The 251,152-nt window shown below is 43.2% G+C and overlaps 8 protein-coding genes across 15 annotated transcripts; 4 read left to right on the forward strand and 4 right to left on the reverse strand.

Annotated features, from left to right (window-relative positions):
• Nucleotides 1–24,007: 24,007 nt before the first annotated feature.
• On the reverse strand, nucleotides 24,008–58,283 carry LOC118399105 (tripartite motif-containing protein 46-like). 3 transcript variants are annotated; one of them, XM_052471862.1, is made up of 12 exons: nucleotides 53,054–58,283; nucleotides 46,935–47,199; nucleotides 46,563–46,716; nucleotides 44,215–44,413; nucleotides 43,989–44,135; nucleotides 43,525–43,620; nucleotides 42,718–42,971; nucleotides 41,550–41,671; nucleotides 40,265–40,603; nucleotides 36,538–36,767; nucleotides 26,168–26,235; nucleotides 24,008–25,862 (listed from the first exon to the last, which is right to left on the reverse strand). In XM_052471862.1, the coding sequence occupies exons 1-12, from the start codon at nucleotides 53,066–53,068 to the stop codon at nucleotides 25,403–25,405; spliced, it is 2,349 nt and encodes a 782-aa protein (XP_052327822.1). In that variant the 5' UTR covers nucleotides 53,069–58,283; the 3' UTR covers nucleotides 24,008–25,402. The 3 variants fall into 3 exon arrangements, with proteins under 3 accessions (XP_052327822.1, XP_052327820.1, XP_052327823.1); XM_052471860.1 differs by lacking the exon at nucleotides 53,054–58,283 and adding an exon at nucleotides 51,994–52,271; XM_052471863.1 differs by lacking the exons at nucleotides 24,008–25,862; nucleotides 26,168–26,235; nucleotides 53,054–58,283 and adding exons at nucleotides 39,898–39,958; nucleotides 51,994–52,271 and having other exon boundaries at nucleotides 36,570–36,767.
• Nucleotides 58,284–58,412: 129 nt separating this feature from the next.
• LOC118399106 (protein S100-A2-like) lies at nucleotides 58,413–76,488 on the reverse strand. Of its 4 annotated transcripts, none has more exons than XM_052471871.1 (3): nucleotides 76,482–76,488; nucleotides 60,213–60,379; nucleotides 58,413–59,088 (listed from the first exon to the last, which is right to left on the reverse strand). In XM_052471871.1, exons 2-3 carry the CDS (start codon nucleotides 60,354–60,356, stop codon nucleotides 58,918–58,920), a joined length of 315 nt encoding a protein of 104 aa, XP_052327831.1. In that variant the 5' UTR covers nucleotides 60,357–60,379; nucleotides 76,482–76,488; the 3' UTR covers nucleotides 58,413–58,917. The 4 variants fall into 4 exon arrangements, with proteins under 4 accessions (XP_052327831.1, XP_035650797.1, XP_035650798.1 ...); XM_035794904.2 differs by lacking the exon at nucleotides 76,482–76,488 and adding an exon at nucleotides 62,424–63,496; XM_035794905.2 differs by lacking the exon at nucleotides 76,482–76,488 and adding an exon at nucleotides 62,428–63,427.
• Nucleotides 76,489–115,807: 39,319 nt separating this feature from the next.
• Nucleotides 115,808–118,141, forward strand: LOC118399108 (protein S100-A1-like). The gene is made up of 3 exons (XM_035794908.2): nucleotides 115,808–115,972; nucleotides 117,264–117,414; nucleotides 117,883–118,141. The coding sequence occupies exons 2-3, from the start codon at nucleotides 117,274–117,276 to the stop codon at nucleotides 118,039–118,041; spliced, it is 300 nt and encodes a 99-aa protein (XP_035650801.1). The 5' UTR covers nucleotides 115,808–115,972; nucleotides 117,264–117,273; the 3' UTR covers nucleotides 118,042–118,141.
• Nucleotides 118,142–125,520: 7,379 nt separating this feature from the next.
• LOC118399109 (ictacalcin-like) lies at nucleotides 125,521–127,854 on the forward strand. Its single transcript, XM_035794909.2, has 3 exons — nucleotides 125,521–125,663; nucleotides 126,959–127,101; nucleotides 127,530–127,854. The coding sequence occupies exons 2-3, from the start codon at nucleotides 126,964–126,966 to the stop codon at nucleotides 127,668–127,670; spliced, it is 279 nt and encodes a 92-aa protein (XP_035650802.1). The 5' UTR covers nucleotides 125,521–125,663; nucleotides 126,959–126,963; the 3' UTR covers nucleotides 127,671–127,854.
• Nucleotides 127,855–133,974: 6,120 nt separating this feature from the next.
• On the forward strand, nucleotides 133,975–176,209 carry LOC118399111 (sorting nexin-27-like). Of its 2 annotated transcripts, none has more exons than XM_035794914.2 (13): nucleotides 133,975–134,544; nucleotides 144,577–144,808; nucleotides 152,864–153,056; nucleotides 158,204–158,268; nucleotides 158,355–158,459; nucleotides 162,108–162,186; nucleotides 162,504–162,667; nucleotides 166,871–166,960; nucleotides 167,283–167,432; nucleotides 167,588–167,716; nucleotides 167,964–168,023; nucleotides 171,313–171,361; nucleotides 172,263–176,209. In XM_035794914.2, the coding sequence occupies exons 1-13, from the start codon at nucleotides 134,234–134,236 to the stop codon at nucleotides 172,280–172,282; spliced, it is 1,647 nt and encodes a 548-aa protein (XP_035650807.1). In that variant the 5' UTR covers nucleotides 133,975–134,233; the 3' UTR covers nucleotides 172,283–176,209. The 2 variants fall into 2 exon arrangements, with proteins under 2 accessions (XP_035650807.1, XP_035650806.1); XM_035794913.2 differs by having other exon boundaries at nucleotides 133,978–134,544; nucleotides 172,323–176,209.
• A 140-nt stretch (nucleotides 176,210–176,349) lies between these two features.
• On the reverse strand, nucleotides 176,350–203,444 carry LOC118399110 (neuronal acetylcholine receptor subunit alpha-7-like). 2 transcript variants are annotated; one of them, XM_035794910.2, is made up of 10 exons: nucleotides 203,129–203,444; nucleotides 199,712–199,851; nucleotides 199,446–199,490; nucleotides 199,188–199,297; nucleotides 198,996–199,075; nucleotides 193,882–194,049; nucleotides 193,541–193,735; nucleotides 191,718–191,804; nucleotides 190,637–190,746; nucleotides 176,350–181,203 (listed from the first exon to the last, which is right to left on the reverse strand). In XM_035794910.2, the coding sequence occupies exons 1-10, from the start codon at nucleotides 203,292–203,294 to the stop codon at nucleotides 180,502–180,504; spliced, it is 1,803 nt and encodes a 600-aa protein (XP_035650803.1). In that variant the 5' UTR covers nucleotides 203,295–203,444; the 3' UTR covers nucleotides 176,350–180,501. The 2 variants fall into 2 exon arrangements, with proteins under 2 accessions (XP_035650803.1, XP_035650804.1); XM_035794911.2 differs by lacking the exon at nucleotides 203,129–203,444 and adding an exon at nucleotides 200,178–202,679.
• Nucleotides 203,445–207,719: 4,275 nt separating this feature from the next.
• LOC118399113 (small conductance calcium-activated potassium channel protein 2-like) lies at nucleotides 207,720–241,594 on the forward strand. Its single transcript, XM_035794915.2, has 10 exons — nucleotides 207,720–208,573; nucleotides 209,079–209,174; nucleotides 209,475–209,756; nucleotides 216,545–216,666; nucleotides 220,720–220,861; nucleotides 226,275–226,385; nucleotides 226,625–226,752; nucleotides 227,005–227,074; nucleotides 227,210–227,434; nucleotides 240,916–241,594. The coding sequence occupies exons 1-9, from the start codon at nucleotides 207,734–207,736 to the stop codon at nucleotides 227,432–227,434; spliced, it is 2,016 nt and encodes a 671-aa protein (XP_035650808.2). The 5' UTR covers nucleotides 207,720–207,733; the 3' UTR covers nucleotides 240,916–241,594.
• On the reverse strand, nucleotides 230,008–236,736 carry LOC118399114 (40S ribosomal protein S27). The gene is made up of 4 exons (XM_035794916.2): nucleotides 236,624–236,736; nucleotides 235,785–235,893; nucleotides 232,523–232,633; nucleotides 230,008–231,006 (listed from the first exon to the last, which is right to left on the reverse strand). The coding sequence occupies exons 1-4, from the start codon at nucleotides 236,627–236,629 to the stop codon at nucleotides 230,978–230,980; spliced, it is 255 nt and encodes an 84-aa protein (XP_035650809.1). The 5' UTR covers nucleotides 236,630–236,736; the 3' UTR covers nucleotides 230,008–230,977.
• Nucleotides 241,595–251,152: the final 9,558 nt, after the last annotated feature.

The raw sequence follows: 251,152 nt of genomic DNA on the forward strand, positions 1-251,152 counted from the left end.
ACTAATCATATGCATATACTATATTCCTGGCATGAGTAGCAGGGCGCTGAAAGGTCCACAGAACTATACCTAGCAGGAGCAGCTTCTATGGAGGAACTTTGAACTTTTGTGGAAATTCTGAATCCAGATGTGTTTTTTATACATACATAATATTGGGATTACTCCGAATATCACACCTGGACATTTCCTATGGCTGGATATTTTATTTATTAAACCATTGTTTTTAACAAGGAAGACATATTGAGACCTAGGTCTCTTTTTCAAATACACACTGTATAATACAACATAAATATACACATCATATACCTGTCACGCCCTGGCCATAGAGAGGCGTTTATTCTCTATTTTGGTTAGGCCAGGGTGTGACTAGGGTGGGCATTCTATTTCTTTGTTTTTGGCCAAGTGTGTTTCCCAATTAGAGGCAGCTGTCTATTGCTGTCTCTGATTGGGAATCTTACGTAGGCAGACTTTTTTTTCTTTTTCCCACCTGTGTTTTGTGGGTAGTTGTTTTATGTATTTATGCACCTGATTCGGTTTTTCCACTTTGTTTTGGTTAATAAAGAATCCTGAACACTTACCACGCTGCGTTTTGGTCCGATCCTCATTACGACGAGGGCCCTGACAATACCTAATATATACAGAACGAGTCAAAGGTTTGGACACACCAACTCATTCCAGGATTTTTCTTTATTTTTACTATTTTCTATACTGTAGAATATTAGAGATGACATCAAAACTATGAAATAAGACATGGAATCAAGTAGTAATGACAAAAGTGTTAAACAAATCAAAATATATTTTAGATTCTTCAAAGTAGCCTCCCTTTGACTTGATGACAGCTTTGAACACTCTTGGCATTCTCTCAACCAGCTTCATGATGTAGTCACCTGGAATGCATTTCAATTAACATGTGTGCCTTGTTCAAAGTTAATTTGTGGAATTTCTTTCCTTCTTAATGCATTTGAGCCAGTTGTGTTGTGACAAGGTATGGGTGGTATACAGAAGATATCCCTATTTGGTAAAAGACCAAGTCCATATTATGGCAAGAACAGCTCAAATAAGTAAAGAGAAATGACAGTCCATCATTACTTTAAGACATGAAGTTCAGTCAATGCGAAAAATATAAAGAACTTTGAAAGTTTCTTTGAGTGTAGTTGCATAAACCATCAAGCGCTATGATGAAACGGGCTCTCATGTGGACCACCACAGGAAAGTAAGTCCAAGAATTATCTCTGCTGCAGAAGATAAGTGCTATACAGAGTTCAAGTAACAGACACATCTCAACATCAACTGTTCAGAGGAGACCTTCTTTGTCGAATTGCTGCAAAGAAACCACTACTAAAGGACACCAAATAGAAGAAGAGACTTGCTTGGACCAAGAAACACGAGCAATTGACATTCGACCGAGGGAAAACTGTCCTTTGGTCTGAAGAGTCAAAATTTGAGATTTTTGGTTCCAACAGCCGTGTCTTTGTGAGACGCAGAGTAGGTGAATGGATGATCTCTGCATGTGTAGTTCTCACCATGAAGCATGGATGAGGTGTGAAGTTGTGGTGGTGCTTTGCTGGTAACACTGTCAGTACTTTATTTAGAGTTCATGAAACACTTAACCAGCATGGCTACCACAGCATTCTGCAGCGATACGCCATCCCATTTGGTTTGTGCTTAGTGGGACTATAATTTTTTTTCAACAGTACAATGACCCAACACACCTCCAGGCTGTGTAAGGGCTATTTGACCAAGAAGGAGAGTGATGGACTTCTGCATCAGATGACCTGGCCTCCACAATCACCCGACCTCAACCCAATTGAGAAGGTTTGGGATGAGTTTGACCACAGAGTGAAGGAAACACAGCCAACAAGTGTCCAGCATATGTGGAAACTCCTTCAAGACTGTTGGGAAAGCATTCCAGGTGAAGCTGGTTGAGAGAATGTCAGGAGTGTCCAAAGCTGTCATCAAGGCAAAGGGTGGCTACTATGAAGACTAAAAAATATTAAATATATTTAGATTTGTTAACACTTTTTTGGTTACTCTATGATTCCATATGTGTTATTTCATAGTTTTGTTGTCTTCACTATTCTTCTGCAAGCCAAGCTTTTGACTGGTACTGTATATATTTGTTTGATATATGACATTTATTTAAATTGACTTACTGAAATTCAATAGACATGTCCCTCAAAGGTTCGCGGATCAGGTATATTTCCCCGTGAAGCTCACAGTAAAAGTCTGGACTGAGTGGGTCCATGTACTCTTCGGTCAGATGGGAATTTCCCTCATGCCTTCACCCGGAACTCGCCACCAGTATTCCCTCGCAGATCCTGTTCGTAAATTCAACACCAGGGACAGTGAAGTCAATATTAAATGATTCACTCCTTATTAACCTTTAACTGGAGAGGTTACAACAAACACACGTACAAGTCTGCCACAAGCTCCGCCAGGGTGGTCCCTTCAGTCCTCTGATATACAGTGCCTTCAGAAAGTATTCAGACCCCTTTCCTTTTTCCACATTTTGTTACGATACAGCTTGATTCTGAAATTGATTAAATACAAAATGTTCCTCATCAATCTACCCACAATAACCCATATTGGCAAAGTGAAAACAAGTTTTTAGAAATGTTTGCAAATAAATACAAAATTTCAACAGAAATACCTTATTTCCATAACTTTTTAGACCCTTTTCTATGAAACTCGAAATTGAGCTCAGGTGCATCCTGTTTCCAATAATCATCCTTGAGATGTTTCTACATCTTGATTGGAGTCCACCTAAGGTAAATTCAATTGATTGAACCTGATTGGGTAAGGCACACACCTGTCTATATGAGGTTCCACAGTTGACAGTGCCAGACAACAACAAAAAACAAGCCGTGAAGTCGAATGAATTGTCTGAAGAGCTCAGACACAGGATTGTGTTGGGGCACAGATCTGGGGAAGGGTACCAAAACATTTCTGCAGCATTGAAGGTCCTCAAAAACACAGTGGCCTCCATCATTCTTAAATGGAATACGTTTGGAACCAGCAAGACTCTTCCTATAGCTGGCTGCCTGGCCAAACTGAGCTATCGAGGGAGAAGGGCCTTGGTCAGGGAGGTGCCCAAGAACCTTATGGTCACTCTGACAGAGCTCCAGAGTTCCTCTGTGGTGATGGGAGAACCTTCCAGAAGGACACCCATCTCTGCAGCACTCAATCAATCTTTGACGAAAGCCACTCCTCAGTAAAGGCTCCATAACAGCCCACTTGGAATTTGCCAAAAGGCACCTAAAGGACTCTCAGACCATGAGAAACAAGATTCACCCATCCCTACGGTGAAGCATGGTGATGGAAGCATCATGCTGTGGTGAAGTTTTTCAGCGACAGTGACAGAGAGACTAGTCAGGATTGAAGGAAAGATTAACAGAGGGAGCAAAGTACAGAGATATCCTTGATGAAAATCTGTTCCAGAGCGCTCAGGACCTCAGACTGGTGCGACGGTTCACCTTCCAACAGGACAACGACCCTAAGCATACAGCCAAGACAACGCAGGAGTGGCTTTGGGACAAGTCTCTGAATATCCTTGAGTGGCCCAGTCGGAGCCCAGACTTGAAAATAGCGTGCAGCGACGCTCCTCATCCAACCTGACAGAACTTGAGAGGATCTGCAGAGAAGAATGGGAGAAACTCCCCAAATACAGGTGTGCCAGGCTTGTAGCGTCATACCCAAGAAGACTCAAGGCTGTAATCACTGCCAAACGTGCTTCAACAAGGTACTGAGTAAAGGGTCTGAATACTTATGTAAATGTGATATTTCATTTTATATATATATATATATATATATATATATATAAATTTGCTAACATTTCTGAAAACCTATTTTTGCTTTGTCATTATGGTGTATTGTGTGTAGAAGGATGAGGGGCAAAACAATTTAATCCATTTAGAATAAGGCTATAACATAACAAAATGTGGAAAAAGTCTAGGGGTCTGAATACTTTCCGAATGGACTGTAGATGAAGTTTACCATTTTTTAACAGATTGACCAATGGTGTTTCTATAAAAATGTAAGAAAACAGGTCCCAAAATCAACCCCTGTTGGTCCAACTTTATGTATTTTTAAAAAATCAGACTTAACCCCAACAATCACGGTGGCCTAAGTTCTGTTACTAAGATAATTAATCATGAAACGAACAGAAATCCGAGCTCAGGCCTATCGACGACAACTTATTCAATAAAACAGCATGATCAACAGTATCAAAAGCTTTTGATAGGTCCACAAACAGAGAAGCACATTTCATTTTAGTGTCTAAAGCATTGACAAGATCATTAACAACTAAAGTGGTTGCTGTAATAGTGCAATGCCCAGGTCTAAACCCTGATTGGTTAACAGACTAAATACATTTCTCAGGAAAAATATCAAAGTTCTACATTTATCAAGGATTCATGAATCTTAGCTAGACAAAGAAGTCTTGAAATGGGGCGATAATTATTAAGGTCACTACTATCCCCTCTCTTATGGAGTGGCAGGACAAGAGCTTGGTTTCCACATTTTTTAAATATTTCCTGATAACAATGTTAAATAAAAAATGTGGGTTATTGAGCCTGTAAGGATCGACGCTGGTAGACGAGAAGCGGGTACAGGGAGTGAGCATTTAATAAACAATGGACATGGAACCGGCCAGGACAGCGTCTGGACATGAAAACATAAACATATTAATTCTGACACCGGGAACCAATGGAGGAACAGAAAGATATAGATGGGGCAATCAACAAAGTGAAGGAGTCCATGTGAGTCCAGTGAGCACTGATGCGCGTAATGAGAGGGAGAGCAGGAGCAGGCGTGACAGTAACCCCCCCCACCCACCTAGCATCCCACTTGGGACAGCCTGACGGGCCAGCCGGGGCATGGGCGCTGGAAAAGACGGCAGGAGTGTAGAAGCCCCACGAGCTGGCAGAGGTGTGAGAGCCTGGCGATCCGGCAGAGGCGTGAAAGCCTGACGATCCAGCTGAGGCATGGCAGCCCGACGAACCGACTGTGGCGTGGGAGCCAATTGGCCGGCTGAAGCATGACGTGGGGTGGGCGTCTGCCGAGCCAACCTAGGCAAGAAGACCTCTCGAGGCAGCTAAGACGTTGAAGCCCGGCAAGCTAGCCGAGGCACCCCCGTTTCCATCGGCGACGTCATCCGGACCCGACGTCACCAACCAAAACAAAATTCCCCAAGCTCCCTAATGCTTCCTTCAGTGGTGTCAGCATTTTGTAAGGATCTACGCTGGTAGACAAGAAGCAGGTACAGGGAGTGAACATTTAATAAACAACGGACATGGAACAGAACAGCGTCTGGACATGAAAACATAAACATATTAATTCTGACACCGGGAACCAATGGAGGAACAGACAGATATAGATGGGGCAATCAACAAAGTGAAGGAGTCCAGGTGAGTCCAGTGAGCGCCGATGCGCGTAATGATGGTGACAGGTGTGTGTACTGAAAGGCAGCCTGGTACCCTCGAGCTCCAGAGAGGGAGAGGGGGAGCAGGCGTGACAGAGCCATCAATGATTGGCACTGCGCAGTTAAGCAGACCAGGATCCAATTGGTCGGCCCCTGTGGATTTCCTGTTGTCTATTTCTAGCAAAGCTTCCAGGACTTCCTTTTCTACAAATATTCTAAAAGAAAAGCTTTGACTATGGTTTCTCTGATCATTCAGCAAGTTTCCCCTATCAGCATCCAAGCACAAAATCAGTGTGAATAGGCTTAGAAGTTATTTCAAAGAGATCAATGATTGCATTTTTTCCGCAATGATGTCAGTGTCTGAATTAATTTGTTGTGGCAGAGAAGAGGAAGTAGAACCCTTCAGGGATTTGACATTTTTCCAGAATTTCGCTGTGTTCCCATTACAATCCAAAAGAGCTGTTACATAATAATCAGATTTAGCCTTTCTGATTTGTCTTGCAAAATGATTTCTCAGTTGCTTAAAAGCTTGCAAGTCCAGGCCTAAGCCTAAGCATCATCTCTTTCATGAATGACTTCCGATAATTCCGGAATGTACCATAAATTCGATCACACTTTCACAAAATGTATGAATACATGGCTAAAGGTCAATCAGATTTGTGATCATAATCCCTAGCTGTGTATTGCCGCTTTCCATGTTGTCCGTAGCTTGTGAGGTGTGGAAACACTTTGTTGCTTTTATGAATTTTGTCTTGCTGCTTTTTGTTCTATGTTGCTCTGTCCGTATGCTACGTCTTGCATGTCCTATGTTGCTCTGCGTGTGCCCATAGCTGAAATACAATCAAGATCACTGAAATAAAGATCATGTTAAAGATATTGTTCACTAAAGTCAAAAGAATTCACATCAAAAAAGGGCAAAGAGGGACTAACAGTACAGATAGATAGCAATAAAAACGGAACCATAGAAGCACAGAATACGTTACAGGAAAAACTAAAAGAAATGGAGTAATATATTATAAAAGATAAAGCGAACTGAATGGAAATATAGGGAAAATGCACAAAATAATTGTTAAATCTTTAACATAGAAATACTACCCCAAATAATTTACTGAAACTTGTTACAAATTACGGCGTCACCCATGATTCACCAAGCAATATTTTGAGAAGAAGCAATGTATTTTAAGCATATGTCTTCGTTTCAGTGTCCTTCATCTCCACTAACCGAAGTTTAATTGTAAGTATTTTTTTTCTTTTTTTAATCATGTAAAATGAACAGCTGCACAGAAAGACTCATGTGAAGCCAATGAAACCCTTTAAGTCTGGGAAACCTCCAGGGCTGGATGGCATACGAGTTGAGGTATATCAAACCATTGTTGTATGTACTCAGAGGACCGTTATTAGCATGTTTTAACCACTCACATAAAAATGATAGATTAGCAGATGCTCAACAAGAAAGCCTGATTTCATTATTACTGAAACAGGATCCAAGTGGTAAAGATCCAGTCCATTGAAAAATAATTTGGATGATCCTTACACTTCAGTGTTGTGATGCACAAATTCTAGCAAAATGCATAGCACATAGAATTAAAAAGATATTGTTGGATATTATTCATCCTCATCAGAAAGGTTTTTTATATGGATGACACTTTAGAGATAATATAAGACGAGGACTGGAAACAATAGAACACATTGAAAAATCTGGGAAACCAGAACTGGTATTCATAGCTGACATAGAAAAGGCTTTGTCACGACTCCTACCGAAGGTGGCTCCCCGTCCCATTCGGGTGGCGCTCGGCGGTCGTCGTCGGCCTACTAGCTGCCACTGATGTTTTTCCTCCCCCTCTTTGTCTGTTTATTGGTTACACCTGTTATAACTGTTGTGACTAGGGGGCAGTGTTTTCATTTTTGGGGGAAAAAAACGTTCCCGTATTAAACGGGATATTTTGTCAGGACAAGATGCTAGAATATGCATATAATTGACAGCTTAGGATAGGAAACACTATAACGTTTCCAAAACTGTAAAAATATTGTCTGTGAGTACAACAGAACTGATGTTGCAGACGAAAGCCTGCGAAAAATCCAATCCGGAAGTACCTCATGTTTTGAAAGCACTGCGTTCCAATGCGTCCCTATTGAGCAGTGAATGGGCTATCAACCAGATTACTCTTTCTCCGTATTCCCGAAGGTGTCTAGAGCATTGTGACACGCATTTATGTTGAAGAATACCTGTAAGCGGCTACATTGCGCAAGTGGTCACCTGATGCTCTCAGAGAGATTCTCGCGTAAAATACAGAGGTAGCCATTACTCCAATCGGTCCTACTGAAAAACGAATTGTCCCGATGGATATATTATCGAATAGATATTTGAAAAACACCTTGAGGTGTTTAAACAACGTTTGCCATGTTTCTGACGATATTATGGAGCTAATTTGGATTATTTTTCGCCGTTTTCGTGACTGCAATTTCTGGGCGATTTCTCAGCCAAACTTGAAGAACAAACGGAGCTATTTCGCCTACAAAAATAATATTTTTGGAAAAAAGGATCATTTGCTATCTAACTGGGAGTCTCGTGAGTGAAAACATCCGAAGCTCATCAAAGGTAAACGATTTAATTTGATTGCTTTTATGATTTCCGTGACCAAGTTACCTGCTGCTAGCTGGACAAAATGCTATGCTAGGCTATCGATAAACTTACACAAGTGCTTGTCTAGCTTTGGCTGTAAAGCATATTTTGAAAATCTGAGATGACAGGGTGATTAACAAAAGGCTAAGCTGTGTCTCAGTATATTTCATTTGTGATTTTCATGAATAGGAATATTTTCTAGGAATATTTATGTCCGTTGCGTTACGCTAATTAGTGTCAGGCGATGACTGGGATGGGGAGTCACTAGAGGTTTTAATTAAAGTCGCTCTGGATAAGAGCGTCTGCTAAATGACTTAAATGTAAATGTAAATGTTAATTTGGTTATTAGTTGGGCTTTATTAGCCAGCCTGCTCTTTGTGCAGGATTGTTCTATGTGTACTTGTCGTGCACGCATGTATGTCACGGCTGTTTCGTGTACGTGAGCTGTTTTTTTGGATACAGTTTAGTTCCCCTGTGGTTTGGGGTATTTGTGTTGAGTGCCGTCTGCTTTTTCACCTGGTCGGTGTATTAAAGATGTGCCTACTTTGAACTCTCTGTCTCCTGCGTCTGACTCCTTCATCCACTACACCCCGGACGTTACAGAATCCCGCACCGGTAAATATGGAGTCAGCAGGAACAGCGGCCAACCCCCTCCCATCGATGGAGGAACGTGTTCTCCACCACACCACCGCCCTCCATCGGATCGGATCCGCCATGGACCAAGTGATGGAGAAAATGGACCGATGGGAGAGGAGTGGTCTCCTCTCTCCACCTTCGGCTTCCCCAGCTCAAGACTCCCTTTCTCCTCTCTCCCCATCCCCCGACTCCAGCGCCCTCCGTCTTGCGCTCCCGAGGGATTATGATGGAGCGGCGGCGGGGTGTCAGGGGTTCTTACTCCAACTGGAACTGTACCTGGCGACCGTGAGACCCACTCCCTCGGGAGCGGAGAGGGTGAGTGTCCTCGTCTCCTGCCTGACGGGTCGTGCTCTGGACTGAGCAAACGCTGTCTGGAATGGCCCAGACTCAGCGAAGGAGCACTACCCAGAGCGACTGTTCCATCTTAGGCAGGAGAGGAGGAGCGCCCAGGATTACGCGCTGGAGTTCCGGACCTTGGCCGCTGGATCTGGGTGGAACGACAGGGCCCTTATCGACCACTACCGGTGTAGTCTCCGGGAGGACGTCCGCAGGAAGCTAGCGTGTCAGGACACCGCTCTCTCCCTAGATTAACTAATTGACATGTCCATCCAGCTGGATAATCTGGTGGCTGCCCGCGGGCATTCGGAGAGGGTCCTGTGCGTTCCACCACCCAGCACCCCCGCTCCCATTCCGGTGGAGTTGGGAGGGGCTGTGCCGAGGGATACCGGAGGAGGAGGACACACGGCCGATCGGTGCTGGGGGGGTCCGTCTGGGAGTCGAGATGGCAGGCGGAACACTTCTCGGTCACCCCAGGTGAGTCAGCACCAAACTCACCCAGAACCCCCTGTTGGTCACATGTTTGTCTAGATTATTTTCCCGCCGTGCTTCACGGTTGGGACAGTGTTCTTCGGCTTGCAAGCCTCCCCCTTTTTCCTCCAAACATTACAATGGTCATTGTGGCAAAACAGTTCTATTTTTGTTTCATCAGACCAGACCACATTTCTCCAAAAAGTACGATCTTTGTGTGCAGTCTGGCTTTTTTATGGCGGTTTTGGAGCAGTGGCTTCTTCCTTGCTGAGCGGCCTTTCAGGTTATGTCGATATAGGACTCGTTTTACTGTGGATATAGATACTTTTGTACCTGTTTCCTCCAGCATCTTCACATGGTCCTTTGCTGTTGTTCTGGGATTGATTTGCACTTTTCACACCAAAGTACGTTAATCTCTAGGAGACAACGTGTCTCCTTCCTGAGCAGTATGACGGCTGCATGGTCCAATGGTGTTTATAATTGAGTACTATTGTTTGTACAGATGAACGTGGTACTTTCATGCGTTTGGAAATTGCTCCCAAGGATGAACCACACTTGTAGAGGTCTACAATGTTTATTCTGAGGTCTTGGCTGGTTTCTTTTGATTTTCCCATGATGTCAAGCGAAGAGGCACTGTTTGAAGTTAGGCCCTGAAATACATCCACAGGTACACCTCCAATTGACTCAAATGATGTCAATTAGCCTATCAGAAGCTTCTAAAGCCATGATATAATTTTCTGGAATTTTCCAAGCTGTTTTAAGGCACAGTCAACTTAGTGTATGTAAACTTCTGACCCACTGGATTTGTGATACAGAGCATTATAAATTAAATAATCTGTCTGTAACAATTGTTGGAAAAATGAATTGTGTCATTCACAAAGTAGATGTCCTAACTGACTTACCAAAACTATTTTTTGTTAACAAGAAATCTGTGGAGTGGTTGAAAAACGAGTTCTAATGACTCCAACCTTAGTGTATGTGAACTTCGGACTTCAACTGTATATTTAAATGCCTGGAATATTTCAATTCTGGAGAATCTCTTACACAGTGGGTTAAAGTTATGTATAGTAACCCGAGGTGTAAAAATGCAATGGGGATACAACCATACGAGCTCTGCAGATTTCGATATGAAGAGGCAGAGTCATTAGATCGTTTGTTTTGTTACTGTCCACGTGAAGCGTGTCCATATTTATCTTGTTTATGACTGGCTGAAGAATTACAACATTTTCCTGGAGCAAACTCTGCAAATAGCAATGCTGGGTGATTTAAAAAGTCATAGTCAATCAATCAATAAAATAATAATACTCTTAGCCTAAAGGTTCATCTTTCATTTACTGTCGAAGCTATGAGAATAGAAAGGTTCTTTTGTGAAATATCACTCCATAGTTGAAAAATATATGGCAAATAAAAATCTAAACTGGATGGTGTTCAGAGAGAGATGGGAGGGGTTGAAGGTAGCTGAAGGATGGGACTGGATGGTGTTCAGAGAGAGATGGGAGGGGTTGAAGGTAGCTGAAGGATGGGACTGGATGGTGTTCAGAGAGAGATGGGAGTGGTTGAAGGTAGCTGAAGGATGGGACTGGATGGTGTTCAGAGAGAGATGGGAGGGGTTGAAGGTAGCTGAAGGATGGGACTGGATGGTGTTCAGAGAGAGATGGGAGGGTTGAAGGTAGCTGAAGGATGGGACTGGATGGTGTTCAGAGAGAGATGGGAGGGTTGAAGGTAGCTGAAGGATGGGACTGGATGGTGTTCAGAGAGAGATGGGAGTGGTTGAAGGTAGCTGAAGGATGGGACTGGATGGTGTTCAGAGAGAGATGGGAGGGGTTGAAGGTAGCTGAAGGATGGGACTGGATGGTGTTCAGAGAGAGATGGGAGGGGTTGAAGGTAGCTGAAGGATGGGACTGGATGGTGTTCAGAGAGAGATGGGAGGGGTTGAAGGTAGCTGAAGGATGGGACTGGATGGTGTTCAGAGAGAGATGGGAGTGGTTGAAGGTAGCTGAAGGATGGGACTGGATGGTGTTCAGAGAGAGATGGGAGGGGTTGAAGGTAGCTGAAGGATGGGACTGGATGGTGTTCAGAGAGAGATGGGAGGGGTTGAAGGTAGCTGAAGGATGGGACTGGATGGTGTTCAGAGAGAGATGGGAGTGGTTGAAGGTAGCTGAAGGATGGGACTGGATGGTGTTCAGAGAGAGATGGGAGGGGTTGAAGGTAGCTGAAGGATGGGACTGGATGGTGTTCAGAGAGAGATGGGAGGGGTTGAAGGTAGCTGAAGGATGGGACTGGATGGTGTTCAGAGAGAGATGGGAGGGGTTGAAGGTAGCTGAAGGATGGGACTGGATGGTGTTCAGAGAGAGATGGGAGTGGTTGAAGGTAGCTGAAGGATGGGACTGGATGGTGTTCAGAGAGAGATGGGAGGGGTTGAAGGTAGCTGAAGGATGGGACTGGATGGTGTTCAGAGAGAGATGGGAGGGGTTGAAGGTAGCTGAAGGATGGGACAAGATGGTGTTCAGAGAGAGATGGGAGGGGTTGAAGGTAGCTGAAGGATGGATCTAAAAACAAGCAAAATATAACTATTGTAAAATATGCTGTCCGTAAAATATATATAGTAATATAAGCTGGAAGTAGAAGCCTAAGTTTTGTTGTCTATTAGTTTACTCCAATTAGTGGAGGGGTGGTAGCGTTAGGGGAACATAATAAAGGAAAATATATTACAAAATATATATATTTACAAAAACAACCAACCAGATGAGGGTATCCACTTCTGCATGGGTTATTCATTGGTAGTGATATATTGGTCTGCAAGGTCACTAGTATATCTGTAATTCGTATCTAAATAGGGCATTTTCTGTTCAGTGATTTGCGATCCGCTTACAGGGAAAGGGGCACATGTTTCATATTAAACTAACTACCTGGAATAGATTATATTAAACTATGGTACATTGATTCAAATAGTTATCCAATTAAACCCATATTGTACATTTAAATGTATATTTACATTCATATTCACATTGACATAAATAGTGTAGGGATATAAATGTATTATAGACCTCATATACAACCTTATGAACTAGACGTGTGAATGGGAAAGGTCAACTTCTAACTGCCCCTCAGTATTACACTGACAGCTGATTCTGGTGGTCGCTCTAGACAGGTGTCTATGTGTGTGTGTGTGTAGGGGGGTGCGTGTCAATCAGTAGATGAGGCTGATTGGATTGTACTGCTGGACTAAGTCGACCTGCCTGTCGATCACTTTAGTCTGGACACTGGGCATATTGTGCTCTCCAGCCCCCCCTTTACCTTCCAGAAATCTGACCTCTGAACCTTCAGCCCCAGAGGCCCCTCAGGCACCTGCCAACCTCTGACCTGTGAACCTGGGGAGCATTTGAAGAGGGTCAAATGTTGACTCTGTAACAGATAGGGCCAACAGTCCCAGACTACGAAGAGACAGCTCAGACTGTTTCCCCTTCTCACAGCTCAGACTGTTTTTCTCTTCTCACAGCTCAGACTGTTTTTCCCTTCTCACAGCTCAGACTGTTTTTCTCTTCTCACAGCTCAGACTGTTTTTCTCTTCTCACAGCTCAGACTGTTTTTCTCTTCTCACAGCTCAGACTGTTTCCCCTTCTCACAGCTCAGACTGTTTTTCTCTTCTCACAGCTCAGACTGTTTTTCTCTTCTCACAGCTCAGACTGTTTTTCTCTTCTCACAGCTCAGACTGTTTTTCTCTTCTCACAGCTCAGACTGTTTTTCTCTTCTCACAGCTCAGACTGTTTTTCTCTTCTCACAGCTCAGACTGTTTCCCCTTCTCACAGCTCAGACTGTTTCCCCTTCTCACAGCTCAGACTGTTTTTCTCTTCTCACAGCTCAGACTGTTTTTCTCTTCTCACAGCTCAGACTGTTTTTCTCTTCTCACAGCTCAGACTGTTTTTCTCTTCTCACAGCTCAGACTGTTTTCCCTTCTCACAGCTCAGACTGTTTTTCTCTTCTCACAGCTCAGACTGTTTTTCTCTTCTCACAGCTCAGACTGTTTTTCTCTTCTCACAGCTCAGACTGTTTTTCTCTTCTCACAGCTCAGACTGTTTCCCCTTCTCACAGCTCAGACTGTTTCCCCTTCTCACAGCTCAGACTGTTTTTCTCTTCTCACAGCTCAGACTGTTTCCCCTTCTCACAGCTCAGACTGTTTCCCCTTCTCACAGCTCAGACTGTTTCCCCTTCTCACAGCTCAGACTGTTTTCTCTTCTCACAGCTCAGACTGTTTTTCTCTTCTCACAGCTCAGACTGTTTTTCTCTTCTCACAGCTCAGACTGTTTCCCCTTCTCACAGCTCAGACTGTTTTTCTCTTCTCACAGCTCAGACTGTTTCCCCTTCTCACAGCTCAGACTGTTTTTCTCTTCTCACAGCTCAGACTGTTTTTCTCTTCTCACAGCTCAGACTGTTTTTCTCTTCTCACAGCTCAGACTGTTTTTCTCTTCTCACAGCTCAGACTGTTTCCCCTTCTCACAGCTCAGACTGTTTCCCCTTCTCACAGCTCAGACTGTTTTTCTCTTCACACAGCTCAGACTGTTTTTCTCTTCTCACAGCTCAGACTGTTTTTCTCTTCTCACAGCTCAGACTGTTTTTCTCTTCTCACAGCTCAGACTGTTTTTCTCTTCTCACAGCTCAGACTGTTTTTCTCTTCTCACAGCTCAGACTGTTTCCCCTTCTCACAGCTCAGACTGTTTCCCCTTCTCACAGCTCAGACTGTTTCCCCTTCTCACAGCTCAGACTGTTTCCCCTTCTCACAGCTCAGACTGTTTTTCTCTTCTCACAGCTCAGACTGTTTTTCTCTTCTCACAGCTCAGACTGTTTCCCCTTCTCACAGCTCAGACTGTTTTTCTCTTCTCACAGGTCACTTGTTTTAACCACCCCTCCCTCCCTCATCTGTCTTAACCCTCTCTATACTTTGGTATATTATCCCTCCCTCCCTCCCTCCCTCCCTCAATGTCTGTCTCTCCCCTCCCTCCCTCCCTCCCTCCCTCAATGTCTGTCTCTCCCCTCCCTCCCCTTCGCTGCCTGTCTCTCCCCTGATTCTTTCTTTCTCTCACTCTGTCCATCTCTCAGGGTGCGTGTCATGTGACTCCTGATGGCTACACACCTTCAGGGCTGGGATGTGATGTATGCACAGCTGCTCCTGACAGAGAGGTCCTGGAAACGTGTGGTTTAGAAACCCCTTGTTGACACACGGGTTTACCTCGGTTTTCGCTTTTCAGGGACCTGGAATTTTAACAGCTCTGAGACTGTAGGTGGAGGTTCCAGTCAGCACAGGGTGTTTGACCGGGGAGGGAAAGCCATTCTAAGAAAATAGCTAACTGCCTGCCGCAAATGTAAACAACAGGTGTCGACTAACAGTGAAATGCTTACTTACGGGTCCTTCCCAACAATGCAAAGAGAATGAAAATAGATAAATTATCAAAAAGTTAAACACGTAATAATAAAAGTAATAATAGACACGCAATGAGTAACGATAACTTGGCAATGGCAATTTGCATATAGTGTGACGAACTGGTGTCCACATACTTTTTGGCCAGTTTATATTTATAGAATATTATATGAATCCTATAAATAAAAAGGCCAATTAGCTTAATTTATCAGATATCAAATTATATTACAACAAAATAATGTTGCAGGATTGCTAATCTTACCTGTTTCTAACTACAGAAACAATTGAAGAACAATTTGAGATGGTGGGTGTCATGGCTTGCTGGATTCCTACACACTTGATTTACAGAGCCTTCAGAAAGTATTCATACCCCTTGACTTATTCCACATTTTGTTGTAAAATTGATTGAATATATTGTTTTTTCTCTCATCCATCTACACACAATACCCCCATAATGACAAAGTGAAAACATGTTTTTAGACATGTTTGCTAATTTATTGAAAATGTCATATAGAAATATCTCATTTACATACAGTAAGTGTTCACACCCCTTTGCCATGACACTCCAAATTAACCTCAGGTGCATCCAATTTCCTTTGATCATCATTGAGATGTCACTACAACTTCACTACAACTTCACCTGTGGCCAATGAAATTGTTTGGACATGATTTCGAAAGAAACACCCCTGTCGATATAAGGTCCCACAGTTGACAATACATGTCAGAGCAGAAACTATGCATTCTAAGGAACTGTCTGTAGATCTTTGATATAGACTTGTGGTGAGGCATATATCTGGGGAAGGATATTAAAACCAATTTCTAGAGTGTTGAAAGTTTCCAAGAGCACAGTGGTCTCCATCATTGGGAAATTGAAATAATATGGAACTACCCGGACTCTGGCTGTTCGACTAAACTGAACAACCGGGCAAGAAGGACCTTTGCCAGGGAGGTGACCAAGAACCCAATGACCGCTCTGATAGAGCTACAGAGTTCCTTGGCTAAGATGGGAGTTCCTGACAGAAGGACAACAGTACCTTCACCACTTCAACAATCTGGGCTTTGTGGGAGTGGCCAGATGGAAGCCACTTCTGAGAAAAAGGCACATAACAGCATGCCTGGAGTTTGCAAAAAGGCACTTGAAAGATTCTGAGAGCATAAGGCAAAGATGATGTGGTCTGATGAGCCAAACGTGTTACTATTTGGCCTGAATGCAAATCGCTATGTCTGTTGAAAACCAGGCACAACTCATCACCTGTCTAACACCATCCCCACCGTAAAATATGCTGGTGGCGGCATCATGCTATGGGAATGCTTTTCAGCGGCAGGGACTGGGAGACTGGTAAGGATAGAGGGAACAATGAATGGAGCCAAAAACAGGCAAATCCTTGATGATAACTTGCTTCAGAGTGCATATGACCTTAGACTGGGGCAAGGATTTATATTCCAATAAGACAATGATCCCAAGCATACAGCCAAAGCAACACTGGAATGGCTTCAGAACAAGAATGTGAAAGTCCTTGAGTAGCCCAGCCAAAGCCCAGACTTGAAACCCACTGAAAATCTGTGGAAAGACTTGAAAATTGCTGTTCACTGCCCTTCCCCATTTAACTTAACAGAGAATGAGAGAATTTGGAAGAATGGGAGAAAATCCCCAAATCCAGATGCGCAAAGCTGATGCAGACATACCCAAGATGACGAAACTATAATCACCACCAAAGATGCTTCTACAAAGTATTGACTCAGTGGTGTGAATATTTATGTAAGTAAATGTGGTATTTCATTTTCAATAAATTAGCAAAAAATTCCAAAAAATGTTTTCACTGTCATTATGGGATGTTGTGTGTAGGTCGGTGAGAGAAAAAAATGAATTTAGGCTGTAAACACTTAATTTTTTTTATGTGGAATAAGTTAAGGGGTATGAATGAAAAGTCTAAGTCTTTGAGGACGATGCCACAGTTAAAGTCAGCAATATTGTAACATCCCACTTCAGGGATATAGGGATATAGCTACTGCAGCGAGACCAATGCCCACGTTTTTATGCCTGCCTACATTTATATCGCAAGTTCATCTTTATTGTGAAACGCCAACATCAGAGTTTGTTTGGAGAAAACAGAAATATGGAAAAACAATCCAAATGGCTTTGGGAGTGTAAAAGGTCATTTACACTAAGTGGCCATATGGACTGTCACCCCTCATTTATTACAGTGAGTGAAGATGGCCTCACAATGGCTTCTCAAATCCATTTTAAAAAATTTTTTTTTTACACTTCGGTTCAGCTTCTCATTTTTAATTAGGTGGCCAGACAGGAATATATTCACGCTGCTGATGGATGAAAGAAGCACTGAACGTTTCAACTGTACTTCTAGCCAAAGGCCTATTTTTAGTGTGAAATTGTTTTATATTTATGAAAAATGATCATTTGTAACAATGGGTAATGTGAATGTTAACAGCATGCCAAAGGTGAAAAGGAGAACAAATAGAATTGTGTTACTATGTAACTGGTGAACATGTTGGGTAGCAATTAATTCACAGCATTTATATTGCAATCAAAGTGGGACAGTTGGTGCCATGTAGGTGGTATGGAAGGCTTACTGTTTATACTGGATAATAAAGGGCATTGTCTATATGTATCACGGAGAACCTCCAGTACAGCAAAGCATGGTAATGATGACTTTAACTGTACGACAAAGGACAGCTTCACAACAAACAATGAAATATAGGCCATGTATACAGACAGTAGCCTGGTCACAGATCTGTTTGTGCGCTTGCCTATTCCATTGCTGCTGACTGGGAGCTGTCATAATAGCACAAACAGACTGGAACTCATGCTATACAGACAGTATTTAGTACACTGGGCCTTAGAATGATATTGGCTTAGAGGGTATAGTTAAAAACAGATCTTGAACAGATAGTGGCGTTTACCAGCCTCAACAACCAGAATGTGCAGTGTGGGTCTTCCAGATGGCAGGCTGCAGTACAGCTCTTCCAGATTGGATCTCACAACCAGCCAGGCCTTCATCAGATCATTTCAAATGACTTTTCAAGTCCCCCCTCCCCTGTACATGTTACATGATGTTCATGGAGATTAAATATCGGTGGTAATTCCTCTGAGGTATTTAAAACAAGGCTCATGCTGGGTGTAATACTCACTGGGAGGATAATGTGGTCCTGCTGCATTTGGTGTTGTGGCTACATACCTCCAGTCAGCCTTAACCAATCTGTTACAGATTTAGACGGAATCTAACAGAGGTACAACTCCCAGCAGAGCCCCAAGTCCAATGGGTATATCCTCTGGCGTGTTGATGTTGATGTTCTCCGTATCCATCGGGAAAAGGATACCTAGTCAGTTGTCCAACTGAATGTTTTCAACTGAAATGTGTCTTCCGCATTTAACCCAACCCCTCTGAATCAGAGAGGTGCGGGGGGCTGCCTTAAATCGACATCCACGTCTTCGGCACCCAGGGAACAGTGGGTTAACTGCCTTGCTCAGGGGCAGAACGATAGATCTTTACCTTGTCAGCTCGGGATTCGATCCATCAACCTTCCGGTTACTGGCCCAACGCTCTAATGATTTTGCCGTGCATGGTGATCGAACAGGATTCCTGTTATATTCATCAGAGGTGTAGGGAGGTTGAACATTTCAATTATACAGATGAACAAAATATGCACGACAGTTTTCATACCTTGGTTCTTGTTGTGAATGTGAATGAAAAAAACTGTTTTGATAATGGTTTTCATACACATACCTCATCCATAAGGTAATGAATGGCCTATGGGATATTAATTTATGAGGTAAGGAAGGAGGATGGTAAATGTGATCTGCACAACATACAAATTGATATACCTTTGTACGCCTCCTTGTCTGTATTACCTACAGACACAAAAGTGAGCAGTTCAGTCATCTGCCCCCAATACAGCTAACCATCAACTTATACTTATAGTCAACATATTCTTACCTTTTTTTTGATTGATATCTGTTGAATTGTGTCCATTTTCTGCTTTAGAAAGATTTGCACAAATATGAAAAGATAGATGGTATAATAATAAAACAATATCAATTTAGATCATACAAGAGACAAAGTTTACATTTGTAACTTAAGTGCCTGCACCTGCTGTCCTTCCAAATCCAAGTGTTTCAGTTGGGCAGTTAGGTTCCTGAGAGAACCCCCACCAACTAAGGCGGTTCCTCAATGAGGTTCTTGGAAGAACCTTTGGGGGGGCCATTTTCGGTGCCAAGAACCCTAAGGTTCTTCAAATAACTTTAAGGATCTTAGAAGAACCCTTGTTGAACCCCTCATTTTTTTTTAGAGCGTAGGCAGTCTGTACCTGTGTACAGAGGGAAGGAGCTGGAATTCGGCCCTATTTTATTTGCCTTCTGGAGGGGCTCTGCTCAGGTAGATAGATGACAGCTCTTGCTGTTGCTGCCCCATGATTTAGCAGATGTTCATTTTATTTATGATTCATCAAAACATGTCATTTCTCACTGCAGCCAAGTGTTAATATTTCTTTAAATATAGCATTTTACAGTCAGAATTGTGTTTTCATTAAACGTGGAATTTGTTAACAATTTTGTGTAGTCTAAATTTGTCATCCATCTTCGGCATTTAGGCAACTTGGAAGCAGACCTGTATTTCTCCTTCCATTCAACTACAATAAAGTGTAATAGACATAAACCATATTGTTTATAAAAGGCTGGGGTAGCAGCATAGCCTAGTTCCAGAACTGTGTGTGTACTTTAGTCAAGTCTACAAAACGAGGCAACAGTGTGCTTTAGGACCATGCAGACGCATCTGAGCGGTAAGGTAGGCTGTTAGGAGCATTTATCCGGCTGAATAAAAAATATATATATATCCATCCCCCACTTCTAAATCCAAGTGATCAGGAACCGGGCTAGTGACTCTATTGTCATCATCTCCCAACAGGTGGCTCCTTCACAACACTAAAGTATCTGACAATGGTCCTTTATTTAATTCACCATGTAATATACATATCTTTTTATCCCGAAGATTGTTTGTTAGGCAGTGCTGATTTTTATGTATCAGGGTTTTTATGCATGTTTGATAAAGTGAAGTACATTCCTTCATTGCTGCTGTCTGTCCACAGTACATACTGAATATAGGACAGGGGGAGACTATTAATTGCATATCCTTGATTCCTCGCGTCCTCTCTCTCCTCGCGTCCTCTCCCCCTTGCGTCCTCTCTCTCCTTGCCTTCTTCTTAAAACCACTTGGTCACGCCCCTGACTTTCTCATCCAATGGGTTTTGAGAAGGGGGCCAGGAGAGAGGATGCAAGGAATTAAGGCAAATCAGTTGAGATTCTCCCAAGGTATGAATTAGGTTTACTGTTCGAGTAATTCATGTTCTACTACCACCCAGTGGTCAAGGAGAAGCACTGCACAGATACTGGTCAAATCAAATTATATGTATTTACACTAGATGACAAAGGATGCTGTTTTGAAGCTGCCACACCTCCATGTTGGTAGATTTAGAAAGCTATAGAAATGTATTAATATCTACATTAGTTTTTGCCACGTTTATTCTATTACAGATACCTTAATGCATATGTTTATATAATGTAAGCTAAACATAAAAAAAATATAAAAACATTTCCTTAAAGTAACATTTTTATAAAATACTAATATTACTGTCCCCACTTCAACAAAAAATACTTAATATACATGTAATTTTGTCCTTGAAACATTTAATTGAAATACTGTAGAATTCCATTCATTCCTATTGAGGACTGCTCCTTCTGAGGAGTACCAATATGTCAGTCTGGTGGCTTCAAAGCCTCTCATTGACAAATACATACAAACACATCTAGTGTTTTACATACACCATTAGACAAAACAAGTGCAGTAGTCACTCCTCTGCAACTATTAGGTCCCCCTCACAAAATAGGTTTCTAACCTCAAGCGTCTTAACCTGGATAAATAAATGTAAAAAAAATGTTTGATAGATACACTATGAAACTACATTGAGTCTCATAGGAAAGGGCTGTAAACTTATGTAAATAAGGTAGTAAATATATATATATATTAGTGCATTCGGAAATTATTCAGACCCCTTCACTTTTTCCACATTTTGTTACATTACAGCCTTATTCTAAAATGGATTCAATTGTCTTTTCCCATCATAATGACAAAGAAAAACAGTTTTTTTTAGAAATGGTTGTAAATTTATAATAAAATAAATAATAATAATAATATAATAATAATACAAATAAATTCAATATTACAATTACATAAGTATTCAGACCCTTTCTCAGTACTTCGTGGAAAGACCTTTGGTTGCGATTACAAACTTGGCACACCTGTATTTGGGGAATTTCTTCAATTCTTCTCTGTAGATCCTCTCAAGCTCTGTCAGGTTGGATGGGGAGCGTCGCTGCACAGATATTTTCAGGTCTCTCCAGAGATGTCAGATCGGGTTCAAGTCTGTGCCACTCGAGTGCATTCAGAGACTTGTCCTGAAGCCACCCTTGCATTGTCTTGGCTGTGTGCTTAGGGTCGCTGTCCTGTTGGAAGGTGAACCCTCTCCCCAGTCTGAGGTCCTGTTGATCCCTGCCTACAGACAGAAACTAAAACAAGAAGCTCCCACGCTGAGGTCTGTTCAACGCTGGTCCGACCAATCTGATTCCACACTCCAAGACTGCTTCCATCACGTGGACTGGGATATGTTCCGTATTGCGTCAGACGACAACATTGACGAATACGCTGATTCGGTGTGCGAGTTCATTAGAAGTGTGTTGAAGATGTCGTTCCCATAGCAACGATTAAAACATTCCCAAACCAGAAACCGTGGATTGATGGTAGCATTCGCGTGAAACTGAAAGCGCAAACCACTGCTTTTAATCAGGGCAAGGTGACTGGAAACATGACCGAATACAAACAGTGTAACTATTCCCTCCGCAAGGCAATCAAACAAGCTAAGCATCAGTATAGAGACAAAGTAGAATCTCAATTCAACGGCTCAGACACAAGAGGTATGTGGCAGGGTCTACAGTCAATCACGGACTACAAAAGGAAAACCAGCACCGTCACGGACCAGGATGTCTTGCTCCCAGGCAGACTAAATAACTTTTTTGCCCGCTTTGAGGACAATACAGTACCACTGACACGGCCCGCAACTAAAACATGCGGACTCTCCTTCACTGCAGCCGAGGTGAGGAAAACATTTAAACGTGTCAACCCTCGCAAGGCTGCAGGCCCAGACGGCATCCCCAGCCGCGCCCTCAGAGCATGCGCAGACATATTCAATCAATCCCTATCCCAGTCTGCTGTTCCCTCATGCTTCAAGAGGGCCACCATTGTTCCTGTTCCCAAGAAAGCTAAGGTAACTGAGCTAAACGACTACCGCCCCGTAGCACTCACTTCTGTCATCATGAAGTGCTTTGAGAGACTAGTCAAGGACCATATCACCTCCACACTACCTGACACACTAGACCCACTCCAATTTGCTTACCGCCCAAATAGGTCCACAGACGATGCAATCTCAACCACACTGCACAATGCCCTAACCCACCTGGACAAGAGGAATACCTATGTGAGAATGCTGTTCATCGACTACAGCTTGGCATTTAACACCATAGTGCCCTCCAAGCTCGTCATCAAGATCGAGACCCTGGGTCTCGACCCCGCCCTGTGCAACTGGGTACTGGAATTCCTGACGGGCCGCCCCCAGGTGGTGAGGGTAGGCAACAACATCTCCACCCCGCTGATCCTCAACACTGGGGCCCCACAAGGGTGCGTTCTGAGCCCTCTCCTGTACTCCCTGTTCACCCACGACTGCGTGGCCACGCACGCCTCCAACTCAATCGTCAAGTTTGCGGACGACACAAAAGTGGTAGGCTTGATTACCAACAACGACGAGACGGCCTACAGGGAGGAGGTGAGGTGAACTGTCACCAAAAGCACTCACAAACTTCTACAGATGCACAATCGAGAGCATTCTGTCAGGCTGTATCACCGCCTGGTATGGCAACTGCTCCGCCCACAACCGTAAGGCTCTCCAGAGGGTAGTGAGGTCTGCACAACGCATCACCGGAGGCAAACTTACCTGCCCTCCAGGACACATACACCACCCGATGTTACAGGAAGGCCATAAAGATCATCAAGGACAACAACCACCCGAGCCACTGCCTGTTCACCCCGCTATCATCCAGAAGGCGAGGTCAGTACAGGTGCATCAAAGCTGGGACAGAGAGACTGAAAAACAGCTTCTATCTCAAGGCCATCAGACTGTTAAACAGCCACCACTAACATTGAGTGGCTGCTGCCAACACACTGACTCAACTCCAGCCACTTTAATAATGGGAATTGATGGGAAATGATGTAAAATATATCACTAGCCACTTTAAACAATGCTACCTAATATAATGTTTACATACCCTGCATTATTCATCTCATATGTATACATATATACTGTACTCTATATCATCTACTGCATCCTGTAATACATGTATCACTAGCCACTTTAACTATGACACTTTGTTTACTCATCTCATATGTATATACTGTACTCGATACCATCTACTGTATCTTGCCTATGCCGCTCTGTACCGTCACTCATTCATATATCTTTTGTACATATTCTTCATCCCCTTACACTTGTGTCTATAAGGTAGTAGTTTTGGAATTGTTAGCTAGATTACTTGTTGGTTATTACTGCATTGTCGGAACTAGAAGCACAAGCATTTCGCTACACTCGCACTAACACCTGCTAACCATGTGTATGTGACAAATAACATTTGATTTGATTTGATTTAGATTGGGGGGGGGGATGATTTAATCAATTTTAAAATAGGGCTGTAAACATTACAAAATGTGGAAAAAGGGTAGGGGTCTGAATACTTTCCGAATGCACTGTACATATATATTTTACTGTACTATTAGTATATATCAGTATATCATATATTTATGATAATAGTACAGTGTATATATACTGTATATATATACTGTACTATTATCATAAATATCAAGGGTCTGTTTTGACATGAAAGTACTTTCAATATGAATTTAGAGAGTTGGAGAATGTTACATGATGAAGCAAATTAACTGAAGCTGGTTTGACTACTACTACTACACATAACAATAAGGAGGTCAGGTTCTCATTTTCAGAATTTGTCTTTATTTAGCGTAAATTGTTTGTCTGTTTTTTTTATTTATTTTTTACAAACATTCTGCCAGCAGGTGAAGTCTACATTTGTCTGCGTCCCAAATGGCACCCTATTCCCTAAATAGTGCACTACATTTGACCAAGCTTTGGGCCTTGTCAAAAGTAGTATATATGGAATAGGGTGTCATTTTGGAAACAACCTACTCTTCTAGAAAGCTTATCATTCATAAGTACTGTTCATAACTTACAATCAAGCACACTTTGAAATAATACAAAATATTCCCTAAAAGACAGTTATAATCAGCAAATGGTGGTCAATATGATTATCAGACGTGAATTATTTTAACTGCAGTCTCATTCCTACACACACACACACACACACACACACACACACACACACTTAAACGTTGGAAAAACAACCAATGCACAAACACATTAATCAAGTGATAAAGGTGGCTGAAGCTGAAGAGGTATCATTCAGTTCCCAATTTCAGTATTTCCTCATGACATGTTATCCTCCTAACTCAATCTACTGTCTACTCAATGACAACAGTATTTAGAGCAGATAAATCACTTTAGTTGGGGTTGTGATGGAGTGAGTGGGAAGATTTCACTAACAGTCAGGACTTGTTTTCCATTGGAGATACACAGACGTACAGTAGATGTGTAAATAGTTTTAGTACAGTGAAGGGGGGGGACTGTTACATGATCAGAAAACTAAGAACCTCCCATTAATTTCTGGATCTCGAAGTCATTTCCACATGGGAGACCAGGTAGGTGCAATTAATTATCAGGTAAAACGGAAAACCAGCAGTAGTCCGGACCTCGTAGGGTAAGATTTGAATACCCTGGACATAGATGAACACACAGACAGAACATGACTGAGAAACAGTTTTTCTAAAATAAATATATGTTCTTGCATATATACATATATACCGTAAATATATACAGTATAGCGTGGTTAATTGGTTAATAGAGCAAGCGTCAAAGATAGGAGACATTACATAATTGCTGTGTGTGTCATTTTCCAGCCCCTACTTAAGCAATTTAGCATTTCTGGCAAAATAAAGTGTGTAAACCAAAAAGTATGTAAGAAAGTTAAATACATTTGCATATCGGTTGCAATAAAAACTAGTTTTTTTTTCATACAAATGAGATTTAAAAAAAAAAAATGAGGTTACTAACTTTTTGCTCTGGCCAAGTAAATAGCTTACAATCAATCACCTAAGATTAAGGCTGAGATTCAATGCGCCGTTTAAAAGGCAATGTTACTGCGTTTGCAGAGATCACATTCAGGGTAAACGCTGTAGAGGTCGGCTCAATTGGAAATTACCTTTAAAATGTCAAGCGCGTGCTACACCATGGTTTCAAATTGAATCGCAGCCTAGTTATTCAGATTAGTGACATGTGATTGGATGGTGACCCTCCTGACTGGAGTCTGGTCTGCCATCCGATTGGCCACCAACTCCTGTAACTGTAGTGCCCCTCCGCCAATAAAAAAGAAAGCCGGGCAAACAGGGCCGGAGCAATCGACAGGCCCTTCCCACAGAGGACGGAGCGAGTGGGCATCGTAGAAAGTGACGCGACCCTTCTCAAAGTCAAGGCACACCCCAAGCCTGGGAGGCAGGGGGTAGGTGAGGCCCGTAGGCGAGGAGGCAGGGCTGTTGCCGTTGGCGATGGTGGGGTTGCGGCGGGGGTTGGTGCCATTGCAACCATGGTTGTTATGATGGTTGGGAGCCTGGGGCAGGAAGATCTTGCCCATGCCCATGGTGAGGAAAGAGAAGGGGGGAGGGGATTCCAGGGAATCCTCTGCCCCACTGTCATGGCCACTGTCTGGGTCATAACTACAGGGGGAGGTAGAGAGAGAGAGAGAGGAAGAGAGAGAAGGAAATAGAGAGTGCGGAGTCATACACACACAACTAGGGCCCGTATACATAAAGCGTCTCAGAGTAGGAAGGATGATCTGTTCCCCCTCTCCATGTAATCTTATTCATTATGATGTAAAAGGATAAACTGATCCTAGACCAGCACTCCTACTCTGAGATGTTTTTTTTTATACAAGCCCTGATAGTCTCTCCTCAACCAATTTTCCATTGCCTACTTCCTGTCCACCCTGCACTTTATAGCCTCATCCTCCAGCACCACTCACCGGGGACTGGCCATGTCTTGCGGAAGGTGAAACCACTCCTGTAGTTTGGCCTCTAGGCCCACTCCCACCTGTGGAACAGAGAGAGGCAATGAAAGGGGGCAGCAACATACAGTGGGGTCCGAAATTACTGGCACCCTTGAAAATATGAACAACACAATGTATAAATAAAAAAATAAAAATACTATATTGTATGCTATATATTTTTATTATTATATTCTTGTATACTAATACAATTACTCAGAGTAACATATTTTATTTAACAAGTAATACATAGCTTTTTTTTTACGTATCTACAGGTGCATTTCGGAACATATTCAGACCCCTTGAATTTTTTCCCACATTTTGTTACGCAGCAGCCTCATTCTAAAATGCATTCAATTGTTTTTCCCCTACTAAATCTACATAAATTACCCCATAACGAGTAAGCAAAAACAGGTCTTTTTTTTTTTTTTTACAAATTTATTCTAAACAAAAAACTGATCAGATTTACATAAGTATTGAGACAATTTACTCAGTACTTTGTTGAAGCACCTTTAGCAGCGATTACAGCTTCAAGTATTGGTTATGACGCTACAAGCTTGGCACACCTGTATTTGGGGAGTTTCTCCTATTCTTCTCTACAGATCCTCTCAAGCTCTGTCAGGCTTGATGGGGTGTCATCGCTGCACAGCTATTTTCAGGGCTCTCCAGAGATGTTAGATCAGGTTCAAGTCAGAGCTCTGGCTGGGCCACTCAAGGACATTCAGAGACTTGTCCCGAAGCCACTCTTGCGTTGTCTTGGCTGTGCGCTTAGGGTCCTTGTCCTGTTGGAAGGTGAACCCTCGCCCCAGTCTGAGGTCCTGAGCATTCTGGAGCAGGTTTTCATCAAGGATCTCTCTGTACTTTGTTCCATTCATCTGTCCCTCGATCCTGACTATTCTTCCAGTCGCTGCATGATGCTGCCACCACGCTTCACCATAGGGATGGCATTGGCCAGGTGATAAGCAGTGCCTGGATTCCTCCAGACCTGACACTTGGCTTTCAGGCCAAAGAGTTCAATCTCGGTTTCATCAGACCAGAGGATCTGGTTTCTCATGGTCTGAGAGTCCTTCAGGTGCCTTTCGGCAAACTCCAACCAGGCTGTCATGTGCCTTTTACTGAAGAGTGGCTTCCGTCTGGCCACTACCATAAAGGCCTGATTGGTATAGTGCTGCAGAGATGAGAACCTTCCAGAAGGACAACCATTTCCACAGAGGATCTCTGGTCCTCGGGTGCTTGGTCACTTCCCTGACCAAGGCCAATCTCCCCCGATAGCTCAGTTTGGCCGGTCAGCCAGCTCGAGTGGTTCCAAACTTCTTCCATTTAAGAATGATGTTCTTGGGGACCTTCAAATCTGCAGAAATGTTTTGGAACCCTTCCCCAAATCGGTGCCTTGACCAAATCCTGTCTGAGCTCAACGGACAATTCCCTCGACTTCATGGTTTGGTTTTTGCTCTGACATACACTGTCAACTGTGGGACCTTATATAGACAGGTGTGTGCCTTTCAAAATCATGTCCAATCAATTGAATTTACCACAGGTGGACTCCAAAAAAGGTTGTAGAAACAACAAGGATGATCAATGGAAACAGGATGCAACTGAGTTCAATTGAGGGCCTGAGTACTTATGTAAATGTGTTTAGTTCTAATAAATTTGCAAACATTTCTAAATTCCTGTTTTCGCTTTGTCATTATAGGGGTTTGTGTGTAGATTGAAGGATAAAAAAAATCAATTTTAGAAAACAGCTGTAATGTGGAAAAAGTGAAGGGGTCTGAATACTTTACAAATGCAATATATACAGTTGAAGTCGGAAGTTTACATACACTTAGGTTGCAGTCATTAAAACTCGTTTTTCAACGACTCCACAAAATTCTTGTTAACAAACTATAGTTTTGGCAAGTCGGTTAGGACATCTACTTTGTGCATGACACAATTCATTTTTCAAACAATTGTTTACAGACAGATTATTTCACTTAATCACAATTCCAGTGGATCAGAAGTTTACATACACTAAGTTGACCGTCTTTAAACAGCTTGGAAAATTCCATAAAATTATGTCATGGCTTTAGAAGCTTCTGATAAGCTAATTGACATCATTTGAGTCAATTGGAGGTGTACCTGTGGATGTATTTCAAGGCCTACCTTCAAACTCAGTGCCTATCAAATCAAATCAAATGCCTATTTGCTTGACATTATGGGAAAATCAAAAGAAATCAGCCAAGACCTCAGAAAAAAAACAATTGTAGACCTCCACAAGTCTGGCTCATCATTAGGAGCAATTTCCATATGCCTGAAGGTATCACATTGATAAGAGAAATGTGTTCCCCAGATTCATAACCCAATTTAATTATATTACTCAGTCTGCAAACCAGAATTTGTAAGATCCTGGTCGAATGAAACAGACGGAGGACCAGCTAAATGGTCAAAAAAGTTTATTCACGGGAACGTTCTCCAGTCAAGAATACAAAACCATTTTATACTGACTTCTCACGCCCACACAACCATACGCACACACAAACAGATGCACACACACGTCCTGCTACCCAGCCGACAGAGATTAGTGACCTTGTTCTTGACACGTACTCCCTGTTCTCTCCCAATCTCTAGTCAGGTCGGCACCAAGCTCAGACAGTCTGTGTTTATAATACCATAAAGACATATTGTCTTTACCCTAATTCTGACTAGGACTACACATTTATTGATTATGATTTTATACATTCTACTCAGTTCCATACAATTATATGTTTCAGGGCGGAATATTCAAATCATTCAATTAACAGATAATTCTCAACTAACACACATTCATCTGTACAAACAATAGTACGCAAGTATAAACACCATGGGACCACGCAGCCGTCATACCGCTCAGGAAGGAGACGCATTCTGTCTCCTAGAGATTAACGTACTTTGGTGCGAAAAGTGCAAATCAATCCCAGAACAACAGCAAAGGACCTTGTGAAGACGCTGGAGGAAACAGATACAAAAGTACAGTATCTATCCAACAGTAAAACGAGTCCAATATCAACATACCGCTCAGCAAGGAAGACCGCCATAAAGAAGCCAGACTACGGTTTGCAACTGCGCATGGGGACAAAGATAGTACTTTTTGGAGAAATGTCCTCTGGTCTGATGAAACAAAAATATAACAGTTTTGCCATAATGACCATCATTATGCTTGAAGGAAAAAGGGGGAGGCTTGCAAGCCGAAGAACACCATCCCAACCGTGATGCACGGGGGTGGCAGCATCATGTTTTGGGGGTGCTTTGCTGCAGGAGGGACTGGTGCACGTCACAAAATAGATGGCTTCATGAGGAAGGACAATTGTGGATATATTGAGGCAACATCTCAACACATCAGTCAGGAAGTTAAAGCTTGGTCGCAAATGGGTCTTCCAAATGGACAATGACCCGAGGCATACTTCCAAAGTTGTGTCAAAATGGCCTAAGGACAACAAAGTCAAGGAATTGGAGTGGCCATCAAAGCCCTGACCTCAATCCTATAGAAAATGTGTGGGCAGAACTGAAAAAGCGTGTGCGAACAAGGACTGCAGGTGGTGCCAAATGGGAGTACTTGCCATTCATAGATGGTGGGCTCTGCGTCTCGTTCTATATCTCGCCATATGAACCGGAGCAGTGTGGTGTCGGAAGGCAGTAAACAAATCCGATGAAACATGGCTTTGATGTCTCCACTGATGGCTGTGGAGTGCTGCCGGAACCGGAGAAGGACACAGAGCAAGGAAGGACCTAAAGGCTGGTCCGGGGAGTAGACAGTCATTCAGGCTTTGACCAGCAGCTTGGAATGTACAGTTGAAGACAAGTCGGTACTTCCCACCGTGTTGCTGGATAACATGGTGAGGGAGATACTAGGATTCGCTGAGTGGGTTTCCCTCTCCATGAGCGGTCACTTTTGTGACATAGCCTGCCTTCACAAGGTTATGAATCTCTCGGTTATGAACTTCAGCAATCTCAGGATTCTTCACCAGGCGTCGCTCAGTTCCACGCAGTAGTGGGAGTACAGCCCGTGTTGTGGTTGCCAGAGGAGGATGGTTGGGCACCTGTAGCAGTGGGGTCACGTACCTCTGAACGCCATGCAGTTCAGTGGTGGTGCACTTCTCCAGGAGGTCTAATGCATCAGTCATGTCTCGAGCGGGTGACCTCCTGTAGCTTCCGGTTGGAGAAGGTGTCCATCTTCCAGAGCTCTACATTCCGAAGGAGGTCAGTGGCTGCACAGGGGGGTGGAGCTGGATTGCTTCTGGTGAAGAGTACTTGCTGTGACTGTACAGCTTGGGTCGAGAGAAGTAGATGGGCTGGACCTTGCACAGCCCAAGGATGTATGGACAGCAATGGGCCCTCCTTCTGGTCCAGCTCGTATAGGCTCAGTCAGGGTGACGAGATGTGGGTGGTCTGACCCAATCAGGATAAGTGGCGCAACTCTGGCCAGGTTAGGAAGAGGCAATCCTAGTAGATGAGGATATTGTTTCTGTATAACACTTACCGGGCAGGAGTGCTCGGGGAGATTCAAGCAATCTGCTGTGAAGGCATTGGTGATGTTATAGTCCACATCCCGGTTCCCTGAAGGTGAAATGCTAAATGGCACAGCAGCACCTTTCATTTAGATAATCTCAGAACGGTGCGACATGATGTTAAGGGTCTCGAGTGTCCCCTCCAGGTTAAGCTGACGGGTGGCCGCCGTGAGAATGATAGTTCTTTCTGACCCATCATCTAGAACGTTGAATGTATCGATGCTTCTCCCTTCACTTTGCAGAGTGACCTTGACCACCTTCAACATGACCCTTGGAGACCGGTTCTGCTGGTCGAGGTACACCTCCTTTGCAGCTCCTACCATGAGCATACTCTGCTCTTTCTGTGTTTGGGGAATTACATCATGCAACACGGTGAGATGGATTTCCTTACAGCGATTGCAGGGTTTCCTCAATGTGCAGGTCTCCTCCTTATGGCTACGGGCACACTTGTAGCATCGCTCGCCTGAGGTGATCCAGGCCTTCAATTGAGTTTGAGTGAGCTTTTTTACCCTGGGGCATGAGCCAAGGAAGTGCCCCTTACTATTGCAATATGGGCAGTAAGGCTGGAATTTGATTTTCTTGCTCTTGAGGGGTCTTCTTCCCGGGTTCCTCCCCGTCGTCACTATTTAAGTACATGGTAGTGGGATTTGGCCTTTTCTGTCCCTCCTGGCGTTCAAACTCCTTCCTTCCCCCGGTGGCTACGGCTGAGATTGTGGCCTGGTGAGCGATGCTCTTCGCCTTCACCTCCAACCATGCAGCCAGGTCTCAGAGCATAGGTGCTTCTCGAGCCCTCTCTCAGGATGCCCTTGTTCAAACAATGTTCAATGAAACTGTCTGAGGTACACTGGAAGTTTGCTAAGAAGCCTGTCCATGTGGGAACCACATTTCAGCTCATTCCTGTCTTCTCCTTCAACAGATTGGAGCATCGAGGTCAGGGATTGGAGATGTGTTCAGGATGTTTAGTTTATTCTGGACTAGCTGGCGTGGCTCACCATATCTCGCCTTCAGGGCCTGGAGAGCGGCAGTGTACGGTGTTGCGGAGTGCATAAAGGATTGGGCCAGCCTGTATGTTCTGGGAAACCGCAAATGATCCATTAGTATTTGGTATTTGTAGCTTTCTGACAGATGACTGTGAATACCCAGTAGGCTCTCCAATGCCATTTCCAAAAGGACAAATTCACTCTCCTTTCCGCTCTCAAAGTATGGCAGTTTGGGTCTGGGAATTCCATAGGCTGAGGCTACTAGAAGTTTCATAATGTTCGCTCCCTCTTCTGGTTGCGTGAAGGATAAACCCGGGACTTCTGATGAGCCCACTGTGGCCTCATTGGGCAGATCCCCTACTGTCCCAGACCCTCCATTGGTGGCAGCCGGAATTGGGTGAGAGCGCTCCCACCTGATGTTTGAGGACTGGCCTGGCCCTGGACGAGAGGAACGATTTGCCGGAAAGGCAAAGGAGTGATGCTTTGTCCAGATGGAGGAATGCTAACTTGTGTCACTGGCATTGGTGGAGCGGCCTGTCCCCCGTGCTCCATGTTGGCTGTTGACCCTGGAGCCTCCGGGGACTGTGTGCCATGCCGTACCAGATGGGCAGATTGGGAAAGAAAGGCAGATAGGTCAGGTCCATGTGGAGAGGTGGTCAGGTCAACTCCCTGTTCTTTCCTCTCCAGGAAGGAGGAGACCATCCGTGCCTCCTCCAATTCCCTTCTGGCTTGACGGTGCCAGCACTGCTATGCCAGGTCATTGGCAATTAATTCCAGTTCCTGTAGAGCTCTACGGGCCTGCACATCCAATTGGTGACATCGTTCGTCAGCCTGTCGTTCCTCCTCAGTCTGACGCTCAATTTCCTCCAAAGCTAATAACTGTATCCTCTCTTGTAGGACAGCGGTCTGTGAATCGCTGAGAGCTAGTGAATGGCGGCTGCCATGGCTACTTCCAAAGGGGTATCCACTGGTCGAACTCCCACTGTCTGGAGTGCCTCAACGTTTTCCCATTAGTTAAGGGGTGAGCGGAGCCGGTCCTTGGCTCAGAGGGGATGGTTGATGCTGAAACGTACAGTTGATCCATCACCACTTTTAGCTCTGATGGGCTTGCCCTTTGATGTCAGAAACTCAACCACATAATCCTTAAGATAACCAGGTGCTTGCCTTGTTCTTCTGGTGCTGCTGGTGGTTGAGGATAAAGTCATTGTTGCTTTAGGCTTAGCTCCTGGATATTTCCTTTGTTCCAAGACCTTTCCCTCAGTTGCTCTCTCCTCCTCTTCCTTCCAGTGGAGACAATTCTTCCCTCTCCTCCTCCTCCATTTCCTTTTCACCTCTCTTTGGTTCAGTCATAATCCAGCTCGAAGGACCATTGAAAGATTAGTAGAATCTGTGTGGGTAGCTGGACAGGTAGGATGACTGACAGTGAAGGTGAACAGGTGGTCACATGTCAGGTGACAGAGGAATTGATGACTGAGACTGAGACTGAGGCAGGAATTCCTTTAACCATAAAGTGGTATATTTACTGGGTCGTCTGTGCTGCATAGAAAGGAAACAAATAACATGTATCCGATCAAAGTCTTCATCCCAAAGATCATATAATAACAATCATTCACGATTAACATAATTAGGGAAGTCAACAATCTAGTTAATTTAGAAGTCAATAGTAATCATCCGTGACTCATTTAGGCTCGTAACTATTTATCATAAATCATGAAAGAATACAAACAGTGGCTACTCAATCTATAATCCCCATTAGTTTGATATCAAAGTCAATCAGTTAGCAAACAATGACGTTTCTCATTTCAATTGTCTTCATGTAAACAATGTCAAACATATCGACTGCATAATTGGCCTATGAGGATCCGTAGGGCCGTGATCATTGACAATTCACATTACACAATATGTGCGCTCCAAGCCGCGCTCCACGGTAATAACTATAAACAATAACTGATGGCCCACTTTCCGGATCCCAACAGATAGTTCAGATGAAAGATAACAGAGTCGGTGGACTTACGTGGATTCATGGACGCACAGAACTTCTGGATCAGATGGAGTTAAGGAAGAGAAAGCAGTGAGCTCAGGCGATGGCAATTTCCTCCTTTTATGAAGTTGAGATCTGTCGGACGTTTCCACCTGACCTAATTAAAGCGCCCCTGGCCCAGCTGAGTAAGTGGCAATGAATTAAATCATTATTCCACCAACTCCATGGGCCTTTTCTACACCTACAAACCTGACTTGGTTACACCAGCTCTGTCAGGAAGAATGGGCCAAAATTCACCCAACTTATTTTGAGAAGCTTGTGGAAGGCTCCCCGAAACGTTTGACCCAAGTTCAACAATTTACAGACAATGCTACCAAATACTAATTGAGTGTATGTAAACTTCTGACCCACTGGGAATGTGAGGAAAGAATTAAAAGCTGAAATGAATCATTCTCTCTACTATTATTCTGACATTTCACATTCTTAAAAAAAAAGTGGTGATCCTAACTGACATAAAACGGAATATTTATAGGATTAAGTGTCAGGAATTGTGAAAAACTGAGTTTAAATGTGTTTGGCTGGGGTGTCTGTAAACTTCTGACTTTGTACATCCCCTTTATCCCCTTTATCTACATCCCCTTTATCTGCTGGATTCGGGTACTGTCTTGATGGAAATAACTTTCTCTGGTGTGATTATGTGTCGGTATATTAGTCAATAACCTGCTTGCCTCTGCCATGCGGCCGAAACTTGGCCGCAAGGGGATGTTCCAGCAAGACAATAACCCCAAGCACACATCAAAATCAACAAAGGAATAGTAAATTGACCACAAAATCAAAATCAACACCTCCAGACGAGAGGGACCAAGGCCCGATCCAGGATCTGAGTGGGTCTTGATCCAGAATTCTAGATACTGTCACGGGTCTGGGTCGGCTCTGATATGATTGTCAAGGTTCTCAAGGAAGGTGTAATTTTAACTGAAAGGACCTGTACAGATCCGAAAGAGACTGCTGCAGTAGAGGAGCGAGAGACCTTGTGTAATTTATGCTGCTGCTCTTTTCAAGAGTGGCGCGTGTAGCTTGTCATTGTTGTTGGCCAACTATAAGTCATCAAAGTGCAATTGGGCTACAGTCATAGAGCCTCAATGTGGCAAAAGTTAGGAGATATCTAATCAATGGAAGATGGAATTAAAATGACAGAATTAAAAGTTAAGGTGAAGGACAGGCTACAATAACCAAGAGCTAACAGGTAGGCTGCTATACTTAATATTCTAAATGGGGTTGTTGTTATTTGTAACTGTAGGACGAGAAAGAGCATGCAGCCTCAATTAGCCTAGCAGCCTCAATTAGCCTAGCCTGCTCCCCGAGTCACTCGCTCACAGTATCAAGGCCCCTCCCCACCTGCTAGAGTGGACATCTCTCTCCCTCTCCCTCGCGCTTTATAAGCTCTGGTTAATTAAGTAGCTTAAAAAGTGACTTTTCTGCTTCCCTCATTCGGATCGGACAGGGTTTGGATCTAACCAGGTCTATACGGAACGGGTCTAGTGGTCCTCGGGTTCGTTCGGGACGGGTCACTATTTTAAAAATGAATTTTTGCATGTCGGTTCCGGGTGGAAAAGCCCCAGGTTCATTTCAGAAGGGGTCCAAAAGTTGGACCCGTGAAGACCACTACTCCAGACTTGAACCCCATTGAATACCTGTGGTTCAAATTGAAGAGGGCAATCCATAAGCGCAGACAAAAGATAAAGGATCTGGAAAAATTCTGTATGGAGGAATGGACTAAAATCCCTCCAGTCCAATAGTTCTCCAATCTCATAAAACATTTTAAGCACAGTGCTGTTGCATAATAATTTGTAGCATTATCTTTTTGAGAAAAAAAATAATATTACTTAAACAATCTCTTTCTCCGAGCAATTATATTAGTATAAAATAATATCGTTTCCAGATTTTCTTTTGTAGCATAGCTCAGCATTTTCTTGCTCATCAAGGGTGCCAATAATTTCACACATATATTTTCATACACGTTTTTGTATATAGTATTTTGTTTATAGTTTTGTGTATATATACAAAAAAAAACACATACATACACACCATACAACACAGTAAGGGCCCAGTCTAAACCGTCCTCTAAGGGTTTCCCAACTGGCGGCCCACGGGCCAAATGGTTTTATTTATACGTTTTGAGATTTTTATTTATAAATATATATAGAGATTTTTTTGTGTGTGTGTGTGGGGGGTTCATTGTTGAACATAAGACTGCAAAAAATCCAGGATGTCAGCTCCAAGTGATTTTCATTTAAAAAATCTGTTCCCAACTATTTTCATGCATACCAGAGAGACGTGGTCATATCAAAATCAAATCAAATGTTATTTGTCACATGCGCCGAATACAACAGCTGTAGGTAGACCTTACAGTGAAATGCTTACTTACAATCCCAGTAAGAGATAAGAATAACAAATAATTAAAGAGCAGAAGTAAATAACAATAGTGGGGCTATATAGAGGGGGTACCGGTACATAGTCCATGTGGAATCAATATACAAATGTAAGCAAGGTTTGAAATGGTTATGTTTTAGTATCTGTTCGGGCTTCTTGCAGATCAATTTGCAGTCAAATTATTTGTAACTATGATCCGGCCCCCCAACCATCCGCACAAGAAAAGAAAAACTCTGCCTACGGCTGAATCTAGTTGCTGATCCCTGCCCTATGTACCTGTGGAGATTTGAAAGGATTTGATTGGTATAAGCAATACAGGTTAACTTCCACTTAGCAGAGGGCAAATCCTCTCAGATCTCCACAGGTGAATATGGCACTGGCCTTATGGGACGATTTGGGATTGAGACAAACTCTCCTCCCAGTCATTCCACTTACTTTGACCAGATAGGAGCCGGGCTCCACTGAGCATGCCCAGTAGTGCCTGCCCTGGGTGATGGCCACGTCGCCTACCAGGAGGTCTGCAGTCAGGTGACAGGAAGTGAGCGCTCTGTCGGCGGCCTGCATCAGGGACAGGCCGGGAACACTCCGGGCACAGCGCTGCTCCTTACTCACCACCAGCCGGTCGGCATGGAGACCCCAGCGAGAGTCCAGGTAGAAATTTAACACTGAGAGAGAGGAGGCCAGGGGAGGATAGGGAGATGGAAAGGGGGAAAGAAAGAGGGAGGGTGGAAGGAGGAGTGCATAAGTAGGAAGGAGGGAAGAGGTGGGTTTGGATGAGATAGAGTAGAGAAGCGAAGTAGGAGAGAGGGAAGACGATAAGGGCACAGAGGAGGTAAATACAGGGTAGTTTTTTATTTTTATTTTTATTTCACCTTTATTTAACCAGGTAGGCTAGTTGAGAACAAGTTCTCATTTGCAACTGCGACCTGGCCAAGATAAAGCATAGCAGTGTGAACAGACAACACAGAGTTACACATGGAGTAAACAATTAGCAAGTCAATAACACAGTAGAAAAAAAAATGGGCAGTCTATATACAATGTGTGCAAAAGGCATGAGGAGGTAGTGCTGAGCAATTAGTGCTTTTTGAGGTTGGTTCGAATATTCAAAAATAATCACTTTTTTATTTTGATTTCGATAAAAGAAATTGACATTAAATGCAATGTGCATTATGTGGGCTGAATGCTGTAGAAACACAGAATAAAACAATGATGGTAGTGACTGCTTATCACTTAAACATTATTTATTCACATTATTTCATAAAATATTTGTTTTATTTGATAACTTTGTATTTAATATAGAGCTGCTGCCTATGCTCTCTGAGAGAATAACTATTTTAGACATTTTTCAAGGTAAATGAGGCCTACTTTTTATGACTGCTCAAAATACCAACAATCAATCACTTAGATCATGTATTTACAGGCTCGTGAAGCAACTGCTTTCTGTTCCTCTTCATTGCACGTTCTCTCTTGCCTCGGTCTCTGTGTCTGCTCCGCACAGACCAGACCAGTTCAAGCGGGCACGCAATAGATTATGGTCATTGTAGTTCATTATCAGGTTTTCTGTGCTAAACAATGTAGAATATTTTGCCTGTTGAAAACTACAACTCCCTACTACATCGCACAGTTCAGGCTTGATCTGAGTTATCTATACAGAAAGCGCACATTGAGCTCACAGAACAAAACAGAACCAAGTGGAATTCAAAATCATTGAACCGATGTCGGTCAATTAGTCGTTTAAAAAAACAAAAATTAACAGATATTTCTGTTAATCCAGCAGCACTAATACAGGGATAGAGTAGTAAAGATGCAGTATATTCAGAAAGTATTCAGACCCCGACTTTTTCCACATTTTGTTATAATACAGCCTTATAAATGGTTTTCCCCTCATCAATACCCCATAATGACAAAGCAAAAACAGTTTTTTGATAATTTCTATTTTTAAAAAAAACTGTAAATATCACATTTACATAAGTATTCAGACTCTTTACTCAGTACTTTGTTAAGCACATTTGGCCGTGATTACAGCCTCGTCTTCTTGGGTACAAGCTTGGCACACCTGTATTTGAGGAGTTTCTCCCATTCTTTTCTGCAGATCCTCTCAAGCTCTGTCAGGTTGGATGGGGAGCATTTATTTCTGCACAGCTATTTTCAGGTCTCTCCAGAGATGTTGTTCAAGTCCAGGATCTGGCTGGGCCACTCAAGGACATTCATAGACTTGTCCCGAATCCACTCCTGTTGGAAGGTGAACCTTTGCCCCAGTCTGAGGTTCTGAGTACTTTTGAACAGGTTTTTATCAAGGATCTCTCTGTACTTTGCTCCGTTCTTCTTTCCCTCGATCCTGACTAGTCTCCCAGTCTCTGCTGCTGAAAAACATCCCCACAGCATGCTGCCACCACCATACATCATTGTAGGGATGGTGTCAGGTTTCCTCCAGATGTGACACTTGGCATTCAGGCCAAAGAGTTCAATCTTGGTTTCATCAAACTAGAGATTCTTGTTTCTCATGGTCTGAGAGTCCTTAAACTCGAAGCAGGCTATCCTGTGCCTTTTACTGAGGAGTGCTTCCATCTGGCCACTCTACCATAAAGGCCTGATGGGTGGAGTGCTGCAAAGATGGTTATCCTTCTGGAAGATTCTCCCAACTCCACAGAGGAGCTCTGTCAGAGTGACCATTGGGTTCTTGGTCACCTCCCTGACCAAGGCCCTTCTCCCCTAAGTGCTCAGTTTGGCTGGGCGGCCAGCTCTAGCAAGAGTCTTGGTGGTTCCAAACTTCTTCCATTTATGAATGATGGGGGCCACTGTGTTCTTGGAGACCTTCAATGCTGCAGAAATGTTTTGATTCCCTTCCCCAGATCTGTGCCTCGACACAATCCTGTCTCGGAGCTCAACGGAGCTCAACGGACAATTCCTTTGACCTCGTGGCTTTTTCTCTGACATGCAGCGTCAGCTGTGGGACCTTATATAGACTGGTGTGTGCCTTTCCAAACCATGTCCAATTAATTGAATTTACCACAAGAGGTACCCCAATCAAGTTGTAGAAAACATCTCAAAGACGATCAATGGAAACAGGATGCACCTGAGCTCAATTTCGGGTCACATATCAAAGCGTCTGAGTACTTAAGGTATTTCTGTTTTTAAATGACTGAAATACTGTTCTCGATGTGTCATTATTTGGGTATTGTGTGTAGATTGATGAGGGGGGGGGGGGAAACAATTGTATACATTTTAGAATAAGGCTGAAATGTTACAACATGTGGAAAAGGGGTCTGAATACTTCCCGAATGCACTGTATAGAATCAAGGCAACAAAGAAAGAACTGAGAGGCTTGACAGAGAAGAGGGACAAAGAACTGTCATGCAACTCCTCTGGAATGAAAAAGGGAGACATGGACTAGGAGAGAGGGAGTCAAACTGTCTTTCATCAACAAACTAGAAACTAATAGAAAACAGTCAAAGCAGAAGGTCAATCAAAGGAGAAGGAGATGCATCTTTCCTAAATTGGGATTATTAATATTCCCGAGGGAAACATAGCAGAATAGAATCATTTAACGAGGGAGACATTGACCACTCCGGACTTCCCAGACTCATTAGCATAGATCTCAATCAACCAAATCCATTTGTTAAGCCTCAGGTTTTAACAAATAGCAAACCTCATCAACACACTCTGAGATCTCATTATGGGGGAGAACGAGGGTGGCTGGGAGGACAAGATACGCATGGTATAAATGTAAAAAGAAGTAGAGAGATATGTGCGAAGCAACAAGAGGAGAAATGAGAAAAGAGTGTCGATGCTCACATTAACAGGCAGAGGGAGAGATGTGGATTGAGAGAGTGGGCCGAGGAGTGGAATGAGAGAGCTGAGGAGAGACGTGTGAAGACAGTGTTTAGAGGAGGGGTTGGATAGAGAGATGGGATGGGAGGAGAGTTGGATGGTATGGGTAGAGAGAAGGATGGGAATGGGCAGAAAAATAGAGAAATTAGTCATGAAGATGATCTCTGTGGATACTGTTCTGAAGCATATCAGTTATACCAATACTGATGAGATCATGTGTGTGTGTGTGTGTGTGTGTGTGTGTGTGTGTGTGTGTGTGTGTGTGTGTGTGTGTGTGTGTGTGTGTGTGTGTGTGTGTGTGTGTACCTATAGAACAGTGTATAGACCTCACCTGGTGCTGGCGGGGTGTGTAGGTACACCTCCTCACTGTACTCCCCGAAGCCTGCCTTGTTGCAGCCTCTCACCCTCAACACATACACACTGTCCATCTCCAACCTGTCAATCACAGCACTGGTTCCGCCCACCTCCTCCAGCCGCTGCCAGCCCCAGCGGGCCGCAGCCAATCGCCCTTGGATTCCACCCCTGGCTCCGCCTCCTGGCACCACCCCCCGGCGACGAAACTCCACAGAGAAGTGCCAGGCGGGGGCGGATTCCTGAGGCAGCCGCCAACACAGGAAGAGCTGATCATAGGCCAGGGTCTTTTGGGTGTCAATAACAGGGGCCAGAGGGGCTGATGGGAAAAAACATTACAGCTGTCAGTCAGATGTTGGATACAAAAATATACTCTCTGGCTTGATTACATATGCAACACTACCAAATGTTCACTACAGTTTGCTAATGCATAGTTGAAGATACAGTATGATTCAGTAAAACGACATAATTAATGGCAGACTCATCGAGATGATGTTGCCATGAGCAGCACCGCAGATATTCAGAAGAGCGCGATGCAACACTTTGCTCTCACACAGCCATACAGAGTATCTGCGCATGGGTGCACTTCACACTTGGTGGTCCTTCTGTGGCTCAGTTGGTAGAGCATGGCGCTTGTAACGCCAGGGTAGTGGGTTCGATTCCCGGGACCACCCATACGTAGAATGTATGCACACATGACTGTAAGTCGCTTTGGATAAAAAGCGTCAGCTAAATGGCATATATTATTATATTATTATTACATATATTATACAACGTGATAGCTACAGGACAAGTTTAACCTTGCGCTTTAACGCTCTTAGTTGTTGCGGAAATTGACCCACTCTGCTGTTTATCTTGTGCACTTATTTCATCTTGCTGAGTCTACCTTTAAATTGAATTACCACCAAAATGTTACATGATTGTATTCTGTAGTATGTCATTTCTCTTACATCCTCTCTTTCCCCTCCTAAATCCCTTTTTCAATACTCTGGCTCTAACCCTGCTCTCTGTTTGACTATTCCATTATGTCGCTATAGCCCTCTCCTCCATCCTCCGCTCTCTCTGACTGACTCTACCCTCAATGTCTCCCTAGCCTCCTCCTTTATCCTCCATCCCCCGCTCTCTCTGACTGACTCTACCCTTAATGTCTCCCTAGCCTCCTCCTTTATCCTCCTCTCCTCCGCTCTTCTCTCTCTCTTGCTGGCTCTATCCCTCTACCCCTCCCTAGCCCCCTATCCCCTCCTTTATCCTCTCCTCTGTCTCACCCTGGATGAACTGCAGGTTTGTGAGGAGTTTGAGCTCTTTGGAGACGTCCAGCTGGAAGTGTCTGAAGGAGGGATCAGCAGCCAGAGAGAAACACTGCAGCCCCTCGATGGACGTGGATAACCTTGGAGAGCGAGGAGAGAGGGGGGGGGGACTTTTAGAATAGTTGTTTGGGAGTAGATAACAAGTCCGAGAAGGGAGGTATGCACTACGCAGACTTAACCACTTTATTATTAGGGTAATACGCAATTAGAGTAACTTTAATTGATAGCAGATAGATTCATCTTGGTTAATCCAGAACTAAAGTCTCACGTTATTGGTCAGCTGCTTGATTACATTTTGGGTCCATGCATGTTAAGAGAAGGGACTAAGAACCGCTAGAATAAGGAGCAGAACCGGAACGAGGAGCTCCAACGTCTTTCTTTGCAAGTTACGGGCCGAATGTCCCCTCTCCTTCCGAAATCCAAAAGATGCTAATACCTGCGAAATCGTGATTTGACCAGATAACCAGTTACAAAAAAAACAAACAACGGAACTACTGCTGCTTGTTATCCCACGCAACCCATTCCATTCCCTACAGATTCTATGGTACCAGTTATGTTTACATAGACCTGTCCACGAGAGATTACAGATACTGTAGATTAATGAGACTACATACTGCAGCAGTCTACTGTCTACCTGTATAACTACATGTCTCATGCCACTAATCCCGTGTCAGTCTAACAAGCCATCATTGGAAACAGTGAACACTGGTTGGAGCACAACGACATAGAACACCATCGCCAAATCCACACCACGTTCTCTTTCACAAACAGGTCTACTGGCTCCCTCTTGTGGCCATTTGTCATTTTGCTGATGCCGTGGGATGAGCAATGAAAGCATACACAAGAGGGAAAGAAGAATAGACAATAGGCATTGATTGAAGGACCGGGTGAGAGAAAATAGAACAATAAGAACAGAGAAACAAACAAAGAAACAAACAATGAAACAAAACAGAAAAATCAACAAAACTATGGCATTAAAAGAGCCCTGGGTATCCGTCCAAAATAGAACCCTATTCCCTACAGTGCACTACTTTGGATCAGAGCTCTATGGGGAATAGGGTGCTATTTGTATAAGCTTCCACGCTGTCTGCTGCCCAGCCAGTCAGACCTGTTGTGTGTAAAGTACCTGCTGTGTGTCTGGCGCGCTGCCTGGACGAAGCAGGGCGGGTCCGTCTCCTTCAGCAGCTCTTGGGAGAACGCCATGAGGCCTGCATGCTCTAGCAGGCTCCGCCTCTCCGCCACCTGGCCCGCCAACGCCTCGCCCCGCCTCTGCCGTGCCCCCTCCAGGGCCTGAGACAGTGAGGCGTGGCGCTCAGCGAGGAGGGCGGTCAGGTCTCTCACGCTCTGAGACAGCTGCTCCCGTGCCGCTACGCTGTTCGCCTGTGGACAGACAGCAACACACAGGAGTAGGACCGTAGAGATATAATGTATTTCAATCAATATTATTCCAGGATCGTGTTCTATTTCATTCTGTGGTTAAGCCTGGCTACGCTGTTCAACAGTCAGACAGCAACACACATGGAGGTTAGGAGGACCACAGAGATGATGTATTAGACAGCAACACACAGATTAGGACCATAGAGCTATGTATTATGAATACAGTATACTGTACATGAGCATATGATGTCTACTGTGGTAAACAATGCTGTCTATGGTGGTGTGGTCAGTAGCATCAATAAATTAGCCAGCTAACTTGCTTAAATATTATTATATATTATCACCCGCACAGTGGAGCTCATATGATGAATTATGAAGAAATATGAAGAAAACTTGGTCTAACTGACTCAACATCCAAAAACACATATCTAAGGTAAACTTTCTTAATTAATCTAAAGTTATTTCTGGTTGTTTATCAAAGTTAGCCCTGCTTTGTGGTATACCCCTCTGGTGGGTTATTTCTGGATCTCTGCAGACTGCAGTATTATTTAGTTACCTCTGTCTGAGTGGTGGCACTCTCCAGCTGTGAGATCTGGCCCAGCACTGTCTCCTGGTTGGACAGAATGTAGTTCATCTCCTTGGTAATCTTGTCCTGTCAAATAAACAAAGAGTTAATGCCCTGACCAGACTTAATCCTAATGCACATCAGTAGCTCTGTATGACCCTACATTTGAACTGTATTCGTCTCTTATACACTGGATGATCTAAACCCACAGTTCAATGGCGACTTACCCCTTTTCTGCCATGCACTGTACTACTAGACTAACGACCAACCATTGAGGGCCAATCCCCATTGCGTGTGATATCCACTAATGCAATTGATTATAACAATATTGCCATTTAGGTACTTTTATTCAAAGCAGCTCAGGTATTACATACATTATCCAGTCAATTCCACAGTAAAAGGCCAATGCAGGAACCATGCAACAACCAATTAAGCCATTGCACCCGGATGCCTACCTTGAGTGTCTGGTATGCCTGGGCGACTGGCGCCACCTTGTGCCCGGCGTGGACTCGGCGCAGCTTGCAGAGCGGGCACAGCAGCCGCTGGCACGTCCTACAGTAGAAGTGCAGACGCTCCTGGTCATGCTCCGGACACGACAGAACCTGGAGGAGGAGAGACAAGAGGGGTGAGAAAGGAGAGAAGAGAGGTTTGAGAGAGGGATGAGAGAGAGGCAGGCCTCACCTTGGGCCTGAAGTTGAGGGTGGGCTGGACGTGTTCATGCTGGGCGCGAGGAGTCCCCCAGGGGTGGTAGAGCTTGAAACACTCGTTACAGAAGCTGGCTTGGCAGTCGGCGCAGCCCTTAGTGGCCTCCAGGGACTGGGGAGGCTTGCAGAACTGACACATCACAGCCACACTGCCCAGGCTCACTGTGTGTCTGTACCTAAGAGAGGGGGGAGAGAAAGATAGAGGGGAATGATTAAAGGAAGGAGGGTAGGGGAGAGAGAGAGAGAGAGAGAGAGCTAGAGAGAGCATGGGCGAATTAGGGCAGGATAGTGGTAGATAGGGGGTGGGCGAGGTTGGAAAAGGCGAAAGAAAGAGAGACAAAAATAAGAATGATGGATGGAGAGAACAGGGCCAAGACAGAGAGAGAGGGGATGGGTAGACCGGGTGATAAATAACATAAAAGAGGTTACTCTACATGGGGAAAATAAGCTTTTAGCAGTTACACTGCAGTCGTCCAGTGGAAGTGCAGTGTCTTTCTGCTACAGTAGGTTGCTGCAGTGTGTTGCAGTCTGGGAGCTCTGCTAATTTCCTCTCTAGGTCAGCTCCATGCTGATTAACAAGAGTGGCACCCTATTCCCTATATAGCGCACTACTTTTGACCAGGGTGCTATTTGGAAAGCAGTACTTGGACACACTCTCTCACTGTGTGTGTGTGTGTGTGTGTGTGTGTGTGTGTGTGTGTGTGTGTGTGTGTGTGTGTGTGTGTGCGTGTGCGTGCGTGCGTGCGTGCGTGCGTGCGTGCGTGCGTGTGTGTGCGTGTGTGTGCGCGCGTCACGGGTGAGATCGGAACCGACTGGAAAACTAACGTCTTCAACAGACCAAGAGGAAATTCCTTCCTGATGGTGACACTGATTTTGCAGGCACGGTAAGGCTTGGCAATATGGCCAAAATATCATACAGTATCAAGGTATTTTATGTTTTTGAATCATAAAAGTTCTAAATTTGCTTTACGAGAAGTGTGTTACCATAAGATGGCAACACATACATTCTAAGCAATTTCAATGTGTATTTCTCCCTTCTGATTGTTTTATACTGTTCAATTCAACTTAAAACAACAATTATTTTCAGCATTTTCATAAATTTCTACATTTCCTGCACTCATTTGAGATCATTTCCACACTGCCACGTAAGGGCTGCACGATATGGGCAAACAATTCTAAATAAAACGTTGCAGTTGCGATTTAGAGCAAACCATTTGGCTGAACTGTTGGAATAATGGAAATAGAATGATTATTCTAATTCTATAGTTAGACTATAATAGTGGGCACTTTGAATACAGTGTTGTTCGACATGACAACGAATAAAAATGCCAGGGAGGAGTTATTGTGACAGGGTAGGAACCAAAGTGATGGTCAGTGTTTCATAGGGGACCCTACAACCTTTGGTTACATTTAATTTTTTCTCTTAGAAACTTCATGTAGCTAACATGTTCATGCTTCGCATATTCCTTGGATTTAGAAGATTTCTTTGCACAAACGACATGCTGATTTAGGTCGCACCATCCCTGGTATTATCAGGCTGTATAGCTAGTTACATTTGCTCTGACTCAGTACATGTATTAGCTAGCCAGCTAACTAGCAATTAGCATTAGTGGCAATTTAGGCCCAACCTGCTAAGAAAAGACAAACTAGCCATTTGCAGATGTAAGAAACACAAACTAATAGTGTAATTATAGAACGCTAGTGGATCTATATTAAGAAGCAAAGTGAAAACAGCATCGTTGTCATCATTGTTGCATGTGCTGCATTGACCACTGAACGCAAGTGTCTCTTGGTCGAGGAACAACAAATGAGCTCCTTGAGTGACAGGGTGAGGGGCTAGGTCTGTGTGGAAAGCAGCATGGAGAGAGATGACTATAAAAATGGACGTTACACATGGTGTATCACATTTAACAAACCAAACATTCAATATCCGTTATAGAAGGTAAAGTAAAAACCCAAACCAGTCTGTGCATCAAAATACGGTATACCACCCAGCCCTAAGGCAGGGCTACATCCTTCCTTACAGAAAAAACACGATTTCACAAGTGGCAAATCACATTATTTCATGTTTAAATTTCACATGAAAATCATGTGAAAATGGGTTCATGGAACACTTTACATGTGATCACGTGTTTTCACATGTGTAGTTTCATGTTATCACATGTTGTTTTACAGGTTATTACATTAACTTCACATAAGATCACATGGGATCACATAAAATGTATGTGTCTTTTCAGTAACATCTCACAAGACCAAGACCTGTGCATAGTGCATGTGTGCGTACTTGCGTGTATAAATGTAAGTGTGTGTGTGTGTGTGTGTTACCTCTCTACAATGCGCTCCAAGGTGAGGTTACGCAGGCAGTCAGTCAGACCCTTCTCTCCCAGCTCTACCTCTCTCCCACAGGGCGGGCACGGAAACAACATCACGGGGGGCGGTTCCTTACGCCGTCGCCCTGGCGACGGATACGTCCCAAATCCTGGACAAAGGGTGAGAGAGGGGGAGAAGTCAGTCAATGGGATGAGGAGAGAGGGATGGGTAGTGGAGGAAATAGAGAGAAAGAGAGAATGACTTGTGTATTCCCAACGCATCCCCAGACTAGTCCTATTGATCTTCACTTGACATTGAATCTAAAGACACATACACACACTCTCTCTCACGTGCAAACACACATTTACACAAACACACACACATTACCTGAACGTAGCACGCGGTCGATGGGTCGATGGTCGGCCTTGCTGGGCATGGGCCTGCGTGCCTGGCGGGGAGAGCGGGTGTTGGGGGTGGAGGCAGGAGAGTTGGGCTCGGGTGGCAGCTCCGGAGGAGGGTAGCCATTTTGAACCAGGACCTCTGAGGCACACATCAGGCAGACGCTGTGCTGACATGGCAGGACCACGGGCTGCTTGACGATCTCCTTACACACTGGGCAATGCAGCTCGCACTCCATGCTCTTCACGTTAGACTGGGGAGGAGGGAGAGTCAATGAATCACACAGGTAGGGGTCCTGTGTGGCTCGGTTGGTAGCACATGGTGCTTGCAATGCAAGGGTTGTGGGTTTGATTCCCATGGGGACCTGTACAAAAAAACTATGAGAATATGTGCACTCGCTACTGTAAGTCACCAGTCACTTTGATATTCATGGGTCACTTTGATATTCATGGGTCACTTTTACTTTGATATTCAAGGGAATGTTAGGGTTAGGAGCTAGGGTTAGGTTTAGGGTTAAAAACTTCTTAGGGCTAGGCCCCTTTTTCTCTCCACTTCCTGTCTGAATGACGTGCCCAAAGTAAACTGCCTGTTGCTCAGGCCCTGAAGCCAGGATATGCATATAATTGGTACCATTGGAAAGAAAACACTTTGAAGTTTGTAGAAATGTTAAAATAATGTAGGAGAATATAACACAATAGATAAGGTAGGAGAAAATCCAAACAAAAAACAACCGGAACTGTTTTTGAGAGAGAGACCATCCTCTTAGAATGGCAAGTAATAAGGTCATTTTGGAAATAAGCCAAAATTAAACAAGCCAATTCCTATGGCTTCCACAGGGTGTCAGCAGTCTATGTTCAAGGTTTCAGGCTTGTAACTTCATAAACGAATAAGAAATGTCAGTTTTAGTACAGGAACACAGTCTTGGAAATTCATGTTTGCGAGCGCCATGAAGATAGGACGCACCTGCTAAAATCGGTTTCCTATTGAACATACTTCTTTCCGTAAGAAACATTATAGTTTGATTACATTTTAGGGTATCTGAGGCGTGAATAAAAACATATTTTGACTTGTTGAAAAAAAGTTTATGGGTAGATTTTCGGATTCCTTTATCTGCATGTTGAACGAGTGGATTATTCAAATCAATGGCGCCGACTAAACTGACTTTTTGGGATATAAAGAAGGATTTCATCTCACGAAACGACACTACATGTTATAGCTGGGACCCTTTGGATGACAAATCAGAGGAAGATTTTCAAAAAGTAAGTGAATATTTGATCGCTATTTGTGAATTTATAAAACCTGTGACGGTGGAAAAATATGTTGATATGGAGCGCCGTCCTCATACAATAGCATGGCATGTATTCGCTGTAATAGCTACTGCAGTTAGATTAACAAGAATATCCATAATTTTTATGATTATTTATTTGAATTGAGCGCCCTCCAGTTTCACCAGAAGTTGTCCCGCACTCGCTAAAACAGATCATAATGAGTAAGATTACATGGACAGGGGGGGACCCGATCCTAGATCAGCATTCCTACTCTAAGTGAAGGAAATTAATGAATTAATAAATAAAATCACCATGTCAACTGTAGAAGAATCAGTAGCCTAACCGTTGCAGGATGCATCAGGGTAGCCTAGTGGTTAGAGCGTTGGACTAGTAACCGGAAGGTTGCATGTTCAAATCCCTGAGCTGACAAGATACAAATCTGTTGTTCTACCCCTGAACAGGCAGTTAACCCACTGTTCCTTGGCCGTCATTGAAAATAAGAATTTGTTCTAGTTAAATAAAGGTAAAAAAATAAAATACTGATAGCAGCTCTGGTAAAAGCCTATGACGTGGTATAAAATTGAGGGTGGGGGGGAAACAATGCAAACTCTACTCCTGAGGCTCCAGGAACTGATTCACACACACATACACATTCACTCACACACTCACACTGACACACAAGTTAATCAGTACATTGAAAAACACAAACTAACCGATATCCATTCTCTGATGCAGGGGGAGAGGAGGATGACAACCTTCCTTTGAATTTAATAAACTAATCACATCTACTGAAATGACATGATTTGTACTTGATTATATGCTTTAAGCAACACTATAGCACAGCCTAAATCAAGTGATACTTTTCCCACATTACAGTTTTATTGAATCACTTTGACACATTCTTCAGATATACACTTTCATTCAGAAAGTATTCAGACCCCTTGACATTTTGTTACATTACAACCTTATTCTAAAATTGAAGACATCATTTTTTCCCCCTCATCAATCTACACACAATACCCCATAATGACAAAGCAAAACAGGTTTTTAGAAATGTTGTCATATTTATGAAAAATAAAAACGTATTACAAATATTACATTTACATAAGTATTCAGATTCTTTATCAGTACTTTGTTAAAGCACCTTTTGCAGCGATTACAGACTCAAGTCTTCTGGGGTATGACGCTACAAGCTTGGCACACCTGCATTTGGGCAGTTTCACCCATTCTTCTCTGCAGATCCTCTAAAGGTCTGTCAGGCTGGATGGGGAGCGTCGCTGCACAGCTATTTTCAGGTCTCTCCAGAAATGTTAGATCGGGTTCAAGCCCGGGCTCTGACTGGGCCACTCAAGGACATTTAGAGACTTGTCCCGAATCTACTCACGCGTTGTCTTGGCTGTGTGCTTAGGGTCGTTGTCCTGTTGGAAGGTGAACCTTCGCCCCAGTCTGAGGTCATGAGTGCTCTGGAGCAGGTTTCATCAAGGATCTCTCTATACTTTGTTCTGTTCACCTTTCCCTCGAACCTGACTAGTCTTCCAGTCCCTGTCATTGAAAAACATCCCCACAGCATGATGCTGCCATCACCATGCTTCACTGTAGGGATGGTCCCAGTTTCCTCCAGACGTGACGCTTGGCATTCAGGCCAAATAGTCCATTCTTGGTTTCATCAGACCAAAAAATCTTGTTTCTCATGGTCTGAGAGTCCTTTAGGTGCCTCTGGCAAACTCCAAGCGGGCTGTCATGTGGCTTTTACTGAGGAGTGGCTTCTGTCTGGCCACTCTACCATAAAGGCCTGATTAGTGGTGTGCTGCAGAGATTTTTGTCCTTCTAGGAGATTCTCCCATCTCCACAGAGGAACTCTGGAGCTCTGCCAGAGTGACCATCGGGTTCTTGGTCACCTCCCTGACCAAGCCCCTTCTCCCTTAATTTCTCAGTTTGGCCAGGTGGCCAGCTATAGGAAGAGTCTTGGTGTTTCCAAACTTCTTCCATTTAAGAATGATGGAGGCCACTATGTTCTTGGGGACCTTCAATGCTGCAGACATTTTTTTTGTACTATTCCCCAGATATGTGCCTGTCTCTGAGCTCTACGGACAATTCCTTCAACCTCATGGCTTGGTTTTTGCTCTGACTTGCACTGTCAACTGTGGGACCTTATATAGACAGGTGTGTGCCTCTCCAAATCATGTCCAATCAATTGAATTTACCACAGGTGGACTCCAATCAAGTTGCAGAAACATCAAGGATGATCAATGGAAACAGGGTGCACCTGAACTCAATTTCGAGTCTCATAGCAAAGGGTCTGAATACTTATGTAAATAAGGTATTGCTGTTTGTTTTTAATACATTTGCAAAAAAAAAGTCATTATATGGTATTGTGTGTAGACTGATGAGGGAAAACATGTTTATTTTAATCTATTTTCGAAAAACAAAATGTGGAAAAAGTCAAGGGGTCTGAATACTTTCCAAATGCACTGTAAGTGGTCTATTTTCAAAACTCTAAGTACAAAACCCTGAACTGATAACACTTGTATTGGCCCCTATCTTTTTAAAGAACTTTTGATTGTGCATTCATTGGGGTTGCACATATCTTTCACACCCGAGTCATTCATGCAAAATCACCAATGCATCAGATAATGACAGGTTCGCCACTTAGTTATTTAAACTACTATTTAATCCAACAGCAAAACAATACAATATACACATTGTGAGCATGTTGGGAAATAGGTCAGTCTTTACGTTTTCATTATCCTTATACAGTACAAACGTAGGACCAATCATCAGAAATATGGTGTATAATTAAAAAATAATAATAATAATAACATATTTTATTGTCACATACTGTGGTGTTGTATGTCATTTCTATACAGTATCTCCTATCTCTCTGCTCAACAAAATGAATCAGCTTACAGTGAGTGTATCAATGAAATTCAGATAATGAGTGGAATATGTGGTTATATACAACCCAGCTATTTCAGCGGTGCATTGTAATTCCAAATGGTAGCACATAAGAGTAACTCTTCCCACATTGTCCTATTGAAGCACACTGGCTTCTGGAGAATGATCACATCCATATACCGTATGATTTAGTTTCCCCTTCCCTTTATATGTTAACTAGGCACTACATCAGTTTAGTTCAGTACTTAAGTTATGAGCAGTTTGATTAAGTGATAATGAATTGTAGTGTGCACAAATGATAAGAATATCATATCAAATTGTCGGCTTAAAGTGAATGTTGCATTTTGAAAAGCAGATGATTCAATTGAAAATGCATCCAAATTGAGTGATTCGAGTGATTTGTTGCAGTGAACAAGTGACTGTGAATTCGTTTGTTGTACTTGGTCAATAAAAACTTTTGATTAGAGTTTTGAAACATGATCTGTTTAGATTTTTTGTGCTTTTGTGAAAATGCACCAAAGGTATCTGTTTAATATAATGTATATGAAGCCAAGCCCTCCACACACACACATCACATCACATCATAAAACACCCAGATCTGAAGGTCAAAGAAAGATCATTTATAATTTACCAGCATGATATGGTTTGAGTCACACTGTCTCTATGTCATTCACCAATGTCAACTCGGTCCTGTTCTTTCTTGTTCTACTCGAGCAATATGCTAGCCAGGTTATGCTACACTGTCTACAATCCACTGACGTCCACAAATGATTTGTCCATATAGGACCTGCATTCCATGTTAAAAGCACAAATTGCTTCGCAATGCAATATCTGTCACCGGCTTGGTTTCCAGAACACGCGTTGTGATACAGGGCAATTCTTACCTTCAGCTGGAATCTAGGCGCCATGATAGGATTGTTTCTTCCACCGTAATCGGAGCGGTGCTCTCGGAAAGGTGACACTAGAAACTGAAAGCGGGGGGATTTCTGCCCAACTACAAGGAGGTGTGACATGGGAGATTTGTGAGATGTTAAATATTTTAAAGACTACCTTTTAATTCCTGTTGATATAGTGCTTGAAAATAGTGATTGTCAGTCTTTCATTGTTCTCTTTGTTGAAAACTACAATAGCCTATGCGCTGTGCGATCTTCGGTACCCTCGTTTTTATTTGATCTCCCCCTATGCAGCACAAGACCGCACCGCGTGCCTGCGTCCCGTCTCCATGGTAACAAGCATCCCTGGTACCTGCACATCCTACAAGCTCGCACAAAACGTATGGCATTTTATTTGCACGGCTTCTTTGTTTGTTTCCAGCGTGTCAAGTGTTGCATTCGAATAAGCATAGGGTCTACATCTTTAACGCATGTTTGTTGTCCACAAAAAAATCACCAGGTCATTAAAGCGCACCTTATAGTTCTCAAAAAAATGTGCACCAAAATGGGTAACGCCTATAATAGGCCTATGAGTGATTCAATACATTTGGTAGGCATCCACATATTTACAGGTGAATTGAATGGGAAAGTATGGTAAATGCTACAGCGTTATTTAAAACATAAATAGGCCTTTCTGTTTCCTTTTGGTCTAGGTTGAAGACTATTAGCCAACATAACGAATTCATGACCAGGTAGATGAATGGGGTGGAATAGGAATATATACATTTTCGTATGCTATAGATAGGCCTACATCACTTTTTTTTTTAAAGATTAATGTGTGACAATGAGCCCTGTTAAATTTATGAAATTATTATGAAATAAGAGTGTTCGGACAGGTGCAAAATTGGGGCGAATCAGACACCTGAAAATAAATAGTTAGGTTACTGTCTGCATCATTAACCTATAAAATGTCCTAGGATATTAGAAGACTACAACGGGGAAACAACAAAACATGTAAACATAAACAATACACGGACACAACCACACACAGGCTAGTCATACTAATACGAACCAGAGCGTCCATCATTGAAGAAGTGAGCGTTCAATCCGACTGTGCCTCCTTCGGTGAATTACACATGATACCCCTACCGTTATCATAACAATAACAACAGGTGCCATGAAGGCGAAAATTGCCAAATAGATATTCATAAATCCTGATTCACCATTTCCACAATAAGATTATTGGAACTGGGCACAGGCGCGCGAGGCTACAACCCATAAAAACGTTAACAATAGAAAAATGAAGCCCAATGGTAGAGAGGCATTTTATTTAAACGAAATAAATGTAAACGGTCATGAAAATGCACACACCATCCCAAATGCTGCCATATTATTCGCTTGGTAAACTACTCCCAGCCCAGACATTTCTCAGCCTTCCTTTATAGTATCGCATCAACCTCGGATATTCTCCCACGATTCTGGGGTTTCTGTCTCTGCTATGCACTGTAATAAAGGGGCGGGTGAAAAGGACGACAGTAGTCGGAGCATGCGTAATAAACCCTGTTACCAAAAAGTGACCACCCCAAAAAATGTGAAAATTAATTAATAGGCCTACTTTACATTAAAACAAATATACTGCTTTATAAACATAATACAAAAGAACACTAGTGTATAAAGCAATATTGAAGGCCTTTTTTGAGAACACGAGTTAGCACAGCTGGGACATCTATAACACAGCTGGGATTGCTTTTTTTTCATTCAACATTTTCACTCCGGACGCTTTATCTGGACATGGTTCGTCAGGACCTCCAACAGCCGAAGCTAAGTAGTAACATTAACATGTCTTCTAATTGCAGTCGCTGTACTCATAATATACAGGAGAACGATCGCCTGATGGCGAGGATAGAAGTGCTGCACGCCCTGCTTCAGACGCAATCGTTAGGCAAGGGTAATGTAAGTGTAGGAAAGGATGAAACAGCGTCTGTGCCACCAGTAAGTACAGATAGCAGTATAAATCCCCTCGCACAGTCCCCACACACGGACAACTTTGTCATGGCTTCTGGAGGGAAATTCTGTAGGAATGCTCAACCGGTGTCCCTCATTTTAGCCGAGAGAAAGTTTCAACCGGTTTTCCCCATTAAGCAGCGAGTCGGAGTCAGAGGCCGAGCCTTCTCTGGTCTCTACTCCTCCCGTCTGAGACGCCGAAGCCTCCCACCATTAGCTCTGACAAATTGAAAACGCTAGTCATTGGCGACTCCATTACCCGCAGTATTAGACTTAAAATGAATCATTCAGCGATCATACACTGTTTACCAGGGGGCAGCGCTACCGAAATTAAGGCTAATCTGAAGATGGTGCAGGCTAAAGCTAAAGCTGGCTAGTGTACAGACTATAGGGATATTGTTATCCATGTTGGCACCAATGATGTTAGGATGAAACAGTCAGAGGTCACGAAGCACAACAAAGCTTCGGCTTGTAAATCAGCTAGAAAGATGTGTCCGCATTGAGTAATTGCCTCTGGCCCCTCCCAGTTGGGGTGAGTGATGAGCTCTACAGCAGAGTCTCACAATTCAATCGCTGGTTGAAAACTGTTTTCTGTCCCTCCCAAAATATAGGTTTTTTTTTTTTTTGATAATTGACCCTCTTTCTGGGACTCACCCACAAACAGGACCAAGCCTGACCTGTTGAGGAGTGACAGACTCCATCCTAACTGGAGGGGTGCTCTCATCTTATCTACCAACATAGACAGGGCTCTAACTCCTCTAGCTCCACAATGAAATAGGGTGCAGGCCAGGCAGCAGGCTGTTAGCCAGCCTGCCAGTTTAGTGGAGTCTGCCACTTGCACAGTCAGTGTAGTCAGCTCAGCTATCCCCATTGAGATGGTGTCTGTGTCTTGACCTAGGTTGGGCAAAACAAAACATGGCGGTGTTCGCCTTAGCAATCTCACTGGAATAAAGAGCTCCTCCATTCTTGACATTATTGAAAGAGATTGTGATATCTCACATCTCAAAATAGGGCTACTTAATGTTTAGATCCCTCACTTCAAAGGAGGCCATAGTCAATGAACTAATCACTGATCATAATCTTGATGTGATTGGCCTGACTGAAACATGGCTTAAGCCTGATGAAATTACTATGTTAAATGAGGCCTCACCTCCTGGTTACACTAGTGACCATATCCCCCGTGCATCCCGCAAAGGCGGAGGTGTTGCTAACATTTACGATAGCAAATTTCAATTTACAAAAAAATATATGTTTTCGTCTTTTGAGCTTCTAGTCATGAAATCTATACAGCCTACTCAATCACTTTCTATAGCTACTGTTTACAGGCCTCCTGGGCCATATACAGCCTTCCTCACTGAGTTCCCTGAATTCCTATCGGACCTTGTAGTCATGGCAGACAATATTCTAATTTTTGGTGATTTTAATATTCACATGGAAAAGTCCACAGACTCACTTTCGGAGCCATCATCGACTCAGTGGGTTTTGTCCAAAATGTCTCTGGACCTACTCACTGTCACAGTCATACTCTAGACCTAGTTTTGTCCCATGGAATAAATGTTGTGGATCTTAATGTTTTTCCTCATAATCCTGGAATATCGGACCACCATTTTATTACGTTTGCAATCGCAACAAATAATCTGCTCAGACCCCAACCAAGGAGCATCAAAAATCGTGCTATAAATTCTCAGACAACCCAAAGATTCCTTGATGCCCTTCCAGACTCCCTCTGCCTACCCAAGGACGTCAGAGGAAAAAATCAGTTAACCACCTAACTGAAGAACTCAATTTAACCTTGCACAATACCCTAGATGCAGTTGCACCCCTAAAAACCTTAAACATTTGTCATAAGAAACTAGCTCCCTGGGACACAGAAAATACCCGAGCTCTGAAGTAAGCTTCCAGAAAATTGGAACGTAAATGGCGCCACACCAAACTGGAAGTCTTCCGACTAGCTTGGAAAGACAGTACCGTGCAGTATCGATGAGCCCTCACTGCTGCTCAATCATCCTATTTTTCCAACTTAATTGAGGAAAATAAGAACAATCCGAAATGTCTTTTTGATACTGTCGCAAAGCTAACTAAAAAGCAGCACTCCCCAAGAGAGGATGGGTTTCACTTCAGCAGTAATAAATTCATGAGCTTCTTTGAAGAAAAGATCATGATCATTAGAAAGCAAATTCCGGACTCCTCTTTAAATCTGCGTATTCCTCCAAAGCTCAGTTGTCCTGAGTCTGCACAACTCTGCCAGGACCTAGGATCAGGAGAGACGCTCAAGTGTTTTAGTACTATATCTCTTGACACAATGATGAAAATAATCATGGCCTCTAAACCTTCAAGCTGCATACTGGACCCTATTCCAACTAAACTACTGAAAGAACTGCTTCCTGTGCTTGGACCTCCTATGTTGAACATAATAAAGGTCTCTCTATCCACCGGATGTGTACCAAACTCACTAAAAGTGTCAGTAATAAAGCCTCTCTTGAAAAAAACAAACCTTGACCCGGAAATATAAAAAACTATTGGCCTATATTGAATCTCCCATTCCTCCCAAGAAACAAAGAGATCTTCTGTTGAATCTGACAATTAATCTTGATGGTTGTACAGTCGTCTAAAATAAAACTGTGAAGGACCTCGGCGTTACTCTGGACCCTGATCTCTCTTTTGACGAACATATCAAGACTGTTTCAAGGACAGCGTTTTTCCATCTACGTAACATTGCAAAAAAATAAGAAACTTTCTGTCCAAAAATGATGAAGAAAAATGAATCCATGCTTTTGTTACTTCTAGGTTAGACGACTGCAATGCTCTACTTTCCGGCTACCCGGATAAAGCACTAAATAAACTTCAGTTAGTGCTAAATACGGCTGCTAGAATCCTGACTAGAACCAAAGAAGTTGATCATATTACTCCAGTGCTAGCCTTCCTACACTGGCTTCCTGTTAAGGCAAGGGCTGATTTCAAGGTTTTACTGCTAATCCACAAAGCATAACATGGGCTTGCTCCTACCTATCTTTCCGATTTGGTCCTGCCGTACATACCTACACGTACGCTACAGTCACAAGACGCAGGCCTCCTAATTGTCCCTAGAATTTCTAAGCAAACAGCTGGAGGCAGAGCTTTCTCCTAGAGCTCCATTTTTATGGAATGGTCTGCCTACCCATGTGAGAGACGCAGACTCGGTCTCAACCTTTAAGTCTTTACTGAAGACTCATCTCTTCAGTGGGTCATATGATTGAGTATAGTCTGGCCCAGGAGTGTGAAGGTGAACGGAAAGGCTCTGGAGCAACGAACCACCCTTGGTGTCTCTGCCTGGCCGGTTCCCCTCTCTCCACTGGGATTCTCTGCCTCTAACCCTATTACAGGGGCTGAGTCACTGGCTTACTGGTGCTCTTCCATGCCGTCCCTAGGAGGGGTGTGTCACTTGAGTGGGTTGTCACTGACGTGATCTTCCTGTCTGGGTTGGCGCTCCCCTTGGATGGGCCGTGGCGGAGATCTTTGTGGGCTATACTCGACCTTGTCTCAGGATGGCAAGTTGGTGGTTGAAGATATCCCTCTAGTGGTGTGGGGGCTGTGCTTTGGCAAAGTGGGTGGGGTTATAGCCTGCCTGTTTGACCCTGTCCGGGGGTATCATCGGATGGGCCCACAGTGTCTCCTGACCCCTCCTGTCTCAGCCTCCAGTATTTATGCTGCAGTAGTTTATGTGTCGGGGGGCTAGGGTCAGTCTGTTATATCTGGAGTACTTCTCCTGTCTTATCCGGTGTCCTGTGTGAATTTAAGTATGCTCTCTCTAATTCTCTCTTTCTCTCTCTCGGAGGACCTGAACTCTAGGACCATGCCTCAGGACTACCTGGCATGATGACTCCATGCTGTCCCCAGTCCACCTGTCCGTGCTGCTGCTCCAGTTTCAACTGTTCTGCCTGCGGCTATGGAACCCTGACCTGTTCACCGGACGTGCTACCTGTCCAAGACCTGCTGTTTTCAACTCTCTAGAGATAGCAGGAGCGGTACAGATACTCTTAATGATCGGCTATGAAAAACCAACTTACATTTACTCCTGAGGTGCTGACTTGCTGCACCCTCGACAACTACTGTGATTATTATTATGCTGACCATGCTGGTCATTTATGAACATTTGAACATCTTGGCCATGGTCTGTTATAGTCTCCACCCGGCACAGCTAGAAGAGGACTGGCCACCCCTCATAGCCTGGTTCCTCTCTAGGTTTCTTCCTAGGTTTTGGCCTTTCTAGGGAGTTTTTCCTAGCCACCGTGCTTCTACACCTGCATTGCTTGCTGTTTGGGATTTTAGGCTGGGTTTCTGTACAGCACTTTGAGATATCAGCTGATGTAAGAAGGGCTAAATAAATACATTTGATTTGATTGCAAATGTTCATAAACGCATGCAAAACAAATCGCTTCACCAACGTGAATCTTTGGTTGGGTCTTTTCCCCATTTATTAGCAGTAAAGGCAGTAAAGACAAAACATATCAATAATTCCAAACAGACTGATTGAATTACTGTACATGCACAACACAGTAAATAAATAGCCTACACATCCTGTTTACTATCTCACATGCTCTGTGTAGCAGCATTCCTTAGATCTTAATAGCTTAATATATAATAATATATGTAATTTAGCAGACGCTTTTATCCAAAGCGACTTAGTCATGCATATATTTTACGTACGGATGGTACCCGGAATCAATCCCACTACCCTGGCATAGCAAGCGCCATGCACTACCAATTGAGCCAAATTCTGACAAGAGAATCCACCTGGGTGCATGTATTTGAGGATCAGTCTTATAATTGTTGCAGAGTTATGCAACTCTTTGCGTCTATGTGTGCATACGGGCATGCACGTGGACACCCGAGGAAGGCGTGTATGCAATTCACTCAATGAGATATGAGACATTATTAATGTGACATGCAGGCCTAATGCAATACACTGCAGAAAGCAGATAGAAGATACATTTTCCCTTCCAGGAAGCAGTTGCACATGCAGGCAAGGGATTCAATCAGGGTGATGTACTCCTTGAAGTCCACAGCGCTATCACCGTCGTGGTCTAGCATTGTCATCAGCTCACCCATGTCAGGACCACCCTTCTGCTCATGTCAATGTAATATAGGATCACAAGGAAGACACAATATATTAGGACTTCTGTATTTTGTTGTCACTTCACTCATGTCAAGAGAACATAAGCAGGGGATTAGAACACAAGGAAGACACAATACATGAATATTTCTTTACTTTGCTGTCATTAGTCCTGAATGAATGAGACTCCATGCAATAAAGCATCAGTCGATCACAATCAAGCTTTATTTCAAGTGCATTTTTTATTAAAAGCACAACACTTGACAATTAAAAGTAGCATTAGAATAGCATTCGCTGTCTCATGAGGGACCAGTTTCCCAAACATAGATTAAGCCTAGTCCTGGACTGTAAAGCTGGAATACTTCATTTTTCTTTCATTTGGTATGTATTCATTTGTGGATGTCATCACTCATTTTGTATATGTTTTACGAATTACAATTGGTATTATATGTTACAAGTTGCAAAACATGCAATATGTTAATATTATTTATTATTATTATTTATATTATGTTACGAATTTGCAAATGTATGCTATGTTACGAATTTGAGCTATGTGGCTAACTTCAGCTAGATCACTAACGTTAGCTAGGCTAGGGGTTAAGGGTTAAGGTTAAGTTTAGGAGTTACATTATAGGGTTAAGGTCAGTGTTAGGGGAAGGGTTAGCTAACATACTAAGTAGTTGAAAAGTAGCTAAAAAATAGTAAGTAGTTGATGTGTTTCTAATTAGCTAAAATGCTAAAGTTGTCCGGGATGAGACTCAAACTCGCAACCTTTGGGTTGCTAGACAATCGCGTTATACGCCCACCAAAGCACCCTCCTTTGATTTTTTTTGCCTTAAGTAACCATCTGTCTTATGTAACCATACCAAATGTAACATATCATTCTAAATGGAGCTTATCAGTCTTACGTACAGTATAATACGAAATGCTCTGAGACCAGGTCGGCTCGATAGAACAACAGAATATGCACTGTATTTCTTTTTTTATACCACATTGCTGTTTCCTCACTGCAGATTACATCTTTTTTTTAAAGCATGCTCAATGGACAATCTTAATTGAAAGTGCTTTTTAGTCCAGGATGATAAGCTTTTAATGGGGGTCTGGGAAACTGGCCCGAGTTGTTGCATTGACTCACCCCAGTTATGTTGGGCAACTCCTCTTTGATGAGGTTGGTTAGCTCTTTCTTGCTGAGGGTCTCAGCATCTCCACTGCCAGCGTGCTTGTGGAATGTCATGACGAGGGCTCCCAGGGAGGTTTCCAGGGGTGTGGGCTGTGCCATGGTGTCTGAGACTGACGGTGATCCTGGGGGTGGAAACTATTATAAGTAGGATACTAGGCAAGCAGCTTACATTTGGAATGCCTTATGTTCTGCATAGGAATAAAGTAAGTAAGTAAAGTACATCATGTAAGTGCTTACTACATGCAGAATATCCATGATAAATTGATAAGAGTTTACTCAGACCTATGATACCACACAGGTATCACACAGGCTTTTCAACTCGTGTTTCGAATGCATGTAAATTAATGTTGGCGCTATTTCAAATATTTTTCTGAAAAAGTAGTGTGGGTCTAGTAAAGAACCAAATAATTATGAACAGTACATCTTTAGGAAATAATCATTAACAGTCACACAGCTGTACCCTATGTAGATGAGTGTTCAAAATGACACATGCATGAAGAATAATGTGTTGTTTTCAAAAAGTATTTTTAAATGGTTTATTTGATAAATTCCTGCATTCTACCCTATTGGTCAATGTTATATTTTACGCTTCAGTCTAAGTGGCCGATTAAACAAGGAATATCCACACTGTAAAAAAAATCATGTTATTTTTAGGTAGGGTAGACAAGGGATGGTTATAACACTTTTTGCATTATTGTTAATTCTTCAGAGATTGTTTCAGCTACTATATTCAAAATGAGATACGAACAACTTACATCATCTGTCTGCTACATATTAGTGTAGGTATTGTCTCTCTAAATCAAACAGACACGGTGTGACTTTGTCTCAAATGCAAGGAGTGAAATGTTACAATTTACCCCACCTCCCAGGACAGTGGTAACAGGGATTAGGGTCAAATGTAACAGTTTGAAAAATTGCATAAATCATGACATGCAACAAAATATTTAAGGTATTTTTTGAGAACATGAGAACAACATTGCCATGTTTAACATTTTGTGTGGCAGAAATAACAAAATAATAATACAAATCATAAAATGTGTATTATTTTTATGCTCCATTAACTTTTTTAACAAAAACATGTGTGTGTGAGGGTGAGTGAATGAGTGAGTTTGAGAAAGACAGAGCGTGTGTGTGTGTGTTGTACATGTTCATTCAAACAGAGTCACAGTTGGGACAGTGGTATGGTAGTCTTGGGATACAGGCTTGGTGGGCCCATCATTTATATTCCTACAACTGCACCCAGACCTCCTTAGCCTTGTTACAACTAACCATGACCCTTTGCGGTCTTCAGCTAGCTTAATTTTAGCTACATATTAAAACTCTAGCATTGCTGACTTACATAAAAAATATCTACACACACTGGTTATAAACCTGATATACGTTTGGTGAATCAAACTACAAAGCAGGTGATACCATCTGCAAAAAAGTACTTTCTTGCCTCAAAATCAGATTTGTGATAATAAAATCTATCACCGGGTCTTACTTCTTCACATGAGAGTTGAGGATTAAACAGCATGTGCGCAGTGAGTCGTGATTCTAATTTGTTCCTGATTGAAGATATTGAGAGTGTTACAATCAACCCATGTTACATCCATCCCCGGTCTCCCCTAACTTACTGTCAGCCAGTTACCTGTAAGTTAATGGGGGGGAATAAGTACAGTATGTTAGCCTACCATAAATTCCAAATAGGTCTAAACGTTGCTTTAACAGTACAGGTAAATGGCAGACAGTATATTACCTTAAAAACAACAATACTTATTTCCCCCCCCTTTTTTTACAGTGCATGCTACGCTAAAATACACTGATGTAGACCAGCAATTTGTCCAAATAGCCTATTTCAGCGCAAATTGCTGTGCAATGCGACGTCTGTCTCTCACCAGCTTGTTTTCCAGAACAGCGCATTTCTTACCTTCACCTGGAATCTAGCCGCCATGATAGGAAGGGTTCTTCCATGGTTATCGGAGCGATGCTCCCGGAGAGGATAGAAACTGAAAGGGGGGGGGGTATTTCTGCCCCGCCACAAGGAGGGGTGAGGGGGAGATTTGTCTGCATGCATCATCGTTAGCCTATAAAATGTCATAGGCTATAACTACAACGGGAAAACAACAAAACATGTAAACACAGACAAAACACACACTGACACGACCACAGACACAGGCTACTCACGAACCAGAGCGTCCATCATTGAAGCGAGCGTTCAATCCGACTGTGCCTCCTTCGATGAATTACACATGACACCCCTACCGTTATCATAACAATAACAACAGGTGCCATAAAGGCAAATATTGCAAAATAGATATTCATAAATCCTGGAAGATCAGTTAATTTAGCTGAAGTAGGCCTTGCCCTAATAAGGCATCTGTTTTGCGCAGTAAGATTGGAACTGGACGCAAGCAAGTAAGGCTATAGACTACATTATAGGCCTGCAACCCAATAGAAAAATGAAGCCAAATGGAAGAGAGAAAATACATTTGCAACGAAATCAAATGTAGCCACAACGATCATCCGATCACTAAAATGTACAATTCCAAGTGCTGCCAGATTATGCGCTTGGGGGGATCCTCCCCGCTCAGACGTCCTTTACCGAATCGCAATCGCATCAATTTTGGCAAATCTACCGCGATTCAGGGATTTCTGTCTCTGCTGTTGCTGGCTGGTTACACTGTAATATAATGGGGTGGGGGTAAACTGACTACATAGCCTGAGAATGTGTAGCCTAATAAACCCTGTTAAAGTGGCCTCAATTACGTTGATATTTTAGGATACAAAATAAATGACTCCTGTTCACCGGGGAAAAGACAGTGGGTTCGCCACTGTCAAGTGGGATTGCAAATATTCATCAACGCGTGCCCCCCCAAAAAACGCTTTACAAACGTCGTTGGGTCTTTTGTCAATTTATTAACGGCAAAGATAAAACATTTTGTAGCGATCCTCCAGTATATGAGCCATGTTACAATTCCGACCGAGTGACTTAATTAACCCTATTACCGCGAGGGTGTTTGCCTCTCAACCCAGGCATGCACCAGGGTGTGTTTGCCTTTCTCTTCCCTTCCCGCCGTTCGGTACACCGGTATCAGAAGTGGGATTTCTATTGGAGAAGCAGTTTATGCCAAACTTCATACTGTCGCCTACTATATTTGTTTAAGTCGTTTTTCTACTTACCCAGAGTCAGACGAACGCAGGTATAGACCTACCATTTGAATGTCTCTGCATGCAGTTTGGAGATTATTCAAGTTAGCATATCCAGCCAACCCGTTATTTTAGCACAATTGCTGGAAGTCGCTAGCTCCTCCCAAAAGCAGGGGAACAGACATTCTAACTCCTCCAAACATGGGTGATTAGACATTTATAGTCTTACAAAGCTATACATAGTCATTCATATTTTATACATTCGTTAATTTTACTGATTATTCATGAAACGAGAGTCTACCCACTTCCCTATTATTTCCCGTTGTCCCCATAGAGATGTAGGCCTAGAGAGTTCGCAACGGTGTGTTTCAATGGCGCTGCCTGTGCGCTCACAGACGCCATACTGGGACAGGACAGATAGCCTACCATGCTTTTGCTGATTTTGACAGAATTTCAGAAAGACACACTAGTTAGGCTATACTTTTATAGGAAACAGTTTCATTCATTTACTAGCATAACCAATGCAACCATGTTAATGCAATTTGATCTCAACTATCCTTATAGTACAAGGAAATGGTGTCACCGCATAATATTATTGTTACATATTAATTAGCCTACTGGTACATATGTCATTGACACAAACGTTTATTCCTTATAAATTCCTCATTCTACAAAACAAAAACCTTATTCACAAAGAAAACACCTGGACAAACAAATTCAAATTAAACAGGCATTTATTAATGTGGCATCTATACCTTAAGCCTCTAAACTGCAGTTGATTTTGCGATGAATTTCTTAATTTTAGGCTTAAAAGAAACATGTCCTCCTGTGTTTTGTATTTTTGTTTATTTTCCATTTTTTTCCCTGGGATACCATGCTGTTACAATGTAAATGATGTAAGCACTTGTGAGCACTTGCAATGTAGATTCTGTATAATGACTACATTACCCCTAATGCTCATTGACTGGATATTCCAAATTACCATAGCAATTATACATCACAATAGTAATATTAGGGTGAGTTCGTAAATTCACTCTGGTTATTTTCTCCGATTTCTGAGCACTCGTCTGAGTGTGCCAGAGCGCAGAATAACTGATGCATTTATGAACCTGCAACACCCGTTCACTATGACCGATATCAGTAAACGTCGGCAAAAAAACGTAATTCAGTTGTTGCCAGTGTCACAGTTATCATCACCAACGCTCTCGATAACATGAAAACATCCTAACCAGCTCTGCTAGGGCGAGTAAAATGGGTGAGGTCAGAACACTCGGACCAGCTCTGAATTTACAAATGGACAATCTGACAACACTCTGAATTTACGAACGCCCAGAGCACACTCCAAGTGCTCTCTGACACTCTAGAGTGAATTTACGAACACACCCTTAATATGCAACCATTTATGTATATAAACCCTGAATTGCTGATGCTATGTATTGGCCATAAAGTATCACAGTATGAGTCATAATACCTATAAAAACCTAGTGGTCAAACATGGAAACGGTTCCAATCGTTTTTCCACCATTACTTTTTCCCATGGGGGATTTTAGAAACACTTTGATAACTGTGTTTTTGAGAACTGTGTAAATAACTCTCAGACAAGTCTACTTTTATCAATACTGTAACGACCCTGGGTTTATAAGCGTAGATATCGACTCTGCCGCTCGAGCATGCTTTTGGGGCACAGCCGATGGTGCGCTGGACTTCGGGCCAGAAGGTTGAGGGTTCGAGACCTGCTCCCTGTCTGTTTCATTAAATCGGTGTCAGAAGTGATCGGACCATCCCCGAACGTGTGTGTGCTTGGCCAGTGAGCTCGTTCCTGTAAGACATTGAGTTGTAGGCTAGCTAATGGTTAGCTAGTTAGCCATTTTCTAAATTTAATTTAACCTTTATTTAACTAGGCAAGTCAGTTAAGAAAAAATTATTATTTACAATGATGGCCTACACCGGCCAAACTCAGACGATGCTGGGCCAATTGTGCGCCGCCCTATGGGACTCTCAATCACTGCCGGTTGTGATACAGTCTGGATTCAAACCAGGTTGTCTATAGTGACGCCTCTAGCTGAGATGCAATTCCTTAGACCACTGCGCCACTTGGGAGCCTAAGTGTAGACTGGTTACATTAGCCATCTATTTGTTTTGATATTTAAATGCATGAGAAATTCCTAACAACGACGTTAGCTTTCTTTGGCTTTTATAAACCAACAGTCTAGCTTGCTAGTTAACTAGCTAATTAACTTTGATGATGAAGCTAGGCATTCTTGATCATGTTTGTTTGTGTCTGTGGGTGAGGGGTCGGGGGTGGGAAGCCTATTTCCAGTAACCTACTACTTGACTTGTAGTTAGTTTAGCTAGCTAGCTGTATTATTTTGGTCTGGCTTTTTGAGAGTTTTTGACTGATTAGCTTCTCTTGAGTCAACTTTCTACTTACTTTACTTCGGGAAGACATTGATCTGTTTGCTGTTATACACTGGACAGCAAATTATTAGTAAAGCTACTAGACAAGGTTATGTAACCTTATTTAGTCCTACTTGTTATAATGTGGTTAAAATTAATTGGAATTGGAGCCTCCAGAGTGACACAGCAGTCTATGGCATCGCAGTGCTAGCTGCCTTACTACAGATCCTGGTACGATACCAGGCCGCAACCGGGAGACCCATGGGGCGACGCACAATTGGGCCAGTGTCGTCTGGGTTAGTGGAGGGTTTTCCGTCCGGGATGTCCTTGTCCTATCGTGCTCTAGCGACTCCAGTGGTCGCATGCACGCTAACACAGTTGCCAGGTCTACAGTGTTTCCTCTGAAACATTGGTGCAGCTGGTTTCCGGGTTAAGCGTGCATTGTGTCAAGAAGCAGTGTGGCTTGGTGGGGTTGTGTTTTCTGAGGAGGCATGGCTCTCAACATTCGCCTCTCCCGAGTCCGTATGTGTGTTGCAGAGATGGGACAAGACTGTAACTACCAATGTGAAAGGTAATTGGTATTCACACGTGTGTTTTTTAGGTAGAATAACTGTCATGTAATTGATGCCAAATTGCAAACCTTACCAATGGGTATGCCTGAGTCTTATCACCTCTCAACTGGGTAAACTGTTTCAACCCGGAATACTATTCTCCTGCTTTGGTCTGTTTCAGTCATTACAGGAAGTCCTGAAGAGCAGGAGTGTTGGAAGGGTTTTGTCTCAGCCCAGCTCTAACACAGTAGCTAGTAGTTAGCTATCTGACAGCAAAGGTGTCAGCTAGAGATGACTCGCAGGAGTTTACAGGGATTTGTAGGTTGTCATATGTGGCCTTTGAGGCTAATTAGTACTTTAGAATCTGGGGGTAAATAGAGCCGAATATATTGATAAAAGTCACCTTGTCCGAGAGAGATTTACACGGTTATCAAAATGTCACGCCAGGTAAAGCCAACATGAAATGTCACGCCAGGGAAAGCCTACATGAAATGTCACGCCAGGGAAAGCCTACATGAAACACAGACCTTGTTTGAAGTGGTTGTAAAATCCCCCTATGGGAACAATGAATGGTGAAAGAAAGGAGGCATTTCTGCGGGCTCTGCTGATAACAAGTTTTTTTCTCTGCTCCTCTCATACAGGAGTAATAAAGGCCTAGTGATAAACACATTTTTAATTTTCTTTAAAAAACATGTATTTTTATTAACACTTTTTTTTATTGTAAATCTATCTGCAGCACCCCTACTTCCCACGGCTATTTAAATATTTTTGTTGTTGTTGTTGGGGACAGTACCATTAGTACTCTCCAAAAATATATACTTTAAGGATTTTGTAATATATATATATATATGTATATGTTTAGCTCACATAATACAATTTAAAAGTGTGCATTATGGTGTCTGTAATATAATAAATGTGTCAGGAAACGAATGTAGACATTAATAAATGCATTTCTATATCTTCAAAAATATGTTTTACATTGCAGAGATGCCAAGATGGCTGTGAGGTGACTTCAATACAGCGCCCCCTGTCAGTCATCCAGGGTTTATACACCTCATGTATGCAACATGCAGCAATCCACAGTATCCAAGGTATACTATCAACAGTGCTATGGGTTTATAGCAGCCTATTCCCTGTGCATAAAATCTTCAATGGCTGATCTAATGACTCATTGCCCTGTTTTCCCCAACTCTTAAACTAACCCTCAAATCCTTTAAAATAATGCTGTCAAATAAAGCAAAGTACTGTACACAATGAGTCAAACTAACACTAGGCCTACAACATAGGCAACAAACGTGAGCTGGTAGATTAGTCAGCCCACACTGGAGAAGTGAAAATGACATTCTCACTTCCAATTTGGAGGTGCATCTTGCGCATCGGACATGCAGGACCAGCACTAGCCTACAGGCCTACTGTTTAATAATAGATATAGATAACATGGGTTCTTGGTGGGCCTATTAAAACATAGCATGCGCCTGATCCCACAGGAAATAGGCCTATGGGAGTTTTTTTTATGCTCTGAAGTTGAGAATATTACCGGTAAATCCAGACCCATTTTGATATGCAGGAGGGGGGAATTGCATTGCATTCATGCATTACAATAGTAGGGCTAATTCTATTTCTGTTGTAAGCTGTTTAAATAGATCTGGATAACATGGGTTCAAGGTAGGCCTATCAAAACATGCGCCATCAAGCCACCAACACACGCAGCAGTGAGTAGGCTTATCGCACAACTTGCTGACTTAAGTAACAGTCATGAAAGCAAGTGCCATGATCCAAAGGGAAATATTGGAGTTTTTTAAATGCTCCGGAGATGAGAATGTTGGTAGCTTATCCAGAGACCAAAAATCTGAACAGATACATATTTGATTTGCAGAAGGGGGGAATTGCGTTGAATCAAATGATACATTTCCAATTATGTACTGGGCTGCACAAGTGTAATGTAATACACTGCACAAAGCAGATGGAAGCTGGCATTTTCCCGCTAGGGCACAGTTGCACATGTAAGGGATCCAATCAAGGTGATGTACTTCTTGAAGTTCATGGAGCCGTCAGCGTCCTGGTCCAGCATTGTCATCAGGTGCCCCACTTCAGGACCACCCTTCTGCTTATGTCAATGTAATATAGGATCACAAGAAAGACACAATATATTAGGATTTCTGTATTTAATTGTCATTCACACCGAATGGCTAGGACTGCAATACAGAATCAGTCAAAGTTCAATAAAACTTCATTTCAAGTGGATTTTTTTCTTAAAATCATGACGCATTTAAAGTGACGCTCCAGAGCTTTTGCATAATTCCAGTCTGTAGTTTTGAAAGTAGTGCTCGAGCAAAAACGGGTCCCTGAAAAAAAATGGTGTACTACTTCATCCATTTCATATATGTTACGTCCTGCAAATTCCAATTCGTAAAATATGTTACGAATTTGTCAGTGCTTAAGATCCCGGTCTGCATCTTTAACAATAAAAAAATGGCATTAGAATAGCGTTTTCTATCTCATAAGGGAACGGTTTCCCAGGCACAAATTAAGGCTAGTCCTGGACTTAAAAAAAAAGCATGCTCAATGGATCTTCATTTTTGAAAGTGCTTTTTAGTCCAGGACTATAGGCTTAATCGGTGTCCGGGAAACTGGCCCGAGGTGTTGCAATGACTCACCCCAGCAATGTTTGGCGGCTTAGCCTTGATGAGGTTGGTTAGCTCTTTCTTAATGAGGGTCTTGGCATCTCCACTGCCAGCGTGCTTGTGGTTTGTCATGATGAGAGCTCCCAGGGAGGCTTCCAGAGGTGTGGGTTGTGCTCTGGTGTCTGTGACTGATCGTGATCCTGGGGGTGGAAACTATTATAAGTAGGATACTAGGCAAGTAGCTTACATTTGGAATGCCTTATGTTCTGCATAGGAATGAAGAGGACTAACTAAGTAAGTAAGTATGTACGTACAGATGTCGGATCTTAATTTGACCACTTTCGTCACAGGAGGAAAATAATCCTGCAGCAGGGGGATTTGAATATCTAAATACATATTTTTAATCGCCGCCAAGTGGCAGCAGGAAGCAGTGTTTGTATATGATGCAATACTGTATCAACATTGTAGGCTACTCATCTCATATGTATTTACATACTCATCTCATATGTATATACTGTACTCGATACCATCTACTGTATCTTGCCTATGCTGCTCTGTACCATCACTCATTCATATATCTTTATGTACATATTCTTTATCCCCTTACACTGTGTATAAGACAGTAGTTTTGGAATTGTTAGTTAGATTACTTGTTGGTATTACTGCTTTCTCGGAAATAGAAGCACAAGCATTTCGCTACACTCGCATTAACATCTGCTAACCATGTGTATGTGACAAATACAATTTGATTTGATTTTGATTTGATTTAGGCTACGTGCAGGTTACAACGCGTCTTGTGTGAATTCTTATGTGTATTAGAATACATTTACATATTTGTAGGGGGTATATGTATTTTTCGTTATGGAAAATCAATTGTTTTATTATACAGTACCAGTCAAAAGTTTGGACACACCTACTCATTCAAGGGTTTGTCTTTATTTTGACTATTTTCTATATTGTAGAATAATAGTGAAGACATCAAAACTATGAAATAACACATATGGAATTATGTAGTAACCAAAAAAGTAGCCACCCGTTGCCTTGATGACAGCTTTGCACATTTTTGGCATTCTCTCAACCTGCTTCACGAGGTAGTCACCTGGAATGCATTTCAATTAACAGGTGTGCCTTGTTAAAAGTTAATTTGTGGAATTTCTTTCCTTCTTAATGCATTTGAGCCAATTAGTTGTGTTGTGACAAGATAGGAGTGGTATACAGAAGATATCCCTATTTGGTAAAAGACCAAGTCCATATTATGGCAAGAACAGCTCAAATATGAAAACAGAAATGACAGTCCACCATTACTTTAAGACATGAAGGTCAGTCAATGCGGAACATTTCAAGAACTTTGAAAGTTTCTTCAAATGAGGTCGCAAAAACCATCAACCGATATGATGAAACTGGCTATCACGAGGACTGCTACAGGAAAGAAAGACCCAGAGTTACCTCTGCTGCAGAGGATAAGTTACCAACCTCAGAAATTGCAGCCCAAATAAATGCTTCACAGAGTTCAAGTAACAGACACATCTCAACATCAACTGTTTAGAGTAGACTGCGTGAATCAGGCCTTCATGGTTGAATTGCTACAAAAAAACACTACCAAAGGACACCAATAATAAGAAGAGACTTGCTTGGGCCAAGAAACACAATCAGTGGACATTAGACTGGTGGAAATTTGTCCTTTGGTCTGATGAGTCCCAATTTGAGATTGTTGGTTCCAACCGCCGTGTGAGTCTCCGCATGTGTACTTCCCACCGTTAAGCATGGAGGAGAAGGTGTGATGGTGTGGGGGTGCATTTTTGGTGGCACGGTCTGTGAATTTTTTTATTTATTCAAGGCAACCAACATGGCTACCACAGCATTCTGCAGCGATACGCCATCCCATCTGGTTTGCGTTTTTAAACGGGACAATGACCCAACACACCAGGTTGTGTAATGGCTATTTGACCAAGAAGGAGAGTGATGGAGTGCTGCATCAGATGACCTGGCCTCCACAATCCCCTGACCTCAACCCAATTGAGATGGTTTGGGATGAGTTGGACTACAGAGTGAAGGAAAAACAGCCAACAATTGTTCAGAATATGTGGGAACTCCATCAAGACTTTTGGAAAAGTGAAGGTTTTTGTATTATTGGGATTGCGGCTGAGTAGGGGTGTTGTATGGGCTTGGCTGCCTGAGGCGTTTCTCAATCAGAGTCAGGTGATTCTCGTTGTCTCTGATTGGGAACCGTATTTAGGTAACCTGGTTTCGCTTTGTATTTTGTGGGTGATTGTTTCTGTCTCTGTGTAGTTTCACCAGATTAGGCTGTAATAGGTTTCACGTTCCGTTTGTTGTTTTCGTATTTGTATAGTTATTTCATGTATCGCTTTTTTCCTTTCATTAAAGACATGAGTAACCACTACGCTGCATTTCGGTCCGACTCTCATTCACCAAACGAAGAACGCTGTTACAATTTCCGTGCTTTTAGGGCCAATAATGCAATTCTTCAGAAAATGGGCGTGGCTTCACAACGTTTTCACATTTAAATAATGGCGGAAAACATGCGGCCGGAGTCCAGCGAGACCGGATACAAATTCATTGCTTTAACTACTGGTGTGTTAGCTCATTTTCCTCCAACATCGGAGGGGGAACTAGTCAACTATCTAGTAAACACTTCAGATACAAGGTTGGTTTCTCTTTTTTTGAACAAAATTAAACAGATATATCTTGTAATTGAACAAAATATTAAGGTGGCCATTAACTGGGGACCGTATGCTGATAATACACACCGCTTACCGCTGATAATAGTAGTATTTCCACTGAAATGTCAAACATGATAATTGCTAACCCGTTAGCTAACATTTTTACGACACCAATAATCACAAAACATTGATGGCTTGATCACAAGAAAACACTGTTGAAGGTAATATATTTCTTAAACGATTTTAAATATGCCGATAATACAGGGTGCATCGCTAGCTAGCTACCTAATGTTAGTTGGCTACTAATTGCCAGTATATTAACCATATGATATCTAACTAACTACCCAATGTTTATTGACTTGATAAATCACGTCATTCTTAGCTAAGTGGTATAGTCGTTATGCGTTCTCAATGGACATAAATTCACTCTGGCTATTTACTCTGATTTCAGAGTACTCTCGCCTGAGTGTGCCAGAGCGCAGAATAACTGATGAATTTACAAACGCTCAACACCCGTTGAATATGGCCGGGGTCAGTAAACATTGGCAAAATATCATTACATTTTTGCCTGAAGTACAGTCACCAACGCTCTGGATAACATGAAAACAGCCTAACCAGCTCTGCTAGGGCGAGGAAAATGTATGTATGTACAATGTAAAAAAAAGCCAGTTAGCTTGTTGTGTGCTTGACTGCCGTTGTGATGATCAGAATGATAGGATCAACCCTACTCCTCGGCCAGTGTGCGCTCTGAACACTCCGAGAGGGAAAAGAATGAACAATCTGACAGCGCTCTGAATTTATGAACGCCCAGAGTGCACTCTGGCACTCCAGATTGAATTTACGAACACACCCGAAGTCGTAAAATGTCTAGCTAGTAATTTGATCACCTCATCGCACCCTAAAATACTTTTTCTATTGTTGGATTCTGAGAATATGAAATATACTTATTCATGTCACTGAAGGAGAGAGGGTAATGTATCACATTTACATTATTTCAGGATATGCTATTGTTAGCCATTAGGGATCCTATGGGAGGGATCCTCTGGGAGGAGAAAAGACAGTCTGGTACCAGGCACCATGACAGCTGTGAGTTGGGGAGGAGTGAGCACTTTTTGGGTAGAGGTCAGGTAAGATAAAGTGAGGAAGAACAGATATCACTATGGTTCTGTCTAGCAACAAAGATGCATTGGCTGTTCAGATGTGTAGGAGGAGACTCCTCCTAGGAGGAAGGGTTAAATATCAGTGCTTGTGTGAAAGGTTGTTGTTGAAAGTTATCTTTCAATTCTAATTGAATTCTTCAATAGTTAATTTCTCTACCATAAGCCACCTCCAACGTCATTGTCACGCCCTGGCCTTAGTATTTTGTGTTTTCTTTATTATTTTGGTCAGGCCAGGGTGTGACATGGGTGATTATGTGTTTGTCTTGTCTAGGGGTTTTCGTAGATTAATGGGGTTGTGTTTAGTAGAGTCGTCTAGGTAAGTCTATGGTTGCCTAGAGTGGTTCTCAATCAGAGGCAGGTGTTTATCGTTGTCTCTGATTGGGAACCATATTTAGGCAGCCATATTCTTTGAGTGTTTTGTGGGTGATTGTTCCTGTCTCTGTGTTTGTTGCACCAGATAGAGCTGGTTTGGTTTTTTCATGTTTATTGTTTTTATATACTGTTTGTAATTTTCATCTTTCATTAAAGATGTTTATGAATAACCATGCTGCATTTTGGTCCTCCTCTCTTACGACGGAAGAAAACCGTAACAGTCATGTTAGAGAATTTGGCCTCACAACCGCAGACCACATGTATGGCGTCGTGTGGGCGAGTGGTTTGCCGATGTCAACGTTGTGAACAGAGTGTTCCATGGGGGCGGTGGGGTTATGGTATTGGCAGGCATAAGCTACAGACAATGAACACAATTTCGTTTTTATCGATGGCAATTTGAATGCACAAAAATACCGGGACGAGATCCTGAGGGCCATTTTGTTACGGTATGTGTAACCAACAGATGCATATCTGTATTCCAAGTCATGTGAAATCCATAGATAAGGGCCTAATTTATTTAATTCAATTGACAGATTTCCTCATATGAACTGTGACTCAATGAAATTATTGCATGTTGCATTTATATATTTGTTCAGTATATTTGACAAGCATTCCTTACAATATAAATCAAATATTTCCTCGTTTACCACGGCAAATCTACTGTGGCAATATACAGCAGACAGCAGGAAAATTCTCCACGACAGTAGAGTGATCAAGTTAAGATACAACATCTGTACATACGTACACATACATAAGTAAGAGTTTACCATACGCAGAATAGACATGTTAAATTGATAACAGTTTAGTCAGACCGATTATATCACACAGGTAACTGAGATTACATCTCTTGTTTTGAATGCATGAACCATTGGGATATTTTTCTGACACATTATACAGGTCATAAAAGTGTAGTAAAGAACAAAACTGTAGAATGAAGGGACGATGGCACATTCTTTGCTAGAGTGACGGAATCTAATTTGATTGGTCCTCAACTCCCTGCTCAGGATTTGTGAGATGCAAATTATTTTAATGGCACATTCAGTAGTAAGGTGAAAGCAACCGACTGTAGACAAAAGTCGAGGAGTGAAGTCGGGGGAGGTTAATCTGCGACAGCCGAAAGTTGGACACTGATGTGGTTTTCCAACAGCAAGGCTCACTGCAACATGGTAGTGTTGCCATTGTTTATAAAAGTTTTTTGTTGTAATGTCAAAATAAACATGTCTCCAACCCCCATATCACACACTCACAAACAATAAATATATGTGTGTAAAGTACTATCTTTTGGTGAGAGAGATCCTCAAATACCAGTGGATTGAGACTGTGCGCGGAGTGAGGGGTCCGGCACATGTACAGAGGCTTCGGCGCCTTGGCTGATGGTAGCGAAGGTCTGGAAAAAAGTAAGATCTGCAGCAACTCTGTTTTATATATATAACTGCTGCTCACTCTCCCCTCCCTTCACATTTTTCTCTTTAGTCACCCTCTTCTGAACCCTCAACCAAATGTATTGACATGATTATGTAGCCTCTGTACAGTAGAAATAAGAACCCTGGGTAATTTTTATGACATAAAAAAAGGATACAACCCAGCAAGAACATAACGTTCTGAGAACCATATGTGTCTTAGACCTAGGTGAGCGCGTGTTTGTCCTATGGTTATTTTGCTTACACCCTACCCACAATGTTCTGTGAAGGGTACAGGATACCCAGCTGGCACATAATGTTCAGAAAACCATACTGTATGTTTCTGAGATGGGAATTTCAGTACTTCAAGCATAATGTTTCCTGGAGGTTTCCTCGTGGTTCTATTTAAAGTCATGTTTTCAGAACGTTCAGAGAAAAATCTTCGCACACAGCACCTTCTGTGGTTCATCTACTTTTGTTTCTGAAACGGCACGGCAAAGCAACACACAAGTTGAAAAAAATCCAACACATGCGACACACTGCAACCTAGTCCAGTAGATGAGTCGCAGCAGGGCAGATTGCCTCCCGTTGAAATTAATGGACTTCCGCCAGAACGCATACAGTTTACAGAAGTTGGTGTGCACAAGGACAATTCCACGCAAACTATATTTTGGTATTTGTTTCATTAATCAACTGTTGATATCAGTCCCAAAATGTTTTGCATGTCATCAATCAAGTTTTCAAGATATATCACTTTCAAAATATAGAAAAACAGACGGTATGATGCGTTTTGCCAAATTTCGGCAAGAGCTCAGATACACATGGAAGCATGAAATGACTCTGGGAACTGAAAGAACATCACTCAGAGATGCACCAAAATAATATAACGTTAAAAATAGGTGAATCTTTCCTCTAGTGGAAAGTAGAGAATCTCACACATGTGCAGGGTTTCAGAGAATTCGTACACATAGAGCCATTCCTTTCTTGGCCTTATCTCCCCCTCTGCAGCAAAAGGCCTCCATGGGCCTGGCCTGAATCCCGTCTCCATGGTGATGAGCATCCCTGGTCCCCCCTTATCCCAGGAGCTCCACAAAGTGTGTGGCATTTTATTTGCATGGTTTCTCTTTTTGTTTCCAGTTTGTATAATGTTGCAGTTACATGTTTTTACACAAGCCATTATAAAGCACCTTATAGTTTTGTCTGAGAAATGTGCACCAAAATTCATTAAGCCTATGGTATGTCTACCTAAGTGGTTCAATACATTTGGAAGGCTTTAACATATTTGGACGCAGCTTGATATAAAAAAAAATGCAGGAGAATTGAATGGACATTTGAAATGGTAGCCTAATGGGAAGTTGTAAACATTCACAATACGACATGGGTGTACGACATTCTGTTCTCAAACATCACAAGACAGCAAGCAACCTGATTCCGATTTTGTATTGGCTATAGTACTATTTAAAACATGCATATCTGTTTCCTTAATGTCTAGGTTTAGTACTATTTAGGCTAACATAACGAATTAATTACCACATTCAAGGTAGAAGAATAGGGTGATGGGCAGGTTGAGGAGAAAGAGGCTATATATTTTCCAGAAATAGCCTATAGAAAGGCCCGTATAAAAAAATATATATATATATCAATGTGTTACATTGAGCCGTGTTAAATGTTGGAATGGCATGAGATATTGTGCTTGAATGTTGTGAGGTTATAGACCAAATTATGATGTAATAAGGGTGGTCCGACAGGTGGAAAATGCGGGCAAATCAGAAACCTGAACAAAAATGGTGGCAATCTGTTACTGCCTGTATGTATCTAATTTAGCCTATAAAAGGTCATAGACTAGAATAACAACAAAACATGTTAACACAGACCACAGACAGTATAGAATTACTTACACTAATACGAACCAGAGCGTCCATCATAGAAGTGAGCGTTTTCAAAGCCGACTCTGCCTCCTTCGATGAATTATACATGATACCCCTACTGTTACTATAACAAAAATGCACGGTGCCATGAAGGCAAATACTGCAAAATAGAAATTCATAACTCCTGGCTGATCAGCGTATATAGATGGAATAAACCCTAATGTGTCATCGGGTTTGCGCAATATGATTATTGAAACTGGACGCACGCGCGTGAGGCTATAGCCGTTAATAATAGAAAATTGAATCCAAATGGAAGAGAGACATTTAAATTTAAGGAAATTAAATGTAAACGACCATGAAAGTGCACACGCCGTTCCAAATTCTGCGCTAATGTGACCCCCGAGCGCCCAGATGTCTCCCACCCTTCCTTTACCGAATCGCAATAGCCTCTGAAAATCTGTCGATTCAGGGGTCTCTGCTATAGCCTACTGTAATATAAAGGGGCGGGGTGAGAAGGACTGCAGTAGTCGCAGCATGCGCAATAAACGTTAACTCTTAGTGAAAAGAGTGGCCTCAATAAGAATTTAGTGCGATTCAATGAATCAGATATTTCACATAACAAATTGCTACTGCTGTACAAACACAATACACAATAACACTGTAGTAGGCCTAGCCAGTGATCTACAGTGCATTCGGAAGTATTCAGACCCCTTGACTTTATCGACATTTTGTTACTTTACAGCCTTATTCTAAAATTGATTAAATCGTTTTTTCCCCCTCGTCAATCTACACACAATACCGTATAGTGACGAAGCAAAAACATTTTTTTTTTGGTTGCAAAAACTAAAATAAAATGAATTATCACATTTACATCGGTATTCAGACCCTTTACTCAGTACTTTGTTGAACCTTGGCAGGGAGTACAGCCTCAAATCGTCTTGGGTATGAAGCTACAATCTTGGCACACCTGATTTGGGGAGTTTCTCCCATTATTCACTGCAGATCCTCTCAAGTTCTGTTAGGCTGGATGGGGAGCCTCCATGCATAGTCTGGGCTCTGGCTGGGCCACTCATGGACATTCAAAGACTTGTGCTGAAGCCACTCCTGCATTGTCTTGGCTGTGTGCTTAGGGTCGTTGTCCTGTTGGAAGGTGAACTTTCGCCCCAGTCTGATGTCCCAAGTGCTCTGGAGCAGGTTTTCATCAATGATCTCTCTGTACTTTGCTCCATTCATATTTCCCTTCATCCTGACTAGTCCCCCAGTCACTGCCGCTGAAAAACATCCCCACAGCATGATGCTGCCACCACCATGCTTTATCATAGGGATGGTGCCAGGTTTCCTCCAGACGTGATGCTTGGCATTCAGGTCAATGTGTCCAATATTTGTTTCAGGAGAACAGAGGATCTTGTTTCTCATGGTCTGAAAGTCCTTTCGGTGCCTTTTGGCAAACTCTAAGTGGGCTGTCGTGCCTTTTACTAATAAGTGGCTGACGTCTGGCCACTCTATCATAAAGGCTTGATTGGTGGGGTGCTGCAAAGGTGGTTGTCCTTCTGGAAGGTTCTCCCATCTCCAAAGAGGAACTCTGGAGCTCTGTCAGAGTGACCATTGTGTTCTTGGTCACCTCCCTGACCAAGGCCCTTCTCCCCCGATTGCTCAATTTGGCCGGGAGGCCAGCTATAGGAAGAGTCTTGGTGGTTCTAAACTTCTTCCATTTCAGAATGATGGAGGCCACTGTGTTCTTGGGGACCTTCAATGCTGCAGAAATTGTTTGGTACCTTCCCCCAGATCTGTGCCTCGACACAATCCTGTCTCGGAGCTCTACAGACAATCCCTTCGACCTCATGGCTTGGTCGTTGCTCTGACATACACTGTCAACTATGGGACCTTATATGGACAGTTGTGTGCCTTTCCAAATCATGTCCAATCAATGTAATTTACCCCAGGTGGCTTCAATTAAGTTGTAGAAACACCTCAAGGATGATCAATGGAAACAGGATGCACCTGAGCTCAATTTCGAGTCTCATAGCAAAGGGGTCTGAATACTTGAGTAACATTTTATAAAAACCTGTTTACACTTTGTCATTATGGGGTTATTGTGTGTAGATTGATGAGGGATTTGTTTTAAATCCATTTTAAAATAGGTATGTTATATAACAAAATGTGGAAAAAGTCAAAGGGTCTGAATACTTTCCAAATGCACTGTATATATACACTTGATTGCTGATGTTATGTGGTGGCCATTGAGAGGCTCTGAACATTGGTACTCCATAGAAGGACCAGTCCTCCATAGGAATGAATGGAATTCTACTGTACTGTATATACACTCAGCTTATTAGATACACTCATCTAGTACCGGGTCGTACCCCTTTTGTCTTCAGAACATCCTGAATTCTTCAGGGCATTCTACAGGGCATCCACAGGGATGTTGGTCCATGCTGACACGATTGCATCAAGCAGTTGCTGCAGATTGGACAGCGGTACATTCATGCTGCGTACAGCCCGTTCCATGTCATCCCAAAGATGCTCTATTGGGCTGAGGTCTGGGGACTGCGCAGGCAACTTAAGTAAACTGAACTCGCTATGATGTTCCAGGCAATGTTTTTCCACTCCTCAATTGTCTATCAGACAAAAAACTTAGCAGTATAACAGTGGTGTGCAGAACGACATATCAGAACGCACAACTCGTCAATCTTTGTCATGGATGGGCTATTGCAGCCAAAGACCACACTGGGTTCCACTCCTATCAGCTAAAAACAAGAAGAAGCGTGAAACCCAGTATGGTGTGAAACCCGGTATGATAGAACAGCGCTCCGGGCAGCCGAGCGGAAATGGAGAAAAACTCGCCTCCCTGCGGACCTGGCATCCTTTCACTCCCTCCTCTCTACATTTTCCTCCTCTGTCTCTGCTGCTAAAGCCATTTTCTACCACTCTAAATTCCAAGCATCTGCCTCTAACCCTAGGAAGCTCTTTGCCACCTTCTCCTCCCTCCTGAATCCTCCTCCCCCCCCCTCCTCCCTCTCTGCAGATGACTTCGTCAACCATTTTGAAAAGAAGGTCGACGACATCCGATCCTCGTTTGCTAAGTCAAACGGCACCGCTGGTTCTGCTCACACTGCCCTACCCTGTGCTCTGACCTCTTTCTCCCCTCTCTCTCCAGATGAAATCTCGCGTCTTGTGACGGCCGGCCGCCCAACAACCTGCCCGCTTGACCCTATCCCCTCCTCTCTTCTCCAGACCATTTCCGGAGACCTTCTCCCTTACCTCACCTCGCTCATCAACTCATCCCTGACCGCTGGCTACGTCCCCTCCGTCTTCAAGAGAGCGAGAGTTGCACCCTTCTGAAAAAAAACCTACACTCGATCCCTCCGATGTCAACAACTACAGACAAGTATCCCTTCTTTCTTTTCTCTCCAAAACTCTTGAACGTGCCGTCCTTGGCCAGCTCTCCCGCTATCTCTCTCTGAATGACCTTCTTGATCCTAATCAGTCAGGTTTCAAGACTAGTCATTCAACTGAGACTGCTCTTCTCTGTATCACGGAGGCGCTCCGCACCGCTAAAGCTAACTCTCTCTCCTCTACTCTCATCCTTCTAGACCTATCGGCTGCCTTCGATACTGTGAACCATCAGATCCTCCTCTCCACCCTCTCCGAGTTGGGCATCTCCGGCGCGGCCCACGCTTGGATTGCGTCCTACCTGACAGGTCGCTCCTACCAGGTGGCGTGGCGAGAATCTGTCTCCTCACAACGCGCTCTCACCACTGGTGTCCCCCAGGGCTCTGTTCTAGGCCCTCTCCTATTCTCGATATACACCAAGTCACTTGGCTCTGTCATAACCTCACATGGTCTCTCCTATCATTGCTATGCAGACGACACACAATTAATCTTCTCCTTTCCGCCTTCTGATGACCAGGTGGCGAATCGCATCTCTGCATGTCTGGCAGACATATCAGTGTGGATGACGGATCACCACCTCAAGCTGAACCTCGGCAAGACGGAGCTACTCTTCCTCCCGGGGAAGGACTGCCCGTTCCATGATCTCGCCATCACGGTTGACAACTCCATTGTGTCCTCCTCCCAGAGCGCTAAGAACCTTGGCGTGATCCTGGACAACACCCTGTCGTTCTCAACTAACATCAAGGCGGTGGCCCGTTCCTGTAGGTTCATGCTCTACAACATCCGCAGAGTACGACCCTGCCTCACACAGGAAGCGGCGCAGGTCCTAATCCAGGCACTTGTCATCTCCCCGTCTGGATTACTGCAACTCGCTGTTGGCTGGGCTCCCTGCCTGTGCCATTAAACCCCTACAACTCATCCAGAACGCCGCAGCCCGTCTGGTGTTCAACCTTCCCAAGTTCTCTCACGTCACCCCGCTCCTCCGCTCTCTCTACTGGCTTCCAGTTGAAGCTCGCATCCGCTACAAGACCATGGTGCTTGCCTACGGAGCTGTGAGGGGAACGGCACCTCAGTACCTCCAGGCTCTGATCAGGCCCTACACCCAAACAAGGGCACTGCATTCATCCACCTCTGGCCTGCTCGCCTCCCTACCACTGAGGAAGTACAGTTCCCGCTCAGCCCAGTCAAAACTGTTCGCTGCTCTGGCCCCCCAATGGTGGAACAAACTCCCTCGTGACGCCAGGACAGCGGAGTCAATCACCACCTTCCGGAGACACCTGTGACCTCACCCATTACAACCAGCATGTCCAGAGATACAACCTCTCTCATCATCACCCAGTGCCTGGGCTTACCTCCGCTGTACCCGCACCCCACCATACCCCTGTCTGCGCATTATGCCCTGAATATATTCTACCATGCCCAGAAACCTGCTCCTCTTATCCTCTGCCCCCAACGCTCTAGGCGACCAGTTTTGATAGCCTTTAGCCGCACCCTCATACTACTCCTTCTCTGTTCCGCGGGTGATGTGGAGGTAAACCCAGGCCCTGCATGTCCCCAGGTACCCTCATTTGTTGACTTCTGTGATCGAAAAAGTCTTGGTTTATGCATGTCAACATCAAGCCTCCTCCCTAAGTTTGTTTTACTCACTGCTTTAGCACACTCTGCTAACCCTGATGTCCTTGCCGTGTCTGAATCCTGGCTCAGGAAGGCCACCAAAAATTCAGAGATTTCCATACCCAACTATAACATCTTCCGTCAAGATAGAACTGCCAAAGGGGCGGAGTCATGCAGTCTACTGCAGAGATAGCCTGCAAAGTAATGTCATACTTTCCAGGTCCATACCCAAACAGTTTGAACTACTAATTTTGAAAATTACTCTCTCCAGAAACAAGTCTCTCACTGTTGCCGCCTGCTACCGACCCCGTCACAGCTGTGCCCTGGACACCATTTGTGAATTGATCGCCCCCATCTAGCTTCAGAGTTTGTCCTGTTAGGTGACTGGGATATGCTTAACACCCCGGCAGTCCTACAATCTAAGCTAGATGCCCTCAATCTCACGCAAATCATCAAGGAACCCACCAGGTACAACCCTAACTCTGTAAACAAGGGCACCTCATAGACGTCATCCTGACCAACTGGCCCTCCAAATATACCTCCGCTGTCTTCAACCAGGATCTCAGCGATCACTGCCTCATCGCCTGTATCCGCCACGGAGCCGCAGTCAAAACCACCCCTCATCACTGTCAAACGCTCCCTAAAAACACTTCTGTGAGCAGGCCTTTCTAATCGACCTGGCCCGTGTATCCTGGAAGGACATTGACCTCATCCCGTCAGTTGAGGATGCCTGGTCATTCTTTAAAAGTAACTTCCTCACCATTTTGATAAGCATGCTCCATTCAAAAAATGCAGAACCAAGAACAGATACAGCCCTTGGTTCACTCCAGACCTGACTGCCCTCGACCAGCACAAAAACATCCTGTGGCGGACTGCAATAGCATCGAATAGCCCCCGTGATATGCAACTGTTCAGGGAAGTCAGGAACCAATACACGCAGTCAGTCAGGAAAGCTAAGGCCAGCTTCTTCAGGCAAAAGTTTGCATCCTGTAGCTCCAACTCCAAAAAGTTCTGGGACACTGTGAAGTCCATGGAGAACAAGAGCACCTCCTCCCAGCTGCCCACTGCACTGAGGCTAGGAAACACGGTCTCCACCGATAAATCCATGATTATCGAAAACTTCAATAAGCACTTCTCAACGGCTGGCCATGCCTTCCGCCTGGCTACTCCAACCTCGGCCAACAGCTCCGCCCCCCCGTAGTTCCTCACCCAAGCCTCTCCAGGTTCTCCTTTACCCAAATCCAGATAGCAGATGTTCTGAAGAGCTGCAAAACCTGGACCCGTACAAATCAGCTGGGCTTGACAATCTGACCCGCTATTTCTGGAAACTATCTGCCGCCATTGTCGCAACCCCTATTACCAGCCTGTTCAACCTCTCTTTCATATCGTCTGAGATCCCCAAGGATTGAAAGCTGCCGCATCATCCCCCTCTTCAAAGGAGGAGACACCCTGGACCCAAACTGCTATAGACCTATATCCATCCTGCCCTGCCTATCTAAGGTCTTGGCCAAGTCAACAAACAGGTCACTGACCATCTCGAATCCCACCGTACCTTCTCCGCTGTGCAATCTGGTTTCCGAGCCGGTCACGGGTGCACCTCAGCCACACTCAAGGTACTAAATGATATCATAACCGCCATCGATAAAAGACAGTACTGTGCAGCCGTCTTCATCGACCTCGCCAAGGCTTTCGACTCTGTCAATCACCAAATTCTTATCGGCAGACTCAACAGCCTCGGTTTTTCGGATGACTGCCTTGCCTGGTTCACCAATTACTTTGCAGACAGAGTTCAGTGTGTCAAATCAGAGGGCATGCTGTCCGGTCCTCTGGCAGTCTCTATGGGGGTGCCACAGGGTTCAATTCTCGGGCCGACTCTTTTCTCTGTATATATCAATGATGTTGCTCTTGCTGCGGGCGATTCCCTGATCCACCTCTACGCAGACGACACCATTCTATATACTTTCGGCCCGTCATTGGACACTGTGCTATCAAACCTCCAAACGAGCTTCAATGCCATACAGCACTCCTTGTGGCCTCCAACTGCTCTTAAACGCGAGTAAAACCAAATGCATGCTTTTCAACCGATCGCTGCCTGCACCCGCATGCCCGACTAGCATCACCACCCTGGATGGTTCCAACCTTGAATATGTGGACATCTATAAGTACCTAGGTGTCTGGCTAGACTGCAAACTCTCCTTCCAGACTCACATCAAACATCTCCAATCAAAAATCAAATCCAGAGTCGGCTTTCTATTCCGCAACAAAGCCTCCTTCACTCACGCTGCCAAGCTTACCTAGTAAAACTGACTATCCTACCGATCCTCGACTTGGCGATGTCATCTACAAAATGGCTTCCAACACTCTACTCAGCAAACTGGATGCAGTCTATCACAGTGCCATCCGTTTTGTCACTAAAAGCACCTTATACCACCCACCACTGCGACTTGTATGCTCTAGTCGGCTGGCCCTCACTACATATTCGTCGCCAGACCCACTGGCTCCAGGTCATTTACAAGTCCATGCTAGGTAAAGCTCCGCCTTATCTCAGTTCAGATGGCAACACCCATCCGTACACACGCTCCAGCAGGTGTATCTCACTGATCATCCCTAAAGCCAACACCTCATTTGGCCGCCTTTCGTTCCAGTACTCTGCTGCCTGTGAGCAATTGCAAAATCGCTGAAGTTGGAGACTTTTATCTCCCTCACCAACTTCAAACATCAGCTATCCGAGCAGCTAACCGATCGCTGCAGCTGTACATAGTCTATAGGTAAATAGCTCACCCTTTTTCACCTACCTCATTCCCATACTGTTTTTATACTGTTTTTATTTATTTACTTTTCTGCTCTTTTGCACACCAATATCTCTACCTGTACATGCCCATCTGATCATTTATCACTCCAGTGTTAATCTGCAAAATTGTATTATTCGCCTACCTCCTCATGCCTTTTGCACACATTGTATATAGACTGCCCATTTTTTTCTACTGTGTTATTGACTTGCTAATTGTTTACTCCATGTGTAACTCTGTTGTCTGTTCACACTGCTATGCTTTATCTTGGCCAGGTCGCAGTTGCAAATGAGAACTTGTTCTCAACTAGCCTACCTGGTTAAATAAAGGTGAAATAAAAAAATAAAAATAAAAAAAACCCCACCTATTTAAGGAATACCTAGGATAGGATAAGTAATCCTTCTCACCCCCTTAAGATTTAGATGCACTATTGTAAAGTGACTGTTTTACTGGATGTCATAAGGTGAATGCACCAATTTGTAAGTCGCTCTGGATAAGAGCGTCTGCTAAATGACTTAAATGTAATGTAAATGTAAATGTAATAGTCTTTTTATTTATTTATTTCACCTTTATTTAACCAGGTAGGCTAGTTGAGAACAAGTTCTCATTTGCAACTGCGACCTGGCCAAGATAAAGCATAGTAATTCGACACATACAACAACACAGAGTTACACATGGAATAAACAAAACATAGTCAATAATACAGTAGAACAAAAGAAAACAAAAAGTCTATATACAGTGAGTGCAAATGAGGTAAGATAAGGGAGTTAAGGCAATAAATAGGCCATGGTGGCGAAGTAATTACAATATAGCAATTAAACACTGGAATGGTAGATGTGCAGAAGATGAATGTGCAAGTAGAGATACTGGGGTGCAAAGGAGCAAGATAAATAAATAAATACTGTATGGGTATGAGGTAGGTAGATAGATGGGCTATGTACAGGTCCAGTGATCTGTGAGCTGCTCTGACAGTTGGTGCTTAAAGCTAGTGAGGGAGATATATGAGTCTCCAGCTTCAGAGATTTTTGCAGTTCTTTCAAGTCATTGGCAGCAGAGAACTGGAAGGAAAGACGACCAAAGGGGGAAATGGCTTTGGAGGTGACTAGTGAGATATACCTTTGCTGGAGTGTGTGCTACGAGTGGGTGCTGCTATGGTGACCAGTGAGCTGAGGTAAGGTGGGGCTTTACCTAGCAGAGATTTGTAGATAACCTGTAGCCAGTGGGTTTGGCGATTTATATGAAGCGAGGACCAACCAACGAGAGCGTACAGGTCGCAATGGTGGGTAGTGTATGGGGCTTTGGTGACAAAACGGATGGCACTGTGATAGACTGCATCCAGTTTGTTGAGTAGAGTGTTGGAGACTATTTTATAGATGACATCACCGAAGTCGAGGATCGGTAGGATGGTCAGTTTTGCGAGGGTATGTTTGGCAGCATGAGTGAAGGATGCTTTGTTGCGATATAGGAAGCCAATTCTAGATTTAATTTTGGATTGGAGATGCTTAATGTGAGTCGTCCACGTATTCTGAAGTCAGAGCCGTCCAGAGTAGTGATGCTGGACAGGCGAGCAGGTGCGTGCAGTGATCGGCTGAATAGCATGCATTTAGTTTTCACTGCGTTTAAGAGCAGTTGGAGGCCACCGAAGGAGAGTTGTATGGCATTGAAGCTCGTCTGGAGGTTAGTTAACACAGTGTCCAAATAGGGAATGTATACAGAATGGTGTCGTCTGCGTAGAGGTGTACCAGAGAATCACAAGCAGCAAGAGCAACATCATTGATGGAAACAGAGAAGAGAGTCGGCCCGAGGATTGAACTCTGTGGCGCCCCCATAAAGACAGCCAGAGGTCCGGACAACAGGCCCTCCGATTTGACACACTGAACTCTATCAGAGAAGTAGTTGGTAAACCAGGCGAGGCAATCATTTGAGAAACCAAGGCTGTCGAGTCTGCCAATAAGAATGTGGTGATTGACAGAGTCAAAAGCCTTGGCCAGGTCGATGAATACGGCTGCACAGTAATTTCTCTTATCGATGGCGGTGTCGCGATACGAAACCTTCAGCCCCGCCCCTTGGCCGGCAGCGGGGTGCTAGAGGTGGTTAGCGTCCCGTTCCCTGGATTGGACAGGGCACTATAGGTACTTCAGGTTATCTCGGTATAACCAGGACCGCTCGCGTAGCCCTGCCTCTCTTTCTATATCGAAGCGTTGTCCGCATAGAGAGGTCTTTTGCCTTGTCACTCTCAACGGTCTAGCTCTAGCTGGGATGTGTGAACCCCACCTTTATCCTCTAGACTCTTTGTTTCACCACTAATTGGTCCTTGAGTTATTATTAAGCACTAGTCCTACCAGTCTCTATATGATTTCCCTGTGGTTGAGTGTTTCCCCTCTGTGATGTATCTAGTTTAAAGTGTGAAGACCTTTAGTCAACTTAGTCTCACTACTCTGCCCGTCGGCTATGTATCGCTTGGAAAATAAAACTTAGATAGATCGATAAGACAATTAAATGAATCACTACTGGACACACCTTCCTCCTTGTCTTTTAATGGTAATTCATTCTGTCATAGAGCATTGATCCCCGTTTCCAGTGTCCCGGTAGCGGGGAGTGTCAGAGTTGTTATCTCCCGTGCCGTTAACTGTCTTTGAGAGAACCTTTTACTCGAGACAAAACAAGACTACCGTTTATTTTTGAAAACACTCTGTTTTTTATCTTTTACAATCAAACACACTTCAAAATACACAATTTGTTACTCGGTCACACACAGCGTTAATCAAAAACATGCAAATGCCTTAATGCTCTATAAAATGCCTGGTACAATGATAACACTTATCTCTATATTAAATACTTGTAATAGTTATTTATTTACCTTTGAGAGATGACGAGGAGACCCACGAGATCAGGAGCAGAGTTTCAATCGGTCAGAGTTCTTTTTGAATTTAGTTGGTAGCGACTCCCCTCTACTGGCTGAGAGGTTGACTTGAAGTCGTGGTTTACTAAATTTAGAGATTCAAGTTAGACTGGAGAGATCAGAGGTTCTCCGCTGAGCTACCGCAGTGTCTGTGGCGAGAAATACCTAGCCGGGATGAGGAGCTCAATCAATTAAGATATTTTGCATCCTGATTCTGCGGGGCGAAAGGCACTCTGACGACAAAACTACTGTCCAATAGCTAAACGGCAAGAGCCCAAGTTCCAGCAAATTAGAATCTACAAGTGATTTGAGTCAGGTGGCAAATTACCCGAAGTCAAATGGTTGTCTAAATGAATTCAGAATTCAAGAAGTCAGCGCCAAAGTAATGGCAAATGTCTCTTTATATACCTTTTGATTCTCTGCACCCGATCTGCTGCTCCTCCCATTCCCTCAGAGCAGAGAGGGTGATGACATATCTTACAACAGGAAATACTTTTCTTACAGTGCATATATGGGCCTCTGGTTATGACAGAGCCCATTACTCTAGCAACAATGAGGAAACACTTTTCTTACAGTGCGCATATGGGCCTCTGTTTATGACAGTGCCCTCACTCTATCAGCAATGAGTCTATCAGCTGTTCCCATTCAGAGGTGTCACTTGAGGCAGAGGGTGATTCTTCCTGACACCAGTCAGGTTCAGTAGTTGGTTGGCTTGAGTCGTCTTCTGGTGGCTTTGCCCAATCCGGTATTTCAGTAGGCGAGGTCATCTCTGTCTCTACCCTTGGTGGGTAAGACAGGGGAAGAGGACCAGGAGGTAGATCCATTTGGCGTTTTACTACAGCGGTTATGTCATTTAGGACCTTGAGCGTGGCTGAGGTGCACCCATGACCAGCTCTGAAACCAAATTGCATAGCGGAGAAGGTACGGTGGGATTCGAAATGGTCGGTAATCTGTTTGTAAACTTGGCTTTCGAAGACCTTAGAAAGACAGGGTAGGATAGATATAAGTCTGTAGTAGTTTGGGTCTAGAGTGTCACCCCCTTTGAAGAGGGGGATGACCGCGGCAGCTTTCCCGGCAGTTGGGGGTAGCCAGGTGGAAAGCATGGCCAGCCGTAGAGAAATGCTTATTGAAATTCTCAATTATAGTGGATTTATTGGTGGTGACAGTGTTTCCTAGCCTCAGAGCAGTGGGCAGCTGGGAGGAGGTGCTCTTATTCTCCACTTTACAGTGTCCCAGAACCTTTTTGAGTTAGTACTACAGGATGACAATTTCTGTTTGAAAAAGCTAGCCTTAGCTTACCTAACTGCCTGTGTATATTTGATCCTAACTTCCCTGAAAAGTTGCAAATCACGGGGGCTATTCGATGCTAATGCAGAACGCCACAGGATGTTTTTGTGCTGGTCAAGGGCAGACAGGTCTAGAGTAAACCTAGGACTATATCTATTCCTAGTTCTACATTTTATGAACGGGGCATGCTTATTTAAGATGGTGAGGAAGGCACTTTTAAAGAATAGCCAGGCATCATTCCAGGATACTCCGGCCAGGTCAATTAGAAAGGCCTGCTCGCAGAAGTGTTTTAAGGAGCATTTGACAGTGATGAGTGGAGGCCGTTTGACCGTTGACCCATTACGGATGCAGGCAATGAGGCAGTGATCTTGATCTTGATTGAAAACAGCAGAGGTGTATTTGGAGGGTGAGTTAGTTAGGATGATATCTATGAGGGTGCCCGTGTTTATGGATGTGGAGTGTACCTGGTAGGTTCATTGATAATTTGTGTGAGATTGAAGGATTGTAGCATGTCCCAGTTTAGGTCACCTAGTAGCACAAGCTCAGAACATAGATGGGGGGCAATCAATTCACATATGGGATCAAGGGTACAGCTGGGGGCAGAGGGAGGTCTATAGCAAGTGGCAACTTGTTTCTGGAAAGGTGAATTTTTAGCTCGAATTGTTTGGATACAGACTTGGATAGTAGTACAGAACTCTGCAGGCTATCTTTGCAGTAGATTGCAACACCGCCCCCCGTTGGCAGTTCTATCTTGACGGAAAATGCTATAGTTAGCGATGGAGATTTCAAGGTTTTTGGTGGTTTTCCTAAGCCAGGATTCAGACATGACTAAGTGTTAGAGGAAATTGTAGTTAAGATGATTAATTATGTATACATTATTGATTAGAACCATTTATTCTAATACTATTATGTTATGGTATGAAAAGTAAAAGTTATTGGTTAAGCTGTTACTGAAAATATAAGCAGAACGAATTAATTGGCTTTTCTCTTGGGCAGTTAAAGGGGGAGTGAGGCTATGGCTTTTCAGACAGATAAGAAATGTCTGGGAGATGTTCCAGACCTAAAACAATGGGTTCTTGTGAGAATCGGAGAGAGGGTGGGAAACTGATGATGTCATGTTCAGTTTATAACCTGTGGAAATGTGTGTAAGCATTGAGTACTCTCTGGAATTAAACGCTCTTACCTGGCTTTTAAGACTGGTCTCGATCTACTTCATGCATAATTAATGAACTTACACATCATTAATGAATTAGAAACGAGTGCGAAATTGGTTTTGGCAATTAAAACATAAAGGAATTTAGAATTCCTCTATCACTAAGACATCCGGGTTGGCAGAGTGTGCTAAAGCAGTGAGTAAAACAAGCTTAGGGAGTAGGCTTCTAATATTAACATGCATGAAACCAAGGCTTTTATGGTTACAGAAGTCAACAAATGAGAGCACCTGGGGAGTGGGAGTGGAGCTAGGCACTGCAGGACCTGGATTAACCTCTACATCACCAGAAGAACAGTGGAGAAGTAGGATAAGGGTACGGCTAAATGCTATACGAACTGGCCGTTTAGCACGTTCGGAACAGAGAGTAAAAGGAGCAGGTTTCTGGGCACGATAGCATAGATTAAAGGCATAGTGTACAGACAAAGGTAAGGTAGGATGTGACATTGGAGGTAGACCTAGGCATTGAGTAATGATGAGAGAGGTATAGTCTCTAGAGATGTTTAAACCAGGTGATGTCATCACATAATGTAGGAGGTGGAACAACATGGGTGGTAAAGGCATATTGAGCAGGGCTAGAGGCTCTACAGTGAAATAAGACAGCAATCACTAACCAGGACAGTAATGGACGAGGCATATTGATATTAGAGAGAGGCATGCATAGCCAAGTGAACATATGGGTCCAGTGAGTGGTTGGGCTGACTGGGAACACGGCGATTCAGACAGTTAGCAGGCCGATGCTAACATGCTAACAGTTAGTAGGCCGGGGCTAAACAAGCTAGCAGTTAGCAGACCGGGTTAGCAAGCAAGCAGTTAGTGGGGGCTAGCAGTTAGCAGACCGGGGCAGGCAAGTTAACAGACATGGGCTAGCAAGTTAGCCTTTGGGGGATGTCGCGATGGGGGTAAGTCTGTTTTTGCCTCTTCGTGCGGTGACGCCGATAGACCAGTTGTGGAATTAGTAGAGTTCCAAGTTGCTCTAGGTAGCTAGCAGGCCTAGCAGGTTAGCAGAATGAGCCTTCAGCGGGCATCACACCTGAGGGGCCTGTTGGAATCCTCGGGCAGATTATGTCGGTATTCCAGTCGTAGAGGATCGGCGGGGTTCTGTGCCCCGTACCGGCAGTAGAAGGGGTCCGGATATTGTAGCCCAGGAGTGAGCCGGGAGATGGTTCTAGCCCATGCTAGTTGGTGCTAGCTCCGGGACAGAAACGTTAGCCAGGAGTAGACAACCCTGGTTGCGGTTAGCTAGCTGTAATGATCCAGATGAAAAGGTTCAGAGTTTGTGGTAGGAATTCAGGGATATGGAGAGAAAAATAGGTCCGGTATGCTCTGGTTTGAAACGCGTTGTACGAACTGGTGAGAGCTTTCCGAGCTAAAGGTTAGCTGATGACTGCTAGCAGTGGTTAGCTGACTGATAGCTGGTAGCTAGTTAGCTAGCTAGCTTCAGTTGAGGTATTCCAGTTCGGAGGTAAATAGAAATACAGGTTGCAGGAGAGTATTTTGAAGTTGAGGTTTAGGAAAAATATTAAAATGAACGCGAAGAAAAAGATATATACACATGGGACGAGACAAGACAAAGACAAAGACTGACTGCTACGCCATCTTGGATAATACCTGTATTAGCCCATGAAAAACATTTAAAAAACTGATTCAAGATGTCTTCGGTACATAATTGGTGAAGCCTATACTACAAAATTAAACAAATTCTAGTAATCCCCTTTGAGTGTTGACTGTATTATTATGCATACATACTGGATGGACTGGTTACCTTACGCTACACTCCAAATGTTTTATCATGAGTCTGGAAGAGAATGCGTAGGCCTAGGTGATGCTGTTGGTTCATTGATTGTGCAGGCCAGAGTTCTTAGCCTACAATTATAGTGAGTTTGTATTTGATTTTGAATAGCCTAGTAATAGTGCATTTTTTATGTTTTCATAATTAATAGGCTGACATATTACCTTCAGCTGCAGAATATCTCTCCACCATGCGTTTCCATCTCTCCTCTCTTTCCTTTACTACTTTATCGTGTGCGCAGAGAGAGGGGCTGTCAACAGTTTTATGAAATATGTTTCATTGTGAAAACATGTTACACAAACAGATTTCACTTGTTTCCCCAAATGAAGCACTGAGTAGCTGCAGGAACAGGGTTGGAGATCCCATGGCATACAGAGTTTGCCGGAATATCACCTGTGGCGCAGCAGCTAGAGGATGCATTGCTCTTCAAACAATGGCTGATGCGTGGAGTGAAATAAGTGTTCTTATAAGCCCAGCCATTTCTATATGCAATCCTGTGTGAAAGCAGTTTTGATGGTTGCCAGTTAAAAAGAGGAGGAACCCAGCTGCTGCTGTACTGTATTTGTGCTAACATGTCAATTTCTTGTCACTTATTATCAAGCCCATTTCAAATATTACAAACCTTCAGTATAGGCTTGTAGGACTATGTGTGATTGTAAGAGCCATTTTGGCGGCCACTTGTTGTGTTGTTTTGATAGAGGGCTTGGGTCACTGGTCACATATTTATAGGAACACAGGCCAAGGAAGTAGTTACAGTATAACCGGAAATAATCATTAACAGTAACACAACTATATCACATGTGGATTACTGTTCCAAATTGGGGGGGTTTCACCCCAAAACATTTAAAAATGGCTTTCATAAGTTCCCTGCTTTCTACCCTATTATTGTCAATGTAATCTTTTAAGATTCAGTCTAAGAATTTATTCAGTTTCTCCTGAGTGTCCTTGTATGTCTTAACTGTGTGTACAATCGGAGTATTGGTCAGGTGCAGAGGGGGTGGAAAGTGAAGGGGTGTATATAGAAGAACACCTGGCCTGTGACACTCCCCTTGATTCCATCCTCCACTTTGCCCTGCCCTGTTCCCTCCTATCAGTCTCTCCTCACCCTCCTCTCTTTCTATGCTACACCCTTCCTGCATGTCCCTGTATGACCTGACCTATAATGTTAGCTGCTTCAACAAATACAAAGATTTCTGATATAATACACTGTCTAAAAAAGTAGTTGTCTTTATTGTTAGCATAATCCTCAACCTTAATTGGGTTTGTGTGATTAATAGTAGTATTCTATAAAAATAGAGTTGCATAACATGCATCTCAAAGGAATTCAAAACATTCTTTGTCCTCATGTTTTTAAGAACCGTCTGCCTTCATAATGTAACAACAACTGCTTATTGAGAGGATAGTATGGTTGAAGTTATGTAAGTTAATTGAAAGCCGATTTTCTATTACACTGTCAGTGGCATTTCTTTGCCTTGCAGTAAATACTTGCATGCCAGATCAGGCTTACTGAAGTTTATTATTTCTGGTTCATTAGTGATGTCATTATACAGCCTCTCTCTAACCTCTCCCCCACACATGCTGTACTACAGTGGGGCTTATGCCAACACCCTGGGTGGCAAAGTACACATCTGCAGACTATATCCCTTTCTCAGTTGAAGCTGAATTTAAAACAGGCATTTCTAAATCAAATCAGATCAATTGTTATTTTGTCACATGCTTCATAAACAACAAGGGTATACTATGTGAAATGCTTACTTTTGGCCAATGGACGAAGAGAGTATGTGTTTATACAGTTCTTTATACAACAGTATAAATATGTACTCTTCTAAGTCACTTGGCTAAGTCACCAAGAGTTCTCATCCATAATTATCATGGCTGTGTATATCCCGCCCCAAACCAACACCACTCTGGCATTCAACAAATTGTATGGGGCCATTAACAAACAAGAAATCGCTCACCCAGAGGCAGCGTTTCTGGTGGGCAGAGACTTTAACTCGGGGAAACTTAAAACCAATCTACCTCACTTCTACCAACTGTTTACAAACAAAAGCTCAAACAGGAAGTACCAGTGATGCGTTCAATACGCAAGTGGTCGGATGAAGCAGACGCAAGGCTATATGACTGTTTTGCTGGTAAAGACTGGGATATGTTCCGGGATTCATCCAATAGCATTGAGGAGTTTACCACAGCAGTCACAGGCTTCATCAATAAGTGCATAGACAATGTCATCTTCACAGTGCCTATCAGAACGTATCCAAACCAACAAACATGTATTACAGGCAATATCCGCCCAGGCTTAAGGTTAGAGCTATTGCTTACAATGAACAGGACACTGACACATACAAGAAAGCTCGCGACGACTTCCAGCGAGACATCAAACATGCAAAAAGACCATATACATTACCAGTCAAAAGTTTGAACACACCTACTCATTCAAGGGTTTTTCTTGATTTGTACTATTTTCTACATTGTAGAATAGTAGTGAAGACATCAAAACAATGAAATAACACATATGGAATCATGTAGTAACCAAAAAAGTGTTAAAAATAGCTAAATATATTTTATATTTGAGATTCTTCAAAGTAGCAACCCTTTACCTTGATTAAAGCTTTGCACACTCTTGGCATTCTCTCAACCAGCTTCATGAGGTAGTCACCTGGAATGCATTTAAATTAACAGGTGTGTCTTATTCAAAGTTAATTCATTTGTGGAATTTCTTTCCTCGTTTTGAGGAAATCATTTCGTGGAGTCCATCAGTTGTGTTGTGACAAGGTAGGGGTGGTATACAGAAGATAGCCCAATTTGGTAAATTACCAAGTCCATATGTGACCAACCGGCTCAAATCAGTCTGATGTAGCAACTTCTGCAGCTGCAACTGGGCCGTCCGATGTTGCCACAACTGGTCCGTCTGACGACGCAACGTCAGCCGCTGAAACTGGCCCGTCCGACAGCACCACAACCGGTGTGTCCGATGCTGCTGCAATTGGTCTGTCCGACACCGCCGCAACTTCGGCAACTGCATAGGGTCCTGATTGACCCACACTGTGTTTGTCCTCGGGGCCGGTGTCGTTGCGTTGCTGGTGCCGAACTTCGGGGGGGGGGTACTGTCACGGATGCCCCCGGAACTGTGTCATTGCGCACACCTGGTCCCCATTCTTCCCAGCCATTGCTTTCCACCAGCACCGTACCATCCTCCAGTCTAGTGGTTCCCAAACTTTTTATATTCCCGTACCCCTTCAAATACTCAACCTCCAGCTGCGTACCCCCTCTAGCACCAGGGTCAGCATACTCTCAAACGTTGTTTTTTGCCATCATTGTAAGCCTGCCACACACACACTATACGATACATTTATTAAACATAAGAATGAGTGTTTTTGTCACAACCCGGCTCGTGGGAAGTGACAAAGAGCTCTCATAGGACCAGGGCACAAATAATAATAATTAATCATTTTGCTCTTTGTTTAACCATCTTACATAGAAAACCTTATTTGTTAATAAAATAAATTATTAATAACTCACCACAGGTTAATGAGAAGGGTGTGCTTGAAATGATGCCCATAACTCTGCAATGTTGGGTTGTATTAGAGAGAGACTCAGTCTTAAATCATTTTCCACACACAGTCTGTGCCTGTATTTAGTTTTCATGCTAGTGAGGGCCGAGAATCCACTCTCACATAGGTACATGGTTGCAAAGGGCCTCAGTGTCTTAACAGTGTAATTTGCCAAGGCAGGATATTCTGAGCGCAGCCCAATCCAGAAATCTGGCAGTGGCTTCTGATTTAAATGACATTTTCACAGAACCGCTTGTTGCAATTTCGATGAGGCTCACTTGTTCAGATATTGGTAAGTGGACTGTAGGCAGGGCAAGAACGGGATAATTAATCCAGTTGTTACAATGGTGGAAAGACCTGTGTGTTGTCCTTGTTAATGCAAACAGAGAAGAGCTACAACTTCTTAGTCATAGCCTCAATTTTGTCCCGCACACTGAATATAGTTGCGGAGAGTCCCTGTAATCCTAGATTCAGATCATTCTGGAGAGAAAAAACATCTCCCAGATAGGCCAGTCGTGTGAGAAACTCGTCAACATGTAAGCAGTCAGACAAGTGGAAATTATGTTCAGTAAAGAAAACTTTAAGCTCGTCTCTCAATTTTTTAAAAAACGTGTCAATACTTTGCCCCTTGATAACCAACACACTTCTGTATGTTGTCAAAGCGTTACATGGTCGCTGCCCATATCATTGCATAGTGCAGAAAATACACGAGAGTTCAGGGGCCTTGCTATAACAAAATTAACAATTTTCACTGTAGTGTCCAAAACATCTTTCAAGCTGTCAGGCATTCCCTTGGCAGCAAGCGCCTCTCGGTGGATGCTGCACTGCACCCAAGTGGCGTCGGGAGCAACTGCTTGCACGCGTGTTATCTCTCCACTATGTCTCCTTGTCATGGCCTTTGCGTCATCAGTACAGATACCAACATGAGCAGCAGCTACGTTTTGCTACATACGGCCCGTTAGTGGAATTCCCACGAGAGAGAAACAGTTCATATGATTGGATGATAATTATTTGACTAGGCTGCCTGTATTTGACATTGTGTTGTTATTTCTCTGAACACTAGATGGTTTAATTGTATTTTTGGCAGTGAAACAAGGCTACTCAGGCGAGAAAAAAACCTCACCCAAATGTATAGCTCCGTTGGCAAATATAAATGGACTGTTTGAAAAGAGAAGGAAGTTAAGGTCCAGACTGTGGCGGAGCTTGTGCATGGTCTGCCAGGCACAATTCCAGAGCACAAACGTGTTCTTATTTTGGCCACTGCAGTTGCGAGGAGTTAAAAAGTAGATGGGACCTGGCTGCATAGGGTCCGAAGGAAAATGCACCTGTAAACAACAAAAGAACATTAAGATAAATGAATGAAAGGAAAATGGAAAGTAAAACATAATATCCTTTTTTTAATGCATCATTTTCAGGTAAGTTTCACTTACGTACAAATGTGCAGAGCAGCAGCACTGCATTCAGAAACATCATCTTGGAAACTAGAAGTTCAAATAATAACACACAGCCTGGCTACACGTACCTCTGGAAAATACGGAAATAATGTGAGATCAATAAAAGTAGTGGCAATCATGTTGGAGGTCAATTAAATAATCAAAATGTGTTGTTTACGCTTTACACACCAAGTGTTGTATTCGATTCCTTATAGAGACGTCACACTGCTGCTTTTGTCACATGGGATGGAAGCAGTTTTCCACCAAAGTGTTTGTGTCCTGGGTGGCGTCCTCATAATACTATTGCATTATCCTCTGCGTAGTTGTTGATGAAGTTCACCACTCGCTGCAAGAACTCATGCTTCAGGTGTAACCTGTGCTTTTTTGGGCAAACTCACTTTTTGATGGGAGGCATTAGAGAGTCTAATGATTAGACCATTCTCCTTGTATGACTGGTGGAGGAGAGTCAGGCGTGTTCTACTGATGCTGAAAGACAAATTCCAGATGCAAATATTTTGCCATTATTTTCCAATAGATAGCCGTAATCACCGTCAGACATACCTGGCTAACTTGATAGGTGGGTGGTCTTTTGCATGGGGGGGGGGTGTACAGTGCCTTGCGAAAGTATTCTTGCCCCCTTGAACTTTGCGACCTTTTGCCACATTTCAGGCTTCAAACATAAAGATATAAAACTGTATTTTTTTGTGAAGAATCAACAACAAGTGGGACACAATCATGAAGTGGAACGACATTTATTGGATATTTCAAACTTTTTTAACAAATCAAAAACTGAAAAATTGGGCGTGCAAAATTATTCAGCCCCTTTACTTTCAGTGCAGCAAACTCTCTCCAGAAGTTCAGTGAGGATCTCTGAATGATCCAATGTTGACCTAAATGACTAATGATGATAAATGCAATCCACCTGTGTGTAATCAAGTCTCCGTATAAATGCACCTGCGCTGTGATAGTCTCAGAGGTCCGTTAAAAGCGCAGAGAGCATCATGAAGAACAAGGAACACACCAGGCAGGTCCGAGATACTGTTGTGAAGAAGTTTAAAGCCGGATTTGGATACAAAAAGATTTCCCAAGCTTTAAACATCCCAAGGAGCACTGTGCAAGCGAGAATATTGAAATGGAAGGAGTATCAGACCACTGCAAATCTACCAAGACCTGGCCGTCCCTCTAAACTTTCAGCTCATACAAGGAGAAGACTGATCAGAGATGCAGCCAAGAGGCCCATGATCACTCTGGATGAACTGCAGAGATCTACAGCTGAGGTGGGAGACTCTGTCCATAGGACAACAATCAGTCGTATATTGCACAAATCTGGCCTTTATGGAAGAGTGGCAAGAAGAAAGCCATTTCTTAAAGACATCCATAAAAAGTGTTGTTTAAAGTTTGCCACAAGCCACCTGGGAGACACACCAAACATGTGGAAGAAGGTGCTCTGGTCAGATGAAACCAAAATTGAACTTTTTGGCAACAATGCAAAACGTTATGTTTGGCGTAATAGCAACACAGCTCATCACCCTGAACAACCATCCCCACTGTCAAACATGGTGGTGGCAGCATCGTGGTTTGGGCCTGCTTTTCTTCGGCAGGGAAAGGGAAGATGGTTAAAATTGATGGGAAGATGGATGGAGCCAAATACAGGACCATTCTGGAAGAACCTGATGGAGTCTGCAAAATACCTGAGACTGGGACGGAGATTTGTCTTCCAACAAGACAATGATCCAAAACATAAAGCAAAATCTACAATGGAATGGTTCAAAAATAAACATATCCAGGTGTTAGAATGGCCAAGTCAAAGTCCAGACCTGATTCCAATCGAGAATCTGTGGAAAGAACTGAAAACTGCTGTTCACAAATGCTCTCCATCCAACCTCACTGAGCTTGATCTGTTTTGCAAGGAGGAATGGGAAAAAATTTCAGTCTCTCGATGTGCAAAACTGATAGAGACATACCCCAAGCGACTTACAGCTGTAATCGCAGCAAAAGGTGGCGCTACAAAGTATTAACTTAAGGGGGCTGAATAATTTTGCACGCCCAATTTTTCAGTTTTTGATTTGTTAAAAAAGTTTGAAATATCCAATAAATGTCATTCCACTTCATGATTGTGTCCCACTTGTTGTTGATTCTTCACAAACAAATACAGTTTTATATCTTTATGTTTGAAGCCTGAAATGTGGCAAAAGGTCGCAAAGTTCAAGGGGGCCGAATACTTTCGCAAGGTACTGTAAGTTTCCTTTAACAACGTTGAGGCTGCGTGACTATCAGCAGCACTATCAACATCTCCATTACCCAGTATTTTTCCATCAGGAAACAAAGGTTATCACATATATACAGTAATCATGGCATTGGTGTAGAAGAGAGAAGAGAAGAACATGGAGTGGTTATGACACTTTGAGGCAGCCAGTTTAGCAGCCTCATCTGCCATGGCGTTACCCATACTCACAAAGTCTTTCCCCCCAGTGTGACCAGCAACCTTCACAATAGCCAAAGCAGAGGGCAGCATCATAGCCTCCAAGAGATCTAAAACCATAGTTACAGTAGGGCAAAAAAGTATTTAGTCAGCCACCAATTGTGAAAGTTCTCCCACTTAAAAAGATGAGAGAGGCCTGTAATTTTCATCATTGGTACACTTCAACTATGACAGACAAAATTAGGGGGAGAAATCCAGAAAATCACATTTTAGGATTTTTTATGAATTTATTTGTAAATTATGGTGGAAAATAAGTATTTGGTCAATAACAAAAGTTTATCTCAATACTTTGTTATATACCCTTTGTTGGCAATGACAGAGGTCAAACGTTTTCTGTAAGTCTTCACAAGGTTTTCACACACTGTTGCTGGTATTTTGGCCCATTCCTCCATGCAGATCTCCTCTAGAGCAGTGATATTTTGGGGCTGGTTGCTGGGCAACACGGACTTTCAACTCCCTCCAAAGATTTTCTATGGGGTTGAGATCTGGAGACTGGCTAGGCCACTTCAGGACCTTGAAATGCTTCTTACGAAGCCACTCCTTTGTTGCCCGGGCGGTGTGTTTGGGATCATTGTCATGCTGAAAGACCCAGCCACGTTTCATCTTCAATGCTCTTGCTGATGGAAGGAGGTTTTCACTCAAAATCTCACAATACATGGCCCCATTCATTCTTTCCTTTACACGGATCAGTCGTCCTGGTCCCTTTGCAGAAAAACAGCCCCAAAGCATGATGTTTCCACCCCCATGCTTCACAGTAGGTATGGTGTTCTTTGGATGCAACTCAGGATTCTTTGTCCTCCAAACACGACGACTTGAGTTTTTACCAAAAAGTTATATTTTGGTTTCCTCTGACCATAAGACATTCTCCCAATCTTCTTCTGGATCATCCAAATGCTCTCTAGCAAACTTCCGACGGGCCTGGACATGTACTGGCTTAAGCAGGGAGACACGTCTAGCACTGCAGGATTTGAGTCTCTGGCGGCGTAGTGTGTTACTGATGGTAGACTTTGTTACTTTGGTCCCAGCTCTCTGCAGGTCATTCACTAGGTCCCCCCCGTGTGGTTCTGGGATTTTTGCTCACCGTTCTTGTGATAATTTTGACCCCACGGGGTGAGATCTTGTGTGGAGCCCCAGATCGAGGGAGATTATCAGTGGTCTTGTATGTCTTCCATTTCCTAATAATTTCTCCCTCAGTTGATTTCTTCAAACCAAGCTGCTTAGCTATTGCAGATTCAGTCTTCCCAGCCTGGTGCAAGTCTACAATTTTGTTTCTGGTGTCCTTTGACAGCTCTTTGGTCTTGGCCATAGTGGAGTTTGGAGTGTGACTGTTTGAGGTTGTGGACAGGTGTCTTTTATACTGATAATAACTTCAAATAGGTGCCATTAATACAGGTAACGAGTGGAGGACAGAGGAGCCTCTTAAAGAACAAGTTACAGGTCTGTGAGAGCCAGAAATCTAGCTTGTTTGTAGGTGACCAAATACTTATTTCCACCATAATTTGCAAATAAATACACAAAAAATCCTACAATGTGATTTTCTGGATTTTTTTTTCTCATTTTGTCCGGCATAGTTGATGTGTACCTATGATGAAAATTACAGGTCTCTCTCATCTTTTTAAGTGGGAGAACTTGCACAATTGGTGGCTGACTAAATACATTTTTGCCCCACTGTATATTGCGAATAGGACTTCCACAGGCATTGTGAAAACCCCTACTCCTCCAGACACCACACCAGGAGAAACTAACCCCTATTGCATAAGCAGAATCAGAGAAAAATGTAACCCTTTTCCCTCCTCCCATTTTACAGGCAGTGGTTAGCGCCAAAAGTTCAGCCTGTTGACCTGAGAAAGTATCTGGTAATGGTTGTTGTATGTGAGTGGTTCTACCAATTGTCACAGTACCAAACCCTGCATGTTTCTTCCCTGTAGTTTGATCTATATATGCAGAACTGTCAACAAAAAGCTCCAAGTCAGCATCAGTCAGGGCAGTGTCAGAGAGGTAGGGCTGGTGCACCTAAGCAAGAACAGTGGGCTCCAGTGTCAATTAAGAATGGGATAGTTCTTCCATGTTGTAATGAGTTTCCTCCTCTTCTTCCGAAGAGGAGAGGCGAAACGGATCAGAGGACCAATACGCGGCGTGGTAATTTTCCATGGTACTTTTTAATGCTGCAAGGTACACATGAACAAACTAACAAAACAAGAAATGTGAAAACTCAAAAAACAGTCCTATCTGGTGCACACACAGAGACAGGAAACAATCACCCACAAACACACAGTGAAACCCAGGCCACCTAAGTATGATTCTCAATCAGAGACAACTAATGACACCTGCCTCTGATTGAGAACCATACTAGGCCGAAACATCGAAATAACCAAAACATAGAAAAACAAACATAGACTACCCACCCAACTCACGCCCTGACCATACTAACTAAACACAAAACACAGAAAATAAAGGTCAGAACGTGACAGTACCCCCAAAGGTTGACCTAGGGGAGGGTCTGGGTGGGCGTCTGTCCGCGGTGGCGGTTCTGGCGCGGGACGCGGACCCCACTTCACGATTGTCTTTGTCCGCCTTATTAACAGAACCACATCCTCCATCTCCACTATCTTACTTCCCACCAGGAACATGATGCCGAACGGGACGTACCACATGATCCAGGACACCAGCACCATGGTGGCTCCATTGAAAGCGTTGAAGAAGCGTATGAGCTCCTCCCCTCTTCTCCCAGCTTCCTCAGTGCCACACCGAACACCATGGCAAAGAGAACCAGGCCCAAGATGTTCATACCATCTGGTTCTGTGCCCACAGGAACCATGGCAACCCCTCTCAATGACCCCACTGGACAGAGGGGCAGCTCGGGACAGAGGGGCAGAAGCTCTGGACAGAGGGGCAGGGGCTCTGGCGCCTCTGGGCTGAGGGCTCTGGCGCCTCTGGGCTGAGGGGCTCTGGCGCCTCTGGGCTGAGGGGCTCCGGCAGCGGCGCCGGACAGGCGGGACGCGCTCCGGCAGCGGCGCCGGACAGGCTGGAGGCTCCGGCAGCGGCGCCGGACAGGCGGGACGCTCCGGCAGCGGCGCCGGACAGGCGGGAGGCTCCGGCAGCGGCGCCGGACAGGCGGGACGCTCCGGCAGCGCGCCCGGACAGGCGGGACGCTCCGGCAGCGGCGCCGGACAGGCGGGAGGCTCCGGCAGCGGCGCCGGACAGGCGGGACGCTCCGGCAGCGGCGCCGGACAGGCGGGACGCTCCGGCGCGGCGCCGGACAGGCGGGAGCACCTGCAGAGAGGAGACAGAGAGACAGCCTGGTGCGTGGAGCTGCTACAGGAGGCAGCGGCGCCGGACAGGCGGGAGGCTCCGGCAGCGGCGCCGGACAGGCGGGAGGCTCCGGCAGCGGCGCCGGACAGGCGGGAGGCTCCGGCAGCGGCGCCGGACAGGCGGGAGGCTCCCGGACAGGCGGGAGGCTCCGGCAGCGGCGCCGGACAGGCGGGAGGCTCCGGCAGCGGCGCCGGACAGGCGAGAGGCTCCGGAAGCGGCGCCGGACAGGCGGGACGCTCCAGCAGCGGCGCCGGACAGGCGGGAGCACCTGCAGGGAGGAGACTGAGAGACAGCCTGGTGCGTGGGGCTGCCACAGGAACTACCAGGCTGGGGAGACTTTCAGGAGGCTTGGTGTTAGGAGGAGCCTGAAAGACCAGGCTGTGGGGGAGCACTGGAGCTCTGGTGCGCAACCTTGGCACCACTTCCCCAGGCTGGACAACTACTCGAGCCCGGACCCTCAAGAGTGCAGGCACAGGTTGAACCGGGCTGTGGGTAAGCACGGGAAGTGCTTACTACACGCACCTCTCCCCTAGGCTCCACTCCCACAGTTGCCCGGTACGAGCGGAGGCGCAGGCAGAGGACGCACTGCACCCTCCCAGCGCCCGGAGACACAGCACGCAGAGCCGGCGCAGGATAACCTGGACCAAGACTGCGTACCGGCGACCAGACCCGCTGAGCAGGCACCATACGCCCTGGCTCAATGCCCACACTCGCATGGCACTCTCGGGGGGCTGCCCTATAGCGCACCGGGCTATGGACACGCACTGGCGACACCGTGCGCTCAACCGCATAACACGGTGCCTGACCAGTAATGCGCTGCTCATAATAAGCACGAGGAGTGAGCTCAGGTCTGCTACCTGGCTTAGTACCACACCTCGTGTGCCCCCCAAAAAAAAACCTGTCGCACTGCCGTGCTGGCTCCTCATATTGCCGCCGATCAGCTTTCGCTGCCTCCAGCTCTGCTTTGGGGCTGCGATTTTCCCCAGCCCGTGCCCAGGGTCCCTCTCCGTTCAGTATCTGCTCCCATGTCCAGGAGTCCTGTGATGGTGGCCTCTGTTGTTGATGCTGCTGCTGCTGTCGTCGCTGTCCTTTACCACGCCGCTTGGTCCGATTGTGGTGGGTGATTCTGTAATGAGTTTCCTCCTCTTCTTCCAGGCGAAACGGATCAGAGGACCAATACGCGGCGTGGTAATTTTCCATGGTACTTTTTAATGCTGCAAGGTACACATGAACAAACTAACAAAACAAGAAATGTGAAAACTCAAAAAACAGTCCTATCTGGTGCACACACAGAGACAGGAAACAATCACCCACAAACACACAGTGAAACCCAGGCCACCTAAGTATGATTCTCAATCAGAGACAACTAATGACACCTGCCTCTGATTGAGAACCATACTAGGCCGAAACATCGAAATAACCAAAACATAGAAAAACAAACATAGACTACCCACCCAACTCACGCCCTGACCATACTAACTAAACACAAAACACAGAAAATAAAGGTCAGAACGTGACACATGTACCCGAAGTTTGATTATTGGGTCTTTTTCCCATCTTTGAATATGGACTGGGGACGATCATTGCTGATCGTCAGGAAAATAGGAACTGTTGGTGTTCTGATTTCTTTGTGGCCAGTGTCCTGGGAATTTCCTGTATTACTAAATAAGGAGAGTTTACAAACCACACACAACTCAGAGTTACATTTTAAACTTAATCTTTTAATAATAAGAGCTTCACCATAGCCCTTTGACTCTCAGATCAATTCAGTGTCTATAAATGTATTCTGAGAGTGCTGACAAAAAGAATACTTCATCTTTTATAGCCAAGACACACCCCTCTCAACTCATAATGACGAACCACAGATCTTAGGAACTTCACAAAGGGCCTTTTACTTGAAAGAGGAGTATCCCATAGCCAGATAGCATTAGCTATAAATTATCGTTCAGTTTGCTCTCTAAGACGAGGTTCTACTTCTCGTTCTTGGTACTTCCTATTACCAAAACATTACCTCATCCAATGGCATATATCAATTGTCAAGTCTAGATTCACCCATCTCAAATACAACCCACCCCTGGACAAGCTCCCTGAGGGGGAGTGAGCCTCTAGGTCATATACTATGAAAGATAAGTTTCAACATCAGAGGGGACATACAATGGTTCCAGGCACTGCCATACTCCTCCCCCCAATGGGAAAAGGAGGGAGTGACTGAGTACAGACATTGTGGAGCCCTTCACATGGTTTATCATATACACTCACATATGAAGACAATCCTGACCTCTCCCCTCTCTGGGCTCCAAGTGACTTTCCCACATAAGCATATTATGAAAGTAAATAAAACATCTTATTTATCAATGCTACCTAACTAATTCTGATTCAGCTACGACACCAGACACCTCCTCTTCCCGCTCTCTGTGGTTGATTTCCTCCGCGTCCTCCTTGGTGGCCAGGACCAGGCTGGTAACCTCCTTGTGCCTGCTGGGAAGGTCCTCCATAGGTTTGGGGTTGCAGCTGATATCCACCTTGTTGTCCACCTCCTCTGTGTCCTCTTCTGAAATTTCATCCCCCTCTTCGGTTCACTCCAGGTGTTGTAGCCCATCCTTGATATTGAGGATTTTGTGGACATTGGATCCTCATGTGTCCAAATTGTCCACACCCCAGCATTGCATCGGTTGCATTCTGGGTGATGGTGGGCCCCATGGTTGTGGGTTCCCATAGGTCTAAGGGGGAAATTATACAGAAGACACTATGGGCTGTGGTTGTGATGCAGGTCCACTTGGGGGCACTGTAGGGACAGGAGTGTTCATTATCACCATGTCAGGCTCACCTCTTTTATTACTCTTCTCCAATTGAGCCAATTGGGCCTTTTTTACTGCACCATCAAGCATCTGTTTTCTTGATTCCTCTGCTTGTTTATCACAAAGCCAGTTCTGGCAGTAGTGTCTCATATAAGCCTCGCGCTCCCAACCTGCCTTTCTATCCCAGCCCACGACATCCCTCAGTTGCGTCTGTACTTTTTCTGGGAGGTTGCGGCAGGCTCTGTCATAAAACATGTTCTCGGTGGCTTCAGAATGGTCATGGTGCTCTCCCAATTCCTCAAGCCATTTCTGTTTCAGGTTATCTATCCAATCTCTGAAATCTGAGTCGGGTCCAAATTAATAGTCAGATAGTCTACTCATGCCTCGCATGGTAGGGAACATATCTCTCAAGCAGTCCCATAGGTGTTGTCTCCACTGGCTTAACTCCAGCTCAGCGGGTTGAGCCATTAACCCGGGATAAAATTGCCTTCATATCTCCAAGACATAGGGTCTGGTGGCCGTGCCTTGTTTCAAATTCTCTTATCCAGACTTTGGCTCCTTTCGACATTTTTGGTAGGGATTTAGCAGCAATTGCAATATCTCCAAAACACCAGGGCTTGTATTCAGCATACATTTGCCCTCCCCCGGGCCTTGTTTGTACAATAGAGGGAACATGCCCTTTGGGTCATCATTCAAACTTCTTGCGCCATATCCTCTACATTTTTCCACTTCCAGTTTCATTCTTTCCATTGTCTCTTCTATATCACCTTCCATTCTTTCCTCCTCCTTGAGTTGTTCTCTTAGTTCGTCATATTGTCTCCGGTTTTCCTCAGAATCGTCATCCTATAGTTCCCTTAGTTGATTTCGGTGTTCGTGGACTTTACACCTTAAGTCTTTCCATTGTTTTTCGAGAACACAGTATTATTTTACTCATTCCAAACTTTGTTCTTCCATCAGTTCTCACTGGTTTGCATGAGATCTTTTTCTTACTGCCTGTTTCCCAGTCCCTCTCGGGATCCCAGGGTCCAATATATTTTTTAATTGCTTAACACTTTTTTGTTTATTACATCATTCCATTTGTGTTATTTCATAGTTATGATGTCTTCACTATTATTCTACATTGTAGAAAATAAGAAAAATAAAGAAAAACCTAGGTGTAGGTAGGTGTGTCCAAACTTTTGACTGGTACTGTATATAGGAGGAAGGTGGAATCCTATTACAGCAGCTCCAATGCTCATCCTATGTGGCAGGACGTGCAGACGATAGCTCATCCAATGTGGCAGGACGTGCAGACGATAGCTCATCCAATGTGGCAGGACGTGCAGACGATAGCTCATCCAATGTGGCAGGACGTGCAGACGATAGCTCATCCAATGTGGCAGGACGTACAGACGATAGCTCATCCAATGTGGCAGGACGTGCAGACGATAGCTCATCCAATGTGGCAGAACGTGCAGACGATAGCTCATCCAATGTGGCATGAAGTGCAGACGATAGCTCATCCAATGTGGCAGGACGTACAGACGATAGCTCATCCAATGTGGCAGGAAGTGCAGACGATAGCTCATCCAATGTGGCAGGACGTGCAGACGATAGCTCATCCAATGTGGCAGAACGTGCAGACGATAGCTCATCCAATGTGGCAGGACGTGCAGACGATAGCTCATCCAATGTGGCAGGAAGTGCAGACGATAACTCATCCAATGTGGCAGGACGTGCAGACGATAGCTCATCCAATGTGGCAGGACGTGCAGACGATAGCTCATCCAATGTGGCATGAAGTGCAGACGATAGCTCATCCAATGTGGCAGGACGTGCAGACGATAGCTCATCCAATGTGGCAGGACGTACAGACGATAGCTCATCCAATGTGGCAGGACGTGCAGACGATAGCTCATCCAATGTGGCAGGACGTACAGACGATAGCTCATCCAATGTGGCAGGACGTACAGACGATAGCTCATCCAATGTGGCAGAACGTGCAGACGATAGCTCATCCAATGTGGCATGAAGTGCAGACGATAGCTCATCCAACGTGGCAGAACGTGCAGACGATAGCTCATCCAATGTGGCAGGACGTACAGACGATAGCTCATCCAACGTGGCAGAACGTGCAGACGATAGCTCATCCAATGTGGCAGAACGTGCAGACGATAGCTCATCCAATGTGGCAGAACGTGCAGACGATAGCTCATCCAATGTGGCATGAAGTGCAGACGATAGCTCATCCAATGTGGCAGAACGTGCAGACGATAGCTCATCCAATGTGGCAGGACGTACAGACGATAGCTCATCCAATGTGGCAGGACGTACAGACGATAGCTCATCCAATGTGGCAGGACGTACAGACGATAGCTCATCCAATGTGGCAGGACGTGCAGACGATAGCTCATCCAATGTGGCATGAAGTGCAGACGATAGCTCATCCAATGTGGCAGGACGTACAGACGATAGCTCATCCAATGTGGCAGGACGTACAGACGATAGCTCATCCAATGTGGCAGGACGTACAGACGATAGCTCATCCAATGTGGCAGGAAGTGCAGACGATAGCTCATCCAATGTGGCATGAAGTGCAGACGATAGTTCATCCTATGTGGCAGGAAGTGCAGACGATAGCTCATCCTATGTGGCAGGAAGTGCAGACGATAGCTCATCCAACGTGGCAGAACGTGCAGACGATAGCTCATCCTATGTGGCAGGACGTGCAGACGATAGCTCATCCAATGTTGCAGGAAGTACAGACGATAGCTCATCCAATGTGGCAGGAAGTGCAGACGATAGCTCATCCAATGTGGCAGGACGTGCAGACGATAGCTCATCCAATGTTGCAGGAAGTGCAGACGATAGCTCATCCAACGTGGCAGAACGTGCAGACGATAGCTCATCCAATGTGGCATGAAGTGCAGACGATAGCTCATCCAATGTGGCAGGACGTACAGACGATAGCTCATCCAATGTGGCATGAAGTGCAGACGATAGCTCATCCAATGTGGCAGGACGTGCAGACGATAGCTCATCCAATGTTGCAGGAAGTACAGACGATAGCTCATCCAATGTGGCAGGAAGTGCAGACGATAGCTCATCCAATGTGGCAGGACGTGCAGACGATAGCTCATCCAATGTTGCAGGAAGTGCAGACGATAGCTCATCCAACGTGGCAGAACGTGCAGACGATAGCTCATCCAATGTGGCATGAAGTGCAGACGATAGCTCATCCAACGTGGCAGAACGTGCAGACGATAGCTCATCCAATGTGGCATGAAGTGCAGACGATAGCTCATCCAATGTGGCAGGACGTACAGACGATAGCTCATCCAATGTGGCATGAAGTGCAGACGATAGCTCATCCAATGTGGCAGGAAGTGCAGACGATAGCTCATCCAATGTTGCAGGAAGTGCAGACGATAGCTCATCCAATGTGGCAGGAAGTGCAGACGATAGCTCATCCAATGTGGCAGGAAGTGCAGACGATAGCTCATCCTATGTGGCAGGACGTGCAGACGATAGCTCATCCAATGTTGCAGGAAGTGCAGACGATAGCTCATCCAATGTGGCAGGACGTGTAGACGTATAGCTCATCCTATGTGGCAGGAAGTGCAGACGATAACTGATTACAAAGTCCCAAAAGAGCTAAAAAGCCTTTTATGGTCGCTTCGATGAATGTAACACTGTGCCTTCTGTGAAAGGCCTTGTTTTTCCGGATGACCGTGTGATTTGTCTCTCCGTGGCCAGTGTGAGCTAAACGGTTAAACAGGTTAACAATCACAGGGTCGCCAAGCGGAATACCTGGGCCCGGTTCTCAAAGCATGCACAGACCAGCTTACAAGTGTCTTCACAGACATCTAAATCTATCCTTGTCCCAGTCTGTAGTCCCAACATGTTTCAAGCTGACCACTTGTCAACAAGGTAACCTGCCTAAATGACTATCGCCCTGTAGCACTCACATCTGTAATTATGAAGTGCTTTGAAAGGCTGGTCATGACACCTATCAACACCATCTTTGCAGACACCCTATACCCACTCCAATTTGTATACTGCCCCAACAAATCAAATCAAATCAAATTACATTTTATTTGTCACATACACATGGTTAGCAGATGTTAATGCGAGTGTAGCGAAATGCTTGTGCTTCTAGTTCCGACAATGCAGTAATAACCAACAAGTAATCTAACTAACAATTACAAAACTACTGTCTTATACACAGTGTAAGGGATAAAGAATATGTACATAAAGATATATGAATGAGTGATGGTACAGAGCAAGCATAGGCAAGATACAGTAGATGGTATCGAGTACAGTATATACATATGAGATGAGTATGTAAACAAAGTGGCATAGTTAAAGTGGCTAGTGATACATGTATTACATAAGGATGCAGTCGATGATATAGAGTACAGTATATACGTATGCATATCAGATGGATAATGTAGGGTATGTAACATTATATTAGGTAGCATTGTTTAAAGTGGCTAGTGATATATTTTACATAATTTCCCATCAATTCCCATTATTAAAGTGGCTGGAGTTGAGTCAGTGTCAGTGTGTTGGCAGCACTCAAGGTTAGTGGTGGCTGTTTAACAGTCTGACGGCCTTGAGATAGAAGCTGTTTTTCAGTCTCTCGGTCCCAGCTTTGATGCACCTGTACTGACCTCACCTTCTGGATGATAGCGGGGTGAACAGGCAGTAGCTCGGGTGGTTGTTGTCCTTGATGATCTTTATGGCCTTCCTGTAACATCGGGTGGTGTAGGTGTCCTGGAGGGCAGGTAGTTTGCCCCCGGTGATGCGTTGTGCAGACCTCACTACCCTCTGGAGAGTCTTACGGTTGTGGGCGGAGCAGTTGCCGTACCAGGTGGTGATACAGCCCGCCAGGATGCTCTCGATTGTGCATCTGTAGAAGTTTGTGAGTGCTTTTGGTGACATACCAAATTTCTTCAGCCTCCTGAGGTTGAAGAGGCGCTGCTGCGCCTTCTTCACTATGCTGTCTGTGTGAGTGGACCAATTCAGTTTGTCTGTGATGTGTATGCCGAGGAACTTAAAACTTACTACCCTCTCCACTACTGTTCCATCGATGTGGATAGGGGGGTGTTCCCTCTGCTGTTTCCTGAAGTCCACAATCATCACCTTAGTTTTGTTGATGTTGAGTGTGAGGTTATTTTCTTGACACCACACTCCGAGGGCCCTCACCTCCTCCCTGTAGGCCGTCGGTAATCAAGCCTACCACTGTTGTGTCGTCCGCAAACTTGATGATTGAGTTCGAGATGTGCGTGGCCACGCAGTCGTGGGTGAACAGGGAGTACAGGAGAGGGCTCAGAACGCACCCTTGTGGGGCCCCAGTGTTGAGGATCAGCGGGGTGGAGATGTTGTTGCCTACCCTCACCACCTGGGGGCGGCCCGTCAGGAAGTCCAGTACCCAGTTGCACAGGGCGGGGTCGAGACCCAGGGTCTCGAGCTTGATGACGAGCTTGGAGGGTACTATGGTGTTGAATGCCGAGCTGTAGTCGATGAACAGCATTCTCACATAGGTATTCCTCTTGTCCAGATGGGTTAGGGCAGTGTGCAGTGTGGTTGAGATTGCATCGTCTGTGGACCTATTTGGGCGGTAAGCAAATTGGAGTGGGTCTAGTGTGTCAGGTAGGGTGGAGGTGATATGGTCCTTGACTAGTCTCTCAAAGCACTTCATGATGACGGAAGTGAGTGCTACGGGGCGGTAGTCGTTTAGCTCAGTTACCTTAACTTTCTTGTGAACAGGAACAATGGTGGCCCTCTTGAAGCATGTGGGAACAGCAGACTGGTATAGGGATTGATTGAATATGACCGTAAACACACCGGCCAGCTGGTCTGCGCATGCTCTGAGGGCGCGGCTGGGGATGCCGTCTGGGCCTGCACCCTTGCGAGGGTTATCACGTTTAAATGTTTTACTCACCTCGGCTGCAGTGAAGGAGAGTCCGCATGTTTTTGTTGCAGGCCGTGTCAGTGGCACTGTATTGGCCTCAAAGCGGGCAAAAAAGTTATTTAGTCTGCCTGGGAGCAAGACATCCTGGTCCGTGACTGGGCTGGTTTTCTTCTTGTAGTCCGTGATTGACTGTAGACCCTGCCACATACCTCTTGTGTCTGAGCCGTTGAATTGAGATTCTACTTTGTCTCTATACTGACGCTTAGCTTGTTTGATAGCCTTGCGAAGGGAATAGCTGCACTGTTTGTATTCGGTCTTGTTACCAGTCACCTTGCCCTGATTAAAAGCAGTGGTTCGCGCTTTCAGTTTCACGCGAATGCTGCCATCAATCCACGGTTTCTGGTTAGGGAATGTTTTAATCGTTGCTATGGGAACAACATCTTCAACGCACGTTCTAATGAACTCGCACACCGAATCAGCATATTCGTCAATGTTGTTATCTGACGCAATACGAAACATATCCCAGTCCACGTGATGGAAGCAGTCTTGAAGTGTGGAATCAGCTTGGTCGGACCAGCGTTGGACAGACCTCAGCGTGGGAGCTTCTTGTTTTAGTTTCTGTCTGTAGGCAGGGATCAACAAAATGGAGTCGTGGTCAGCTTTTCCGAAAGGAGGGCGGGGCAGGGCCTTATATGCGTCGCGGAAGTTAGAGTAACAATGATCCAAGGTTTTATCCAGCCCTGGTTGCGCAATCGATATGCTGATACAATTTAGGGAGTCTTGTTTTCAGATCTCAGATTAGCCTTGTTAAAATCCCCAGCTACAATGAATGCAGCCTCAGGATGTATGGATTCCAGTTTGCAAAGAGTCAAATAAAGTTTGTTCAGAGCCACAGATAATGCAATCTTTCATTTCACTTCACACTTCCCTCTCTCACCTGGAAAAGGGTGGAAATATCTATGTGAGAATACTGTTCATAGACTACAGATCAGTGTTCAACACCATGGTCCCCTCCAAGCTCACCACCAAGCTAGGGACCCTGGGACTGAACCCCTCCCTCTGTAACTGGATCCTGGACTTCCTGACGGGCCTGCCCCAGGTGGTGAGGATAGGCAACAAGACCTCCGCCACGCTGATCCTCAACACAGGGAGAAGGTCAGAAACTTAGCAGGACCACAACCTCTCCCTCAATGTCAGGGTGGCAGGTAGCCTTGTGGTTAGAGCGTTGGGCCAGTAACCAAAAGGTTGCTAGATCAAATCCCCATGCTGACAAGGTAAAAATCTGTCGTTATGCCCCTGAACAGGCAGTTAACCCACTATTCCTAGGCTGTCACTGTAAGTAATAATTTTTTCTTAACTGACTTGCCTAGTTAAATATATATTTTTAAAGTAAGACCAAGGAGCTGATCGTGGACTATAGGAGCGGGTAGAAAGCATTCAGTTCCTTGGCCTCCACATCACTAAGGACCTAACATGGTCAACGCACGGCAGCGCCTCTTCTCTCTCAGGAGGCTGAAAAGATTTGGCATGGGCACTCGGATCCTCAAAAAGCTCTACAGCTGCACCATTTGAGAGCATCTTGACTGGCTGTATCACCACTTGCTATGGCAAATACACCGCCCTTGACTGAAATTGAGGTTAGTGCGGACAGTCCAGTACATCAGAGGCAGAGATCCCTCCCATCCAGGACCTATATATCAGGCAGTGTTAGAGGAAGGCCCAAACAAATGTGAAATACTCCAGCCACCCGAGCCATAGACTGTTCACTCTGCTACCTTCTGGCAAACGGTACCGGAGCATGGGCTCTCGGACCAACAGGCTCCCAGAGAGCTTCCCCCCCAAGCCATAAGACTGCTAAATAGTCAAGTAAAGGTATCTGAACTACAGTATCTGTAATGACTCTATCTTGAACTGACCCTACACACACTCACTAAACTATATATACAAACCATATACAAACTCACTCGCACACACTGCATTGACACGCCCACACAAAACCCACACACATTCACTACATACGCACTCACATACATAACATACGCATACTGACACAACACAAACACACATACACCTTACACACACACACACATACACACACACACACACACACACACACACACACACACACACACACACACACACACACACACACACACACACACACACACACACACACACACACACACACACACACACACACACACACACACACACACACACACACACACACACTGTTGCTGCTCTGTTCTTAATTTGACTGTTATTGTTATCCATTCTGATGTCTAGTCACTTTGCCCTGCCTTCTTGTACATATCTACCTGAAATACCTTGCACATTGATCTGGTACTGCTACTCCCTGTATGTAGCTCCATTCTTGTGTATTTTATTTTATTGCTCGTGTTACTATTTCTATTTCTAAACTCTGCATTGTTGGGAAGGGTTTGTATGCAAGCCTTTCACGGTAAAGTCTATACCAGTTGTATTTGGCGCATGTGACAAATATGCATGTGATTTGATGATTTTGATATAAGTCATCTGAAGAGATGAAGAGACTAGTGTGACATGATAACCCTGCAAATATGCCATTACACAGTAAGTTAAACATTTTTTTTGCAAGGCTCAAAGTAATAGGAAAATTATCACCTTTGTTCTCGTAGTATAAAAAGAAAGAAAGTCACATATTCTGTGTATGCTTCCAACAATTGGGTAAACCTAACAACCAACGTTTCGGCAACATAGTGCCTTCTTCAGTTTTTAGTATATCATCTTGGGTGTGGGCAGTTTGGTTTGGCTGTTTCTCTCAATGACCCTGTAGATAATCAAGTTCAAGATATTAGAGAACTTGTTTGGTTGTGCAGTTCAATTGACTATCATAGGAGTTCTACAAATAGAGAACCCTCAAGCATGACAAGCAGCACAAATGATCTCTGTCGAAGGATAAGCCATGGGTAGTGGAGCACAATGAGGCTCAAAGAGACATTGAATGTCATATGTGAAGTTATACGCTGATGATGCGTTGGGAAATACAGAACGGGGAAGAGCAGTGGTGTAAAGAACTGAAGTTAAAAAAATACTTGAAACTACTTAAGTAGATTTTTGTGGTATCTGTACTATACATTGTTTTTGACAACTTTTACTTTTACTTCACTGCATTCCTATAGAAAATAATGTTGTTTTTACTCCATAAATTTTTCCTGACACAGAAAAGTACTCATTACATTTTGAATGCTTAGCAGGACAGGAAAAATGGTTTAATTCACACACTTATCAAGAGAACATATCTGGTCATCCCTACTGCCTCTGATCTGGTGAACTCACGAAACACATGCTTAGTTTGTAAATTATGTCTGAGAGTTGGAGCTTGCCCCTGGCTATCAGTAAATTTTAAAAAAACAACTAGAAAATGTGGTTGTCTGCTTTGCTTAATGTAAGGAATTAGATATTATTTATACTTTTTCCTTTTGATACTTAAGTACATTTTAGCAATTACATTTACTTTTGATACTTAAATTTAAAACCAAATACTTTTAGACTTTTACTCAAGTAGTATTTTACTGGGTGACTTCCACTTTTACTTGAGTCATTTTCTATTAAGATATTTTTTGCTTTTACTCAAGTAGGACAACTGGGTCGTTTTTCCACCACTGGGAAAGAGTATAGATGATTGAGAAGGAAAGGGGTGTCGGCCAAAAATATATATTTTTAATTATAAAGCTGGGTGTTGTTGCTAGGTGACCCTCCCTGGATGCCCATGTCTTTTTGCTCAGCAAATTATGTCATCCCTCTTCACAACGTATGCCCACACCACACACACACACACACACACACACACACACAAATGCAAGCACGCACACACACAAAGGGTTAGGGCAGAGAAGCAGACCAGAGAACAAATGAAGGAATAGAATGGGAGAGACAAAGAGAACTGTCATTGCATCATCTTCCCCTCATTGCTACAGTCCCAAACAACTACATGTAAAACTCTATTTAAAATCTTTCACTTATATTAAGAATTTCACTTTAAGCCTACAGCTGTTGTTTACGATGCAAGTGAGGAATACAATTTCATTTGATTAGTACAGTACTCTACCGTTACAAGGTTATTCCACTAGAGGGCATAAAAACATGCCCATCCAAAAGTTTCAATGTTGCACAATAAAACTGCTGCCCCCCTCCATTAGGACCACTTTACATGGCGGTTGCAGAGACATATTTTTGTTTTTCTGGCTATTTAACGACGCAGTCTTGATATGTGGTGCGGACAGATATACACCACTGCTTTCTCAATCGAAATGTACAGAAAACATCATCATTATTATTATATTGCTGAGAGCATAATTTGATTTACTGTAGCTTACTTATTGGAGCTGCTTTATTTTAAAAAAACACCCAAATGCTATGTGCTATTCCATATAGTACACTACTTTTAACCATGTGAAAATTAATGCACAATATAGAGGATAGGGTGCCAATTGGGACACTCCTATAGGTATGGCCTCTCACGTCATCATGACCACTCCCTGAGTGATACAAATCACACAGGTAAAGGTCTCACTCACTACATGTCGTATCAGGGATGGTCACCATCATAAATTCTGGCTACAACTGCTGGGCTAATTATTAACACTCCGATCAACTGTAATGATAGTGCTTGCTCAAACAAGTTGTTTGTCATTACAATTGATCATTTACAGTAGGCTATGTCTATTTTTCTTTACCTCACTCTCAAATGTCATTGTTTAGCCCACCTCGTTTATTCTGCATATAAGTGGGATATTAATTAAATGTAGGGCTATTAATCATTTAGAGAGAAAAAAAAACATGTTGAGTTAGTCATTTTAAATCGTTTTTATTACACAGAGCAAAATATTAGCTTGACTATGTTTGATAGGTTTTACCAAGGTAACCTACTGTCATAGTCTTACTGTCTTGCTCAATATCCACGGTATCATTACTTCCTTCACTGAAGGCAGCGCAGACAGGGCGTCGCCTGCCTATAAATTCTCAGGCGTGGTATTTCTCAACTCTGCACAATTCAACCTCTTCTCAATCGCCAACTCAACACTCGTGAACGGTAAGAATTCAGCCTCTAACACGAATGTAAAAAGTTGATTCAAGCGAAATAGTTTTGTTAATCCTATCTGATCTCCTCCTTCAACTCAGAAACTTGTATGCAGACTTTTGCATTCTTCGTCTTGTGCGATTGACTTTGAGGTGCAGTTTTCTATGGAGTGGGTGTCCATACTTTTCATCTGTAAATATAAAAGTGAACATAAGTCACTTTTTACAGTCCCAGACTTACCTTTTTATGTGTTCTGCATTGATTAAAGATTAAAGTAAAATAATTCCACTTGTCAAAAGAGCAATAGAGCATGGTCAACATATATAATATATATATATATGACACAGAAAAGCACTCATTACATGTATAATATAACAGATATATAACCTGTCATGTTTGCTTAACTATTATAGCATTATAATTGTGTGTGTTATAATTGTTTTGCCTCAAATATAGTGATTTTTTAAATATTATTTAACATTAAGGAAATTGACTGAAATAAATGTTTCCTTTCATTCAATTTCCAGTCAAGTCCCTATCTGCTGCTCTGACTCATTCTACCCATTTCCTTGTGGCCCTAATGATAATAACCATCATGTAGAATTGTCTAATATTAACTCAGTGGAGTCCAGAGAGACTACACCAGGGTGTGGCTCACTTTGAATGAATGGATTTAGAGCTGACTGTTGACATGTACACACACGTGTTTCCTCCGTGTTGGTGCAGCCTCTCTATCTCTTCTCGAGTTTGTCTTTCCTTCTACCCAGTTTTGGACTACATTTTCCACACATTCAGTCATTCCTCTTATCTCATACTACATCATTTTATTACTGCCTCTCTTTTATAATCCATTTCTCTGTCTAATTCACTAAAACCAGGTGAAGTTAGGTCAAAGTATCTGTTTTCTTTGTGTATCTGACTGATACAGGATGTATGGGAATGTATTTGTAATCAACTTTTGTTGGTGGAAGTTTGCTAGAATACTCATCAGAGCATTTCTCATCGGAATAGGCAGGGCATATGGCACAGGGTACTGATTCCCTTCAACATGTTCTAATGCTCAAACACACACACACACACACACACACACACACACACACACACACACACACACACACACACACACACAGAGATTATGAAATTCACTCAGGAAATATAGTTCCTTCAGCCAACATCTATCTCTTACTCTGAATTTGGTGTCATTCAAATGTAATCTCTCTTTCTCTCTCTCGTCTCTCTCTTTCTCCGTCTCCCTCTGTCTCTATCTCTCTCTCCATCTCTCTCGCTGTGTGACCTCACTCAGACCTGCAGCCATGCCGTCAGACCTGGAACGTGCCATGGAGTCCATGATCACCGTGTTCCACAAGTACGCTGCTAAGGAGGGCAGTGGCAACACTTTGAGCCGCCGTGAGCTCAAGGACCTGATGGAGAACGAGCTCTCTGGCTTCCTCAAGGTGGCCATCTCTAATACTATCTCTACTACGGGATGCGTCCCAAATGGTACCTTATTCCCTATAGAGTGCACTACCCTATGGGCCCCGATCAAAAGTAGTGCACTATATAGGCACTAAGGTGCCATTTGGGATGCATAGTATATTATCTCTATTACTATCTACTACTAGCTGTAGTAGCACTCCGTGTTAGTTTGATACAGAAAACATGCACACTTTATGATTAGGAACAGGAGTTTTTCCTGATCACGTGAGGCAACCAGGAAAAACTTGGGCCCTAGTCGTAAAGGCTTGACTAGGGCCCAGAGTTTTCCCTGATTTAAGTGGTCAGCGAAACAACTTGGCCCTACTTGTCATGTACTGTACCTGCCCAATAAAGAGTAACGACGTTCACTATTGTCCCATATTACTGTCCGTGAAATTACAGTATTAATATTTAGTATTATTAAAACGTCCCCGTCTTCCTTTCAGTCTCAGAAGGATCCGGCCACAGTAGACAAGATCATGAAGGATCTGGACTCTAATGGTGATGGAGAGGTGAACTTTGAGGAGTTTGTTTCTCTAGTTGTGGGCCTGTCCATCGCCTGTGAACAGTGCTACCAGATGCACAAGAAGAAGATGGGGAAGTGAGGGTTGAAAGGAGGAGAGGAGGAATGGGGTGCTGAGTAGAGAAGGGTTCTAATTTTCACGTTTGTAATTGTCACACTGTCCATTAAACACAAAGACCAAGGAGGTGTTGTCATTATTTTGTGTGTGTGTGTGTGTTTGTGCGTGTGTGTGTGCTAAGCCAGCAGCGTGAAGTCCTTTGTGTAAAGTACTTCACGCTACTTGTTTAGCACGTGTGTGTGCATGTGTGTGTGTGAGAGACTGTGAGAGACCGGCATAAAACGTTTTTATATGGTTTTATATGTGTTATAACCAATCTATTGGAGTTCTATCAGAGTAAAAGTATTGTATACGTGTGTTGATAACTGTCTTGAAGACCCCCATATACCAGGGGTATTCAAATCTTACATTACGAGGTCTGCAGCCTGCTGGATTACTGTCATACCTGATAATTAAATGCACCTACCTGGTATCCCAGGCCTAAATTAGTCCTTTATTAAAGGAGAAAAAGTTAGAATGAAATAAAGCAGGTTGACATCTGTTGGGATTATTCCTATTCGGAGACAGCTGCCCTCAGAAGAATGTCAACAAGCACATACCATGTCATTTCACAGCTTTACCTGTGATTTCAGTCTTATACAAACAATATAAAGCATACCTGGATTTGTCATAGAGGGCAGAGGGAACTATCTTGTGAGCCTGATAAAGATTCCCTTAGCACCACTGAGAGGAATGCTCAGAATGTTCTACAGTACAGTACACACCCTCAGTCCTCATGAACTTTGGTCAGACATCTATCTACATCTTGTCTTTATGGTTCCAAATGGTGTAACATTTTGACTGCGAAACACAGTACAGTTGAAAAATTCTTGATTTTGTCTTGATTTGATTGTATATAACAGAGGCCATCAAAATTAACGACAGGGTGTTTGAATAAATAGAACACATACTGTATTGTCATATCATTATTTTCCCCACAAGGCCTTTCTCATTGTGTGTTATGGTCTGGTGCATGTTGGGTAACAAAAGCTGGGGCTGGGTAAGCTGTTATCTCTCTCTATCTCTCTCTGAGTGTACTTGGGCAGGGCCTACTCTGCAGCCAACCAATGTTATTGGCTACAAGGTCAACAGGGGAGTTGTTAGGTAATGACACATAGAAAGGTTTTGGAAACTTCCCACTATCATCTCATCACATCATTTCTACTCACTTTGTGCTATGTGCATTTTACAGAATACTGTACTGCTCTACAGTGCACTGTGTTAAATGAGACAACAAAAATACACAGACATTTGAATATTCTTACTTTTTACCCTATATTTAGTGCATTCATCTTAAAGGCCCACTGCGGTCAAAAATGTGATTTCACTGTGTTTACAAGCACATATCTTAAGTCATAGTAAATAAATGTTTCCTCCATAAAGTAGCAAGTGCTAGCAGGAAAAATGTCAAGTGCGAGTGTTAGTTCACGACAGGCAAGAGAGGGAGGGGTGCTGTAGGAGAGGGAGGGGTGCTGTAGGATTTTTTAAAAGATACTCTTTGAAGGGGTAGAGTTTCTTCACAACAGTATCTCGGACCTGCCTGGTGTGTTCCTTGTTCTTCATGATGCTCTCTGCGCTTTTAACGGACCTCTGAGACTATCACAGTGCAGGTGCATTTATACGGAGACTTGATTACACACAGGTGGATTGTATTTATCATCATTAGTCATTTAGGTCAACATTGGATCATTCAGAGATCCTCACTGAACTTCTGGAGAGAGTTTGCTGCACTGAAAGTAAAGGGGCTGAATAATTTTGCACGCCCAATTTTTCAGTTTTTGATTTGTTAAAAAAATTTGAAATATCCAATAAATGTCGTTCCACTTCATGATTGTGTCCCACTTGTTGTTGATTCTTCACAAAAAAATACAGTTTTATATCTTTATGTTTGAAGCCTGAAATGTGGCAAAAGGTCGCAAAGTTCAAGGGGGCCTAATACTTTCGCAAGGCACTGTAGTTCCATTTACAATGCCGGTCTCAAAGTATGTCCATCTAATTATTTAAAAACAAGTACAAGGTTTGGCTTGCTCTGGACAAAGTTCCTCTTGTCTTCTGCATTCTGGGATCACTGTGATTAGTCCACAGTTCCATCGTTGACCACTAGATATCAGGAGAGTACAAATATTCTACTTTTTTAACTCAGAGCTTGACAAAAAATGGTCAACAAGTCAAGCTATGCTATGGCATCTCATGGTCATATTCATTAGGCACCAAACGGAAGAAACATGGAGGCACTACCGAAACTGGTGTCCAATGACACCCTAGTTTCTGTTTTCTGTTGCAAAACCTTTTGATACTTTATTGCCCTAATGTACACATCTACTTATTGTCTCAACCCTCACATAAACACAGCAAAAAAAGAAACGTCCTCTCACTGTCAACTGTGTTTATTTTCAGCAAACTTAACATGTGTAAATATTTGTATGAACATAACAAGATTCAACAACCGAGACATAAAACTGAACAAGTTCCACAGACATGTGACTATCAGAAATGGAATAATGTGTACCTGAACAAAGGCGGGGTCAAAAAAGTAACAGTCAGTATCTGGTGTGGCCACCAGCTGTATTAAGTACTGCAGTGCATCTCCTCCTCATGGACTGCACCAGATTTGGCAGTTCTTGCTGTGAGATGTTAGCCCACTCTTCCACCAAGGCACCTGCAAGTTCCCGGACATTTCTGGGGGGAATGGCCCTAGCCCTCACCCTCCGGTCCAACAGGTCCCAGACGTGCTCAATGGGATTGAGATCCGGGCTCTTCGCTGGCCATGGCAGAACACTGACATTTCAGGATGAGCCTGCAGGAAGGTTCCACATGAGGGAGGAGGATGTCTTCCCTGTAACGCACAATGTTGAGATTGCCTGCAATGACAACAAGCTCAGTCTGATGATGCTGTGGCACACCACCCCAGACCATGACGGACCCTCCACCTCCAAATCGGTCCCGCTTCAGATTACAGGCCTCGGTGTAATGCTCATTCCTTGGATGATAAACGCGAATCCGACCAAAACCGCGACTCGTCAGTGAAGAACACTTTTTGCCAGTCCTGTCTGGTCCAGCGACTGTGGATTTGTGCCCATAGGCGACGTTGTTTCCGGTGATGTCTGGTGAGGACCTGCCTTACAACGGGCTTACAAGCCCTCAGTCCAGCCTCTCTCAGCCTATTGCAGACAGTCTGAGCACTGATGGAGGGATTGTGCGTTCCTGGTGTAACTCGGGCAGTTGTTGTTGCCATCCTGTACCTGTCCCGCAGGTGTGATGTTCGGATCTACCGATCCTGTGCAGGTGTTGTTACGCGTGGTCTGACACTGCGAGGATGATCAGCTGTCCGTCCTTTCTCCCTGTAGTGCTGTCTTAGGCGTCTCACAGTACGGACATTGCAATTTATTGCCCTGGCCACATCTGCAGTCCTCATGACTCCTTGCAGCATGCCTAAGGCACGTTCACGCAGATGAGCAGGGACCCTGGGCATCTTTCTTTTGGTGTTTTTCAGAGTCACTAGAAAGGCCTTTTTAGTGTCCTATGTTTTCATAGGACACTAAAAAGTTTATGAAACAGAGATAAGAACGTGTCATAAGGTCACTTCACAGCTCGCTGTAAATGTCGCAAATGGAGCTATGGAATTGGATCCTTTTTTTACACCTCAATTGGTTGGTACGATGTCAAGGAGGACGGTCACGTGTGTTTGCGAGCAGAGGACCACTAGTTCTGCCCACTAGTTTGAGCCCAGTATGGGGACAGGGACAGTGTAGGAAGCCATACTGTTATCAGCACACTCCCCAACTCTCAATTTAAACATTATTATCTTTGAAGGAGAGAAAATATATTTCTAAAGCTCACACAGTGGAGGTTAATGTAAGCAGAGGTGGGTATGGTTGTTTGTGTATGTGAAACCGGGGTCAAAGGCCAGTAGATAATGAAGAAAAAAACTGAGAGGAGTTCCACAGGGGAGCATACACACACACACACACACACACACACACACACACACACACACACACACACACACACACACACACACACACACACACACACACACACACACACACACACACACACACACACACACACACACACAATCCAGGCCTTTATTACCCAGTGTTCACATACAGGGCCAATAGTTAAATAAACAGCAGGCACACATCCACATGCATATATATTACCAACGCCTCATATGAGAACACAATCATCTTCACAGACAATGATAATATATTTGTGTCACCATGATGAGATGTAGCATACACCTGCATATTGTGACATTCTAAGGCCAAGGGGATATTCAATGGTTATCTTATAGATACTTAACATAGTTGAAATTCTGATCCTTACATGTGATCCTATTTTTTTGACGGCTAATGCTAACTTGCAGACATATTGAATTAAGCTTGAATTAAGGACAAATTCCAATGAGCAGACAGGAAGAGAGGAATGTGGTCATTCAGCTCAACAACAATATAGCGCTTCTAACAAATGGATAAGGCGAGCAAGGACCAGGCCAAACACAAAACTCAAACATATCCAGACACATGCAGAAACTCAAGCAAGTACACATAATGCATGTATACTTAATACCTCTACGGGAACGGCGTCCCCCCCCCCTGTGGGGTGGTTGAGCTAACATAAGCTCATAGCATGAGGTTGTAAGTAACACGAACATTTCCCAGGACATAGACATGTCTGATATGGGCAGAAAACTTACATTCTTGTTCATCTAACTGCACTGTCCAATTTACAGTAGCTAGTACAGTAAAATAATACCATACTATTGTTTGAGGAGAGTGCACAGTTGTCACGGATCCCTCTGGAACTGTGTCATTGCGCACACCTGGTCCCCATTCCCACTGATTGTAATTGTTTAAATGTGCCCTGTGGTTTCCATTGGGCTGTCGATTATTGTTCCAATGTCCGTTGGTCGTGTGAGTACCTGTGCTGTGTTGTTTTGGCTTTCATGGCGCTTGTATTGCGCAGATGATTATGGGTCTTGTCCCGTGGTGTATCATTGTGCACTTGTGTTTTCGGGTCTCATCCCATGTTATTTATTCGAGGTACTCCTCGCACTTTTTGTTTGGGTTTCAACCCTGTGTTTTGTATACGTGTTTGTTTGGTCTTCTTTCCCGTGCCTTTACATGGCATGCTGTAATTTGGGTCAATAAAAAACCCTATTATGCATTCCAGCGCCTGTCTTTATAACAACATGACAACAGTTGTGAACTTGAAAATGTATTAATAAACCAATTAGGCACATTTGGGCAGTCTTGATACAACATTTTGAACAGAAATACAATGGTTCATTGAATCAGTCTAAAATGTTGCACATACACTGCTGCCATCTAGTGGCCAAAGTCTAAATTGTGCCTAACCTGGAATATTACAATTTTGCCTTTCTCTTGAATTTGAAAGATCATGAAAAAAAAATATGGGGGAAAAAAACATGTTTTTTTTCTTTGTTATTATCTTATACCAGATCTAATGTGTTATATTCTCCTACATTCACTTCACATTTCCACAAACTTCAAAGTGTTTCCTTTCAAATGGTATCAAAAATATGCATATCCTTGCTTCAGGTCCTGAGTTACAGGCAGTTAGGGTCCGATCCTTATTAAACCATAGACCACACACACTCACACACACACAACCAACAAGACTGCATTGGTTGCTATGGTGGAGAAGGCCCTGGTGCCGAGATGTTTATCATTATGTTCAGTCAGGCTCCTATCTGACTCATCTGCTCATGGCCATGTCAGTAAGTTACAATCCCAACCTCAGAAATGTGGAATTAATTCACTGTGGAGGAAGAGAGGACCCACTCACTACCATAACACTCCCAGGTTTATGCAGTGAGTCAGGAGGAACTCCATTTGCAGAGCTTGTCTGGAACTAGTATACCTGCACATTAAGCTTCCTGACTGAGTCACAGACACACACATTGTAAGGAGAACCAGCCCCTCACACAGTAATAGAGAAACAGATTTGTAGGTATAAAGGCAGGAAGTTATGAGAGTGGTACGCAAAGCATGCACCATCTTTCTCTGTCTCCAAGTCAAGATTTACAGTAAAAGAGCCTGACGAAGACGTCTGACTCGAAATGCTAAACTCAATAATCTGTTAGCATATTTTATAGTGTTTGGGTCAGGGGTGTCTCTTCTTCTTGCAAGCTTAAGAAGAGTATCACAAGATGAAGTTGATGATAAATTGCTCAAAGCAACAAAGGAAGAGCACGGGACAGGGACACTGCCTAGGACTAACTGTGTGTGTATATGTGTGTTTGTGTGGCATATCTTTGTGTAATTAACAGCAGAGATAAACGAAAGGCCGCACAAAGTGCTACAATACAGAAATGATGTAATATGTGTTGGCGAGTAATACTATTTTCTGCCCTGTAAATACAGTAGTATTAGGTTTATTACAGTTTACCTCATCACATAATTGTAATAAGACACACACACACACTCAAATGTGATGGAAATGGCACTAAACAACTCTATGCTTTACAGGGTTTACGTTATGCCCTTACATTTGATACAAATCACAATCAATTATATTATTGATACAGAGACTATTTTCATCCAGTCAATACAGCCCATGCCTCCCAGTTAAAAGCTTTGTAAAAGATGTTGGCCAAGTTGTGAAAGCAATTCCTATAAGTGCATCTAAGAATCTAACTTGTGACTGAAGTTAATCGTGACCAAGGAAACCGCAGGCTTTTGGGACATGTTGTTATTACATAAATGATACTGCATGACTCACACAAACAAGCAGGGGTGTGAAGCCTTCCCTCTGTCAAACACATATCCCATGTAAGGAAGAAGGGTGCCATTTGGGACGGAGACCTGTGGTGAAATGAAATGCAAGATCTGCTGCCATGCTACACTTAAATAAGTGAAATGTTTTCTCATAAAGTCTACTATGTGCTACCTTTGACTTTTTGAATGGCACTCGTATTACATGTAAACAACAGTATATTTCTGGGTGTGTTTATCTTCTCCATAAGTACCATGTAATACAAGTCTGTAGGGCATTACACTGTATGTGAACTAAACCACCAGTGCACAGTATCAATAACGTACTGTACGTAATGCAGTGCATTAAGACATATGAGTTGGCAGATTCAATGTTAGCATCATCTAATTCATTGAAAACAAGTTAAAACACTAGACCTATTTGGAAGCCAGTAATACATTTTGGGCTTTAATACTTTGCAACCGAATCATTTCTAAAGCAAATCCATTCTCTGTAAACGTACAATAACAACTAAAGAATACTGGTCATAAACTCAAAGTAAGCTTAATCTAAATGCATCGATTCACCTGTATTGTGAGAAGGGCAGTGGATTCTAAGTGTATTTGTATTGCATCTAAAGTCAAGGGGAATGAATGGTTGGATATGAGAAATGAATGAAGAGAATAGTTGAAGAGTAAAATAGTTCATGTACCAGAGAAAGAGAAAGAGAGACAGGGAAGAGAGTGTAGGAAAGAAAAGAGGGAGGGATGGAGGGTGTGGTGATGTATAAAACAACCCTTACATCTCAACCTCCACCACTCTCTCTCTCTCCATACACTCACTTTTCCCTTTGTTTTCTCATTCCCCACAATTCTTCCTACATCTCGGTGAGTAGCAACTTTAATCTTGGGTTTCTTAATTGTGCTCCCTAATGTTTAAACGTCAATGTTACTGTGGTGGTTTTGAAATGTAATCCCTGCTCAGTATGTTTTGTTTTGTGCACTTACATTTTTTCTCTTGGTTTTTGGATTTAACCCTTCGCTCACTTGACTTCTGTTTCGGAGTTTTGCACTTTTAAACAAAATGTCCTTCTTTGGTTCCTAATGTGGTTGATTTTATTACGAGGACATGATTCTGTTAACGGAGGCTTGCAAACCAGTCATTCTGTACCAATGTGTTTTGCATTGCGGAGGACAGGTTGAGTTTAACTTATCGCTGTGAGTACTAGTCAGTAGTTGTAATATCGCAGCAGTTTGTGGTTCTCCTATTCTCATTCCCTTTTCCTGACTCGCCCATCTTTCATTATTTATTTCTCTCTCTGTCTCATCTGGCTAACATTCCCTTGGCTCTACCCTTTGCTCCCTCAACCACATCCTCAAGAGCAGACGCACACACACACACACACACACACACACACACACACACACACACACACACACACACACACACACACACACACACACACACACACACACACACACACACACACACACACACACACACACACACACACACACACACACACACACACACACACACACACACACACACACACACACACAGAGAGAGAGAGAGAGGAAGACAAGAAGATTAAAGAAGTGACACTTGGGGTAAACACACAGCATATGGAAAAATATGGTGAGGTGTTATTCAGTAGAAGAGTAATCCACAGACGGGATTTGCCCCGACCGTTACATGTTTCCTCATCTGGAGCCATGTTAATTACCAGGAGAGCATGGCGTTGCCATAACAGTGCTTGTGTTTTTCACCATAGAACCTGTGGTAGAGACCATGGTTGCCTCCCAAATGGCACCCTGTTCACTATGGTAGGGCCCTGGTTAAAAGTAGTGAACTATGTAGGGAAAAGGGTGCTACTATGGGCTCAGAGGAAACCAGGTTTTGTTTTGATTCCTTTCATTGGAAAATACAGAGAAACACACAAGAGACAAAAGCTATGATGATGAAGCTACAGTATCATGCAATGCAACAACCATATGCTTTCAGTGAATTCATTGAAATGGTTTAATGCCCCACCGAATTGAGTTTTCATACTTTGAGAGTGAAAGAACGGATAAATAATATTCTTATCTATAGTGAGCAATAACAGCAATGTCTAGAAATATTTTTTATTTAGTGCTTCACTAGGTTCTGTGTCCCTCTCTGTTTTCCCCTTCAACTATAGTCACCATGTCTGGGATCCAGCAGGCCATGTCTCTCCTCATCGCCTCCTTCCACAAGTACTCTGGGAAGGAGGGTGACAAGTTGACCCTCAGCAAGGCCGAGCTGAAAGAGCTGCTCCAGGCTGAACTAGGGGAGATGCTTGGGGTGAGTGAGACTGAGCATACAATTCCTAATGATCTGGGATCAGATTTGTTTTGTTGCACTACAGCAGTGATGTCAAACTGAATTCCTGGAGGGCCATGTGTCTTTTTGTTATTTCCTTAAATTAAGACGGAGAGATCCAGGTGAGGGCCCTCCAGGAAGTGAGTTTGACACCCCCTGCTCTAGAGGCAGGGTCAGTGCTCTCTCTTCAGAGATCTGTTGGGTCGGGCAAAATAGGAATGCCGGAAAGATTGGGTACATTTCTGAATACAGCTCAAATAAACAATGCTTGCTAACTCCAGCAATGGCATCCCAAAATATTTAAATTCACTAAGATGTATATCACCTTTGGCCAGAAATACAGCATGTGTGTCAAGACAGTTTTCTTATTAAGCTCCCCCTTCTTTCTTCTGCATTCTGTCGGTTTTCAGAAAGCCAGTGACAAGTCAGCAGTGGACAGAATCTTCAAGGACCTGGACTCTAACAAAGACAACACTGTTGACTTCAAGGAGTATGTCACCCTCGTGTCCTGCCTCACAGTGATGTGCAATGAGTTCTTCATAAAGAAGTAGAGCACGTCCACCACCTAGTGGCCATGATACAAAACTGCAGGAGGAGACCACTCAATTTACAGAGATTAAACAGCGAAGCAGTCTAGAGTAGTAATACTGCAGTAATATATAATAGACAGGTTGAATCTGGGAAGTTGTCCTTGTAATGCAAAGTCCATCGATAAAGAAATTAGATGAGTATGTTCCACTTGGTCTGGTGTCATTTTTTCGTGCTGCTGTCACCTCTTCATATCACATGTTTCTTGCTGAGGTTTTTGTTACTAAAATTATGTTTAAAGCCTTTCTTGTATGAAAATGTGCATCCATTTCACACAACGGGAAATAGCTGGGTTCATTCTATGCATATGCAGTGGCTTAGGCCTACATGCTATTGAGTACATATGATATGAGACATCTGCCTCTGGTGAATGGTATAACTATTAAGCTAAACAAGAGATCAGTGGATCTGTTTAATCACCACCAAAGGGTTTGGTATAGCACATGTGTAACTTGTTAGACCCCTCAAGACATGTGTCCTCAAACCTCTCTTTCTCTGTCTTCACTGAGAAGAGTGGGGTCCCGGTAGGCATGTTTCTAATGGGCAGCTTAATCCTACTCATATTGGAAAATGGATATTGTAATAAGCAATAAGGCACAAGAGGCCGCACTATTATTGAATGAATATCACAGGTAAATGACTCTGTTCAGTCCGACACAAAAAGACAATGGAGGACAGGTTTAGTATACGGCTGCAGGTAGCCTAGTGGTTAGAGCGTTGGGCCAGTAACCGAGAGGTTGCTAGATCAAATCCCTGAGTTGACTATTTAAAAATCTGTTGTTCTGCCCCTGAACAAGGCAGTGAGATCAAATCCCTGAGTTTACTATTTTAAAAATATGGTGCTCTGCCCTTGAACAAGGCACTGCTCCTAGGCTGTCATTTGTATATAAGAATTTGTTCTTAACTGACTTGCCTAGTAAAATAAGAAATACTTGGACCCTCATCAACATCTCAACAAACATAGAATTAACTGCAAAAAAAGACAATCGGCCTACTGCAGTGGCATGACTTTCAAATTGGTTCACTCCTACAGACAGTGTAGCTTGCTATGTAAAGCAGGCAGACAAAGCATCAAGGCATTCAGTTATTGTTTGTTAGAATGGGCCAAATGAGTGACCTACGTGACTTTGAGCTTGGTATGATCGTCGGTGCCAGGCACACCGGTTTTAGTTTCTCGGAAACGTCCGGCCTCCTGGGCACGCAGGACAGGTTGTATGGTTTACCAAGAATGGTGCTACAAAACGAAAAACATCCAGTCAGTAGCAGTCCTGTGGACGAAAAACAGCTTGTTGATGAGAGAGAACGGCATCTCGGAACGCTTGTCTCGTCGGTCCTTTTTACTGATAGGCGTTTGCAGCAGACAACCACACAGGGTTACACTCCTAGCCTTGATGATATCGGAGCAAGTATGTTGTTGCTGGGATCCTTATTATGGGTGTTTTGACCATGTTAAGGTGTGTCTGGACTATTCTCAGGAAATGGATTACAACAATTTGTTAACATTCCAACTAGACAGAATTCCATCATATAGTTGTCATTACTAACTTTGCGGACTTTTATAGTACCCCTACAACAATGTCACCTTTGGGTTTCAGTGATCACAATATTGTAGTAATCATCAAGAAAGTAATTCAACCATTGAAAGAGTTAAGCATCAGTGGATGTGGCTAGTGGTTTTCCCTCACAGGAGGTTGGTGGCACCTTAATTGGGGAGGACGGGCTCGTGGTAGTAGCAGGAGCGTAATACGTGAAATGGTGTCAAATACATCAAACACATGGTTTCTATGTGTTTTGATGCCATTCCATTTACTCTGTTCCAGACATTATTATGAGCAGGTCTCCACTCCGCATCCTCCACTCAGCATCCTCCACTCCGCATCCTCCACTCAGCATCCTCCACTCAGCATCCTCCACTGCTTTCCCTCCTTAAATGGCCGGAAGTAACACATGTGGAGACAACACAGCAGAAAACAGACCATTTCTATAACACCCTCAATCACGCCATTGCAGCTTACTTCCCAGAACAGGTGGCTAGGATGCATGCACAGGATAAGGAGTGGATTTCACCTAGAATCAAAGAGCTGATAAAAAGCAGACAGAAAGCCTTCAGTGAAAAAGACTGGCCTTCATGGCACGCTCTGAGGAACAAAACCCAGAGAGAGATCAAGACAGCAAGATCAACATTCTACCACACTGAAATCCAGAAAAACAAGAGGGAGAACCCAGCAACATGGTACCATCAAATTGAATCTCTGACCAGCAGTAAAAAGACCATTTCCATCAAAGTTGACAGGCTCAACCCAGAAAACCATTCTGCTATTGTCAATGCTACACTCTTATTTTAAAAAAAGGTTATTCGGCTATCCCCATAGGATAACCCTATTTGGCTCCATCTAGAACCCTTTTGGGTTCTATGTAGAACCCTCTGTGGAACTCAAAAAGGTTCTACCTGGAACCAAAATTCAAAAGGCACTCACATCTGAGCTATCTTTGTTGCAGGTGCATGGTAACAGTTAAACAAAATGAGAAAAAATAAGAAACCCGCACACTGCTCTTGCTAGTATCACTGCTCGTTATTAAGCTTTACGTATTGGCCTCTATCTGGAACCAAAAACATTTTTTGAAAGGGTTCTCCCATGGGGACAGAACCCTTTTAGGTCCTAGATAGCAGCTTTTTTTCCAAGAGTGTATACATTACAAGTTGTAATCTGTTTTAACCACATCAGTACCACAACTAATGCTTTCAGACCTACATGCATTCTTACCAGCTATGCCACTCCCTACTGTTGAACCATGGGAAATGCCCATGAGACAACTCTCCGTTCAGAAAGGCCCAAGGTCCTGGCCTCATCAGTGGCAGATTCATTGGGCTTGTGAAGGTTTTGTTGCTGAATGGGTAACACAGGATATCCAAAAGAACATCTTCAACCAACAGTTCAGCTGCTTCAAGGGTAGCTCAACCACCCACTGCCTTGTAAGCATGGCAGACCAGCTGACATCAGAAGCACTTGGGTCTTGTCAGACTATAGCAAGGCCTTTGATCTTGTGGATCACACCATTGCAATGAAACCTTTTGCAATTATCTGTCCAACCAAAGACCATGGATTTTTTTACTTCCTTTTCCGACAGGTGCTAGGTGACAAGATACATAAGACTGTACCCCAAGCACTCTCTTGTGGCCTACCCCAGGGCACACAGCTTGGTCCAATTGTATTGTGGCTCACATCATGATGCATCAGAGGGCACCCTGTCCAACTCCTGGACCTTTGTGGATGATCTGAACCTTTTATTTTTTAACTAGGCAAGTCAGCCTACCCCAGCCAAACCCTAACCCAGACAACGCTGGGACAATTCTGCACCGCCCTATGGGACTCCCAATCACTTCCGATTGTGATACAGCCTGGAATTGAACCAGTGTCTGTAGTGACACCTCAAGCACCGAGATGCAGTGCCTTTAGACCACTGCGCCAATCGAGAGCCCAGGTCTCAACCTCATTGAATCCAGACCCATATGTGACATTCCCAACATATAGCAAAACCTCAATCAAGAGTGTGCAAAGCAGTCATCAAGGCAAAGGGTGGCTACTTTGAAGAATCTAAAATGTATTTTGATTTGTTTAACACTTTTTTTGGTTACTACATGATTCCATATGTGTTATTTCATAGTTTTGATGTCTTCACTATTATTATACAACGTAGTAAATGTATGTATGTAGTAAAATGTAGTAAATAAATGTAGTAAATGTAGTAAAAATAAAGAAAAACCCTTGAATGAGTAAGTGTGTCCAAACTTTTGACTGATACTGTATTTATAATAGTAGAGGAAAGACAATTAACATTAAGGGGCAATGCAAATAGTCTGGGTAGCCATGTGATTAGCTGTTCAGGAGTCTTATGGCATGGAGGTACCTAGACTTGGCACTCCGATAGCAGAGAAAACAGTCTATGACTAGGGTGGCTGTAGTCATTGACCATTTTTAGGGCCTTCCTCTGACACCGCCTGGTATAGAGGTCCTGGATGGCAGGAAGCTTGGCCCCAGCTTGGCCGTAATGCACTACCCTCTGTAGTGCCTTGAGGTCGGAGGCCGAGCAGTTGCCATACCAGGCTGGGATGCAACCAGTCAGGATGCTCACGATTGTGCAGCTGTAGAACTTCTTGAGGATCTGAGGACCCATGCCAAATCTTTTCAGTCTCCTGAGGGGGAATAGGTTTTGTCTTGCCCTCTTCACGACTGCCTTGGTGTGCTTGGACCATAAAAGTTTGTATGTGATGTGGACACAAAGGAACTTGTAGCTGCTCCACTACAGCCCCGTTGATGATAATGGGGGCGTGCTAGGTCCTCCTTTTCCAGTAGTCCACAATCATGGAGCGGCCCGTCAGGAAGTCCAGGATCCAGTTGCAGAGGGAGGTGTTTAGTCCCAGAGTCCTTAGCTTAGTGATGAAATATGAGGGCACTATGGTGTTGAACGCTGAGCTGTAGTCAAATAATTGCATTCTCACATAGGTGTTCCTTTTGTCCAGGTGTGAAAGGGCAGTGTGGAGTGCAATATAGATGACATAATCTGTGGATCTGTTGGGGCGGTATGCAAATTGGAGTGGGTATAGGGTTTCTGGTGTTGATGTGAGCCATGACCAGCCTTTCAAAGCACTTCATGGCTACAGACGTGAGGGCTACGGGTCGGTAGTAATTTAGGCAGGTTACCTTGGTGTTGTTGGGCACAAGGACTATGGTGGTCTGCTGGAATGGTATGTTGGTATTTCAGACTCAGACAGAGAGAGGTTGAAAATGTCAGTGAAGACACTTGCCAGTTGGTCAGCGGATGCTCGGACACACGTCCTGGTAATCCGTCTGGCCCTGCGGCCTTGCTAATGTTGACCTGTGTGAACACGCTGCGGAGAGCGTGATCACACAGTCGTCTGGAACAGCTGTGCTCTCATCATGCACGTTTCGGTGTTACTTGCCTCGAAGCGAGCATAAAAGTTATTTAGCTCGTCTGGTAGGCTCGTGTCACTGGACAGCTCTCAGCTGTGCTTCCCTTTGTAGTCCGTAATAGTTTGCAAGCCCTGCCACATCCAACGAGCATCAGAGCCGGTGTAGTGCGATTCAATCTTAGTCCTGTATTGACGCTTTGCCTGTTTGATGGTTTGTCGGAGGGCATAGCAGGGTTTCTTATAAGCTTCCGGGTTACAGTCCCGCTCCTTGAAAGCGGCAGCTCTACCCTTTAGCTCAGTGTGCATGTTGTGTGTAATCCATGGCTTCTGGTTGGGTTATGTACGTGTAGTTGTTTTTCTTTCAGAGTGTAATGAATTCCTACTAAAGAATAGTAGGCTGATACACATTCAATACATTAGGTGGCACTTGCACCTGTAACAATTTGTTTGTGTATCGCCATAATATCTTATGGAAGGCCCTTTTCCTTCCTCTCTTTTTGTGTGGTGTGAGAAAGTGCCCATTTATTATGTTGGAGATAAGTAAATAGTATATGCATATTCTGCATGTAGTTCACTACTCCCCAACACTGTAAGCTAAATGTAGTTTATAGGAGGTGCTATGTCCCTGTTCTCTAAGGGGTAACAGTAGAGTAACCATAGTCTTGTGTTTCTCTTTTCCAGACATGCCTCAGTACTACTTCTATTCCACAGGTGTCGGATCGGGCAGTAGCAGTCTACACTCAGACTGCGGAGGGGAGGGTCACTATTGTGCGCAGATGGGAGTACATCAGAGGGTAAATACCATCTAATCTTCTAATTTAGAAGAGGATGCTGCACTATAGCTGGGTTTAGACAGGCAGCCCAATTCTGATATTTTTTATGCTAATTGGTATTTTGACCAATCACATCAAGTCTTTCACATCAGATCTTTTTCAGAGCTGAGCTAATTGGTCAAAATGACAATTTATAGTGAACATTTTTCATCAGAATTGGTCTCCCTGTCTAGATGACCATCAAAATAAAGCACATCTAGAGAATGTTCACTAACTGGCTTGAAATTGAATTGAATAGCAATGTGAGAGCATTTACTCGCAACTTTATCCATATTTACAAAGAATTTTGCATTTATAAAAAAAAAATGCAATTCAAGAGGTTGTGTGTGGATAGTAAATTATACTTGTGCGTTGTTTTGTTTATGGTACACATTTGTGAGTTGTATTCTATCTCCGTATGGGGTCTCGTGATGCGATCGAGGGGCGGGTTAATAACAAGGAGCTCGTCTGAGTGTATTTCTGAGGGAGTTATTTTACGCTGGCCGGGTTGAATTGTAATCACGCTGGCATGGGAAAACCATAGGCATTAAAACCAGGGAAAACATCATGCTTCTACGTCACTTTGGTTCTGAGCCGACTTCGCCATATGACAGTGGGGGGGCACTTGCTTCACGCCCGGGAGGTAGCCCGTCCCCGATTCCAAATCGAATGTCATCTTTCATCCGGTGCAAAGACGCGTACACGGGCGAGATTAATCGAACTCTCTGTTGTTTTGAATCCGCTAGACACAGACTGGAGGGGGTACGGCTTTGATTAGAAGATGGCGGATGTTGAAGGCGATGAAATTCGGTCGGCTCTCCTTTCGGCTTCCAGTAATGGACCCGCTGCAGGTTCGGTAGTCGGTACCGGAGGCCAATATGCTACCCAGGTGACGTCAGGTCCACGGATGGTTAGAATTGTAAAGTCGGAATCAGGATATGGATTCAACGTTCGTGGACAAGTTAGCGAAGGAGGACAACTGCGAAGCATTAATGGGGAATTGTACGCCCCTCTTCAGCATGTCAGTGCTGTTTTGCCTGGAGGGGCTGCGGACCGAGCTGGCATATCAAAGGGTGATAGGATTCTTGAGGTGTAAGTCGGCTTTCTTTACCCATAATAGCGGTCGTTAGCTTCCTAGCTGGCATATCCACCAAGACTGGCTAGTTAACGTTAGCAAGCTAGCTAGCTACGTCTAACTTAGCTAGCTAGGTTAATTGTCAACTCTACCTCTGATTTTTAAAACTAGCTAACTAAGTTAGCTGTCCAGAGTCAATATATACTATATATACGCAAGTATGTGGACACCCCTTCAAATGAGTGGTTTCGGCTTTTTCAGCCACACCAGTTGCTGACAGATGTGTAAAATCGAGCTCACAGACATGCAATCTCCATACACATACATTGGCAGTAGCTAGTGGCACCGTCATAGGATGCCACCTTTCCAACAAGTCAGTTCCTCAAATTTATGACCTTGTAGAACTTCCCTGGTCAGCTGTTGGTCAGCTGTTATTGTGAAGTGGAAATATACCACAACGTGGTAGGCCACACAAGCTCGCAGAACGGGACCACCGATCCAAACTGCATCTGGACGCAACTTGAGCACAAGAACCGTTCCTCGATAGCTTCATAAAATGGGCTTCCACGGCCGAGCAGCCACACACAAGCCTAAGATCACCATGTATAATGCCAAATGTCGGCTGGAGTGGTGTAAAGGTCACCGCCATTGGACTCTGGAGCAGTGGAAACTGGTTCTCTGGAGTGATGAATCACGCTTCACCATGGCAGTCTGACGGACGAATCTGGGTTTGTCAGATGCCAGGAGAACACTACCTGCCCCATTGCATAGTGCCAACTGTACAGTTTGGTGTAGGAGGAATCATAGTCCGGGGCTGTTTTTTATGGTTCGGGCTCGGCCCCTCAGTTCCAGTGAAGGGAAATCTTAACGCTACAGCATACAAATAACATTATAGAACAGGGGTAGGCATCCCTGGTCCTGGAGTGCTGCAGCATGTTCATGGTTTTTGATTTAACCAACCTGGACCAGGTGTGTGGAATTTAGTCAGTCACTGAACTGATCAATTAGCTCAGTTGGTCAGGTGTGGTGCCTAGTTGGAACAGTCCTGAGGCACTCGAGGAACAGGGTTACTTACCCCTATTGTAGATGATTCTGTGCTTCCAACTTTGTGGCAACAGTTTGGAGAAGGTCCTTTTCTGTTTCAGAATGACAATGCCCCCAAGCACAAAGCGAGGCCCATACAGAAATGGTTTGTTGGGACTGGTGTGGATGAACTTGACTGGCCTGCACTGAGCCCTGACCTCAACCCCATCGAACACCTTTGGGATGAATTGGAACGCTGACTGCTAGCCATACCTAATCGCCCAACATCAGTGCCCGACCTCACTAATGCTCTTGTGGCTGAATGGAAGCAAGTCCCCCCCAGCAATGTTCCAACAACTAGTGGAAGTCTTCCCAGAAGAGGGGAGGCTGTTATAGCAGCTCCATAGTAATGCCCATGATTTTGGAATAAGATGTTTGACGAGCATGTGTGCACATACTTTTAGCCATTTAGTGTATGTATCTGGGGAGGACATTTCTCAATGGACAATTATCATTGTTACTTGCTGTAAATATGTACAGTACCAGTCAAAAGTTTGGACACACCTACTCATTCAAGTTTAAATTTGATTTACTATTTTCTACACTGTAGAATAATAGTGAAGACAAACTATGAAACACATGGAATCATGTAGTAACCAAGTTCTAAACAAATCCAAATGTATTTTATATTTGAGATTCTTCAAAGTGGCCAACCTTTGCCTTGTTGACAGCTTGGCATTTTCTCAACCAGCTTCATGAGGAATGCTTTTCCAACAGTCTTGAAGGAGTTCCCACATATGCTGAGCACTTGTTGGCTGCTTTTCCTTCACTCTGCGGTCAAAAGCAAAGCACCATCACACCATACATGCTGAGACCATCCGTTCACCTACTCTACGTCTCACAAAGACACAGCGGTTGGAACCAAAAATTGCAATTTTGTATTCTTCAGACCAAAGGACAGATTTCCACTGGTCATGTTTCTTAGCACAAGCAAGTCTCTTCTTATTATTGGTATCCTTTAGTAGTGGTTTCTTTGCAGCAATTCAACCATGAAGCCCTGATTCACGCAGTTTACTCTGAACAGTTGTTGGGATGTCTGTTACTTGAACTCTGTGAAGCATTTATTTTGGCTGCAAACTGAGGTGCATTTAAAGATAATTAACTTATCCTCTGCTAACTCTGGGTTGTTTTTTCCTGTAGTGGTCCTCATAGCGTTGGATGGTTTTTGCAAATGCACTTGAAGAAACTTTAAGAATAGAGTTCTTATTTTTGGGGGATTTACTGACCTTCATGTCTTAGTAATGATGGACTGTCATTTCTCTTTGCTTATTTGAGCTGTTCTTGCCATTATTTACCAAATAGGGCTATCTTCTGTATTCTACCTCTACCTTGTTACACCAACTGATTGGCTCAAATGCATTAAGAAGGAAAGAAATTACACAAATTAACTTTTAACAGGCACACCTGTATATCGAAATGCAATTCAGGCAACTATCACATGAAGCTGGTTAAGAGAATGCTAAGAGTGTGCAAAGCTGTCATCAAGACAAAGGGTGGCTACTTTGAGGAATGTCAATGATTTGTTTAACACTTTTTTTGGTAACTACATGATCCCATATGTGTTATTTCATAGTTTGTCTTCAGTATTAAATCAAATCCAATTTTATTTGTCACATACACATGGTTAGCAGATGTTAATGCGAGTGTAGCGAAATGCTTGTGCTTCTAGTTCCGACAATGCAGTAATAACCAACAAGTAATCTAACTAACAATTCCAAAACTACTGTCTTATACACAGTGTAAGGGGATAAAGAATATGTACATAAAGATATATGAATGAGTGATGGTACAGAGCAGCATAGGCAAGATACAGTAGATGGTATCGAGTACAGTATATACATATGAGATGAGTATGTAAACAAAGTGGCATAGTTAAAGTGGCTAGTGATACATGTATTACATAAGGATGCAGTCTAGAGTCCAAGCCCCACGGTATATGATATAGAGTACATTATATACGTATGCATATGAGATGAATAATGTAGGGTATGTAAACATTATATTAGGTAGCATTGTTTAAGAACAAATTCTTATTTTCAATGACGGCCTAGGAACAGTGGGTTAACTGCCTGTTCAATGGCAGAATGACAGATTTGTACCTTGTCAGCTCGGGGATTTGAACTTGCAACCTTCCGGTTACTAGTCCGGTTACTAGTCCAACGCTCTAACCACTAGGCTACCCTGCCGCCCCAATGGGCCTCTGTACACCTATTCCATTAAAAAAAATCTGCTGTTTCCAACTACAATAGTCATTTACAACATTAACAATGTCTACACTGTATTTCTGATAAATTTGATATTTTAAAATGGACACAAAATGTTCTTTCTTTGAAAAATAAGGAAACTTCTAAGTGACCCCAAAATTTTGAATGGTAGAATATATATATATATATTTATTTATTTTAAATAACCATCAAAATCTGTCCGTTTAAGCTATATTATTTTTGGCATGGGCTGCATCTCAATTCGCATCCAACTATGTGGGCCTTCCACATCTGCAGTGGAAGATGGCTGAGCTACAACTGTTTGTCAGAGCTACAACTGTTTGTCAGACATACCAGATATCGGTCTTCTCACGAAAATGTCTAGAGTCCAAGCCCCACGGTACTCATCTGAAGTCGGGCACGTGTATGTCACAATGTATTGTAATGCCTCGTAAAAGGCACTAAAAGTTTATATATATTACACACAGATCTCTTTTATTTTTGCTATGTTCTACATTGTAGAATAATAATATTGTCTTCGATTATAATCACAGCCGTATATATTCCCCCCCCAAGCAGACACATCGATGGCTCTAAACGAACTTAATTTGACTCTTTGCAAACTGGAATCCATACATCCTGAGGCTGCATTCATTGTAGCTGGGGATTTTAACAAGGCTAATCTGAAAACAAGACTCCCTAAATTGTATCAGCATATCGATTGCGCAACCAGGGCCGGAAAAACCTTGGATCATTGTTACTCTAACTTCCGCGACGCATATAAGGCCCTGCCCCGCCCTCCTTTCGGAAAAGCTGACCACGACTCCATTTTGTTGATCCCTGCCTACAGACAGAAATTAAAACGGGAGGCTCCCACGCTGAGATCTGTCCAACGCTGGTCCGACCAAGCTGATTCCACACTCCAAGACTGCTTCCATCACGTGGACTGGGATATGTTTTGTATTGCGTCAGATAACAACATTGACGAATACGCTGATTCGGTGTGCGAGTTCACTAGAACGTGCGTTGAAGATGTCGTTCCCATAGCAACGATTAAAACATTCCCTAACCAGAAATCGTGAATTGATGGCAGCATCCGCGTGAAACTGAAAGCGCGAACCACTGCTTTTAATCAGGGCAAGGTGACTGGTAACATGACCGAATACAAACAGTGCAGCTATTCCCTCTGCAAGGCTATCAAACAAGCTAAGCGTCAGTATAGAGACAAAGTAGAATCTCAATTCAACGGCTCAGACACAAGAGGTATGTGGCAGGGTCTACAGTCAATCATGGACTACAAAAACAAAACCAGCCCAGTCACGGACCAGGATGTCTTGCTCCCAGGCAGACTAAATAACTTTTGCCCGCTTTGAGGACAATACAGTGCCACTGACACGGCCTGCAACGAAAACATGCGGACTCTCCTTCACTGCAGCCGAGGTGAGTAAAACATGTAAACGTCTTAACCCTCGCAAGGCTTCAGGCCCAGACGGCATCCCCAGCCGCGCCCTCGGAGCATGCGCAGACCAGCTGGCCGGTGTGTTTACGGACATATTCAATCAATCCCTATACCAGTCTGCTGTTCCCACATGCTTCAAGAGGGCCACCATTGTTCCTGTTCCCAAGAAACACTACCGCCCCGTAGCACTCACTTCCGTCATCATGAAGTGCTTTGAGAGACTAGTCAAGGACCATATCACCTCCACCCTACCTGACACCCTAGACCCACTCCAATTTTCTTACCGCCCAAATAGGTCCACAGACGATGCAATCTCAACCACACTGCACACTGCCCTAACCCATCTGGACAAGAGGAATACCTATGTGAGAATGCTGTTCATCGACTACAGCTCGGCATTCAACACCATAGTACCATCCAAGCTCGTCATCAAGCTCGAGACCCTGGGTCTCGACGCCGCCCTGTGCAACTGGGTACTGGACTTCCTGACTGGCCGCCCCCAGGTGGTGAGGGTAGGCAACAACATCTCCACCCCGCTGATCCTCAACACTGGGGCCCCACAAGGGTGCGTTCTGAACCCTCTCCTGTACTCCCTGTTCACCCACGACTGCGTGGCCACGCACGCCTCCAACTCAATCATCAAGTTTGCGGACGACACAACAGTGGTAGGCTTGATTACTGACGGCCTACAGGGAGGAGGTGAGGGCCCTCGGAGTGTGGTGTCAGGAAAATAACCTCACACTCAACGTCAACAAAACTAAGGAGATGATTGTGGACTTCAGGAAACAGCAGAGGGAACACCCCCCTATCCACATCGATGGAACAGTAGTGGAGAGGGTAGTAAGTTTTAAGTTCCTCGGCGTACACATCACAGACAAACTGAATTGGTCCACTCACACAGACAGCATCGTAAAGAAGGCGCAGCAGCGCCTCTTCAACCTCAGGAGGCTGAAGAAATTCGGCTTGTCACCAAAAGCACTCACAAACTTCTACAGATGCACAATCGAGAGCATCCTGGCGGGCTGTATTGTGGTCCTTCTGTGGCTCAGTTGGTAGAGCATGGCGCTTGTAACACCAGGGTTGTGGGTTCGATTGGACCACCCATACGTAGAATGTATGCACACATGACTGTAAGTCGCTTTGGATAAAAGCGTCAGCTAAATGGCATTTATTATTATTATTATTACTGTATCACCGCCTGGTACAGCAACTGCTCCGCCCACAACCAGAAGGCTCTCCAGAGGGTAGTGAGGTCTGCACAGCGCATCACCGGGGGCAAAGTACCTGCCCTCCAGGACACCTGCACCACCCGATGTTACAGGAAGGCCATAAAGATCATCAAGGACAACAACCACCCGAGCCACTGCCTGTTCACCCCGCTATCATCCAGAAGGCGAGGTCAGTACAGGTGCATCAAAGCAGGGACCGAGAGACTGAAAAACAGCTTCTATCCCAAGGCCATCAGACTGTTAAACAGCCTCCACTTACATTGTGTGGCTGCTGCCAACACACTGACACTGACTCATCTCCAGCCACTTTAATAATGGGAATTGATGGGAAATGATGTAAATTATAATCACTAGCCACTTTAACCTCTTAAGCCCACCCGACACGCAGGCGCCCTATCTAGCCATCTGGAAATGCAAATGCGCTACGCTAAATGCTAATAGCACTCGTTAAAACTCAAACGTTCATTAAAATACACATGCAGGCTACTGAATTAAAGCTACACTCGTTGTGAATCCAGCCAACAAGTCAGATTTTTAAAATGCTTTTCGGCGAAAGCATGAGAAGCTATTATCTGATAGCATGCAACACCCCGAAATACCTGAAGGGGACGTAAACAAAATAATTAGCATAGCCGGCGCTACACAAAACGCAGAAATAAAGTATAAAACATTCATTACCTTCGACGAGCTTCTTTGTTGGCACTCCTAGATGTCCCATAAACATCACTATTGGGTCTTTTTTTCGATTAAATCAGTCCATATATACCCTAAATATCGATCTATGAAAAGTGTGTGTTCCAGGAAAAAACACAGTTTTAAAACGCAACGTCATTTTTTTAAATAAAAAAAGTCGACAAACTTTCACAAAACACTTCGAAATACTTTTGTAATCCAACTTTAGGTATTAGTAAACATTAATAATCTATCAAATTGATCACGGGGCGATGTGTATTGAATAGCTCCACGTCTTCAAATCATGTTCGGAAATTTCTCCTCCAAAACATCCTGTCGGAGACCGGAAGGAATGGGCTCTCTTTTACTCGTTTGACCAAGAAACAAAGCCCAGGCAATTGACAAGACTGGCGACATCGTGTGGAAGCTGTAGGACTTGCAATCTCAGCCCCATGTAATTTGCTTCCCCATAGACAATACATGCAAGTGGCGAATGGATATTTTTCCCAGTTTTCTGTGATCAGTTTTTCTTGCGCTTTTCGATGAAACACACGCTCTGTTATAGTCACAGCCGTGATTTAACCAGTTTTAGAAACGTCAGTGTTTTCTATCCACACATACTAATCTTATGCATATACTATATTCCTGGCATGAGTAGCAGGACGCTGAAATGTTGCGCGATTTTTAACAGAATGTTCGAAAAACTAAGGGGTAACCTTAAGAGGTTTTAACAAGAAATTTGTAGAGTGGTTGAAAAATGAGTTTTAATGACTCCAACCTAAGTATATGTAAAATTCCGACTTCAACTGTGTGTGTGTGTGTGTGTGTGTGTGTGTAATATATATATCGTTCCTGCTTTTGCGGCACAGTGGTTCGAGACCTGCTGTTTCATTACATTGGTGTCAGAAGTGATCGGACCTTGCATCCACGACAGTGCGTGTGCTTGGATGGTGCGCGTTCCTGTAAGACGTAGAGTCGCAAGCTAGTGTGAGGACACGCTCTTTGAAAGGAGGGAGTAGTGTAACGACCCTGGCTTTATGAGCGAGGAAATCGACCCTGCTGCACGAGCATGCTTTTGCGGCACAGACGATAGCGCGCTGGACCTCGGGCTAGAAGGTCGAGGGTTTGAGGCCTACTCCCTGCTGTTTCATTACAATATATATTTATATATTTACATATACACGCCCTTAACCACTGCGCCACCCGGGAGGCCACACCCCTGCCATATTTCTGAGTGTATTTGTGTGCAAGTCGGTGTGTCTGGGTGGAGTTGAAACAGGCATGGCTGGACCCTTGAGACACTGTACAATAGCAATGTTTTTTTTGCCAAGGCCAACACCTCAAGTCATAAATAGCCTATTTTAATCAACCTCGGAGGAGATAATTAACTTTTCATACCATCCTTTTAAAAAATAAAGGCTGCAAAGGATATGGTCTTTCTGTACCACATTACTCCATTTATGTCATTGCAGAAGCAGTGCAGTCTCTTCAGGGCACATATTTTTCTGCTTTTATATGAAATATTAGTTTCCCTTACTCTTGAATAACATGAGTGAAATGGAATTGATACCAAACTTTTCTCTCTCAATGAAAAATCGAGAGAAAGAATGAGGAACATGGTAGACCCAACTTGAGTCATCAACAGGTGTCCCAAATGGCACCTTATTCCCTACGTAGTGCACTACGGGCCCTGGTAAATATATAGAAAATTAGGTGCCGTTGGGATTGCCTTCCTAACGCTAGGCTATATTTTTATCAACAACTTGTGCAACTTGCCACTCTGCCTGTGTCATATGATCGATACTGTTCATGTGACACATTAACCAGCTACTTCTGCTTTCCCAACGGTTGTAAATAAACTTTGTGTGGTCATCAAGTTATTCTCCCGGTGCCGACACCACTTCTAGCTCACATGTCAGTGGATCAGGCCTATAGGTTGATCAAAGTTGGTTTTATTTGTGCATGCACATTCTCTGTTTTACCAGATGGCTTTAGGTTGATGTCAGTCGCCACTATTGATTGTGCAAACTTAAAATCTAGGCAAAGTTTTAATTCGCGATTTCAATTAATTTAGATCCACCCTTGTCAGTGAGTGAAACATATCTTATGAAGTAGCCTAGTATCAAGAAGTTGGGCAACTCTTTCTTGGTACTTTTCCTGTTTATTTTGGCTTCATCCCTATTCAGTTCCCTACCTTCTCGTTTCTATTTAGGATATTCGTGAGATGAATTTGGTGCTTCACTGAATTGTATTTCTGATTTGAAAGAAGGATCAAGGCTACATCAAAGCTGTGTTGCGGAGAGGGGTTATCCTACACCAGGGATGGGCAACTGGTGGCCCTCAGATCAGATCAGCCCCTCATGAGTTCAGATTTTGTGGCACCCACCCCCATCAGTTGCCCATCCCTGACCTACACCCTCTAGCCCTTTTTGTCTCCCATTCTTTTGAGTACCCCTGAATAAGCTTGAGGAAAGATCCAATTTCCCCTCAAGTCTTGTTTCTTTCTCTTTCATATTAAACTCCTTTCTCTTCCATCTCCCCCCCCCCACCTCTCAGCCTCTGTCTCTCTCACTCTTTTTTGTTGTTGGTATTACTGAAATGAATAAGTAATGATGGAAACAAGGTGTATGGCAAGCAGGTGCTGCCCTGCCCTCCCTCCACCCCTTTTGTTCTGATAAGCAGATTAGCCAATACACCTGCTGCCATTCTGGCCTCAGTACTGTTAGTTAGGCTTGGGCGGTATACGGTAGGGATGTGGCAAATTGACAATTTTGCTTTTTAAATCGGGTTTCCATTCAAACAAAACAAATCATACAATTGCACGTCAATTCACAATGTACACCGAACCAAAATATAAATGCAACATGTAAAGTGTTGGTCCCATGTTTCATAAGATGAAATTAAAGAACCCAGAATTTCCATTTACACAATGCTTATTTCTCTCAAATGTTGTGCACATGTTTGTTTACATCTCTGTTAGTGAACATTTCTCATTTGCCAAGATAATCCATCCACCTGACAGGTGTGGCATATCAAGAAGCTGATTAAACAGCATGATCATTACACAGGTGCACCTTGTGCTGTGTACAATAAAAGGCCACTCTATAATATGCAGTTTTGTCACAACACAATGCCACAGATGTCTCAAGGTTTGAGGGAGCACACAATTGGCATGCTGAATGCAGGAATGTCCACCAGAGATGTTGCCAGAGAATTGAATGTTAATTTCTCTACCATAAGCCGCCTCATGTAATTTTAGAGAATTTGGCAGTACTTCCAACCGGCCTCACAACCGCAGACCACGTGTATAGGGAATAGGCCTAACAAAAAACTACCACCATGAATAGACATAACATGAGCACTGATTCCATTCCGCCATCTCTTGCTCTATGCGTCCCACAGTAATGGAGTGAGCGTGGAGGGGGCCACCCACAAGCAGGTGGTGGATCTGATCCGGACTGGAGAGAGGGAGCTGGTGCTGTCCGTGCTGTCTGTGCCTCCCCAGGAGGCCGACTGCCTGGAGGCCGGGGATGAGAGCGCGGCCCAGCTCAGCTACGACTACAGTGACAAGCAGGCCGTACCCATCTCCATCCCCACCTTCAAGCACGTGGAGCAGCACGCCGAGAGATTTGTGGTAAGTAAAAAATGTATTACAGTGAGGTTTCTGGACGGCCTTGTTTACTACAGATGTGGGCTTTTAGAAAAGTTTAGTCAGTGTCTTTTCTGGTGCAGATTTCGGCCAAGCCAAAATGTGTATGCCACTGCCAGTTAACACATGTACAATGCAACCTATATTTATCCCTGCCAAGTTAAAGAATGTGTATGTGCAGGGCTCTAAATTAAATACATTAATTGGTGGCAAGGCTCCTCCTTAAAAATGTAGGAGCACAATATAACAATTTAGCACAATTTAGCATTATTATTATTATTAATATTATAATATATAGGAGTACCAGAAAATATGCTTCTGCCTTCTTCTGAAACACATGTTGTGCCCTACAAACAAATATGTAACCCTATAAATACATGTTTTGTTTTAAAATGTTGATACAAAAACCTAATCATTGAAATAAGTCATTTGTGGAATATTAGGTTTCAACATGATGTAAAAGCAATATTTTCACACTGCGATGCATTACATAAATTGTACACTTGCTTTTTTCACAAACCTTTTTCTCATGGCATGTTCATAATGAAACTGTAAACGCATTGGCAACCTAACACACTAGACAACTACATCAACTTGAGTTGTGTGGGGATTTGCTCAATTAAGGACTTCAAGAGCAGCTTGAGCCGCCACTCGCGCTACTGAAAACCGGTGCATCTTTCTCAATGTTCACCATTTACTCACGTTTTAAGAGGATGTTATTCCCTTAATACTGGGAGTTGAGACAGTTAACAGCATTACAAAGCTAAAATGGGGCACTATAAAATCTGTGTTTCAGAGAACGCGGTATAATCACGGACTCCAGACATTAAAACGGAATGTATTGAATTTAGTATGGAGTCAACTAAAATGTATTGAACCAAGTTAATGTTAAGTCATTAACAAAATCCATCTGGGATTTGTATTTACGTGCACATTTCTGAAACTGCAGAGGCATGCCCCTGTTTGTGTATGCGGTGCGTGTAGATCTACACTTTGTGGTAGCAGTTAGCGATTATGCTAATGATAACCTTCTGGTAGAGATCAAATCAAACTTTATTTGTCACATGCGCCGAATACAAGTGTAGACCTTACCGTGAAATGCTTGCTTACACATAACCTTAACCAATAGCGCAGTTCAAGAAGATTTAATAAAATATTTACCAAATAGACTAATGTAAAAAATAATAATAAAAAGTAACACAACAAGAATAACAATAACAAGGCTATATACAGGGGGTACCGAGTCAGTGTGCGGGGGTACAGGTTAGTTGAGGTCATTTGTACGTGTAGGTAGAGGTGAAGTGACTATGCATAGATAATAAACAACGAGTAGCAGCAGTGTACAAAAGGGAGGAGGGGGGGGGGGATCAATGTAACTAGTCCGGTGGCGAATTTCATTAATGGCTTGGGAGTAGAAGCTGTTGAGGAGCCTTTTGGTCCTAGACTTGGTGCTCCGGTACTGCTTGCCGTGCGGTAGCAGAGAAAACAGTCTATAACTTGGGTGGTTGGAGTCTGGCAATTTTATGGGATTTCCTCTGACACTGCCTATTTTATATAGGTCCTGGATGGCAGGAAGCTTGGCCCCAGTGACGTACTGGGCCGAATGCACTTCCCTCTGTAGCACCTTATGGTCAGATGCTGAGCAGTTGCCATACCAGGTGGTGATGCAACCAGTCAGGATGCTCTTGATGGTGCAGCTATAGAACCTTTTGAGGATCTGGGGTTTTGTCATGCCCTCTTCACGACTGTCTTGGTATGTTTGGGCTATTATAGTTTGTTGGTGATGTGGATACCAAGGAAACTCGACCCACTCCACTACAGCCCTGTCGATGATAATGGGAGCCTGTTCGGCCTGCCTTTTCCTGTAGTCCACAGTCAGCTCCTTTGTCTTGCTCACATTGAGGGAGAGGTTGTTATCCTGGCACCACACTGCCAGTTCTGACCTCCTCCCGATAGGCCATCTCATCGTTGTCGTGATCAGGCCTACCACTGTTGTGTCGTCAGCAAACATAATGATGGTGTTGTAGTCGTGTTTGGCCACGCAGTTGTAGGTGAACAGGGAGTACAGGAGGGGACTAAGTACACACCCCTTAGTGTTATGGATCAGCTTGACAGAAGTGTTATTTTCTACTCTTACTACCTGGGGGCGGCCCGTCAGGAAGTCCAGGTTCCAGTTGCAGAGGGAGGTGTTTAGTCCCAGGATCCTTAGCTTAGTGATGAGCTTCGTGGGCACTATGGTGTTGTTCATTGACTACAGCTCAGCATTCATCATTCTCACATAGGTGTTCCTTTTGTCCAGGTGGAAAAAGGCAGTGTTGAGTGCAATGGAGATTTCCTCATCTGTGGATCTTTTGGGACGGTATGCGAATTGGACAGGGTCAAGGGAGTCTGGGAGGATGCTGTTGATGAGAGCTATGACCAGCCTTTCAAAGCACTTCATGGTTACTGACGTGAGTGCCACGGGGTGGTAATCATTTAGGCAGGTTACCTTTGCTTCCTTGGGCACAGGGACTATGGTGGTCTGCTTGAAACATGTAGGTATTACAGACTCGGTCAGGGAGAGGTTGAAAATGTCAGTGAAGACACGACAGTTGGTCCGTGCATGCTTTGATTACACGTCCTGGTAGTCCGTCTGGCCAGCAGCTTTGTTAATGTTGACCCGTTTAAAGGTTTTGTTCACATCGGCTACCGAGAGCGTTATCACAGTGCTCCAGAACATCTGGTGCTCACGTGCATGCTTCAGTGTTGCTTGCCTCGATACGAGCATAAAAGGCATTTAACTCATCTGGTAGGCTCATGTCACTGGGTTTCCCTTTGTAGTCCGTAACAGTTTTCAAGCCCAGCCACATCAGACGATTCAATCTTAATTCAGTATTGACGCTTTGCTTGTTTGGTGGTTTGACTGAGGGCATAGCGGGATTTCTTTTAAGCGTCCGGATTAGTCTCCCACTCCTTGAAAGGGGCAGCTCTAGCCTTTAGTTCGATGCGGATGTTGCCTGTAATCCGTGGATTCTGGTTGGGATATGTGTGTACGGTCACTGTGGGGACGACGTCATCGATGCACTTATTGATGAAGTCGATGACTGAGGTGTTGTACTCCTCAATGCCATTGGATGAATCCCGGGACATATGCCAGTCTGTGCTAGCAAAACAGTCCTGAAGTGTAGCATCCGTGTCATTAGACCACTTCCGTATTGAGTGAGTCACTTGTACTTCCTGCTTTAGTTTTTGCTTGTAGCAGCCAGCATGCTCCTGTACTGCCCACGTCTGAGTGATGAAGGAAGATGGGCGAACAGGCCATGGCTCGGGTGGCTGGAGTCCCTGATTTTTAGTTTTTTAATCTTCTTGGCCTACCTTCGACATTTGGTGTTCTAGGTGTCCTGATGGGCTGGACAGTGATGCAGCCTGACAGTATGGTCTCTATAGTGCTCCTGTAGAACTCTGAGGTTGAAGAATCGCTGACGTGCTTTCTTCACCACGGTGTCCGTGTGGTTTGACCAATTCAGCTTCTCGGAGATGTGCACGCCAAGGAACTTGAAGTTTTGGACCGCCTCCACGTCGGCCCCATTGATGAGGATGGGGTGTGCCCAGCCTGGTTCCTCCTGAAGTCTACAATCGGCTCCTTTGTTTTGTTGAGGGAGAGGTTGTTTACCTGCCACCGCCGTCAGTGCCTACCTCCTCCCTATAGTCAGTCTCATCGTTGTTTGTAATCAGGCCTACTACTTTTGCGTCGTCTGATGAACTTGATGATAGCGTTGGAAGTGTGAGGCCACGCAGTCGTGGGTGTACAGGAGGGGACCGTGGACGCACCCTTGTGGGACTCCGTGTTGAGAATCAGTGTGGAGGAGGTAATGTTGCCTACCTTCACCACCAGGGGGGCGGCCCGTTATCTAGCGTGTCCTGCGTTGCATATAATCAATGCAAAGCATGGGGATGATTTAACATAAGCTCATTTGCGAGAAAAAAAACAATCGTTGCACGACTTTACCTAACCATAAACACCAATGCCTTTCTTAAAATCAACACACATAAGTATATATTTTTAAACCTGCATATTTAGCTAAAAGAACTCTAGGTTAGCAGGCAATATTAACCAGGTGAAATTGTCACTTCTTGCGTTCATTGCACGCAGAGTCAGGGTACACGCAACAATTTGGACCGCCTGGCTCATGCAAACTTTTTTGCCAGAATTTTACGCAATTATGACATAACATTGAAGGCTGTGCAATGTAACAGCAATATTTAGACTTATGGATGCCACCTGTTAGATAAAATACCGAACAGTTCCGTATTTCACTGAATTAATAAACGTTTTGTTTTCGAAATGATAGTTTCCAGATTCGACCATATTAACCTCTCTGGGATATGTGGGACGGTAGCGTCACACCTCGCCAACAGCAAGTGAAAGTGCAGGGCGCCAAATTCAAAACAAATCTCATAATTAAAATTCCTCAAGCATACAAGTATTTTACACCATTTTAAAGATCACATTCTCGTTAATCCAGCCAGTGTCTGATTTCAATGCTTTACAGGGAAAGCACCACAAACGATTATGTTAGGTCACCACCAACTCACAGAAAAACACAGCCATTTTCCAGCCAAAGAGAGATCAAATTAATGACTAACCTTTGATCATCTTCATCAGATGACACTCATAAAGACTTCATGTTACACAATACATGTATGTTTTGATCGATAAAGTGCATATTTATATCAAAAAATCTCATTTTACATTTGCGTGTTACGTTCAGTAGTTCTAAAACTTGTGCAGAGAGCCACATACTCTATTTACAGAAATACTCATAATAAATGTTGATGAAAATACACGTGTTATACATGGAATTAGAGATATACTTCTCCTTAATGCAACCGCTGTGTCAGATGTAAAAATTATTTTACTGAAAAAGCAAACCATGCAATAATCTGAGTACAGCGTTCAGACAACAAAGCAGCCAAAAAGATATTGGGTAGTCAACATTAGTCATAAATAGCATTATAAATATTCACTTACCTTTGATGATCTTTATCAGAATGCACTCCCAGGAATCGCAGTTCCACAATAAATGTTTGTTTTGTTCGTTAATGTCCATCATTTATGTCCAAATAGCTTCTTTTGTTAGGGCGTTTGTTAAACATATCCAAAAGCGCATTCAGGTCCAGCCGAAAGTCGGACGAGAAGTTCAAAAAGTTCCGTTACAGCCCTTAGAAACTTGTCAAACTAAGTATAGAATCAATCTTTAGGATGTTTTTATCATCAATCTTAAATAATGTTCCAACCGGACAATTCCTAAGTCTGTAGAAAAGCAATGGAACGAGAGCGAACTCTCTCAATACCGCGCCTCAGAGCCTGTGGCACTCTGCCAGACACCCGACTCATTCCTCTCTCATTTGGACCCACTTCACAGTAGAAGCATGAAACAATGTTCTAAAGACTGTTGACATCTAGTGGAAGCCTTAGGAAGTGCAACATAACCAATGCATACTACAATAGGGGCTGAGTTAACCTGTTACTCCTACCCCCTACTTTTTCGAACATTCTGTTAAAAATCGCGCAACATTTCAGCGCCCTGCTGCTCATGCTAGGAATATAGTATATGCATATGATTAGTATGTGTGGATAGAAAACACTCAGACGTTTATAAAACTGGTTAAATCACGGCTGTGACTATAACAGAACATGCGTTTCATCGAAAAGTGCAGGAAAATCTGATCACTGAAAATTGAAAAATATATCCATGCGCGACTTGAACCGATTGATAAAAGTGAACCACATTTAATGGGGCTGAGGTTGCAATACCTACAGCTTCCACACAATGTCTAGAGTCTTGTCATTTGCCTACTATTTGTTTCTTGGTCAAACAGACGCAAGGCAGCACTGTTCTTCCGGTCTCCGACCGGATATTTTGGTTGAGATTTACCCGGACATTATTTCCAGACGGACAGGTAAAGAATATACATCGCCTCGTGATCAATTTGGTCGCTTATTAACGTGTACTAATACCTAAAGTTGCATTACAAAAGTATTTAGAAGTTTTTTGTGAAAGTTTATCGTCGACTTTTTTAATTTGAAAAAATGACGTTACGTTATAAGACGCTATTTCTTTTCGTTTATCACACAGTCTTCATAGATCGATATCTAGGCTATATATGGACCGATTTAATAAAAAAAAAAGACCCAATAGTGATTATGGGACATCTAGGAGTGCCAACAAAGAAGATGGTCAAAGGTAATGAATGTTTTATATTTTATTTGTGCGGTTTGTGTAGCGACGACTATGCTAATTATTTTGTTTACGTCCCCTGCGGGTCTTTTGGGGTGTTACATGCTATCAGATAATAGCTTCTCATGCTTTCGCCGAAAAGCATTTTAAAAATCTGACTTGTTGCCTGGATTCACAACGAGTGTAGCTTTAATTCAATACCCTGCATGTGTATTTTAATCAACGTTTGAGTTTTAACTAGTACTATTAGCATTTAGCGTAGCGCATTTGCATTTCCAGATGTCTAGATGGGACGCCTGCGTGTCAGGTAGGAAGGAGCAAGAGGTTAAACTACAAGCCTCAGATTTCCCACTTTCTGGTTGGATTTTTCTCAGGTTTTCACCTGCCATATGAGTTCTGTTACACTATCAGACATCATTCAAACAGTTGTAGAAACTTCAGTGTTTTCTATCCAATACTACTAATACTATGCATATATTAGCATCTGGGACAGAGTAGCAGGCAATTTTCTCTTGGAAGCTTATTCATCCAAGCTACTCAATACTGCCCCCCTGTCACCAAGAAGTTAATGACCAAAGGCTCGTATTTCTGTGTGTTATTATGTTATAATTAAGCCTATGATTTGATATTTGATAGAGCAGTCTGACTGAGCGATGATAGGCACCAGCAGGCTCGTAAGCATTCATTTAAACAGCACTTTTGTGCGTTTTTCCAGCAGCTCTTCGTTGTGCTTCAAGCATTGCGCTGTTTATGACTTCAAGCCTATCAACTCTCGAGATTAGGCTGGTGTAACCGATGTGAAATTGCTAGCTAGCTAGTTAGTGAGGTGATCGCAAATAGCGTTTCAAACATCACTCACTCTGAGACTTGGAGTAGTTGTTTCTCTTGCTCTGCATGGGTAAATCTGCTTCGAGGACTGGCAATACTAAAGTGCCTATAAGAACATCCAAGAGTCAAAGGTATATGAAATACAAATGGTATAGAGAAATAGTCCTATAAATATTATAACTTCAACCTAAAACCTCTTACATTGGAATATTGAAGTCTCATGTTAAAAGGAACCACCAGCTTTCATATTCTCATGTTCTGAGCAAGGAACTTAAACAAACGTTAGCTTTTTTACATGGCACATATTGCACTTTGACTTTCTTCTCCAACACTTTGTTTTTGCATTATTTAAACCACATTTATTTGAGGCTAAATGGATTTTTATTGATGTATTATATTAAGTTAAAATAAGTGTTCATTCAGTATTGTTGTAATTGTCATTACTACAAATACATTTTTTTTTTAAATTGTCTGATTCAATCGGTCGGCTTTTTTTGATCCTCCAATAATCGGTATCGGTCGTTGAAAAATCATAATCGGCCGACCTCTAATTTGTATCCTCTCGTTGGATTTTTATTACAATCTGAAAACGATGTGAAGCCACGCCCACTTTTTGAAGAATGGCATTATTGGCTTTAAAGGCATGAAAATAATGCTGCTTGAATACTTCATATTTTGACGAATGTAGTACGACATCAGGGAACTTTTGGTATACTAACTATATCCATACTATGACAAATAAGCATAATATATATATATATATATATATATACTCAATTTACAACACAAATAGTATGATTAGTAAGGTTAGTATGAGTATTCGAACACTCATGTCGCTTCGGCAAAAAATGTAGGAGCATATGTAACCAAAATGGTCGCACTTAATATTCCTGTGTACATGTCATATCTTTTACAAGTGAATACGGTGCATAATTTCCCCAGTGCTCTGTCGTATGATGCCTTCCCGCTCACCTCGGTCTGTCCCCTACAGGTGTACAACGTGTACATGTCGGGCAGGCAGCTGTGCTCCAAGCGTTACCGAGAGTTTGCTATCCTGAACCAGAACCTGAAGAGGGAGTTTGCCAGCTACATCTTCCCCAAGATACCCGGGAAGTGGCCCTTCTCTCTGTCTGAGCAGCAGCTGGACGCACGCCGCAGGGGCCTGGAGGAGTATCTGGAAAGAGGTGAGGTGTTCGAGGAGAATAAGGGAGCAAAGGTAGTGAAGGAGGTATTGTAGAGAATTGAGGAGAGGTGTATAAGGAAAACACTCTAGGTTCAGGATGGCAACTTAATTCCATTCAATAATGTGTAACGCTGACTTGCGATTAGTGCCTATAGATCCAGCACCAAAGGCATCATATTACGCAGACGTATATTTCAGATATATACTGAGAAATCCAAACATTAAGAACACCTTCCTAATATTGAGTTGCATGCACCCCCCAATTTTGCCCTCAGAACAGAAGGCCAGCATCCCGGAGTCGCCTCTTCACTGTTGACGTTGAGACTGGTGTTTTGCGGGTACTATTTAATGCAGCTGCCAGTTGAGGACTTGTGAGGTGTCTGTTTCACAAACTAGACACTCGAATGTACTTGTCCTCTTGCAGCGGGGCCTCCCACTCCTATTTCTATTCTAGTTAGAGCCAGTTTGCACTGTTCTGTGAAGGGACTAGTACACAGCATTGTACAAGATTTTCAGTTTCTTGGCAATTTCTCACATGGAATAGCCTTCATTTCTCAGAACTAGAATAGACTGATTAGTTTCAGAAGAAAGTTATTTGTTTCTGGCCATTTTGAGCCTGTAATCGAATCCACAAATGCTGATGACCCAGTTACTCAACTAGTCTAAAGAAAGCCAGTTTTATTGCTTCTTTAAAACCTCTTAGAACCACCCATCCCGGATCCCGGAGAATTATCATCAACAACGCTGAATAGCATAGCGCCACAGTCAAATAATATTACTAGAAAATATTCATGAAATCACAAGTGCAATATAGGAAAACACAGTTTAGCCTTTTAATTTGTCTCAGATTTTAAATTATGCTTTACACTCACGAGACTCCCAGTTAGACAACAAATGTTCCTTTTGTTCCATAAAGATATTTTTTATATCCAAATACCTCCGTTAGTTTGGTGCGTTATGCCCAGGAATCCACCGGACAGAGCGGTCACGACAACGCAGACAAAAATTCCAAATGATATCCATAATGTCCACAGAAAAATGTCAAACGTTTTTTTATAATCAATCCTCATGGTGTTTTTCAAATATCTATTCGATAATATATCAACCGGGACAGTTGGATTTTCACTAGGACCAGGAGTAACAATGGCCGCCTCTCTCTTTTACGCACAAATCACTCTGAGAGCCCCCACCTGTCCACTTACGCAATATGGTCGTTCATGCTCATTCTTCAAAATAAAAGCCTGAAACTATGTCTAAAGGCTGTTGACACCGTAGGGAAGCCATAGAAAAAGGAATCTGGTTGATATCCCTTTCAATGGGCAATAGGGATGCATAGGAACACAGGGATTTCAAAATAAGAATCACTTCCTGATTGGATTTTTCTCAGGCTTTCGCCTGCAATATCAGTTCTGTTCTACTCACAGACAATATTTTTACAGTTTTGGAAACTTAAGAGTGTTTTCTATCATAATCTGTCAATTATATGCATATTCTAGCATCTGGTCCTGAGAAATAGGCCTTTTACTTTGGGAACGTTATTTTTCCAAACATAAAAATAGTGCCTGATTGCTTCAAGAGGTTTTAATCAGTACAACAGTTTTCAGCTGTGCTAACCGAATTTGCAAAAGGGTTTTCTAATGATCAATTAGCCTTTTAGAATTATAAACTTGGATTAGCTAACACATTTACATTTACATTTAAGTCATTTAGCAGACGCTCTTATCCAGAGCGACTTACAAATTGGTGCATACACCTTATGACATCCAGTGGAACAGCCACTTGCATCTAAACACAACGTGCCATTGGAACACAGGAGTGATTTTAATGCAGATATTCCATTAAAAACCAGCCGTTTCCAGCTACAATAGTCATTTATAACGTTAACAATGTCTACACTGTATTTCTGATTAATTTGATATTTTAATGGACACAATGTGCTTTTCTTTCAAAAACAAGGACATTTCTAAGTGACCCCAAACTTTTGAACGGTAGTGTACATGTAGAAAAAGGTAAAGTTACAATGCATGACTAATAAACAGAGTAGCAGCAGCATGACAATGTGGGGTGGGGACAATGCAAGTAGTCCGGGTAGCAATTTGATTAACTTATGGCTTGGGGGTAGACGCTGTTAAGAAGCCTTTTTGACCTAGACTTGGTGCTCCGGTGCTGTGCGGTAGTAGAGCGGAACGGTCTAGGGATAGGGTGGCTGGAGTCCTTGGCAATTTTTTGGTCCTTCCTCTGACACCGCCTGGCATAAAGGTTCCTGGATGGCAGGAAGCTTGGCCCCGGTGATGTACTGGGCCGGACAAAATACCCTCTGTAGTGCCTTGCAGTCGGAGGCCGTGCAGTTGCTGTACCAGGCGGTGATGCAACCAGGATGCTCTCGATGGTGCACCTGTATAACCTTTTGAGGATCTGAGGACCCATGAAGTGCTTTGAGAGACTAGTCAAGGACCATATCACCTCCACCCTACCTGACACCCTAGACCCACTCCAATTTGCTTACCGCCCAAATAGGTCCACAGACGATGCAATCTCAACCACACTGCCCTAACCCATCTGGACAAGAGGAATACCTATGTGAGAATGCTGTTCATCGACTACAGCTCGGCATTTAACACCATAGTGCCCTCCAAGCTCGTCATCAAGCTCGAGACCCTGGGTCTCGACCCCGCCCTGTGCAACTGGGTACTGGACTTCCTGACGGGCCGCCCCCAGGTGGTGAGGGTAGGCAACAACATCTCCACCCCGCTGATCCTCAACACTGGGGCCCCACAAGGGTGCGTTCTGAGCCCTCTCCTGTACTCCCTGTTCATCCACGACTGCGTGGCCACGCACGCCTCCAACTCAATCATCATGTTTGCGGACGACACAACAGTGGTAGGCTTGATTACCAACAACGACGAGACGGGGAGGAGGTGAGGGCCCTCGGAGTGTGGTGTCAGGAAAATAACCTCACACTCAACGTCAACAAAACTAAGGAGATGATTGTGGACTTCAGGAAACAGCAGAGGGAACACCCCTATCCACATCGATGGAACAGTAGTGGAGAGGGTAGTAAGTTTTAAGTTCCTCGGCGTATACATCACAGACAAACTGAATTGGTCCACCCACACAGATAGCATCGTGAAGAAGGCGCAGCAGCGCCTCTTCAACCTCAGGAGGCTGAAGAAATTCGGCTTGTCACCAAAAGCACTCACAAACTTCTACAGATGCACAATCGAGAGCATCCTGTCGGGCTGTATCACCGCCTGGTACGGCAACTGCTCCGCACACAACCGTAAGGCTCTCCAGAGGGTAGTGAGGTCTGCACAACGCATCACCCGGGGGCAAACTACCTGCCCTCCAGGACACCTACACCACCCGATGTCACAGGAAGGCCATAAAGATCATCAAGGACAACAACCACCCGAGCCACTGCCTGTTCACCCCGCTATCATCCAGAAGGCGAGGTCAGTACAGGTGCATCGAAGCAGGGACCGAGAGACTGAAAAACAGCTTCTATCTCAAGGCCATCAGACTGTTAAACAGCCACCACTAACATTGAGTGGCTGCTGCCAACGCACTGACTCAACTCCAGCCACTTTAATAATGGGAATTGATGTAAAATATATCACTAGCCACTTTAAACAATGCTACTTAAAATAATGTTTACATACCCTACATTATTTATCTCATATGTATACGTATATACTGTACTCTATATCATCTACTGCATCTTTATGTAATACATATCACTAGCCACTTTAAACTATGCCACTTTGTTTACATATATCCATCTACTGATACCATCTACTGCATCTTGCCTATGCCGCTCTGTACCATCACTCATTCATATATCTTTATGTACATATTCTTTATCCCTTTACACTTGTGTGTATGAGGTAGTAGTTTTGGAATTGTTAGTTAGATTACTCGTTGGTTATTACTGCATTGTCGGAACTAGAAGCACAAGCATTTCGCTACACTCGTATTAACATCTGCTAACCATGAGAAATAACATTTGATTTGATTTAATTTTTGACAATAGTATGCGAGTTTAAACACCATGGGACCACACAGCCGTCATACCACTCAGGAAAGAGACGTGTTCTGTCTCCTAGAGATGAATGTACTTTGGTGTGAAAAGTGAAAATCAATCCCAGAACAACAGCAAAGGACCTTGTGAAGATGCTGGAGGCTACAAAACTATGTATATCTACAGTAAAACGATTCCTATATCGACATATCCTGAAAGGCCGCTCCGCAAGGAAGAAGCCACTGCTCCAAAACCACCATAAAAAAGCCAGACTACGGTTTGCAACTGCCAATGGGGACAAAGATCATACTTTTTGGAGAAATGTCCTCTGGTCTGATGAAACAAAAATAGAACTGTTTGGTCATAATGACCATTGTTATGTTTGGAGGAAAAAGGGAGAGGCTTGCAAGCCGAGGAACAACATCCAAATGTGAATCACGGGTGGCAGCATCATGCTGTGGGGGGGACTTTGCTGCAGGAGGGACTGGTGCACTTCACAAAATAGATGACATCATGAGAAGGGGAAATTATGTGGATAAATTGAACCAACATCTCAAGACATCAGTCAGGAAGTTAAAGCTTGGTCGCAAATGGGTCTTCCAAATGGACAATGACTCCAAGCATACTTCCAAAGTTGTGGCAAAATGGCTTAAGGACAACTAAGTCAAGGTATTGGAGTGGCCATCTCAAAGCCCTGACCTCAATCCTATAGAACATTTGTGGGCAGAACTGAACCAGCTCTTGTCAGGAGGAATGGGCCAAAATTCACCCAACTTATTGTGAGAAGGCTACCCAAAATGTTTGACCCAAGTTAAACTATTTTAAGACATGGCTACGAAATACTAATTGAGTGTATGTAAACTTCTGACCCACTGGGAATGTGATGAAAGAAATACAAGCTGAAAGAAATCATTCTCTCTACTATTTTTCTGACATTTCACATTCTTAAAATAAAGTGGTGATCCTAACTGACCTAAGACAGGAACTTTTTACTAGGATTAAATGTCAGGAACTGTGAAACTGAGTTTAAATGTATTTGGCTACGGTGTATGTAAACTTTCGACTTCAACTGTATGTGTATGTTCAAAGTGCAATATGTTAAGATGACATTTTGCTCTCTTCTTCTGTAGTTTGTTCTGTGCGGGTGATTGGGGAGAGTGACATCATGCAGGAATTCCTGTCTGAATCAGATGAGGTACGTTTGTGCAGGCAGGTTCCGTAGCTGTGTGTGACACACACACACACACACTGATTCTCACCCTTTCTATCTCTGTTTGTCAGAATTACAATGGAGTGTCAGACGTGGAGTTGCGGATAGCCCTGCCAGACAAGACCACCATCTCGGTCAGGGTGCGCAAGAACAGCACGACTGACCAAGTCTACCAGGTATAACAAAAAATACCTATTGTATAATTGACTGTCTGTAAAATGTGTATACGATGTATAAATTGAAGGTAAAAGCCGAAGTGTTTAATAGTTTACTCCATTTGGGGGATCGGTGATAGGGTTTGCGGGGAATAATAAAGGTTTAATTCTTTATAAAGTATGTATGTCTATAGGCGTATGTGTATGTATAAAATGTATTTATATAGCCCTTCTTACATCAGCTGATATCTCAAAGTGCTGTACAGAAACCCAGCCTAAAACCCCAAACAAGCAAGCAATGCAGGTGTAGAAGCACGGTGGCTCGGAAAAACTCCCTAGAAAGGCCAAACCTAGGAAGAAACCTAGAGAGGAACCAGGCTATGAGGGGTGGCCAGTCCTCTTCTGGCTGTGCCGGGTGGAGATTATAACAGAACATGGCTAAGATGTTCAAATGTTCATAAATGACCAGCATGGTCAAATAATAATAATCACAGTAGTTGTCGAGGGTGCAGCTAGTCAGCACCTCAGGAGTAAATCATTAACAGTATCTCTACCGCTCCTGCTGTCTCTAGAGAGTTGAAAACAGCAGGTCTGGGACAGGTAGCACATCCAGTGAACAGGTCAGGGTTCCATAGCCGCAGGCAGAACAGTTGAAACTGGAGCAGCAGCACGGCCAGGTGGACTGGGGACCGCAAGGAGTCATCATGCCAGGTAGTCCTGAGGCATGGTCCTAGGGCTCAGGTCCTCCTTTGAGAGAGAGAATTGGAGAGAGCATACTTAAATTCACACAGGCCACCGAATAAGACAGGAGAAGTACTCCAGCTATAAAAAACTGACCCTAGCCCCCCGACACAAACTACTGCAGCATAAATACTGGAGGCTGAGACAGGAGGGGTCAGGAGACACTGTGGCCTCTTCCGATGATACCCCCGGACAGGGCCAAACAGGAAGGATATAACCCCACCCACTTTGCCAAAGCACAGCCCCCACACCACTAGAGGGATATTTTCAACCACCAACTTACCATCCTGAGACGAGGCCGAGTATAGCCCACAAAGATCTCCGCCACGGCACAACCTAAGGGGGGGTGCCAACCCAGACAGGAAGATCACATCAGTGACTCAACCCACTCAAGTGACACACCCTTCCTAGGGACGGCATGGAAGAGCACCAGTAAGCCAGTGACTCAGCCCCTGTAATAGGGTTAGAGGTAGAGAATCCCAGTGGAGAGAGGGGAACCGGCCAGGCAGAGACTGCAAGGGCGGTTCTTTGCTCCAGTGCCTGTCCGTTCACCTTCACACTCCTGGGCCAGACTACACTCAGTCATATGACCCACTGAAGAGATGAGTCTTCAGTAAAGACTTAAAGGTTGAGACAGAGTCTGCGTCTCTCACATGGGTAGGCAGACCATTCCATAAAAATGGAGCTCTATAGGAGAAAGCCCTGCCTCCAGCTGTTTGCTTAGAAATTCTAGGGACAATTAGGAGGCCTGCGTCTTGTGACCGTAGCGTACGTGTAGGTATGTACGGCAGGACCAAATCGGAAAGATAGGTAGGAGCAAGCCCATGTAATGCTTTGTAGGTTAGCAGTAAAACCTTGAAATCAGCCCTTGCCTTAACAGGAAGCCAGTGTAGGGAGGCTAGCACTGGAGTAATATGATCACATTTTCTGGTTCTAGTCAGGATTCTAGCAGCCGTATTTAGCACTAACTGAAATGTATTTAGTGCTTTATCCTGGTAGCTGGAAAGTAGAGCACTGCAGTAGTCCAACCTAGAAGCAACAAAAGCATGGATCAACCTTTCTGCATCATTTTTGGACAAAGTTTCAGATTTTTGCAATGTTACGTAGATGGAAAAAAAGCTGTGTGTATGGATATATATATATATATATATATATATACCCCCCAAAAATAGGGACTGGAAATGATGCAGACAATTACTTTGATGGAAGCAACATTCTTTCTGCAATATTAAGCTGATCCACGTCTTTAATAAAACATGATTTTTTAAAAAGTCTACCAGGTATAGAGCAGTGCAGTGTTCCTCACTTCTAGTCTTAGAGGCAGGGCTCTAAAGTGTGACAGCACAAAGCACGAATAAGGCAGAGAGTGAGATGATTTGGCAGCCCCAGATAGGACTGGGCTATGGTGTGTGCATTTTCCACCTCTCAAAAGATGGTGCTAATAAAGTTAACAAAGCACTCGCTAGTTTAGCTAACTAGCTACTGTAATGAATAGTACAGTGCCTTCAGAAAGTGTTCATACCCCTTGACTTATTTTGACACATTTTGTTACAGCTTGAATTCAATATTGATTAAAACGATTTCTCACCCATCTACACACAATTGTCCATAATGACAAGGTGAAAGCATTCGATTTTTGGGGGCCAAATGAAATACAGCAATATCTCATTTACGTAATTCACACCCGAGTCAATACTTTGTAGATGTGTCATTGGAGACGATCCCAGCTTTGAGTCGTCGTGGGTATGTCTATCAGCTTTGTACAGATTTTCTCAAGCTCTGTTACGTTAGATGGGGAGCAGCAGTGAACAGCAGTCTTCCACAGATTTTCAATGGGATTCAAGTCTGGAGTGCACTCTGAAGCATGTTCTCATCAAGGATTTTCCAGTATTTGGCTCCATTCATTGTTCCTCTATCCTTACCAGTCTCCCAGTCCCTGCTGCTGAATAGCATTCCCATAGCATGATGCTACCACCACCATTCTTCACAGTAGGGATGGTGTTAGACAGGTGATGTGCTGTGCCTGGTTTTCTCCAGACATAGCGCTTTGCATTCAGGCCGAGGAGTTACGTTTTTCTCATCAGACCACTTAATCTTTTGCCTTTATGTTCGGAGTTTTTCACGTCACTTTTTGCAAACTACGGGCGTGCTGTTATTTGCCTTTTTCTCAGGATGGCTTCCATCTGGCCACTCCCATAAAGCCCAGATTGGTGAAGTGCTGTAAAGACTGTTGTCCTTCTGGCATATTCTCCCATCTCAGCCAATGAACGCTGTAGTTCTGTCAGTGGTCATTGGGTTCTTGGTCACCTCCCTGACCAAGATCTTTCTTGCCTGGTTGCTCAGTCAGTACACCACTGAATACACCCTTGATTCAACCAATCAACTTCTATATTAATAATACATTTTATTGTAAGCGCTTTTCGAGACACCCAAAGTCACTTTATATGCACAAGAAAATCTGCAGGATAAATATAATAAAATCTCACATTAAAATAAGTGTACATAAAAGTACACTAAACATAAGGACAGACGAATAATGGAGATATTAATGAAATTATCATGGGGCGGCAGGGTAGCCTAGTGTTGGACTAGTAACCGGAAGGTTGCAAGTTCAAACCCCCGAGCTGACACGGTACAAATCTGTCGTTCTGCCTCTGAACAGGCAGTTAACCCACTGTTCCGTCATTGAAAATAAGAATTTGTTCTTAACTGACTTGCCTAGTTAAATAAAGGTAAAATAAAAATCAAGACCCTGGTTAGTTGAATCATCTGGTGGGTTAATGTTGGGACAAAGTTTGCACTCATAGGACCAGAGTGTATAAAACTAGATTAATATCAATGCATGCATAGCTCTTATGTGACTGAATGGTGCATGACTATCAATAACTAATGGGCCGCCACTGTACTTTCCCTCTCTCCATCCCCCAGGCTTTAGTGATGAAGGTTGGTATGGACAGCATCATGGCCAGCTACTTTGCCCTCTTTGAAGTCATCAACCACTCCTTTGGTAAGACCATTCATCTGTCTATTCATTCATTCCTCTGGAGTCCACAGCTAGTCCATGTACCGACCCCTTTCACATTTACTCTTCTGATTACAGTTGCATCTCAGTAGTCTAAAGTGGCTTCCTCTCCATGTCTCCTTCCCATCAACTGCACTGATCTTCAAACACAGAGAAATTGAAATGAAAGTAGCCACCAAAACATGTTTCTGCCATGCCGTCTCCTCACAGCCTATGTTTCTCCAGATCTGTGCTGATGACAGGAAGGTGAAACCTCTAGTCTATTGAGACGCTCCCTTAACCACCTCTCCCCATTTCCCTAGTGAGAAAACTGGCCCCCAACGAGTTCCCCCACAAGTTGTACGTGCAGAACTACACATCGGCCGTGCCGGGTACCTGTCTGGCCCTCCGCAAGTGGCTCTTCACCTCTCAGGAGGAGGAGCTGCTCAGGGACAAACCTCTGGCCGTTCACTACTGCTTCCACCAGGTAAGAGCTCTCTCTTGACTGTCGTTCCAACTATCGGTTGGAGGCTTAAAATACTTCAAACTTTCAAATCTGGCTGACAATTGTTGTAGTCCAGACCAATGCTCTGCCGTGCAGAAGAAATATGAGCCCGCTCAGAGAAGCATGAGATTGAACTTCATTCAACTTTCTAGAGTTTTCTCCTTTAGTTAACACTGTCAACATGCTCTACTGTTTGAGTGGCGCAGTGGTCTAAGTCGCTGCATCTCAGTGCAGTCCCTGGTTCGAATCTAGGCTGTATCACATCCGGCCGTGATTGGGAGTCCCATAGGGTGGCGCAAAATTGGGGAGGGCCGTCGTTGTACAGTTGAAGTTGGAAGTTTACATACACTTAGATTGGAGTCATTAAAACACGTTTTTCAACCACTCCACAAATGTCTTGTCCTAACCGACTTGCCAAAACTATAGTTTGTTTACATCTACTTTGTGCATGACACAAGTCATTTTTCCAACCATTGTTTACAGATAGATTATTTCACTTATAATTCACTGTATCACAATTCCAGGGGGTCAGAAGTTTACATACACTAAGTTGACTGTCTTTAAACAGCTTGGAAAATTCCAGAAAACAACAACATGGCTTTAGAAGCTTCTGATAGGCTAATTGGAGGTGTACCTGTGGATGTATTTCACGGCCTACCTTCAAACTTAGTGCATCTTTGCTTGACATCATGGGAAAATCAAAAGAAATCAGCCAAGACCTCAGGGGGAAAAAATGTAGACCTCCACAAGTCTGGTTCATTCTTGGGAGCAATTTCCAAATGCCTGAATTTACCACGTTCATCTGTACAAACAATAGTACGCAGGTATAAGCACCTTGGGACCACGCAGCCGTCATACCACTCAGGAAGGAGACGCATTGTCTCCTAGAGATGAACGTACTTTGGTGCGAAAAGTGCAAATCAATCCCAGAACAACAGCAAAGGACCTTGTGAAGATGCTGGAGGAAACGGGTACAAAAGCATCTATATGCAAGTCCTATATCGACATAACCTGAAAGGCCGTTCAGCAAGGAAGAAGCCACTGCTCCAAAACCGCCATCAAAAATCCAGACTACCGTTTGCAACTGCACATGTGGACAAAGATCGTACTTTTTGGAGAAATGTCCTCTGGTCTGATGAAACAAAAACAGAACTGTTTGGCCATAATAACCATCGTTATGTTTGGAGGAAAATGGGGGAGGCTTGCAAGCCAAAGAACACCATCCCAACCATGAAGCACAGGGGTGGCAGCATCATGTTGTGGGGGTGCTTTGCTGCAGGAGGGACTGTTGCTGCAGGAGGCACGTCACAAAATAGATGGCTTCATGAGAAGGGGAAATTATGTGGATATATTTTAAGCAACATCTCAAGACATCAGCTTGGTTGCAAATGGGTCTTCCAAATGGACAATGACCCCAAGCATACTTCCAAAATTGTGGCAAAATGGCGTAAGGACAACAAAGTCGTGGTATTGGAGTGGCCATCACAAAGCCCTGATCTCAATCCTATAGAACATTTGTGGGCAGAACTGAAAAGGCGTGTGCGGGCAAGGAGGCCTACAAAGCTGACTCGGTTAAACCAGCTCTGTCAGGGGGAATGGGCCGAAATTCACCCAACTTATTGTGGGGAGCTTGTGGAAGGCTACCTGAAACAGGCAATGCTACCAAATACTAAATGAGTGTATGTAAACTTATGACCCACTGGGAATGTGATGAAATAAATACAAGCTGAAAGAAATCATTCTCTCTACTATTATTCTGACATTTCACATTCTTAAAATAAAGCGGTGATCCTAACTGACCTAAGACAGGGGATCTTTACTAGGATTAAATGTCAGGAATTGTGAAACACTGAGTTTAAATGTGTTTGGCTAAGTTGTATGTAAACTTCCGACTTCAACTGTATGTACGTGTATGAATGTGTATGTTCTTAACTGACTTGCCTAGTTAAATTAAAGGTGAATATATATCTAACTCAGCAAAAAAAGAAACATCCCTTTTTTAGGACCTTGTCTTTCAAAGATAACTTGTAAAAATCCAAATAACTTCACAGATCTTCATTTTAAAGGGTTTAAACACTGCTTGTTCAATGAACCATAAACAATTAATGAACATGCACATGTGGAACGGTCGTTAAGACACTAACAGCGTACAGACAGTAGGCAATTATGGTCACAGTTATGAAAACACAAAAAGAGGCCTTTCTACTGACTCTGAAAAACACCAAAAGAAAGATGCCCAGGGTCCCTGCTCATCTGTGTGAACGTGCAAGGAGGCGAGAGGACTGCAGATGTGGCTAGGGAAATAAATTGCAATGTCCGTACTGTGAGACGCCTCAGACAGCGCTGCAGAGAGACAGGACGGACAGCTGATCGTCTTTGCAGTGGCAGACCATGTGTAACAACACCTGCACAGGATCGGTACATCCGAACATCACACCTGCGGGACAGGTACAGGATGGCAACAACAACTGCCCGAGTTACACCAGGAACACACAATCCCTCCATCAGTGCTCAGACTGTCCGCAATAGGCTGAGAGAGGCTGGACTAAGGGCTTGTAGGCCCGTTGTAAGGCAGGTCCTATCCAGACATCACCGTCTACAACGTCGCCTATGGGCACAAACCCACAGTCACTGGATTAGACAGGGCTGGCAAAAAGTGCTCTTTACTGACGAGTCGCGGTTTTGTCTCAGCAGGGGTGAAGGTCGGATTCGTGTTTATCGTTGAAGGAATGAGCGTTACACCAAGGCCTGTACTCTGGAGCGGGATCGATTTGGAGGTGGAGGGTCCGTCATGGTCTGGGGCGGTTTGCCACAGAATCATCGGACTGAGCGTGTTGTCATTGCAAGCAATCTCAACACTGCGTTACAGGGAAGACATCCTCCTCCCTCATGTGGTACCCTTCCTGCAGGCTCATCCTGACATGACAATGCCACCAGCCATACTGCTCGTTCTGTGTGTGATTTCCTGCAAGACAAGGAATGTCAGTGTTCTGCCATGGCCAGCGAAGAGCCCGGATCTCAATCCCATTGAGCACGTCTGGGACCTGTTGGATCGGAGGGTGAGTGCTAGGGCCATTCCTCCCAGAAATGTCTGGGAACTTGCAGGTGCCTTGGTGAAAGAGTGGGGTAACATCTCACAGCAAGAACTGGCACATCTGGTGCAGTCCATGAGGAGATGCAGCTGGTGGCCACACCAGATACTGACTGTTGCGTTTGACTTTGATTCCCCCCTTTGTTCAGGGACACGTTATTCCAATTCTGTTAGTCACATGTCTGTGGAACTTGTTCAGTTTATGTCTCAGATGTTGAATCTTGTTATGTTCATACAAATATTTACACATGGTAAGTTTGCTGAAAATAAATTCAGTGGACAGTGAGAGGACATTTCTTTTTTTGCTGAGTTGAATGTATTAGTTACAGTTCTATTTCTTGTGTTTTTGTTCTACTTGACATTTTGTATGCATATTTTTTGTTATAGTACTACTGATATTCATTACTGCATTGTTGGGAAAGGGCAAGCAAAGGCATTTCACTGTAGGTCACATGACATTAAAAACTTGATACATAGGCCTAATTCAATGTAAAAGCTCAACTGTTAAATTTGAATTTATACCGGTATTATAAACCACGCTGTCTATGATATTGCAAAAATAATATATATAATACATTGAACACCACACATTTGGTGCTACTGTAGGCAGAATGATAGAACAGCTATTTCCATGTCATAATGTTATGGGATGCATTTCTCTCCATTGCTTTTGATGGTAGGCCACTGGTAGATCTACATTGATTAAATAGCCACAGTAGCCAACTTTAACTTAAAGCAGGTACAGCCTCTGTGTTCACAGTAAACGCGTGCCAGAAGTTGCACAGAATTTTCACATAGTTCAGGTTTGCACTCAGCAGACCTGAAATTTGCTCAGGGCCCCCAAAAAATGGAGGTAACATTGTTCCAGACCTTCTCTGTCATATAGCTAGCTTTATGTTTTATTTTGTTTGTTTTGCTTTTCAAGAACTTTGAGCTTCTTCTGGGTGACTTACTGGTCCTGAGTCAGGGGTAGCCTACTGTGTCAAAACTGATCTGTGGTCAGTTTGAATGAGATTACATATGCGTGCCACTGCTCTTTGCTAGTTTAGATGAAATGTGGCCTCTAACAAAAGCCCCTTTCTCTGTCTGCTAAGGCATTGGATGACGTGAAGAAGGGATTCATCAAAACAGAAGACAAGTCTTACCAGCTGACAAAACTGGCAGAGCAGCGCAAGATGGCCATGGTTAGTCCCTTTTTCTAATCTCTTCTTTCTCTTCTCTTCCCATTGCAAGTGGTCCACTGTAGCTTAGTTGGTAGAGCATGGCGCTTGCAACACAGGATAGTGGGTTCGATTCCTGGGACCACCCGTACGTAAAATGTATGCACTATGGCGCTTCGATAAAAGCATCTCATAACGTACAGTGTGAGTGTGCCTTTCTTGTCGCTGTTATCTGTCCATTGCTGACATAATGTGTAGGTGTATTAATCTGTATATTGTATGTGTACGTTCCTGTTTGGTGTCTACCTGTGTGGTTGATGGCGGTCTGTTGTCTTGTATCTGTCAGTATCTGAGTCTGTTGCGCTCCTGTGAGGGATACAATGAGGTCATGTTCCCCCACTGCTCCTGTGACTCCCGGAGGAAGGGCCACGTCATCACGGCCATCAGCATGCACCACTTCAAGCTGCACGCCTGCACAGAGGATGGCACGCTTGAGGTGAGTGAGATTGGAGTATGAGTACCCTGACTTATAACGTGTGTGCGCGGCGCTTCTATCACACACAGAACAAAGGGAAAAACATTTGAGTGTGTACACACTGGCTCATACTGTGTGTGTGTGTGTACTTACCATTCTCTCTTCTGCTTCATCAGAACCAGGTGATATCATTTGAGTGGGCGGAGATGCAGCGCTGGGACACCGATGAGGAGGGCATGGCGTTCTGCTTTGAGTACGCCAGGGGGGAGAAGAAACCTCGCTGGGTCAAGATCTTCACACCATACGTGAGTCTACAATACACAACAGACAAAACACACTTGGACAGCTCACATAAAACTCTGGGTTAAGATAGCCAGCCATTAATGGAATACAACAGGATATAGAAATGGAGAGTGGCGTCTGTCCCAAATGGCATACTACTTTTGACAAGAGCTCTGGGAATAGAGTGCAATTTTTGGGACATTGACACTGTTGATAAAAAAAATAGATTTGGAGCTTTCTTTTAACAAAGTGAGTGTCGTCTCTCCCCAGTTCAACTACATGCACGAGTGCTTCGAGAGGGTCTTCTGTGAGCTCAAGTGGAGGAAACAGGTAAGAGTCACACCCTTCTCCTCCAATACACAACTAATTGGATGTATCCCAAATGGCACCCTATTCTCTTTATAGTGCACTACATTTGACAAGGGCCCGTAGGGCTATAGGGCCTCATAGCTGTTGCGTGAATTTCACAATTTACATTTAGAGACATGCTGCATGTCTAAATCAGCATTGTCGTAAAACTGTGAACGAGCATTAAAACCCCGCCTGGAAAACGCCTCTGTTCACCTTTCGTGGTGACAATAACACCCTTTATTTGCTGTATGCAAGAAAACGAATTGTGGTTCAATATTTAGTTTATCAATAGATTATTATCTGGTTGATATGCCCTGCCTTGGTCTAGGCTCTGAGATGAACTGGGCACTGATGTCACGCTCCTATCGAACAGCAATACTGCCTACCAGTACTGTCAAATATTTTCTATAAGCTACTGGTCTATTGACTGTGTTGGCAGAAAGTTCTAATCTTTAGCAGTAATCTATGCTCTATCTGGAACAATTAAAAACTTGATGCATACTTCAATGTGAAAGATCAGCTGTTAAATTCGAATGTATTATAAACCACTTGAAATATATATAACCCATCTAGTTACTCTAGCTATTTATAATTAAATGAGATGTGCATGGCAATTTGTTGTATGTTTCCTTTGGAAATATGAACCCATTACGGCCAGAAAAGATGGATTATAAAAATAGGAAACGATGCCAGTCAAAGGTTTGAACACACCTACTCATTCCAGGCTTTTCATTTATACTATTTTCTGCATTGTAGAATAGTGAAGGCATGAAATAACACATATGGAATCACGTCTTAAACAAATCAGAATATATTGAGATCTTTTGTTGATTCTAAATGTAAAACACAGATTTTTGCTCTTCTCATGAATGGCAAATGGTTGCATTCTTGTTAATGTTGTAGTTTTTTATGGATAACCTTTTCATCATATCCTCCATTTGCACAAAATACTTACTTGCCAGCTTGCAATACAATATTTTAACCACTAGCAGATGTGCGTACGCATGGTCTAAAGTTTGCAGGGAGGTGAGCACATACGTAAAGTTAAAATTTCAACTTTTGTGTGAACTGGCGCATGCACATTTTGGGGTATATTTTGTAAGTGAGGCGCCTGGTCAAAAGTAGTGCACTAATATAGGGAATAACCGGGTTTTTTTTCTGCATCAAAAAGGGGTTTAGGCAGGGGGTGTGGCAATGAGCACAGTCGAAAAATACTATTCATGCATACAGGGAATGTCCGTTTTTCATTACGAGCTTCGTGGAAACATGCAACAATAGCAAGTCTTACAGTGTTACATCCCATTACATTTTAACATGGAAGTAGCTGTTCTATCATTCAGCCTACAGTAGCAGCCAATATGTGGTGTTCAGTGCCTACATTCCATCAGACTTTTGGTGGGAAACTTGTCCTTCAGACAAGGTGACTGAAAATGTTGTTTGATGCATGAAACCACTTTACAAAATACAATCTATTATTTTTCCCATCCCATCATTACAGAAAATCAAATTATGCTACCCTCTGCCTGTTGGCTGCTTCGCTTATTCAAGTCCGTCTGAAATACAACACTTCCCTTTTAGACATAAAAAAGCTCTTTACCTGACTTGCCTTTCTAAGATGGCTAGAAATGCACACATTTTGTGCTCTTGTTGGAAGCAACTATTCCACTATTGTTGACAAGAAATAACTCACTAACTAGCAAAGAATATGAACAAATGTGCACACGTGGCTACTTGCAGCTCTCACTTTGATCTCGAAACAAGGCATCTACTCGCAATCACTCATACTGTAGCCTAAACACAGTCCAGTTCAGTGTGAATTGCACAGATCCATATATGGCAATGGCTATTTGCATATAGAGGCCTACTGCAGCTCTGATTGGTTATGGCGCACCGGTCTGTGTGGAGTATGGGCCCTGAGTCGTGCCTGTCAATGCAATGGAATCCTACTCCAATGTGCTCTGCCTACAAGAAAATCTCTTGCAGTTAGTTTTGCGTCCTAAATCTTGCGTAGTTCGTTTTGTTTCAGTATGTTACATTGAAACTAGCTAATATTGCGTTGATTCGATCACAATTGCCACAGAAGAGCGAAACGTTGATTGTTAACTAAAGTGGAAAACTGTAGAAAGTGCTTTTCGTGCTTCTCTGTGCGGGCTCATATTTCTTCTGCGTGGCAGTCCGAGGTGGAACCTTGTTGTACATGCAACTCCTGTAATGAAGCAGCTAATTGAACGTCATTTGCCAAAATGCGATTCGTGGGACAGCGCCGTTTTAATCAGCGCACCTAATTTAAGAGGTTCCGTATGTGTAAATAAAGGTTAAATGAAATGTAAAAAATGTGACAGATGAAAATCTCTTAAACTCAGAAAAGGGGGGAATCTAAATATGCAACAACTAGGATTGGGCCTTTGGTGCCTGGACAATGAGAGAAAGTTGATATGAAAACCAATAGAACAGTAGACAAATGATGGTTAATGGCATTAGGAACTCTTTATAAAATAATTGCCTCCACGTTTTTGCTAGGCTACTTTGAAGCAAGGTAAGACATACCTCATTAAGTCAAGTAAAACGTTCCGTGTTCAAATTATTATACTGCCTCAAGCTCACATTTCAAAGTGGCGCCTAATGTCGACTATAGCCTATGCACTCGGAATTATGAGTTGAGAATGAGAAATAACAATGGTAGTCCTTTTTAATCTCTGCCATCAACGTTTTTAACACGCGATTGCATTTAGAATTGTTGGCCTTATAAAAGCACGTTTCACTCCAGTACTGTCTTTTTTTTAAGGCGCTCTCACGTTATCTGACAGGTGATAGGCTATTTCCCGCTTCTCGAATTAGACTCTGTATGCTGTGCGTGTGATGAATATGGTACATAACAACTAACGAATACCCATGAACCAATTAAACTCACAAAATGATGCAAAGTCCTTGAACAGGATGCCATTTGGGACACAGCCATTGTCTTACAATGTTATATAAAAAGACATGTTTTATTGTCACATACACTGGATAGGTGCAGTGAAATGTGTTACAGGGTCAGCCATAGTAGTACGGCATCCCTGGAGAAAATCGGGGTTAAGTGTCTTGCTTAAGGGCATAGAAATGATGATCATTTTTCACCTTGTTGGTTCAGGTATTCGAACCAGCGACCTTTCGGTTCCTGGCCCAAGAGTTTTAGACAATGGGTTTTACGACATTAGGCAGTCTAAATGTCCATTTTCCCCTCTCTCTGCCGATGGTTCTTCTCCTTTCCTTATCCACGTTTTAGATTGAAAAAGAGGCCTCTGACAAAGACAACCAGAACTGCAGTAACAATGGTAAGTGTGGTCTGGGAAGATGCTGTCAGCCTTGTTGTCCAACATAAACCACATGAACCCTTCACAATGCTACTGTTTCCAGTAAGTACATGGTGGATGTGAGAGAGAGAAAGATTTTACGAGTTTTAACAGCCCACTATACTCAGTGACATAAAAGCTTAAAGCACCCAAGTCCAAACACTCCCAGTAGGTAAGAATGAGTGAGAACAGAACAAAGTTAATCATCTTCTGAGGTGAGGTGTACAGGAGCACAAATACAGGTGTATGCTTATGGGCATAAAAGAACAGCAGCCATGTGATCCACATCAAGGTCACTTCACAAAGATGAATAGACACAGACTGATAGGTATTTACCCTGTGGGAGAGTCTGATACAGCAAAGGCAAATTAAGAGCAAGGGAATATGAAAGCCAGATGCAAAATGACCAGTAAAGGGAAATTAACAGGGGAGACAAGTGAACAGCAAAGGAATATTAATGGCAAAGGAAAGTGGACAGTAAAGGAATATTAATGGCAAAGGAAAGTGGACAGTAAAGGAATATTAATGGCAAAGGAAAGTGAACAGTAAAGGAATATTAATGGCAAAGGAAAGTGGACAGTAAAGGAATATTAATGGCAAAGGAAAGTGAACAGTAAAGGAATATTAATGGCAAAGGAAAGTGGACAGTAAAGGAATATTAATGGCAAAGGAAAGTGAACAGTAAAGGAATATTAATGGCAAAGGAAAGTGGACAGTAAAGGAATATTAATGGCAAAGGAAAGTGAACAGTAAAGGAATATTAATGGCAAAGGAAAGTGAACAGTAAAGGTAAAGTGCATCAAAGGCAAATGAACAGCAACAGCAGAAGTGTAGAGTGAACATTGGACACCGTCTGCTCTGATTGTTACATTTCTATCTGCAGCTTTACTGGTCAGGAAGTGAGCGGTTGAGTTTGGTTTCTTGAACCTTCTCTCTATTCTAGAATATCTCCCTGCTCTTGAGACACAGAAGGGATGGCGCCATCTTGGGGGCGAGATCGCCACATCCTAAATACTCCACCAGAATCGGTCCACTCGCACCATCACAACCGAGAACGCCATCTGCAAAAGAAACAAAAAAAGAGAACTGAGGCGATTCACTCCAGAAACTGGAAATCAATTTATTTATTTTTGTTTTTTAATGTAATCACACAAACCCAGGAATTTGCAGATAGACGACGAGCAATGAAGGAGAAAAAAAACATGTCATTACTAGATGTTCATAGAACAGCATATACCTTTTCCTCCGTGCATCACCCCTGACATGGGGCGGGACACTAGCTGAGTTCTTCCACCCCACTGCTTGAGGAAACCGAACAGTACAGTGCGATTGGTCAATGTTCACAGCAGCCTGCGACACCATTGGACGAAGGGAACACCTTGACGTGATCAACAGATGACACGCCAGCGAGGAGGCCAGCCGGCATCTGCGATGTGATTGTTTAGGCCAGTTCTACAACACGTTTGGTCCGGGCCAATGCTTTCAATGTGCCTCTGGTCTGCTGAACTACAAGATGACGTGCTGGGAAACATGATGGAGGGTGGGCGGGACACCATTGTCACTGGCAATGCTAAACGGGATATAGCATTGTTTTCACTGATGCAGGACATTATCAGATTATGTTTTTTTGGACAAGTAGGGTAAGAAACAAAAGGTTATCTGTCAAAAGCCTAGGAGGCTGTAGTCTACAAAAATAGTCACACAATCTGAATATAAGCTCCCAGTAATGAATTGGGTGGTTTACCCAATCAATTACTGGGAGTGTGTGTGCAACTCTATTTTTATAGTCTACAGTTTACTCGGCATTAGTCAGCGCCTCTAACTTTTTTGGGTGTGCGCCAGCTCATGCTTTTCAAAAGAATAGGAGACAAAAGTAAATGATGCAAGGTGTTATGTTCATAAGAACAGTACACTTATGTTTTAGGAAAACCTTTGACAGATAATCTGTCAAAAGCCTAGGAGGCTGTAGTCTACTAAATTAATATATGATTAATATAAGAGCTCAAGAAATGACTTTCTTGTTCTAACCGTGTAAAAAGTTAACAAGGGGAGCTTCCTCCTTGGCTTCTCATCCTTGCTCTATTTTTCACATTTTCTAACCTATCTAATACACTCTTGTTTAGAATGTCTGTTGGCAGTTCACCACAACTGAAAGTGTGAACATTTATCCCCTTAAAATTGTTGTGGTAATTCAGTAGAATCTCCAAGTTCAGAGAAAAAAAAGAAAAAAAATGATCAGTGGTGTTTGCATCTACTCAATGAAGTCAGGGCTTGACCTTGAACTAAACATTCAGAGAAACTACGAACAAAGTGAATATTTCCCCCCCTCGGAGTATTGATCGACATATACAGACTGGGAGAAAGGGATGGAAGTAGTGTGTTGTGTGTGTGTGTTCGGGTGCAGTGCTTAGTGCAACCAGCAGAGAGCAGTAGAGTACTACTAAAGTACCACTCAGTACTACTGAGTCAGTGTTGAGCGGACCAAGCGAGGGAAAGGTCTTTCAGGACCTTCCGTAGAGATTGCTTCCCTGGGCTCTGCAACTCACCACTAAGTACTGCTCTGCAGTTTGTTTAACTGTGTCAGGAGGACAAGTGGTGTGTGTGTGTGTGTGTGCACCTGTGTCTGCCTGTGTTCCTGCGTAAAAGTAAGTGCATTAACAAGTGGGAGCGTGGCCACAACAGCCCGAGCAGGTACAGTTATGATGCAGGATGTCTCTCTGTTGCCCCTCATTGCACCTTGCCTAACCAAATGGGTATAGTATTCGGCTGGTGTGAGCATGCGTTTCCAGTCTTTCCTCTGTATTGCTAAGGCGGTAGGCCCGATTGGGGAGTGGCCATGGGGGTTTAGGTGGCCATGGGGGTTTAGGTGGCCATGGGGGTTTAGGTTTTGAGGCAGCAGATAAAGACTCAAGGCGGCATCTCAAATGGCACCCTATTCCCAAGGAAGTGCACTTCTCTTGGCCGGGGCCCATAGGGCTACATAGGTAGTAGGGTGCCATTTGGGATGCAACCCCGAGGGGGTTATGCAGGGTGACAGCTGTGCAGATAGAGATGGATGGGTGGCATTTTCCCTCCCCTAGCGAGCTATGCCTTGCAGCCTTTTCAGGCTGTATAAGGTTAGCCCACATCCCTTCCATGCCTCAACTATGTTGAAATGAAGGCTATTACTAAAGTTTGACAGGTGTAAAACTGTACCATTCTTAATTGCATGGTTCTGCACTCTTGCCTCCCGAAAGGAGAATTGGCAATGACAAAACGATACACTAGCATGTCCGTTATAAATGCCACTGCTGCATTCTGAAAGAAGTGCTGAAGATGTGCAATTGAGGTGCTGCCTGTTCGTTTTGACAGCCAGAGTAATAGCCAATTTAGAGATGGATGACATAAAGATAGCAGATGCTCTACCAGAACGTGTGTGTCGTTTTGAGAGAGGGGAGAGCGACAACTAGCGTGTGCGCGCCTCCTTTCAGTGTGCCAGTGTTCCATTCCTCCACTCCAGGTTGGTCTGCCATCAGACTAGATGTGGTTGCCTTGGCAGCACTACGCTGTCTGAGCATGCCCAGTCTAACATCGCCCCAGACCACGTAACTGACTCACTCACACTTATAACATATTGATGTTAATGTTCTTTAATGTTTGTCATCATAATGGTATGTGTCCTTGAGCTAAAGCATTTGACAGACTTCGGTGTACGTCTCTAGGCTGAAGCAGGTGCTCTCTTAGCTTTTATACCCTGGGAATACAGAGGCACAGACACGCATACAAATACACAGGTGCACACTTGTATGTAGAGCGGGGTGTCCTTGTCATCAGTGTTCCATCGTCATGGTAACAGCGAGCAGGAGCCGGCTAGATGCCAGTGATACGAAGATGTCTTTCCCTAATTTGCTCCGAGTGACCAATTACGCTAGTCACCTACACATACTTTGCTTTATCTCTGTAATGTCCCTTTTAAGAGAATTATCATATCTCCCCTATCAAATGGATTTTAAAAGGTCAGTCAGTCCTGTACCTTTTTTGTTGCAGTATTATTAAAAGGTCAGTGTCCTCCTCTGATAGCAGCTTGACACTGTTGTAGTCCAGTTACACCACCCTTCTGAACGGAACAACGCCACTCCTGGGCTACTTTCAGTAGCCAAACAATGTCGAACTTGAGCTGGTCACTTATTCTGCATGTCAGAGAGGGGTGTTTGTTCTACAAGCTGTATTTCTATCTGAACGTTCCAAAATGTTCTGAACACACCCCAGCGATAAAGGACATCACACACTTTTTTTCCATATGAGCTAGATGTTCTAAAAGAATAACATGGTAGGCCTTTGTAGTTAAAACATTTTATTTCTGTACCTTACGCTTCAGTTGAGCAGGGCTTTTGTTCGATTGCAAGTATAGGCACATTAAAAACGAGACTTGTTTCTTCTAAATGTAAATTATTGCAAAATTGTAATTTGGATAAAAATGCACTTTCTCTCGATTGAAAACGTATAATTTATTTCATCAAATTATTCAAGTTGTGGGAAATCATAGTGTTGTGTGCTAGCACCACTGTTGGTCAGTTATTTTGTGTAGGGTATTTGGCGACGCAAAAGCTAACTTAAATATACATTAAGTCAAGTTCTGGAAGTAAAGCAGTGTTGCATTTACTCAAACTACGGACACAAATTAACAACCGATACTGAAACTCAAATGGGAAGTTTTTTTTTTTATATCTTAGAATATATGAAGGTTTACTAACCAATGTAAAAAGGAAAAACTGGTTTGAAAATGTAATGTAGAGTAATAAATTGTAATGTTATTTTAAATAAAATGATATATTGAAGAAAAGTGTTCCAGATGTTTTGTTTACTGTACTTTTATTCCTGTTCATCCCTAGGGCAGAGACTAATTGATTGTGGTCACACACACACACAAATGTGTTGTTTATAAGGTTGGTAGCAATGTGAAAATCGTTGTGGAAATCTGTTGCAGCTCAAGTCTACTACAAAACCCACAATGCAATGCTCTCTTTATGGGCTAGCTAGATAGCTAGTAAATGTAGCTACACACAATAATTACAAGTCAATATCACCATGTGAAGGAACTAGTTAACTGTAATATCGCCTAAAACTGAATGATCAATTTAGGAGTCTACAATCTCACCATGTTCAACCTGCAGATCGATGTGCCTCTGAGTGGAGCCTGACATTCACAACGGCACCATGCAATGCACCCTGGACTGAAGAGGCAAAGAGACTTCAAGAGCACTGACAAATAATAAAGGTCCAATGGGCACTCCATGCAAAGGTCTTTATTGTGCTGTCAGTCAGTCTGTGATGGCACTGACTTAAGGCAGCTTGCTAGCACAAGCATAGGTGAAATGGACTCTTACCTGAGCAAAGTAAAAGGTTACATAAATGATCTGGAATTTATCCTTGATCGCTCCCCCTTTAGCCTTAACAAATGGCTTATTTGAATTTCTCATTATGGTAGAGGAATTTGGTTTGTTCAGGTAGATTTATATAGGGCTCGGACATTATTTAGGAGATTACAACAGTCATCAGTGTGGCTCTAATTGAGAGGCTACAGCTGTATGTCAAATCTGGCACCCCAGTGGTAATGGGCACCAATGAACTCCCCGACTGAGTCCCAAATGGCACTCTATTCACTACAAAAGCTGCATTCCCACAGGCAAGCCAATTCTGGTCTTTTGCCAATAATTGGGCAAAATATCAGAATTGGGCTGCCTGTCTAAACACAACCATTTTGCACTACTTTTTAGGCCAATGGGCCCTGGTCAAAAGTAGTACACTATATTGGGAATTATGTTTTTACTTGACAGTACATTTTAGGTTATCGGTGATAAAGCAGGTACTTTTGTCTTCAGTTGGAGTTCAACATTTAATTAGTTCATGAACAATTTTCATTGATTCTCTTGATTTCTGTTTTATTTATTTCCCATTGATCATGGAAATCTGAGCTACAATTGAATTCAACCCACGTACACTTTGAACCCTGACCAACCTAGCTGTTCCAGGTGAGATTCTCTCCATCTGCAAGTCCATTTCTACCTAAAGAATAATGTTCTTAATCAACAAAGACACACAGTATAAAAATCAACTGACCCATGTTTCAGTCCACCTCGGAAACTGCCCAATTTTGACTTACGGCCAGACTACAGTCCCTTCGTTGGCTCACTAATCGCCCGCGACCAGCTGGCCACTTAACCTTGTGACCGCAGAGGTCTGGGACAGCTGAATGACACTCAGCTCGGTGAGTGAATGTGGCTTGGCAGGCTTAGGTTGTATTTCAAATGGCACCCTTATATGGTTCACTATTGACCAGAGCCGTAATTTGGGACTCATATTTAATCAAGGCTAACGATGCGTCCCCAGGTGGGACTGGGCGGGTACAAGCATTAATCACGGTCCTGAGCAGGTCTGCCGCTCTCTACCTCACGTCAGCGCTTCCGTCCAGCCGGTAATGAAAAGACATTGATCAGCCGCACAACATTGGGAATATGGTCGTATTATACAGAACTGTCTTAGGGAAACTGAGCAAACGGTGGGGGGTGCTGAGAGGGTGCAATTTATAAGGTCGTTGACCTACAAGCCGTGTGTGTGCTATGTAAATGGTGTGTGTGTGTGCAGTATTAACAGTTGTGTGTGACTGGAGTTTATTTAAGTGTGCCTGCCACAGGCATGTGTTTTAGGTCTCTATTCAAGCTGTAGGTTTTCATTCCGCCCGTGCACTGCAGTAATGTGCCTTTTTAATGTGAAATTGCAGCGCCCAATCACACTCAAAACAATCTTTCTAGACGTGTACACTTCTATTGTCCTTCTTCAGAAAAAGCTCTCGCTGCGGAGAGGGCCTTGGCTCCAACTGCTCATTAACTGAGAGACAGAAAAAACAACTGATTCAAAGCTTACACACGCAAGCACACATTCCTCTACACACAAACAGCACGGACACACACACACATTCTCCCCTCATCTACTCTCTTCTTTTTCCATCTGAGTGAACCCAGTAAATCTCGGAGCTCAGAGTGCCAACGCTGCACATTTGCCGACCCCAGTGCCTCGGAAAGAGGATAGAAAGAGAGAATTACCCAGTCAGACGACCTGCAGTAGGAGAACAGCCTCTATAAATATAGCCTCTCCATCCGTCTGACACTGAGTAACATGCTAAAAACTCAAACACTGACTACACACACATAGAAGGAGAGAGAAAGAAAAATAGAGATGAATGGGAGGGGGAAAAGAGATGAATAGAGCGAGTGAAAGAGAACCAGAGTGTTGATTATACTGACAGAATAAAACATACTGTATGGACTGGAGAGAGAACCATATACCTGAAACTTACACAATGTCAGAGACGCATAATGAGCATCCTAGTCAATAGATGCTAACCCATTTGACATTGAAAATGTGCATTTACCAAAATGTACTATTAATATACTACATATTTTGCATTATTGTGTGACTGAGTTATGCTTTGTCGAGTGGCTAGTTCCCTGGTCCTCTCTTATAAATCCATTGAATTACCGAGCATGGCCCGTCTACCCCCTCCTTCCTTCCTCCCTCCTCTCTTCCTGAAGGAGTAATCAATTAAAACCCTGTCCGGCGCGCGCTGTGTCAGCACTTTCTCTGCCCCTCTGTCATTTTTCTCTTGCGTATATCAGCACCAGTGTCCGTTGAGGAAGGCAAGGATGGTAGAAAAATACTACTTTATTTCGGGATGGGAAATGTTTCTATACATGTGTGTGCCAGAGAGTCAGTCCAACTCCCAGCTTGAGGTTTCCACTGAAGGGAGGAGATGCGTCAGTTTGTAGAGTGAGCGGGAGATGTGAGATCTTCCAGGAGCTGTCTCAGGTCTTTAAAATAACGATAGGAAATATATTTTAGTAAGTATATGTTGAATTTGGAAAATATGAAAATATCGAAAAATAAAACTCCCATCAATTGTCAACCATATTGTGCAATATAAAAATGAGTGTCATTCCAATCATCCAAGTCATTTGTGTGTTCATCTTGAGGTTTGAGGGTCACTTTCCTTCACATTCCTCTTAAAGTTGCTAACCTCGCATACAGTATATTAAGATTTCACTTTGGAGCTCAATGAGATCAGCCTTCTCTATTAGGACCTGCCAAATTCTATTAGGTGACTGTTTGATGGGTCATTATTGGATCGACCCTCCACTGTAACACAATTACTAGCAATTACACTGATTACACACTAATGCAGTTGCCCAATCACAAGGAGCGCTACACACCGTAGAACAAAAAGTGGAGATTGGTATACACTGACAACCCACTGACAGATCAGGCCTGGGGAAGGAAATGGGGCTGTTAAATGGGAATTCATTTGGTGCCTCAACTGATCTGAAATTGGCTGCATGTTATTTAAGGCCTTTCAATATGATGCCCATGAAACAAATGCCAGAATGAAAGATTAGATATTATTTCCATTCCTCTAATCCGCTTTGTTCTTTCTATCTCAGAGACAAGGCCAAGTTCAGTTTGTTTGACCCTCCCACCTTCACTGTCACCAGGGAAAACCTCTTGTCTGTTCACACACTCATTCCTTGTCTTTCCTTGTAAAAGGCAGTCTCTCCCCCTCCCTCCTGGTCCCCTGTTTCAGTAAATGATGCAGTCTTTCTTTGCCTTTTTTTTCTTTTCTGGGATTTGACATCAAATAAAACAGCCCTATCCATCTGTCTATTTCCCTCTCTCTCTTTCTGTAAGTACTGCAATCTTCCCAATCTCCAGTTGAATTAACCCATGCTCCACTTTTCTTATTGCCCTTCCTGTTCACCTTCACTTCTTAAAGGTCTTTGAAAAAGCCTCATAATTCAGTACAATTTACTTCACCCTGTACAGTCGTTGAACCATGCCTTTTTGGATTCTTCGCCCATAAACTCATCGCGCCCCATCCTGTTCCATTTCGTCAGAGGTCATTGATAGACTTCAAGAGAACATCTTGAGATGTTCTATAGTCATCTCCAAAGAACCCCCCTCATCTTGACAGGAGGGTCCCTGACAATAGCCCTCTTGGACTAAGCCCCAAATCATTCCACATCCTGCTCTTTCTCCCCTACATCTCTTCTCCCTCATTCTTTCTCTTCTCCTCTGCCCCATCCTCTTCTTCCTCAGAAGAAGTCCTTGGAGGCGGCCTCCACAAAGTTGGGAGCGGACATGAGGATGGCGATGGTGCAGATGATGTTGAACATACTGAAGGCCACCAGGCAGAGCCGGTCAATGACAGCTGCCGCAAACTTCCACTGGTCGGCCACGCTCTCCGTCTCATCCTGTTCACGGAAGCGGTCCGCCATGTAACGCACCTCCTCCAGAATAGCCTGGAGCTGGGGATCACCTATACCCCCTCCCGAGTACTGTCCTCCAACCCCTATTCCAAAGCCTCCGCCACTGGAAATGGTGCTAGGGCAGCCCACAGTGTCCTCGTTGGGGGTGGGGGGTGGTGGAGGGGGGCTGCCTGCTACTCGAGGAGGCCCGGCTGAGATGCTGTATCTCTGGATGTGGTCTGGGAGCAGTGGGGGGTCGTCCAGGTTCTGGAAGCCGATGTAGAGCAGGTTTCCGTTGTTGTTGGCGCTGGACTGGGCGTGAAGGTGGGGTTGACCCGCGTGCAGGGGGCCAGCCTGGAGAGGGGCCAGGTTCTGGGGGTGCAGTGGGTTGAGCGTGGGGTCTGGAGGGTTAGGGATGCTACCGCTTTGGGAGCTTGAAGAGCAGCGCCGTAGGTGGGGGGCGCAGGGTGGTCGCTCTGGGTCATCACTCTCCCCTGGGCGCTTCATACGTAGGAACCATGCTACCCACTGCAGTAGGACCACATTAACCTGAAAGGGAGAATCAATCAGAGAAGGATGTTATAATATAGATACATAGCAAGGGAGGAAAACGCATCTAGTGAGGAATACACTTACTCTTACAAAGGGTAGTGCACTTGGTAATACACTTGGGGGGAAAACCGTTAAGGCAGTTAAAGCTTGACACAGTGGGTTGTGTGTGCGGATGCTGGTATATTCAACTTGACCTTTAGTATTCAATGCTACTTTCATGAGCACAAGAATGAGAAAATTGCCTAAGGCAGGAATTTTACAATTACCTTTTGTGGGATATAAAGCTATATTTAAATTCTAACCATGGAATTAAAGTTAAGACACCGCGGCATCTGTCTCCTCCTTACATATCTTTTATCCCTTTTTATATCTAGACCAAAACCAGTCTTTACATACCGTCTTTTCTTTTTATATCTGAAAGGGCTATGGGGTAAAAATTGTGGTACATTAAAACCCGCCTCGAGAACTAGTCATTGCTGCGGTGTTTTCTTATTCTGCCCACGGGTTGGAGCGAGCGGTCGCATCCGCACTTCGCTCCGCAGGTAGTATAACTTTTCATTACATTTCATTACATTTCATTATAGTACAATGGTTTGATTTGTCTAATCTTAGATTAGACAAATCTAATTTTAGCAATTTCTTCTTAGCTAGCTACATAGCCGTCTTTGTATCAAAGATAATTGCGTAATTATCGTATTTCGTCGTCCTAACGTAGTCTACACTGCTATCTGCCCAGCAGCTAGCCAGCTAGCAAACGTCCACCGTCTACCGAATAGCAGCACTGTAGAAACTATTACACTCAACTGAACGACTTGATTAGTGTAGTGTTAGCTAGCTACATTACATTTACATTTACATGTAAGTCATTTAGCAGACGCTCTTATCCAGAGCGACTTACAAATTGGTGCATTCACCTTATGACATCCAGTGGAACAGCCACTTTACAATAGTGCATCTAAATCTTTTAAGGGGGGGGGGGTGAGAAGGATTACTTTATCCTATCCTAGGTATTCCTTAAAGAGGTGGGGTTTCAGGTGTCTCCGGAAGGTGGTGATTGACTCCGCTGTCCTGGCGTCGTGAGGGAGTTTGTTCCACCATTGGGGGGCCAGAGCAGCGAACAGTTTTGACTGGGCTGAGCGGGAACTGTACTTCCTCAGTGGTAGGGAGGCGAGCAGGCCAGAGGTGGATGAACGCAGTGCCCTTGTTTGGGTGTAGGGCCTGATCAGAGCCTGGAGGTACTGAGGTGCCGTTCCTCTCACAGCTCCGTAGGCAAGCACCATGGTCTTGTAGTGGATGCGAGCTTCAACTGGAAGCCAGTGGAGAGAGCGGAGGAGCGGGGTGACGTGAGAGAACTTGGGAAGGTTGAACACCAGACGGGCTGCGGCGTTCTGGATGAGTTGTAGGGGTTTAATGGCAGAGGCAGGGAGCCCAGCCAACAGCGAGTTGCAGTAATCCAGACGGGAGATGACAAGTGCCTGGATTAGGACCTGCGCCACTTCCTGTGTGAGGCAGGGTCGTACTCTGCGGATGTTGTAGAGCATGAACCTACAGGAACGGGCCACCGCCTTGATGTTAGTTGAGAACGACAGGGTGTTGTCCAGGATCACGCCAAGGTTCTTAGCGCTCTGGGAGGAGGACACAATGGAGTTGTCAACCGTGATGGCGAGATCATGGAACGGGCAGTCCTTCCCCGGGAGGAAGAGCAGCTCCGTCTTGCCGAGGTTCAGCTTGAGGTGGTGATCCGTCATCCACACTGATATGTCTGCCAGACATGCAGAGATGCGATTCGCCACCTGGTCATCAGAAGGGGGAAAGGAGAAGATTAATTGTGTGTCGTCTGCATAGCAATGATAGGAGAGACCATGTGAGGTTATGACAGAGCCAAGTGACTTGGTGTATAGCGAGAATAGGAGAGGGCCTAGAACAGAGCCCTGGGGGACACCAGTGGTGAGAGCGCGTGGTGAGGAGACAGATTCTCGCCACGCCACCTGGTAGGAGCGACCTGTCAGGTAGGACGCAATCCAAGCGTGGGCCGCGCCGGAGATGCCCGGAGAGCAGTCTCAGTTGAATGACTAGTCTTGAAACCTGACTGATCTGGATCAAGAAGGTCATTCTGAGAGAGATAGCGGGAGAGCTGGCCAAGGACGGCACGTTCAAGAGTTTTGGAGAGAAAAGAAAGAAGGGATACTGGTCTGTAGTTGTTGACATCGGAGGGATCGAGTGTAGGTTTTTTCAGAAGGGGTGCAACTCTCGCTCTCTTGAAGACGGAAGGGACGTAGCCAGCGGTCAGGGATGAGTTGATGAGCGAGGTGAGGTAAGGGAGAAGGTCTCCGGAAATGGTCTGGAGAAGAGAGGAGGGGATAGGGTCAAGCGGGCAGGTTGTTGGGCGGCCGGCCGTCACAAGACGCGAGATTTCATCTGAGAGAGAGGGGAGAAAGAGGTCAGAGCATAGGGTAGGGCAGTGTGAGCAGAACCAGCGGTGTCGTTTGACTTAGCAAACGAGGATCGGATGTCGTCGACCTTCTTTTCAAAATGGTTGACGAAGTCATCTGCAGAGAGGGAGGAGGGGGGGAGGAGGATTCAGGAGGGAGGAGAAGGTGGCAAAGAGCTTCCTAGGGTTAGAGGCAGATGCTTGGAATTTAGAGTGGTAGAAAGTGGCTTTAGCAGCAGAGACAGAGGAGGAAAATGTAGAGAGGAGGGAGTGAAAGGATGCCAGGTCCGCAGGGAGGCGAGTTTTCCTCCATTTCCGCTCGGCTGCCCGGAGCCCTGTTCTGTGAGCTCGCAATGAGTCGTCGAGCCACGGAGCGGGAGGGGAGGACCGAGCCGGCCTGGAGGATAGGGGACATAGAGAGTCAAAGGATGCAGAAAGGGAGGAGAGGAGGGTTGAGGAGGCAGAATCAGGAGATAGGTTGGAGAAGGTTTGAGCAGAGGGAAGAGATGATAGGATGGAAGAGGAGAGAGTAGCGGGGGAGAGAGAGCGAAGGTTGGGACGGCGCGATACCATCCGAGTAGGGGCAGTGTGGGAAGTGTTGGATGAGAGCGAGAGGGAAAAGGATACAAGGTAGTGGTCGGAGACTTGGAGGGAGTTGCAATGAGGTTAGTGGAAGAACAGCATCTAGTAAAGATGAGGTCGAGCGTATTGCCTGCCTTGTGAGTAGGGGGGAAGGTGAGAGGGTGAGGTCAAAAGAGGAGAGGAGTGGAAAGAAGGAGGCAGAGAGGAATGAGTCAAAGGTAGACGTGGGGAGGTTAAAGTCGCCCAGAACTGTGAGAGGTGAGCCGTCCTCAGGAAAGGAGCTTATCAAGGCATCAAGCTCATTGATGAACTCTCCGAGGGGACCTGGAGGGCAATAAATGATAAGGATGTTAAGCTTGAAAGGGCTGGTAACTGTGACAGCATGAAATTCAAAGGAGGCGATAGACAGATGGGTAAGGGGAGAAAGAGAGAATGACCACTTGGGAGAGATGAGGATCCCGGTGCCACCACCCCGCTGACCAGAAGCTCTCGGGGTGTGCGAGAACACGTGGGCGGACGAAGAGAGAGCAGTAGGAGTAGCAGTGTTATCTGTGGTGATCCATGTTTCCGTCAGTGCCAAGAAGTCGAGGGACTGGAGGGAGGCATAGGCTGAGATGAACTCTGCCTTGTTGGCCGCAGATCGGCAGTTCCAGAGGCTACCGGAGACCTGGAACTCCACGTGGGTCGTGCGCGCTGGGACCACCAGATTAGGTGGCCGCGGCCACGCGGTGTGGAGCGTTTGTATGGTCTGTGCAGAGAGGAGAGAACAGGGATAGACAGACACATAGTTGACAGGCTACAGAAGAGGCTACGCTAATGCAAGGAGATTGGAATGACAAGTGGACTACACGTCTCGAATGTTCAGAAAGTTAAGCTTACGTAGCAAGAATCTTATTGACTAAAATGATTAAAATGATACAGTACTGCTGAAGTAGGCTAGCTGGCAGTGGCTGCGTTGTTGACTTTGTAGGCTAGCTGGCAGTGGCTGCGTTGTTGACACTACACTAATCAAGTCGTTCCGTTGAGTGTAATAGTTTCTACAGTGCTGCTATTCGGGGGCTAGCTGGCTAGCTAGCAGTGTTGATTACGTTGCGTTAAAAGAACGACAATAGCTGGCTAGCTAACCTAGAAAATCGCTCTAGACTACACAATTATCTTTGATACAAAGACGGCTATGTAGCTAGCTACGATCAAACAAATCAAACCGTTGTGCTGTAATGAAATGAAATGAAAATGTGATACTACCTGTGGAGCGAAGCGGAATGCGACCGGGTTGTTGAGCGCGGAAGTTCTATTCGGTAGACGTTGGCTAGCTGTTGGCTAGCTAGCAGTGTCTCCTACGTTAAGGACGACAAATAGCTGGCTAGCTAACCTCGGTAAATTAAGATAATCACTCTAAGACTACACACTCTAAACTACACAATTATCTTGGATACGAAGACAGCAAAGACAACTATGTAGCTCTGTATCACGGAGGCGCTCCGCACTGCTAAAGCTAACTCTCTCTCCTCTGCTCTCATCCTTCTAGACCTATCGGCTGCCTTCGATACTGTGAACCATCAGATCCTCCTCTCCACCCTCTCCGAGTTGGGCATCTCCGGCGCGGCCCACGCTTGGATTGCGTCCTACCTGACAGGTCGCTCCTACCAGGTGGCGTGGCGAGAATCTGTCTCCTCACCACGCGCTCTCACCACTGGTGTCCCCCAGGGCTCTGTTCTAGGCCCTCTCCTATTCTCTCTATACACCAAGTCACTTGGCTCTGTCATAACCTCACATGGTCTCTCCTATCATTGCTATGCAGACGACACACAATTAATCTTCTCCTTTCCCCCTTCTGATGACCAGGTGGCGAATCGCATCTCTGCATGTCTGGCAGACATATCAGTGTGGATGACGGATCACCACCTCAAGCTGAACCTCGGCAAAACGGAGCTGCTCTTCCTCCCGGGAAGGACTGCCCGTTCCATGATCTCGCCATCACGGTTGACAACTCCATTGTGTCCTCCTCCCAGAGCGCTAAGAACCTTGGCGTGATCCTGGACAACACCCTGTCGTTCTCAACTAACATCAAGGCGGTGGCCCGTTCCTGTAGGTTCATGCTCTACAACATCCGCAGAGTACGACCCTGCCTCACACAGGAAGCGGCGCAGGTCCTAATCCAGGCACTTGTCATCTCCCGTCTGGATTACTGCAACTCGCTGTTGGCTGGGCTCCCTGCCTGTGCCATTAAACCCCTACAACTCATCCAGAACGCCGCAGCCCGTCTGGTGTTCAACCTTCCCAAGTTCTCTCACGTCACCCCGCTCCTCCGCTCTCTCCACTGGCTTCCAGTTGAAGCTTGCATCCGCTACAAGACCATGGTGCTTGCCTACGGAGCTGTGAGGGGAACGGCACCTCAGTACCTCCAGGCTCTGATCAGGCCCTACACCCAAACAAGGGCACTGCGTTCATCCACCTCTGGCCTGCTCGCCTCCCTACCACTGAGGAAGGACAGTTCCCGCTCAGCCCAGTCAAAACTGTTCGCTGCTCTGGCCCCCAATGGTGGAACAAACTCCCTCACGACGCCAGGACAGCGGAGTCAATCACCACCTTCCGGAGACACCTGAAACCCCACCTCTTTAAGGAATACCTAGGATAGGATAAAGTAATCCTTCTCACCCCCCCCTTAAAAGATTTAGATGCACTATTGTAAAGTGGCTGTTCCACTGGATGTCATAAGGTGAATGCACCAATTTGTAAGTCGCTCTGGATAAGAGCGTCTGCTAAATGACTTAAATGTAAATGTAAATGTAAAACCGAGCCGTTCAACAAGTCCCGGCTTTGGGATGACGCTCACCTGGGTGAACCAATCACAAAGCTTCACAGTAATACTTTGGCATTTATTCTCTCCGTTCACTTGCTTTTTATCGCTTGATAATTTCACCAGTAATTTCTTCTTGCATGTTTTGCTCCAATTGCTACTGTCTGCTGCTACTATTATACATTAGTTGGTGAAGATGTTTTCTAGCAAGTTATCAATGTGCATAATATATTTAAAGTGGAGAGAGGCTAGGAAAAAAATATTAAATGCCGATCTGCATTTTGAATGCAAGTTTTGAGAACACAGACAATTCCGCTGCTTCCTTCATTTATATACACTCAGTGGTTCGCTCCTACAGACAGTCACGTGGCTGTGGCTTGCTATATAAAGCAGGCATTGAGGCATTCAGTTACTGTTCGATTGAACGTTAGGTTACTAATTTTTCCCATTCTAAGTGACTTTGAGCACGTGGTAGGCGCTTCGGTTTCAGTATCTCAGAAACAGCCGGCTTCCTAGGCTTTTCACGCATAACAGTTTCTAGGGTTTACCGAGAATGGTGCGACGAACAAAAAACATCCAGTCAGCGGCAGTCCTGTGGGCAAAAACAGGGGGGGGGGGGGTCCAACCCGTTACTAAATGGGTGTACCTAATTGAATTAGAGGGCTATGCCGCTGGAATTTATACACTGAGTAGGTGAAGTTATGGAGATTGTACTCCTATTAGAGAGACGGCGAGAGAGACAGTTCCTCGGTTTAGGGTTATTTAATGTTGATTGGAGATTAACAATGTTTGCAATTCTGTGCTATTTCACTCAGCTGTGATCATCCAATTTACAGTCCATTTATCCCCCAACCGTGATGTCCTAGCCGTGTCTAAATCACGGCTTAGGAAGGCTTAGGAATCCTGAAATTTCTATCCCTAGCGATAACATCTTCCAACAAGATAGAACTGCCAAAGGGGGCAGGGTTGCAATCTACTACAGAGCGAGCCTGCAGAGTTCTGTCATACTATCCAGGTCTGTGCCCAAACAATTCGAGCTTCTCCTTTTAAAAATCCACCTTTCCAGAAACAAGTCTCTCACCGTTGCCGCTTGTTATAGACCCACCTTCAGCCCCTAGCTGTGCCCTGGATACCATAGGTGAATTGATTGCCGCCCATCTATCTTCAGAGTTCGTGCTGTTAGGTGACCTAAACTGGGATATGCTTAACAACCCAGCCGTCCTACAATCTAAACTAGATGCCCTCAATCTCACACAAATTATTAAGGAACCTACCAGGTGCAACCCTAAATCTGTAACCATGGGCACCCTCTTAGATATCATCCTGACCAACTTTCCCTCTAAATACACCTCTGCTGTCTTCAACCAGGATCTCAGCAATCACTGACTCATTGCCTGCATGCATGATGGGTCCGTGGTCAAACGACCACCCCTCATCACTGTCAAATGCTCCCTAAAACACTTTAGCGAGCAGGCCTTTCTAATCGACCTGGCCCGGGTATCCTGGAAAGATATTGACCTAATTCCGTCAGTAGAGGATGCCGGGTTGCTCTTTAAAAGTGCTTTCCTCACCATCTTAAATAAGCATGCCCCATTCAAAAAATAGAACTAAGAACAGATATAGCCCTTGCTTCATCCTAGACTTGACTGCCCTTGATCAGCACAAAAACATCCTGTGGCGTTCTGCATTAGCATCGAATATGATCTGCCAAAATTGTTGCAACCCCTATTACTAGCCTGTTCAATCTCTCTTTCGTATCGTCTGAGATCCCCAAAGATTGGAAAGCTGCCGCGGTCATCCCCCTCTTCAAAGGGGGAGACACTCTAGACCCAAAAAGTTATAGACCTATATCCATCCTGCCCTGCCATTCTAAAATCTTCGATAGCCAAGTTAACAAACAGATCACTGACCATTTCGAATCCCACCGTACCTTCTCCACTATGCAATCTGGTTTCCGAGCTGGTCATGGGTGCACCTCAGCCATGCTCAAGGTCCTAAATGATATCATAACCGCCATCGATAAAAAAACAGTACTGTGCAGCCATCTTTATCGACCTGGCCAAAGCTTTAGACTCAATCACCGCATTCTTATCGGCAGACTCAATAGCCTTGGTTTCTCAAATGACTGCCTCGCCTGGTTCACCAACTACTTCTCAGAAAGAGTTCAGTGTGTCAAATCGGAGCGCCTGTTGTCCGGACCTGGCAGTCTCTATGGGGGTTCGACAGGGTTAAATTCTCGGGCAGACTCTTTTTTCTGTATATATCAATGATGTCGCTCTTGTTGCTGGTGTTTCTCTGATCCACCTCTACGCAGACGACAAGATTCTGTATACATCTGTCCCTTCTTTGGACACTGCGTTAACAAACCTCCAAACAAGCTTCAATGCCATACAACACTCCTTCCATGGCCTCCAACTGTTTTTAAATGCTTGTAAAACTAAATGCATGCTCTTCAACCGATTGTTGCCCACACCCTCCCGCCCGACTAGCATCACTACTCTGGACGGTTCTGACTTAGAATATGTGTACAACTACAAATACCTAGGTGTCTGGGTAGATTGTAAACTCTCCTTCCAGACTCACATTAAGCATATCCCATGCAAAATTAAATCTAGAATCGGCTTACTATTTTGCAAACAAAGCCTCCTTCACTCATGCTGCCAAACATACCCTCGTAAAACTGACTATCCTACCGATCCTTGACTTCGGCGATGTCATTTACAACAGTTTACTCAGCAAACTGGATGTAGTCTATCACAGTGCCATCCGTTTTGTCACCAAAGCCCCATAAACTACCCACCACTACGACCTGTATGCTCTCGTTGGCTGGCCATCACTACATAATTGTCGCCAACCCCACTGGCTCCAGGTTCATCTATCAGTCTTTGCTAGGTAAAGCCCCGCCCCGCCAAAATGATTAATCATATCACTTTAGTAAATCATTTTTAAAGGGTTAATTACCTTAGATTTGAGCATATTTTGCCTCGATTTTAGAAAATTCTCAATTACCTCATTTGTCATTGGTATTACCATCACTACTCCTCCTGGTGGTGCAATGTTATCATAATGGTACAAAGGATTTAAAGTAATTAAGCCACCATATTAGTTGATTTAGAAGTGGAAGATGGACCCAAGATGGACCCATACATTTTAAATTCTAAAATTCCATGCCTAAATGCCACTACAATTCAATAACGACCCACACGTGTTTGGCCAGTTGCAACAACGAGAAAATGGCTATACCAAAGGGGTATGGCAAACCAAGAGTTATCTTGTTAGCATTAGCCATAATGGGGTAAAAACTGTTTCATTGTGGTATACCAGGAGACCAGCCATGGAAGGTTTGGTGGGTTAGCGCATGGCGCTAAGAGTGCCGTGTTTTCCTATGGGAAATGCTCATAGTTAGTAATGAATGGCGGCAGGTAGGCTAGCGGTTTAGACGTTGGGCCAGTAACTGAAAGGTCGCTGGTTTGAATCCCGAGCCACCTAAGTGAAAAATCTGTTTGTGCCCTTGAGTAAGGAAAATTGCTCCGTAAGTTGTTCTGGATAAGAGTGTCTGCTTAATGACTAAAATGTCAAATGTAACTGTCTTTGGACAGCATGAGGTCTGGCCTTACCCATTTGGGCATCTGGCCTCCGTTTGGGTCGTGGTGATGATACTGCAGCACCACCGTTGTAGCTATGACTGACATCCCAACAATGATCATAGTACTAGCAAAGTACTGTCCTGAAAGGGGGGCAGGAAAGAGAAAAAACAATTAGAGTAGAGTATTGTAATAACAATAATGCTAACAGTGGTTTTCTTGCTGATCATGACATTTTTCTTGGGCTTTAATGGGCTGGATTTGTGTTTTAGTAGTCAAAGGGGGGTGACTCATCTGTCTGGCTGCAGTGAGCTCACCGTACATCATTTCCACCATTTAATCTTTACGATTTATTTAGTCAATTACAGTTAAGGACAAACAGATGGTTAGATCACCAGGAACTAACCAACATTTGGGATAATTATTTCAAACACACACACTACACTCTTAACAGACATACAGTGAGCTCCAAAAGTATTAGGACAGTTACATGTTGTTTTGGCTATATACTCCAGCACTTTGGATTTACTTCTACATTAATGTGGATGCTACCATGATTACGGATAATCCTGAATGAATCGTGAATAATGATGTGAGAAAGTTAGACGCACATGTCATGTTATTGTAAGGGTGAGGGGTTAGCATGTCTTGGGGATAAGATATTTGTGCCTCTAACATTCTCACTCGTCATTATTCATGATTCATTCACGATTATCTGTAGAAGTATTTAGAAACACGTTCTATTCTTATTAACAAAAGTGACTCCAAAAAGACACAATACATTATTTATAATTGATTTCTATTAGGCCCAAAATAATCTGAAACAAACCGCAAATGCATCCAACAAATTTGTGGAGTCACAAGCTTGATGTAGACATTGCGTGCTATCAATATGGGACCAAATACTTATTTTTTTCTTCTTTAATACATATATAAGTGTATCGGTCTGCTTAAAATGGGCGGATTATGCACAAAAAGTGCTGTAATTTCGAAATAGATGAAAATACACTCAAGTTAAAGCTGACAGTCTGCACTTTATCCTCAGTCATTGTATCATTTCAAATCCATAGTGCTGGAGTACAGAGCCAAAACAACAAACTGTATGAGAACACACCTATGAGAGGGATGGAATCTGAAGTGGCTGGCATGATCTCTGCCACCAGCAACATGAAGACCGTGAGCGAGAGCAGCACAGTGATGCCTGAACAGAGAGAGGAAGATATTGAAAATGTATAAAACCGTGAGTGGCTGCTGAGCACAATCTCAATTTTAACTGACTAGGGGTAATAAAATGTGTGTGATACTCAGTACAACTACAACACACACCACTCCTCACACATTTATTAACATCTGTGCCTCAATCAGGTTTAATCCCGGGCGAGCCTCCAGAAATCGACATTTGTAAAGATAAACCTTATAGGCATCTCGTTTGGCAAATATTTTATGTTCTTTGCCAGTCAAGCCAACGTAATTGATTTCAACTTCATACGAGTAGATTTGGTTCGATCTGATGCAAATTGCAAAGTGTGACAGAGTAATATACTCAAAGTGAATTACTTTTGGACCATTCCTCTTCTTCAATTGCCCTTAGTAGAGCCTTACTTCTAACCCACACATATGCTTACCCTATATTAGCAATCCATCTACCCCGGCTGTCTCTGCTCCCTCTCTCTTCCCCATCTCACTCTTCATTCACCAGATCTAATCTTCATCTCCTCCCATTACCTCTGTCCCACTTTCTTCCCCCCCCCCCCACACATTTTCCAAGTGCTTTCTTGGCATAACTGGTACCGTGCAGAAGCAAGCCGATAAAAACAAACATCTTTCAAGTGAGTCGGCCCTGCTCGCTCAATAGATTAAACAAGTGTCACTTCAAGGGTCGAGAGGAAATGTAGAATTTAACTTTAAAGAATGTCACAGAAGAGATGGACAGTGGCTCTCATGTAAGGCCATATGCTTATCTTGGCAAGCCTGGTTGATACCAAACTCCAAGTCCTCCTGACTTCAGCATCTGGAGAGGCTCCTTTGATGTTGGCACCCTATTCCCCATGTAGTGCACTACTTTTGACCAGAGCCCTTGTCAAAAGTAGTAGATTATAAAGGGAATATGGTGCCATTTGGGCCGCAGATGGTGTCAATAATGAAGGGGGCTGTGCTTTTACACTGGTTGGTTCCCCTCTATGTCCGTCTCGCTGAAACACCCATACAAATAGCCCGTGAGCGCTGCCCCCTTGCTTTACAACTGTTAGTTTTCAAATCTAAACAGAAAGAGGTCTCAACTTCCCTGGGGGAATATTTTTGGGGGTGATAATCAATCAGCGCCAAGGCAAAACTGGGTGCAATTTCTACCTTTAACATGAGACTCGATGAGAGTTTAAAAGAGAACTGCCTCTCCACACCACGGTGGGTTTTGGGTACATAGCTTGTGTTGCACAACATAACCGGGTATCAGCCAGGCTGTATCTTGGCACCAAATTCCTTAAAACCTGTTCATCAAGTATGGTAGCAAGCTGAATTCCTGGAAGGCTGTGTGTATGTACGCTCTCTCTCCCTAATCAATTCCTGGGCTTAATTACATCAATAGGTTAATTGGCCTTGGTGTGTGAGGGATTATGCATCTTTTCCAGTAATACAATGCACTGTAATGCATCCTCAAATCAGGTTAAACGTTTTACACATACCCAAAACTCTAGGTCTTCTTTGTTTTCCTCCGCTCTTTAGTTGTCACCCTTTACTAGAATCAATCTACTCTCTCTCCCCTGTCATCCTTTCTTCCCCATCACCATTATTCCCCTCCCATCCTCTTCTTATTCCTTCACTCTCTAATGCCTTTCCCCTTCTCCTCCTCTCTATGCTGTTGTCCTCCATCCTCATCTCTGTTTCTTTTAGAAAAATATCCATCCCTCTTGGATCATCCACCCTCTCCTCTCTGCTCACCCAGAGAGATCTTCTCCCCAGAGTCGGCAGGCAGTAGGAAGATAAGCAGGGTCATGGAGGACAGCAGCACACAGGGGATGAGCAAGTTTAGAGCGTAGTAGAGAGTGCGCCGGCGGATGGTCACAACGAACGTCACATCGGGGTAGGGCTCCTTACAGCAGTCATAGAACACCTCGCTACGAGTGCCTGGCACTCCTTGAGTGAGTGAGGTGAGAAAAAAAGAGAAAAAGTAAGGGACAGAATAAAGTGGGAATTTTCATAAAACTTCTAGCTTTTAAGTTAACAATTTAAGTTGAGCAATTGATAACAGAAATTTAGGAGGGCAGTCCAATCCCACTCACCCACTAGGTCCCATTCCCCGTTGGACATGTAACCGGAGATGTCGGCCTCGTTCATTTGTAGGTCCATCAGCCAGCCATCGTACGTCCATGAGCCAAACTTCATCTCACACTTTTGGATGTCGAAGGGGAACCAACGTACGTCCACGTTACATGTGCTCATGAAAATCCCTGACATACAGGGAAAGAGATTGATAAAAGGGATGCAAAGAGTGCCATATAGGAGATATACACTGAGTGTACAAAACATTAAGAAGCTCTTTCAATGACATAGACTGACCAGGTGAAACTTATGATCCCTTATTGATGTCACTTGTTAAATCCACTTCAATCAGTGTAGATGAAGGGGAGGAGACAGGTTAAAGAAGGATTTTTAAGCTTTGAGACCATTGAGATACGGATTGTGTATGCGTGTCATTCCGAGGGTGAATAGGCAAGACAAAAGATTGAAGTGCCTTTGAATGGGTTATGGTAGTGCCGGTTTGAGTGTGTCAAGAACTGCAACGCTGATGGGTTTTTCACTCTCAACAGTTTCCCCATGTGTATCAAGAATGGTCCACCACCCAGACAGGACATCCAGCCAACTTGACACAACTGTGGGAAGCGTCTGTGGGAACGCTTTCGACACCTTGTAGAGTACATGCCCCAACAAATCGAGGCTGTTCTGAGGGCAAAAGTGGGTGCAACTCAATATTAGGAAGGTGTTCCTAATGTTTTGTACACTGTGTAGACATCCATACAGTGGGAGATTGTGAGAGCAAATTAGAGACATTTTGCTTGTTGTTCACTTATACTTTTAAAAATGTTACTTTGCACATACTGTATCTTCTTGTTCTGGCACCTATTTTTAAGCACTCTGGAGGAGGGATCAGTACTTAATCACAGTTAAACATGACAACAGTACAAGCGTGAGTGACTATGTCCCAATTATCTCTCCCTCTTACCATATTGCACTTGTTCACGTTCCTTCACTGATTTTAAAGGAAATGACTGGTGTAAATTCCCTCTAGCCTGCCTCCACCAATCCAATGCTTTTAGATTTGTGGAAAGTAGTGAATGAGTCTACACTTCAGGAGAAAGGAGATATATTGGTGGGACGCACCCAGAGAGTGCCATATAGAAAGTGACACTGATCTCTACTCTGCAGACAGCTTATCCAGACTATTCAGATCAACATTTTCATTATACAGAACCACACAGACACACACACACAGACACACAAAGTACAACACAATCGATGCACAGAGAGATCGCTGGCAAAGTAAAAACTGAAATGAACAAATCAAGCCTGTTGAGTTGTCCAGTAGTGCACACAACCAAAATGCCAAAGTAGTTTCAACTGTTCTGCCTTATTATTATACAACCATGCTGGTCATTTATGAACATTTGAACATCTTGGCCATGTTCTGTTATAATCTCCACCCGGCACAGCCAGAAGAGGACTGGCCACCCCACATAGCCTGGTTCCTCTCTAGGTTTCTTCCTAGGTTTTGGCCTGTCTAGGGAGTTTTTCCTAGCCACCGTGCTTCTACACCTGCATTGCTTGCTGTTTGGGGTTTTATGCTGGGTTTCTGTACAGCACTTTGAGATATCAGCTGATGTACGAAGGGCTATATAAATAAATTTGATTTGATTTAGTCTTCCAAACAGCACTCAAAAATATGAATTATGAGTCACAAGACATGCAAATTAAGCTTTAGAAAAACAGAGAAGGGTCTGAAAAGCAATTTTAATGGTTTAGAAGTTGACAATCAAACCAAATTAAATCCAGCATTAATTATAAAACATAGTCACTTCACATATCAAATTCCCAATGCAAGATTTAAAATGTAGTTTCATTCAGTAGTTGTTTTTTCCCCGCTCATAATGGCATTGCTTTATAGTCTCTGAGCCGTGAAATTGTCAAGAATGAACAGTCCAATATACAATTCACCTCTTTGTGCTGTTGTAAGGGCTGTAATAACTTATTGTTTTCTCTAGATTCATTAAACCTAAAACTAAACCGTTTAGCTAAAAGCTACATTTACTTCCATTTGCAATGCACTGCTCTCCTGCAGCTCTGTAACAGATCCTCTAAGCTAATAATTAGGTTACTCTAAAAGCTGATCCGACAAGCATCAATGCTTGACCAAAATGTCCTCTAAAACTGCAACCAATATCTCAAGATTCTTTACTTCATACTGTATTTTTTATCTTAAATCTCTGGAGAATTCCCTAAAAAAACAACCTCTGCACAGGAAACAAGATGGATTACCCCAGCATTCAAAATCTATTTCCTTTCGTTCCCTTAGTGTTTGTCCCAAACGGCACCGTTTGGGAACCAGCCTAAGACACCATCCTGCCAATACACCATGCATCATATCTGAGCTATATATGAAAACTATTTTCAAATGTTACCATCCACCTAAAGTTCTATCATATATCTCATCTGAGCTATGAAAACTATTCCTAAACCATTAAAAACCACGAGAGCTCCAGAGGGTTGCTGCTTTTTAATTATTTACCCAGGAGTCAAGCTCACAAACCCTCCCTGGCATACAGAGCCCATAGTCTTTTATCTTCAGACCAAATGGACCCCAGTAATTACACAGGCTTTTATGACGAGAGGCCAGATCAGATTTTTGATATTCTGTATAGTATAGCGTTCCTGTGTGTGTCGCAGTCCCAATTCTCCATGCACGACATCATCATGATTTCATCCCAAATGGCATCCTATTCCCTACGTAGTGTGCTAGATCGACCAGCGCCCTATGGGACCTGGTTAAAATGTGCGCACTATATAGGGAATAGGGTGCAATTTGGGACACAGCCCCATATCACCCCTTCTGACAACATTTAATTATCCAACTGTGTTTACATTCACCACCTTATAAATAAACATATCCACTGAATAAGAAATGATGGAATTTCTTTGCACCCATTCCTTGACTTGACTTCAAAAGGCCATTTTGGTTTAGTCTGGCACAAGGGACTGGACCCCAGAAGTCTTTAATGTGGGGTTGGGGGAGAAGTCTGAGAGGATTCAACCAATTTGGTCTTAAAATTTGAGAGGGGTAAATATCTCCCATATAGAAGAAACACTGCGCATTGGGATTTGTTGCTACAGTAGCTGAGGATGCTGTTTCAAATATTGATGTCATAATTAAGAATAATCGTAAACCCAGAACTAAAATCTTGCGTAATTGCGTCAGATGCTCAATTAAGTTCTTGGTGCAGATGTGTTAGAAAATATGTTAGAACGAACAGCAGAAGCAGATCGGTAGCTCCACCCCACTCCGTCTGCAAGTTATGGACAAGTCTATGGGCCAAATGTACCTTCCCCTTCAGAAATTCAAAAGATGCGAACACCTGCGAAATCGTGATTATTCCAAATGATCAGTGAGTACATCTGCGCACCGGAACAAAGTTCTCCGTTAGTTGTGTGATCCCACAGTCTGTTGACAGACACTGTGACACCATTTATGTTACATGTGTCTGTCCACGAGAGATTATACAAAACAGATAGGGAGACACACATACCCACTGATACAGAAAAGGCCACTACCAAAGTTTTAAAATATATATATATACAGTACCAGCCAAAAGTTTGGACACACCTACTATATTTTTGCTATTTTCTACAGTGTAGAATAATAGTGAAGACACCACAACTATGAAATAACATATATGGAATCATGTAGTAACCAAAGAAGTGTTAAACAAATATATTTTATAATTGAGATTCTTCAAAGTAGCCACCCTTTGCCTTGATGACAGCTTTGCACACTCTTGGCATTCTCTCAACCAGCTTCATGAGGTTCAACAGGTGGGCCTTTCAGTTAATTTGTTGAATTATTTTCCTTAATGCATTTGAGACAATCAGTTGTGTTGTGACAGGTAGGGGTGGAATAATAAAAGACCAAGTCCATATTATGGAAAGAACACCTCAAATAAGCAAAGAGAAACGACAGTCCATCATTACTTTACGACATGAAGGTCAGTCAATCAGGAACATTTCAAGAACTTTGAAAGTTTCTTCAAGTGCAGTTGCTAAAACCATCAAGTGCTATGATGTAACTGGCTCTCATGAGGACCGCTACAAGAAAAGAAGACCCAGAGTTACCTCTGCTGCAGAGGATAAGTTCATTAGAGTTAAATGCACCTCAGATTGCATCCCAAATAAATACTTCACAGAATTCAAGTAACAGACACATCTCAACATCAACTGTTCAGAGGAGACTGTGAATCAGACCTTCATGGTCGAATTGCTGCAAAGAAACCACTACTAAAGGACACCAATAATAAGAAGAAACTTGCTTGGGCCAACAAACACAAGCAATGGACATTTGACCAGGGGAAATCTTTTCTTTGGTCTGATGAGTCCAAATTTGAGATTTTTCGTTCCAACTGCTGTGTCTTTGTGAGACGTAGAGTAGGTGAACGGATGATCTCCACATGTGGTTCCCACCGTGAAGCATAGAGGAGGAGGTGTGATGATGTGGAGCTGCTTGGCTGGTGACACTGTCTGTGATTTATTTAGAATTCAAGGCACACTTAACCAGCATGGCTACCACAGCATTCTGCAGCGATATGGCATCCCATCTGGTCTGCGCTTAGTGGTACTATCATTTGTTTTTTAACAGGACAATGACCCAAAACACACTTCCAGGCTGTGTAGGGGCTATTTGACAAAGAAGGAGAGTGATGGTGCTGCATCAGATGACCTGGCCTCCACAATCACCCGATCTCAACCCATTTGAGATGGTGTGGGATGAGTTGGACCGCAGAGTGAAGAAAAGCAGCCAACAAGTGTTCAGCATATGTGGGAACTCCTTCAAGAATGTTGGAAAAGCATTCCTCATGAAGCTGGTTGAGAGAATGCCAAGAGTCTGAAAAGCTGTCATCAAGGCAAAGGGTGGCTACTTTGAATAATGTAAAATATATTGATTTGTTTAACACTTTTTTGGTTACTACATAATTCCATGTGTTATTTCATAGTTTTGATGTCTTCACTGTTATTCTACAATGTAGAAAATAGTACAAATAAAGAAAATCCCTTGAATGAGTAGGTGTGTCCAAACTTTTGACTGATACTGTATGTAATATCAACAGAGTAGGAAAGATAGAAAGGGACTCACCTGGAGGGAGATACTCCGCGAAGCCACTGGAGTTGACCAACACGTTGGTCTTGAAGGTGGAGTCAAAGTCATCGTCTGCACTGAGGAAAGAGAAAGGAAAGGGTGGATCAAACTCTGGACAGTAGTGTTTTAAAACCCTAAAACACATTCATGTGATGCATGACGATATGAATAGGACCATAGGTGTATTACCTGTTGTAGAGGAGGATGTCTGGCGTCCACACCTGGTCAGTTGTGAACCGAAGGTTTTTGACTCCAGGGTATTCAGTCTGGTTCCACTGAAGATAATGATCAAACCAGCTCTGGAAGATAGACTCAGACTGGATATATTGGACATGGCAATTTAATTAAACTTCAACTGAATATATAACTAAGAAGGTCCACTGAGAAGGATACAATACATTCACTCTCACTCCGACAGCTGTTCACTTGAAGCTGTGCTGTGCTTACCATCCGAAGCCAGATGTTAGTGGTGAGGACCTGATTCTTCTCATCCTACAATATGTAAATCATTTTGAGTCAATTCTTCTTCTAAGGAGCTATATTGAGAGACATGCCTCAAAGAATTCTGAGTCATTTTTGAAGTTGCAGTGGAATATTTACTTTAACAGAACAGAGTTTGCACAGGTATAGACGAAGACACCAACAGACAGGTCGACGTGCTGACAAGCAGACGGGTAAAATAACATAAATGTAATATGAACATTGATCCCTACCACATCCATGATCTGCATCAGACTGATAGTGAAGAAGACTGTGAGGGAGTGTGAATCATTGCCCACCGGCCTCTCCATTCGATTGTAGTCCTTCAGAAGGTTCTTCAACAAGGTTCTCTGGTGAGGGCCCTGAATCGACACTGAGAGAGGAAGGGAGGAGAGGGAGATGGAAAGAAAGAGAGAAAAGGAGAGTAGAAGATTTCAGAATAGAGGTGATGAAGACAAAAGAAGGGCCATGGAAAGGGGAATATGTACGGAGAAGAAGGGAGCAGAGAGAATATTTCAGAAAAGGCTATATAGAAGAAAAAATAGAGGACCGGCATGAAGAGGACTGCCCACTGGGCACAGATGTCATTTCAATGTCTAGTTTTGATTTACATTTGGTTGAGTTATCAACTACAATGTGAAATCAACAAAGAAATGTCACCATGTCATTGATTGAATTTAGGTTTTTAAATCCCCTTACATTGATGACTTTTTGCAAATCCAATCAGTTCTTCACATTGATTCAACATCATCACATTACATGTTTTTGTTGAAATTATGTGAAAACAATGTTAATGCAACCAGTTTTTGCCCAGTGGGAGGAGAAAGAAAAATGGACAGAGAAGAATGGAGCAGAGAGAGATGGAAGGAAAGAGGGAGAAGGAGAGTAGATTTCAGAAGCACGGTGATATACAAAAGAGGGGGCATGGACAGGAGAGGAAAGTATGTGGGATAAGTAAAGATGAAGAGGAATCGGGGAAATTAGTGGAGGATGAGAGGAACCTCAGCTAAAGTTGTAGGCACACCTTCTCAATGCTTAATTAATGAATAATCAAGCAGTTTTGTAAGTGTAAAACCCGTGAAGCACTACAAATTTAAGTAAGCGTGGGTGAATCATTAAATAAGGCATGATGTTCAAAGGATTTGCTTCATAATAGTGTTGTGCAGACTCATTTACATACAGACAGGTCAAATTATTGCCACCCTTGATAAAAAAAATGAACAAAAAAGAATGTATAAAATAAATAATACAAATACTGAGCTATATTGTATGCTTCAAAAAATTGGGACATTTTGTTTAACTATTAATAAAAACAATTCTCAAAAAGATAGGGGTCATAGTCATTAGCACCCCTCCTTTCAATACCTCAACTTGCGAGGATATCGGCAATGAGCCTTTTTCTAAAATGTTTTATTAGATTAGAGAACACATCTTAGACCATTCCTCCATACAGAATATTTCCAAAGAGCTCTATTTTCATGTCATCTGACCACAGCACCAGTTCCAATCCAAGTTCCAATGCCATTTAGCAAACTCCAGGAATTTACATTTGTTGGATGACATGGAAATAGAGCTCTTTAGCCACACACACCAGTGGTAGGTTTTGTGTCCAAAGAAAAGTTAATATGCAGAAACTAACCCTATACCTACTGTCAAATGTGATGGACCTTTAATGTTATGCAGCTATTTTGCATCCACTGGTCCTGGGGGCGCTTGTTAAGGTCAACAGCATCATGAACTTTACACATTTACCAGGATAGTTTTGTCAAAACCCTGGTTTCTTCTGCCAGCAAGACACTGACACTAAACAAACATCAAAACCCACAAAAAAAAGTATTATTTGGCCACAAAATCAAACCTGTGGTTTGAATTGAAGATGGCAGTCCATAAATGCAAATGAAGGATATCAAGGATCTGGAAATATTCTGTATGGAGGAATGGTCTAAAATCCCTCCCAATGTGTCCCCCATTTTTCAACTGTAGCTAGTATTGACATTATAATTAAATCCCAATGGATTAGTTTCCATGAAACAGCTGCCTGTGTTGGCTTCCGAGTTAGAGCAGTGTCCTTAGCTAGCTAGTTAAACATTTGGCTATGGGTTAGCACTGGCAGTATGGGATTATGGAGAGTGAATTCAATTGTTTCTTCGTCATCTTGCTAGGTAGTTACCTAGCTGTGACCATATGGCTAGTATCAACAAGGTCTTTCTACAAAATAATAACATTACTAACATTGAAATCTAGACCATAAACTAAGCAGCACCTTCTGGTTTGGAGTATTTTAACGAGGCTGAGTGGCTGACGACGTCAAGGTCTATGCTGTGTGATCACAAAAGAGATTGACTGTCGACACTGTTCAGAGGTGCTAAGTAAGTACTGTCGGCAGGCAAACATTTGACAATCCGATGTGTCAGCTAAAAAGTCAGTGGATTTTAAATATTTTAGATGTGATTTATATATTATTATTTATTTATTTTTATGTAACTAGGCAAGTCAGTTAAGAACACATTTTTATTTACAATGACAGCCAAACCCTAACCCAGACAACGCTGGACCAATTGTGCGCCGCCCTATGGGACTCCCAATGACGGCTAGTTGTGATACAGCCTGGAATCGAACCAGGGTCTGTAGTGACGCCTACTAGCACTGAGATGCAGTGCCTTAGACCGCTGTGCCACTCAGGTATTGTCTTGTCTAGTGTATTTGCTTTTGTCTTTTAACCTCCTAGCCCATAACTTTAGTCCTACTATTTTGCCCTATATGTGTTTGGTTGTTGCGTGTCATTTCAAATCCATTTGGTGTACAAACAGATATTAAGCGCTCTGTCAGTGGTCTGTGTACTTCTAGCTGTTTTATTATCCTTTACCACTGTGTGTCAATAGTCCCAAGGACTTTAACCATTTTTCACCGGGAAAGTAACAAGAATCTCTACAAAAGGTTACGGTCAGGAAATGACTCACGATTTTGCGTTGAGGAAAGTTCAGTAGCTCTTTACATAGTTGCAGGGCAGACAGCCTCTGATATAATGTAGTAATACCTCTCCTCTCCCTTAGCGACCTATCTATCCTGCTGCTTACAGCTATACTCTGCTCTCTCTGTTGCAGCAACATGTCCATACATAACAACATAACAACGAACCAGATCTATAATGGTATTCAATTGACGTGCCACCATTGATAATTGTCTGTTCCCTGCTGGTTCAATCCCATTGATACTGCACTCTGTCCACAGAGATTTTGGAGAAAATAGAGGGTGAGAGAGTGAGGGAGGTTGTGAAATGTATGATTGAAGCGTTTTCTCTAATAAAGCATGTCTCCCCATCTCTCTCGCTTTATATACCAACTCTCTCTCTTTCTTTTTCTGTCCGAAACTGCAACAGACAACGTGTATTTTACGTTGAGGACCACATCACATCAGGTTCTGAATAACTGTAGACTTCTGTATTCACTAGGCACACAGGTAGGCATATACACACAGACCAACATAAAACAAGAGCACAAACACTGAGAGAACACAAAAATACTCACACACACATACACTTCTCAATCCTCCTCTCCGCCTTTCCAGTGATCCTTTCCTAGTCTTTCCCTCTGGCTTTGTAACTCTAATCTTGCAATGTAGTCAGAGAGTAAATAGAGAGGCAGACCTACCCTGGACCAAAGCAGAGAATCCACAGACAACCAGAGCCACAGAGCACCACATTTCTAATGGAGCTGAGACAGACCGGCTTTGGAGGGTCCTGGATATAGGGATAAGAGGAGAGGCGGCACGGACAGGGAGATTGGATTCAAAGGCAGGAATTCCCCTGATTCGCATCCACAAAGCATGAGAAGGAATGAATGAGTTAGTCAGAAAGAAGGGTATAGAGAGAGAGCAGGACAGAGAGATAGGGGGTAGGAAATGAGGTCCAGAGCCTAAGCTCGCACATGCCGTCTGGAAAAATGCAGTGAGTGAGTGGAAGAAAAAAACAACTGATTGATTCTAGACACAAGTCAGCTCTCCCCCCATTCTCTCTTGCTCTCTCTCTCCTTATCCCCCTCCCTAATCGTATCCCTCTGCTTCCCTGGGAGGTGGAGCCAAGGAGGAGAGCATGAGAGGACAAAAAGGGATGGGGACCTTTTTAAGAAAAATAGCCCCACCTGATTGATTTGAGTAAACATCTTAATTGACAAAGTGTGTGTGCGTGCGTGCATAAAAATATTCCTCTTGGGTCCAATCTCCGGATTTGTCTGTGCTGCACAGTGGGAAACACAGTCTACTGGAGCAGAGAGTTGATGGAGGGGAGAACTAGTCTGTGTGTGAGTGATCGAGCGAGGTGATAGATAGGTGAGGTGGTTTTGGCCGGGATGTGTGTGGTGGGGAAGTAGCTCCGTTGGGGGGGGGGTGAATCAGCAGGACAGATGGTCTCTCGTCTAATTGAGAAAGTGCTGGGCTCTGCATGGGGGCCCAGGAATGTGCATAGTTAAACTCCACTCCTCATTCGTTCTCATGAAGTGCTGATGCAAGGAAGGGGAGAGGAGAGAAACTGAGATAGGGACCGTATAATAGATTACACTATTACTTCTGCTGCCCTTTGCTATCCACGGCTCTTGGGGGGTTGTCAGACATCCCGTGTGCCCTAGAGGCACAGATTCACTCATGACTCATGGGTGCACACAATGAAGAATGGCCTGTAGAATGGGGGGAGAAAGCATCGGTATCGGTGAAGTAAAGAAAACTGCACCAAGCATGAAACAACAAGGATATACAGGTAACTGCCAAAATAAAGGAAACACCAACATAAAGTGTCTTAATAGGCTGTTGGGCCACGACGAGCCGCCAGAACAACTTCAATGCGCCTTGGCATAGATTCGACAAGTGTCTAGAACTCTATTGGAGGGATGCAACACCATTCTTCCACAGGTTTTGTTGACGGCAGTGGAAAACGCTGTCTAGGGCGCCCCTTCAGAATCTCCCATAAGTGTTCAATTGGGTTGAGATCTGGTGGCTGAGACACACACACACACACACACCCTTTAAACCCCCTATGCTCCTTTGAGACCCGCATTTTTAAACATAACCCTTAGCATGATGGGGATGTTTTAATTGAAATTGTTTAATTAACTCGGGAACCACACCTGTGTGGAAGCACCTTCATTCAATGTACTTTAAATCCCTCATTTACTCAAGAATTTCCTTTATTTTGTCAGTTACCTGTATGGTTACCTGTAATAGATAATGTTAGATGAATCCTGTTGAAACTACATACCTCCATAATTTGAATGTATACACAATTAACTAAAGTCTGATTAAAATATGGTGTCTGTCCTATTACGTACTATTATATTGTGCTAAAATCAAAACCATAACACCTTAGCTATAAAAATAAATACGCATGGCAGCCACTGGGGTGTGGCTGACATCTGGTGGTTTATACAAAAACTACATTCAAGATAACTATTTCTGACAAAGCTGTGATGAGGTGAGGGTGAAGGAAAGGAGGCCATGGTCAAAAGTAGTGCACTATAGGGAATAGGGCATAGCCGCGGGAAGATGTTTAGGGTCTGATAATAAAGGACTTAGTAAAGGCCCAGTGCACTGCTTTTGTGAGACATTTACTTAAATAACTTTTTTTCTCTGTTCAGATTCTTCAGGGGATGCTGCAGTACCCTCAGCACCCCTACTTCCCGCGCCACACCATTAGTCGTGCTGTGCTTTGGGTTTTTAATTACTCTCTTGATTGGATTAGGGAGTTATACTACGCTAACAACTCCCCCACCTAATAGGGTATTATCGACAACAAGTATATTATCATATATCTGTGGCCTTGACTTCTCACTTCAAAGTAGCCTTTTCTTGATGGATTATCTCTCGATGAATGCCTTTCACCTGTCCCATTGCATTCTTCTGGTAGGCTACTATCTACATTTGAGCGGTTCCTGTTCGAATGTTTTGTCACGTATGTTTAGAGATGGATTGGACCGAGGTGCAGCGTGGTAGGCGTACATCTTTCTTTTATTTAAATGACAACCGAAAAAACAACAAAATATAAAATGAACGTAACGCTACATGTAGTGCAGAAAGCAACTACACACAAACAAGATCCCACAACTAAAGTTGGAAAAAAGGCTGCCTAAGTATGATCCCCAATCGGAGACAACGATAGACAGCTGCCTCCGATTGGGATCCATACCCGGCCAACAAAGAAATAGAAAAACTAGAATGCCCACCCAAATCACACCCTGACCTAACCAAATAGAGAAATAAAAAGGCTCTCTAAGGTCAGGGTGGTGACATGTTTCCTATCTTCTTCACTAAGGATGCCTATAATAAGTGAAGGTGAGTCTTTCGCTTTGGTGTGGCTGTTGGATTCCTGTTCTATAGTCACAGCATAGCATGGAGCGATGGGAAGTGAACTGTAGTGTTTTGGGGTTCAGCTCCCAGTCCCAGATTGCATACCCTGGCAGTGTACCCTTGAACAGAGTACTTACCTTAATTCATCTATTTTACACCCAGCTGTGTAACTGTAATACGGGCTAGATGATTAGACCTCTGTGTACAGCTCTCTCTCTCTCTCTCTGAGTATGTGTTGTATTTTGATTACACAATACCTGTCTTTATCCTCCTCTCCCTACCCCTCCTCCTTGACTTCCTCTGTTAACTGGAGCCCCATCTGTCAAATATTAATAGATAGAGATAAATGTTGGTGAATGTCATTGTTATAACTTTAATTCCAAAACCATTTTCCTCTCCACATTGTCAGGCTAAAGGGTGACATATTTAATATTTCAGAAGCTCCTAAGTATCAGATATCTGACTCTCAAACCAACTTGATTAATCTGCCATATTTCTATAATCTCCTCCCCTGCATTGATACGCAGGACCATCACTCACTCTTAGATTAAATGGGAAAAGATCCAAATTGCCAGCTTGGAGAGCTCCCTTGGATAAAAATAAAACCCAATAAAATAGTAATGCCTATCCTTCAATAAAACAATCAAATAAAATGTCAACTATTCTTCCCTTCTTCAACACACACACACACAAGCAAAAGGACAGAGGCAAAAGAGCTGTCCAACCTGATGAAAAATGATGTCAGAGGAAACGTTGCCATGTAACCAGGGACAACTGAAACTGTGGATCTTACAGTAATAAACCCAGCTTAAACAAAGACGTCATGATGGACAACTTAATACTGGAAAATAATGAAATAAACGAGTCATAATACAATTGATATCCATGGACATATGGTTTATATGCTGCTATGTGGATTATAGTTCATAACCCTTACTTATGTCTGCTGGAAGGGAGCTGGATTCTTATGAAGTTATTTCTGAGAGAGACTGAATATATTTTGATCTGAATACAAGTAGTTTTGTCACCTAATTATCCTAAGGTAATAACCAATATCTATTTAACTGATGCTTCGTTTAATTTGTGTTGACTTTAAGGAGATGGACTAAAAGACAATCTGAGGAAGTTAAAGGAACAGGGGCATTTAAGAGTTCTTAACCAACAACAGTGGAATTGAAAAATTAATTGGAAGTAACTGAAATACGTGGAGAGGTAAGACTGAGCAGAATCAATTCGGTTTTAACAGTAATTTGGCAAGAATATTTATGACTGTAAGATTACCAGGTGCTGCAATAACTTAAATGAGGGTTTTATACAATAATTCTACAATGTTTCTAGATCAATGTTTCTGACAGAATGTCATTGTTTTTTTCCAACGGGTTTCCATTGTCTTATCATATTATCTTGGATGGAAAACCCATAGGAAAATGTCTATATAAAGTCAACCATTATCACAGAGGAACATTCCCACTGCGCACATACATCAGTTCAACGTCTGGCATTGTATTTAGGTTAAAAGTTGGGTGAAAAAAATACTAAATGCCTTTCATGACTTTTTGCAAATCCAATCAGTTTTCCACATTGATTCAATGTCATCACATAGTTTTTGGGGGTTGAAATTACATCGAAACAACATTGATTCAACCAGTTTTTGCCCAGTGGGTTTGTGTTCATGTTTACTGTGAACTGTGAATAGTATGAATGTCTTCTGTGAACTCTCAGCATTCCACAGGCATATCAACATCCCCCTTTTTACAATAGAGTTTGTGTTTTTGTATGCTTACCACTCATACATTTTCATTGTTTTCACTCCATAAACTGTCTGCACTCTCTCACAGTTGTCTCTTTCCAGACCCCATAAAATTGTTCAAACATAATAACTCAATGCCTGTAACAATCTCTAGATGGAGCCCTCTCCCTCTATGAACTTGACAATGCAGCATGGAGATGAGGAGGAGGAGGAGCAACATCCTCTCCTTCCATCAAATGTGGTCCCTCCCCCTCCTGCTTTTGGCATCCAGTGCGGAAGAAACTACTCATGTCAAAAAGCTGGAGATCACTCAGTGTGGCTCGATGGAACCCAGTCATCACCCACACTCTCATATTACAACGGCTGCCAATATGTGTCACCCTCACCCCGCTCCTCGCCCCGAAGGGGAGACAATGAGGAAAAGGTTAGGGGGAAGGAGGTCCACAAGGAAAAGAGAGGCAAGAAGCCAGCAGGGAATGAACAGAATGCAGGGCACAAGGATCGGATTTGGGGGAGTAAAACCAAAAAGGCAAGCCCACAGAGGCGCCAGCAGGACATGACATCCACTCAGTCACCCTCCAAAGGACTCCACATGTCTCAAATGGACTTAAGGGAAACAGAAAGTGGGCCACCCAGTGAAGGAGGTCGAAGGCTAGAGGTCCCATCAATGAAGATGCAGGACCGCCAGAGTCTACCTGAGATCATCATTACAACCAAAGATGACTACCAGCCACATTCCCCCAACCAAACACCCAGTTCTGACAAGAATCACCCGAAGTCTGAGGCCAAGGGCACCTATGGTGGAGGTGAGGAGACCAGTGGTGCGCATCACAAGGATGGTGTCCATAACTGCCCTCACAAGAAGACCCAGAGCATCGGTCGTAGGCTGGTCCGCCGAAGGGCGCTGTTTGAGAGGAGGCAGAGGCTGAATGACTGTGCACTCGCTGTGGGGATGTTTGGAGTGGTGGTCATGATCACCGAGATAGAGCTCTCCTGGAGCGTCTACAGTAAGGTCAGCACTGGGGACTAGACCTGGGTTTAAATGCTTGACATATTTTCAAATATATACTTTGAGTGTTTGCCTGAGTCTGCCTGGAGTGCCAAATTTGCAGTTTTGGGACTTTTTTATAGCTTTATTAAGCCATGCAAGTTCAACCAGGCACAGATCAAGTATTTGAAATGCTTTTTCAATTATTTGAAACCCAGATCTGCTGGGGACACCTGGGTGATTATTGAGTTCAAACTTACAGAACATTATTTGAAGGCCTTCAGTATTTGTTGCTGACTTAAGGTTACTGTGGCCAGGAATCAATCAGGGGCACATTGTGGAGCGCTGTGGACAATGTGCCTTTTAAAGGAAATGTTCCTGTGTTCGCGGAGATCGTATAAATCAGAAATTACCTTTAAATGTCAAGCGCCTTGAATTGAATCCCAACTTGTTAAAATAAGGCATATTTGCCACAATGAAGCTTACTGTACATTAAGATAAGTGTGTCCACGACATGTTTCCCCTACAGAGCTCTATATACTCTATGGTTATGAAGTCTGTTATCAGCCTGTCCTCTCTCATCCTGCTGGGTCTGGTCATTGCCTACCACATCTGTGAGGTGCAGGTAATTTCACCTCTCTGACTACTTACTACACTGCCCATACTCTCACTCTTAAACTAGCTTATGTGATCCCACAGCTTAGATACTTTGAAGTCATTCTACTCTGCAATATTTTTTGTTATATACCAGACTATAGTAGAGGTTCTATTGCTAATGGGGAAAGTAGATGGTGACAGAGGGCAACCTTGTCTAGTACTACTCATTATATAATGTATTACACTTTGACTACACTCTCAATGAACTGTACTTCCTCTATGCTCTAACTCTGACATCTCTGTGTACCCATACTCCCATCACTGTTAGCTCTACATCCATGACAACGGATCAGAGGACTGGCAAATTGCCATGACAACGGAGCGGGTGAGCCTGATCGCCCTTGAGCTGTTTGTTGCGGCGGTGCACCCGTTCCCAGTGGGTCTCCCATTGTCATGGCAAGCCATGTCCCCCACGCTGTCAGAGACGGAGCTGGAGATCGTGCTGGCTCTACCCATGTTCCTGCGACTCTACCTCCTGGGTCGTGCCTTGATGCTGCACAGCCGACTCTACACAGACACCGCCTCGCGCAGCATTGGCGCCCTCAACAAGGTCAGAGGTCAACATTTGTCACCATGCAAGTTATGCAACCTCTCCCTCAAATGTTAGTTACTTACTTTTTTATTTATTTATGTTATTTCAGCTTTATTTAACCGGGTAGGCTAGTTGAGAACAAGTTCTCATTTGCAACTGCGACCTGAACAAGATAAAGCGTAGCAATTCGACACATACAAAAACACAGAGTTACACATGGAATAAACAAAACATACAGTCAATAATACAGTAGAACAAAAGAAAACAAAAAGTCTATATACAGTGAGTGCAAATGAGGTAAGTTAAGGAAATAAATAGGCCATGGTGGCGAAGTAATTACAATATAGCAATTAAACACTGGAATGGTAGATCGGCAGAAGATGAATGTGCAGGTAGAGATACTGGGGTGCAAAGGAGCAAAATAAATAAATACCCGTATGGGGATGAGGTAGGTAGATGGGCTGTTTACAAATAGGCTAAGTACAGGTGCAGTGATCTGTAAACTGCTCTGACAGCTGGTGCTTAAAGCTAGTGAGGGAGATGTGAGTCTCCAGCTTCAGAGATTTTTGCAATTCGTTCCAGTCATGGGCAGCAGAGAACTGGAAGGAAAGACGACCAAAGGAGGAATTGGCTTTGGGGGTGACCAGTGAGATATACCTGCTGGAGCGCGTGCTATGAGTGGGTGCTGCTATGGTGACCAGTGAGCTGAGATAAGGCGGGGCTTTACCTAGCAGAGACTTGTAGATAACCTGTAGCCAGTGGGTTTGGCGACGAGTATGAAGCGAGGGCCAACCCACGAGAGCGTACAGGTCGCAATGGTGGGTAGTGTATGGGGCTTTGGTAACAAAACGGATGGCACTGTGATAGACTGCATCCAGTTTGTTGAGTAGAGTGTTGGAGGCTATTTTATAGATGACATCACCGAAGTCGAGGATCGATAGGACGAGGGTATGTTTGGCAGCATGAGTGAACGATGCTTTGTTGCGATATAGGAAGCCGATTCTAGATTTAATTTTGGATTGGAGATGCTTTATGTGAGTCTGGAAGGAGAGTTTACAGTCTAACCAGACACCCAGGTATTTGTAGTTGTCCACGTATTCTAAGTCAGAGCCGTCCAGAGTAGTGATGCTGGACGGGCGAGCAGGTGCGGGCAGCGATCGATTGAAAAGCATGCATTTAGTTTTAATTGCGTTTAAGAGCAGTTGGAGGCCAAGGAAGGAGAGTTGTATGGCATTGAAGCTCGTCTGGAGGTTTGTTAACACAGTGTCCAAGGAGGGGCCAGAAGTATACAGAATGGTGTCGTCTGCGTAGAGGTGGATCAGAGAATCACCAGCAGCAAGAGCAACATCATTGATGTATACAGAAAAGAGAGTCGGCCCGAGAATTGTACCCTGTGGCACACCCATAGAGACTGTCAGAGGTCCAGACAACAGGCCCTCCGATTTGACACACTGAACTCTATCAGAGAAGTAGTTGGTAAACCAGGCGAGGCAATCATTTGAGAAACCAAGGCTGTCGAGTCTGTCAATAAGAATGTTGTGATTGATAGAGTCGAAAGCCTTGGCCAGGTGGATGAATACAGCTGCACAGTAATGTCTCTTATCGATGGCGGTTATGATGTCATTTAGAACCTTGAGCGTGGCTGAGGTGCACCCATGACCAGCTCTGAAACCAGATTGCATAGCGGAGAAGGTATGGTGGGATTCGAAATGGTCAGTGATCTGTTTGTTCACTTGGCTTTCGAAGACCTTAGAAAGACAGGATAGGATAGATATAGGTCTGTAGCAGTTTGGGTCTAGAGTGTCACCCCCTTTGAAGAGGGGGATGACCGCGGCAGCTTTCCAATCTTTGGGAATCTCAGACGATACGAAAGAGAGGTTGAACAGGCTAGTAATAGGGGTTGCAACCATTTTGGCAGATAATTTTAGAAAGAGAGGGTTGTCTAGCCCGGCTGATTTGTAGAGGTCCAGATTTTGCAGCTCTTTCAGAATATCGGCTATCTGGATTTGGGTAAAGGAGAAATGGTGGGGGCTTGAATGGACCTCTACATTCTGAGGTTGTACAATAGCCCGAATGGTTTTGATTTGAAGTTCAGTAGTTAGTTGAAATGATGCTAAAGCAGCCCATTGAATTCCATAAATGTCGTTCCACTTCATGATTGTGTCCCACTTGTTGTTGATTCTTCACAAAAAAATACAGTTTTATATCTTTATGTTTGAAGCCTGAAATGTGGCAAAAGGTCGCAAAGTTCAAGGGGGCCGAATACTTTCGCAAGGCACTGTATATATTTTTTTTAATAGCTATATATAAAGCAAATTGAGGTGAGAGCATTGGAAATACTTTTAACGGTTGTTCTGTGGGTGGCACTGTGTGTTCTTTTCAAAGCATGGGTCCTGGCCTTTCGGGGGATCTAGGGATCCAGGGGGACGGGGGTGATCTGCCGGTCACTGGGATGACAACCCAACTTGGGAGGGGCTTTGGCGGGTGGAGTACTGGAGAACAATTGGAGGGTTACTTATTAGCAATGCAAATATCATGGTACAGCTATATGGACACTCAATCACTATGGTACTTTTTAATGGTAAATTTACAAACATATGATGAATGGATTTGAAACTTGTATCTCATTATGGTAAATGGTGAAATAAATATAGCCAGTTATAATTGTAATGGCTTAGCAGATAAGAAAATAAAAACAATATTTCAAAGAGAAGGAATATAATATCTATTGTTTACAGGAAACTCATTCAACAATTTTAGATGAAGGTGAGTGCAAAATATACTTCTCTCATGGGCAAAGAAACTCAAAAGGGGGGATGACATTAATTAACAGTCATTTTGATCCGAATGTGCAAATTGTCCAGATCTGCAAGGTAGATGGATGATTTAAAATATGTTATTGGACCATAAACAGATATGGCTCATTAACCTTCAAATTGGAACTAGCTGATATATGGAGGCTTAAATATCCTGACCTAGTGAGATATACCGGGAGGAGGCTCAATCAAGCTAGTCGTCTTGACTCCTTTCTTATGCCATTCTCGTTGCCACCAAAAGTGAAGAAAGTGTTGATTAGGGGATAGAATGCGGTCGGACCATCAGATAATTGGCATATACACTTATCAAGGCACAAGGCGAGACCCAAATACAGACACAGGAGGCAGATGGTTGGCGTCTTACAATGTTTATTCATCCAAAGGGGTAGGCAAGAGAATGGTCATGGACAGACGAAAAGGTCAAAACCAAATCAGAGTCCAGGAGGTACAGAGTGGCAGACAGACTCGTGGTCAAGGCAGGCAGAAATTTCAGGCAGGTGGGTACATAGTCCAGAAACAGGCAAGGGTCAAAACCAGGAGGACTAGAAAAAGGAGAATGCAGGAGAACGGGAAAACCGCTGATTGACTTGGAAACATACAAGATGAACTGACACAGGGAGACAGGAAACACAGGGATAATACACTGGGGAAAACAAACGTCACCTGGAAGGGGTGGAGACAATAACAAGGACAGGTGAAACTGGCATTACTTAGAAATGCCCTTGTTTTTGAAAGAAAACCAATTTTTTTGTTTATTTAAATAACATCAAATTAATCAGAAATACAGTGGACATTGTTAATGTTGTAAGTGACTATTGTAGCTGGAAACGGCAGATTTTTTATGGAATATCTACATAGGCCCATTATCAGCAACCATCACTCCTGTGTTTCAATGGCACGTGTTAGCTAATCCAAGTTTATCATTTTAAAAGGCTAATTGATCATTAGAAAACCCTTTTGCAATTATGTTAGCACAGCTGAAAACTGTTGTTCTGATTATTAAAGAAGCAATAAAACTGGCCTATTTTAGACTGGTTGAGTATCTGGAGCATCAGCATTTGTGGATTTGATTACAGGCTCAAAATGGCCAGAAACAAATAACTTTCTTCTGAAACTCGTCAGTCTATTCTTGCTCTGAGAAATGAAGGCTATTCCATGCAAGAAATTGCCAAAAAGAAAGATCTCGTACAACGCTGTGTACTACTCCCTTCACAGAACAGCGCAAACTGGCTCTAACCAGAATAGAAAGCGTGGGAGGCCCCGGTGCACAACTGAGCAAGAGGACAAGTACATTAGAGTGTCTAGTTTGAGAAACAGACGCTCAGAAGTCCTCAACTGGCAGCTTCATTAAATAGTACCCGCAAAACACCAGTCTCAACGTCAACAGTGAAGAGGCGACTCCGGGATGCTGGCCATCTTGACAGAGTTGCAAAGAAAAAGCCATATCTCACTGGCCAATAAAAATAAAATATTAAGATGGGCAAAAGAACACAGACACTGGACAGAGGAACACTGCCTAGAAGGCCAGCATCCCGGAGTAGCCTCTTCACTGTTGATTTTGAGACTGGTGTTTTGCAGGTACTATTTAATGAAGCTGCCATTTGAGGACTTGTGAGGAATTTGTACGTAGAGCTCCGAGACAGGATTGTGTTGAGGCACAGATCTGGGGAGGGTACCAAAACATTTCTGCAGCATTGAAGGTCTTAAATGGAAGAAGTTTGGACCAACCAAGACTCTTTCTAGAGCTGGCCGCTCAGTTAAACTGAGCAATCGGGGAAGAAGGGCCAGGGAGGTGACCAAGAACCCGATGGTAACTCATACAGAGCTCCAGAGTTCCTCTGTGGAAATGGGAGAACCTTCCAGAAGGACAACCATCTTTGCAGCACTCCACCAATCATGCATTCACGGTAGAGTGGCCAGACAGAAGCCACTCCTCAGTAAAAGGCAAATGACTGCCAGCTTGGAGTTTGCCTAAATGACTCTCACACCATGAGAAACAAGAATCTCCGGTCTGGTGAAACCAAGATTGAACACTTTGGCCTGAATACCAAGTGGCACGTCTGGAGGAAACCTGGTACAATCCCTACGGTGAAGCATGGTGGTGGCAGCTGTGGGGATGTTTTTCAGCTATGAACACTAGTCAGGATCGAGGGAAAGATGAATGAAGCAAAGTACAGAGAGATCTTTGAAAACCTGCTCCAGAGCACTCAGAACCTCAGACTGGGGTGAAGGTTCACCTTCCAACAGGACAATGACCCTAAGCACACAGCCAAGACAAGACAACGCAGAACTGGCTTGGGGACAAGTCTCTGAATGTCCTTGAGTGACCAAGCCACTGTATGCTGAAAACATTAAGTTTATATTAACTAAAGCTAAACCAATATTTGTTAAACAAAAATACCAAACTTGTTTTTGCATGGATTCTGCGACGTGGTTAGCGTTTAACAGCTAGGATCGCTATTTCTTGTTCCAGAATCCCGCTTAACTGACGGGTTAAAATCTGCTTGAAAGAGACACTAACCTAGCTAAGCTGCTAACATTAGCCATCAAGCTAACGAAGTTAGTCCCAGATGACACTCTTGGAATTCTCTCAACCAGCTTCATGAAGTATTCAACTGGAATGCATTTCAATTAACAGGTGTACCTTGTTAAAAGTTAAGTTATGGAATTTCTTTCCTTAATGCATTTGAGCCAATCAGTTGTGTTGTGACAAGGTAGGGAGTTATACAGAATAGCCCTATTTGGTAAAAGACAAAGTCCATATTATGGCATGAACAGCTCAAATAAGCAACGAGAAACATCCGTCCATCATTACTTTAAGGGATGAAGGTCAGTCAATGTGTATAATTTCAAGGACTTTGAAAGTTTCTTCTCAAGTGCAGTTGCAAAAACCATCAAGCGCTATGATTAAACTGACTCTCATGAAGACCGCCACAAGAAAGGAAGACCCAGAGTTACCTCTGCTGGAGAGGATTAGTCCATTAGAGTTAACTGCGCCTCAGATTGCAGTCCAAACAAATGCTTCACAGAGTTCAAGTAACAGACACATCTCAACATCAACTGTTCAGAGGAGACTGTGAATCAGGCCTTCATGATCGAATTGCTGCAAATAAACCACTACTAAAAGGACACCAATAAGAAGAAGACACTTGCTGGAAATCTGTCCTTTGGTCTAATGAGCCCAGATTTGAGATTTTTGGTTCCAACTGCCATGTCTTTGTGAGACACAGAGTAGGGGAACGGATGATCTCTGCATATGTGGTTCCCACCATGAAACATGGAAGAGGAGGTGTGAAGGTGTCGGGCTGCTTTGCTAGTGACACTCTCTGTGATTTATTTAGAATTCAAGGCACACTTAACCAGCATGGTTACCCAATCATTCTGCTGCTATACGCCATCCCATCTGGTTTGTGCTTAGTGGGACTATTATTTGTTTTTCAACAGGACAATGACCCAACACACCTCCAGGCTGTGTAAGGGCTTTGACCAAGAACGAGAGTGATGGAGTGCTGCATCACATGACCTGGCCTCCACAATCACCCAACCTCAACCCAGTTGAGATGGTTTGGGGTGAGTTGGATCGCAGAGTGAAGGAAAAGTGCTCAGCATATGTGGGAACTCCTTCAAGACTGTTTGAAAAGCATTCCAGTTGAAGCTGGTTGAGAGAATGTGCGAAGATGTCAAAAATATATCATATATTTTGATTTGTTTAACACTTTTTTGGTTACTACATAATTCCATATGTGCTATTTTATAGTTATTATGTCATCACTGTTATTCTACAATGTAGAAAATAGTAAAAATAAAGAAAAACCCTTGAATGAGTATTTTTAAGTGAGTTTTTTTTATGGAAGGGTGGATCAGCTTTAATATTATAAATATATTATTTAAAAAATATTTTGTGGGGTATTTTTTATTTTTTATTCTTCTTTTCCCCTAACCCTACCACTGTGGATATTAATATTATTATTATTTGGACTTGTAATCCAGATCCACTTCAACAGCCGTTTTGTGGTCAAAACCCTGATGACCATCTACCCTGGCACTGTGTTGATGATCTTCAGCGTCTCTCTGTGGCTAGTTGCTGCCTGGGGCCTACATGTCTGTGAGAGGTGAGTGACTAAGAAGGGAAAGGGAGTAGAGAGAGGAAGGAGGGAAAATAGGTATCAGACTTTTGCCAGGATTCATTAAAAGCAGTGTTATTTTAGTCAACTAAAATAGTACTCTACAATATTCGTCAAACACCTATTATTCAGTGGCAATTGATGACTGAATAAATAGACCTAGAAAAAAGAACAACTAAACAAAAATGGTTTTTAATTTCATTTGACTAAAATGAGACGAGACAAAATTCTCTGTGACCAAAATCTGACTACTAAATGGACTGGACAAGAGATTTTGGAGAGATTGAGAGCTTTTCGGTGATAAGCTCAAATAACAGGACAGATGCGGTGCAGTTCTGTTCAGCAGTGGGATGGACTCAACCAGCAAACACAGGCTACTTCAGTGGTGAGCTGCAGGGAGGCAATCACTGTGGACAGACAGGCAGCCAGGCTCTGCTCTAGCCAGGCTCTGCTCTGGCTCGGCCTCCGATTATAGCCTGCCGACACATTGCGCAGGCGACTCTCTTGCTTCACCACCAGCCTTCTAATTAGCAAGCCTTGGCCTGGTTAAGAAACACAAGCTGCTTTACGAAATCAAAAGCAATAGTTTAATTGTAAAATAACAGTCAAGCTATGTTTTCCTTTCTCTTTCGTAGACTATGGAAAAGTAGTCTGTCTCTCTCTCAACCCTCCCACATTTCCCACTGCATTTCATACACAGATTCTGTTGCCAAGTATCCCTCTTTTACGCAGAAAAAAAACAGCTTGATTCTACTGCTGAAAAGACATGACTCATAATACTGGTGCTACGTTTTTTTCTTTCTGTTGTGCATGGAACAAAAATAAAGGAAAAGGGATAGCAAACTATTTATTGACTAAATGTATCTTACCACTACACTATTTCTGAATTGGTAAATAACTTTATTTTGAGTTAAAGCTGCAATATGTAAACTTTTGGGCGACCTGACCAAATGCACATAGAAATGTTGAGTTATAGATCTGTCATTCTCATTGAAATCAAGTCTAAGAAGCGGAAGATATGTTCTATGTGCGCTATTTCTATGCTTCCCATTCTTCAGTGTTGTTTTTGTATACCAGCGTGAAACAGCTGAAAATACAATATTTTTGGTTATGGAAAATATTAGTGATGCACCGATATGACATATTTGGCCGATACCAATGTCCAATATTTTCCTGGCAAAAAAAACTATACTGATAACCGATATTTAAAATTGTTGCGGTCTTTTAAGCATTCTAGTACATTTAAATAGTTAACACACACAGACATGGATGCAGCGTTCTAAGGCACTGCATCACAGTGCAAGAGGTGTCACTACAGTCCCTGGTTCGAATCCAGGCTCTATCACAACCTGCAGTGAGAGTCCCATAGGGCGGCGCACAATTGGCCCAGCGTCGTCCGGGTTTGGCCAGGGTAGGCCGTCATTGTAAATAATAATTTGTTCTTATCCTGACTTGCCTAGTTAAGTAAAGGTTACACACACACACCACTGACCCCAAACATTTTTTGTTGGCATTTACGCATGTCCCCATTACCAGTAAAACATAATCAAAACCTATTTCTTTCACTTACTTGCTGTGCTGTTTCATTGTTCATTTCTACAGTCGTTTCATTCTCAACCAGGATTTCTATGGCAGGCCATTTTGGTCTTTGCGTGTCAAAAACAATACACGTCAAATAACACTAATTGACGTGTCAAATAAACTTGTTGACCAATCAGGACCTGAATATGACTACACGTCACAAAATAATTTAACGCATTCATACATTTTTTACGTAGTTACTACACATTGATTACACTATCACTCGTATTTCATATGTCACAACAATTCATCGACACGTATGCTATGATGCTGATAAAGTTGTCTTGTCACCTTCAGTGCTGGTCATAAAAAAAAAAATAACTAGCTCATGGATGCAAACAATGTTCTTCCCCAAAAACACAGCAAAACAACAATCTGTTTCAGTAGCTATAGTTAGCTAGCTAACTGTATAGCTAGGTGTCATCATCTAAAATATCCCTCATTTATAAGCCAGTTCTTTGATTAATGGTGGTCGGACCCATCTATGTGAAGCTAGCCACAATATGGAATAGCCACAATAGTGGACATTGAGGTTAGCCTTCAAAATAAAGGTATGGCATAATTCTACTATTTGTATTCATTTGCATCACTGTCAATGTCATACTTTTCTTTTGAAGGCAAACCGCAAATTCCACTATTGTGCGTAATTCTTATTGTGGATAGCTTCACAACACATAACCCGGTCCAGTCGAGCCTCACTAGCCAGACAGAGCTAGCAGGCTGTTTTTAACGTTAGCTTTGGGCAACAGGGTTAAGTAGCTGGCTAGCTATTTATTTTCATGAAATGAAGTTCAATTTCAATAGGCGAACAACAAGTGGCAACCTAGCTAATACTTACTCACGAAGATACCTAAATCATTGCTAAGAATAATGAAAATGACTGCAATTTCTACTGGTCATTGTTTTCAGGCTGGTTGTATTGTGCTAGCAAGGTACCAAGCTGAACCTAGCTACCCCTGAAGTTGCAGTCAAACAAATGATGCTTTATTACCAACGCGGTATTATAAACACATTGTTCGTTGCTGGTGTTTCCTTGTTTGCAGACTTTTTTGTACAGCTTTGACAGTGCTACTGTATCTTTTTTGACACGCAAAGACCCAAACGGCATAGTATGTATGTCGTGAAGCTAATAGCAGTGACGCTATTACTGTGCAACTCTGGTAGGGCAACTTCAGAAAAATAGCGCACTTGGTAGTGTGGTGCTCGACCAGTCGGCGAAAGCCAACATCACCCAGGTGAGAGAACGGTTGATTGTCAAGGGCAATGTATTCCATTTTCTTGGCTTTCTTACTCTTTCAAATGACTGCTCGACTTGTTGACTGCTCGATCCACAAAGCAGACATTGTGGGCTAGGTTAGGGATGCTGTGTTGCAAGTGTAGTGTGTGTTATATAGGTATGCACGGCAGCTTTGACATCGGTTTTTAACATCATGTTAAACTAGATCGGCCAATACCGATGTTGGCATTTTTAGCTAATATCGGCCAATTTCGATATGTTTACCGATATATTGTACATCCCTGCAAAATATATTTCACAGTGGTTTAGATGGTACAATGATTTTCCACATAACGACGGCTTGTTTTGTCACATAAACAAAAATTAGGCAAACTATTAGAATTTTTGCAACCAGGAAATGGCGGAGCGATTTCTGTATATTGCACCTTTAATGTGGATTCAGTGACTCAGACTTGAGCACTTGGACCAGGACTCGTTCACTGGGAGTCAGACTTTAGCCATAGGGACTCGTGACTCGACCATTGGTGACTCGGACTTGGGGACTTGGGACCTGAGGTTCAGTGATTCGACTACATCACTGGGCGAAACAGTCATTAACTCCCGTTCAAAGTCATTAGCACCCATTCTACTTTTGGACATCCATGTGGAACGTTGATAACAATGGTAATGACGCGACCGAGTGATGGAGGTGAAACACATACTACTTTGCGGCACCTTCTAGTGATTCTCTCTCTCTTTCTCTCTCTGCTTGTGTGTGTCTGTTTGTTTTGTATGTAATGTAATGTAATGTAATGTGCTGTGCTGTGCTGTGCTGTGCTGTGCTGTAGACTGAATTAGGAATTTACATGCCAGATAATTCTTATATAGGTGAATATAATATTATTCTTATGTTTTTTTCATATTTCTGCTGTTAGGGAGAAAAGTAGTATGTTTGTGCACATGGAATTCAGTGATTTATGTTTACTATAGGTTAATGACTCAAATTAAAGGGCATTTAGTTGGCCACTGTTTTTGTCATTCTTTATTTTTTAAATTATTATTTTTACCCCCTTTTTCGTGGTATCCAATTGTTAGTAGTTACTAAGTTGTCAGTAATATAACAAACACAATCAAATATCATACTCCTAGACTAAAACTGGTTTATTTGTTAAATGTTAATGTTAATACGATGAGTAGACAAGACAGGGGAAAAGCTGAACCATCACCCATCCCCTGTCCTATAGACACCACAACTATAAGGACCTGAGCAGTAACTACATGGAGGCCCTGTGGATGGTCTCGGTCACCTTCTTGTCCATTGGTTACGGGGATGTTGTTCCCCACACCTACTGTGGCCGCAGCATCTGTCTACTCACTGGCATCATGGTAAGCAGTTTCTGCAAAATAGGAAAAGCTCTCGCACAGCGGAGTCGACTTGTTGTAGGTGCGTGGGAATAATTCAATGACATCTTTAAAGAAAATTGAAGAAAAGGGGATGGGCAGGTACAGTGCCTTCAGAAAGTATTCATACCCATTGACTTATTCCACATTTGTTGTGTTACAGACTGAATTCAAAATGTATTAAATATTTTTTTAAATCTCACCCATCTCCACACAATACCCCATAATGAAAAAGTGAAAAGGGTTTTAGAAATGTTTAGGGCCTACATAAAGCTGTCCCAACAGGCAGAGCTTTTCTTCAACACCATGCAGTGAATCCTTACCACCGCTACACCTTCCTATCAGCGGAGCCTTGTCTGGCAGCGAAACAGTTCAATCAGCCTCATTTACCTAATTTTTTTAAATCATAGCTGATATGCCTGACTTGCTTAAACAAATGTGGTTACTACTGACTCCTTGTGGATTTGTTTAAGTTGATAAGGAAAATACAATCATGAGGATCCACTTTTATATACAATATACCGACGCACAGACAGCGCATTGTGCAAACAAAATAACCCTTGCAATGGAATTGCATGAGTCTATTACTGAACTTTTTGTTGAAAACAAGTATTTGAATGGGAAACATGGTTACAGACCCAACAACATTATATACTATCTCCTCGTCAAGAAAGCACAAGCTAATTATAATACACAAAGTAAGCAAAACAATTAAATAATTCCAACATTGCCTAAAATGATGTAGGCAATAGGCCTATAACAATTGAGAAGTACAAACTATGGCATAAGGGAACGACGAGCAGATAAGAGGTCATCCGTAATTTAGACTAAGACATTAATTAGCGAACTAACATGGGCGTAGTCAATATAACTATTTTTTCAGCAGTTATGAAATGTACAGTGACAGAATTCAGAACATGGGCCGTTCTTAAGTTTGAAACTTTTTCCTCATAGTCGGGAGGGAGCTGCTGACACAGACTCGTCCGTACCCTGATGGACAGGCCTTTACGTCTCATAAATCTTAGACACCACGATGGTCCACCTCTAAAATCCTCAAACTTCATTGCGGTGGCGATTGTTTTGGCTTTCAGTCGGATCTGCACAGTTGAAACACCTCGGCCGTCTGCTCTCTGTGTGCTGACACAGTTTTCAAGCTCATTTTCTAGTTCGGGCCATCTGCTTTTCTTCCCTCTGAAAGCTTTTGTGGTCTTTTTGCACTGAGTCCGTTCCTCACGCTGCTGTTTCCAACGTCTTATCATCGACTCATTAAGGCCAAGCTCCCGAGCAGCAGCTCTATTTCCTTTTACAACAGCCAGATCGATCGCCTTCAACTTGAAAGCTGCATCATATGCATTTCTCCGTGTCTTTGCCATGATGAGAGTGACAAATTGACTACCGTAATCAGAATGATGGGAAGTTTGAGCGCGCTCGATTTACGTCACATTATGTGACGGTGCTCAGTTTTTTGGCGGCATGAATCTTGTGAAAGCGGGAAAAATCCAGAAATTAGCCGCGTCATTGTATAAGCCGCGAGGTTCAAAGCGTGGGAAAAAAGTAGTGGCTTCTAGTCCGGAAATTACGGTAAGCAGAAAAAGAAAGCTCTTACAATATTCGATGATGACATTTCTCTAAAACAGGCTATAGGCTACATGTGCACCACGAAGTCAGTTCTGAGAGGGAAAGGGACCAAATTATTAGGGTGAGGCACATGGACTACTAACAGCTTACTACACAACACACACTTAGTATTACTTTCTTAGCTACAGTATACATACAGTGGGGCAAAAAAGTATTTAGTCAGCCACCAATTGTGCAAGTTCTCCCACTTAAAAATATGAGAGAGGCCTGTAATTTTCATCATAGGTACACTTCAACTATGACAGACAAAATGAAAAAAAAATCACATTGTAGGATTTTTTATGAATTTATTTGCAAATTATGGTGGAAAATAAGTATTTGGCCAATAACAAAAGTTTATCTCAATACTTTGTTATATACCCTTTGTTGGCAATGACAGAGGTCAAACGTTTTCTGTAAGTCTTCACAAGGTTTTCACACACTGTTGATGGTACTTTGGCCCATTCATGTTTATGTCCAATGGCAGTTGAGCATCGATACGTTTTGTAATTTCTCTTCATATGACAAGGATTTAAAAATATTTGCCAGGAGATTGTCGACGTGATTCATGATGATTGACATGATCAGTCCAAAGCTATGGTAGACATAATGTGATTTTGCATAATTTTATCTGTGGCCAACAACCTTTAGCGTTCTTGGATGGACACTTCTATGGCAGCACCCAAGGGGGCTTGAACTGCCAAGCTCTCCCTGTAGATTCTGCAGTGACGTAGTGTCCCCATGACTTACCAAACACTGAACCAATCACAGTGCAACTAAAGAAGATTACCAACGCCTATGGTCTGTATTTTCCGCTGGCTGCCCCTCCACCACAGAAAGCCCTGAGCTCGGTTGAAAAACCTGCATTTTGGAACTGCCTTACTCAAGAAAGCAAGTAAGAAACCAAGTTTGTATGCAACTTTATTCACTCAATAAATTTGTTTTTACATTGTTTGCAAACTTACATGTGACACAAATTAATGCCAATATAACATGCAAAACAGGCAACAAACTTATAGCTAAACAGGTGTACCCTGAATGACAGGTCTCACCTGGCCAAGTTAGTTGTTGAAAATGGCATCTAGCAATGATCAAGTCTTTTTAGTCAAACCTGTAATTAGGCCACTCAGGAACATTCAATGTTGTACTGGTATGCAACTCCAGTGTATATTTGGCCATGTGTTTTAGGTTATTGTCCTGCTGAAAGGTGCATTTGTCTCCCAGTGTCTGTTGGAAAGCAGACTGAACCAGGTTTTCCTCTAGGATTTTGCCTTTACTTAGCTCTATTCCGTTTCTTTTTATCCTAAAAAAAACTCCCTAGTCCTTGCCGATGACAACCATACCCATAACATGATATAGCCACCACCATGCTTGAAACATAACACTTTGGATTCAGGACATAAAGTTAATTTATTTTCCCACATATTTTGCTGTTTTACTTTAGTGCCTTATTGCAAACAGGATGCATGTTTTGGAATATTTTTAATTCTGTACAAGCTTCCTTCTTTTAATGCTGTCATTTAGGTTAGTGTTGTGGAGTAAGTACAATGTTGTTGCTCCATCCTCTGTAACTGTTTTAAAGTCACCATTGGCCACATGGTGAAATCCCTAAGCGGTTTCCTTCCTCTCCGGCAATTGAGTTAGGAAGTATTTTTGTAGTGACTGGGTGTATTGATACACCATCAAAAGTTTATTTAATAATTTCACCATGCTCAAAGGGATATTTAATGTCTGCTTTTGTCTTTTTTACCCATCTACTAATAGGTGCCCTTCTTTGCGAAGCACTGGAAAACCTCCCTTGTCTTTGTGGTTGAATCTGTGTTTGAAATTCACTGCTTGACTCAGTGAGAGATGAGGTAGTCATGAGGTAGTCATTAAAACACCATGAGTACATTTTTACTCCTGAACTTATTTACGTTTGCCATAACAAAGTTGACTCAAGACATTAAAGCTTTTCATTTTGTATTACTTTTTAAACATTTCTAAAAACAGAATTCCACTTTGACATTATGGGGTATTGTGTGTAGGTTAATGATACAAAATGTCAATTTATTTCATTCAAAATTCAGGCTGTAACAACCAAATGTGAAAAAAAAAATCAAGGGGTGTGAATACTTTCTGAAAGCACTGTAATTGTGGTCATTAGCACAGTCTTCTTTTCCAATGCAGCCGTTTTTTATCTCAATATCAAATCATTTCTGTGTAACAATTAAGTACCTTACTGTGATTGTTTTCAATTAAAATGGTCAAAAATGGCTTTTTAGGGGAGGGGGAAACTGATAACTAGCTGTCATTGGCAGAGCATTTTGGAACTCTTTTTGTATTGGTCTATTAACTAATTCACCAGGCAGGCCAAAAGTCCATCCCACCAAAGCAGGTTGAAATTTCAGGCGGTCTTTTCAAACAGATCTGTCATCAGTCTTTTTTATTTAATAACTAATTTTGACAGTAACCCTCCAAAAAGTTATTCATAAACCTTTTTTCATTTCCATATGTACTAGGAGGAAGCTAATTGTTTGTTTCTTGGGCTTCAGGAATGTGACTGAAAAAGTTCCTCAGGACAGAAAAAGTATAAGGGGAACAAATTCCTTGGTCAAGGATACGACAGCGCCAATGCAATTAGGGGAGCTTACTCTGATTCAAAAGTGCATTTCAGACCGAGAGCCTAATGCTTCTTAGGTAGTTCTTTAAGAGTTCTAGTTTAGAAGCGACAGTTACAGGGATGGTATAACAGCCTGATTGCCGTAACAACATTAGGGAAACTGGGCAGAAAGCAACTGCTGATTCAAATACAGCAGTTCTGCAAAATCTTTCATTTAGCCTCTCATTCTCCTTAATTGCCGGCCTCAACACATTACGGAAAGAGAATAACTGTATAGGAAGCTCTGGGGACAGATCATCTGGATACTGGACAGCCAATAAATTGGTAGATACAAACAGATGATCATCTTGAGTGGTTTTTGAGGGCTTGAACAAAATAAGTGTTTTGCGATTTTGTTTATACTGGTGAACCGGCGTTGTGTGATTGCAATATCAACAGTCCCTTATCTCTGATATATCTTGGCGTGCCTCATTCAAGACTAAGTTTAAATTGTGTGCAGGGTAATTTTTTTCCTCATTGTTAGGCTATTTGATGTGTAATTCTTATAAAAAAGTTTATAAATAGAAGCTAAATACAGTATATAGGTATAGCTATTACACTGCAGAATTAAACACTCCCTAGTAAACTAGTGTTTTGAAGGTGGACTGACTATTATTTGGCATTAAGACTGGTTTTACGCACAATAACTTTATCCAAGCTCGGAGAAAGCGCAAGGACGGCTTATGTCATGCAGGTTCAGGTAGCCTATACAGGACAGTGGGTGTATATTTTTAAAAAGGAAAAAAATGAATTGGTAGCTGATTAGTATACTGTTGCATTGAAAATATATTGAATTTACAACTTGAATTACTGAATAAGTAATTCAATTATTGCCACCAGCCAGCAGTCTAACATTGTGAAATTATTACCAAATAGGCCGACCAATAAACATTTATCAATGAGCTAAAGCAATGCTATACATGCCCTGGCACCACAGAAAGCCTATCATCGATTCAATAGGCATGCAGCCGCATAGACCTTGCAGAGGTCCAGAGAAAATGTGTTACTCCAGTGAAGGCAGTATCATAATTTCACAGTATTATTCCAACCTCCTAATATGCAAATATATTTGACTGCACTGGGCCTTTAACCTTTGTTTATTTCTCTTTCACACACGTGCGCACAAACACACATACACAGGGGGCTGGTTGCACAGTGCTGGTGGTTGCTGTGGTTGCCAGGAAACTGGAGCTGACTAGGGCAGAGAAACATGTCCACAACTTCATGATGGACTCCCACTTTACAAAAGGGGTAAAACTCACCTGATTTAACATGTGAATGTATTCAATCGTGGTCTTTGGAACCTTGACTTAACATGTGATGTGAGATACAGTCAATGGTGGCCTGTAGTTGTATGAATCATGGCACCCTGTTCCCTATATAACGGTGCACCGATCTAAAGTAATACACTACGTAGGGAATATGGAGCCATTTGGGACGCATCCATAGAAAACTGAGTGTTGGACGAGGAAACAATTATTCTCTTACAGATAAAAATTGCTGCAGCAAATGTACTGAGAGAGACTTGGATGATCTACAAACACACCAAGCTTGCCAGGAAGAGAGACCACTGCAGAGTACGCATGCACCAGAGGAAGCTGCTACTCGCCATCCACAAGTAAGGCACCAATCAGAACACACTTCCCCAAGTAACCCACCAATCAGCTTAGATATTCCCCTGAGATATCGATATGGTCACACATTACATCACATGCCCAGGTGTTACAACTCTAGAACTTGTGAAACCCCAACTGGAATATAGAACAACTGTAATATAGAAATGGTCATTCTCTGGTCATCATGAATTATATTTAAAATTTGTTGTACCTGTCCTGTGATTATTTCTGAATGTTAAATATCTTCTCCCCAGGCTGCGTGATGTGAAGATGGAGAGGAGGAAGTTGGCTGACCAGGCCAACACACTTGTGGATCTCTGCAAGGTGGGACGGGCAGTCACCCCATAGGTTCACCCGCTACTGTTGCAACCAATATTATAGAGAAAGTAGCAATCAACTTTCTAAATGTTCTCATTGTCCCCTCATTCTTGGACCACTCTGCACCTCTTTCCCATGTAGATGCAGAATCTGATGTATGACATGTTGTCCGAGGTGAGTGGATTACGAGGGGACCTGGAAACACACATACACAGTCTGCAGCAGAATGTGGAGGAGTTGAGAGAAGGCTTCAGGACCCTGATACCCCTCCTCTCCAGCACCCTCTCCACACAGAACTCTTCCATCCGCCACCTGCTAAGGGAGAGGGAAGAGCAGGCAGACACGGAGAATGGGAGGGCAGAATAGGTAAGATAGCAAGAAAATGGCAGGTATGAGTTGTGCATCATCACGGGAAGAGGTAGAGAGTGATGAGGAACAGTTGGGATCAGGATAATTATGGGATTTAGGTCAGGCTAGAATGAAATTAGATTAATTTTAGGCAGGAAATAAGGCTACATCAGGGATGCAAACTGGTGAGGGCCCAAAATGGTAACACTTTTTTTTTGCACTGAAGCATATAATACTTTTTTTTTTAAGTTAAAGTGCAGGTTCTAACTAATTAAACAAAGAATCTGATCTTAATGATCAGTCTGTGTGTAAAATAGTGGTTACTGTGAACCTAACAACTAAACCAATGTTATTTGTTGCCTAGACTTTACTGCAAATTACACTTGAGAAAAACAACACACTAATATTGCAGTTAGCCATGAAAGCTTTTATAACAGAACGCTTGTGACCACAAACACACATCTAAATATTTCACTTGGGGAAAAAACATCTTTATGTAGAAATAGAATGAAACAAACAGGCACAAGGCTACATGTGTGCAAAAAATAACATTCACTGAGGAAAACATGTAATAATCCCCCCTCACACACCTTACTATCAAATCCAAAACATCAAAAGCATTGTACACGTTCTGCCTGTGGACATTTCTTCTACAATGTGCCAGTAGAGCATGATACCCTTTGTTGGCATAACTGATCTCTTTCAGGCAGAGTACACCTGGCATAACCCTTTTTATCAACTATATTGAAAAATTGAGAAAGAGGGAAAGTGTGTGGTGTTTCTTTCACCTTTATAGTGGCTTCCAGCTTAAGCCAGGCCCAGCTCCAGCTACACTTGTTTAACAAGCAACGTCTCATTTTCACCTAATTCTCTTATTCTGAAAATTAATCATACTGTAAAGAGAAAACATTAGTTCACAGATCACTTTAGTAGTTAGCTAGTTAACATGTCACACAGATTGTCGGAGTCCAGTAAGCAACTAACACGTTATAACTTGAGGAACGGCAAGCAGTCGTATAATGTTACCAGTTAATATTATAGCGAATTGGTTTGGTTACTAACGTTAGCTCATCTGATGTAACGTTAGCTATTTTCACACCATGAAGCTAGCAAGATACTTAACAATGTTAACAATATTTGTTCCACCACACTTTCTCCCTCAACTCAAACTTTCCAAATACCAGTTGTTTTCGGTTACAGCTCATGAAGTATGCTTCATCACCGTCTCAACTACCTCTTAGCTATCGTTCAGGGAACGGACTGTTTGTTGTAAGTTAACTGGTAAACTGCCTTTCCACTCTTCCGCGGTCTTTCCAGAGCGCGCTGATGCTGTAACTAGCCAATCTCTTCAGTCGCGTGCTGCATGTGAAAGCTTGGCTGAGCCTTGGATACACAGTATTGCTCTAAACGCGCATCACTAGTTCGCTTACAACCAGTAGTCATCCAAAGCTCCCCCACCCGCCCAAACTTTTCATCTGATCTGCAGGTCACCTATTTTTGATTCAAAATGGCGAATTTCGCCAAAAGGTGACACGTTTGCATCCCTGGGTTACATACCATTTTATGGGTGTAACATGTTGGTGGAAAAATTGTATGCAATTTCATAAGAGTAACTAAATAAAGCAATAAATTGATGGAATAACTGTAGAATGCATATTTCACCCAGTTTGGAAATCTTTCAACAAAAAACACTACTCTTGATTGCAACATTATCCGAATAACAATTCAAGTGTATATCGTTTTGTTAGCCAGCATGTGCACGGAGTGTCTACTAATAGGTTGTAAATATATTTTCCAGAGCTTCATAATTGTAATTATGAAAAACGTATTCAGTTGTAATTTCACCGTAAGTGAAAGGTAAGTTTCCGTATTATCTCCAAATATCTGCTTTTTACTGAAAATTGTATAATTATTTCTAACATTACTGTAAATCTAGTTATATGGACTTTGTCAGACAAGTCTTATTTTGGTGTAAAATTGTTCAACTTAAAGGGCAATTCCACCAGTATTCAAACCCTCCAGCACCAAACCAGTGTCCACGTGTAAAAACAGCGCATTTGTCTTTAAAAAAAACGGGGCAAGATAGATGCTGCGCTCAAAATAACTGGGAAATCAGAGGGGGGTCATTTTGAACAGTCAGCAAACTCAGAATTCCAAATCGGAAACTCTGGGATCTTTCTAGAGCTCAGACACGTCATGTTGTCTTACACCTTAAAAGTACAACGTTATTTTCAAAACATTGCAATGAGTTTCTAGCCCAAGGGAGGGTGTTTGCTTGCTCCCCACAAATCTCATAGTTGGAAAAATCAGTTCTTAAAATGGCTTAACGTTTGATTTCAGATAGAACTTGGCATTTATTTCTACAAAACTTAGAAATGTAGCATTTTCACTTTGACACTTGTGGTGGAGCTTCCCTTTAAGTAGCCCATGACAAATTGCTAGTTGATATTTTCTTTAAATTCACTCACCAAATTGTAACTGGCTATGAAAACTATGCAAATAGCCCAACTGGGTAATTATCACAAAACATTTGACACCTAAAATGATCAAGTGTAATTTCACAAAATTGTCATTGATGACAGATTAGGATCTGTACTTGCCCATTTCCTTTATCAGATTATGCAGTTGCCAATTTCCACAACATTCTCATTACCACAACAGTTTGTCCAATAAAAGTAAACAAATCCATTTCCGATAGAACATTGCTCCCCCTGTGAAAATGCCAGAATTAAACTGAAAATACAAATATCGAAATTTAAAATTACACAATGAAATTCACACTCTTTCCTAATTGGAGCTTTTCTTGCCGTTTCGTTATTGAGAAGGCCAAGTTGGTTAAAGGGATTGTTTGAGAATAAGAACCTCATTCTGAAGGCATTACAAGCAAATACATGTACTTGTGCTCATTTAAGGACTACTCCTCTTGATCATGCATGTGAATACACACTTAACTGATTTTAAACTTCCTGTAAAAACGCCAAAGTGAGATGCATGTTGACAGACAATATTATCGTTTAATGTATACTTATACTAGTTTATCGTTTTGTTATTTATGGACAAACTACAACAGTTTTATTCAAAAAAAAAAAAATTCTAAAGTAAAATTGTATTAAATGACTCGAAGTTAATCCGAAAAAGGTAATGAAAACTGAAAATGTACAAAATTCAGGTGAGAACGTACAATTTCAAATAAGACACTTTGACAAAAATGTTGACCTTAGTTGATTTTTGCAAACATCATGGTTTTGTAACACAATTTGCTACAGACATGTATAAAAATGTCATGTGAATTACCCAACTGATGTAGATAAAAACATTTCAATCCCAATTTAGGCAAATATTGAAAAGGAAACAAAAAAAGTACAAACCACCCATTCTTTAGCCAAAACAATTGTATTAAAAAAGATTGGTTGAAGAGTTCAGTTACTGCAACAAAGTGGACTATCACATTGAATGAGTAATCCCATTTGGTGTCCAGGCATCATGAGCACTTCTGGATCAATCTTTCTTGGGTGCTGTATCGAGGCTGGAGTTGCTTTTACGGGGGCATCAGAAGTACAACTAATGCTGCTTCCTCCTGAATGAGCACCCTGAAGGAAAGAGAAAATTACAGAGTCAGGCCACTAAGAATCTGAGGAGAGTTGCGGGGAGCAATGTGAAACCAAATGAACATTTATAGCACCTAGTGCTAAACTGTCGGATTGAATGGCACTAAAGCTTTCACTGCCAAAACAATAATTTGAAATCTTCTAGGTCTATAGTAAGGTTACGCAATGTTTGAATGGAATAGTTCGACATGATTGTGTTCAGGTGCTGGGCCTCACGAGTGGGGCAGCGGTCTGAGGAGTCACTACAGACCCGGGTTCAATCCCAGGCTGTGTCACAGCCAGCCGTGAACCGAGGCGGTGCACAATTGGCCCAGCGTCATCCGGGTTAAGGGAGGGGTTGGTGCGGTTGGCTTCCGGGTTAAGTGAGCAGTGTGTCAAGAAGCAATGCTGCTTGGCAGGGTCGTGTTTCGGAGGACGCATGGCTCTCAACCTTCGCCTCTCCCGAGTCCGTGAAGTTGCAGTGATGGGACAAAACTAACTACCAATTGGATATGACGAAATAAAGGGGGTATTACATTTTAATGTTATCTAATATACATTTTTTAAATGATTGTGTTAAAGTGCTTTTGAAGTCAGAAAAATTCTTCAACAAATACAATTCAAGCTAGCTAACGTTGCTAATAATACAGTTAGCTAGCTTGCTTAACATTGACAATGTTCAAACTAGCTACATTATCCACATTAATAAGTTTGTAAAAAACTACTTTGTCGTCATCTTTTGGTAGAAAGGGTGCGAGGTCAGGGATGAAACGTCACAACTCGGGTAACATTTTCTCTGTTCCCCACTTGGAGGACCACTCAAGTGAAACTTTCCATTCGGAACTCGAACTTCCAATAACTCTGATTGCACATGAAGGCCCTTAACTACATAAATAAATAGACATTGCTGCTGTACCTAAAACTGCTGGAGACACCCCTCCAGCCCCCCAGAGACATTAAATTATTTAAGAGACGGTCCTCTCCAACTTGAGTTGGAAAATAAAAGGGGGCACACACACTAGTGATGTGCGGGTTTACCAAACCTGCAGTTATATGGGGGGCGGGCGGGTTTTATGTTCATGAAATATTGTGTGGATGAAAGGCAGATGGGTGGCGGGCAGGTTGAATGAAGTGAAAACAATGCAGTAAAATCAATAAATGTATAATTGTGAGATTAATATCTATAGGCAGATACCTTGAGTTTTTTCCCCAATATTTTTTATCTGGCATTAGTGTATAACCCTAAACTTTAGGGCCTAATTTTACACACACCAACTTGCCAAATGCTTTTCGAAACATGGGAATAAAAAGGTCTTTTTTTCCCTCTTTTTTTTTTTAAATCGACCCACCGAAGCAAAAAAAGGACAAAAGGGAACCAACTATAGAGCGCATTTTCTATATTTGCAGGTTAGGGTTGTGTGCAGCCTTCAGATTTTCTAACCGATCGGGCAGTTAGACAGGTTATTAGCAATTGCTAGTGGGTGCAGGTGAACCCACACAAAATGATGAGACTACTGACCCTCTGTGAGACGTGCTTTGCCTCCAGTGGGCTGACACAGAACTGTGGAGCAACCCACACACAGCACAACAGTCTGGGCGTGGCTGAACACCGTTGTGATCTTGTAGCATCCTGAGGGAAACAAAAATACAATCATTAAGACACCAGGGCTCTAGAAAAGGGCTGTGGGGGTCACAATCAGCCGCTGGTGATTGTCAAGCAAATTTAATTTAACCTTTATTTTACTAGGCAAGTCAGTTAAGAACAAATTCTTATTTTCAATGAAAGCCTAGGAACAGTGGGTTAACTGCCTGTTCAAGGGCAGAACGACAGATTTTGTACCTTGTCAGCTCGGGGATTTGAACTTGCAACCTTTCGGTTACAATGCTCTAACGCTCTAACCACTAGGCTACCCTGCCGCCCCAATAACTATCGTCTCATGGTAATTGACCGTTAATTAACAAACATTTAGAATCTCCTGGCTTCCACACGCAGCGTTTAAGCCACTGATGTAGACCTTTGGAACATTACATTTTAATAAGTCTAATAAATCCTTGTTAATATTGCCTACACCTTCACAAAAAAAAAGTTAAGAGCCTTATTCTAAAATGGATTAAATAAACACTTTCCGTCATCTACACACAATATCCCATAATGACAAAGCAAAAAACAGGTTGACATTTTTGCAAATTTACAAAAGTATTCAGACCCTTTGCTATGAGATTCGAAAGGTGCTTCCAGTTTCCATTGATCATCCTTAATTTGTCTACAACTTGGAGTCCACCTGTGGTAAATTCAATTGATTGGACATGATTTAGAAAGGCACACACCTGTCTATATAAGGCCCCACAGTTGACAGTGCACGTCAGAGCAAAAACCAAGCTATGAGGACGAAAGGAATTGTCCGTAGAGCTCCAAGACAGGATTGTTGAGGTACAGATCTGCGGAAAAGTACCAAAAATGTTCTGCCGCATTTAAGATCTCCATCATTCTTAAAAATGGAAGTTTGGAGCAACCAAGACTCGTCCTAGAGCTGGCCGCCAGGCCAAACTGAGCAATCCGGGGAGGAAGGCCTTGGCCACTCCTCAGTGACCATGAGAATAAGATTCTCTGATTGAACTCTTTGGCCTGAATGCCAAGCTTCACATCTGGAGGAAACCTAGCACCATCCCTACGGTGAAGAATGGTGGTGACAGCATCATGCTGTGATGTTTTTCAGCTGCAGGGACTGGGACACTAGTCAGGATCAGGAGAAAGATGAATGGCGTAGAGATATCCTCTATGAAACCCTGCTCCGGAGCACTCAGGAACTCAGAATGGGGCAAAGGTTCACTTTTCAACAGGACAACGACCCTAACCACACAACCAAAACAACGCAGGAGTAGCCCAACCAGAGCCCAGACTTGAACAAAACTAAAAATAGCTGTGCAGCGACGCTCCACATCCAACCTGACAGAGCTTGAGAGGATCTGCAGAGAAGAATGGGAGAAACTCCCCAAAGACATGTGTGCCAAGCTTGTAGTGCCATACCCAAGAAGACTCAAGGCTGCCAAAGGTGTTTCAACAATTTAAAGGGTCGGAATACTTACACTACCGTTCAAAAGTTTGGGGTCATTTAGAAATGTCCTTGTTTTTGAAAGAAAAGCACATTTTTGTTCATTAAAATAACATCAAATTGATCTGTGTAGACTAATGTTGTAAATGACTATTGTAGCTGATGGAATATCTACATACACGTACAGAGGCCCATTATCCATAACTCCTGTGTCCCAATGGCACGTTGTGTTAGCTAATCCAAGTTCATAATTTTAAAAGGCTAATTGATCATTAGACAATCATTTTGAAATTATGTTAACACTGCTGAAAACTGCTGTTCTGATTAAAGAAGCAATAAAACTGGCCTATTTTAGACTGGTTGAGTATCTGGAGCATCAGCATTTGTGGGTTTGATTACAGGCTCAAAATGGCCAGAAACAAATAACTTTCTGAAACTCTTCAGTCTATTCTTGTCCTGAGAAATGATGGCTATTCCACACGAGAAATTGCCAAGAAACTGAAGATATTGTACAACACTGTACTACTCCCTTCACAGAACAGCGCAAACAGGCTCTAACCAGAATTGAAAGAGTGGGAGGCCCCGGTGCACAACTGAGCAAGAGGACAAGTACATTAGTGTCTAGTTTGAGAAACAGACACTCACAAGTCCTCAACTGGCAGCTTCATTAATTAGTACCCGCAAAACACCAGTCTCAACGTCAACAGTGAAGAGGCGACTCTGGGATGCTGGCCTGCTAAAGCCATCTCAGACTGGCCAATAAAAATAAGATTAATATGGGTAAAAGAACAGACACTGGACAGAGGAACTCTGCCTAGAAGGCCAGAATCCCGGAGTCGGCCTCTTCAGACTTAAATAGCCATCACTAGCACCTTAGGGGCTGCTGCCCTATATACATAGGCTTGAAATCACTGGCCACTTTAATAATGGAACACATTTTGCATCTCATCTCTGTATTCAATTCGAATCTATGCCGCTCCGACATCATCCAAATATTTATATATTCTTAATTCCATTCCTTTAGAAGTGTGTATTGTTGCGAAATTGTTAGATACTACTGCATTGTTGGAGCTAAAAACACAAGCATTTCACTACATCCGCAATAACATATGCTAAACATGTGTATGTAACCAATCAAATTTGATCATCATGAGGCCTACTTTGCAGTCAACATTTAATTGGGAAGGTTTTTTGCGAAAGCCTTTACAAAATGTTCAAGCAGCGCATGACAATTGTACTTCGCATAGATTAAACCAAGACTAGACCAAACTTTTTTTCTGAATACTTGGTCTGCATACCCATTGTTGATTGAATAAATCTTGATATACATCTAACTGAACAAAAAAACTAACGTGATCAGATACATTTTCCCCCTGGCACCCTAGCGACCAATTCAAAATTGATTTGTCGCACTGCCAAGTCAAAGGGTTGCAAATGCCAGTGTTCTGGTCGCAGTTGAGTCCTGCACGCATGTAGTACAATTACATGCCACACTGAATCATCTGAGACCAGCGTCATTAGTGCCTGTGGTGTATTCACTAGAGCACACAGTTGCAAAAGTTGCAAAAATCTTAAAATGGACAAATACTGCCAGGTCCCCCGTTTCAGCAAATATGCTTTGCAATAAATAGTCATAAGTACTTAACTCAATTATGCCACTGAATTCAGAACAGACAAGGGGTTTGATTCAAACGCATAAATGCAATGAAGGAAACAACAGGGACCTACCTGGGCACTTAACATCCATGAAGTAGGAGTTCGGGCTCTGGACAAGACGCTTCTTCTTGTGGCTCCTCTTCTCCTCCTCAGGGGATGGGTGCAACAAGTCTTTTGCGAGCTGCAGGATAGAGTGGACAAGCAAGACTACTTAGAAAATTATTTAGTTTGAGTAGATAAGCAATTGTCACTTGCCAGCAGTTGTCCTACAAGTGACAATAAGGCAGTGCATTTAACATTTGTCAATTAATTGACAACCTAATCCAGAGCAAACTATGAATGATATCGAGATGCAGTCAGATAGGTACACAACACATGCGATAGTTTCGCTCACAGCCAGATGAGTTGCACACGAACTGGAATATGACATTAGAACAGAGACCTTCCTGCGAGTGATACTTCCCAGGAATTGCAATGAATTTGCAATCTAAAACCTCTCATACTGCCTAGATGTCGTCAACGTTGACCAACGGTCTTCCCCTTTCCTTATTCGAGGAAATAAAATACATGTCACCTGTTATTTGTGCTATACCTGCACTACACTTTCTACGAGATCATTCAATATAGTGGATGCAATTGCACGTATATTCAGCCATGGAGCTAGTGTTACATTCTCAGGTTACTCATCTCCATGTTTGCGATATGTACGCCGCCATCTTGTATCACACTGCGCCACTAATCAGCGCGTATACGGAATATTATGATAATACCTCGACACTGACTGGAACGACAGAACTCAAACACACAACAGTCAAAACACGAATTAATTTTGCATTGACTGACTCCAAGATTGTCACCCAAAGCCCCATGTTAACGATAAAAGTGTGATTATGTCAGGCTCGGGTACTCACTGGCATGTTTGCGAAGAAATAGCCGTTGCCTGAAAGAAGGCATGATCGGAAACAAGGGGTTTCTATTGACGCTACTTTGGTGCACGGGCAGGAAGTGAGTGAATTGAATGAGGTTGGTGGACATATTTGTAAGGTCAAAACTAATTTATTGACATATTTAACAAGTTTTCAATTAAGGTACATATTAAGCCACCAGGTGTATTTTATTGATCAGACCTCTCTCGAAATGTCATATCCCCAGCCCCATGGATGACAGAATTACGTCCCAGTCCATAGGCCTACCCTACATAACATTCAAAATAATGATTGTGAGCGATTACACTCATCACAATGAGTGATTGTGACACTGACTGTTCACATACCTAAATATGAACATAGATTTGCTATTTTACTACTAAATCAATGTTCCTTACTGTAAAACATATTACAGCATCCCTGCTGTAAATGTACAGGGATGCTGTAATGTTTTACAGTTTGGAAAATAGTACTGTAAATTATATTACAGCATCTCAGGTGTAAAGAAAAATATCACTATTAAGCTGGCAGCTCTGGTGCCAGTAGAATGCTGTACATTTACAGGGGAAAGTTCTAGACAGGCTAGGGAGAGCATCCAGAAGAGAAAAGTCAGCGCAGCATAGGGTGTTCCTAATGGGGGTCCATAACAATCCTCAGTTCTGATTCGTCATCTCTTCTCACCCCTAGGATAAGCATACAAAAATACAAAATAGAATGAGAGAGAGAGAGAGAGCACCAAGACTGTTACTCTGTAGGTAAAATGACAGGTGACTAGGGGACCTTATTAGCTAACTAATAAAACATTGCTAGAGCCTAATACCACAGATTATTTTACAAGACTCAACTTTTTCCTTTCTTTCTGTGGCGCCAAATGTTTGCATACTACTGGTAAAGTGAATAGGTTTAGCTAATACATTATGGGACAATGTTGTTTAAATTAAACAAATGGTTAGCGGGAGAGGCTATAAGGACACTCCTGGCCTGCAAAACACTGACTTATGTCGCAGCTGAGGGCAGAATGAACTCGAATCACACAGGGTTGTGTGACAGCTGGGAGGACACTCACTGTGTCCCGGTGTTGTTGCCGTTCATGCTCTCCCCGTTGAGTAGTAGACTATATCACCGTGACATCTAGATCGCTACCAATATTAGCTATTTCTTATGTAGGCTGCTATTCTACTTGAAATATAATACTTGTGAGGGAATGGAATGGATGGAAGAAAGCAGTGAGATATGCAACATAGCGTTATGTTTCTGCAAAATGTTCACTGCTAGAGTGCAAGGCCAAGAGTGAGTGGCGCTTCATATTGGTTGTGCAGGGATCAATCCCCCCCCAGGTCTTCAGAGCTGAGCCCCGGATATTCGGAATGTCTAGTGAGGTCCCTGCTTCCAACTCTAACCAAAGCTGCTTGGGGGTAAGGAGGAGGAGGCTAATCCCCAGCATGGGCTCCTGTCAGAGCGGAGACTTCAGCTGGCCCGTCGCTATTTATGGTGCTTTCAAGACCGCTGGGAACTTGGAAAAATCCATGTCAAATCATAACTTCATTGATCTTCAGGTCAGAAAGTCGGAGCTCTAGAAAGATGCCATTTTGACAAAGCAAAAATTCTATCAACATATTGATTGTTATACTCGCGCTGCTAAAACTCTCAACCATTGTTATACTACCTTCCAGAATGCATATAAGGCCCTACCCCGCCCTCCATTCGACAAATTGGACCACAATTCCATCTTTCTCCTCCCATCCTATAGGCAGATGCTCAAACAAGAAGCACCCATGGTGAGGACTATTCAACACTGGTCTTACCAATCAGAATCCACGCTTCTGGATTGTTTTGATCACGCGGACTGGGATATGTTTAGAGAAGCTTGAGAAAATAATATTGACACATATACCGATATGGTGAATGAGTTTATCAGGAATTGCATAGGATATGTTGTACCCACTGTGACTATTACAAGCCATCAAATAAAGCTGAGCTGCTTGAATTTTTACCCCAGGAGTGGCATAAAGTCACCCAACATCAATGTGAAAGACTGGTGGAGAGCATGCCAAAACACACGAAAGCTGTGATTGAAGATCTGGGTTATTCCACCAAATATTGATTTCGGAACTCTTCATAAGTGTCACAATCGTCGTAATAACATTCAGACCAAAGCGCAGCGTGATATGGGTTCCACATGTTTAATGAATCAAACGCACAAAAACAATAACGAGCAAACGACACGTGAAGCTATGGCATGCTCACAGGCAACTACACATAAACAAGATCCCTCAAAACACAATGGGGAAATGGCTGCCTAAATATGATCCCCAATCAGAGACAACGATAAACAGCTGCCTCTGATTGGGAACCATACTAGGCCAACATAGAAGTAAACAACCTAGATTACCCACCCTAGACACACCCCGACCTAACCAAAATAGAGAATAAAAAGGCTCTCTATGGTCAGGGTGTGACAATAAGTTAAAACATTAGTATTGCGTTGTTTAAAAATGAATATTAACTTATTTTCTTTGCATTATTTGAGGTCTGACAACACTGCATCTTTTTGTTATTTTGACCAGTTGTAATTTTCTGCAAATAAATGCTCTACATGACAATATTTTTATTTTGAATTTGGGAGAAGTAGTTTATAGAATAAAACAAAACATTTCATCTTACCCAAACACATACCTATAAATAGTCAAACCAGAGAAACTGATCATTTTGCAGTGGTCTCCTAATTCTTCACAGATATATACAATATACTGTATTGTATTCTATACTACACCACTGACTGTTAAACAGCCATCTCCAGCACATCAGAGGCTGCTGCCTACAGACATAAATTAGGAATCACTGACCACTTTAAGGAAATGAAACACTAGCCAATAATGTCTCCGTATTTTGCATTACTCATCTCATATGTATAAACTGTACTCTATACTATTCTACGGTATCTTAGTCACTTTAATTGTGTGTAATCACCCATCTCATATGTATATACTGTATTCTATACTATGCCACTGTATCTTAGTCCAATGCCGCTCTGACATAATGTATATATGTATATATATAAATCCATTCCTTACTTAGATTTACGTGGATTTTGGGTATATGTTGTGAAACTGTTGGATATTACTTGTTAGATATTATTGCACTGTCGGAGCTAGAAGCACAAGCAATTCGCTACACCCACAATAACATCTTCTAAACACGTGTATATGACCAATAAATTTGATTTGATTTTTTGATTTGATGATTATTCAGAGATATTGACCTCACAGTATGCCAGATTCGAGTAACTTACATTTCAAGATGTGGACTCAAAAGCTGCACTGACAGATAACGTTAAGCTAAATAACTAACGTGAGGGACTACCCAGTCTAGCTAGCAGTGCTGCTTCATTAGAAACCTAGCAAATTTTATGACAGTAAGTTACAGTTATTGTCGATTAGCTATCTGGACACTGAATCCAACTGTTGGAGCTCTGTTCACCTCCCGGGCAAAGTATCACTAACTAACCAATAACTGTCTAATCAAGTACTTTCCAAATATGCTAAAAATTACAACTAAAAATAGCTAGCTAACTCAAGGCTTACATGACGTTAGCTACTTTTGGTAACGTCAACTCAATTAGCTGGCTAACGTTACGCTATCTATTGAAAAAACAAAGCTGGATAGCTGGTAACATTTTTTCTAATTTATAGAAGATGGACATGCGGAATTGAAGATACAGCTCAGCTAACAAAGAGACGGTTGTTAAATTTGCAGGAATAAATGAGTAGATTGTGTGTGTGTGTATGTGTGTGTGTGTTTACAATATACAATTATTTAGCATCTAGCTGCATAGATGGGTTGGCTGACAACTTCACATAAACAATGTCCGCGCTTCCATGGGTCATAAGTCAGCCTGTTGTGATTCTGGATGGTCAGATTGCTAGCAAGAATAACACTGCCATGTGTGGGAATCATAAGTGGCTTATTTCAGCATGTTTCATTGTGTTATTGATACCATGTCTTGTTTTGAGGTGTTTTGACTGATTTCATGTCAATGCAAAATGGCTAAAATTCACTAGCTAGCTAACCAACAACTGTAACAATGTATTTGAAATCACAAGTGGTCATTGGCAAATGTATTTGTCTTCAATAAACATTGGAGACGAAATATAGCTTTCATGTCAACAATCTAAGTGTGTGTGCGTGCGTGCGTATATTGCATATGTGTGTTTGTCTGTTCAGAATACTCCATATTGCTACGGCACTGATACTATGTCGTCTCTGTAATAATATAGGAAATCATCAGGAACATCAGACAGCAAGGAAGAGAGGGGAGCAGACAGGACAGAGCGCGAACACAGGAGAAGATAGAGGGGAGGCCCACACAAGACAAACATGGCATATTCCCCTCAAGCCAGAAGTAGTCCTTGCTAAACTTTACCTCTCAAAGAAAGTAAAGATGCCACTTCTGACATGTGCTGTGTATATAAATTGTTAAGCCCTGATATGTTCCTATCACTGAAAGCAATCATACAGGCCGCGCTGACCATTCCAGTTAGCAGCTGTGAGAGATCGTTCAGTGCATTAAGACGCCTACAAACTTGGTTTAGGAGCCCAATGACCCAAGATAGAATGCATCATGACAATGATATACATACTAACACGCTGGGGAAAGAGTGAAGTCATAGACAGGTTTGCACCTACAGTTTAATTTTGTTTAATTTCTAATCTTGATGGATAGACTAACATCCTGGTACTGTGTTATATAACTCACAAACATTGTGAATATTTAGTTGTAGAAAGGGTTGCATGCTCGTATGTGTGTAAAATTGTGAAGTTGTTGTTCCTACAGGGGTGTTGGAGGGTGTGTATTTGTTTTTGTGTAATTAATTAGGTAGAAATATTGTCCTGTAGCTAATTGACCTTGGAATATGTGATTTATTACCACAAATGCTTTAAAATCATTATTTTCAAGCGTGTTTGGTGCCTGCGTTTGTAAATATTATCTGCAAAAATTGTCCCCTCTGCCCCCACTCTAAATTATAATACAAGCCTATTGCTAATGTGAGTTCATGCAGTTTGTGACTGAAAAATTACATATTTACCTGATTTGCTTGATATTAATAGTTAACAATTATATACTTAACAAATAGTAAGACATTTCTGTTCTATTAAATGCTGTGTTTCTGTAAAGGGATGGTTTTCACTCGAGCTTCATGCAGCTAATCTGGGTGTATGGTCACTAGAGATGGCTTGAGCTGACAAATGAGTTAAAGACTGCATTCCATAGACAATATGTGGTGGGTGTAACCGGGATAGCCTGGAGGAGTAGAACATAATCCTTAGTCTCAAAATCATCCTTGCATCTGGGAGACTAAACCGGGTGGGGTTTAAAACAACACCTCCCTGAGTAGATAACAACAGGATGAACCCAGGGTGGCTTATTATGCCCCAATCTGCATGGGATGGGTGGAACCAGCCAAGACTAAGCATTTTTAGATCTACTATATAAAGAACTGCAATTCTGTAAAGGTTAAGCTCTCGGCAACACGCACTTCAGAGTGTGCTGTCGACCAGCTTCATTTTTGCAATAATTAATCAATGTGAAATAAAGATTGATTGTTTGAATAGTTGTCCAAGTCTCTCTTAGTGTACACAAATTCCACGACAAGTTCCAACATAATCCCAAGAATGGCAGCCTAAAATCCCAATTCTTGCTAAATTGCACGTAACTATAATTTTTTTAAATGAAAAACATTCATGTGGTTTAGGCTGCCTGTCACGGCTTTCTTCTGTTGAAGGAGAGGCGGACCAAAACGCAGCGTGGTTATTTAGATACGTCTTTAATAAAGATGAAAATAGAACAATATACAAAAACAAGAACCGTGAAAAACCGAAAACAGCCCTATCTGGTGTAACAAACACAAAGACAGGAACAATCACCCACAGACCCCAACACCAAACAGGCTACCTAAATATGGTTCCCAATCAGAGACAATGACTAATACCTGCCTCTGATTGAGAACCATATCAGGCCAAACACAGAAACAGACAAACTAGACACACAACATAGAATGCCCACTCAGATCACACCCTGACCAAACAAAACATAGAAACATACAAAGCAAACTATGGTCAGGGTGTGACACTGCCACAATTTCGATTATTTTGGAACTGCACAGTGTGTGTTAATGTTAGCATTAATGTGACCAACAACAGCTTTTTGTAATGCCAATCAAATATTGGCGTTTATGAAAACATTGCAATAAAATCATACATTTGAAGTTGCCACCCCGTAGCCATGAAGTGCTTTCAAAGGCTGGTCATGGCTCACAACAACAGCATCCTCCTGGACACCCTAGACCCACTCCAATTTGCATACCGCCCAAACAGATCCACAGATGACGCAATCTCAATCGCACTCCACACTGCCCTTTCCCACCTGGACAAAAGGAACACCTATGTGAGAATGCTATCCATTGACTACAGCTCAGTGTTCAACACCATAGTGTCCACGAAGCACATCACTAAGCTAAGGACTCTGGGACTAATTACCTCCCTCTGCAACTGGATCCTGGACTTCCTGACGGGCCGCCACCAGGTGGTAAGAGTAGGCAACAACACGTCTGCCACGCTGTTCCTTAACTCTGGGGCCCCTCAGGGGTGTGTACTTAGTCCCCTCCTGTACTCCTTGTTCACCCATGACTGCGTGGACAAACACGACTTCAACACCATCAGTAATTTTGCTGACAACACAACAGTGTTAGGCCTGATCACCAACAATGATGAGACGGCCTATAGGGAGGAAGTCAGAGAACTGGCAGTGTGGTGCCAGGACAACAACCTCTCCCTCAATGTGAGCTAGACAAAGGAGCTGATTGTGGACTACAGGAAAAGGCAGGCCAAACAAGCCCCATGAACATCGACGGGGCTGTAGTGGAGCGGGTCAAGAGTTTCAAGTTCCTTGGTGTCACCAACAAACTATCATGGTCCAAACATACCAAGACAGTCATGAAGAGGGCACGACAAAAAAAATTCCCCCTCAGGAGACTGAAAAGATTTGGCATGGGTCCCCAGATCTGGAGTGCCAGAGGCGTTCATAAATTCAGACCGTTGCCAGATTGTCCATTTGTAAATTCAGAGCATTTCACACACACCGAGGAATAGGGTTGATCCGAGTGTTCTGATCTCACAACGGCAGTCAAGCACCCAAGCTAACTGGCTAATGTTGACTAGCTTGCTAGCTACTTCCAGACACAAATTAGAGAACACCTCACACTGACCCTTTTTCTCGCCCTAACAGAGCTGGTTAGGCTGTTTTAATGTTATACAGAGCGTTGGGGACTGTAACTGTTCTGCTGACAACCATTTATTCATGATTTTTTGCAGAGGTTTACTGACACTGGTCATATTCAACGGGTTTTGAGCGTTTGTAAATTCATCAGTTATTCTGCGAATTAACAAACGCACCCTGAATCATCATTTATCACTGCTATGACATCACTAGACACACCTCTAGTGTTGCATGGTGCAGTGGTTATTCCTTTAAAAGTTGTGTCATACTGCAGCACAGCTTGCGGGCTGCCGCAGAATTCTATGGCACGTTATTTAAGTGTCAGCCATTGTTGCCATTAATGCTAGTTAGTGCTAGTTTATGCATCTTTGAGAAGAATTTAGCTTAATTTATTTGATTAATATTGTGGTGTTTCTATTCCAAGAAAACGAAACCGTCAAGGTTTCCATGAGGAAAATATGTCGCTGTACACCGTGACCGGTCGGGAGTAGGCTACTAAGTGACTGCGAGTGAAGTGCAAAATAATCCTAACATTTTCACACCCTAATTGTAGGCTAACCAATACCCAAACGGAGATTCAGTGAAAATAAAAATCTTATTGATTTATCAAGACCAGTCCCCATGCTTGTCTCAGAGAAGCGCGAAACAGTGGTGAAAAAGCTGACCACAGGCTATTGTGGTCTATTGTGACATTTGCTTCAAATCCTATTACAACAATTGGATGACTATGGGTGTTACAGTAAGCAACAATTTGTTGCCTTCATTAGCCTACTTTATTCCAATATTTCTGTCATTCAGTGATATTTATTCCCATAGTAATTCGTTATGGATCCATCCAGATGTGGAGCAGGTTGAGAGCTTCAAGTTCCTTGGCGTCCACATCACCAACAAACTAACATGGTCCAAGCACACCAAGACAGTCATGAAGAGGGCATGAAAAAACCTATTCAACCCTCAGGAGACTGCAAAGATTTGGCATGGGCCCTCAGATCCTCAATAGGTTTTACAGCTGCACCATCGAGAGCATCCTGATGGGTTGCATCATTGCCTTGTATGGCAACTGCTCGGCCTCCGACCGCAAGGCCCTACAGAGGGTAGTGCGTAACGGCCCAGTACATCATCGGAGACAAGCTTCCTGCCATCCAGGACCTCTATACCAGGCGGTGTCAGACGAAGGCCCTAAAAGTTGTCAAAGACTCCAGCCACCCTACTGTTCTCTCTGCTACTGCACGGCAAGCGGTTCCGGATCGCCAAGGCTAGGTCCAAGAAGCTTCTAAACATCTTCTACCCCTACTCCATAAGAGTCCTGAACATCTAATCAAATGGCTACCCAGACTATTTGCATTGCCCTCTTCTACACTGCTGCTACTCTCTGTTATTATCTATGCATAGTCACATATTACCTCAATTACCTTGACACCGGTGCCTCCGCACATTGACTCTGTACTGGGACCCCCTGTATATAGCCCAGCTATTGTTATTTTACTGCTGCTCTTTTATTATTTGTTATTTTTATCTCTTACTTTTTTGAGGTATTTTCTCAAAACTGCATTGTTGTTTAAGGGCTTGTAAGTAAGCACTTCACTGTAAGGTCTACTACACCTGTTGTATTCAGCGCATGTAACAAATACAATTTGATTTGATTTCTTTCTGTTTTACCGCGGTATTGTTTTGATATCAAGTATCGTGATACTAAACCTGGTATCGAAGTCAAAATTCTGGTATCGTGACAACATAGGTTGCGCTCCCCTGCTCAGACGTTGCGTGCTTCAACCAATGGTTGTGTGCCACGTCATTGATTGTGCCATCGACTGATAGATTGGTAGTGCAGAGATAAGACAGGGTGCTTAAATAAAAAATGTGCTTTTAACTAAAACTGTCATAACTGTGATATAATTTATTGCTTTTCTGACTTTCGTGACCAATCTACTTGGCTGCTAGCTGTTTGTAATATTTTGCCTACTGAGAGAGATGTCCTTACATAAACGCTTGGTATGCTTTCGCCGACAAGCTTTATTGAAATCTGACATGCCAGGTGGATTAACAACAAGCTAAGCTGTGTTTTGCTATATTGCACTTGTGATTTCATGAAAATTAATTATTTTTAGTGATTTAATTTGAATTTGAGACTCTGCAATTCAGCGGTGGTTGATGAAAATGATCCCACTAACGGGATGGGTGCAAGAAGTTAAAATACCCAGCAACAATGAATGCATCCCAGGATATGTGGTTTCCAGTTTACATAGAGTCAAATAAAGTTTGTTCGGGGCCATCGATGTGTCTGCTTGCAGGGGAATATATGCGGCTGTGATTATAATCGAAGAGAATTCTCTTGGTAGATAATACGGTTGACATTTGATTGTGAGGAATTCTAAGTCAGGTGAACAGAAGGACTTGAGTTCCTGTATGTTGTTATGATCACACCACGTGTCGTTAATCATAAGGCATATCCCCCCCGCCCTGTCTCTCTGGAAGGCAGCCATTGCTTGGATTTCATCTACCTTGTTGTCAAGAGACTGGACATTGGCGAGTAGTATGCTCGGGAGCGGTGCGCGATGTCCCCATCTCCGGAGCCTGACCAGAAGACCGCTTAGTCTGCCTCTTTTACTGCGTCATTTGTTTTGGTTCTCCGGCTGGGATCCGATCCATTGTCTTGGGTGGTGGGCAAAACACAGGATCCGCTTCAGGAAATTCGTATTCCTGGTCGTACTGATGATGAGTTGACGTTGCTCTTATATACAGCAGTTCCTCCCGACTGTATGTAATAAAACCTAAGATACCTGGGGTACCAATGTAAGAAATAACATGTAAAAAAACTAAATACGGCCTAGTTTCCTAGGAATACGAAGCGAGGAGGCCATCTCTGTCGGCACCGGAAGTATTTGAAAAACTATGGCAGGACCTGAAAATGGAAACAACTTTAACAGCTTGAAGAATTTAGAAAAGAATAATGGGCAAATATTGCATAATGTTACCAAGAAAGACTCACAGCTGTAATCGCTGCCAAAGGTGCTTCTTTGGCTTCTGAGTATTGACCCAGGGGTGTGAACACTTACAGTATGTAAATTAGATATGTATTTCATTTTCAATACATTTGCAAACATTTCTAAAAATATTTTTCACTTTGTCATTATGGGGTAATGTGTGTTAATGGTTAGACTGTAAACTCTCCTTCCAGACCCATATCAAACATCTCTAATCCAAAGTTAAATCTAGAATTGGCTTCCTATTTCGCAACAAAGCATCCTTCACTCATGCTGCCAAACATACCCTTGTAAAACTGACCATCCTACCAATCCTCGACATTGGCGATGTCATTTACAAAATAGCCTCCAATACCCTACTCAAAAATTGGATGCAGTCTATCACAGTGCAATCGGTTTTGTCACCAAAGCCCCATATACTACCCACCATTGCGACCTGTACGCTCTCGTTGGCTGGCCCTCGCTTCATACTCGTCGCCAAACCCACTGGCTCCATGTCATCTACAAGACCCTGCTAGGTAAAGTCCCCCTTATCTCAGCTCGCTGGTCACCATAGCATCTCCCACCTGTAGCACACGCTCCAGCAGGTATATCTCTCTAGTCACCCCCAAAACCAATTCTTTCTTTGGCCGCCTCTCCTTCCAGTTCTCTGCTGCCAATGACTGAAACGAACTACAAAAATCTCTGAAACTGGAAACACTTATCTCCCTCACGAGCTTTAAGCACCAACTGTCAGAGCATCTTACAGATTACTGCACCTGTACATAGCCCACCTATAATTTAGCCCAAACAACTACCTCATTCCCAACTGTATTTAATGTATTTATTTATTTTGCTCCTTTGCACCCCATTATTTTTATTTCTACTTTGCACTTTCTTCCATTGCAAAACTACCATTCCAGTGTTTTACTTGCTATATTGTATAGACTTCACCTTATGACATCCAGTGGAACAGCCACTTTACAATAGTGCATCTAAATCTTTTAAGGGGGGTGAAAAGGATTACTTTATCCTATCCTAGGTATTCCTTAAAGAGGTGGGGTTTCAGGTGTCTCCGGAAGGTGGTGATTGACTCCGCTGTCCTGGCGTCGTGAGGGAGTGTGTTCCACCATTAGGGAGCCAGAGCAGCGAACAGTTTTGACTGGGCTGAGCGGGAACTGTACTTCCTCAGTGGTAGGGAGGCGAGCAGGCCAGAGGTGGATGAACGCAGTGCCCTTGTTTGGGTGTAGGGCCTGATCAGAGCCGGGAGGTACTGAGGTGCCGTTCCCCTCACAGCTCCGTAGGCAAGCACCATGGTCTTGTAGCGGATGCGAGCTTCAACTGGAAGCCAGTGGAGAGAGCGGAGGAGCGGGGTGACGTGAGAGAACTTGGGAAGGTTGAACACCAGACGGGCTGCGGCGTTCTGGATGAGTTGAGATTATGGTTCATTGTTTAGCTAGCTAGCCACATGACTTAACAAAAGACTCCACTGCGCAATTATCCATTTCAATAGAATATCACTACGACAACTGTTGATAGAGGTAGCTGGTAAATTCGCTCTGGCTATCTACTCCGAATTCAGAGCACTCTCATCTGAGTGTGCCAGAGAGCAGAATAAATGAAGAATTTACGAACGTTTAACACCCGTTGAATATGTCAGTAAACGTTGGCAAAAAAAAGTGTAAATTGTTGGCTTTAACAGCTCTCGTTGGTGGTAGGAAGCGTAGACCAAAGCGCAGTGTGGATAGTGTTCATGATACTTTTATTTAAAAAAAACTAAAGCGAAAACGAAAGTGCACAGTTCTGTCAGACTAAGACACTAAACAGAGAACAAGATCCCACAACCTAATGGTGGGGAAAAAGGGCTGCCTAAGTATGATCTCCAATCAGAGACAATGATAGACAGCTGCCTTTGATTGGGAACCACACTCAGCCAAAAAAACAAAAACAGAAGGCAATTTTCTCAAAATTGAGGTTACAAGTTGATCAACTTTTAATTACTTTCCCATTGTTCCTCAAATCCAGTGTGTGATATAGCATTTTGTAGCTCTGTGTGTCTGCTTTTATCCAATGTAAAAATCACCATTTCAAATGTTGCTACATAAGACCAAATCAAGGCGGTCGGTCACATATGAACTCTACCTCAGTAAAATCTTTGAAATTGTTGCAGGTTGCGTTAAAATGTTTGTTCAGTGTAATTTAATTCCATACTCAAAAGAAAACAAAAAGTGCTAGTGCAAAGTCTTTTTTAAGTGTTGAACAGAAAGAGAACACTTCTTATTGTTTAGCACTTAAATTTGAGCACCTCACGACTCACGGTTGGTCACCTGGTCCGATAAAACACACCTCTGGAGCCACCCCCCAATGGGGAAGGCAGATAGCCAGGGGCCTCATCTATAACTGTTGCTTGAGTTTTACACAAAATAGGCCTATCTGTGTGAGTTTTTTCTGAAAAGACTGAGCACCGACAAAAATATTGAGATTCATCAACTTGGCGCACAGCGTACATATGCATGTTTCCAGTTGTAAATAAGACCTGTCGTAAAACTGATTGGGCGAGCGGGCATTATAACTCCGCCTGAATAACACCCATCATTCAGCTATTTTGGTGACAATAGCACTCTTATTTTCTGTAGCCTAAGTATTGGAATTAGGCCAATACATTATACCAAAGGAAACATCAATGGCAGAATGTTGTTTTTTTGCAGTGATATTTGCTGTATCTGACCATTTCTGAAACACAAAAACAATTGCAAATCGTTGTGGACCTGTAAACAGGTCTTTTAAATTCAATAATGGTTTGCATTTAGCCGACCTTCTCCCGAACCTAAATATGGCAGTGAATTCTGAAACATTGTCTACTCTGTTAAATCTACTGTATGTAATAAACCACGTTCCCTTTCGGATGTGTAGAGCAAAAATGCTGTATGGTTACTTTGGGAATATGAAATTATCATGACCAGAAAAGGTGCAATGGTTATGATGTCTGTATTATATTTATAAATATTGTCAAGGCTACTCGAGAAACGCGATATTACAGTGTTCAGACCAATTGCCGATTTTAGAATGTAAATCTTGGTGGGGAAAACTCAACAACATTTTTTTTAGATGCATGCCAGCAAAGCCACTACATTCCACAACACGAAACAATACAACAATTGCACGATCTCAGTGACAAACGGTGCCTACAAACTGTTAGGGCCTACATAAAGCTATCCCAACAGCGGGGCTTTCTTTTCAGCACCACTGAATGAATCCTTACCACAGCTACACCTGGCTATTAGCAGAGCCACGTCTGGCAGCGAAACGGTTAATTCAGCCTCATTTACTGCCTTTTTAAAAACCATAGGATCGAGACCTTTTTTTCAATTTTTTCGCCTAAAATAACATACCCAAATCTAACTGCCTGTAGCTCAGGAACAGAAGCAAGGATATGCATATTATTGATAACATTTGAAAGGAAACACTTTGAAGTTTGTGGAAATGTGAAATTAATGTGGGAGAATATAACACATTAGATCTGGTAAAAGATAATACAAAGAAAAAAACATGCACATTTATTTTTTTCATCTTTGAAATGCAAGAGAAAGGCCAAAATGTGGCAGCAGTGTATGTGCAAAGTTTTAGACTGATTCAATGAAACATTGCATTTATGTTCAAAGTGTTATCAAGATTGCGCAAATGTGCCTAATTGGCTTATTAATACATGTTCAACTTCATAACTGTGCACTCTCCTCAAACAATAGCATGGTATTATTTCACTGTAATACCTACTGTAAATTGGACAATGCAGGATTTAAGCTTTCTGCCAATTTTTATTTTACCTTTATTTAACTAGGCAAGTCAGTTAAGAACAAATTCTTATTTTCAATGACGGCCTAGGAACAGTGGGTTAACTGCCTGCTCAGGGGCAGAACGACAGATTTGTACCTTGTCAGCTCGGGGGTTTGAACTCACAACCTTCTGGTTACTAGTCCAACACTCTAACCACTAGGTTACCCTGCCGCCCCAATAGCAGATATGCCTATGTCCTGGGAATGTTCTTGTTACTTACAACCTCTTGCTAATCACATTAGCCTACGTTAGCTCAACCGTCCCACGGGGGGACCAATCCTGACGAGGTTTATAAAAAATATGGTTTCTAGTGACTAGTGACTTTTGAACCATACACAAACATTGTTACATTTACTGTATATTCAGTAAATTCATAAGGTTTGCTCTTACATCATTAACACTTACCCCTATGTATAAGAAAGTGCAAGCAAACGAACTGCA

The sequence above is a fragment of the Oncorhynchus keta genome, chromosome 20, assembly GCF_023373465.1.
Source record: "Oncorhynchus keta strain PuntledgeMale-10-30-2019 chromosome 20, Oket_V2, whole genome shotgun sequence".
Classification (NCBI taxonomy): Eukaryota; Metazoa; Chordata; class Actinopteri; order Salmoniformes; family Salmonidae; genus Oncorhynchus; species Oncorhynchus keta.

What these genes read in the sequence shown, in the direction of transcription:
- LOC118399105 (XM_052471860.1), bottom strand. Translation starts at nt 52,122, where the DNA reads ATGTCACACCTCCTTGTAGTTGGGCAGAAATCCCCCCGCTTTCAGTTT. An exon ending in CGCCTAGATTCCAGCTGAAG is followed by an intron (nt 47,200 to 51,993) that starts GTAAGAATTGCC and finishes CCTCCTCCCCAG; the next exon opens with TCTAACGTGAAGAGCATGGA. An exon ending in CCGGCTCCTATCTGGTCAAA is followed by an intron (nt 26,236 to 36,537) that starts GTAAGTGGAATG and finishes TCTGTTCCACAG; the next exon opens with GTGGGAGTGGGCCTAGAGGC.
- LOC118399106 (XM_035794904.2), bottom strand. An exon ending in AGTTGCCCAACATAACTGGG is followed by an intron (nt 59,089 to 60,212) that starts GTGAGTCAATGC and finishes TGACATGAGCAG; the next exon opens with AAGGGTGGTCCTGACATGGG.
- LOC118399108 (XM_035794908.2), top strand. Translation starts at nt 117,274, where the DNA reads ATGCCGTCAGACCTGGAACGTGCCATGGAGTCCATGATCACCGTGTTC. An exon ending in AGCTCTCTGGCTTCCTCAAG is followed by an intron (nt 117,415 to 117,882) that starts GTGGCCATCTCT and finishes TCTTCCTTTCAG; the next exon opens with TCTCAGAAGGATCCGGCCAC.
- LOC118399109 (XM_035794909.2), top strand. Translation starts at nt 126,964, where the DNA reads ATGTCTGGGATCCAGCAGGCCATGTCTCTCCTCATCGCCTCCTTCCAC. An exon ending in AACTAGGGGAGATGCTTGGG is followed by an intron (nt 127,102 to 127,529) that starts GTGAGTGAGACT and finishes GTCGGTTTTCAG; the next exon opens with AAAGCCAGTGACAAGTCAGC.
- LOC118399111 (XM_035794913.2), top strand. Translation starts at nt 134,234, where the DNA reads ATGGCGGATGTTGAAGGCGATGAAATTCGGTCGGCTCTCCTTTCGGCT. An exon ending in TCCTGTCTGAATCAGATGAG is followed by an intron (nt 158,269 to 158,354) that starts GTACGTTTGTGC and finishes TCTGTTTGTCAG; the next exon opens with AATTACAATGGAGTGTCAGA. An exon ending in TTCACTACTGCTTCCACCAG is followed by an intron (nt 162,668 to 166,870) that starts GTAAGAGCTCTC and finishes CTGTCTGCTAAG; the next exon opens with GCATTGGATGACGTGAAGAA.
- LOC118399110 (XM_035794910.2), bottom strand. Translation starts at nt 203,294, where the DNA reads ATGCGAATCAGGGGAATTCCTGCCTTTGAATCCAATCTCCCTGTCCGT. An exon ending in TGATGCAGATCATGGATGTG is followed by an intron (nt 199,491 to 199,711) that starts GTAGGGATCAAT and finishes TACATATTGTAG; the next exon opens with GATGAGAAGAATCAGGTCCT. An exon ending in CTAACATCTGGCTTCGGATG is followed by an intron (nt 199,298 to 199,445) that starts GTAAGCACAGCA and finishes TCTATCTTCCAG; the next exon opens with AGCTGGTTTGATCATTATCT.
- LOC118399113 (XM_035794915.2), top strand. Translation starts at nt 207,734, where the DNA reads ATGAACTTGACAATGCAGCATGGAGATGAGGAGGAGGAGGAGCAACAT. An exon ending in CCTGGAGCGTCTACAGTAAG is followed by an intron (nt 208,574 to 209,078) that starts GTCAGCACTGGG and finishes TTTCCCCTACAG; the next exon opens with AGCTCTATATACTCTATGGT. An exon ending in ACCACATCTGTGAGGTGCAG is followed by an intron (nt 209,175 to 209,474) that starts GTAATTTCACCT and finishes CATCACTGTTAG; the next exon opens with CTCTACATCCATGACAACGG.
- LOC118399114 (XM_035794916.2), bottom strand. An exon ending in CATGGATGTTAAGTGCCCAG is followed by an intron (nt 232,634 to 235,784) that starts GTAGGTCCCTGT and finishes TGTTTCCCTCAG; the next exon opens with GATGCTACAAGATCACAACG. An exon ending in CAAAGCACGTCTCACAGAGG is followed by an intron (nt 231,007 to 232,522) that starts GTCAGTAGTCTC and finishes TCTTTCCTTCAG; the next exon opens with GGTGCTCATTCAGGAGGAAG.